A 261131-nucleotide genomic window follows, 5' to 3' on the forward strand; every position below is an offset into this window, starting at 1 on the left:
ATTTAAATGACTTGACCTTTTGTGCTGTAATCATATTGGGTATATGTATGCAAAACAGAGCATGGCCTGGATGGGTCTGTAACACTGGATTTGTAAATGACGGTTAGAGTATCCATCGATATCTGTTGGAGTAGGTTTAGATGAAGTTTGGATCTGTCTAATGGCTGCCCTGTTCACGACTATCAGATATCCCATGATGTAGGTGACCTAGCATCTTAAACACTGCTTCACCAGCATTAGAATAAACTTGTCACCGTCAGGTTTTGGAGGTGTAAACAGGTGACCTCTGTAAAGGTAATCATTTAATGCTGTCTGCTGATTCTACAGCAGAGGAACAACTGATTTGAGGGGAAGCGTATAATGTAAGCGTGGGGAGACCTTGACTAACCTATGAGCAATAGCATGAGCTTAGAGAAAGAAAGAGGAGAAAAGAGCTGTGAGAAACAATGAGTCAGAATTTTAAATGAAAAAATACTAGAGCTATGCAACTAAAACCACTGTCGAATGAATTCTGATAGGAACCACCGATCTGACAATCTTTGGTCACAGCAGTCGCACTCTTTCAGCTTCATTTGAAAAATCACTTACTGGGATGATGGAAGGGTTATTTTGTGCTATTTTTTTATGACCAGAAACCCAACAAAGTCTCCACACTGTGTTTTTTCTGCATAGTGCAATCTGAGACAGCCTTTGTGCTTTGCATTACAGTCTGGATAGAGGACATCAGATGCAGTCTAAACCCAGAGATTCTTATTTCAAGAAGTGATCCTATTATAATCCACCATGTGTTGTGAAACAGAGTTTGGATCATTGACTGTATTATATAATCAGGGAACACATCTGTGTTAATGATGTGTAACTGGAACAAAGGAGACACAGCTACAGTCCCCAGTAGGTACATGTTGAATCTGTTTTTGCAGTGGTGGAGGAAGTATTCAGATCCTTCATTTAAACCTATAATATGTGGTATTTCTGCATTAATATTTCTAAAAACACTAGACACGTTACATATTTTGTTGAGCTGTCCACTTATGTTATCCCAGTGACAGTGTTCACAGGGAAATCTGTAATTTATTCTAATTAACAATGCGTTTCATAATAGCTGTTGCTAGCTAGTTGCTATAACTTCCAGGAAAACACAGGATACATCATATATTGAGGAAGGGAGTGAACGTAAAATGAAACTTAATTTTACTTTGTTCATGAACATGATTTCTGCCTGAGTCATGTCAGATAGATTAGTGAATCACTATTTGGCGGAGCTGTTAACAACTCATAGACATCTGAGATGTGACCCTGTCTACACCCTGCTTTTTGTCAGAAGATGTCAGAAGACAAAAAGGTTGAAAACTATTGGTTTAATCTTTAACAATGGGTTTTACTTTAAAAGCTTGCTATTATAGCTATTATCCACTGTGTAAAAGAAATCATTTTAAAAGTGACTAGTAAGTAAAGCTGTCAAATAAATCTAGTGAAAAACCTTTTTTTTTTTTTTTTGACTGGGGCGACCCAAGTGGGTCACTTACTTATGCATATATGAAATACACGTGTGTCCATTTTCCATATCTACTATAATATTAACACTATAGTATATTATAGTTTCTTAGATTCCTGTGTTTGGAATTTCCCTACCAATTACAACACAACAGTGTGGCACCTTACAAATATAATATTTAGTTTAAGTTTTCATACATTATTTTTTCATTATATTTACTTCTGAAATGTATTGGAATGAAAGTACAAAGGAACATAAAACAGAAATACTCAAGTAAAGTACAAGTAGCTCTAGATTATTCTTAAGTACAGAACTTCAGTAAATGTGAAACTACCCACGTGTTCATTATAGTGTCCTCAAATTCATGAAACGTTGAAGTAGATGCTCTGAGTGTTGGGCTGCACTTTGTATTTTTCTCTCTGGCTTCCTGGTTAAATTACCTTAGGTTCCATCTTTTATGAACTGACTAAATGTTCTGAGGCCAAACACGTCACATATTACATAAATGCAGAGTAGAGAAGACAACTCTGCTGCAAGAATGTACCTTTGAAATATACAGCAGTCTTAAGTTGTTACCTTCCATGCTGACAGTTTGACTCTTGGCTGCTTTGTGTTTTGAAGCTGGATCGCTAACTTCAGCCAACCGGCTGCTTGTATTTGCACTGTTTGCCATTGACTTTCATCTGCGTGACAAGCTTTGTTTGACGCTGCCTGAAAATAATAGGATGGAATTTCCTTTTGAGTTGTGCTGAAAACGGCACCGTGGATTCAAAGGGAAACTCTATCAGCAAAATGCTCAGTTACCGAGAGGGAGAGGGGCTGGGTGTTGTGTAAGAAAGGATGACAAGAGAGTCATTGGGACTTTGAACCTGCCAGTGAGCAGAAGTGGGCAGCGGTGAGGCTTCAAAGTGGAATACACTGTGTTCTACCTGCCTGCGTCTCAAACACACACTCGCACACACGTGCAAACACATAAGCACACAGCAACAGCAACAGAAAGAGTTCAATGATGATCATCATTATAGGCTAAAACTTGGATCGGTCATAAATCCTACATTCTGTTTGGATAAAGGTGTGTGTGTGCATGTCTTTCTGCTGTAGTTCTTCAGCTGAACCAGTAGGAGGCACTTGAATCATTCGTTTGTGCTTGTGTCTATACAGAATTCCTCTTCTGCTGAAGTACTGTGTCTCTCCTACAGTATATTCATTACACATAGACTTATTAATGTACTCCCAGTTCCCCCCAGTGTGTGTGTGTGTGTGTGTGTGTGTGTGTGGTGAATGTGAAATTCAGGCTTTTAATTAAAGCACTCTGCTGGGGGTTTACATTTAAAATGAAAATCATTGCTCTCCAGCTTCATTGGTTTGTGCTTTAAAGTCTAAACTGTGCATAGCAGATGGTCTCGCAGTGGGGCCTGCGGGCGGCTCTAGGGGGGTCCCCAAACAAAAAACCAAAAATGGTAAGATTTCAATATGACACAATTACACAGGCCTAATGCCAAATATAGAAAGCTAGAATACTATAATCCCACTACAGAGACTGTACGGCGAAATAACAATGTAAAATACAGTTACATCTACATGGAGACAACCTGATACTAAATCAGCGGTGATTAAAGTCATCTTTTATGTGGATTTATGGATCCTTAAAAGTTAATTTCAGTGTTTTCCACCCTGGGGACTCATTACAGAAACTTCTAAAGTCTGAAATCCTCTCTTATCTCAGTTTAGGATGACATTTAGATATTACAGAAACTTGTTTCTTTACTGCATTTGGCAAAGCATCCTCTCTTATCTTAGGGTAAAAATTCAGCTATTACAGAAGCATTCTGAGTGAAGTTAAGAATGAGTTAGGATGGCATAGACCCTGTCTGAAATTCAAAATAACTGTCAGAAATGGCGGCACCACTGTTGACAGGTCTGTAAGGAAATGACAATAAAGACGGTGAACAGCTACTAAAACCTTATGGTGATGCTTAAAAGTTCCCAGACTGTATATTAATGGGTATATAAATCGACTGCCAAGACATATCATTTTGAATTTGATCGACGTGCTGCGGCTGTTCAGATCCTTATCATGCGTTGATAATAGGCAAAAAAAAAAAAAAAAAAAAACTTACCAAAATTTTCCTAAAAAGGTGGTGTTTCCACTCATTCAAGAAACAATTAATTCCTCTGACTCATCAAAGCTGAAAGTGAACCGCTGTCTTTTCTTGTTCATTCACAAGCCAGTGACAAGTGAAGTGAGACAGCAGTTGTCATGGATACAGGCAGTCTTGTGTACATTTTAAACACAGATACAGGCCTGACAGGAAGAGTACCAACTGAAGAACCAGGTTTACAGCTCTAGTCAGGATTTTCTAAGTTAATATAAGATACAAGGTCTGAGATAGGACAGGACACAGCCATTAGTTTAGGAAATTTTTCCACAATGAGGCTCCTGAACCCTATTTTCTAATCGTTGTGTGCCTAAGTGACTAATGGGGGCAACAATTTTTGAAACTGGTCCAGCATTGAGTGAGATGCTGCAGCTGTCAGCCATGAAATAGGCTGCAATGTAATCCTCATATTCAAGTCTGTCCTGTAGAAATGCTTGTTTTTGCCACTGACTGGCTCAGGTTATTAGGTTATTAAGTGTCTGGCAACATTATGGAAAGGATCCCTACAGAAACAGAGGTTTTTGTTGAAGAGTAAGATATGTTTTGTTTCACCAGAAGCAGCTGATGTTTTGCTCTCAGCAAAGACATTCCTCCTTTTACAGGAACAGAAATTTTATCATAGTCATCATCATCTTCATTCAGACTTGATGGAAACAAAGTAAAATCCATCAATAAGGTCTTGGTTCATCTTTCCAGCTCTGGTTTGGTTGAAATAAACCTTTTACTCACCAAGTTAGGAGTGAAAATATCAAGAATGGAGTATGAGGGAGGTCAGACATCATAGAAACAGCGATGTTGTAGTAACATTGTTACATCACAAATGATAGTCACAACGTTGCATGGAGACGATGTGTTTGTAAGGAAACAGCCGATGTACGGCATATCAGAATATTTTTTCATCTAACTCAGTGAATTGAGGGTTTATCATGACCAAACCAGAGTTGTTGACTGTTGGAACAGTGGAAAGATGAGCCAAGATGTTTTTGTTGAGTTTTATTTTGTTTCTGTTGAGGTTAAATGCATTATACATTGAAAAAAATTGCAGTGTCTTTAAATTAAGTTTGGTGGGTTTGACGAGAGCAATAAAACAGCCATTTCTGGGCTTTTCATGGATGTACTTTGAAAGTCACCCAGAGGGATTTAATTGCAGCCTGGTTCACAGCTGATGGCTGCAGCGTGAACCAGGCTAAACTAGGGCCGCACAATTTGGTTAAAAAAAAAAAGTCAATATGCAATACAGAGAAGTGGAAATGATCAGTTTTACATTACAGTTTCCATGTTCACTAACAAAAAAAACCCCATTAAAATCACAATGATGTGATATTTGTAGAGGTCTGCACCACACAAACATGTTTTCTTTCATCTGGAGAACAAGATTATTAGGCCAGGTCATCTACGCAGCACTACAGTATCTCATTATAATGCTGTCTTCTCACACATTTTTCCTTTTTCAAAAAAATTGCGATTTGGATATTGCACTTGGCTATATTGCAGTTTTGTTGCAATTACAATTAATTGTGCAGCCCTAACAAAAACATTGGAAAACAGGGTCCAGGTTAAACAAAAATACTGAGTCTAATTTCTATCTGAGTCTATGACTTTTTAACTTTGGACAAAGCCTGCTAAACAACACAATGTTCTGCGCTAAGAAAAAAACAAGATGCAAACATAATTTTCGATGTGCAAAATGTGTCTCTCACTTGTATTTCAAATGTGTTTTGAAGTACTACATGTGAAAACCCCACTTGCCTTGTAAATGCAACAGTCAGAACACATCACATTATGGAACAGTTGTTGAACTTTCCCTGTGTGATTCATGCAGACGTGGCTCTCTGGGCTTTGTTTTTGCGGCTCAGTGGCGCTGTCAGCATCACCTGCACCATCCTCACATCCTCTCTGTTCAGCCTCACGTCTCTCTCTCTCTCTCTTCTCCACAGGCTCTGTCCATATCCATTTTTTGTTCATCTGTCCCCGGCTGGCCTGGAAATTGATTGGCTGTGCCGCCATTATAGACCTTTCAATTTTCTTAATGTGTGTCTGAGGAGAAGGAGGGAGGTGAGCAAAGATGAAGATTAGAAAGTTAAGACGCACCCTCCTGTGAACTGTGAGGTTTCCTGGAACCAGTCATGCCACACCTGTCCACTAGATGTCCCTGCTGAGTTTCTCAGCTGCTCCTCATTAGCTCCTCTGTACATGTCGGGGGCGGCTTCCAATATTTTACAGCCCGACTGGTTGTTGTTACCTTTCTGAATTACCTGCGGACTATCTGAAGTGTTTTTCTGATCCCGTGACAGCCCATGAGCCTGATCATCATAAACAGCCTTTTATGCCGCCTGCTGAGTCTCAGACAGTTTCAATGTCCTGCTGGTATTGTGCATGCAGGCTTACTGTCACACTGTCAGGGCTTACTGGGGCACTTGAGCACAACTGAGCCATCATTGATGTTATTAGTAACACCTGTGCTTTCCTTACAATGATGAGTCAGAAAAGGAAAAAGGTGACAAATACAGTCTTCTGTACAATCTGTAAATTGACAAGATACTAAATGCACAAATATGTAACAGCCATGATGAGCACTGGATGTATTGTACTGTAATTAAAGACAGTCAATATAATTTTTCCTATTGATATTGGGCTTTTATTGTGAAAGGGCTCAGTGCTGTGTTCCTTGGAAATGATATCAAATGTATCTTTTATATTAAAGTGTAACTTTATTCACTCAATGCCTTGCATCCATATTGTTGTTTTTCTACTGTTGCTGCTAATATTGTTGCAACCTGTATCCAGCGTGCATAGCGTATTGTAGAACTTCAACTTTTAAACCTTTCCAACATCACATGGCAATTCAGAAAAGATGTTCAACGGTAAAAGTGAGTTAGTCCTATGTGGAACTCTTCTGACTTTTCCATTATTAGATTTGGCCATTATTAGGACCTTATATCACATTTGAGTCTGGCCCACGGCAGCCTGATAAATTTCTCATGAGCCCCCACCGGTGAGGGGTAACCGCCCACCCCTGGATCAGAGGCACAGTCTGAGCCTGGCCTTCAGATTGCCTGATGGATAAACCTTAGCTGCCAGTGTTCTCTGGAGGATCTGACCTCTGAACTGGGGCCCAGCTGCAGGGTCTGTACGCAGGTCCTGTTTGTTCTCGCTGTCTATCTTATCTCAACTGCTGGTTTCATGTCAGAGCAGATGGAACACACAGACTCTATGTAAGCTTGTGGCAGGTATACAGCGCAACCGCAGCACTGGAGGAAACAGCGTGCTAAGGGCCCTGCTTCCAGTCAGTCCAAGGACAGTTTGATTGTGCGAGGGAGGCCTGCACCTGCCTCTTTGCACCGCCTTTCATACAGACAACGGTTTTCACATAAAAAGTGAATGTGTCTTTCCTGCTTTAAGGATTTGCTTTACTATATTGATTTAGATATTAGTGAGACATTCAATTCTGACCAGTCAGTGATCGGAAGCATTTGAAAACATCTGAAATGTAAGTTGGATAGTTTGGAGAAGTGCTCCTTATCAGACAAAGCCACTAGATGCTACCAAATAAAAAATAAAATAACTGGACAAACAGGAATGGTGCATATTTCACTGTAGTAATCCAGCATTTGTTGTGGTTATACAAGATCTAGTACAGTACCAACTGCTTTTTATCCATCTAGACATTTTTTTTGTTTTTTTGGTGTGAGTTGCAGAGTTTTGGAGATATTGTCCATGTGTTGCATTAATGGTGAGATGTCTGCTTCTCTCCATTATAATGGAACTAAATTGCACCAAATGGCTTGTGGTGCTTGTGAGCAGCTTCATGTAGATGGATAAGTAGCACTACAGGCCAGGGGGGAAAAAAAAGGTTGTTACTGTGTTTAACTTAAAGGATAAATCTGTTAATAATCTATATTTTTCTTCTTGAACAAATGAATAAACATCAGCTGCAAGAATTAATCACTCCTGTACCCCAAATCTACAGCTGAAATAAATGCACTATTTCCTCCTCCTTAAATGATGTTTGCTTAAACTTCAGTGTCCAGCTATTTTTGGAAACTACTGAGCCTTTTTTAAAAATGCAGCTATATGTATCTGAGAGCCCTTTTTAAACTTTTACATCTTCAGTGAGCCAACAGGCTTGAGGCTGAGGGTGTCAGAAAGTATTATGAGACAGACTAGCATGTTTATTTTAGTGTTTTCATGGGATTTGATGATGATAACAGAACCGGTGAATATCGACAGCCTCGTCCCCTGAGTCGGTGGCTGGTCCATCTTGGCCACTCCTTCAGGCATGTACAGTGCTCTGAAGTGTGTGAGCATCAAAGGCAACAGGGGCACATTTCTGTTTCTTTGTGATGTTACCTTTTGAGATGTATGGATGAAAAGCAATGCGTCATATAGCCATAGCTTCAGCCTTCACTATTTTCTGACTGTTTATGTGTTTTTTATTGCTTATTTGTTGTGGAGGACTCAAGAATTCAAAGGCTTTATGGTCATACATTGGCAGTCACATATACAATCATACAGAGTACAGGTGGATTCAGACGATTCAAACAGTGACATTCAGTCTCCGCATTTAACCTCTCTTGGTATCAGCAGCAGTGCGCAGCACCCAGGGACAAACAAAAAGAAAAAAAAAAAAGGGCACCAGCTATATGCAATGGAGCACCAGCGCACCAAAAGCCATGATGCATTTATGATGAAACAGTTCCAATTCCAAGTTTAGATTAAATCGTGTTGTTATTTGACTTACAGTGCAACAACCGCTACAGCCCTGTAATAAAAACACAGAGAACTATTAACAATTCACCATTTAGAGGCCAACTAATGTTCTAACATACAGGCAGCCTGTATGGCACAGCATCACGTTTTTACCACCAGAAGGGCATCCTGGAAGGCACGTCACATACTTCTCGTCATGTTTTAGCGACTGGAAAAGAGCCTTAGAGGACACTTTATCAGCTTTATCTACTGGTAGGTTTGTTTTATCTACCACAGGGACATCCAAAGGAACTTTTGGGATCGCTCCAGCAGTGGTCAGGGATACTGACATGGAGAACTGACCTAAGTTTTAAGTTTTTTGTTAACTGTTTTGTTTTCTTCTCCTTTATATGTATATATTTAGCCTTTTTAACATGTCCAAAATTAACCTGCTCTAACTCTATGCTTTCACATACAGATTTGACAAGCTTCCACTGTGACGACTGGTCAAAAAACTCAGGATAATGTAACGTGATGCAGTGTGAGCTGTACTGTTGTAAGAGCCTCTGCTAACCCTCATCACTGGCAGGTAGAGAGAACAGCCTGCAGGAATGTTGGCTCCCAACTACTGTATAAACTATGTGTTGCGGCCTATGATTTTTTATGAGTTCACATTCTTTCAAATGTTCACCATGACGTCTGTGATTGCAACTGAACAAAGCCGAGTGTCAAGCTCCTCTTATCAGCCTGCCTGGTCTTTTTTTTTCACGTATGCTGTTTGCAGAGTTCCACTGGTGGGCAGTTTCCTTCAGCGACACCATCGGCTTTTAGCCTTTTAAATGTAGGGGCCATTCTTGAACTGAATATCTCGCTTCGAGCATTCTGTCAGACCTGCTGAAGTGTCCTTGAGCAAGCACTGAATGCATACCAGCTCCGGGGAACAGTTGTAAAATTGACCTCTGGCTTCTGTATAAATATTCAAGGAAAATCAATGAACTATTACATTATTTCACATTGTGTAGAAAATGCATTTTACTGAATATCAATAAGATTTAATTCAAGTCTACCTCAGCCGCTAGAACCTAAAGGTGCAGTGCACTCATAATACATTTATCGACTGAGAATATTAAATATAAATGTATAAGCTCCAACACAACATGCTATCAGCTGCCAGGTAAACAGGATCAATACAGATGTTTATTTAATTTTACTTTAAATCAGTGTTACTCTACATAAATTCCTCAGGCAGGCGAGTCCATCAGGAGGCGCCATAATGAGTGTTTCCCTTGAAGCAGTCAGTGGATATTTTTATCAGCGGTGGAAAAAATATTCAGGTCTTTCACTGAGGTAAAAGTACTAAGACCACACTGTGAAAATAGCCCACTACAAATAAAAGTCCTGCATTCATTTCTAATGACGGAAAAGTATGCAAGTGTTATCAGTAAAATGTACTCAAAGTATGAAAAGTATCGATGCTATGCAGCAAACTGACCTCAGCTTCATTTAGCTGAAGAGGGAGGAAGATTTTCTCAACATTTCATCAAGTTTATCACAAATAGTCACATTCTAATCTGGACATAATGCATGTATACATGATAAATGGAATTAAAGCTGTAGTTGTTCCATGCCGTATGATTTTTCTACTGTATTGCTATCAAATGACTGTCACTTAAAAGTGATTTAACACAATTGTCAATTTGTGTGTAAAACATCAATAAACAAAGTTCAATAAAAAGAAGAAAAAGAAAGAAAACAGTCACATAAAATGGAAATATTCAAGTAAGGTACTATACGAGTATAAAAATGAGTAACTAACTTTACTAACTGTAAATGAATAAATGAACATTCTTAAATTCCCCCAAATTTCTATGATCTTTATGTGAATTCACACACAGTTTCAGTTTTCATATCATTTAGTTTCAGTTTTAACAAGTTACTTTCAGTGAAGACCGGTTTCAGTTTCTGAAGTGGTCAGAATAGAATAAATAATCAAGTTTGGCTAATAACAACTACTGTCACGTAATAATAACTTTAATAGGCTAATCATTTTAATAGGCTACTAGACATTAAGTTTTATGAAAGTTACACTGGTTGGAATCTCTGTTTTGTATTGTATATTAGTAATGGTTTTGTTTTCTGTCCGCATGAAATAAACATTATTCTTTTAATATTCTTCTAACAAGCTTATTTAAGTAGAGAAAACTGAAACATATTTTATATGACAGTACAATAGTCTACTGCTATTTAAAATAAATATAAGATAGCTCTGTTCCAGGGGGAAGTTTATTAAGTCTCATTACTATCGATGACACATGTAGTAGTCACATGACATTTGTATGAAAACCCCTTCACTGACATGTTAAGAACGTCCCTACACAATGTTTGAAAATGAATCATACGGAGATTCCTGCGTAATAACAGGTGATTGTTGGTTTATTGAAAACGCCGGGTTGAGGGTGGAGCGAAAAAAGGCGGAAGAAATGCTGCCTTCGGGTGCCCCTCGTAAACTTTTCAGAGAGTTTTCAGAAGCTTGTACGTGACAAGGACCGCAGTAGGTGTGTCAGGAAATAAAATGCGTCATAGTTGACATAGTGACACATGTTGGAAGTCCACAGAGCTACAGATGGATACGAATGAGGAAATACACAGCGTGTGAATGTTTTCATAAACAAACTGTTCGTTGTGTTTCTGTAGTTTTGTATCATTAGTCTGAAGCTCAGAGTGACTGTCAGGGAATGAAAATCTGCACGTAACAGATGTGCTAACATCAGGGTGAAGCTGATTTTCACTGTCTTACCTCATAATATCAACCTGTAGTTGGTCAATCATCAGTCCAGCTTCATCTTTGCTGGGCGATTCTGAGATATACGGAAGCCCAGTTCTGCAGATTAAAAAAAAAAAAAATCCTAATGATTTAGTATTTCAAAATAACTCAAAAAGACTTACAGTCTCAAAATAACTCAAGATAATGACTTAGTGTGTCAAAAAGAAAGACTTCATATTTCAAAATAAATCAAAATACAGACTTAGTATCTCAAAATGACTCAAAATAATGAGTTAATCTTTCAAAATAAAGACTTCCTATTAATCAAAATAACCAAAAACAATGAGTGAGTGTCTTAAAACAACAAGTTAGTAGCCTATCATAAAATAATGTGTTTGTATTTCAAAGTTAAGTATCAAAACAGTTAATAAAATAGTATCTCAAAATAAAGAGTATTTCAAAATAAAGACTTGGTATTTCAAATTGAAGTTTTCATGTCTGAAAATAAAAAAAACAAAATGCGTAAGTATCTCAATAGCCATTATGGTCATGTTTGGGCTTCCATAATATTCTGTCAGTTAACGTGTGTTTTATTGAATGGTGAATGCTTCAGAGTTTCACACTTCCGCATTAGTAATATCAGCTACTCTGAAAGAAGACACTTTTCCTGTAGCCTCGCGCTCTGTTCGCTGACCCTCACATGAGTGTCCATATTCCCGACAGCACCTCAAGGCGACATAGAAGCAAAAAGCCCCACAGAGCTTCGTCTCCTCCTCCTCCTCCTCCTCCTCCTCGTGCAGTGTCGTTCGGCTCTCTCAGTGTATTTCACCTGCGCTCCCTCCTCTCTCGCTCACTCTCTGTGGTATGTTTCGGACTTTCCACACCTCTCCCACTCTGCAGTGACATATCTGTGACCGAACCTGCCGCTGCTCACACGGACTTCAGCTGCTCACTTTGAAGCTGACCAGAGGTTCACACACATCCTCACACACACTTTAGAACAAGGATGGATTCAGCCGCTTCCCTGTTGCTGGTGTTCCTGAGCGCCGGGACGCTCCTCCAAGGTAGGAATATCTTCAACACACACATACAGAGGTGTTTTTTGACATTAGTCGGTGCGCTGTAGCCAGGTTGTATGTTTTTTGTGTAGTTTAACTTAATGTAGTCGAAGCAACTCACACCTGAAGTTAACACTCATATGTTTAACATCATATTCACGTGTTGTTGTGGTGCTGTGACAGAATAAACTGTTGGAGGCTGTGTGGAAAATATATGAGCGGTTCGAGCGCTTTCCCCTGAATACAAATCAGCCGCTCACCATTTCAAAATAAAAGTGTCGATTAAGAGAAAGACGCGTATCTAAACTTTAAACGCCTCATGTTAACTCTGTTGTAATCTGTGTTCTTGGCCAGTGATTGATTAAGCTGGGGGCCTCCAGGGGGCACCAGGGGGGCCTCAGCAAATTAGAGGAAAGATGGAATACAGTGCAAGAAAATTTACCATTGTTGCGTGTATTATGTGAGGGATAATATAGAGTGAGAGGGTTATTATTAGAGCTACAACTATTAATTGATTATTAATTAGTTATTAAATTAAGTGTCAACTATTTTGATGACCGATTAATCGTTTTGTGTCATTTTTAAAGAAAAAAAAAAGTCAAAATTCTCTGGTTTGAGCTTCTTAAATGTGAATATTTCCTGGTTTCTTTACTCCTCTCGGACAGTACACTGGATATCTTTGGGGTGGGGACAATACATGACATTTGAGGATGTCATCTTGAGCTTTGGGAAATACCAATCAACATTTTTCACCATTTTCTGTCATTTTATTGACCAAGTAACTAATCAAATAATCAGGAAAAATAAGAGAAGTAACAGATTAATGAATAATAAAAATAATTGTTACAGGAAAGACTTGAAAAATAGGGGTTGTTTTTCAATTTTGATTGTGCGTGACAGAATCAATTAATCAGTTAATCAAGAAAATGATCGACAGAGTATCCAACATTGAAAATAATTACTGATTGAATGATTGAATGATTTTATTGCCACTGCAGAGTCCATGATCAGGACTGCATCCATAGCAACGGGCTGCTCTTCAGAAATACATCTTAGAATAGAATGAATGTAGAGATGCAACTAATGATTATTTTAATTATCAGTTAATCTGCTGATTATTTTCTCCATTAATTGATTGGTTGTTTGGTCCTTAGAATATCACAAAATGGTGAAAAATATTCATTACTGTAAAGAAATAAGAAAATATTCACATTTGAGAGGCTGTAATCAGAGAATTTGGACATTTTTAGTCAAAATGTGATTAATCATATAAAATATTTATGTGTATATATGATGTGAAATTTAACTATTATTGCATTAATAAGAGAGTTTTTTATTATTTATTCATTCATTATTCAGTTTGTCTTTTATTATTTGGCATATTACAGCAATACTACAGCTGATTTTGACATTTACTGTAGTGGGTTCTCAAAGACATCTTACAAAAGGGGGCCCCAGCCATAAACTCAGGCTATTTGGGGGGCCTCGGTATGGAAAAGTTTGGGGTCCCCTGCTCTAGCCTATAGCTATGAATTCATAAAGAGCTCTGTCAGCTTTGAATGTTGGGTAAACTCCTGCCTGTAAATAAACAGGTGGGTAAAATGAACACAGGTGGGTTTACCCTGCACCAGCCTCCAAGGCAATTACTTTTAATAAAGCCAACTCCCTGCCCAAACAAACAACCCCCCCTCCTCCTTCTCCTCAGCTTCCCCTGCCTCCTCCCCCTCCTTAAGGCCCCCCCCACCTCCTTGCCCTGCGCTGTGGTGGAGCAGTATAATGCGGTGTCATGGATCTGGAGTCAAACCCTGGGGTGAAAATGTGGTCGCTGCTATCAGATCATTTGTTTGTAATTAGGGATGTGGATGTTTAGATTCGCTTGTAATCCAAGCCTCAGTTTGTGTGTGTTAGCCTCGGTGCAGCTTTATGTGTATGTGTTTAGTATTGGGTGTGCTTGAATGGGCCAAAATAAGGCAGAAATAACACAGTCATACAAATTTAATGACTTCTGTCATTCAGCTCAGGCTATCTCACAGTTTTTCCTAAATGTTTTAGACTCCTCTTGCTTGTGTGGAATAGTGAAACACAGAATGAGGATAGTCCATGCATAAAGAAGCTGAATATGCATCATGCTGAAGGGAGGAGAGAATCACCACAGTTGTAACATTTTTCACTTTTCGCTCCTTTACTCAGTGATTTTTTTATGCACATATGTAATATTTTTTAACTCAATGTGTCTGCTATCATAAATCACCTAAAGAGAAAACAAGGCATGAGGAATGTTTGTAACATGGCTAAAAAGCAGCATTGAAGATGCAGTATGCAACATCCATCATTACTAAATATCAGCAACAGCATACTTAATCTTTTTTCTTTTAATGTTTTAAATAATAGCGCTTAGTCTGTTAGCTTGATGCTAACACACAATGGGAATTCCCATTGAAGCGCTAATGGAAATTAGCACCACGATCACAGGAATGTTATTCTAACAAACAGATCCACTTTACTTCACATACTTACCATAACATAACATAATGACATGTATGCTCAGACTTCAAGGCATATTATTTCCCATGCTAACTCAATCTGCTGCTTTATATTACAGCTCAACAGTCACTAAAATATTGTACTGAAATAATTTTAAGTGAGAAATAGGCAATGTAGTAACAGAATCAATTTGATCTGAGTTTTGGGAGCAGTGTATGTTCAGATGACACTTTTTTTTTCCAACTTTATTAAGTAATAAATCAAGCAACTGTTTTGATCCAAGATCCTTTAAACAAATGGTTTCCATGGAAAATCAACAATATTTCAATCAATCAAGAGTTGATTTCATCTAGTATGTCATCAGATAATGTATCAGTGGATGTTTAAAAGTCACAACTTCCATGATCCCCCGCTACTTCATGACATCATCAAACTACATCTTTTGTCACATGCTGATGACATGTACATAGCAATAGAAGACATATGGTAACAACTGTAACATGTTACATTTAAGGTGACTCACCCCTCCAACCTGGGAAATTCAAGAAGGCCCCTGGGAGTCACAAAGCCCCGTGTTGGGAGTCAGTTGTTTAGCCCTGTACATGTCTCTGAGGCTGATAGTGAATGGATTTTCTTGGTGAGAAAACAAGAGCTGCTCTTTGAAACAGTTCAAACACTTACTGAACTATCGGCAGCGGTGGCACCGCTGACATCGTCTGTGTCACTTACAGGATAAGTCAGAATAAATGTTTTTTTTTTTCCTCTCCAGCTCTTTCTTATCTCTGAGTTGTGTCTGTGTCACCGGCCATCACAGAGCTGCTCTTTGTCAGAGCGGCTGGAGGGCGGGCAGCATGTCTGACTGCTGCCTGAGTGGGTATGTGGGTGTGTGTGTGTGCGTACGTGGGAGGGGGGTCATTGGTGGCCGACACTCGACACAGCCAGGGGCAGCAGCTCCATCACTTGATGCTATCTCCTCTGTCTCTGGATCAGTGACTCCACAGGAGGAGGGGAGGCGTGTGTTTTTTCTTTTTCTTTTTTGTTCAGTTTCATTCATGATGAAATCCATATTTATCCTGCACATAATGACAGATAGCAGCACAGTAGATAGCAGCTGAAGTCAGTTTCCAGCTTGATCTGTAGCATTCCTCACATCAAAGGGGGAACGCTTTCAAAGGGACTTTCAGACTCAGAAGTTTGAAGCCATGGGAGGCTTTTCAGGGTGACTTTACAGAGCTAAACTGCCAGCACAGATATGAGTGTGAGATGTGGAAAAAATGTATAGGTGAATGGTAAACACTGTTCAGAAAAGTCATCATTAGTGACAGAGAATGGCATTTCAAGATAAAGGTTTTTCACATTAGGTGTGTAAATTAAAAAGCACTTTCATGCAATTCAGCGCGGTTCCCTGTTGTGTTACCATTTTAGGCCTAGTTGGAGCATTTTAGTTCTGCAGTAATGTCAAAGTCCACTTTAAACTGCTCTGGTGGATATACACATGTTGTGATCCCTATGTATAATATGAGAATTCCAAGGCTTGCCACAACACGCTTTTAAACATCCTACACACTTCAGGGTGTGTAGTAAAGCACTGGCCTTGGAGCTGTTACAATGTAAAAGTTAGTCACTCTCATGGTGAGAGGATCATATAGTTACAATGGGAAGGAGGCTCTAATTTTAAGACAGCCATTAGCACCATCATTTATTTGAATAGTACCACTCCTCTGACGCAGCAGGGGTGCTAATGCAGAGGCTGCGGCGCAAACACAGTCATCCAGAAACAAAATATTGCTTTTCCCCTCGCTCGTTCTTCAGAATTAGGACATAAACCGTCATGTGAGGGCGTTTCGATTTTTACTCTTCAATTATTTTAAAACTCTTGGCTATTAAACCTGATAATGGACTAACCTCCTAGTGATGTAGTTTATTTATTAAATGTAGACGTCAGCCCTGTCAGATGGAAAATCCGACACCTGATGTTTTATGGAGGTGATAAAATGGTACATTTTTTCATCTTACAGCATAGTTGTAACAAACAGCCATTTTATTTTTTTAAAGTTGCTCAGAGTTCTTTTAATGCTAATCAAAATACACATTTTTGAACCATAATTCATATTTAGTTTTGATCTAGAAGATCTACAGATTTGACATGTTATGATTGAGACACATTTAATTGCAGTATTATTTACTGAATTAATCAAAAGATAAAAAGTTTACCAGTGCTTGAGCAGTATTCCCGCCTTTTTTAAACCAGGAAGTGAGACAGGGGTCCAGGGTGTAGCTGACCATTTTTATGCCTGATTAAATCGTGTTTTTGTAAAAATCTGACAGAGTTGATGGAAATCTGGCACACAACTTTAAAGGACCAACATTACAAATAGAAAAAAAAACATTTTAAAACAAAGATGATTATAATAGCACATTTTTATACCCATGTTATCAGTAGGTATTGTTAGTTTTAGATTTTGATGGTTGTCAACATATTTTAAAATTGTTGTAAGTTGTGAATTCTTGTCTGACACAAGGGTGTTTTCTGGCATAGAGCAAGTTTACACCAAGTCACCAAAAAACTTGGGATTAATAATAATTAATAATTTGTAAACTTCTTATTGGTAGGACATGAATTGTCCCAATTGTCAAAAATAGGTGCCCTAAACAAATTTTTGTATCTGGCATCCGGCCATGTTTCTACTTCTTAGCATGATCACTGTTAGAAATATTCACTGGAAAACCACATGGGGAAGTGAAACCAGTGAGCAGAAACTAACCCAGAGGTGATGTAGGACTCTCAGTTGAAGGCTAGATTTATTTTTGAGTTTGCAGTGTTTCCTTTGTTGTTGGTAACAGACCAAAACTCAGTTCATACAACAAAGGAGGGCTTATAAAAGTTAAGTCTGAATGAAATGTAACTTTGAAGTTTTACATTATTTCCTGTTGGCCTAGATCCCTGCGCGGAGTGAACAGAATCTGAATCATAGTATCCTCGCCACTGTTTGTTCAACCCCCCAACGAGACATGAATTCATGCATTATATTTTAATCATCTGCCGGTCCGTTCACATACTTTCACTTTCAATAGCCTATATTTAATACAACACTCAGTTGCTGTGCCAAAGTGTGACACATGACTAAGCACCTATCAGGTTAGGAAATACTATTTATAGAAAGCTACTGGGTGTATGGCAACTAGTGGCACCACAGTGAACACGAAATGAAAAAGCCACTGTGGAAAAAAAGCTCTGGTTGAGGAGGAAGAGAGGTTTCAGGAAAAATGGATCAACTCTCTTTTCATTGGACCTTTGGGTGGGGGGGTCCGATGAAGTAATCTTCCTTTTTCTGCAAACAAGTGACTTAGGTGCTCAAAGAAATTGTAATGTAATGCAGGGTTCATTAACCATGACCCGTGGCCATAAAAAGTTACCCTGTGGTCACCAGCTTTTATCCCCACGCTGCGAGTCTTCACCAAAATGTTAGTTGCACAAACAACCCAACTCCAAACAACAAGCAGTACTCGTAACCACCTGCTACCGATATGTAAGGGTTTCTGAAGTCTGTGTTCACTGAGCCTGCTCACACTGCTAACTCAATCCTTTCAGAAGAAGTGGGAACACAAAAGGCAGACTATTAAAAAAAACAAAATGGCACCAAAAATGTAGAAGTGGGTGGAAGCATGGGTTTAAGTGGCGCAAATCTGACACATCTCAGGATGTGATGCATTTCCTCAATTAGCTCAGAAGTCTATTTTTTTCATTCGAGTCCGCCCTTCAGGAAACACAACATCACAATTCCTGATTCAAGTGTCACAGTTGAAAAAGGCTGTATTAAGTTGTGTTCAATTGCCTTCTCTGTGTTGTTTACATATGTTGCTAAAAATTAACTTTGGCCATCAAATTTAGGGGCTTGGTTGGCTATTGGTTAGCTTAAAAATATTAGCATCTATCTTTCAGGGTTGGGATGTGATTTGATTCTATCACTATACCAGGTTGCCAATTCCATATGTACTTCAATTCTTAAGTATTGCGCTTCAATATTAAGATTTATTGCAATTTTTGTTTGCTTTTTTAACACTAAACTATGTGAAAATGTTGAATCAAACACTTGTAGAGAATGTATATCATGATTCACATTTCCAAAAACTACATCTATCAAATTTCATTCTTTGAGTTTTATTTCAGCAGCATCATTGCTATACTGCATATAAAATTGGAGAGTAACAGATTGAGTTAACAGCGTGAAGCCAGCAGCTGTTAGTCTGTTTCCACAGATCAGAGGAAATATATGCCTGAAAGTATGTTCACACATGTCGTTTCATGTTAAACATGAGAAGTGAACTGGATCTGTTAGTTAAGGTAAAATTACAGCAATTGTGATGCTAATTTCCTTTGCCTCATTAATGGGAATTTCCGTTAAGTGTTAGCATTGAGCTAACTAACCGTTACTTATTTAAATGTTCAAAATAATCAATCAGCATTCACAGTACAGTGATATCGAGTTTTTTCTCCCACTTCTACTATCCTCGCCATTATGAGACCAATCACGAGTCCCTCAACGGGTTTGTGGGTTTTCCTGTGTGGCCCTCAATTATATACTGGCTCCCTAAATTGGCACTTTTAGAAGCCCTGCTACCTGCCAGATATCTATTAGCAACCAGTTAACAACACACACTATAAAATCCACAAAACTGGTACTTTGCCAGATGAACAATTTGTCCTCCCAATGGCGCAGCGTCTTTCCATCTTATTGTCGGAGCATTATTTAAATAAATTTCCCATTTTTTATTTGAATCAGACCTTTTCTCAGATGATACAGCCTCCACTATTATTATATGATTGTACCTGGCCCTGTGGTGTTGAGCTTTGATTCTGTATGAGCACAGGTTATAATTCACTCCAGGCAGGCTGTAATTATATTCCTCACATGTGCTTTGAAAAGGACCTAAATGCTTTAGGTAGGTAAACCGACCTGCCCCCTACTACAAAACAAAATGAAAAAAAAAGGGGGTTGGGGCACCTAGACGAGGTGATGGGTGTGGTATGCAGTTGCAGTTTAAATTGCTTGGCTTGGGGGACGTTGACGGTTAGAAAAGCTATCTCCATCTGCCCCGACATGTAAAACGGCTCGTCTTTTTTCTGGAGGGAAAATACCTTGGTGGGGGTCGGCGGTGGTGGTGGTGAGGGAGAGTAGGGGCAGGAAGGGGTGAGGGGCGGATATGTCAAGACAGAGGGGGGGCACCTACCTTCAACTATACTTCATCCAGCATCCCCAGTAGCCGATTTCTGAAAGGTCACAGTCCGTTTGAAGCCCCACCTAAATCTTTCTGTCAAATGGCTTCAGTTTGATCTGTTATTCACAAACCCTACCTCCCAGCCAACCCCACCCCCTGCCCCTGCTCAAAGTCAGACACACCATTCACATAAACATCCCATAACTTGCTATTGTCATGTGAAAGGGGTTAAAGGTTTACACGGCGCCTTTATGGTTTAAGAAAATTCCACCTCCCGTGAGCTGCTGGTGAAATCTTTTCACTGCTGCAGATGACTCAGTGGGTGAGCTAAATGTTTGATTTAAATTCTGAGAGGCTGACCTTTGGGAGAAATGTTGAAATAAATGGTAAAATGATGGTAAAACATGGCCATACAGTAGCGGTAATACTTCTGATTCAGCTCCACAGTTTGCTTCCCCCAGAGGGCCTGGGTTCCTCGGTGGAGCTGGATTAACGCTTCAGTCAGCAGCCTTGACTGACAAAATGTGGCTCCATTTAATTAATTCACTTGTTTTCGCCTCATTCGCAATGTAAATGAAAACATACTGTCGAATAAATAAAGATCCCAGTGGTGGCTGAAATGCAGACGTCCTTAATAATCCGTCCTCGCTGCTGCAAAATACATCAGCCAGCAAGATGCTTCTACTGTGAAACACAGATAATGTTGTTACTTTACAGAAGATCCAGCATGGAACACTTTTTAATACGTCTTAATCTCACAACTGCTTACCGAAGTACATGAATATTATAAAGTTCATTCTTTGAAGCTATTTTCTTTAATAATTTGCTTCAGAAAGCATTTATGTCTGTTTTTATAGAGTCATCACAAGTTATATTTTACTTAAAGTGCATATTATTTGAAGTTTTATGATGTATTTATCCATAGTCAGTGTTTTACTGGCAGTAAATGCAGCCCTAATTTGGAGAAGCAGCTGGACTACTGCTGTGGAAAGGGTCAGCAGCAGAATGTATGTTAGACCCAAAAAATCAATATCAGTTTAAGTGTATGGCGTATTTAGAATATATTCACCACCTTACTTTTCCATCTGTCTTCTCTGATGAGATACCACCGTTATATAAGCAGCAAAATGATCCAGTATCCAGGAAACAGAGTACCGATATATCTTCACAACAGAAGTATCATGTTACAGTAAACTGCACAGAGCCTTCATGTCTTTTCCATCTGCCCAGGCTGTGACGCTTTATGACAAAGGAGCATGACATAATCTCTCACCACAGTTTAATGACTTTACAGCCGCACAGCAGGTTGATTGGACACTGTGTTGTGTGTCTGCTCGTTGTGTTTAGGCAGTGCTGTGGGTTTCTGTTTGCACTATTAACAGAAAAAAAAACTGCTACTGCAGGGGGAGGATAATGAAAGAAGAAACAGCAGAATCAGACCATCTGGAAAATAAATGATTCTCTCAGCTGGGATTAGAGCTTCCAGTCCCTTTTGTCAAGGTGAGAAGTGTGTCCAATGTTGGGGCCTCACATTCAGCTAGTTTGTAGAGTGGGCTTTCCCCCTCTGCAGTTTTCAGCTCGCCCCGCAAAAAGCACCAGACTCACCGAAATGTCCAGGAAGGAGCAGCAACAGCAGCTAAAATAAGAGAACGAAAGTGAAACTAAATGACATCATGGGGTAAACCCACACCGATACAGTCCCACACACACAACCTGTCATATGAGGCACTGTGACTTGTGTATATTGTACTTTCTGTCCTGTGGTGAGCGTCAGGTTGTTTCCATCTAGTAATAATGTTATGGTGAAAGTCATTTGACAGGTCCAGGGAAGCGTGACTGCATCAAACTGAGAAGTTAAACGCTGTGTTTGGCCAAATCTCAGCGGGAGAGCTGCAGCTTTGTTTAATGTGCAGGAAAATTAAAATTCGATGAAGTCCACCTTGCCAAGAAGCAACTCTGTAGGGAAATGCTGACGGAATGAGGCAGGCAGCAGTGAATGAAAGCTGTTAAGTAACTTGTGTTATCATGCTTGTGCATTCTGATTTATTGACTTAGTTGTTGACGGGCAAAACAGGAGTCAAGCAGTGTGTTCTGAATTTAATCTCGGGAGGATATTTGTTCCATGTGTCCCAGTAATCTTTTTTCAGCCCCCATAGAATGATGAGATTGATATTCTGTTCACTGATGGAACGACTGCTCCTGATGACAGGATGAGACTCGGTGTCCTCTGCCAAGCTCAGGAAGGCATGTAATAAATAACCTGGTTACTGAGGAATTATTGGATTACCTATTAAGGGACAACATTAGACAGTAATAGAGAGTGACAGGAAAGCTTGGTGGCTTGGGGGGGGGTTGAGGGTCCATAGGTTGGTCTCTAAGGCAGTTCAGCCTCCATTTACATGTGAAAGAACGAAAATACAAGAAAGCCTGGCAAGAAAAAGCCATAATCCCTCTTCGGGAAATTACATTTTTCACTCTATTATAACTTTATACTTACACAAGGCTGAAATACACACAAATACACACATGAACAAACAGAGCCTATAGACATGCAGCATAAAGATATCAGAGTGAGGGGGCTGCACGTATATATAGATACATACTTTTTCAAATTCCCATCGGCGTTATCAACATAAGCAGGCCAAAATGCCTCTGGACGCAGTTGACCCTTCCTAAGTCCCTTTTTGCAGAACCGTGGTCACTTCGCCCCCTCCCTGTTTCCTGTTCCTAGAGGCATGTCCATGTTGAAAAGAAAAGCTATGCCTATATTTTCAGTTTTCAGTCACAGTTAGGTTAAATTTAGATAAGAAAACAACCTGGGTAGGGTTAGGAGCAAAAGGTTTACAAAAATCATTCTTTATGGTTAAAATAGACCCTTTCACAACATTAGAAAGACTGGCAATCACGTGGACATGCTGTCGAGGCAACAAGACCTAGCCAATCACAGCTCCTTTGTAGGAGTCAGTCACAGCAGAGTAGGGTGAACTAAGTGGAACAGCCTTGGGGGGGGGGAAGTTTCTTTTATAGGTCCCCCAGCAGCATATCTAATTGCAGTCAACAGGAAAGAGGTGACCAGGGTTCTGCAGGGTATCAAGCTTGTGCAACTGTTATTGGACCACTGGGCAAAAAAGGGGCGGGACTTAGAAAGGGTCAACTGAATAGACCTGCAATGAATCTGAGCAGTGAAACATGACCTACAACCAATCACAGCAATTAAATGTGTGACAGTGGTGCCGAGACATAAATGCAACAGCTTGTCGCGATCATTTTCAGATTTCAGCTAAATGGTACACTAAACCATGTTTCTGGAAACATTTTTGTTGAGAAATCGGCAAAGCAGTAACAGAATCTTGACATTTGATCAGCTCTGCCTCCTTTGGCAGTTTGATCTGAGTTTCGGGAGCCTGAGGCATGGACCTGCTGACTGGACGCAATTGGATAGACCTACAGCCATTCATGGCACCAAAATATGCGACATGTGACATTTCAAATCTGGACTGATCAATCATTGTATAGAGCCCCATATCAAATAAATGGTTGTGATTGGCCCAGGCAGATCCAGAGCTTGTGGAATTCTGTCTGAACTGAAGAGGGGCCATATGTATCTGCCAGAGCAAACAAAACATGACTGGACAGATTTGACTGGGTCCCTGGCGGGTAGAAAGTCACAGGCTGATGGTGTTGTTGTGGGAAGCTGGTGAAAGCAACAGAGCACATGGTCATAAAAAAAGCTTTAACACTAAAGCAGCGTGACGGCGTGAAGAAGCATCTGTTATTTTTTTTTTACCATTCTCCAACGTTTCTGGGCCCCGCTGATGGTCTTCCACTGAAGAACTGCCCGGCCTCCCACCCTGTCGGCAGCTGTTAATGGAGTACTTTCAACTGTAACAGAGATGGGACCTTCTATTAGACTTAGCTAAATTACCTCAGGGAAATCTACTTTCTTAATTCCCCTTGAAGCACACTCCCCATTGCACGTACAGGAGAGTGAAAATGAAAGTTTTATCATTAAGATTGTTATATTTTTAATTGGTGGTTAAAGAAAAGCTTATGAATGCACTCAGAGAGATTTTTTTTCTATATTTGTACAGTTGCTGGTGCTGTGTGTATGTGTGTGTGTGATTAAGGTCCTGAATGGATGAGTTACATTTGGAATGAGCATGCTGTGTGCAGACACACTATTAGTTATGTAGATAAGAGGTTATTCCTACCCAGAAGCCCTAGCCACGCGGCTTGGAGAGGGCCACTGAGAGGCTCTGTTAGATAAGCTTTAAATAAAAGATAGAATAAATGTATTTGCAATGTGCTGCTCACTTTGTAGTTGCTGAATACATTATCCAACTAGTAGAGGGAGGGGGGGCGGGCAGAATATGAAGATACTGATCTGCACGGTGGGCCACCCTGGAGGACAGACACACTTATCAATCTGATGAATTCTGGTTCATATTCTGAACTGAAACTGAACCTTGAACTCAGATGCTGAGGACAGAAATGACCTGCAACATCATGAGCTGACAAGCCTCCGACCCTCAGCTGAGATGCTTGTAAGACTCAGCGTCCGTCTTTGTTCCAGACTGACCACGCTCTCTGGTAGCTGAACGGTGAAAAACGTCCCGGGATCCGGTTAAGACTCTCTCAAAACACAAAAAAATCAATAGCCATAAAGGAAGTCTTAACTGGGCTTGGAGTCCTATAACCACCGGTCATTATTGCAGCTTCAGATGTCAATTAGCCGGATGCAGCGGAGAGTGCCCCCTAAAAGGAACAAGAGAGGCGAAAAAGCTCTATTACCACTGAGTGGAGGGAGGTCTTGAGGAGAGCCATTCGGCAGTGTTGCCCTCTACGGAGATCTCATATGCCTTTGTCTACAGCTGGCTTTTGAGCTTGTCTGTCCCACCCCACGAGAAAAAATTAACTCGGAAGCTGTGGATATAATGAAGACAATGGACAGAAGAGTTCATTCAGGCTCTGAATCTATAAGTTTTTGAGGATATTCAGGTCCCAGGATTAGCATTGATCCTTAAAGCATCCAATTAGTCCCCTGAATAAGCATCCTGGATGCATTTATGGAGATAAAATAGCCTGGCCTCCTGTCATAGACCATTTAACCAGCTATTTATCCAGTGAACATAAGACAGATGAAAGATAGCTCACCAAAGTCCATGCAAGAAAAGAACACTGCTGGAGAACTTCAGTCTATGAAATCAGCACAATAGTGATCACACACTCTGCACAGAGTAGTGTTATGAAAATTCTCTCTACCAGCTGGAGATAGTTGTTAAAAGTTCATAGTGTATTCTCTCAGATGCCTATTAAAGCCACAGAAAACCCACATCCACAATGGACTTCCAACTATGTAATCTAGGGTCTTCTAGTGAGCAACTGAAAAAGTAGAAATTATTTTAAATCCAGATTTGAAATATTGTCATTCAAAGCAATAGTTTGAGTTAATATGGTGTTGTATGAGGTATTTATTCACAGTCAGTGTATTACCTACTGTTGATGGTGGTCAGTGTGCCCCCAATTTGTGGAAGCAGGGAGGGGCACCAGCATGGAAGCTAAGCAATGAACAGTTTTGGACAGGGCCAGCAACAAAAAGGTATTTTAGCCATTACAATAGGTCCACAAAAAAAATCAATATCAGTACATGTGGACACTACATTTAAAATATTTTTGCTGCTTGACCTTGCCGAGTCTTTTCTAACAGGTGAAATCAGTAATTTTACCTTGAGAATATAGGAGCTACTGGTCTACCACTACCTTGATCTGTTAGTTTGTGTATGTCATTGGGTGAATTTGGTGAATCTGAACAAACCTTTTAAAACATCAAACTCACACAGTTGCCAAATAAACTAAAAGGTTGAGGCAGTGGTAGACCAGCGGTTCCTGTGTTCTGCGAGGTAAAATCACTGATTTCACCTCTGGAGTTTGGAGAGAATGAGTATTTGGCTTATATAACTGTTTCCTGTCAGTAAAGGCTGCCTGACAGCAAGGTAAAGCTGTGAAAATATTCTAAATATAGCTTGCACTTAAACCTATATTGATTTTTTAGGTGTCTAAAACATGTTTTGCTGATAACCCTGTCCACAGCAGAACACTACTTAGCTTCCTACATGGTACTCCTGCTGTTTCTCCAAACTGGGGGCGTGTTGGCCGCCATCTAACATTAAGGCGTTATGAGGCGTGTTCATGCTTAGACATTTATTATGAAAATTATATGAGAGAAGTTCATGAAAATGAGATCTGCCATGCCCACACAGTCTTGAGAAATGGTCTAAACAGCAAAATTAGCTGTTTTTCAGCCAGGTTTTCCAATATTTATGAATGTTCATTTCACTCAGATTTTTTGTGGATGCTTCAGGAGACACTCAACTTTGATATTATATATGCATTTTTTACTGTTTCAAGCCCAGTGTCCACTGGCTTGAATAGACTTTATCTTCTTTCCTGTAAGTAAACAGACAGACTTGCATATTTACGAACTTGAGCACACCTGATATTTGAGATGCAAGTATTTGACTTGTTGTTTGACCTGCATTCCAGAGAGGTTTAGGTCAGCTAGGTTCTAAAACTGAAGCTATGCAAGCAGCTACCACATTAAATACCTGAATAATGACCTCAGCCATTACCTGCTAGATTATTTATGCCATAAGAAACTTCAAATCCATCTGATGCTGCTGAAAACTGGCTGCATAGGGTGCATATTTTATCAGCCTGAATCTTACCCGTTTTTTAAGGCGGTCAAAATAAGTGTGGCATTTTCAAAAAGACACCAGGCCATTCTTTTCAAGATAATTAGATTTCTCAGCGAGACGTCCGCTCTGTGACTTCCTCCAGCTTTTATTTCACAATATTTCATTTCTGCACAAGCAGGTTGTCAGTTTGCAGAGTAGTCGTGATCATCTTAAAAGCAACTGGATTTGACACCCAAGCGTTTCTCTGCATACCAAAGGATTGTGTTACACAGTGTATATGTAGGTAGGGTACAAACATGCCTGGGGGGCAAAGGGCACAGTGCTGTGTTTTCGACTAATACCATACAGGCAAGGGGAACGTGTGTTGAAACTTCTGCTTTGCTGATGGAGAGTGGTAGCTGACAACATGGGCACCAGAGGAGACAGGAAAAGTGGGTCATGTTGACATTGTTTGCTACTTTTAATTGGTGCGTCCCAGTGGCTTCACAAAGCAGGCATTCATCTTGTGTTTTCCCCTGAAGCTTCCTAATGCTTGATGAAAGCACTACAGTTGTAGATCACCATGTTTGTGTTAAAACCACTTCCAGCTAAAGTGTCCGCCACCTACCATGTCTCTGGCAGTTCAGCTTTGTGAGCGTCAAAAATAATGGTGCTGTTGTTCTTGACTGTTGTAAATTAACAGGCGAGATGCTTTGGACTGACTCGAATGAGCATGCAAGGGTCTGAACGGCAGCTTATAATGCACGCTCATGTTCTCTTAATTAGGATACTCCACCGAACACATGATGAATCACGTCTGATTTCTTTATTGTGAAATACTTTGTCTCTTGTTGAGAAGAGGAAGAGATGCTGTGAAAAGGTACATCTTCACTCTGGATTTGATACGGTTAATTAATACAGCAATCTGTGAGGAGGAAAGCGTTGTTGCCAAAGTGGCTTTTTTTTCTTTATAAGGTCCCTGTGAGAGTGCAAATTCAAGACAAATCTTTGAAATATCGAATTCCTCAGAAGAAATCCTTAAGATAAAGGAATGTTGAAAAAAAAAAAAACAGCAAGTAGGTCAGGGGAAGAAAATTGAAAATGCACTGTGCTGTATCCTCTCTGTTGTTTTACTAAATCGCCTTCTGGTGGATGTCTAACTACGGCACAATGATAAACACACCTTGATGTACGGGGTAGGTAACATTGGGCTGAGAGGAGGATTTAGCTGCGTAAACATGTGTCTCCTCATTTCCAGAGTCGCACACCATTGAATAAACATTTTTCTCGTTTCAGAAAGGCTGGAAGCTCTGTACTGTACAGCAGTTTGGGACAACCTGGGAATAAAACATTTAGATGCACAAAGCTACTAATGTTTGCCTGCAGCAGTGCTTTGGAGTTAAAGTCAGATGAGAATTTAAAGTAGGAGGAACTGAAAGTCCTGACCTGAGGCTGCAACGGGAGGAAAGCCTAGATTTATCTCCTTTTAATTGGGTTTCTGGTTTATTGTGGTCCCAACATTAAAGTATACCAGTGGGAATCTGACCCAACAAAGTGTCAGACACCACGGGTGTCTTAAAGGGAAAAATCAACACTTTTCATGTCAGTGTTGATGGTAGCCAATTGAAGCAATAAATTGTGTGTGCTAGATTAATCAAGAGTACATGCATTGCGTGCAGGATTCACCCACGCCTAGAGCTGGGTATCATTTAAAGAAATTACGATACCAGTACCAATACCAGTACCATTAAAATGATATTGATACCAATGGCGTTTGTGAAGTTTCTTCTTTATTGAGAACACTTATGATGATTGGCTGGGAGCAAAACCATATAAATAAAACATTTTCTTCAAAATCTGGGCCCCAAAAGATTTGAAATCAGGTATTGCTTGACTGGAGAAGAACTATTGAGTTATTTCAACTGATACCCGTCTCTACCCACGGCCATCTTTCTGTGTGTCATCACCATATTTTCTAGCCAGGGTGGTTTCAAGTATTTTTTTTCTAGCCTTCAAAGCTTTTTTTTGGAATGTTCAACTAAAAGGCACAAAGGAGGTGAAGGTTCTAAGTATGGCGATACAACTTGGTGGCTGATGCAATCCCTCCAGCTTGCACTGAAGCTGCTGCAAGCCAGTGTGGTGACACAGAGGCGACAGAGGCAGTTGGAAAAAAAAGAAAATCCTAATTTTGCCATTCGAATGCTATGGCATTGAACAAATCTTTGAAGTAGTCTGTACAGCCCTACCTACAGTTATTATTTTGTTGGCCAGTACCCACCATTAGGTGACAATAATACTCATCTAGCATGTCCCCCAGAGGTGGAGACTACAAATCCAAGCTGAAATAGCCTGTAGTTCTTCCTTAACACTAATGACATCCCTGTGACATCATTGGATGCAGGAAGAACAACTGATAAAAAAATAATGAATATTCCCTTTAAGATCTGGTTCAGTTAAGGCCACTTTCAAAAGAAAACACTATTAAAGCTTTTGTTTTTCTCCCTTTGTGATCAAATTGTGCGACTGTGAACGTGGACAAATTGCAGCCCCTCTAACTGTAACATCCTGTTTGAGCCGAGAGCAGCTGTGAAATATTGAACATGGAAGATTTGTCACACCAGTGGACAAAAAATCTACTTACTATCTTTTGAGATATTTAACCAAACAAGGTTTTTAAAACGCAAAGCAGTGTCAAAAAAATTGATGATTTAATTCTGACAAAAGTCAGGCAGAAGCTCAATATTACAAGCTCACAAAATATTGAAAACATTTCATTATTAAATAGAATTGATGAGGCATTTTGCAGTATATAAGACAAGATTTGTAATGTTTACACAATCCCCTCCTTGACTTTCTCTAGAATCTTGCGGGTGTATCTTGCTGTTATCCTTCCAGCATGCTGTGTCTGCTGGTAATCCTAAACCTCATGCAGCCTGGAGCCCAGGCTTTTGGTTTTAAAGCTGACAGCCACCTCTGTGCTTGTGAAGCTGCTGGTGGTTTAACATGATGCTTCACATATGACATTGGTTGTGGCTCTCCAGTGCTGTCGAGCCGCTCAGGTTTCAGCGCTGTGAAGCAGGAATGCTGCCCGCTCTCATCCTCATGTTCGCACAATCTGCAGGAGCTTCACATTAATACATCTTAAGGGGATTACAGCTGAATTTCAGCTTTGAAGTATTACATGCTGTAGAACATTGAGATCTGTATTTATTGAGCATTAAAGACTTGAGGAGAAAGGGTTTGTCCATCCGTCTGATCTGTGATGACACATGGATGTGTAGCTCCACAGAGAACAAAGTAGAAAAGATGAAAAAGGTGTCTGTCACAGCTGCTGCCAGCACCATATTTTAATATAAAGCTCACCTGAATGTTATAATTGAGACAGTTATTCTCTGTGTCACAGTTATTGTTACTGCCGCATTTTCAGCATAGACAATGGTCAGGAGCTGAGAAAGGATCCATTCGTTTTATTTGAGTGATAGTCTATATCTGGGCTTTCAGCCATTTAACACTTCTTATTCTTCCTCCATAACTGTTGTGGCGCCTCCCTGTGCTGATGGAATTGTCTTAAAGCCACTGGAAATCCAAATCCGCAATAGTCTTCTAACTGTAATTTAGTGTTACAGCCCGACTGATCCTGATACCAGTATTAGGGAGTAAAAAGATTCCACTATTGTTATTTGTTATTTTCAATTTTTAACAATTATTTTATTGTCGATTAGTTGTTTGCTTCATAAAATGTCAAAAGATGTCGATCATTGACTCCCAAAGCCCAAGATGACGTCCACAAATTTCTTGATTTGTCCACAACACAGTTTACTATTAAAATAGCTGCTGATTAACTTAATAGTTGATTTATAATTGATTAATTGATTATTCATTGCAGCTCAAATATATAAAATCCAAAATGACATCAGGGTGATAAAGCAGCAAACTTTAACTGATATTTATATTAATTAAGGATGCACAGATACCATCTTTTTCTTCAAGTACTTACGCTTTGGTACTTGCCGATTCCGAGTACTTAAAAATGCCATTAAAATTCTTACAGTAACTTTTAAAACATGTTTTATTTCCATTAGATGTTCACTTTCTAAATGTAACAAATCATTGTTGCTGTTTCAAACTACAAGTGTAACCATAGTTAACTATACACATTACATTTTTAGGTTATTTGTAGTAAGTTACTTTACTGATTTTCTGTTCCTTATTAAACTGTGCATTTACCTTTTATGATATATTTCACTATAATAATTTCACAACATTATTATGGACTTGCAGAATGAAGATTACTATAATAAATGGTGTTATATATGATACTTATTTCATTATCATTTACAGCATCTTAACTAGTATTTTAATGACACATTTACATGTGTATTATTTGAGTTTCTTCATGTCCCTCTTGTCTAAGAGCTAATTAGTTCCTACCTGTTGTTGTTTAGCGAGGGACAGGTATGAGTGTGGTGCAATGTGTGCAACAGTTTTATTTATCCTGCTGTGAACCACGAAGAGTGAAGTTGCGTGTACTGAGCTGTCAGGCCATTTTGATGAAGAATAAGTACAAAAACAGAAGTTGTAGCAGTGTATTACGAAGAAAAGGGGGTTACAGACTGGTGATGGCGGTGTTTTTTCTTTGTAAAATATCCAACCACTGCCACAAATCTTTGCATTTATCATCATATCATTCTACAATGTTTAGAGAATCCATACAGTATCACAAAACATACTATCCGAATAATCTAGTGAGTCTTTCCTTACACCCCCACTGTTGACCCTGTCCACAGCAGTACATCGCTTAGCCTCCGTCCTGGTACTAATGAGGGAAATGTCAATCAAAGTGTGATGTGTCATGCCTACACAGTCTGTGGAACCGGTCTTCACAACAATATGAGCTACGTTTACTAGTTTTGATGAACATTTATTTTTACTTGAAACTCAACTTTGATATCGTATGTGCATTTTTACTATTTCAAGCCAAAGTTTCCAGAGGCTTTAATATGAAGACTTCTGCTCATGCTTTGGCTCCTAAATACTGCATAACATTTTGTTCATGTGTAGTTTTGGCTGAATATTAAACAGAAGTTGCAGCTTTGAAATTTGAAGAAGTGTTAAATGTTGACAGTTGTTTGGGACCTGTCACTGTTTTAAGATGTGACTGGGTGTCTTTAATATTAATGTTTCGTGCATCATATTGAAATAATAAATGTGAAATTGAGCGCTCCCCTCTTTTAAGCAAGGGCTCGAGCTCAATCTGGAGTGTTTTATTTTTGGAAGCTTTCCTTTTAGTAAACAGGCCTTGCAACAAGTACTTCAAACTGGAGCACTGAGCACAAGGAGAAAATTACAGGTCTTAAGGTCTTAATCTCAAGCACAGCCACCAACATTAGGATGCTAAAGGTTCCATGGTACAATTGATTTTCAATCAACAAAGTATGCCCACCTCATTGCTGGGCTTTGTGAAAAACGAGGCTGCTGGAATTGGAAATGGTTGCCCTGCGCACCCCACCATCAAAAATTTGTTTGGCATTCTGCTTCGACGTTTCTTTGCTGGAGCTACACTGTTTGTTTACAAAGCCTATGCAATAATTGAGAGATTATTCCTTTGAATGGTGCTAAGAGCCACAGTAAACCCTGGCATTATGCTTGTCTTAAACTTGTGTTTACTGCCATGGGCTTGTCTCAGTGAATCTCCTTTGCTAGCCGTGGGTGTTGTTCTTTTCCCTTTTCCTGACTACTCTTGCTTATTCTGCATCACTCTGCCAATCACGGACAGGCTTTTTTTTTCCTGATGGGAGATATACAATACAGTGTCACAAACTTTGCAGATGTTCTGTTTTTCTGGGCTTATGTTGAATTCACCCAACTACAGAAAGTCTTACTAAGAAAGTGCCAAACATTTTAGAAAGTTGCCCGCCTTCGTCTTTTTGAATTTGTGATTTTAATTTCCCTTTTAGTCTGTGTCTCGTCTTTGTTGCCCTCCCTTTTTCCTTACATGCACCCAACTATAAACCAGCCACAAAGGCTGTGCACAACAGCCCAGCAAGGGTTGGTGCAAGGGTTTATCTTTCATGAGCTTGAAATAAGTAATAAGGTTGTTCTTCTATTGTGCATCAGAGCCACGGCCTCATGAGTATACTGCAAACCCTCCACTGCTTCCTCTCCCTCATTCATTATATTAATTTAATGCTTAAGTCATGAAGGGAGTTAAGTCAAGTGAATTTTTAGCACCATATCATAAGGGCACATTTCCTATAGAGCAGGAGGTCTTAGACTGTACTCTTATTAGTATTATTTACAGAGACCCAACAGATCATACTAAGAGCAAGCACTAAGGCAACAGTGGTGAGGAAAAACTTTTAAAAATGTTTTAACAGGCAAAAGGCTTGAGTAGAAGCAGACTCAGCAGAGTTAATCGTGACTGCAGGAGGGAGATTCTCATTTTTTTGGCTGGACCGCAGCATAATGGTGGCCAGTAGGATTGGGTGGATGGACGGTTGTTGCTGAAGTTCCATATTTTGACACGTGGGAGGGAAAATGTCTGGTTTATTATTTTCTTATAAGACACAAGTAAGTTGCAGACATGTGTCACAGAGACAAAGACATTGTCAGACCCTGCAGCGATCTCATCATCCATTGTGATATTTAACTGTGGACCTTGTCATGCCTAGAGACAGAAAGTCCCTGAGTAAGTAAGTGAGTTCTGAAGTTACCCCATTGGTGGGGCAAGTGTTGGAGTTTCCCCAATTGTTCTTTCAAAATGAACAGATGCATACTGTAACTCAAGATTCAATGAGTATGGGTGCCGCTCTCTGAGGCTATAGCTAGTATGTTCATCCTTGCTTGTGCACACAGAGAACTGAAGACTTAAAGTCGACACCCACTTACTAAGTGCTCCCACCTCTGTCTCACCTTGTGTATATATTGAGCTGAGACCAGAAAATCGACAGCTTTTTCTTCAGGTAGTTAAAGCACACAGCTCACAGGGCTGCACCTATTTTCAGTAAGCCTATACTAAATAGAAAGTTAGTTACCTTCTGTAACTTCAGATTCTATGAGTATAGGTGCAGCCCTCTAAGCTGTGGGCCCATTCCTTCAACTGTCTGGAAAAAACCTGCTTTTGTATAGGCTTTGCCCCATAAAGCTATTGCGGGGAGATAAGGGCGAAGCAGGATGTGATCCATGCTCTACTGGGTCTGACTTCACAGGAAATCAATTACCAATCCATACTGTGTCACTGCGTAATGGTGCATCATAGTACATCATATGTCATTGTGTGGATGACACATAGACAGTACAATACATGATATTTGCTATGAGGGAATGAAACTGGGAAACTACATAAAAAAACAGAGATAACGGTTACATACTGCAACAGTCCAGCATAGCGCAGAGGAAGAGAGAAAACTCTCCAGGAGGCATACAGACAGAGAGAACACAGTTAAAGCTGCCCAAATAACAATCAGTCTGACAAATCACTCAATAGCGTGAGACCTAGAAAAATGAGACACGTCCCGCAGATGGAAATGAATGAAAAAGCAGGAGGAGTTGATAGATAATTAGAATAGATATAATTAGAATTAGAAAAAGTTTTCTGTCAAATCAAACATCTAAAGACGTGAGTCGAAAGTATTGTTCATGCATCTGCAACATTTTTAGCCCAACCACATCAGGTGAATTGCTGTTTCAGCTCATTTGAGAACAAATATTACTGGGACAAGTACAGAAAATTGCAGATGAACATTTTGTATCCAGGAATTCACGTTTTACACACCGCTGACCATATACAGTTTAGCCACATGCAAGGTTTCAGCCTGGTGTTTTTGTCTTCAGGGCCAGTTACAGAATAGCAGCCCGGGAGCCGGTAATGATCGATGTTTTGCTGGAGGACACTTCAGTAAAGCAGATGCTGTCGACATGGAGCAGCCCTCTAGCTGAGGGGTAGTCTGCAATTGCACCACCCTGCCCCTGTTACTTTGTTACTGGGAAATAACTCAGAATCCCCAGAGTTCCTGTTTCTCCTGGCGAGGACCTCAGTGGAAACAGGACGCTGCTGCCAGATGAGAGCACACATCTCATGCGACTGCTGCTGCTCCACAAGTTCTTTCTTGAGATGGACTTGTGTGTTCAAGTCCCTCTGTACTTTGTCGATACAGTTCTCTTTTCAGAGGCAGTTTTATGAACCACCCATTGCATTACCTGAGGTGGTATTAAGGTTGTTCAATTTCAGAACCCTGTGGGCAAGACCAGACAAAACGTGGTGCATTTTCAGATTTGCCCCTTGACGGCACCCTGTCAGCATGTGTCATGTCATTCATTACCACGCAGCCACAGATAACCAATTATCTGTGATCCTTACGAACAGCGTTACACCCTGTTACCTGACTGAAATGCTAATAGTGTCAGGAGTTGTCATATCAGTCCAGAGATTGAAGCGGCAGCGTGAAACTTTCCATTTCTGGACTTGGCGCGTCGGTTCCCTTGCTATGCCCAACTGAGCGTACAGATGGCATTATGTACAGTGTCTGTCACAGCCTGAAAAATCCACCCACCTAAGGGCTGAAAACATATACTTTGAGTGCTACAACATAAGCGTGTGCCTGTGAGAGTATGTATTAAAAATCATTAGCTGTGAACAGACAGAGCAGGGACTGTGGGGACAAGCACCATTGCACAGACAGGATTGCTTGTCATTTAGAGTTATTTCAGAGTTTAGCTAAGGCTACAAATGTGGCCTGGAGATTTAAGACATCTGAAAAAATAAGCTCCTAAGCTCTGTTTACATACCTTCAGGCTCCCCTTACTCATCATATTTGTATCATTATACATTTCCAGCCTATTCTTTGTAATGTGAGCTGAGAAATAGCCATAGGCGCAGCTTGTAGATTTTTTTCACTGCTGTGTCACAATAATTTCAAACATTCAATACCCACAGTACACAATAATTTAATCTGTCTTTGCTGAGGTGGAGAGTCACTGAGGCCACAGTGATGCAACTCTCACAAGACAGAGAGAGATCCAAGATGGCAGCCTCCTGCTGCATGACTACTGATCCAAACAATACAGCTCCCCTTGGACATATAACATTAACATTATGCAACCTAGACCACTTTGAATAATATATATGAGCGTTTCAACAAAGTATTTCATGAACAAAAATAGTGCAAAACTTGAAGAGTGAAGTCAGTGCACCTCCTTGTCAGGCAACAGATGGTGAAGCACCTACTGCAATGCCATGACAACTGCCACATTGCTCCAGCAGCATCGCCATGACTGCCAGATACGTTGTCCTGAGCCGAAACAGGATTTCAAACTGAAGCAGTTGTTGTTCACGTGCAGCCCCTATGGGCCAGTTTAGAAGAGTGAGAAGTTGTCAATGATCGTATAAAACAGAGCAGTTGTATGGCAAGTCAAGTTACAGTTTCCATCCATATATTGTAAGCAGTGAAGACTTTGAGGGAATTTAATAAGGAACATAACACTTTATTGACCTGTAACTTTTAAGGAATTTAATAAAAGGGGATAAGTGTATTTTTGGCAAAATGGAAACTCTCACTATACTTGTGACTCCAGTGAATAATTTCCAGTGAGACACATGCTGTCCTCACTTAGAGAGTATTTTTACAGAGGAGGACAGAGGACTGATGGAGAGCTGAAAATTATGATGTCACAGTGAAATTGACCTTTGACCCTTTTGGTAATAAAATGACATCAACTCATCATTTTATCCTATTATATATTTGTGTGTAATTTTGTGATAATGAGTGTATTAAATCTTGAGTAATGGCCAAATGGTAATGCTCTATGGTCTAGTAAGGTACAGTGACCTTGGCCTCTGACCACCAAAATCTAGTCAGTTCTTCTTTAAGACCAAGTGAGCTTTTGTGCCAAGTTGGAAGAAATTCCCTCAAAGGTGCTCTTGAGATATCGCTTTCACATAAAAAGGATTTTTAAGGTTTCTCAAGAATTCTGAATCACAAAGAACCTTCAGCATACAGTCATGAATGTGCTGATCAGTTTAGTAGTATTTGAGATTAGTTGCAGACAAGATGTAGTTCCAGTGATCACGCACGTAAACAAGCATGCACACACTTACTTACTCACTCATGCACTCACACACTCACACATGCAGACTGATGTGATTACATGATCCCCTCCCAGCTTAGGCCTTGTGGGGATAAAAAGGCCAAGGTCAACTACACTTGCAACCCCATAAAACAGTGTCTACATCAACTCGCAAGCCCAGGTACAATACCGTCCACATCTTCAAAGCCACCCTGCTGCACTGAGGTGAGCAGCGTACTGATTTTCACTGAAAATAAACCCACCGGATGCCAAAATTGCACTCACTGAAGTCCTGCACAGGGAATTCCAGGCACTGCTCCAAAGCCTCAAATTCAGTCAGGACCAAATAGACACTCTCTGGGGAAACAAATGACTACAACACTGTGTTAACACTCTTACCACCCAGTTCATCTCCCTTATCACTGAAAACAAAGCCATGAAAGGAACTATTCTGGACTTACAAACATGCAGCATGAGAGACAGTTTAGTTTTCACCGGCAATCCCAAACAAACCTCAGATCACCCTGAAATATCAATAAAGAAATTGATGACCTCACAGCTCAAATTACCCACAAAAAACAGACAACATCACATTCCACCAAGTCCAGTGTCCGGGACTGAAGAACACCAACAAACACCCACGGCTGGATGAGCCTACCGCTATGGCCTGAATAGCTACTGTTAATATACTTCCTAGAATAAATGATCTATTTTGATCATTCCGACTCAGGCCACCCTCACCTGTTTCAAATCTCTTTAAACATAACTGTTGTACCATCCAAATTTATCCCCAGATTTTCTGATTAAGAAGAAACCATGTAATTTTCACGAAAGGATTGAAAAAGGCATCACACATCTTGAACATATTTTCCATAATAACACCCTGGTGTCATTCTCCCACTTGGTCCAGAAGTATGGCATTATAAGTCAACAGTTTTCGTAATTCTTGCAACTTCAGTCAACTAAACAACATTCAACAGTATGGCCACCAACCTTGATTTTCCTCCCTTAATTTCAGAGTTAATTACCATCTACTTCCCTTCCTTTCAATAAACATCTTTCCAAAATTTGGAGACTAATCAGAGGTGGTTCTGAACTCCCTGAGAACATGTGCACCACACAGCCAGCAGGGATGCTTAACTTTGCAAGTTTGTCATGACTCTTTTTCACGTCTTCTGTCTTCAGGACTTTTTGGGTGGACCTGAAACGTGGCTAGGAGCCGAGGTCCCCCAACACAATATAAGGACCATGAACTGACTCACAAATGGCACTGCCGCCTCCCCTCACCCTCAGTTACGACCATACCCTGAGCATCTTTCTCAGTCCAAATCAGCCCAGCAGTTCACTTCAGCTCGCTTCAGTTCCAACAACCTGACACGGAAGATTAAAAAACCATCCTCTGGCTCTGGTGGCTCAAATATGTCTTAACACGTCCAGTAAAGCTACCAGACGGAGCATCTGTGTTTCAGGTCGTAGTGGCATTTGAGCTGATGTAAAAACTGTATAACTTTCATAGGCTTCCTCTTTTTTCTTCAGTGGGTTTCCTTAAAAATTACAGCAGATCAGCGATCTCAGTGAGTTGTCTGTCAGACCGCACAGATAACAGTGACAGATGGATGGCAAGGTTAGAACTGACTGGCTTAATTACACAATGCAAATTGCACTGATATCCTTCTGAAACGATGTTTTGATATTTTCGATCAGATTTGTGCTCTTACAGAAAGACTGTGTTGTTATCAGCTGTAGTTTTGGACCCTGACAACAGTATCTAGAATGACTTTGTTAAGTGTTTTAGATTTAGAGGTTTGTCATCTATGTGCAGATGTGTGTGGGTGTGTATTATTGTGTTGGTGTCACTTAGGGTAGTTGAGCAACTTTGTGGACTAGTGTAGAAAAAGCCTTTAGCAGCATGGTGTCTGTAACAAGCGTGCAGTTCACTTTTCTTTCCTTGGTGAAATTCAGAATACATCTAAGCCCTGCGACACAACACATTGCAAGGATCATTTTATCGAATTCATACTGTTTTTAGTTGTTTTTATAGAGAGTCATTTGAAAAAAAATAATAATTTCATCGTTTTTTAAATAACACAAGTCGACTCAACTGGTTTATGATAATTTGATAAATGATAAATGAGTTTTTAGATCATAAGAGGAAGGAAATCTGAACAAGTCTTTTCTAAATGTATCACTCCTAAAGTTTATGCCTGAAATCATAGTGCGTAACATCTAGAGCAAGGCAGAGTCATAACCTTATGTTGTAGTTTACCGTTCCGCTACGTGCAAGAGTAAGACCACAGCAAACTCGGACCTGTTGTACCCTGACGTTCCGTGCTGAGGCTGGGGGTATTAAGGTCTAATTTTAACTGGATGGGAACCACTGGAAGCTCTGCCTCGGTTGGCCTTATTGAGGAAATACCAGGGTGATCTCCTATGGACCAGTCAGAGATAACACCCACCACCAGCATGCTGTCTCTCAGGATAGTCTCAGCACTCAGGTATTTCATCCTGGACTTGCTTGTCTTTGAGACAGCAGCCCCTGAGCCCGTCTCTCTGACATTTCTCATCGTGTACCTTTTAACCCTGTTGCTGAAAGGATTTTCCAGGCGTGTTTACCGCTGATAAGAAAGCGGGGTGGGATTTGTGTTTCAAGGGATACTTTTGGGAGGATCTATATCTCTCTCCACCTAGCAGAGCGAAACAAAGAACACACACAGTTACAAAGTTAGCTGATAGTGAAAGTGATGGCACAGTTTGGCTGCATGCTGCCGCGACCACCCAGGTAAAAGACAAGCCTGTGAAAGAAAAGGCATCACTTCATCATTTATAAGGCAACCCACACAGCTACAGGGCAAAGGTGCAGCACTTGCCAGCCATTCCTGTGTCTCTTGCTGACATATACAGCAGCTAATAAAGCTAACCTGAGGCCGCTGAGGAATTGGCTCATCTCCTGCCCGAGCTCCCCCCAAGACTGTCTCTGACACTGCCTCTGCTTGAACTCGAACTCTACTTTTCGGTGGCTCTCTCTTGTGTTTAGTCCCATGTGTACAGTATACCTCGCTCCCTTTTATTCTAGTGCAGACATTTAATTCAGCTGTTGTTTAGTATTGTGTTTGCAACGCCTTTTTCCTCTGGACAAAAGACAAAGAGGTGTGCTTCCTCTCACATTTCCTTAGAGGAGTGTTCCCACACTTTATCAGCCCGAGGACCAAAAGTGAAATTTTGTGTCTCGCCAGGACAAAAACACAGCATGAATGGCTGCTGTCTGCCATATTGTCGACTCAATAAAAATGGTTTGTGAGCCAAGTTTGGGAAACCATACTGAGGCTGTGAGTGAGTAGCATGTGCCTTCACGTGCTGTTTCCAACTACACAATGATGGTATGATAGTAACGCTAGCAGGAGTTGGACTGTAAAAAATTTTGGTGGTCTGAAGGTGGAGGCATACCACTGCTGCTTCATACCCACAACTTGTGTCCAAAAAGGATTTAAAGGTTTGCTCAAGCCATTTTCAGCCCAAAGTGCAACAAAAAAAATATAATTTCAGATTTGGTTTAGAGCCATTAATAATTTATGCTTCAAAAACTCTGGCTGCTTTGTTGAAATATGGATCAATTTACCTGTCAAGTTGTCCAGCTCTTTAGTGGCGTAGATGGTGTGATCATGGATTTTCCGCATTTTTTTCCGCATCCTTCCGCCATTGAGTTTGTTTTTCTTTTTTCTTTTCACATTATCTACCTTGTGTGTCTCTTCTTCAGAAGCGCTGAAGGCGACGCAGAGTGAGGAGGATGGTGACAGAACTGTCATTTCACATACTTAAAGTTAGAAAGGATTTCTTCCATCCACAGAAGAAGAAGAAGAAGAAGAAAAAACAGTGATATGCAAATAAGCCTAAAATGCAGGATAGATAACTTGAGGCTTTTCAGCTTTGTTCTCCCTCTCTACCTCTCTTTCACTCTCAAGGCTCGAGCCGTGACATGCAGCTTTGAAGAAAGATGCTTTGGTGCAGTCAAGAAGCTTGATGTTGCCCTGATAGGCTTGTTGACTGTTTTGATGCTCATTGAATTCAGTTAATCATGTGCAAAATGAATAAATAGATACCCTGGGGAGCTAAGTCACCTTATCTGCCTCATTGGAATACATATTTGCTCCAAACTTCACAAGATAAATTGTAGTGGTACTATTCAGTGTGGGGCTACCTGAAGGAATGATGAGTACTTTTGCACATGGCCTGCTCATATTGAGTGGAACACTTTGTTCCTTTTGCCTGGAAATTCCAAATAGATTTTTCTGGTCAGGTTGAAACTTGCAGCTGATTGTAGAAAGAACACTGTGGTTCAGTGCCTGAGGGCAAAATTCCAAACCATCACTGGAAACTGAACGGAGTCCTAAAGGGACTAGACCCTGCTTCCTCTTTCTCAGTTCATATACGCTGAATATTTAGAATGAGTCTGAGCTGTGAGTGGGAACTCTCTCAGACAACTGAGGATTTAAAACCAGGGCTCTGGAGCACGCTGTGGATTATGTAAGCACAAGTCAATGAAAAAACAGATGCTGCATAAAAGAAAATACAGATAACAGACATAAAAATATAATATCACCCATTCTTGAGAATCGTGACGCATCATGTCATACAAAAAAAAAAGAAACTTTAACAGTGGTTCATACAAACACTAATTCAAATTGTTTGGTAAAAAATATTCTTTAAGGTTGTGAAATATATGAAATGTTTGCTTTAATTGTTTAATTTCTAAACTTGCCCTGTGTCAGAAAACACTCTTGTCCCAGACAAGGATTCACAACTTTAACCAATTTAAAAAAATATGATAAAATAGGTATAAAAATGTTCTGACATGAGAATTTTTTATGTAAATGTTGGGTCATTAACGTTGTGTCCCAGATTTCCATCAACTCCATCAGATCAAAATTTAATCAGGCATAAAAATGGTTAAGTATACTTTAAGGACCCCGTCTCACTTCCTGGTTTTAAAAAAAGGTGGGAATACTGCTCAAGCACTGGTAAACATATTATTTTCTGACAAATTCATCAAATAATACCACTACCAGATGTGTCTCAACCATAACATGTCAACTCTGTAGCCCTTCTAAATTAAAGCTAAATAAGAAAATGTGTTTTCCAGCATTGAACAGTAAAAATCAAATGCACCTTAAAATACTGTTTTGTGTCATTTCTCAAGAATGAGTGACATATAACAGACATTTGTGACATGGTTGCGATGTTACATTAAATCACTTCTTATCAAAAAAAGAAAAAAGAAGAAGTTTTAAAATCACTTTTTTGGGGATTGTTTTTGGGCACACCTGATAACACCTTGTACACATGAGTCCTTTTGTACAGCGTATCAGAGCAACAGTTGCTTTACAAGAGCAATAAATGTTGCTTGTGTGGAGGTGTATTTTTGCCTTTGAATTAAATTACCCACTCCACTGAGTTGATTGATTGGTCTAGCATCATGACATCAAACAGCGTTTTTTCAGTTGAAATGCAATTGATCCACTGGAGGAGTAATAACCTATAATAATAACCGCCATTCTTGTCTGTAGCTGCCGCTATAGACAAGAATGACACTGCCATTGAGGCTGTGTTAAATCAGCATGTCTTCTCATTATTGCCATCATAGTAGTTTGTTTGAACTTTGCTCTGCTTCACTCTTAAAACCCTGGCTAAATCAGTATGTTGGCATGGCCACCTATAAGTGTTGACCTAAATAGATACAGGCAGATATGTTCGTCTCTGATGGATTAGGGAAAATTGAATCCCCTCTTCCCCAAGGAAATCGGTTAGAGTGGAGGCTATGTCAGCCGAAAAAAGAAGCGGGGTGTAATGAGTCGACGACTCAGACAAGTTATATTTTTCAATCAGTCCTTGAAGTTCAGATCTTTTTTTTTTCCAACTGCAGAAGAGACATCAGTTCTTGAATCCATGTTTTAAAGGAACAGAGTTTGTCTAGTTTCCAAAAGCAAGGAGATTCATAAATGTTGTGGCTTTTCTTTGAGAGTAAGACACAGGTAAAATTTCAAAAGAAAGAAATAATGAAGACCAAATGTTAAGTTATGATGGACTGGACCAGGGGATAGTGCAATATCTTTTATCTGATTGTCATTGGAATAGTGAGTTCTGTGGAACCCTACAAAATACATGCAAAGACTGAATAATTCAAGCCAGTGTCTTCAATCTGTGGACAAATAACACAACTTTCAAATGCCGTGCAGTGTGTACACCAAAGTCAAATTTTGTGTGCGTCAGATTATACATCAATCCTTCTAATTAACTTCTGTGGAGGTAAGGTCCATGGTAAGGTTTTGTGGTGGAAAATCTGAAAACACACAGAGTGTAAAAGGAACTGATAATGAGTCAAGAATATAAATCTATCTTATAGGGTTAGGAGGAGGAGGTTGGGTCAGGATGGACCTGAAGTGCTTATTGGGAGGGTCAGGATGTGATTGTATTATCAAGGGAGGACAGCTGTGTGTTCAAGGACAAGTAAACAGTTAGTCCCTGACAATACATGAGAAGTGACTAAGAGGAACAATAGTGACCAGTTCAGCATTTAATTTTCATACTACAGTTTCCTTCATTGTCACTGGAAACAAAATAAAGACATGGTTAGCATTATGAAATGGTTGCAGTTTGGTTAGGTTTAGGCAACAAAACTGCTTGGTCAGGTTTAGAAAAACATGATGGACTGGGGTACGATATGTAGGTCTATGGTATGTTACATAACTCATGGGACATAAGTTGAGTAAGTACCCTGATGTGTGAAACGTTATGTAACTTAAAAGTTTAAATAATGTCTTTTGGGGCGCTTCAGTGGCTCGGTAAGTAGAGCGTGCAGCCCATGTACAGAGGCTATCAGTCGTCAGCAGCGGCCATGGATTCGATTCCCTGCCTGTGGCCCTTTGCTGTGTGTCTTCCTCCTCTTTTGACCCCATTTCCTGTCCATCTAATGCTGTCCTGTTAATAAAGGCTAAAAAAACACAATGCAAAGACACAAACACCGGCCTCGTGGGTGAAAGCCCTGTGATTGTTTGACCTATCCATGCACCCTACCTCTTCCCTCCATGCATGTACTTTCTCACGCTGTACCCTACATCACCTGACATTTTTTTAAGTAGGAAGGATTGGCATATTACCTGTCCTGCATGCAAAAATAGCACTGTGACGTATGCACCGCACGCAATTTCACAGTTTCAGTCATGTAATTTGTAGCCGGATTGAAGAGAAAGGACTGGAATAATTCCATGTCTATCACAAATAAGCAGGTATAGATTTCAGATCCAGATCTCCACGGAATATCAAACCCTTTCCCAAGCTCTTCTGATTTTATTACTTGTTGTGAATCAATGTCTTGGATTGTGATATACATCTTGATATCTTGAGACCTCTCTCAAATGGATTCATATTTAATAGTTCATGACTGTAATCCTTGACCGGAGGCTTGGAATAGGAGGAGAACTGCTTAGACATAAAAGTGGAGCCGTTTAAATATCTGAAGAAGTGAGATTTGGAAATATTAAAGTCTCTGAACAAAGAATCAAATGCACCAAATGACTCATGATCAAATATGTTTTTAAGAAAGACCAACCCATGATGATGCCATAATGTGAATCTTACAGAATCAAGTTGAGGAGGGATAAACAGATAATTAAAAGAGATAAGAGAAAGACCAGTGATATCATGTAAATTAAAGTGATTATGAAATTGGGTCAATATTCTGACTGAACTGTGAACCACTGGATTTGTAAAAGATTTTGCAGTATTATTATTCCTTTAGCTAAATATGAAATGAAAGGGTGTGATAGCAGTTTGATCACGGAACAAGAAGGCCCTTGTTTCTTTCTGAAGCCAGTCACCCAAAAGGGCAGTTTGGAAATGTTAGCTCCCTGGAGAAGTTTTTCAGGCTTATTACTGGCCTTATAGGACTACTTTATTCTCACTGGGGATTGATTCCATTTGAAACAATTATGTATTTATCTAATTTTTAAAAAGTTTAGGAATCTTAATAGGAAGCATTTGAATCTGACATTTTAGTAGCATTAATGTGACCTCCTACACAAAACAGGTGGATCTGCCCAGCGTCCTAGATTAGTTTTTGTTTGTTGATGAATGATTTTTCCTGTAGAAAGTGGACAAAGAACTGGGAATACGTGCACCTAAATATTAAGTATGAATGAATGATATCTAACTAAAGAAAGGAATTGACGCCTGTCTTTCTGTATGTCCTTCGCGTACCTCAGCAAGCAGGACCTCCAGGGGTCAAGCAGTCAACCTGCTCCAAATGGGCGTGCAGTCCAAGCTTGCACACACGGAACAGGCACTGCAGCAGTTCAATTTTTAAAAAAGAATTGACCGTAACAGTTTGGTTGAGTTTTTTGGTGGGAGAGAGAGGCTGTTGTCAGCTTTAGTAACCTGAGAGAGTTGTATTTGCAAGAGATGAGATAATAGTCTAAATAAGATCAGCTACATATAGTAGTAAATCATCCACATATAATGAAGCTTATGGATCATATCTTTCTTTTTCAGATTTTAATTTGATTGTCTCATAATTTCTGATGAATGTGGCCAGTGGTTCACCAAGGTTGAATCAAAGAAGTGACTGTCATCTGAGATAATTCAGTTAGTTCTTACAGCTGCTTTAGGGTTCTTATACAGTATCTTAATCCAGTTAAGCTTTTGGTCAAAATCAAATTTGCCATGTGTAGCATTTTACTCTCAGCATGTCCTGCTATGAATAATGCCATCACACACTTTCAGCTTGTGCTTTCTACAGTTTTTTTTTTTCCCCCAAACGGAGTTTCAGAAGAAACAGCACAGAGGGACTGGGTCCTGGGTAGACAGGAGAAAGGAAGCTGTTGTGCTTCAAATAGGTACTTTTTGTGAGAACAGATTGATGTGTGGGACAATTCTAAACATTCCCATGTATAATGTGCAGCCTGGTACTCAGTGAAACTTCAGGAATTGTTTCTTGCTGCGAATCAGGAAATGATGCCGAGCATCTGAGAGGCTCCCTCTGGAACAGACAGCCTCATTTTCATTTTCTGTCTCTTTTCATTGGGTAAACCGTAATCATTGTTGTGGTTTCAATTAAATAACACTTAAATCTCTTGTGACACTTCGATTGTCTGGGAATTAGATCAGCATATACTAGGGTTGGGCAATGTTAAAATTTTGCTGCCAGCCCAACAGCCGGCGAATGCAGATATATTTGTCCTGGGAGATGTGGGTGTGTGAGTTTTCTGAATCCAAGTTTCTCTCTTTTACTAAACTAAGACAAGCTTATTGGCCTTGTTTACTCAAAACACACTCAATTTAAACTGGACGGACAGACAAAATAGCCAACCAATATTTGTCCAATTACCCAGAGTCGTTCCCAGACTTTTTTGACAGGGGTGGGTAAGGTGGGGCAGTGATTTATGCAGGGGTGGCATGCAGCTCACGCACACATACACACACGTGCACACATGCACACATTAATGTACCATATCAAAAATACTTTAATACTTTGATTACATTACAGTGTCTTACAGTTTCTTATTCCTGTGTTTAAAATGTGCATTTGAAAGCCAAATAGTCTGACTAATCACAGCACAACAGAATGAAACCAAACAAATACAATATAAAGCTACTATACTTTAATCCTCAAAAGAAAATTGTGCCTCCATTGTACATCTGTCCTCAGGCTTTTGAGACTCCTAAATTCATCCTCTATGTTAAATAATGTATTATTTAAATCACATATTATTTTTTAAGTAGGCTAAATTAACCTTGTAAAATATTAAAGCGTGCTGCATTCAAAAGAACACAATACACATAAAAATATACTCATCAAACAGTTGGTTGAAACTTAGGTCCCGCCTCTTAATAGAAAAATAACCAATCATACTTGAGGATAATGGGGTGGCACTTGGGGTGGCCAGTTGAATTTCAGGGGCTGCCAGTGGCCCCCATTCCCCTTCCCCTTTAGGAATGCCCCTGCACCAAATATACTTTCATTAAGTATTTATCTGTTAAGATAATTCAGTTCAGGTTCTTGCATGATTAAAGATGAAAGCTGAAGACATGGTTGATAAACCGCCTCATTTTCTCTGACTGTTTCTCTCTTGATAATGTATGAAGTAAAGAATATGGATAAAATCCCACATTCTGACGTGATGCTCTTATATTATCTACCAGGTATTGGTATTGAAGGTATTGGAGAACTGACTGTGTTTCTCTCTCTTTGAAGGAGGACTAGAATAAAATTGATTGGAAGATTGCAAAAGAAATGAGAAGTCTAACAGAGGCTGAGAGGAATCGAGAGAGGAAAAGAAAAAAGAGAAAGGGGAAAAGGAGACGAAGGACAGATGATTACTGATAAAGTTGTAATTATGATTCAATGCTTGGACCGAGGTGTTCATGCACTGCAGTTTCATGCAGGACTCATGAAATCATGATGTTCTGCTGTTAATAAAGCATTAGAAATCTCTGTGGGCTTGTTGAAACACCAGTCTGTCAGTTGTGGTTGTTCTTATTTGTTCTAGATTGTTCCGTATAAAAACCAATAAATCATCCTCACAAATTCACGTCTGCCTGAAACAAACTCTGTCATTAGCAGCCAGCGCCGAGTCCTTAAATCACCCTCTGCCTGTCAAATCGTTCCAGAGGAAATTATTAATTTCCCCTTAATCTGCTGTTGGCATTGTATAAATTGGTGCCATCACCTTGAGGATACATCTTTTCCAGCGGAGCAGATTGCTGTCAGCACAGCTGTCATTGTTTCATCCTTAACTCACACACTGACAAACCTGAAAAACATGCGCTGCTACATTCCTGCTGTGCAGGCGCTGTAATTCTAGTCACTACTACTGACTGCTGCATCTTACATGTCATGAGGCTAAAGGCGTTTGTTTTTCCTTTGCAGCTAAAAGCCTCTTTGTTCGCCCTTTGTCCCATTTCAGACCGTGGCTGTTAAATACACGTGGTTATATGCTTGTTTAATCAGGTTAAAGTGTGCAACGTTAACAACAATCAACTAAAACTACACGCAATGAACCATCTTCTGCTCTTACATTGTTTGACTGTGTTGTTTACACTGTGATGAGGAATCTGAATCTAAATCTCATTTCACTTCATTTATTTTACGTGACCCAAGACCAAGATCACATGGCGTGGAGCACAATTAGAACACACCATAATAACCAAGTGATAGCACACAATCTTGACATCTGATTCCTTATCTGCTATCTTAAATTCAATCATATTCTATTCTGTAATAAGGTGCACAGTGCTACTTGTTACTTTGAGGATTCAGTTAGGCTAAACTATAGAAGCAATAAAGGCAACCTGTGCAGGATCTTAATGTATAAACCCATACAGAATAATTAGAGCTGCAAAGATGAATCAGTTAATTACTGCTGGATTACAAAATTAATCAACAACTCTTCTGATAATCGATTTGGTTCAGTTTGAGTCATTTTTAAGAAAAAAAGGTCCAAATTATCTGATTTCATCTTCTTAAATGTATATTTTCTTTACTTCTCACTGACAGTAAACTGAATACCTTAGACTTGAGGACAAAATGTTTGTTACAGGAAAGACTTGAAAAAATAGGTGCACAAAAAAAAGGTGGCACACATGGACTAACTGGATTAACTGAGACGGTAATCGACAGATTCATCGACGATAAAAATATTTGTTAGTTGCAGCTCTAAAAGTAATCCCTCTCAATCATCACCCACGACCCACCAGAAGTGTGTGGCAGCACCCGCATCCGCAGAGACCCCGCCCTCCACCCATACCTTCTTATTTTCTCACCGTTTTTTCTGTTCTAAAGATGCTTTATCAGCCCGAAACATCGCTATCTGACTTCCTGGGAGTGAGAGTCAGCAATGAGCTATCTTTCTGCTGTGTTTAGAAACTGACAAAGCATTCTACCTTTAAGCAACATGTTTATTTAAGACCTCTTCAACACCACAAAGAAAGAAACAAAAAATAAAAAGGCCTGTTTTTCTCTGCCGTTTGAATCTTTTGAACCTCTCATTATGGCTCTTAATGTGATAAAACATATCTGCTGCTGAGATAATTGGATTTTTTAATGTAAACAAATTAAAATTTTACTGTTTCAAGTCAGAACAGCGTCACAAAATAGGGTCTTTATCTATTTAAAAAATGCACAAAGCCAAATAGTCGAAACTCCAGTTTTAAGTACCGGTGTGTGGAGTGAACATGACGTTACCTTTCCTTCTAGTCAGTTTGAGGCCAGGAGATAAAGCTTCTGACTGCTGCTCTGTTGTCAGTTTTGGCAACAGAGACAGGGGGAGTAGCCCATGCAAAGAGGATGGAACCTGAGTTGAGCCTCATGCACTGTTGACCTGCTTAACACCTGGAAAACTGGAAAGTCTACATCATCTCGTCATCTTATTCTTAACACAGAGGTTTGTTTTGTAAAACTACAGCTGCAACGATTAATTGATTAGTTCATCAAAGTTGTTGCCACCGTTGGTATTTTGATAATCCTGTCAATCATTTTTCAAATTAAAGAAAAATCAATTTGCTGGTCCCAGCTTCTTAAAGGGACAGTTCACCCCCAAAATCAAAAATACATATTTTTTCCTGGCTTAAAGTGCTACTTATCTTTATAGATTTTTTTTTGTGGGAGTTGCAGAGTTTTTGAGATATCGGCTTTAGAGCCGTCTGCCTTTTCTCCATTATAACAGGACTAAATGATGCTCAGCTTGTGGTGCTAAAAGCACCAGAAAATACATTTGAAAAATTCAAAACTCTTTTCAAAACTCATGATCTGCAGACCTTCTTGTGAGCAGCTTCATGTAGGAACTACTTTCTTCCTGCAGTAGATACCCAAACTACTATAGAAATCTCCTGGAACTACTCTGATAGAAAGAAAGTAGATCCTACATGAAACCGCTCACAAAAAAGTCTGTGGATTATCTTGAGTAACAGTGTCATGCTTTTTGGAAAGAGACATTGGTTTTGAGTTTTTCAGATGTACTTCTTGGTGCTTTTAGCACAACAAGCTGAGTGCCTTTTAGTCCCATTATAGTTGAGAGATGGCAGGCATCTCTATGGCCAATATCTCAAAAACTCTGCAACTAGATGGATAAATAACACTATTGGCCAGGGGGAAAATATTTATTTTTGATTTGGGCTTTGAACTATTCTTTTAAATTCTTTATTTATGACAGTGAGTTTTGGACTATTGATTGGACAAACAAAGAAATTTGAAGACATCACTTTAGTTTCTGGAAAATTGTGATGAGTATTTTTTTCCATTTTTGGCATTTTATGTGGACTAAGGAATTAACTGATAGATCGTGAATGTAATCGTCAGATTAATAACCTAAATAATCGTTAGTTGCAGACTTATATAAAACCATAATCATACTGTATTGAAAACAAGGAATCTGATATGATTTTCTTTAAAAAATAAAAAGCACACCATGTGTTTTTTAGTTTTTCAGTCCATTTTAGACAAGTCAAAAGTTGAATCAAACCCAGAATAGCTTTTTAGAGATTTCTGCTTTTCATCTTAAATGTCAGTGTTCCACAGACAGTGTTTATATGCGCTTGACTCTTAGAAATTCTTTTTCATGGTGTTTGATAGATAACATAATCCCTTTATATCCTATTATATCTACATCGTTCCCAGATAAGACTGAGATAGACCTGTTTCCATGGGTTAATGGGATTCCTAGGGTGGATTTGCCATTTCCAGATAACCATCCGCCAGACCCCGTCATGATAAAGCGCTCATTCACAGCTCTGTTTAGTGTCTCTTCACTCCATATCAGCCGGGCTCGGAGCGTCTGAGCATTTAGCTGCTGACGGATTTTTTTTTTTTTTTTTTAACCATTTACTGGAGAGCGTCACTTGACAAGCCGTGTCCATTAATACCTAGTCTGATAAACATGGAGAGCTGCCATGAGACGACTCTCTCTGTGTCTCCGGTAATGGACCTCCACTGAAAACCAATTGTGCAATTCACTTCCCTCGACGGGCAAGTGCACGCCTTCTGCATGCACACTAACAGGCCTGACGACACGGCATCTGCTGAAGGTCAGAATTTCTTCCCCGTTCTTAATTGCTGTGCTCGTCTCTCAGACTGTCCCCTCAGCTCAGAAAACAAATGCTTATAGTGCTCATTGTTTTTTGGCTAATTAAGTGGTTAGTATAAGTAATGAAAGGCACTCTGGTTTATTTTTTGTACAAGAGGGTCTAATGTTTGTGTCCATCTCCGCTGACGAGCATAATGTTGCTCTCCAGACATGCTGGTGCCTCTGCAGCCTGCTGAAGCAGCACAGGGCATTTTTCCATATAGAATGAATTAGACTCAATTCTCCAGGGTACTTGTCTTTCCATCTCCACCTCCTCCTCCTGCTACAGGGCATCACATACACGGGGCACACAGAGGCCAAGCTGCAGCTGATCAGGAAGTTTATATGAAGTGTGTGTGTTTTACTTTGGGGGCAGACCAGCAATAACACACGGTCCCCAGAGAGAGGCAAAAGTAGCAGCTGAGGTACTCAACGGAGCATCAGAACAAGGTGGAGCTCTTTGTTCTTTATGATGCATAGGAAAATTCTTTTTTTCCGAGTCTCAGCCTGTTTCACAACGCAGAAACTGTGGCCGCTGACGTGCATGATTCATGTGAATTCAAAACAGTGAACCCGTAGAGAACTGTAAACCACGAGAATGTCAACACCAACGAAGTCACTTCCACATTGAGTTTTTGAAGAAACATAATCACTGTTGAAAAGTGGCTGAATAAGCAGCTGATAGTCTGTATGATGGGTGTCTTCTGTTATTCCTCATAGACAGAAAACATTTGATTTGATGAAATTGACAAGCAATAGATGATGGAATATAATGACGGGAATTGATAAGATTTTATTGATACCTGCACCTTTATACAGTCTCCAGAAGGTTTGCAACAATTAACGCAAGTTCAGACATTTATTTATTTATTAATTTTGTCTTTGTGTTTTTCTATTTTGTCACAGGGGCTGCACATTTGTCATGGTTATTGACATTTATCATGACTCTGTATGCTTTTATATTTTGTAATTTTGTGCTTGCTGACTGAGTCTGGGCTCCAGAGTTTCGTAATCATGAAACTTTTTGGTAAGTTATGGAACATGGAGTGCCATTATATTCTCCCTGGAAGATTTTTTTTTTTTTTTTTTTTTTTTTTTATGAACGGGAAAAAAGACAAGTTGTTTTTTTTTTTCATTTTCACTGGCTCCTGCAATTTCATTGCAAAAAATGTCTAAAAGTATTGCATAGACATGCATAGAAAAGCTGCTGTGAAATCAGCTATTTTAGACTGTAACAATCTCAAAAACAGCCAGTAAAATCCTGGAGGCACTGATTATGCATTCTGCCTTCTTCTTATTATTGATTTCTGATCTTTTTTCTAATTACCTACATAGATTTTCAGCATCAATGCAAGTGGTTTATTGTCTCTGAATCTGGACACAGTGTAGAAACAGAGTAGAAAAGAAACATGCATGTGACTCAGGAAGTAGGGGTGCTGAGGGGGTTGCAGCCCCCTCTGAAAGACATATTAAAAACCATCCATCAAATTTTCTACTTTCCTACTGGGATTTATATGTGTACTGCACTGCTATCTGTGGTAGGAAAGAGGTTTGTCTTTGTTTTTATGCGTTAGTATGTGTTTCTCATCCTCATTTCCAACAAAAGAAGGAAAAGGCAGGATGGATCTCTAGCATGTGAACACACTGAGGTGTTTCAGGGAGGTTAGAGTGTCCCTCTGAGGACATAAGGACACATTTTTAAACAGACCCAGAGAGCGCAACCCAGCCTGCTGCAGCTACAGCACCTGCAATTACTGCCTCAGTATAGTGACACATACTGCATAGGCCACTTAGACAACAGGATGTGTCATTTGGTTACAGATTCATATTATGAAATATAAATGGTAACTAGAACTAGTTTTTTGAGGTTTGGCAGAGCATTAATTTAATGTTAAAAAGTACTATACGCCCCCGAGGAGGGAAAGACATGGAGCATATGGACAGAAGTTGAGATACAGAACAAAAACAGATCGTTTGATCATGAAGCCTGATTTAATTCTGCATTATTCTCAGGCTTATCAGTGAAGGGTATGAACTACACTTCACAGACTTCTCTGTTAGTGACAGTGAGTGAGTGACAGCTGCCTCATACGAATGGGTCCATCGCTGGTTACTAGCTCTCTGTATGCTCCTTTCTTTTATGAAATGCATGTTAAGTTGCTGTCTCGCTCCTCCTCCTTCTCCTATATATTAAAAAAAAATGTTACTGCCCATTCAAATTGGTGCAGAACTATGTCTCTCTGCACCCTCAGGTCTGACTGACTTCCAGTGTCCCTGCTCAGGTGTGCAAAAGTAGAATATTTATACAGCATTTGTTGTCATTTAGGCAGCCTGTCTGTGTGGTGCTAATGCTATTTTAACTTAGATATATCGGTACCGGACATGCCAGTCTGTTGGGAAGCAGTGGCAGTCTTGTGTAGAGTGTCAAATACATGGCATTCCTGGAATTGAAGGCCATGTTGTGCAGAAAGGTGTTGTTGAAATGATCAATACAGACATTACGACTGGCACTGTTGTCATCTTTCTTTGTGAAATTAAGCTTTGGGCTGTTTCTTCCTAGTAACTTTCTAGCAGCATAGATGCATGAGTTTGACAGCTAGCACTGATATAAGGAATTGATAAGCTCAGAGGCGTGTGATTCTGATGGATTGGACAATTCGGAAAAGATTCTCAGCTGGAATCGGTTCCCACTTCCCATCCCTAATGAAATATGATAAATAAAATGTAATGAAAAGACAGCTGGAGCAGAAATAGCAGTTTAACTGTGAGCGAAACAGATGTTATATGAAATATTTATTTGTCTTTTTGTGTCTGATTTGTCTTGCGTCTGGCATCTCATAAGACATTTCATATTACACACTTTTTAAACTGCAAATGATCATCTGAAACTCTTCATGTCCAGATGTTGTAATCACTTGACACTTACTTTTTATTGCGTCCGCTTTTTTGGCCCCATTAAAGGTAGAGAAGATCGATGGTTTCTGTTTGAGCTTGTGCTGTCTTGTAAAAGTCTTCCCCTCCTCAGAAGGAGTCTCATCGCCTTCATCCTACCGTTTTGTACTTGGGTCAATTGGTTTTTAATCACATTCGCCTTTTGTTCTGGCTTTACTTAAACCCAGAGGAGTCCCTTAATCAATCTCTCTTTCTCTCTGTCATGGTTGAAATATAAATAGCCGACCCCCTCAGACATCAGAGTGGTCTGCATTCCTCAGCAGATGCATGTGAGTAATAAGGAGAGATGAGCATGAAAGGACAGTAAGTAGACTGTTTTTCAGAGCAGGAGAAAAATAGACCTTTACAATCCATTTTGCTGAGTTGAGGATCTCAGGGGGTATTTAGTCCCAGGTAGCATGGTAATGACAAAAGCAGCTGTCAGGAAAAGCCCCCCCTCACCTCCCTGCAGAGGCACTTCAGAGGGAGTGGGAAGAATTTGTTTGACCTCCATGACCTATCCCATCTATTTGGACTGATGGCTGCAGGGAGAGGGACTCATAGAGAAAAGGGCTGTTTTGCTCACAGCCACCTGTTCAACATTTTATCTTCTGGGAGTGTGTGTGTGTGTGTGTGTGCCGTTGTGTGTCTACACAGTCTATATTTGCATAGCCAATGTTCTGCTTTTACCAGCGAACTTCACAACAGCTTAAGAAGGATGGTAAAGGCTTGTTTTTCCTCACTTTAATATGGTTTCTTTCCTCAGGCGGGGAACAGCAGGAAAGAAAATAGTGCCACCGTTTCCTGCGCAAGGAAAAGTAATGTTTCCTTCCTGAATTAAAATTACTGGTTTAAATATTTACGTGGGTGGAAGTAAAAAGTACCTAAATCGATGCGTGCTGAAAGTACAGTGGAACAATGGAATATCAAGCAGAAAATGTTGTATGTTATTTTTCGCATGGACCTGAAAAACAACCAGGACAAAGCGTTCTTTTGTGTGATAGATCAGTCTATCCAAGATGGATTCTACAAAGCACATTTCATGAATGAATAGTTTTGTATTTTAGAAAATTCTCAAATATTTTGAGAAGAAAACCACACTCACAGCAGGGAACTAAAGAGCAAGAAGGCCAAAAAGATCAAATATTGATAAAAGAAAGCAGTGCATTTTTAATGATAAAGCCATGGACTGTATAAATAGTGGATGGAGCTTCTGGGTCTGAATAGTGAAGCCAATGCAGTGCAAGGGCTTTAAACCTGCATTCTTTTTATTGGCCAGCAGGGGGTGACTCCATTTGTTACAAAAGGAAGCCTGATCATATTTACTTTTATGGCAAAATAAGCTGATATCTCACTTAAGTTATGGGCTCAGAAAACAATTTCCTATGTAGTTTGTCTCAGTGTCTAGTCTCAAGTCTTCTTCAGTACAGCATGATGTTCATTTATTAAATTATGGTTCCATTTACAGTAAAATCAACCATAAACAAGGGTTGTGTTGTGGGTGGGGCTACCTTGTCGTTGACAAGTCATTCTCAGTGAGTCTGTGTACAATTTACTGTAATACAAGAACATTTATGACCAGGCAAACCAAGCATCGCACTCATCCAAATATGGTCACGTCTGGTTCTAAAAACCAAGATGGCGATGGCTTTAATGCCAGACTCATGGCTTCAGAACAGTGGTTCTTAATTCAGTGGCTAACATCATAGTAGGTTTACACTTGGATACAACCAAGCTTTCCTCACTAGACTGTCCTCAGCACAAATTGTCCAAGCCTGAAGACAATGATAATGAAAGTCTTAAGTTGATAATCTCTGGAAAAGATGTTCCAATTGTTTGATGGAAAAATACATTTGATGGCATACTTAGAGGTAATTCTTATGAAAGCTCTGACTTTAAACAAATCAACCTCGGTAATTAAATTTGATTGACCTGGAACAGAATCCCAAGAGTATCTCAAGTATCCTTCAGTTAAATTTAACAAATGAAGACAAATGAACATTTAAAAATGTTTTTTTTTTCTCTCCCTGATCAAAACCTCCCTAACCCACATGTTGTTTACTTTGGGAATGCCCAGAGTGTTTTGGCAGTGGCAGGTGTTTGTGGGAATGAAAGAAATCCGATCTCAAACAATAGGAGCCGATGGAGGAATGAAAACACTCGAAACATTCGTGGCCTCCAGTCCTGTTGTTGTCCATTGCTTATAACCCTGGAATGCTGGGCCGTGATGATTTGTAGCTTTTTTTTTTTAGTCCTCTGCTCTGCCTGAATGTAGCATCAAGTCAAGGCCATGTTCTCCCTGGAATTCCTGTTCAGGTCCATAGATCTCACAGCAACCTCCCGTTCAAACGTGAGAAACAAAAGAGGTTTGTGTGCCATTTTGAGTTCATTTTTTAGAACAACATACCTTTGCTGTATCTCGGACAGATTAACCCATGTTGGGTTTGGAGGTACTGACTGCAGCAATGTCTCCCTTCTGTGCAATATAATGGGACTTAACTTAACTCAAAGCAGCAAAACCTGTGTTTTTCCAAAAATCATGACCTGGATAATCAAGATAATATAGAGATCTTGATGTGAGCAGTTTCATGTAGGAACTACTTTTCTTTTGCATCAACCAGAGCTACTTTCTTTCTAATTAGAAGAAAGAAGTTCCTAGACAAAACTGCTCACAAAAAGGTCTTTGGATTATTTTCCAGGTTTTTTTGATGCTTTGAGCACCACAGGACTAGTGCCATCTAGTTCCAGTATATTGTACTTTGAGGGCAGACATCTCTATGGCCATTGTCTCCAAAAGTAGGCAACACACACCAGGAAAAAGAAGGGGAGGGTGAGGCAAGATGTTTGCATTCTGCAAGCTCACCACTAGATGTCACTAAATCTTATACACTGGTCTGATAACACTGTCTCTTTAAATGTCAAAAACTTTGGTGCAGGAGGACAAAAGGTACATTTGAAATTTCAAGGACTTTGTGTAGATAAGGAGACCTCCTGCATCCCCCGCCACACACACCCCCTGAGAAAAATGACTGAAGCGTATATGTGTGTATTCATGCCCTGATACTTGTGTCAAGATAGCGTTATCTAGGCAGGCCCAGGGGAGTGCTAACTCAGCACTGTATGTGTCAGTGAGTCAGGTCTACTTTTCAGTCCTGAAGACGAAAGCAAACACAAAGAGTGCTGCCTTATCGCTCCCTGCTCCCCACCTTGTCTGGCCGTCCAGCTGCCTCCAAAGCTCACACCAGAGAAAAGCCTCATTGTTTTGCGCAGAACTTTTGATTTTCATTAATGGGGTTGAGGACAAGGCAGGTACTGAAGTGCGCGTGTGTGTCTTAGCGCATGCCAAAGAAGGGGATTATGAACTGTCAATCAATTTGCTCCCAACTGTAAAGTTCTCAAGCAGCAAGACTAGGGATTAGGGCTGGATCAAAGCACTCATTCAGGCTTTAAAACTTGGTTAGAAACGGACAGGAGACGTACGAGGAGGGTGGACTGAGGAGGAGGGAGGGTAAAAAGGCAGCCGGGTAATGATAGGGCTGTGCTGTAACACCTGCAGTGTTGGGAGAATCTTTCACTGTAGCTGCAGGCGGTGAGCTGTTCTGAAACAACTTAATGCCCAGTCAGAGTCCAGATGAAGTGCATGTATCTGCAAAAGAAACCGTGTCTGTGTGTGTGAATGGATGTTAGAGGCGAACCCTCTGGGGAAATATTTTTTGTTGCTGTCAGAAAGTAAAAAAAAGAAAATTCCACAATCTCCTTATTTTCTGTGCATCCGAAGGCTTATGTAACTATTTCTTTATTTTTAGTGCATTAACTGTGGGAACACGGGCTGTGCGTCGGATTCTCAGGGCCATTTGATAGGCGTGCCATCTGGCAGTGTACCCATACAACGTGTGGCACCATAATTGTACACCGATGCTCTTTCAGTCTCTTTCTCTCTTGTTCCCTTTCCCTCAAACAGCGGTGTACTTTTCCACTGCCGCTGTGGGTGGAAAAAAGGAGGCAGAGATATGGTGGGCATAACAACGTGGATTCTGCTCCACTGTCTGCCTCAGTTTTCATCGCCTTGCTCCTAATAGTCACAAGTCTTACTTAATGATCGTGTAAAGCAATAATAAACTTGTGCTCTGAGATTGTCATACTACATAAACATGTTATTAATGACTGATAAAATCACCAAGTATATAAAATTAGGCCTCAAAATCATGAAAAAATGAGCCATTTTCATCTCTCAGCTTTGAAACTGTCAGTGATGTCTGTCAAACACCACTATGACCTGAAAAGAACTTCAAAGATGGATGCTCCGTCTAGGCGTCTTATTGGACATGTCCAGACACGTTTGAACTGCCAGAGTCTGGTTGTTGGAACTGAAGTGAGCTTAAGTGAACTACTGGGCTGATTTTAACTGATAGACTTACATAAGGTATGTTTGTAACTGACCGTTAGGGAAGGTGAGTGTGGGGGGGACCATGGCTCTGGCACGTCACCGTGCCATGTTTCAGGTCCACCCAAAAAATTCCAACTCCACAATTCAGTACTACACAGTTCTCAGTTCTCTGTGTTTAGAAGAAAAATACATTGTTTCCACAACACAGACTTTAAAGGCATTAAAAAAGAACATTACCACAGTATACAGACCCTGAGGTCATCCATGACAATCACAGCCTCACGTAACAGCAAGAAACAAGTGCGGCTTGTAAAGTAAGCACGCAAGTGAGGTTACTTCATGGTACAACTGTAAAATTAATGACATGACACTGAAAAGATTGTAATTCGCTGATATTATACTTATGAGCGGATTCTAACAAAGAGCCATCTGTGCTTCTAATTGGCTCATAATCGACATGGGATGCATTGCAGTGTGCTTCGAATCAGTCAGCATTATCTGATGTCATCTGGTGTGTCTGATGTTTGAACACTGAAGGGTAGAAGTATTGATGCCATTCTAGTGTCGTTTCTGGAGGCGCCCCTTTAGCGTTATGCTTTGATTTTCTGTTGAAGGGAGAAAGTCTGCATATGGAGTAGGGTTGGGCGATCGGTTGAATATATCGGGTATTGACTGAACCCATCACTGGTTGGTTTTTGGGGCGAATTTTGTCATTTTATTTTGCTAATTTAATGGTCTGCATGAGTGACTCCCACTGAGCTGAAATCATTTTGTTTCTGTCTGGTGAGTTTAAATGAAGTGTCTTTTACTGCGTTAACAAGGCAATTAAAGCCCATCTTAGTTAGAAAGAAACTTGACTTCAGAAGATCTATGTTTTTGCTTTTCTGTTTAATAAGGTGTGAGAACATTTCCTTTCTTGACCTTTTTTTGGACAACACACACACCCATGTGAGTATATCGCAGACGGTTAGGTGCTGGCCAGTTGGAAAATTTTCCTAAACTTAACCAAGTAGTTTTTATGCAGTTATTTTCAATCAGTCAGTCAAATTTTCTTCATGTAGCCCACAATCACAAATCACAATTGGCCTTGGGGTACAATCTGCCTTTCTATGATTGCTGTTTTGATGATTAAGCCCTGCACGTGCAAAACCGACGCTAGAGGAGAACCTTCAGTGAGCAGAGAACGTGTTTTTGTTATTGATCACTGCTCACTTTGAGGTTGCATGTTTTGGAAGCTACGTGTGCAGCTGAACAAATGAACTAAAGGGGTGCATGAAAGTGTTGTGGTATGCAGTAAATGCTTCAAAGACCTGTGTCTTATGAAAGTATCATTTTATACCATGACTCAGGGTTAGGCAACATCAATAACCCACTGTTGGTACTGATTTGAGTGAATGGCTTGAAGACTTCGTAAAGTAATCTCTCATTATTCATCATTAGTGAAGACCATAATTAAACAGCAGCACGGAATTTCAAACTGGAGAAAAAGAAAGCTTTACTTTTTGCCCTTATGGTGACTTTGTGTCTATATTTAGAAACTTTTCAGATTCCTAAAACTGCTTTAGCAAAAAAGCTTCTGCCAACAACAGGGAACAATGGAAATGTGTTGATTCCCAAAGCGTTTATCCACAAATCTCTGTGTGATGCTTATTTGCACTACATGCTCGTCTAATCACAGTGCTAAATATATGATAAATATATTCATATGCAAATTTTGTTTGATGTCTTCTGGGAATTATTTCACAGCAAATAGCTACTCTCTTTGGAGAGCCTGTGGAACACTGCTGTCGGAAGTGTTATAAAGATTGCATGGTGACATCTTTTCACTGGTCCCTTCAGTAATGGAGGAAAGTGTCATTAAGTAGTCACACGATTTTAAAATAATCAAACCGTCACCGTGCTCTCATTTCCTCTCTGCCAGGCTAACGGTGTTCAAGCAGAGTCTGTCTATGACATGATGTTGGTGGTGACAGCAGGCCGCACTCCAGCGTGAGTCAAAGTGTAGCCAAAAATAAAATGAAATCGGTCCAGTGAGGCGGTGTCATGCTTGATCACAATATATTCATTTCATTTGTAGAAAATAAGCGATGATTCATTCCAGAAAGGTCTGGTCAGATTGCGAAAACAGGTTTGACTGCACAGTTTAATTAGACTGCTGAGAGCAATCTTTTTCTTAATGGAGGTCAAGACGTCTTCTCCTGGCAGTGAATAACATGAGGACAGATAACATAATGCATACCAAAAACACAGCAATCTGATACCTGTCCTCTTTTCACATACTGTGGAATACTATACGACCAAAGGGTCAAACTGAGGCTGTGCACTGTACTCAGCCCGCCTTTTTATCTCCTCCTCCCTATTCCATCCACCATTATCTTAGCCTGTGAAATGGAGGTTGTGCTTGTGTGTGTGTGTGTGTGTGTGTGTGTGTGTGTGTGTGTGTGTGTGTGTGCGGTGTTGGAGGTTGAGGCTGCTGCACTTACCCGCAGACTAACAACTGCTAATTAGCCCAGTCCATAATGATCCATAATAATCAGGCAGAGAGAGCTGCTCTCCTCAGTGATGTGCCACTGATGGTCTATCATTTAGCTTAGGGAGAGATGGATGGAGGGAATGATTGAAAGGGAGGAAGCCATTCATGTCTGGTGAAAGCCAGTGATCTCTCCCTCCCCGGATACTTGCCATTACAGCACCCTTCATCCACCGGGACCTTGTCCTCCCACCACCAACCCTCCAAGGCCTTGTTGTGCTTAGCTCGGTTAGTAATGCATCACTGCAAGCCAGATTGCAGAGTGTACTTACCTTGCAGTGTTTGGTCTCTATTCCTCACATTAAGATGCTGATTGCCTTTTTCTCTGCTTTATATTCTTAAATAGTGGGGGAGTTTTGGAAAGATAAGGTGGGTACTGTTCACTGGTGCCTGGAATTTGGTGCCAGTACCCAACTGTACCTTTTTACACTGTTATAACAAAAAATTCTATGAATTTATATTACTATTTTTTTAACTTATTTACCACATGTAATATCCTTCCTGTTGTGTTGTTGTTGTTGTTACTGCTGCAATCCAAAATACATACTTTCTTTCTGCAGTAGAAAGTACTGGAAGTACTGGAAGTACTTTCTACTAGAAAGGAAGTAGTTCCTATATGAAACTGCTCACAATAAGGTGTGATTATATTGGAGACAAGGCAGACATCTCTCCAGCCGATATCTCCAAAACTCTGCAACTCACCCAAAAGAAATATTAGATGAATAAATAGCACTACAGGCCAGGGGGGAAATATGTTTTTTTTTTATTTTGGGGTGAACTGTCCCTCTAAATCTACCAAGTTTGGCACCCAACCCTAATGGACCTGTGAGGGACAGTAATGAGGAGGTGGCTATTTCAAGTGCTGAAGTGAAACTCAATGATGGCGCAAAGTCAAACTCTTTTTGATGGAATATCTTTGATATTTGCTCAATCCCCGACTAATTTAAATTTGATTGTGTGATGATTGCCGATGTGAGTTATGTGACGCCCCCACGACACCCACTTTCCACTCCACACTAATCAGTTTCTTGGTTTTATAGCCAATATTTACGCCGTTTTTCCCTCTATAATTTCCCTCTTTTGTCTTCAGTTTGTGTAAAGGGTCCAGTAGGGTGAAATTGCATCAGGCAGTTCACTTGTAAAAAGTGTGTGAGATTGGAAAGGTACTCGGAGCAAAATCAACACATTTCTTCTGTTTAATTTCACGGAGAAGTACAAAATTGATTAATATGTGATTTGATCACTCAAGTGTGTTTGATATATTCCTGCGTGGCTTACTACTATACATACAAAATAATAAATTCTGATGTGGTCGGCCTACCTTGAATATAATTCTCATTTCACAATGTTTTTTTACACATAATGCTCGAGTCACACAGTCCACCTTGCATCAGTGCTTTATTTAGTGAAACACAGAGTGAAACTTGCCGTAAGCCAAACAGATTAAATAGGAAGTGTGTGTATATTTGTACAATATGTGTACGCACATTCATACACACCAAAATATCTACCTTAGCAAATCATTTAGTTTCATTTTCACTCTCTGAAAAGTGAAAGCTGTTAGAGGTGTGCTGCTTCCAGTGCAGCTGAACTTATTCCAGAAATTAATGACTCTTCCTCTCTACAAGGTGCATGTGCATGATTACAGAGACAGAAACAAGTACACAAAATCAGACTTCCTGTGTTAAAATAGGAACACACTGTATGTGTGCCATTTAATGTCTTCCATATCTGCGCCTTCCCTGTCTGGCTCATTCTCAGCTAAGCTTTCAGCTTCTGTCAAACTACCTTCAGCCTGAGAGCTTTTATTCTCAGAAAATGGACCGAGTCCATGCACGGGTCAGTCAGGTTTAAACATTTTAATAACAGCGGCAGCGGCAGCAGTGTGGTGGGAAGCTCTGGAGAGTGTGGGTGTGGGACTGAATTAGCATGGGGATAGATAGAGGAGTGCGGTGCTGTAAAAACAGCTCCTGTGGATCCAGAACAGCATTTTAAGCATGTATATGACATTGTTTGCAAAACTTAATGTGTGCATGAGAGAGAGAGAGCGAGAGAGAGAGAGCAGGCAGGAATGCACTAAACGTCTGCCTAAATAAAACCAGGCTGGAGGTCATAGGTAGTCATTTCAACTTTGCAAGAGCCAGAGGAATCCTCTGGGACTCACGAGGCCCGCTCTGACCTTCACACCACAAGTCACTGGCCCTGTCCTTCTTCTTCAAATCCAGCTGGCAGCGAGAAGTCATGCTGACTGTTTGCAGATTTTTTTCCTCACCCTACTGCATGTCATAAAACCTGAGCTGTCTTGGCAAAAGGAACCTTATGGGTTTCTCTGCAACACTGTTTACTACAGTGCTTGTAATAAGTGTTAGTTAATAGGTAATAAGGTCCTTAAAAGATGCTTATTAGCATTAGTATGTGTTAATAAGGCTGTATAAGTGTCAATAATAGCATAATAAACATGTTTATTCTTAATACTGCATAAGAATGTTAATGAAAGCCTTTTGAGTTTCTTACAATTGTTTATAATAGCAATACACACACATTTATTGAGTTTAACTTAGCTGCTATATCATTGTTAAACCTTTACCAAGCATTTATCTTTGCTTTATTAAGATTTCCACGGCATAACAAAGGATTAATTAACCATAATAAGACTTGTTCACACTTCAGATCCAGAGCCTTCAAACTGAATAGTTAACTGGTAATAAATTCATAGTTAACTTTTAATAAATGCATAATAAAGTATGTTAGAAACCTTAATAAATGAGCAACAAAAACTTAGGTTTAACAATATATATAGTAGTAGGAATGTTAGTTAACTTAAATAAGAAACTCAGGGCTTTTATTAACATTCTCAAACAGTCTATAAACTGTTAACAGGTTTCTTATGAGACTGTGTATGTCTCACACTTATATAGTCTTATTACTACATATTAATGTTAATAAACATCTTATAAGGGTTGTGTTACCTACAAACACTTATCAAAGGACTTTCATATTAAGTGTTACTGGTTTCTCTGTAGTGAATAGACAGATCTGAATAAAGTACAGGCAAACAAAGTGCATTTTTCTTGAGCAAGTGTACTCAGGCTTTATCATACTTAATATTCCTCTGTCATCACCACATCAGAAAGTATATATTTGCCTTAATTTTTCATTCAGCATGTCTCGGTTTGCAGTGATGGCATTTAAAAGCTTTAGCTCTCAGCTTTTGCGTGTGAGACGTGCCTAAACCAGGGAGCAGTTTCCATGTTGATAGCCTGTGCAGGACTGCAGCGAAGTCAGTGTGTGTGAAATAGAGAAAAAGATGTGAGACAAGTAAGGGCAGAGGGCATGGAGGAGTACGTGGAGGATTTGGGGGTGGGGGGGGCTTGTTTGGGCTTCCAACAAACCTAGCAGCGGCTCCCCTACAGGCAGCTATTAGAATTCAGCTCGTGCCACGCCCTGCTACTTTTAAAACATGATTTTATTAGAAGTGTCGGAGCAAAGGTCGCACCCCAACCTCTGCTGCTGTATGCTCGATGTTCCAGGGCCAGAGATGTGTTAATGAACTAGCTTCATGTCTGAAGAAGGGCAGAAATGTCACATAGTGGTATACTAATAAATGTTCATGGGAGCATCATTGAATGTGTAGACTCCTTCAGAATCAAAATCAGGATTAGAATCTGGGTTTATCACCAAGTCGATTTTCACATACAAGGAATTTGCTGTGGTGTGTTGGTGCATAACGGTAAACATAGTACAAGAAGAAGATAAAGATGATACCATACCATATCTAATACCAGGTGGAACCTTGTCTTCACACTTAATTTATCTCAGCAAAGTCACTAAAAATAAAAACAAACGTATCTCTGGCTCCAGGACTTGTGATTCTCCTCACGAGAACTTTCAACCTCATCTTACAAAACAGTCTCCAGCTGCAGAGGAGAAATGTCTGAGGCTCTGTCATTTGCGTCCAGCCCTCCTGCACGCATTTTTGTCCTTAAACAAAAGCTGTGATTAGGCTGACTGGGTTCTGAAGCTCGGTGTGTGGTTGCAGGGACAGGTTTCAAAACAGTGGTTTTTACAGCTTCCACTCAGAAAGAGCTCAAAGGAAAAGTCCACCCAAAAAAAAAAAAAAAGTTATTCCTCTGTCATTTCCATAAACATGACGTTTTATTACAGACCACAAATATGTGACAGCACATCCTTAAAGCCGAATCCTAAATGCAAAGGGTATGATCTGCTGTGCTCCCTTCACTTCAAACTGAGTGTATGTTTTCTGTTTATGAAAGAATCAAAATGAACTCAAACTAATGGTAACAATCGTTACATATAAAATATGCACACAGAGATTCACAGTGGGTTCTGTTTGTGTCTGTGGGCATATTGCGCTGTTGATTGGAAAACATGTATACATGTTTTGTAAGTTGCTCGAGCTATCTGACAGAAGAAAGGCAGTGTGAAAATCAATGATTCCTGGGTGTAGTCGGTTGAAATGCTGAGCAGACTGCACTTTATTGTGCCCATTTACTGAAGGCACTGTGTTGCTGTTAAATGATACAAGGAATATTTGTGTCGAGCAATTCTGCTGCACAATGTAGTGGCAAAGATCCGGAGCTCTTACGCGGCCTTAACACCATTTTTCTACACAGTTACACACTGATTTCCAGGACTTGATGCCAACTTTTTCCCCGAGGATTTGAGAAAGAAATGTAGAAGCACAATGAAAAATGAGTAACCAGCATAAATTAGTGTATTAGTACAATATTATAACATCAAATAAAAAGTATGATGTTAGTGGGCAATAATATTAATATATCATTTATATAAGGTTATTATATTCATTCTAGTTTTGCTGTATTTAGTAGTATACTATATAGCCTTAGCCTACCATTAGTATAATATCAATTCTTCTTGGACAGTACAGCAGTTTAAAGGGTAACTTTATCCCTGAATTTAATCCAGATTTATCCATCTAGATTTTTTGTGTGACTTGCAGAGTTTTGAAGATATCTGCCATAGAGATGTCTGCCTGCTCCCTAATATTATGGGACTGAATGGCACTCAGCTTGTGGTGATCAAAGCACCAAAAAAATACCTTTGAAAAATCCAAAAGTCATGTGAGCTCTACTTTCTGTCTAGTTGAAATAAACTCATTTCGGTAGATTCTAAAGTAGTTCCGGTAGATTGTACTGCAGAAAGTAAGTATCTAAGTATATAAGAAAGTATATCATTTTTGTAGGTTTTGTTCCTTCATTAGTTTCTTGTGTAAGAAAAATGGCCTACAGTGGTGGTTGGTGTCTAATTTGTTAATGCTAAATGCTCACTTGTCAATAATTATTACCATTCATACATAACAATAAGTTAAGTATTCATAGTTTACTGCAGAACGTCAACCTTTTGTAAAGTCACGTCACATCCAGGCTGTTGGTCAGTTTAAGCAAAAGCGACACTGCAACAGCTTCGTGAAAAGTTAAACATCTTTCAACAAAAGGCACCTTACAAAGGTAAAAAGCCAGCCAAACCTGTCCCATGGCTTGAGCTGCAAAACCTTGACAGTCGAACCTCTTAAGGAAGAAAAAAAAAACATCTTACTTGCTGTTGTCTAGTCCACAGAGCGGCTGGCGCAGTCCAAATGTCCACCTCTCTCGCACCTTAATTCAAACTCACTATTAACTATTTTTGCATTTCACACGTGTCTGTTTTTGGGGGCAAATGTGAGTGAAATATTTGCACTGTCGAGCCCTGATTTCCTAACAGAAGGATTTTGTACATATTATTAGAATAGCACCTTGCATCTGATTTACTAAAGGAAAAACAGCATGAAGTACTGCCCAATTTGTAATAAATGTCTTACATAGATATAAAAACTGTGTAGGTCATGTAGAATGGTTGACAAGGAGATGCTTTTGTAAACTGTGAATCTGTTGCAGAGAGTTAAAGTCGATTAAAGTGTTCCTTGGGGTATATCATGTAAGGCGTTATAACAAATGATGGTTGGTAATGTGAGACTATGTAGCAGCTATACATTGACACTTAAGTCCAGACTACCAACTGAAATGTGTTCCCTTTAGCTTCAGCTCAGATTGATACAGATGGTGTTGCCGGCGGATATTGACGTACGCTGATGTACATATGGCCTCTTGATTGCCGTTTTTGCTGCAGACAAATTATCTGTAAGTGCCGGCAATTCAATCCATTACTGACACTGACCCTAACAGCTTGGCTGGAAGCCTCCAGAGGTGTAGATTTACACCGGGGTGAGGGACCCTGCAGATGGTGCAGGACCGTCCTCTTTAAGTGCTGACATTGTATCCATCACTTACCTCTGAGAGTTACCCCAAATCCCTCAAGTTCTCCCCCAGCATCCCTTAGAAGGAAATCCGTGAGTATCCAGAGGGAAAAGAAAGACAATCCAGAATGAATCATAAGATTACAGGTTTTGTGTCAAAGATCTGATTCTTTTAGCCGTTAACTTCAAATTTATTTTGCACTCATCATGACAGCTAAGATGGAAGATGTTTTCATTCAATACGCTGGCCGTTTGACCTTGGAAAAAAATAATTCATCTCACCCTCTCTTGCAGAGAGAGCATCTTATCAATATGCCACACAGTGTCTTTCAGGAGTGGGGATGCATTCGAATGATCAAAAGTTCAAAGTAGAATGCTAAAAGGAGGATTTATTTTGAAGAAGGGGAAGGCCATACATTTGCCAGAAAAGCTCAAATTAAAATGTAAACTGCAGGATCAAAACGTCTCCCCTAGCTGACACAGTGCTAATGTGCCGGAGCCTGGCCTTAATCTGATGCATGGATCATGCTGGAGCTAATTACCATCTGCTCACTTACACTTCCTGGCCCCGGCACACTGGCTTGTTTTCAATTACATGTCCTGAAATAAGATTACAGCTTTCATTTTTATTTTGAGCGCAGAGGGCTGCATCTCCACCAGGTGAGGACCATTATGTGTGAGTGGAGGAAGTGCAAGATGCCTATTTTCCCCGCTGTGTTGATGGGGGGGGGCTCGATGTGTTGAAGTAGGACCCCATCAGTCACACTACCTTAAGAAACTGAGGGAGAAAATTGGTTTCTGGGGCCTTTTCAAATGAAATACTAAGTATTGTGCATGCAGGACTCAGGGTGAATATGTGTAACTGTATTTGTACAGGGGCTTCCTGATGATTGTACATATCCAGTTTAGCTTTCTCGTCCTGAGGAGGTGATAGAAAGCCTGTGCTGTAAAGTGGGGGCGTTGAGTTAGAAAGACGGGCATTTTCCAGAAAGGAGGGTGTAACAAAAAGATGACTGTTTTGTTTGCATCATGGGAAGTGTAGGATGCAGTTTTTTGGCGCATGACTCATACTCAGGACTATGGCTTTGTGCAGACTGCAAAGAAATCAGATTTATTCCTCTAATCAGATCTCTAAAACAGACCGTCTGCGCTGTCATATTCAAGGGATCAGATGGAATATCTGTGTCCAGACATCGGCAGCCTATCTGCATGGGTTGCTGTGGTAACACGACAGTCATCAGTAACTACCAAATGTGAACTGACCGTGATGCCAGCCATTGGTTTGTGGACTTTAAAGCCTTGAGTTTGGTATTATAGGCGTTGCCATCTTGGTTTTGTGCAACAAGACCATGCACAGTATTGATGAGAGGATGGAGCTTGTGGAGGACGTACTAAGATGTGGATGGTGCTTAGTTCTCATACCAAAATGACATATATTACCCATGGAGAGTACTGGCAGTGACAGCCTTACCAGAACTACATTATGTAAGTAAGTCACATGACATAACTCATGACAATACACACGGTCTGCATTGTAAAATGATGCAGTTTGGTTACGTTTAGCCACAGAAACTACTTGGTTAGGTTCAGGCAAATATTTGACTAGGGTTAGGATAAGATCATGGTTTTGGTTATAATAACATGGTGGAAGTGACGTCCATAACAAAATTTGAAGTTACTCAAAACTTGAAACAAGTCTGGAATAAGTTGCTTGCACTTTCGACCAACGGGCACATTTTTCTGATGAGGACAGGATGTTGGTTTTTAGGTTTTCATTCAGCAGGAAAAGATGGCGTCATGCCTGGCCACAAAGTCTCTGGTATTACAGCGAGACAGCCACTAAAATATGTTTCTAAATATATTTTAGGTGAGAAGCAGGCAATGTAGGAACAGAATCTTGATCCATATTTGATCAGCACTGCCTCATTTGACTCAAACATACTTCTAAATACTTTTAAAGTAGTTGATTCATATTTATCAGCACTGCACAGCACAGAGGACCCTGCGTTATCCATTTTGCTCTAAATGGGACCCTAATTTACTAAATGAACATCTTACTACATATTCTGGAAATGCGGAAGCTTGCAGGTCCATCATCTAGCCCTGCAAACAAACTCCTCCATCACGCCAAACAAACTCAGTGACTCTGGATGTGAAGTTGTTGTTGTGTGTTATGTTACAAGTGCCACAACAGACACTTTGAAATCCAAACTGAGCGACCAGAGCATCCAGAGTGAGACACATCAGTGGAAATCCAGTTGGAATTGCATTTCGAACCACCTCCTAATGTGACTTGGACTTAATTAGCAGAAATCACATTTCATGTGTTTTCTGCTGTGCAGACTTTCTAAAATCAATCTGGATGTGGCAAAAAAATGGATTTGGCCTGACTCTCTGAACAGGGGCTAAAAGTCAGAGTATCACGCTTTTGCTGCACAGATTTTGACCATTAAAAACAATCTGTCTCTCATTAGTCCCCCAAGTTCATTGAAGTGCAACACACACTGGGTTGGCCCTTTAAAGATGCAGCCAGGCATTGTATTGTGTCTGTTATTGCTCTGCACAGCAGCAGTACCATCACTCAGGACACATGTGACACTCGGTGGGAAGGAGGTCTGAGGTCTGTCAAGGGGAAGTCTGTGGCAGCAGACACTTTGTGGGTGAGGTATAAACATCTCCTCCTACCTGCGTGTGCTGATGGAACACACACAGTCAACAGACAGCAGGATCACTGCTTTCCCCTCAATCAAGCTGCCATTTTTAGCCAGCCCACAGTCTGACTTTCAGTCTGCCTTTGATCACTGCCATGGCAGAAACCCTTTTGATGACTCATGCAGATAGGCAGCCATACACAGGCAAAAACAATCTCTCTCGGGCTCACTCACACATTCATACATATATTTGGTGGGTCATGCAGGGTGGGATGATATGTGATAAGTAATTGGCCAGCTTAGTTCAGGAGCATAGCGCTATTTTGTGCAGATTTATCTTCATATCTTCACTGCTTACTGTGACAGTCAGTATATTCTGTGGACTCCCTGTTGATTTGAGCTTCTGTAGGTGTTGGTCTTTGTCTCCTCAGCCGTTCAGCCAACGTTTCCTTTTATTTATCCCATACGTTAAAAAACAAAACAAAACACACTCTTTAATGTTACCTGCAGCTGTTTGAGGAATCTGCAATAATAGAGGTTTTTTTTTGGCCAGTTCGAGGAAGCGGAAACAAGCTGTGGAAACAACACTGACAAATCATCACCTTGTAAACTGTTTGTATAATACTTTGTGGCAGATTTTTTTTCTATTTTTATTAGAGAATATACGTAATCTCTGTGTGGACATTGGAACACTTTCTTCCCTTCTCTTTTCCAAACTCACACACTTCTGATATTGATTGACTGTTGACTGTCTTTGTAAACTGAATGTTTTATAACAAGTCGCCCAAAAAAGCCAACTGGCATATTGGATTTTTTTCATCCATGATTCCTTTTTCACACCAGCAGGTGAACAGTGTGTGGAAGACTTTGGTTGTTAATGACTCAGCCTTTTGAAGCAACATGGCACTGAATGACAGCGACCTTAACCAGGTGCACTTACAAGCTTTTACAGTACGAGTGGGCATTTAACTGATACAGAGATGCTGTAGTGAGGTGATGTACTGTAGTATGCAGCACACACCATCAGAGGTCAGTGGCTGTAAAACTGAGCTGAAAAAATCTGCCCCTGTTTGGGAATATTTCAGGTTTAGTTCTGATGATAAAGCTAGAAAACACTTAAGACTAGTGATTGGTCAGAGTGTAGAGTTGCAGGGTTAATAGTTAATATTTGTTAGCCACCAGCTCGACTCCTGCCTTGTCCCTGTTGTCCCCTTTCTTTCTACCCCCTTTCCTGTCCTGTCCAATAAAAGCAAAGGGCCCAAAACGTAATTTAAAAAAAAAAAAAACCTGGATGGCCCCGCCCAAGTAAAGTCTGGAAAACACTGTGCTAAGTTACAACAATTTATTGAATACCATCTACACACGAGGAAAGTGTCCTCCAAGCAGACTCCAAAAAGTAGCGTAAATAGAACAACAACACGTCCGTGGCATCTGGAGCTGTCTGTGTGCACTTTTATTTGGGAGTATATTCAGGCTTTTTAGCTCTGATTTTGATCTCCACCAACTCCTGAGGGAAATAAATGGCTCTTTGGCTGCTAAATGCTCCACTGTATTTACCAGCTACTCGTCAGCTGTGTCGGTCTGCTGTTTGGTAGTGTACAGTGGGTTATAGAGCTTTTTCTCTGCTGTTTTGCTGCAGAAAACCACACTATGAGAGCAGTGAGAGTGAACCAAAACAGTAAAGTTGTGGATGGACAGCTAAAAAATTAACTGAAAGTCACCGTAAAGCTCCATGAAGCGGAGGAGAGCTGTAGATTCAGGTGATGGGTCCATCATTAAAAGTGACTCTTGTTACATTTGATACGTTGTCATAAAACTATTGATCATAGATGTTTTATGAACAGCATGGAAAACCTTTCATTCATTCATTTTATTTGATCAGAACTTTATGTGCCCTTTGAACAGAGTGATTTGGGTCTTGCAGAGCATTACGTTTTAGGTCATTGTGGTTCATTCATAATTCAAACAGATTTTATATCACACTGAGATATACTTTCACATTCCCTCTAGAAACTGCTGTATAACACACCATTACTAATTCATCTGAACCACTGATAGCATGCATCAAGTCTTTATATGCTCAACTGGAAACCCATGCGGTCTGCCCATGTGAGGATGATGGTCTCAATCATCTCTCATTACGTGCTGCTGTAGCAGAGAAAAAATGTAACAACATTTTGTACTATGGCAGATATTTTTCACGCATCTTCCCCTGGGCATATAGGGCCAGTGTAATTTTACACCATCCGACACAAACACAGCATTTATATAAATTGCTCTTCTCTGTGAGAAGTGAACTGTCCACCCATCATGGCAATCACAGCAATGTCAAGCTTTTCCCATTATGCTCCAGAGTAGAGACAAGTGGATGTGTTGTTATGCTAATGCATGTTAATCAACTCCTCGCCTCAACGAGCGCTTACCCTCTAACATTTCAGATATCGGAGCAACAGCAGACATGCAAATGTTTCTTCTGCTTTCTGTAAGCTTGATAGAAGTAGAGAAAAATCATCATGGTGGCATTTTATACATGGATGCTCAGAGCAGGCATTCAGACAGGTTGATAAATGAGGCTCACTGTGTATACGTAATGTGGAGACGCTTTTGTTCTTCTGCCTACTGTACCTGTGAATGCACACGCTGTCTTTCCTTTTTTCTCATCTTTGTTGTTCTCATTAAGTTGGAATTAGATGTTTACTGCATGTGCATAAGAAGAATGCAGAAAAAGAGGAGCTTTTCTTCAAAACACATTATACATTTTAGAAAGCAGCTGCTGAAAACATGAATAGACTGAGAATTATGTAGTACTGGACAGTGTTTCAGTGCAGAGAAATTGCAAATTTTTCATGATTTCAAGACCTAAGTTTATGTGCTTAGCATTTTTTTTAATCATTCAAGTTATGCATAAAATCTTAGTAAAATAAAGTCAACTTTTTATGCAATCAGAACAATGGAATTTCCATTTGTATTTATCAGAGTCCTTGTAACATCCAACATCGCAGTGCTGCTTTATGTGCAATCTGAACAAAAGAAATTTATGTGCTAAATGTCTCCATTTATGTTGCTACATCAGAGTAGAAAAGTCAAATGGCTGAAGATCGGTTAAAAAACCTTCCACAAATCTTTGCATTTGAACTAGTAATTGAAAGTCAGAAACGGTCATTGTATAAAGAACAAATCACCATTTGAAAAAGTTTGCTATTTTATGCAAGAAGAACAAGGAAGATAGATAACAACACTGTTGTCTTATCTTCAACCCCTAAACGGATGGTGCATCGATCGTGCCATAGTCACCAGTACTGATGCCAGCATTTTAGGCAACTGTTTTCCAATACTGTTATCAGTATTTGAATAAACCTAGCCAAAAAGACAAAATAAAGTTAAAGATGAATTTGACTAATTTATTCCCCCCAGCCCTAGTTTACCCTACCGGTTTCACTTGCGTTCAGTGTAAGCCTGCAAATTCATGTGCAGACGACAATGAGGACGAGGATGAGGAGGAAGAGAGTCAAATCTCCGGTGTGTCTGGATGCTGAGTTGGAGCCAGCAGTGGTGGGATCCTGATAGAAACAGACTTTCTTCAACCAAAACTTCAGGATGTCAAGGGGCTACTTTTAACTACATCTGCCAGCACCTCTCCACAAGAGTCTCGCGGCAAGACACTGAGCTCAGGCTGGAGAGTGATGTAAAAGTCGCATGAATTCAGACTGAGGTCACATTGCAAAAAATCAGACCTGTATCCGACTTAGGACCACATAATCAGAATTAAAAAGGTCAGATTCCATGTCATTTTTGCTGGTCATGCTGGATTTGTGCCACTTGTGCCTGCAGTCTGTATGTAAGGCTTTTTTTTTCTGGTTATAATATGATTATTATTGTTTGATATCAAAGGTTAAAAAATGATGGAGAGTCTGGTATCTCCTTGAGGGAATGGTCACTTCAGCATCCTTTTGCATCTTGCATTACCAACAGTTGGAAAGTGTAAGCAAGACATTTGGGAGTAGGTAGCCTTTGTTGCTGACTGAGCTGCATCGCACCAACACACAGAGACACACACTTGAAAAAAGGACAGAGTGAGTTTGTCCCAAAGCTGCAGCGCTCCACACCTTCCCTCGTAAAGGGAGGAAGCTGAGTCTTGTTGTGTTTACCAGCAGCACTGGAGGTGATAAGGGATGTATCCGGCTGTTCATTGATGCTTCGTATTGTCACTCAGCTTTAAATCCACCACACTCCCTGGGCTTAGCTGTTTTTTTTTCCAGTGCAATCACAGTTCCAGTTTGATTTGAAGCTGTGCTTGACACAAAGAATCACATTTCACTGTGACAGCTGCGAGCTGGCATGGTTTGGGGCTATACGCTGCTTCACGCACACCCATCTTCTGGATAATAGTTTGACTTGCTAGACGAGGCTGATGAATTATTGCATGACAAAGTCTTTATGCTCCTGTTAGAATCCATATGTAGTCTTTGTCTGTTTGCCTTGTTCAGACAACTCTGGCGCTCTGTAACATGAATCCCCCCCCTACTGAGAGTAATATTCTGACCACAGGGCTCAATACTAACTTTTAAAAGAGGTTGTCAGGCTGGAAGCCAGGCATTGGCTTTTGGTTGCTGAAACTGGAAACATGGGTTACTTTTTGTTTTTCTTCTAAACAGATTATACGTGTTGGAAAATAGTTGCTGAAAACACTGAAAACTAAGTAGTACTGAATTGTGGAGTTAGACCATCGTAATCATTTTTTTTGGGTGACATGCTAGAGCCATGGTCCCCCAACGCTATAAACCAACACACAAACCGCCCTCCCCTTCCCTCAACCTCCCTGACGGTCAGTTGTGAATGGACCTTCAGTGACTCTCTCAGTCCAAATCAGCCCAGCAGTTCACTTCAGCTCACTTCAGTTCCGACAACCTGACACAGAAGAAAATAAACACCACCCTACCACCGTCCTCTGGCGCTAGTGGCTCAAGCATGTGGACATGTCCAGTAAAGCTGCTAGATGGAGCGTCCATGGTTTTGATACTGGAGACATTGGAGCGAATACACCCCCAGTGTTTCAGAGCAGAGAAAACAACTAATTTTTATAATATTTTTTTAATCATCCAAATCTGGGTGGGTGGTTAAAACCACATAGTATGGGTAGTGTGGAAAAACTCAGAACACACATTTATTGTTGCTTCACACTGTCTTTAAATATCCCAAATGCAAAATAAATATGATATATGATAAACGTAGTTGGCCATTCATTGGTCAGTTCAATGGTTAGGTGATTGTTCACCATGTGTTGTAACATGTCCAAAAGAAGCTGAATAAAAAAAGAAACTCACTTTGAAGTATAAGTAGTTTCTTAGGAACTTAATACACCTGCATGTGTATGTTTAATATGAACCAGGCAATTCAACAATGATAGCTATAATATAATCACATCCATACAGAGTTAGTAGTATACAGCTGTTTAAAAGATAAGAATATTAAGTGTGTAATGCACTGGTATTGGAGAGGTACTTGGTATTGGGTTGATAGGCATATTTCGGGTATTGGAATTGGTATCAGGAAGGAAGTAATGGTATTGAAACATCTCCAGTCAAATACTGGAGGGCAAAAACATGTTTGCTTTTCATTATGGAATACTAACAGACTGTCATTTAAAATCTAGTTTCTTTGCTTTCCCCCCCTTTTACAGTTTGATCACACGGCGCTCTGAGGAGATGTGAGAGGGGAAAAAAAACCTCCCAGTTGGATTTCATTGTGACTCATAGAAAAGTGCAAAAAGTTCATGAAAACATATCACAAGCACCAACTTTGCAGTGTCAATTTAGGTGCTGTTGTAATGATGAAGGCTGCAGGGGGAGACCCCAGAAAGGCCTGTTTTCATCCCCTCTGGAACACATTGTTCAGCTGGTGGATAATCGTGAGATAAGAGGAATTGTGTTAGAGCTGCCAGAGCAAACAAAACCATGCCTCCAGGACAGAGCGGGTTGCAGGTTTTTGTTTGTGAAAGGCGTTTACCAAGCGTGTCAGGGAGGAAAAAAAAAAATGGGGGAACTGTTAAAAATCCCAAGTAGCTTTGCAGCCAAACGAGGCAAGTCTGCCAAAGTGTCCACGTTAGACCAGGAGATAGCAAACCCAGCAGAATGTTTGCACAGTGGAACAGAGTACCACCATTCTCATACATTTATGATCTCTGCGAGAGGTGGGATGAGGAGAAGAGAGAAAAATGAGAAAAGCAAGTGGGCAAGTGTTTTGCAGCCTGCTGTCTGTATCCACACTCCCACTGTCTGAGCCAGACAGACAAATCTAATGCAATGACTCCTGCAGTCATTAATTAGAGAGATTGACAGAATATTTCTTGTAGTAGCCCTATGAACACCACTCGTGCATAATTAGCTGTAATAATCTAATTCAATTATTGCTGCAGCAATTTGACAGCAAAACTTTTTAAAAGGGCAGTTCACCCCAAAATCCAAAATACATATTTTTCCTCAGGCCTGTAGTGCTATTTATCCATATATGCTGTTTTGGTTGCCGTAGAGATGTCTGCCTTCTCATCCAGTATAATGGAACAAGATGGAACAAAGCTCGTGGTGCTCAAAGTTAATCTGGCACGCCAAATGGTTTGTTGCACAGAACGATCTGGGAAGTCGTCCTTAGAAACTGTTTGGAAAAGGGCAGGTGATTGGATGAACCATCTGTGTAACTTCAACCAGTCAGATCAAAGTCTTGCGGAAACCAGTCGGGAGAAGGGTGAAAACATCTTTTTCATTGAGAAAAGCTTTCAGTGCTGTTCTTTGCTCTTCTTTCTATGTAGAAATACTCTCCTGATGCTATCACAGTATGTACGCTAACCTATTCAGGAGCCACCATTGTTTGTTCGAGACGACTGGCTTCCGCAGGTGCTGTCATCACACCTAAAACCACCCCGCAGCTGCCTGGCAGTCCGTCCTAGGACACTGATTGGCTGCACTGCTTTTCACAAGGACACAAACAGATAACTTGAAACCTGGCAAGATGGATTCTTGTGTGATCTCATGATCTGCCTTGAGCTGCCTGGCAAAGTAAGCTTAAAGTGCCTAAAAAAAAATCCAAAACATTTGACATACGAGAAAACATTCTGCAGTAAAATCTACCCAAACTACCTTAAAATCTACCAGGAATTCTTTGTTTCTAAAAGAAAGAAAGTGAAGTGAATAAACTCCCTTTAGTTTTTTAGGTGGTATTATAAGATGCATTACGTGTGGGTGGATATTAGGCTGCAATACACATACCAGTGGGTCAGAACCCATAATTTGATACCCATTGTAGTCGGCCACACACAGTTCCTCTCTGCTTTCTCCTCTCTGCTACTTTCAGCTCTTAATCATCGAGGCTAATGTGCTATTACCGCCTTCCCACCTGCGTGAACAATGCTTTGCTGTAGCGCGGCTCCTGGCTCTCGTACAAAGACGGCTCTTTTGTTGATCCAACACCGCAGATACTGGATGACTTGTGGGTTGTACCCTGGAGAGATTAAGTAGACAAACACTCTGTAGTCCTTCCTCTCTGAGGTATTGTTTAAATTCAGATCTGTAAATGTAATAGAAAACATGCTCAGATTTATTGTGGCATTGCTGGTCCTTTCCTCCCTTCCAGTGTGAAAGGCAGCATATGAGCCAGCAGAGAGGCCTGGCTGCACTGTTTGCTTTTGATTCTTAGGTAACCATTTTTGTTGCCACTGTTTGTCCACCGTGCATGCCATGCTGCAGTCCTCACAAGATCCTCTGCAGCAGAAACACCTTGGGTTTAATATTATAACTGAATCTATCCAACAATCTATCACTGGCTCTTTGTGTGTGTATGACGTAAGCTACTGTGGCAGACTAGAACAAATGTATAGTGTTAATCCTCTGATAAAATATTCCCCACACTGTAAAAACAAAAAAGTTTCAGAAAAGTCAAAATGTCGAGGCGGTTTACTGCAATAGATTTTTGAGTTTTGAGCCCAAGTCAAACTCTCAAGTTTTGAAAAAGTTTTACCAACTTCTGATCTTTTGTTGAGATTGTTTACTTTCTTCTTTTGATAAACTTCAATCTTTGAGTTTTAGAAACTATGAATAAAAAACTGTAGATCACAGACCTTCAGTTTGAGAGGACTGTAAGTATTTTTTTTAGATTTGAAGATAACAATGTCTTCATAGTCAATCCATGATCAAGCTACGCTGTAAATTACAGTCATGTCTTCCCTTGGTCCAACTTCCAAAAAATGTGATAAAAGTTAGAATGTCCTGTTCCTCTTTTTGCTCCCTACAACCCACTCACGGACCCCCATTGGTCCCCACACCCCAGTTTGAAAACCACCGAGCTAAACAAAAAGAAAATCTGTTAGAACATGCAAAGAATGCAGAATACTCTTGCCAACTAGGGCTGGGCTGTATAATGATAAAAATGCTTTATTGCAGTCATTTTTGATAATTATTGAACATTTATTTTGAATTTACCCCCTTTACCACTTTTTTTACCACGACACACAGGTAATAAACTGAATAGAAGGAAGACAGTCATACTGGTGAGCTGATCTGTCCTTTTTGATTAATAATTTCCTCACAGTCTGAACTCATTTTCTCACTCCACACTGTTTCTGTTGTGTCGCATGTCTATGGTCCAGCTAAACAAATGATTGGCTGTTTGGGTCTCACGTGTAGCACGTCCCATCAGCGGACATAATAGGCTGGTTATGAGCCAGGACACATTCGTTATGTGTTTTCATGGTGGTTTGTATTTGAAACATTTTATTAAAAGTGTGGAACATTTTATTGAAAAAATCCTACTGATGAAATGTCTTTTTAGTCTAATAATAATAATAATAAATAAATAATCATTTTAACTGCACTTCTCCTTTCTATTTTCTGTACGGCACTGAAACTGTGACCTTTGTACAAATGTGAAACCTGGTGACGAGGAATGTGGCAGGAAACAAACTGAGGTGTCTCATACCTCCTAAAATTAGAGAAGCTATCAGTTTTTTTTTGTTTTTTTTGGTGCCACTTTAGTTCTTTGCACTGTGAAGTTTCCAGGCGCACAGATTCTCATAATTGGCCATCCAGCTCGAATACACTCAGACAGTTTGTTTACTTCTCCATAACTGTTGTTATGTGATCAAAGATGATAAATTTAGCTGAGTCTTTGAGCTGAATCCCCATGTGACTTGTGTCTTGCATTACCAGAGAAAACATGCTGCTTTTTTCATGGTCTTCTTCATTAAACCATAACTAGTGTTGCTCATTGTATACACAGTAGCTTTAATTTGAAAGCAGCTTTGTGTGTGATTTCCTTGGAAAATAAAAAAAAGGAAAAAATCAATGAAGCTTTGTGTAATTGGAAGTTCACTCCACTGATGTATTTTTTCTTAGGCGTTCAAACAATGCTGGCTGTGTCTGCATGTGAATAAACAGAGCCACAAGACCACAAACTGACAGTTCTTATTATATCCTACAAGAAATGAAGCTTCACTACACTGAAGCTGCCCACCCCCCAGGAAACGTAGCAAGCTAAGATACAGCAACATGGTGAAACTTGTTTAACTACATGAAAGCTTTCATTTTTCTGATGGTTGTCTTGGTTGGCGATGGTTATGTTAGCTTATTCAGGAATCATCAGAATGTGTCTTCTTAAATTTGTGTTAGATGACTTGGAAGTTGAGGGCAGCTTCTTCTTGGGGGTGCACAGAGAGCACCTTTTCTCTTATCCATCAAGTAAACTTGAGCTTGCGTGTTTCTCCGCTCCCTGACTGGAGGCGATGGGAATGAGCTGCCGACCAAATATCAGATTATTTCAGTTTTTCCCAGTGAGAATGTCCTAACCTGCTCCAGGCATCGCTGAACAGGTGAAGTGTCATGTTGTTTGTTTGAAAAAATGCTCAGTCAGTTCTATTTTCGCAGGGTTTTGCATACTGGCTTCACCTCCAACATATTTTCTTTGGTCAGGATTGAGGCTGACATCCTTGACGTTTCTGTTTCCCTCCACTCAGCAATCAACGTGGATAAAGATACTAATTCAAAAGGTTGAGAAGTTGCACGTCTTAAATGTAGGTTTGGGAGGGTTACTTTAAAAATGTATTCTAATACAGTTACTAATTACCTATTACAAAATGTGGCCAGTAACCTAATCCAAGTATCACAATATTAAAGTAATGTAACTTGATTACTTTATGTTACTTTTGGATTAGTTCAATACCAAATATGGTGAAATTGTTCAGTCTAATATAATGTTTTATGTTCATTGTTAGGTTTACTCATTTCCAAGATATTTCCTCCTTTGTTACATGCAAATGTGTGTTTAGATTAGCAGCCAGTATTACAGTACCTCATTACAATTCTATCTGACATGCATTTTTACTTTTTACTAAAAAATTGTGATTTGGTTCTGGAACTTAGGAATGTAGTTAAACTAGTAACGCTGCTACTGCCCAACACATGGAAATGAGAAATATTGGATGATCTGCCAAATTGTAATTTTACAAGTAAGTCCATATGCTCCCTTTCACATTAAATCTCACAAACTTCAACACAAAAGTAACATATTTTTGGTGAATGTGTGATACGATCACTGATTTTTCTGTTGGCGAGATGCAGTATCAGTAAAATGTAATTCTCCACAGCTGAGTAGTGTTTCATTATCACTCCTTTTCTTCACCTTAGTTGCCAAACCGAATTTACTAAATACATTATGTTTGAGGGGGAAAAAAGTGTGAGGCGGTGTGAAGTTTTGGTCTGAACATATCCAGTAAAGAGATGAGACTGTTGGTAAAAAAACATAAATGGTTAGAGCTGTGCTTGAGCTTTCCTCAGCACTGATTAGGTGAACTATTTTAGTGAATAAAGGTAGAGAAAATGACTTTATGCTTTTTAATTAGGCATTGTGTTTTGTCATTAATGCTTAGTTTTAATAGTTTTGCTTGATTACTGTCCAAACTAGAGCCTGACTGATACTATTAAATGATGCATCCTCTCTATGACTCTCGTCTCTTTGAATACTTGGACTTTCAGTTGGTCTGACAGTGGCAAAAAAAAAAAAAAAAAAGTTTGCCCTTTCCTGTCAGCCTCCTCATTCTCTGTCCCAGAATGACTGGCTACGGTCTCTGTTGGACATAGCATATATGGAGTTGTCAGTGGGAAATATGCATAGTGCCAAACAAACCATCAGTGCCTGGCTTCCTTTACTGACTAAGTGAAAGAGCTTTTGGAATCACAGACCATATGTGATTATGGTCCTGCAGAAAATGCCATCATGTCATTTTTTTGTAATTGATTGATATTTTTTTCTTCCTCTTAATTTATTTTCCTCTCCATCTGGACAAATTGAAGGTCCCACAAAGTATTCACACAGGCTATGAACACTATATACACCTTTCACTAGACAGATATATGGAGATATATGCATATATGAACAGATGTATAGGTACTTGTGGATAATTGTGCAGGATAAAAAAGAAAAGTATGAACACAGTATATTGCACAAAACAGATGAGATGAGAAGGATATTGTATGTATATATAAAATGAAATATATAAGGATATATTGCATAGATTGGTATATAAACAAATATAAAAAGATCTATCTATCTATCTATCTATCTATCTATCTATCTATCTATCTATACTGTATATATGTGTGGAAGGATCAATATACACAAAATGCTGCCTAAAAAGCTAACAAATAAAAACAATCTGCATTACGTTCTGTTGAAAACATATTTGCCAATACTACATATAATAATGTAGCCATGACAGGCTAATATCTGGCTGATAGTATCGGTCAACTGATATATTGATCGGGATGTAGTTCACAGTATCAGCTTGGAATAGACTCTTGTGGGTTGCTTTGTATTTACATTCAAGTCAGCTCAGACTTAAGGAAGAATCAAAGATGAGCGTGTGTCTTGGTTGCAGCAGTAGCAATCAGTCAGCAGCTGCACTGGCGCATTTTGTGTCCTCATCACTGTGGAATGACCAGAATCTGAGCGGCTTCTTGTTCTGCCTGTTTAGCTAAAACCTCAAAGAGAAAGAGCTGGAGCGTGGAGACCTTGGGGTCCCTCCACTCTGCTCTGACCCCCATCCATCCATCTTCTCTCCACCCTCTTTCTTCCTCCTCCCACGCTGCACATGACTGGCCTGTGCCGCCATAGCAACTACTCCGCCTCAGTGCTCCCTCACTTCTGTGGACAGACAGGGCGCTTTTGCGTTGGCGTTGCTCTGAAACACTGAGCTTGACCCGCCGAGCCCGACCTCCGTCACCTCTGCCATCTGACTGAGAGGCATGCTTGACATGTGGTGTCAGGACATTTGGAGTGACAACGCGGTGTAGCTGTTTTCACTTTGTTCACATGCAGGCATCTCTAGACATTTATACTGGGAGGAGCTGCTGAGTAGTGTAACCACACTCTGAAGCTCTGGATCACAGAGATGTGTGAGACATATATTTTGTTTTACTCTTCTGTTCTTCCTGCCCTTACTGCTGATCAAAGGCTCCAGATCAACTGATCTCAGACATCAGGTTTCTCCTCATCACATAAAAGTGTGAATCCCACAAGTGCTGTTATACTTTTTGTTGTTGCTTGGTTTCCTATGATGTCAGATATTTGTGACTTTAACACAGCTCTGCTGGAACATTTGGGATTCGGTGTACACAAATACACTATAAAAGTGCTCGAGGCAGGGGAGAGCACATCTTGCTCACTTCATCTGCCCAGATTTATTAGATTTTATTTATTTGTTTATTTAACAGGGACAATAGAGAAGCACGGACTGTCCCAGACTCAGATAGACAGCTACATTTCATCAGCAATCCCTGAGCAGGCTAGTACACAAAGAACTGTGCCATCAAATGCTATAATTCATACAAAAGTACAGAGAATAAAACATTACATCCTGCAGAAATGAAATACTATCTGTTCAGTACTTTATAGTTCATGGTTGCATGATCAGTTGTACTTCAGCCTTGGTTTCAGTTGTGATTCAAAAGAGAGAGAGAGTGGAATATTATCTGATGGTGCTTGGAATTGTGTTTCAAAAGTCAGCAGCTCTAATGGAGAAATTCAAATTCAGTGCTGACTGCACAGTTCAAAGTTTCCTTCAGAAAATTTGCATGGATCAACAATAAGGGTTGCCCAAAATAAAAATTCAGTCATTATCTACTCACCGTCATGCTGATCGAAGGTCGGGTTTAGTTTTTTAGTGCTGGAGTTTCACAGGAAAACAGCATTGCAGAATCTCCCAAACAGTTTAAGTGAATGGTGACCAGTTTGCAAATGTAAAAAAACAACAGAAATCCCATTCATGCTTCACTGTTTCTGACATTTGATAGATGTTGCAGCCCTAGATAAAACATGACAATTAAATTTAGTCTTTGTTATTTAGTATCCCCTAATATAGAAGCCAATTTTTACAGGGGCTGAAAAGTTCACTTGGGGCAAGTAGATTTTGACCCACTTATTTGACTGAGCAAGTAAAAATGTTAGCAGGTGTGAACGAACTGTGACATCATCCATTGGCTTGTGGGCTACTGTTTTTGAAACTTTGCGTTTAGCATTATGGAGTTGCCATCTTGACCAGAACATGTGCAGTAACAATAAGTCATGATCCTTCGTATTACAACTAAAAACAGTCACCAAAATATGTTTCTGAAAACATTTTAGGTGTCACTTAGCCAATGCAGTAACAGAATCTTGATCTACAATTTGTTAACACTGTCTAGTTTGACAGATTGATCAAAGTTGCCCTGTGTGTTGCACTGGATGGACTGTCCCTGCACAAAAGCATACTCTGCTTCATGGTCTGTTTTACTCTAAATGGGACCGTAATTTACTAAATGAACATCGTGCTGTATTGACAAAGACTTGAAACCACAGATTGAGACCATAAACCCATTAGGAAACTGTTTACTGAGGTCATAAATCAGGGGAGAAGTAGGCAGAATTTTCCACTGGGGTACATAGAAAGAGACTTCTTTTTGCAACCAGTGGAATCGCCTCCTGCTGTCCATTAGAAAGACTGCAGGTTTAATGCGCTTCCACATTGGTGTCACTTTTCAGAACTGGAAACCATTTGATATAGGGTCCATGGCTGTTGGCAGTGGGATGACACATTTTTACCTGTTTTTCAAAAGTTAGGAGTGAGTTTGGCCAATGAGGCTCCAGATTATTAGGTCAAAAGCGTTGATGCTTACCTGTGACAGAATCAAGCAGTCAAGATTGTTGTTATTTTCACTGGATCCTGTGATTGGACGGAGTATTCTGGATGACACTAACAGTCCTTTGTCTTCTGTGTTGCAGTGTTGGGTACAAACGTGACGGCTTTGTATGGAGAGACCATCACTATACCATGCAATGGTGGAGCTCCGGCACCCGAAGATCTGATGTTCATCAAGTGGAAATACGTAAGTCGATGCAGACTCTCAATGCCAGGACTGCAACTAATGATTATTGTCATTATTGATTAACCTGCCTATTATTTTCTTGATAGACCTTTTCCATGGCAGGAATGGTTATTTAGTAACATTATTAACACCTGTACTTACCCTACTATTTAATGTCAAAATGTATTCTGTGAAAAAGGTCTAATAATCGATTAACTGTTTAGTCTATAAAATGGAAAAAAACTTGTGAAAAATACTGCAGATGCTGCCCATAGTGTTTCCTTCAGATGTCTTCTTTTGTCCAACTAACAGTCCAAAGCCCAAAGATTTTTCATTTTCTGTATTTAATGTTTAAATGATGAAGAAAAGCATCGAACCCTCACATTCAAGATGCTGGAACCAGCAAATGTTAAATATTTTTGCTTGACTGAATGACTGAAACAATGACTCAGTTATCAAAAGAGATGGCGACTAATTGTATTTCTGTCTACTAATTGTTTACTAATTGTGCCGCTCTATTCAACATGTCTATGAAGTGTTTTAGGTTTATTGAATGAACACACACTCATTCACTGACATGGAACAAGAGGAATAATGGACCATATGAAATGGTTTGGCTCATCTTTGTTGTCTGTGACTACACATTGTCACATCGATTTTTACACTCAATTTTCCTGCAAGAATAGGACGACTAAAGACACTTGCAAATGACACATTTAGCATTTTTAAGCTTGCGATTTTCCTTAAATGATGAGGAAAAACACAAAAACAACTACCCAGCGGAACAAGAAGAACCAAATATGTATTAATACTGTGTGTTAATACACCTGGGTTGTTTTTATAGTTTCTGTCAGAATCGTGGAAATATGAGATATATGAAAGGAAATTGAAAGAAAGTAATTTAAAGGAAAGAAAATTGAAGAAATGAATGAATAGATTAAACAGTAATTGTGACATCCACTGTCACAAACTTCGAATATACTTTCAAAAACAGATTGACAACCTGTTCAGAACTAAAAGAAAATCCAGTTGGTTTGACAGTTTATTATTTGCTCCAGGTAAATTAACAATGTTCAATGTCTGTCCTCTCTGCTGTGCAGAGACACAGCAGCAACATTAAACTGATGCCTGACTCTCATCTTTCACTCATCTTACATTTACTGATGTGCTGTTAATGATGCAAATATTATTCTGTCCTCTGGAAATAATGCAGATGTTCGCATGCAGATGCAGAGAAATAACAAGCTAATCATGGAGATGTAAAAACAACATCTTTATTGAGGTGGACAGGATTTCCAAAGGGAAAATAAATGCCAGATCTGTATTTGTTTTATTTATATATTTTTTGGGTGACAGGGGAGTTTTCTGAGGAGAACAAAGTGCTCATTATTGTCATTATTACATTCTGTATATGCCATTATTAGTAAGTGAAGTAAAAAAGAGAGAGAGAGACATTTTTCCTGACAGTTTCCTCATCATCCAGCTTTAAACATCCTGTATAAACTTGAGGGGACAGCATCTTTACTGGAACCTTTGTTCTATACTAGGCACTTTCTCTGTGAAATCCCCCAACATATACACTGTATACAGAGCAGTCTAATGAATGCAGTAGTAATATTAATCCAAAAGACCTCGTATATAGTAGTAAAACACTGACAGGGACCATTTTATTGCACAAATTTCTATGTGAGAAGTACATTTTGCAGGTAATACTTTTACTTAAGTAAAGATGTTGAAGATCATAAAAAGAAAAAGTTTTTCTTCTAAACACATGATACATGTTAGAACATTGTTGCTGAAAAATGAGAACTATGTAGTACTAAATTGTTGAAGTGTTTCTGTGTTGTATATTTTTTGGCCATTTCTGTGGTGTGACAAGCTCAGAACACACATTTATTGTTGCTTCACACAACCTTTTAATACAGGACTTCAGCTTGTAGCAGAGTATTTTTACAGTGCGGTTTTGTTAGCTTTACTTCAGTAAAGGATGTGAATACTTCTTCCACTACTGTATATAGATGCAGGTGCTGAAGAGGTGCTAGAGATGCTAGAGTTTGTGTACTGTCAGTGGGGAACTTAAAGCAAAGACTTGAGCAGAGGTTTTAGAAGTTGTGTCCTTAATAAAACATTTAGAAGAATCTGGATTTAGTTATCGGATAAATATGGATCCTCATAATCCCTGGTGTAATTAGGCAGTATCAATAAGATGAATTATGATCTGTCATGCTCAATCTGCTAATATATCAGGAGACAATTTGCCTTGGCAGTATGTACCTGTTCTAATTAACACTTTGAATGATATCAAGGATACAGTAGATGTGCTTTGGAGGTTTGGTGAATGACACGTTTAATACTGCATCAGAGGTTTTTATGTTTTTGTACGTCTCTCTTCAGCTAAACTATAATTATGATGGAGGACCGAGGAAGTGTGATGCACAGATTTATCACCGAAGCTTTTGCTCATGTCTGTCTCCTCTCCGTGTCCTGTCACTCTCAGGAGAAAGAGGACGGCTCTCCCGGTGATCTGCTGATCAAACAGGCCCGCAGCGATGAGCCCACTGTTCAGGCCACAGACGATTACGCCCAGCGGGTCAGCATTGATGACAAGTTCAGCCTGCTCATCAGTCAGGCCTCGCTCAGAGACCAGAAGACCTTCACCTGCATGGTGGTGTCGGAAACCAACCTGATGGAGTTCCCTGTCTCTGTCCTCGTCTACAGTAAGCTCAATATGGACACAAAACACTAAAACAATGGGACAACCTTTATCAATCAACATCGCTATATACTTAGGGTTACAAGATCACCATTTTTATGTGGGATTTCTTATTTTTAGATAAGTATTTTTTTCTCTTAAAACAAACATAAAGTAGCAGAGGTCACTCAGTAGAGATTTTTGCCAGGCAACAGATGGTGAAGCACCTACTGCAATGTCACCACGATTTCCAGATGCAATCAGCAGAGATTTGCAAAGATTTGAATAAACTGTTTTTGTAACTGAGTGTCCTGGATTCAGCTGGCTATATAATCTTAGTTAGGAAACAATAAATACATAAATCCAAACATTTAATTTAAACACTGTTATTTATTTAGGACATTTTATCATTTATTTATCACCCCCAGTAATTGAATTTAATTCCAACAGGTAATCACTGTCACACTCAATCTCTCACATTTATAAGAAGTTTCACAACTGTGCAGATGCATAATGGTGAAATACAGGAGCAGTCCAGTCTCTTCATGAGAGGCACTTGAGCGTACGAGTATTATATGTGAGATTGGTCACACACTCGGACAGTCACACACACAACTCATCGCACGATCTCATCCAGGTTAATGCCCGGTGATGATGTTAAGAAGTGGCTGTCAACACGCAGCTTGTTGCGTAAATGTTGTGGGAATTTTACAATCTTGGTCCTATCTCTTGCACGTGAATCGAACGAGGTCCAATCTGTAACAAACTGAGTCTGTTCCACTTCAGCACTGCAGAAATCTGAATTTAATGCTATCAGATTATCAGACTGCAGTGGCACAAGGTTAAACACACACACACACACACACACACACACACACACACACACACACACACACAGAAATATCTCATATATAACTCATTTGGCCTTATTAGGATCACTGAAATAAATGTATCACTTATTTCTGTTCCCCTGTGCTCAAACATTGAAACACTTTGTGACAACTGTCCTAGAATTTATTTATTTATGTTATTTATTTAACCTTCATTAAATCAGGTGAGTCCCACTGAAATTAAGAATCCCTTTTTCAAGAGAGACCTTGCCAAGACAGTAAGCAACAAAAAAAATTGAGGACACAAAGGGAAACAGCTAGACAAATTAGCAAGCATTGAAATTGCAAGAAGAGAAAACTTTCTAGGAGTCACTTGTGCAAACAGGCAAGCTAAAAATATCGACATCCAATGGAAGTCTTTCATTTCGGATTTAAAAGCATTTAACAAGACCAGCCCTTTTTCCCATTTCTGTCCGGGCATTTGGGACAGAGAGCATAAAGAAGTCCTGAGAATGCAATGGATACTTTGCGGCACAGACCAAGAATTGCCTTATATATGAAGGTGTATCAGTGTAAGAGCCTAGAGGCGTCCAGATCAGGCCATGCTACCAGAGTATAACTCACAGTGGTGAGTCAGAGCTTTACAATTTGGAATGAACCTCAAGGATGGATGGATGGTGAACTGTATCGAGCACATGAAGACACTGAGCTGAGGGATGCATATACAAAAGATCATCATAGTCCAGCACAGGTGTAAAAGTTGCAGCAACAAGATGCCTTTATACATTAAAAGAAAAAAACAACTTTTTCTCAGTTTTAGCCTCAGCTTTTAGCCTCAGGTACAACACTTGTGGTTTAAAATTTAGAGAGTCATCAATCAGAATACCCAAGTATTTGTAAGAGTCAACAACCTCCATCTCTTTTCAAGGGAGTGAACACAGAAGATATATTTTCTGACCTATTATTTGAACTGGTAAACAACATAAGCTTGGTCTTATCTGCATCTAAAGCAAGTTTCAGCTCAAGCTGTGTATTTTGAACAACATTAAAAGCATTTTGCAAGTATTCAGTGGCCTAAACATACACTGATCATACAGTCTGTAAGCAAGTAGGAAGTAAGTCCAACTTAACACTGAACATGAAACAGGCAGTAGAAAGTTAACCAATGATGTATTTCGTGAGAAGATATATTAAAAGTTTCACTATGTGAAGCCATCCATCACCCTCACAGTGGGCTCTAATTAAGGCTTTCAACTACAAAGCAAGTCAGTGAGAACAGAAAACATCATATTATCATTTAGTACCTCTGTTCTCACAGTGACTGTGCTCCCTGTCTTGCATGAAGTGCCAAATATTGAGCGTGTTGTTTTGTTCGGTCCTGTCATGTCTGAATAAAACCATAGAAAGAAACCTACAAACAAAAATCCACGACTTCAACAGTTAGGTGAAGCCGGTGATATTATTATATTAGCATTTTTCACATGACGACAGCTGACAATTGTTGGACACCTCGAGACAAACAGCCACTCACATTCACACCTTTGGCCAATTTAGAGTCACCAGTCAATCTAATTAATGCATGTCTTTAGACTGCGGGAGGAAGCACAGTTCCTGGAGAGAAACTAATGGACACAAGGAGAACATGCAAACTCAGCACAGAAAGGCCCTGCCCCGGCCAGCTCGGAGATTCAAACACATGACCTCCTTGCTGTGGGGCAACACTGTGCCACCATGCCCGCCCTTAGCATCTTTCACATTGTACTACAATTACAAGTACAAGTGCAATTTTTCACATTGTGCTTGAAATAATAATAATAATAGTAACTGGGTCATGATTTTTACATAGAGACAAGACTCTAGATGGACAAACAGCACTACAGGCCAGGGGAAAATATGTATTTTTGACTTTCATGTAAACTGTCCCTTTAATGCAACATGGAAAATTATATTGTGGACTTATTTGGCCTCATACAGACTGTTGATTTGTTGAACAGAGAACAATACTTTATTTTTAATATTGTTGTGCTCAAGCTTTTTCGCTTCCATTTCCAGGAAAATCTACAGCCCTGACTGATTAACCAAAAACAATAACAAAAAGTACATTTTTCAAGCTTATTCAAAGATAAATGGGTGACATTTGGATTCCATTTTTGCTCACAAACAGCTTGGTTTTTTAATTGCATTAGAGCTCAGTGTTCTCCACTGTGGATTTATCCCTTTTGTTTCCTCCTGCGCTTTAGGAAACACGGCTCAGAATCTGAATTTCACTCCCCAAAACTGCCCATGTATCACCTGCTAATGGGCTTTGCAAACCCAAGCGTGAAATAGGACATGAAGAGAGTAGCTCAATAGGCCTTAGAGAGAGTATTAGGTTGTAGTTAACAGGGGGCAAGTTGAAATTATGTCCTACAGCTTGAATATTAACAATGCAATAAGTTTGCAGCTAAGCATCCAGATGAACGGGGCTGTCAGTTGTCAGTGAAATATTTGTTTTCACGGCGCCCCGCAGTTCTGTAGATACCTTTAGTGTGAGGGAAAAAAGTAAATCTGAAAAAGTTTATGCAAATTCACCACAGGCCGCACTTTTGTGATTCTCACAACTGATTGTCTCCTTTTGTGTCTGCAGAGAAACCAACATCAGTTCAGATTATGGACAAGTCTGACGTTCTGCAGAAGGACAAACCAGTGATGGTAAGACCCACTCCAGTCTTTACATTTCAGTGTTGCTATAATGGAAGTATGAGCACAACACATGAATTCTGCACACGTAAGTGTGTGTGTAGGCTGAAGTGATTTTTCATGCACTGTGGTACCTGTACTGTATGTACTGAATATAAATATTTACCCACTCGGGGAGCTGCTGTTTTTCTATTTGATTGAGCTTGTGAATTTCTATCATAACTGACAATTGTTGCTATGTGGTGAATAACACTCTGCACGCTGACAGGATTGCATGACTTGCCGCTGTGGTCCCTGGCCAGGACAGACAGGGAGCTACAAGTTGGTTCATTTACAGTCCAAGCAGCCTGGGGCATCAGAGAGGAAAAATAAAAAAGTTGACAAAGAGATTTAGCGCAAGATTTGTCCTTGCTTTAAACTTAATTACAGTTTGTGTTGTTGTGACATTATTGATGGTTATTTTTCAAGGTATGCCACTTGATTAATTTTCCTACGAGGTCGATACTGGTTTTATTTACTCCAGCAATGTTCTGCATGAAAATCAACTTAAAGCTTAAACTGAGTTGAGAGCGGAAACACCTGTCACCTTCCTATGCTGGTTAAAAGTTGTGTCAGTTGTGAGCAAGGAAAACTTACTGCCGGTACAGTCAGTGACACTCTTGACATTGGAGATTTGATTGATTCTAAATTGTGTTTTTTCCTGTGACAAACCAAATTCACACTGTTCTTTTCACAACATCCATATCTGCAGACAACAGAGCTTATTAATGCAGTGTTTTCAATGAGGCGGCTGTCAGTTATTGGACACGGGAATGTGAATAAACCACTTAGGAGAGTTGGTCTGTCCTACCAGTTGCTGCCCTTAAGGAGAGAAATCAATCTGAAAACATATTGGTACCACAATGCATCAATGGCAGCCATGTTGCATGTCCTCGGGTCTTGGGCAGCTCTTGGTGAATTTACAATTAATTGTCTTGAACAGTTAATTAGAAATGTAAGATTATGGCCTGGAAACCAGAACGAATCAGCGAGCTCATGTTTCTTTTGCCTTGGCATTTGCCTCCTGTTCACACAGATTTATACCTGTGCTGGATCTCCTCTGGTCTGTTGCAACCATGTTGGGCGGGTTTGATATGATGACTGACAGAGGAGCGTCACCGGTCCAGATTTGAAAAGTCACACATTTGGAGTGCAGTGCGTCAGACTCACAAAATGTAGATCAAACTATCAAACTAGGCAATGCTGATCAAATGCGAATCTAGATTCTGTTACTACATTGCCTATTTTTGTCCTCACATGTTTTCAGAAACATCTTTTAGTGACTGTAATGACAAGTAATTTGAGAAAGTTTGTTACCAAGCAACCAAACCCAACTTGCATGTGTTGTTTAGCACTACCACGCACGACTCATTCATTGCTGTGATTGGTTGTAGGTGACATTTCTAGAGCTGCCCGCCAACTAAGGATTTTCCTACTCAACTAGTCATTGTGCATTTAGTCGTAGTCCGGCTGGTCTGGTGGACTGATTGTCTCAAGGTCCACCGCACTAATCTAATCCCTGCTCTTCCTTTTCTGATGTCAATGACTACTTCTGTCTTCTATCATATACATTTCACCATCCGACCAGTGTTGGCTTGGATGTATTTTTAGCCTAAATCTGTTAGCGTTATTATTATGTCATGTCTGCAGCTGTTAAGTACATGGTTCATGGTACATGGTTGAGGGAAACAATAAAAAGTCATCTGGAGACAGACTTCTCAGCCAACTCAAGGAGTTTAAGCTTTAGCATTAGCTTGTATTAGCCAGCTACACTGATGAAATATATTAGTGAGTCATCAGTTTAGCCGACAAAATTGTCAGCCAGAAATAAGAGGCTGCTTCAGTTTACTTCTCTGTCGAATCAACGACAGTGTGTCTCAACAATTACTCACAATGTTAAATCTTCCACTGTTATCACTGGAAATAGCATGCATGCAGCAAGAGAAAGGAAAGCTTGACAGGCATAGCAACAGTAACTAAGGAAGGCGGGGCTTAGCGCAGGGTCAATTTGCAGAAGCATTTTGGTCTTCACCTGTTGATAATGCCTCTTGGAAATCATAAAGTAACTGAGAGATTCAGACTAATTGGCATTTGTGAATCAGTGTGGCCAAGTCAGGCTAGTAAGATTTTTTTCTTTCAGAACAAATAATGCTTATTTTTTGCGTGTGAATAGAAATACGGTTCATATTACAATAAGTCATATCAGATAGCAGGTCATATAAATCAGTTGTTATTCTTAATTATTCTGCTGGTTAATTAGCTGTTAAAAAAAAGCCTGAGGCAAAATCAGTTAATGTGGCTGAGCTCTGTTCACTGTGTCACAGTTACTTAAATCTGGAAACAAATATGTCTCATCAGATCTACTGTGTCACATTACTGAACAGACTTCCACCCACATCATGACGTGTTTCAGGCATCGCTTCTCTTTCTGGCCCAGTTGTGATGTATCAGTGCTTATACAGTTAATTTCCTCGTGACGGTGCCAGGGCGTAGTTGAATGGAGCTTTGTGATTCAGCTGCAGAGTGAGAGTAACGCTGCGGTGAGAGATGACTGAAGTCAGTATCAAACTGTCTCTTATGGTCGCTACTAAAATGCTTTTTATCAGAGAACGCTGATATGAAAAAAACACAGCAGATGTCAGAATGTGACAGCGTGTGCACAAATGTGTCTCTGGGCTTTAAGAACAATGCATACGTTTCAAATCCCAATGCGCTTTGATTCATAGTTAAACACCCGCTCCAGCGAGAACGTCTCTCCTTATTCTGCTGTTTTTTTTCTCAGTCCCTGAACACACACCCTCTCACACTCACTCTAGTATCTGCTGGAAAAAGAGAAAACTTTTGGAAAGCTGTGGGCAGCACATTCACAGCGGTCATCTGCCTCTTCTCTCTAGCAAGCAACGCACATTTCTTCCACCACATGCGGCATATACACATTTATTATGGATCAAGTGAGCACTGCTGCCTCTATTGGTATTCGTACCTAAGAATTCAGGTGCTATTGAACAGCTTTGAGCATTCTGTAGTGAAGGGAGAGATGTAGGGAATATGAGTGGGAAAGAAGAAAGGATGGAAGAGAAGGATTTCAGTTTGGATAAGTAGAAAGCGGGTGATGGAGGGCACCGGAGCTTCATACTCAAGTGGAATCCCAAATTAGAGGAAAGTGTCATGTTGAGTGCTGGAGAGTGCAGCAAGACTGAAGCGTCTCAGCCGTGGAACGGCAGAGGTCGTATTTTCATTTGCTCACAAAAGTCAGCCCAGGTGTACTTTTTTCACAAAGAAACGGAGTGCATTCAAGCATTAATGCCAGGTGCTTCATGAATGAGAAAGCACGTACTGTTCCTAATTTACTTCTTCAGAAATCAGCATCAGGCAGGTAGTACCTGCAGTCTCTGTGGGACATAATGATCTAGATTGTCAAAGCATATCATTTGTGAAAGCCAAAGCACAGTAAGTTCTCATCACAGTCATACATGATATCAGTTTTGGTACACTCAGGTTTGTTCCTCATATGCAGGAAAAGGTTTATCCAAAGCTAAAGTGATTAGTTAGTTTTTTTCCCACAGTTAGTTCCATGCATCAGTCGAAGCTGAAGTCACATTGTCAGAACACTTCACACCATCAGTGAAGCAAAAGTCTGTGTGGCCCAAACTGTGAATCATTCTTCACTGCTTTTGCACAAAATTCATACAATGACCACATTTCCCAAAATCCATAAACTTGTTTGTCATTGAGTGCTTAAGTCGGGAGCTGAAAGGCAGTATCAAAGCATTAGTTCTACCCTGTGCATCAGACAGAAAACTGAGTCATAAAAACATAAGGGAAAGCAAATTATGCTGCTTTTATAGAAAGGATTGTAGAGTTAGAAGTGTTTTTAAATGTTGAGAAGACCCATAGTACAAAGTCTGTTACTGCTACCTTTATGTCTGGAAAGCTGAGATTCTTGTCTTTTGATTGATGCACACCATTTCAATATATAACAACAGCAGCAGGCACAATTAATGCCACAAACAATTACAAAATTCAGCATCATATTGTGTACTTCTATATGTGTACTTTGTGACACAGTTCAAACAGGATCTCCTACCACAGTTGATATTTTTTCTGAAGTTAGGTCCCATGGTCGTCCACCAGTAGTACTCTCTGTTCATTGTCCACCACCAGAAAAATACTATACTATTTGCAGCACACTTATAAAATTAGTAACACACTTTAATGTTGTTTAACAAAACTGTTAAAAAACATATTCAAAACAGCATGATGGACAATTTTGTGCATCCCTGTATTAACATTGAAATGCATTGACAATCTTAGCAGAATAGGTATAATGAAATAAACTAATAATTCTAAACAACTCTGATTGAAAGCCTACATTCAAGTGTCCTGTTTTTAGTCTCATTATCACGCAGATAAAAGGGGAGGGCATCAGAATCATTTTGTTCGGGAGCATGGATCAAGGAAGACAGGTCGACTGACAAGATGAGCAGGCTAAGTAATTTCAAAATTCATCATCAGGGAAAATAAAAGAAGTGATGTTGACAGTAAATTGTGGCCAAATGCAGGAGAGAATGAGGACTAGGACCTTCACCTCACTGTACAGTGTGAGTGATTATGTGGTTGATGAGTTTTCTTCGTAATTATTACTGTATTACAGCCCTGGAAATTCATGAATTTTCTTTTTGTTTCATTTTTGTTTTTCACAAGTAAACTGCAGTACCATATGCAAAAATATAGAAAAAAACCCAAAGGATCTTGATGCAAATAACTGCATTTCTGGTTCACTATTGTTACAGATACTTAAGTATAGTCAATAAGGCGGAAGGTTTTATTCTTTTTCTAGAATCAAATACTGATTTATGTGAAAAATCACCCAAACCTCAAAGATAAAGGTTCATCTTTTCTGTACTGCAGCCTGTAGTTAGTGTTATTAGTGTGTTATGAGTGAAGATCTTTGCTTCTTGAATGACATCTGTTGTCTGTTTTGTTTTGGTCAAACAAGCTAATTTTGAGACATGTATGAAGTGTTTTGTTAGTTTGAGTGCATCTTGAGGATGAGATTAACTGTTTGACCAAGATATACAGACTGAAGTGTTCTGAAAAAGTGGCTTTGGAAATTGATACTTGTCAGCAACCTGTAATTAGTCACTTAACAGAAGTTTTATTCATTATACTTTTAATAATCAGTTAAGAGTTCAGGTCATTTTAAATGGAACACTTTCAAAGTTTTGGTCTTTTAATCAGAGCAGATAAGCTTTTTAAAGACACAAGACATAATTATTTTTGGAACAGATTTGAAGCAGCAACACTTAACTAACCCCACCCTTAGAATTGATAAGCAGTATAAACATTTAATAAATATTTTATTATATATTATGACATGTAAGGACATTTTACAATGTTTATTAATGTATAATACTTGTCAACATTTGTAATTTCTCCTATAAATACATAATATTATAACAGCTGTGTTTGACTGCATTGTCATGGTGTTTATACTGCAGCGTCACTTACAAGTGCCCACAGGACGAGTTAAAGTTGTTGATAATATATTTTACTTAATTCAGGGTCCAATAGACATAAGGTGGTTTAATCCACTGTGTCTACTGAACCCTAAATAGCTCATTTGTGCCATGTGTGTGTGTGTGTGTGTGTGAACAGGTGACCATAGAGTCATCATGGCCCTTTGGTTAGAAAGCACTGTATCCCTCCTGATGAGCAGGATGACATTTAGCATGGCAGCCTCTGCCATCACTGTAAGAATGTGTGTAAATGGTGAATATTGATGTGTTGTAAAGCTCTTTGATTGGATAGACCAGAAGAGTGCCACATAAATGCAGTCCCTTTATAATTAAATGGTCATACGCTGCTTGTAAATGATAAATTGGGGGTTTTAAAGTAGAGTGTTACCCAATTCATTGAAAAATACCTTAATCAATAATTAAAATGTCTATTAGCAGTGAACCTAGTTTACTAATGGGAATCTAACATGAAGACATCGCATACATTATTTTGGGTATTTTAAGCAAAATTCATTAATGGCCTTTTTTGAAATTATACGTGTTTTTTGTTTGAAGCTCACCAACCTGCTGTGTTTTACCTTTGATCATAACAAGATGTGTGTGTGTGTGTGTGTGTGTGTGTGTGTGTGTGTGTGTGTGTGTGTGTGTGTGTGTGTGTGTGTGTGTGTGTGTGTGTGGGTGTGTGCCTGCATCAGACAGCAGACAGCTTGTCTTTTGTTGTGCTTGGGCCAAACTAATTGTCTGAAAGTGACAGAGTGACTGTGAGCACACGTCTGTGAATAATGTTGTTTTTACACTTTGAGATTCACAGACTGAAACAGAGGCCACAGTCACCGAAACATTCTCGTTATGGGTTACACTGGGTTCATTAAGAGCAAGTGTGACATCTGCAGACATAACACACAGACAATGAATTTATAAGACTGCTGTAATGAGCTACAAATGATTACATTTAACACTAGTTAATGCATTCTTGATGTGACTTGCTCCTTCACAGTTACTTGTTCTTGTATGGGATAGTATCAGGAGTGTTGAAGTGTTCTTAAACACCAACGTAAACAGAACAGAAAACAGAACACAATGATTAGCAAGAACATTTGACCTATATTAAATTAAATACAATACAAAGAAACAAACATGATATTTCATTTTCAAACCGATAAACTTTACAGTTTATTATAAATATGCACTCATTCTGAATTTGATGCCTGCAGCATGCTCCAAAAGAAGTTCTCTGCATTTTGTGCTTCATAATGCAGCACGCAGTTTCAGTGGGAGACAGATCTGGACTGCAGGCAGGCACGTCTAGTGCCTGAATTCTTTTAATACAAAGCCACGCTGTTGGAACATATGCATGTGCAAGTGTCTTGGCATTGTCTCGCTGATTCACAGATGTGACAGTTACCCATAAAGCCATGGGCACTAACGCACCCTCATACCATCACAGATGCTGGCTTTTGAAGTTAGTGCTGGTAACAATCTGGATGGTCCTTTTCCTATTTAGCCTGGAGGACACAATGTCCATAATTTTCAAAAACAATCTGAAACGTGGACTCGTCAAACCACAGCACACTGTTCCACTTTGCGTCAGTCCATCTCAGACGAGCTCAGGTCCAGAGAAGTCTGCGGCATTTCTGGATGTTGTTGACATAAGTCTTCCTCTTTGCACGGTAGAGTCTTAACTTGCATTTGTAAATGCAGCGACAAAGTGTGTTTACTGACAACAGTTTTCCAAAGTGTTCCTGAGCCCATGTAGTATCTGTCATACAATTATGTGGGTTTTTAAAGCAGTATTTAATACAGTGCTGCCTGAAAGGTCAAAGGTCACGGACATTCAATGTTGGTTGGTGGGATTTTAATGAGATTATAGATTGTAGAAGATGAAATCTCTAAATTCCTGCAGTTTTGTGTTGAGAAACGTCATTCTTAAACTGTTGGACTATTTGTCCACGCTGTTTTTCCCAAAGTGGTGAACCCCATCCCGTCTGTGCTGACTGTCCCCTGTTTCCCTGTGGAATTTTCCAAACAGGTCTTTTATTGTCCCTGCCCCAACTTTTTTGAAACTAGAGGTTGACCGAGTTATTTTTGACACCATTATTTAAGGAAATATTTAGAATCAATGTACATTTAATGTAAAAAATGAAAATCTCTGTGTGAAAATTTATTTAAACTCAAACACCAAACTTTGTTGCCATGCCTTCAGTTTGTTTTATCAAATCATCATCTTAAAACAAAGTGCACAGAGCTGCCTGCAGCATTTCATAAGTTAACAAAAAATTGAATAAATAAATAAACTAGACAGCTCCCTGGAGTTTTTTTATAAAGTAAAAATGAAATAAAATGTTGTACTGAAATACCTTTTAGCAAGAGTTCAAAATTAACATTTTTGTCCATCGGCCAGATGACCAGTAAATGTTCACACTTATTTATTTGTTTATTTTTTATTCAATCTTTATTTTGTCAGGCAGTGTCATTGAGATTAAGATCTCCTGTTTATGAGAGGCCTGAGAACAAAAACACCCGCTAGAACACAATGAGTAAACAAAACATCACAACTAAACAATAAACAATGAATTAATAGTTACTAATAAATAATAGTTTTTTTGGCTGGTAAGTACAATAAATCGTTTTTGAAACGTGTTGCAGGCATCAAATTCAGAATGAGTGTATATTTACAAAAAACAAGTTGATCAGTTTAAATGTCTTGTCTATGTGCTGAATTCAGCTGCGTTCAGCTGTTTTTCTTTGCATTTTACACCCCATCCCAATATTTTTTGGTATTGGGGGTTACACGCTAAGCTCAGCTGGAAGGGTTAAAAAAGTCCAGACACATAATAAAATGGAGGAAGAGATGATGTGGGAAGATTCCTTTTTCCAGTGAATGTAGTGGTGGTTGTTATGGTTGATTTGAGTGAGAGAAAAAGCCTGTGCTTGGAGCTGATAGTAATTCATTTGAATGGAGCTCTCCTCCAGGACTTACAGTATGTTAAAAGCTCTTTGTGTTACTGTAGAGTATCGGGCGATAGATGGTTGCTGGGGGATTTTATGTTATCTGTCTCAGACAGCACATTCAGGCTATCTTCTCTCCTCCTGTGGTCAAGTTAGACAGCACTGCATTCTGCGGCTTTGCCCATTAGATCAGAGCGTACGGTGCACCCACCGTAACCCCCCCGCAACACTGGATAAAGTGGCTGTTTTTGAGTGAAATAAAGGAAATCCAGCACAACTGACACTGTGGAATTTAAGCCATTGTGATTTGTTAATGGGGGTGGGGGAGCTAAAGAGGGTCTGCTGCACTTCTGCACGCACACACTTCACACACATGCTTTCAGACTCATTTCTCTCTTAAATCAGCAATGAGTTCCTGATTTTTGCTGCTCCACATCCCATAATGATCATAATATACCTGCAGGGGTTTCACAGAGTTGTTGATCAATGCCGACAACTCCACAATTACTTCAGTCACTTTCTGCCCTCTGCTCTGCTTCGGAACGAGAGCGCTCCGCTGTGCACTGCATTTCAAGACATTGACAATTATTCTCCACCTGCTGGCATTTTCAACTGCTCAGTGATGGACGACGGTGTTAGGAGCGAGCGATCAGTGTTAAAAAAAAGGAAAAAAAAAAAGGCTACGAAGCCTCAAGCTGAAAAAAGCAAATGCCAGATCAGTATTTTTATTCAGACATTAAGCATGGTGATGTATTACCTGTTTGCTAAGCATTTCTGCTGGATGTTTGCATTAATTATAGTAAAGTTAATGATGTTCATTTGTACCACTGACTCAACCAGGCATCAGCTGTCTGCAAGGCTGTATGTTGAAGTGACGTATCATACCCACCAATAAACTATTTACTTGCAGCAAATCTATTCATCACGGTGTTCTGTTAGGTATACATCTCATGTAAACATCATTTCCAAGCGTGCAGCATGTTAATTGTACCATGTGTGTGACATGTATGTTACTGACGCACAGCAGTCCCCAGTTGACCCAGTACTAATGACAACGTTCCACCGCTTATCATTCAGTCACCATGATTAGAACCATACATTATCGCCGCCTTGTTATACAGATGGAACTAATGTGTGGATCTGCTTCTCCATGAGTGACGATACAGTGATATTATCTGGTTTCATCTGACTTTCTTCTTGACCATCATCTGAACTAACCAGACCTAATAAGATAAAGACCTGAATCATCTGTTCTGGAGAGATGACATGCCTTTATCTTTGTTATTTGATCCACCTGGTTCTTTGAGCCTCTCACGTGGAGCTGCTGTACTCCGTGACCAGCAGCAGAGGACTGGCTGTACTGGGCAGCTCCCAGTGTCATGTGCGTAATTGTATGAATGTGAAGCAAAGACAGGCCAGTGTTGGGAAAGCTACCCTGTGGAGAAACCCAGTTAGGTTAAATAAGGCTACTTAGAAAAAGTAATTCAAACTAGAGGTTGACTGATATGTTATTTTTAGGGCTGAGAGGATATTATTAGTCATGAAGGAATCGATATACAGTATCCTTGCTGCAAATATTGGTGTGAAAATATGAACTCAAACACAAAACTTTGTTGAAATGCCTTCAGTACGTTTTATCAGAATAAAACTTTTCAACATCATCTTCAAACAAAAAGTGCAGGGGGCTGCCCACAGCATTTTTAAAGTTAACTAAAAAATTTAATAAATAAATAAATAAACTAAATACCTCCCTGGAGTTTTTATGAAGTAAATAAAGTATAAAATACATAAAACTAGAAAACTTTGTTCTGAAACACCTTTAAGCTAGAGTTCAAAATGAACTTTTCTTCACCCAGTGAATGTTCAAACATTTGTACTGTTTTTTTATTTAATTGTTATATTTGTCAAGCAGTCTCATTGAGATTAAGACCTCTTTTCCAAGGGAGGTCAGGGAACAGAAAACACTCACAAAAAAGCCACGAGCAAACAACACAACTACACAATATATTAAAAAAATAATAATTGCAAGAGTCATTTTATCAGAATAAAAAATAGAGTAAATCTACCAGCACGTGGCTGGTGATAATTTTGGACCCTGCTTTAAACACATTTATTAATTTATTTTGTCTGCAATGGCATATAAAATACAAACAAGAATATGATGTCAGAAAATTGGCTAGGGTGATAATTGGTCGACCTCTACTTCGAACTGCTTTGTAAAAAAAAAAAATGTTCACAGCTCATATGTTAACAAAAATAAACAAATAAATAAATAAAAATACCCTAGTGTTCATGAGAAAGTACAAAGAATGTCAGCCTTGGTTTTATCTACAATGTCCATCAGTCAGTCGGGGAACAGTGGTCCAAAAAAACCCCCAAAAAAACAAAAAACAAAACACTCCTTCTCTTTTTATGGCCCAAAACTCTCTGTAGTTTTGGTAGTTAACTAGCTGCTATTGCAAAATGTAGTTAAACTACTAGTTTATTCTCATGTTGCTCACTACTGCACCAGTTTTGGCTCACTACTACCTGACACTGGTACAAATGAATACAATTCTGCCTTATCCCTAAAATCTTTGTGCTTCTGAATACATTTTAAATACAGTCAAAACAAGACTATCATCAGAGTCTTCACGAAAAGAGGAACTAACAACCTGGTGTCTTGGTTAAGGATAAAAAGATGAATCTCCCTCTAACTAAAAATGTAGTTTTTATTGTTCCTTCACAGGGATGTTTGACCTTCACCGTGGAGAATGATGTACAGTATGTGCCAAGAGCAGATATTTCATGTCACGGTTGGTGGGGACAAAACAGCTTGTTGTTGCGAAGTTTCAGAGTGAGAGAGACACAGAGTGTCTTCATCAGAATGGTAATATCAGTCTCCGGTGCACAGTGTGAGGAGAGTTGGAGGAACGCTGTGCTGCTGCCAGAGGAGCTTTCCCACAGCATGGGAATAAATGACAAAATAATAGATTTATGTTTATGTCTCACTTGTCCCCTGATGGTTTGAATCTCATTAACTAACACTGTCTTGAAGCTGAGAGATGACAGTGGTTATATTTTAATTTTTTGACCAAAATTATTGCTAGGGGCATTTCTGTAATCCCTGGATATTGGAACGGACATGCCTGTCATACTGTCCCTACACAAATCTGCACCCTTAGCATGTGTTGGTTTCACATTTATCTGCTGAAGGGAGAAGTTTTTCTGGACGGCAGCACTTACAGTACAACATCACAACTAACTTAGAAACCAGTAGTGGTCCTGTACGCAGCTCACACAAACATGATGTGGAAACTTGAACTTTCCAGCACACATAGATGTTTCACTGAATCTCGTGCACAGCATAATATTGAATATTCAATACATGTTATGCATAGATTGTGGATTTTTCAATGAGAGAGATGGAACAGATGTAATTTTAATCTTTTTCTATTACTATATGACTTGTATTTCCCAGAGGTGTGGCCTCGAGTCACATGACTTGAGTCAGAAATTTGATGACAACTCGACTTGGACGCTAATGACTCGTGACTTCACTTGGACTTGAGGCTTTTGAGTTGAAAATACTTGACACCTTCCCCCAGGCCCAAAGATGAAAAAGTCTGTTATTATAAAAGTGTGAATGCATGAATCACTTCATTTCCTGAGTCAGCTAACGTTAACGATACACTTTGTTGGTTTGAAACAATCTGATGGCATCCAATCAAGTTGCAGCAGAGAACCATAAACAAGTATTGTTACATTACTGAACCCCTGTAGATTTCATTCATGTATAAAAAATTAAATAGTGGTAAATAAAACAGTAGTAGCAGTATGCAAAACATGCAGGTTTGAAAACTGGAATTACACAAAGAGCTAGAGACAGACAGATATATCAATCAGTTGATATGGGTCTAGCACAGCTATACTGGTATATATTGGTATCAGCCCTATGTGTTGCCTGATTTTTTTTACAGAACATAATGCAGATGCAGATTTGTATTTTTTTTTTAAATTTTTTTATAATTATTTTTTTTTATGGACAGCATTGTATGTATATTTGATTTGTTTTCTTAATTGAAGTTGTTCTATTTGGTTTTTATTTATACATTTTTATAATTATTAAAAAAAACAGTAAAAGTCCCTCAAACTAAAAATATGTTTAGTGCACTGATGTAATTTTGGATTTCATATATATAAGTAGAAGATATCAGCTAATATATCAGTATTGGATTTTTAATGGCATAATACTGATATCAGCACTGGTCCCAAAAATCCAGTTGGTTGATCTCCACAAAGAAATAAGTCAAGGCTCTGTTGTTAGAATAGTGTTGCATTTGGTGAAGAGTGTATATTGATCTGCATCAATACATTGATTCAATGTCGACGATCCAATATGATCAATGCAAAGTAAAAATATCAACATCTTTAACACCTTTATTTTGAAAATCACATGTCTGTGTCATAAATAGCTGTAAGAGTTCAGTCATAAAATTGTTAAATCATAATTTAGTTGCTCATATGATGTCATCTGATTTCGATCCCCTGATTTGAATCAAATCAAAATTGTGGCAGACTTTTTGATATCGGCAAATATTGTGTGGTTGTCTAAAGAATCAATATAATTATCATATTGTGATGAAACCTGTGATTTTCACCCCCCGGGGTGTTTAGGACCTGAAACTCAAAGTTTAGGACTCGAGTGCAAAGACTCGAGACTTACTAGTGACTCATACCTCCCTCTGGTATTTCCTGACAAGAGTCAAAGCCATGTTTGTGGTGAGTCACGTTCAGTCAGAGGAGCGGGCTGTAGGATATGAGAGCAGGCGGTTTGGAAAAGGAATGTTCTTATGACTCGCTCCTTATCTGGTTCACACACAGCCTATCTCTGCTACCGTTGGTGACCTTCAGTCCTGAAGATGTAACAGGCAGACAAGGAGAGAGCACGCTCATGAACACAAAAAACTGGTTCATTCCTGAATGAGATAGTTGTTTGTCTTCTCTGGCCCGCGTCCAACATTCTCCTGAAAGCAAACATTACGTTTTTTTAACTCCAGGACAGAGACGTGAGGGCTGCACTGAGATGGGTTTTAGAGTGAAGCTGCTAATTGCTGGTGTTTTGTGCTATTTTTTTGTTACACAGTTATTCATTTTAGGGTGAAATAACCTCTGAAATAATAATGAATAAAAAAACGCAGGATAATGTTATATTGATGTACCTGTGTGAAAGTTGTTGCATTACAATCAGTTTGGGTTAAGCTCATCAACAAGTGTTTTATAATGTTTAGTTAATAAACATCAAACTTCATCACTTCCACGCTCACAGAGAATACTGATGAGACCAGATTCAGTTAAAGTCCTCTTGCTTCTGCTTCCAAGCATTTTCACTGAAACGACTGAAGTGAATTCAAGCAGTCTTTGTGAGTGTGTGGACTTTTGTTTTATTGTTTTATATTTGATTGTCTCCTTGTGTTGTCCCTCCTCTGTGTTGCTCAGCTGGGAACATGTGTGGCGGCCGACGCAAACCCCGCTGCTACGATCTCGTGGAAGAAGAATGGAAAGCCTCTGGTGGCTGACGGGAAAGGTAACTCATAGCGTGTTTGCTGACACTCCCAGAAACTATGCAACAGTCACAACACACAAGACGCTGTCATACAGAGACCCCCCCCCCACCCCCCACCCCCCGAGGGGCCAACGAGCTTTTCTGTACAGAGAGTGAAAATGGAACCTCTCATAGTGTATCATATTTACCCTACACAACAGCTTCAACAATAAACAATAGAAATGGACAATTTATAGTTGTTCACTTATCGAGAAAGGATCCAGTATATACAATATTCACTGCAACTTGATCTGTCATTTTAGTTACAACTCCTGAATCAGACCTCAGGTCGTTTCTGTGATTAATAAAGAAATTATTTGAAGTGTATTTATCTATAGTCAGTGTATTACTTAAAGTAGGTGGAGGTCGACATGCCCACAGTTTAGAGAAGCAGCAGGAGTACTGGAGCAGGAAGTAAACCAATGCACTGCTGTGGACAGGATCAGTAGCAAAACGTTTCTTAGCCAGCTAAAAAAAATCAATATCAGTTTAAGTGTACGCTATATTTAGAATATTTTCACTACTTTACTTTGCTGTCAAACAGCGTTTTTCAACAGGAAAGCACTGTTATAAAAGTCAAATAACACCCTCTCCAAACCAACCAAAGCAACCAAACTCCGTTGGCAAAATCAGTAATTTTACCTTGCAGAATGCAGGAGTTGCTGGTCTAACACTATCATGATTGGTTTGATTGTTTGTGTTATTTCGGTGACTTTGGTGAATACAAGTTATCCTTTTAAAACACCAAAGTCACAAAATAACACAAACAAGTTAGCAAATTGAGGTAGCGGTAGACCAATAACTCCTGTGGTCTGCAGGGTAAAATTACTTATTTTGCCCATGGAGTTTGGTTGGTTTGGAGAAAGCCATATTTAGCTTTTATAATGATGTTTCCTGTCAGAAAAGACCTTCTGAGAGCAAGGTAAAGTGGTGAAAATATTCTAAATGAACTTAAATTGATATTGATTTTCTTTTAAAGCAGCTAAAATGTGTTTTGCTGCTGACTACCGTCCACAGCAGTACATCTGCTCAGCTAAAGGAAACTGTTTACATTACTGTTAAACCTGCAGCTGAATTCCAAACACATGCAGCTCAAACTATGCTGTGTATTTGAGAGTGTGCGTGGTCGTCATCTGCACTGTCCGTCCCTCCCTTTCTCTGCAGCCGTGATGATCACTCCCAGCTTGAGGGTGGACCCAGCCACGGGCCTGTCCACCACCTCCTCCACCCTCCAGTACGCTGCCACCAAGGAGGATGTCGGTGCGGTCTTCGCCTGCGTGTCCACACATGAGGGGACCCCTCAGGAGACTGAATTGGAGCCCTTCCCCATTCACTGTGAGTGGAGTACAGCGCCGCCATCAGGCACCATCACTGCATTACACCCGCTGTTTGCTCTCTGTGCAGCAGGTTGTCCAGAGAATTGAGTGGTGTTGAGTTGATGGTTTAGTGATTTGACACTTGGAGGAGATTTATTCAGGATTTGCAGCTCTTATTTACAGTCAAATTTCTTTTGTCCTCTTGTAATAAAGGACTGCACTGAAGTTTTGAGCATTTAATATGGAAGAGAAGCAGCATCGCTGACTGTTGCATGTTTGAGCTTATGTAAAATGTATTTTCAGAGGTGCACAATAAGGGAGGAGGGGATGAAGATTTATACAAATAGCCTCTGCATTTGATTTATCACTGCTGACTGACCACTGCAGCAGAGGAAACTGTTTCTGAAATTTAATATCTAAGAAACACACACACACAAATGCAAATGAGAATATTTTATTCATTAATTTCCACTTACTACTGTAAGTAGGCCTGTTATATTTTCAAATGTGTTAACAGATCTGAGCGAGTCAAAGGAGTTTAAAAGTTTTACCATCAGTTTTAACATCAGGTTCATAACTGATATTTCCTCACAGTCTTGCAGCCTTTTTCTTGCGGGGTGAACGCCGTTCCAGAAATGTTTCTTCAACAAGTTCAGCAGCAGAAAACACATTCTTTCTTTCTGCCATGTTATTTGTTCAAGCTGTAGAGAAGCTGTAAGGATGCAAACCATCTTATAAGTACTGAAATTTACAGAAATGTAATAAGTTTAAAATGTGTATGTTTTTATAAAGAAAACGTCATTGTGGTGTCCAAGCCTTGACATATCCCTCAGCTAGACAATGAAGACAAACTTGCTGATTCATTGTGGTCAACACTCAGCCAGAGCAGCAACTGAATGTCTAAAATGTGCAATTGCAAAGTGCATCTGCTCAAACCTCCCCATGAATCCCCAAATCCACCATGATTCAAGATAAGAATAACACTCCTCATGCTTCTTTCTGAATAATGTAGTTAAAGGCCGAGTTGAAGTAGCTCAATTGAATGAGCTGAATGAAATCCTCTCAATACCGGGAGGAATAGAGAGGGACGCCAATCAGGAGCGAGTCCAGCTGTGAGATGTTTCATGCAGTTAGTGTGAGACTGTGGTGGAACAGTGGGAACTTTTGAAATACTGCGATTTGATTTTAGTTAACATTTGCTGATATATGTGTAGACTGAAAGCTCAGAAGCAGGGGACACTCCTCCAAGAAAAACTACAAGACATGTAGGTACAATAGTCTGGATATAATATAACGTGCAAGAGAAGATAAGATAAAATATAAGATTAGATAATGCAGTAAAGCAACAGCACGCCAGCAACAGTCATAATGCCCTTGAGGAGGCACTTTATCACATGCTGTTAAGTCAGAGAGCACTCTAGAGGGTATATGATCATTTTGTCCACTGGAATGGTGCTATAGAGGGCACCTTATCACGTTTTGTCCACTTGAAGGGCACTCTGTAGGACACTTCACCACGTTTTCTCTAATGGAAGGGCACTATAGGGGGCACAGTATCTCATTTTGACCACTTGAAGAGCACTAGTGAGGGCACTTTATCACATTTTCTCCACTGTAAGGGAACTCTAGGGAACTTTACTGTATCTTCTTGTTTGAAAGGTAACCTGGTGGACACTTTATCATGTTGTCTGAGACATTTAGCCACTGTAGAGGATATTTATCAAGTTTCATTTACCATAGGGGCATCCAAGAGGGCACTTTTGCTGGGGAAGAGAAGGGGGTTAGATAGGGCATAAGATAGGGGGTAAGATAAGATAAGATAATCCTTTATTTATTGTACAGTTGATACTGTAAATTTGCAGCACAGATGCTGTGTGGTGTCAGACAGTAAAACACTGTCTTGTGTCATGTGTGGAGTTACATAGAGGTTGCAGTACTTTTTATAGGATAAATGCATTAAAGAAGAGTACCGGGCTGTGTGTAAATTGGACATAAGTCTGGTTTCATGTGTAGATGTCTTTCCTATTCACTACACCGCAGCCTGTGTTAGGTTAAGATAGTAGTTGAGTGCATGGAGGTGTGTAGGATTGAACAACTTGTCGTAGGAGGTGGTTTATCACAGGCTCTGCAAAGTGCACGTAATGGCGCTGCTGTGAACAATATGTTGCTGAGCTCTCTGCTGCGGTTGGCTAAAGGATTTTTAAAGGATTTGAGGGTTTGGGGGAGTTCCAACAGGGAATTACAGTCAGTGCACTCTTTGTGTTCCTGATCACATCCCTCAAGTTTGAAGAGCACATGCAGTGGGAGGCTCGGATCAATAAATGAGAGAACTTGAGAGGCACTGGCAGTAGCAAGTTCGTGGTGGAATTTCCAATTTGTTAGCTATTACTACTTTTTTTCCAGTTTATTCATGTGCAAGGAGGTGATCTACACGCCCGGCTGATCAAAGACTGATAGGGTCACCTTCTGAAATGTGATGGAAGGACATTTCATTGTTCTATGTATCTGTGCTGTTTGATGATGGAATTGATTCAGTTGATCCAGCGTGAAGGTGAATTATTTCAGTGGAAGTCAATGACACTTTGACACTCATGCTTCTTTTCTTGCCCTCTGAACCTCTCAGATCCATCAGAGAAGGTGAGCCTCCAAATTATGGCCAAGGGCCCCATCATTGAAGGAGATAACGTGACGTTGAAGTGTCACGCTGATGGCAACCCTCCACCCAGCTCCTACTACTTCCACGTCCAGGTCAGTCACAACTTAAAGCACTGCACTGCTGTCTGCTGTGGAATTAGAGTCGGTTTGGCTCAAAAGTAGAAAACATATTTCTGCTACAGCAGAAAAAAGAAAAACAGATCAGTGAAAAGTTTATTGTTATAACAGGATGTTTGTGATGTTATAACCAGATATTTTCATATTATAACAAGATATATTCACATTACTTTCACTCTCAATTTACAATCTTCTTGTTATAACAACATGCTATACATCTTGTTATAACATGATGTTATTGCAATCTAATGTATCACATTATAAGGTAAAACATCTCATCGCCACCTAAATTGTAACATGATTACTTTTATTATGACAACATAAGTTATAACAATAGCAATTATAATTTTATAACAATAAATTTTCATGTCATAAAGTGAAATGTAATTATTGTAGTTATCTTATGTTATAACATGTTTATACCTTGAGCTTCTACTGTAACAATATAAGCTATCACATAATAACATGAAACAGTTATCTCATTATAACAATATCATTATGATGTTATAATACTAAGAATTGTCATGTTGTAATAATTTAGGTTTTCCATTATAAATTGAAACATAGTTATCTCATTATAACATGAAAGATTTCATGTTATAACTCGAAAACTTTTATTGTAACAATATAAGCTATCACATTACAAGAATATAAATTATCGCGTTAAAACATTAAACAGTTATCTAATTATAAGAACATATGTTATCACATTATAACAATAAAAATTATCACGCTATAGTGGTTTTTACTCTATAATGGGAAACATTTAATGTTATTATAATAATAACTTACATTGTAACAATAAAAGTTATCATGGTATAACCATGAAAGTTATCCCATTATAATGTGAAATGTTTCACATTACATATATATGTAGTATAATATTTCTTGTTATAATTTGACAAGTTTGTATGTCATAATAACATGAAAAAATCTATAACAATAACAATAATGTTTTTCATTTCAATTTTTCAGTTCGTTTTTCCTACCTTTTTTTGCGAGCGATATTTCTTTTTCTGTTCTGGCAGTAATATGCTTCCATACTATTGAAAAGGTAAACTAGAATTTGCTGATGATGGCTACATTTCAAGTGTGTTTGCTTCCTTTGAGTTATGGCTGTGGCTTTTCAACAGTTCCATATGTCTTATGAATCTCACTATAGGTGAGAGTGTTTAATTTCAAATAATTAAGTGGACCTCCACATCATATTCCCTTTTGAATGAATTATTCCTGTCTCATCCGTCCTTCCCTCTTCTTTTATTTTCTGGTTTCCTGATATGGTATGAGACTGACAGGAGCTAATAGCATCTCTCTCCTCTGCTCTCTCCACCAGGGCCAGAAACTGCTGGTGGAAAATTCGGACACCTACACTTTGCCTGCCATCAGCAGAGAGGCTGCGGGTGAATACAAATGCTCCCTGGCTGACAACGAGAGTATGGAGGCCTCCCAAACCATCGACGTTAGCTGTGAGTGCTCATGACATATTCACATACTGTACCGCAACACGCTGCTGCAGCACAGACACGAACCTCCGACTGTTGTCCTCTATTCCTCCAACGCTCCCTCTGCCTTGATCGAAAAGTCTTAACTCCCCATACATAGCAAGACACTTTTATTCACTGTAAATAAAGTCATGGGAGCAGAGTAATGCTAATCGAATTCAAACTTTGAGAGCCCGGCCTGGCAGGGAGGCAGACGTGGAGTGCCAGGCAGGGAGGAGGAGAACTAATTAGAAATTTCTGACATCGAGTGAGCAAAAGTGACAAAGTGTTTGGGTGGGCGAGGAGCTCAGGCAACTGATAAGCTGTTTTTCCCTCCTACCATCCAGCAGCACTCCCTCAAGTAATTACTCCCTTCTTCCCAGGTGTATGTTTCTGAGCCTTCAGTTCAAATGGGCCCTATCATTATAATAAAAAATAAGTCTGACACATTTTCCCTCCTCTCTGTCCCATATTGCAGCTTCAGTGTATTTCACACATCTTAAACAAAGAAGTGTTTTTGCAGCTCCAAACTTTTAAATTGAGTTTGTGGCGGAGGAAAGGAAAACAATAGCTCTCTAAATTGGAAATTGTTTAAGATATTTCTGTGACTGTGTGTTTGTATGTGTCTCAAGGGGACGTGCCCTTGTAGAAAAGAAGTAAAAAAAAAGTTGCTGTAAGGTAAATGTCCTCTGACAGCGAGCAGCAACATTAAACACTTCTTTGTATGATTTTTTTTTTTGCCCTTTTCCCACCCAAACTGGATGATGAACTTCCCCTCAAACAGCAGGTTCTGCACTCAAATGCAAATGCTACTAAATCTGCTGCATCTACATTTGCAGAGAGAAGAAAAGCAGCAAAATTTACTTAAACCACACCATTACTGTGGTGGGTAATCTTCAATTATGCTGGAAAATATATTTTACAAGATCAAACTCTTGGCTATTAAACCTTGTAATGGGCCAACTTCCTACTGAATAAATTTTTCATTAAAAGTACACAGTTCACAAAACATTTTTTCATTTCACAGCATAGTCATGGTGAGCAGCCATTTTATTTTATAGAGTTGCTCTGAGTTTCCTAATACTAATCAAAATACACACTTTTAAACCATAATTCTTACTTAGCTGAGCAAAGTTTATAAATTTAAAAAATCAAAGCAAAGCAGAACATTTAATAAATTACATATATTTCATATATATAAATCTGTAAAGCATACATTTTCACCAAAACATGGGAATTAGAGTTTTGGTATTAATAATGTTTAGGCTTTTTTTTTGGTAGGACATGATTTGTCCCAGTTGTCAAGAATGGGTGATATATTAACTGGGAAAAAAAACAGGAAACAATAATGGTGGATAAGATTAGCCAAATGAGACATCATTACTGACATTTAATGTGGAACTGCTGATGTCATGATTCGATTGCATAACAATTCTCTTTTTTTTCCAGTATCTTTTTATTTCCAATGAGCGCACCATAACCCAGCACCAATATGTAATTATACAACTGTAACAGAGAACGCTGAGTTTCCTCGTGTCCCTCATCCCTTCCCTCCACCTCCATACACCAGAGTAAACAAAACAGTCAGACAAGCTAGCAAAACAGCAAATAAAGGGAAGGCAACAAAACAAAGAAGTATACTTAGAAGTGTACTAAACAAAACAAAGCAAGAAAAGACAAAAGCAATGACAAAATTGATAGTAAGAGTAACTTAAAAAAAAAAAAAAAAAGTCCAGAAAATGACTGAGCCCATTATTGATTTCAAAAGAAAGAAAATAGTGGGGACCAGAGTTCATGAAAGAATATGTCCTTGATTATTATATTCATTTTCTAAGGTCAGACTCTGGTATGAATTGTGATAATTGGTCCAGGAGCAGCTGAAAAATAGGAGGGGGTTTTGTTTTTCCAAAATAAAAGTATACATTTCTTTGCAAAAAGTGTTCAGCATTTTTTTTTTTTAGATCGTACTGGAAATCTGGCAAATCACTTAATACATATAAACCTATTCAAATTAAATTCTATTTTCAGTACTGATGTAGTGAATGCATGAACTGAATTCCAGAAACTTTTGACATTGATAAATGACATGCCAAAACATGCATGCATGAATCAGAATCAGAAATATTATTATTAATATTATTGTTATTAAATGTCTTATCATAGGATTTTTTTTTGCATTTTTACCCAAATTTGTCCATTTGCCTATATTAATGGATTTAGAGTGTTTAATCAGGATTTTGATGGATGATTGCACAATGATATTACTGCAACATGGCTACTGTTTTAATAAATACAAGCAGTCAGATAAATCCTAACTCCCTTTTTATGTAGTGCTGTCAAAATTCAGACTACGGCAGTTTATAACATAAAAAAACTGCATCTTTTCAATACCAGTATCTGTGTGATTCACCTCACCTCCTCAGCCATGAAAGCTGCCACAGATTGCCTGATTCTCTTCCCTCTCTCCAAGTTGGACGGCAAAGTTGAAAGCGCCTCCTCGGTGCTTGGCTGATTAGCTCGGCTTACTGTTATTTATGGTTACAGACCTTGGCTCAGAGTGAAAACAGCTAAACGTGGATCCTCAAGTTTGTTGTATTGAAGGGACAGTTCAGCCCAAAATCAAAATTACATTTTTTCTTTCCCTCTGGCCTGTAGAGCTTTTTAGCCATCTGTACTGTTTTAGTGTGAGTTTCTGCCTTCTCTCCAATGTAATGTAGCTAGATGGCACTCATCCTGTTGTGCTCAACGGGCCAAAAAAATACATTTGGAAAACTCAACAGTAATGTCTCTTTCCAGAAATTACGACCCAGTTGCTCAAAATAATCCACAGACTTTGTTGTGAGCAGTTTCATGTAGGAGCTACTTTCTTTCTGCAGTAGAATCTACAGGAATTATTTTCTTTCTAATAGAAAGGAAGTAGTTCTGACATGAAACTGTTCACAGCAAGGTGTGTGGATTATCTTGAGTCATGAGTCAAGAAACACTGGTTTTGAATTTTTCAAATTGTGGCACTTTGAGCACCACAGGACTAGTGCCATTCAGTTCCATTGTACCATAGAGAAGGCAGACAACTCTACGATATTTCCAAAACTCTATATAGCACTACAGGTCAGGGGAAAAAAATATTTTTAATTTTGGGGTGACCTGTCCCTTTAATATTGTCAAAATATTTAATTTTCATGAGGCAGGTTTTATGCATCTTGTCCAGTTTGAGCTTCCCTCTGAGGTCATAAAAACTGAAATGAGCCCAGATGTCCGCCGCCAAAATACTGTGTGCGTTTTTTATCACCTGCTGCTGATCTCTGTCTCCCTCCACCATTTCTCCCAACATATAAAAATAACATTCGCCCAATGTTGGCCCACAATTCAATCCAAGATGTCAGCCTCCTGTTAGTAATTGTGCTTAATAGTCCATATGGGACTGGGACATTTGAACCCGACAGCACAGTAATGCTGGCATCATTATTATTATTTTTTTTTAATATATTTTTATTGAGAAATGTTTATAGGTACAAAATACAGTGGCACGTTTTAAAATTAATTAATATTAAACATATTTCATCTAAAAAAAAAGTATAATTATCTATTAATCGCTTAGTTTGAATGTGATTAATTGTACAGCACTAGGTTGGTCTGTAAAATGTTGAAAAATGTGACAAATGTTCATCACTGTTTTGCAAAGCCCAAGGTGACATTGTCAAATGTCCTGTTTTGTTCACAAACCAAAGATATTCAGTTTACTGTTAAAGAGGAGTAAAGAAAACAGAAAATGTTGATACCAAGAAGCTGAGCATTTGGATACATTTTAAAAAAATATAACTTAATCAAATAGTTGGCAGTTAAATGTAAAGATCATATTTAACCATACCCACTGTCATTATGTACGTAGTATACACATATACTATATCTTTATATCTACAAGGTAAATAAATATTGAATATAATTCACATGCATAATAGGCATAACCTAACTTTTTAAACATTTCGATTAGCATGTGAGGACAAACCAAGCACCCAAATTATTCCTTATCCTTATCCTTTATAATGATGATGATCAGCTCACAAGTACATATTTTCATGTTTTTAAAAAATGCTAAGTAATTTTCTAAAATCGAGTTTTTGTAGACATTACATGAACATGAGGAAACTGCATTTGTTTAGGACTATTTTCAGAGGTGAATTAATCCACGTCTTGTGCTCCAGTCAGTTTTGGGGACAGCAGGATGGTGTGTAAGGGGTTGACTCAAAGTAAACTTCAGTGTGTGTGTTCATGGTAATGAAGGAACATGTCAGCCAGTGCAACAGCGTGAAGATATCTCAGGCTTTAGACACACACATAATACTTGAGCAACATGTCATCTCATAAACTGTACACATAAATGCTCCTCTTAACAAGTTCACGCACTTACAAGAGGGTCACCTTGAAACATATGTTAAAGAAAACTATATTTAAACGAGGTCACTGGACAAATAAGCTGTATTCCCGAAGCAAATACTAAATACACGTCAGATCTTTTTGTTTTTGTAAATCAATAGTTTGTTCCTTCCAGCTACATTAAAAAGAAATCCTCTTGCTCTTCAGAAAGTAGACATAAAAGCTGAACTCTCCGCAGAATTGTGTCTGAATGAGGACCTTGTGACATTAGTGTTGAATGAGTCCTCTTCAAGGTTACCAGCTTTGTAGCTCATGATAAGAGGCAGCAGAATGAATGTGCTTACCTTTAGCCAAGCGACAAGACTGAACACAGCCATCCTTTTTCTGTCTTGTTTTCTCAGACCTGGACCTGAGTCTGAGTCCCACTGGGAAGGTTGTGAAGACAGTTGGGGACACCTTGTCTCTGCAGATGGAGAAGGCTGCCTCGGGTGATGTGAAAGTGTCGTGGACAAAGGTAATGGTTCAGGCGCTGCCGATCAGAGAGAGGCGGCATCGAAATATAGAAGGAAATGATAGAGGGGGGGGGGGAGCGTGTCTAACTGCCTGTTTACATTCTGTGCAGCCAGCAATCAAACCTGACTGCAGCGACTCACTTACAGCGTTTATACACTGTAAATAGCAGTTTGAGTCTGATTCTTTCTTTTTCCCTTCACCAAGTCAGGAGCTGAAAGGCAATATCAAAGCATTAATTCTACCGTCTGACAGAGAACTCAGATACAAAAACATAAAGGAAAAGAAATGATGCTACTTTTATAGAAAGATGGTAGATTTAGAAGTGTTTTTAACTGTTAAGTAGAGCCATAATATGCAATCTGTTACTGCTATATTTATATATGGAAAGCTGAGATTCTTGCCTTTCGATTGATTTACACCATTTCAAGGTACAATCACAGCAGCAGGTACAATCGATGCCACAAGCAAGCAAACAATTACAAAATTCAAGCAACTCACCTGTGAAACCTGATATTACTCCACTGGTCGGTCAAGTCAATCTAAAATGTTTGGTCCAAAAGACACTGCCGGACCTAACTTCATAAAAAATATGAACGCTGGTCTACTGGAGGAGACAAATGATGTCTTGTTTCTGTTTGAATTGTTCCTTGAATTACACATTTGTCAGTTTAAAACATTTTCAAGTCGGGAAAGAAGTTGTGTGGAATGTTTGTCGTAGTTTAGTTTAGTTTAGTTTAGTTTAGTCTTGTGTGAAATCGCTCAGTAAACTACATCATGAGTCCAAACTTCTCAATTTCAACATTATTTTGAGCATTTTACACACAAAATAAAAAAATAAAAAAAATACCAGTGTCAGTCTGTCACCAAGTCTACTATTAGGTTTAGAAATACTAATAAATCTCACCTCTGGATTAGCGTACTAAATATCATGTTAGTAAGGAAGGAGCCAGTGGCTGAGTGTTGGCTAATGCTAGTAAAAATGCTAAGCTAGCATCAACCAAGACAGCGAAAAAAGTCCATTTATCTCCAACAGCAACTTGTCCAACAAGCTTATTAATCACCTGAAGACGCTGACGAAGTTGTCGATGCCTCACTTAAAAATTTTTTGTCCATGGAGAGTTAAGTTCAACTTTTTGGATGCTAGCAGCAGGCGTGCTATTTTTAGCTCCGACATGCAACTTTGCTTTCAGGCAAACACAAACACAGTACACTCTTCAGCTTTTGGATATATTTTGACTTTGGCTAGACATGTTGCTCTCACCAGCTTTTGCTTTTTACAGTTAATTATTAATTATAATTAATACTGCAGTGTGGTCTGTGTCGGCCGCTGTCAGCTCACCGTTGCCCTGGTTTGAACAGACTGCAGGAGTAACACCGCTCTGTTTCGTTCTTTTTCTAAGTTACTCTCTCACCCGATGTGCTCTCAGGTACTGAAATTTGGCTCGATTGATCTCCCGAGAATTTGGTTGGTACCCTTATAAGTACCAAGTTCAGTGCACACCCCTAAAAAAAACACATGAATTGCTGTTGCATCATTTCAATGTCCTAACTCGAGTTAGCATGTAGACATTATCAGAATGGCGGCTGCACGCTGACCTTTCGATTGACACCTCACTTGAGCAAATAGGAGCTTCTATGTCCCGTCCTCAGCCCACAGTAGTCGATGAGAGTTTGCTGAAAGGAAGAGCCTGCCTCTCTTCCCCTGAGCAAAGACAGGGAAATGGTGTAAATTTAGTTTATGTAGTTTTACTGAGAGTTGTTTTTTATATTAATGTGTTTTTTTCCACCACAGCACTTGTTTTGATGCCTTCATGTTTCAACAAGGGAAAAAAGCACTATCATGTGTTTATGCTTTCATTCCTCTGAAGCAGGGTTTTTTTTTCTCCAAATGGCCTTTTTAGGGAAAATCCCATGACAGGCACTTAGAAAAACATGTGTAAATATTCATTTTCTGTGAAAATACTATCAATTTTAGGACTAGGTAAGGGCTCTGTTTGTTTTCAGCCAATAAGTCACAACTATGGGTTTTCTGTAGGCATCTTTTTGTGAAAAACATTCAGTAATTCATTTTCAATAAAAACCTACTTCAGTACGTTCAAACTTATATTACTCAATGTCACTTAGGATGATTCTGACTGTAGTGGAGTGTTACCTTTCAAAAGAGATTAAAACCCTGATGCAGATGGTTCAAAAACAACTTTTAGTTTAATTTGGGCTTGCCTGAGGTAGGAGTTTTAAGCTAATGTTACAGGAATGGTAAGCATTTTTGAAGGGAAAACCACAGATCAAAGGCTTATCTACAATCAAAAGTAGAAATCCTAGTATGATAGAGCTGATATATTGGTCAGTTTACTTGAGTATAAAACATAAGAAAACGTATGATAAGATGAGTCTTTAGTCTGGGTCATCGCAGCAGCAGAAATAGGATTCACTGTAGATATGAGAGAATGATGAAATACTGAAGATAAGATAAGAGTCCTCATCACACAGATCTCTTGGCCTCAGATAATACATTGCTGTGTTTCAGCAACAGCTTTGAAACGAACATTCCTGTGACCCTGAACAGGAGAAATGTTTATACAAAATAGATGGAAAATGAAACATGCATTCATGCATACTGTTGTCTGTGAATTTGGGTTACAGTTTTCGAGGTTTCCAGGCAGATGTATTCATCATTTTAAAACACAGGGTTGTATGAAGAGTCGCTGTAGTTTGGCATACATATATAAAATGAGATAAACTAGATTGGATAAGCAAATAGTCATAGAAATAAAAATATCTTACATATCTGGGATGGGTATTGTGTCTTTCATTATCCTTTGAGTTCTGTGCAGGTGCCTCACTGATATCAATGATGTTCTGGTCGGTTCCTGCTGCAGGAACAGGTAGACTTTGCTTTAGAGAACACGGACTGATGTTGTGACTGTGGTTTTCAGAATGGAAAGATTGTGAAGGAGCCGGATTTCAGCAGGCTGACCTATGCTGATGCAGGGCTCTACGCATGTGAAGTCTCCATGACGGGCCTGTCACGACGTCAGAGCTTTGAACTGGTCGTAGAAGGTGAGTGAGCGTCATGTATTGAACAGAATCTTAAGAATAAGTTTAGATTTTTTTCTAATCCTGTTTTCATAACTGAACTGCAGTTAGTAGTTGAAATCTATGAGAGCTGCCTGCTTTAACCTGGATTTAGTCTGTTTTTCAGCTAAAAGCTGCAGGTCATTACATTTTCACTCATCACAACAACACATGAAATATTTGTGCGTATTTAAATGTTACTGAACTGAACTGTCAGTAACAGCATGATGTGTTTTCATCAGGAAAGCCTGTGATCACCAGCCTGACCAAACACCGCGCTGATGATGCTCAGCACAAAGTCCTGACCTGTGAGGCTGATGGAGTACCGGAGCCCAGCTTCCAGTGGAGCGTCAACAGCACAAACGTAAGTGTCAGTGCAAGGGTGAGCGAGAGCTTTATTAGATAAAAAAGACGCTGTAGCAAAAGCACCATGCAGCGCAGTGTGGTGGGATTGAAGTGTCAAATTTCACTTTGCAATTAAAGTAAATGGGGCTTTTCCATTGTCACTTTTGCCTGTGCAGAGTCAGACCGTGCTGCGCTGCTTTGCAGAGAGAAGGATGTTTTTTAAGGTGTCTGTGGTTCTGCTCTTTTTAGCTTTTTTAGTTTCTCTCTGAGTCTCTGTGGTTTGAAGTTCAGTTTCTCATCCACGTCGCTGTCTTTGCTTCCTGGTATCAGCTTTATTTTATAGTTTCATGTTCACGTTCAGCCATATAAGAATCATGTTGAGTTACTGCTGATGAAAGCCGAACATTTCCTAGTTGTCAAGTCAAGCCAAGCTAGCACATGTGTATGGAAAAGTTGTGACAGAGAGCTCCATCTCCAGCTCATTTTCACCGTTTCCTACCATTGCTCCATTATGACCACCATCTGCACTGTGTTGTTGCATTGAGGCTGTATGTGTAGTGCAGGACAGTTTTAGACGACATTGTGTAGTTAAACTTGTGAAGTATTCCACCAACAGGCGACCTTTTGAAGATTGCACACCCTCCCACCCTCATATGTCTCACAGCAGTTTGGTCTATACCTGCTCTATGCTCTGATAGCCACGAGTCTTTTTGTGCTGCCAAAATACTTAATGTGAATGTCACTTAAGAACTCCTACAACCACTGAATCTTTTCTGCCAACCGTAGCTATCCCCGCCCCCGCAGTCACACATGGGCACCTGACAGACATTGCGGCCACTTAGTGACTTTTCAGATCCTCTCACTGACTTCAAGTTCAAGAGCCATCGGCAACAAGCAACAAGTTATTCAGACCATGAGGGCAGAGTGAGAGTGAGTTACTGTGGAGAGAAAAATCAGCTACTAATGAGCTCCATGTTTATTACCCCCTCAAGTAAAGTAAATACAGATGAATAACCAATTCAAGAGAAAGCAAATCTGAAAAAATGTGTTCTTAAGAACGATTTAGGAGAAGAAAGTCCTCTCTGCTGGCAGGTTGCACCAGAGTGATGGCGCCCTGACTCCAACAGCTCCGTCTCCTCCGGTTTTTAGCCTTGACCTAAGAATAACTAGCAGGTTCCTGCTGGAGGATCTCAAGCTGCATTCAGGCTTGTAAGAGATTAATAAGTCAGTGATATAATTAGGGGCAAAACCCAAAAGTGCTTTGAAAGTGGTCATTAAAATTTGAAAATCAATTCCAAAACAGAAAAAGAATGCTGCAAGCTGCACTGGTTGAAGTTTGGAGAAGCTGAACCTGAGTGGACAGGAACACAGTCAGTTACAGTAGTCTGGATGGGAAGTGATGAAAGCATGGATGTGTGTGGGTGTGTGAGTTTTGTGAGCTGTAAGGTGTTGAAAAGCAAAGAGAAAACAAAAGTCAAACGAAGGCAGAACATGCCAGCGCTGGCGGGGATGAGTCCAAGTGTGCTAAAGAGGCCGAGCCAAACTAGGCTGGACTACCGAGGAGCGCTTGGCCCAGGTGCTGCAAATCTGGCCGGCTGCCGCGACCTCTGCTTCCTTCAGGGACACATAGGAGAACGCAGTATCTGTCTACTGCACCCACATATAGGCAAGTCAGGAAGTGCCCTCACTCAACAGGATAGAGAGCAGAAGTGAGAGAGATGCTCCTCTGATAATGGCTTCTCATTTATCTGACAGGACTTTAACTGAAGAAACTTTTATGACAGCTCGTATTTAACATTTGTAAAACAGGGTTGAATTTCGACCTTTTGTGTTGTAGTTGGAGAGAAATAAATGTGGGAGCCGTCAACATTAAAGTGGAAGCTGATGTTGACTTATGAAAGATTTGACCCAGAGTTAACATCTAAATTGATAATAATAAGGGGCCAAGGAATTTGTAACAATTTCACACACAAGTAGCAACAGCCTCACAGTACACAGCAGGAATTATAGCTTCCATTAGAAACAAATGCTGTTAGTAGATGCATATGGTTGTTGTCCTGTAAAAAACAGGGTAAATCTCCACGTCAACTTTTCATAGAATAACAAAAACAACCCCTTTTTTTATCTTAAGAAATAGGAGAATGTTCTTAACACATAAAGCAGAGGTGGAACCAAGTCACTGTTTTGTAAGTCACAAGTATGTCTCGAGTCTTTACACTCAAGTTCCATGTAAGGACAGGCAAGTCCCGAGTCAAGTCCCAACTTTCAAGTCCTTAACAAGTCATTATGCAGTCTTCACCAAATGTTATGTCATTTTAACACCAGAGCCTTGACTTAACGTTCTCAGTGCAACTTCAACAACAAGTCTTTTTTGATTTTGACAAGTCTAAAGTCATCAGTTCACATGGCAGAGCACTGGCCACCCCGAAACCTAATCAGCCACCACAAGTGCCACCCCATTATCCTTAAGTATGATTGGTTGTCTGTCCAGTGAGAGGCGGGACCTTCATTTCAATTGACTCTTTGATGAGTGTTTTTAAAAGTGCATTGTTTTCTTTTGTTTGTAGCCTACTTTTAATATCCTACAAGGTCATTTACCCTACTTAATAAATTAATACATGATTTATGAAATGATTTAAATAACAAATCATACAAAATAAATTATGGAGTGTGGAGGATAAATACAGGAGTCTCACAAGATGTACTGTGCAATGGACGTTCAGTCTCTTTTTGAGGACTTACAGTATAAAATATGGAAGCTTTATATTATATTTGTATGGTGTCAGTCTGTTGTTCTGTGATTAGTAGGACCATTTAGCTTTGAAATATAAATTTTAAACACAGCAATGAGAAACTGTAAGATACTATAATGTAATGAAAGTAGATATAAAAAGTGGTACATTAATGTGTGTGCATAAGTTAGTGCCCTACTCTGGCCACCCATTTCCAAAAAGTCACAAAATTTGGAGATACATGTGGTTTTTTTTTTTACTACTGTGACAGTATTCAGTATGAATGACGACACTGGCTCCAATTTTGAGAGATCAGTGGAAATAATGTGCATGTATTCTTATAGTGAGAGAGATTTCAGAAAGAATACAACCAGGAAGCTTGCTCCTTTAAATTAATTAGCCAAACAAAACAACCCGTTCAATGCTTTGTGGCTGAAGTTCAGCCAAAGTGCAGAATGACTCAAATAAATTCTCTTCTTATCAAGATGATCTGCAATGAAATCCTTCAGGCCTCATCATGAGCAGGTAACGCCTGAACAACAAGACAGCACTTCTCTGTTTAGGGCTGTTGGCAGAGAGGAGGATGTTTACTTGTGCATTCAGAATCAGTTTGCAGTTTTGCATTTACTGACTCCTCCAGCATACCGAGTTCAGCCTCCCTGTCTGATGTCGACATTTGCAGTATTTTCCTCCCATTATCTGTCTCCCCACCGTCCCGCCGTTACCCACCTGTCATGCAATATACAAACTATGCTGTAAAATGGAGAAGTCGATAATGTGTGTGTGTGCAGCTGAAGAGGGTGCCGCATGCGTGAGATTTTCCTATTTTCCTAAAATGTCTGACGCTTCTTATTTCGATGTGTTTTTTTTTTTGTCGCTGTGCCTCCAGGAGGAGAGCTCCTACAGCAACGGTAAGGCCATCCATAAAATCACGGTGGTCCCAAGGGTGAACCTGACTGTCACTTGCAGCGTCACCAACAAGCTGGGAGAAGACGTCAAGACCATCAACGTTTCCTCTGGTAAGATAATGCCTGTCAACAACGCGGTTGGTTGGCTTTATATTCCCATTTGTGGGAAATCAGAGAGGCGCAAGAAAGCTTCTGTGTGGTGGAGGACTAAAGTTGCAGCTCTGAACAGACAAATTGTGCCTTTTGTTGCTTTGAGTTAATGTATTAAGCTAATTAGGCAGCATTAGTCAAGAAGAGAAAGAGACAAATTTGTCAAATTAATTTTAAGCTTAGCTCTAGATGCAGCCATTCTCTGTGCATGGCTTTTAATATTCCTCAAAACATGGCATCACAGAAATGTTCTGTATAGCGGCAGCTTTTCTGAGCCAGTAACCTCGTTGACCGTCCACACATCAGTGTCTCTGCAACTCAGCTCTGTATGAAAACAAGCAGGCTGCTGCTGACTTGATGATTGTGTTACTGCCAGTGTGACTTCACAGTTGCCAGCAGCGCTCAGCTGCAGCCTGATGGCTGGAGCCTCATTTTAATAATGAATGCTCATTGTAACACTGCAATTCTACAACAAAATAAGTTAAAGAGGGCAGCAGCTAAACAATGAACACCAACTTAAAGTCTCTCTTCAGTTGAGGGCAGTTCAAGTTGCTTGAATAAGAGCTATCTTATCTTTTATGGTCTGCCTAGAAGATAAGATAAAACACAGTGGAATTCCATCATTGTACTGCCATAAAGTTACAGGGTCTAACAAATTACATATATAAGTAGAAGTTAATGATTGTGGGGTGTTATAAATATATTGATAAGGAATATATGGTTTGATTAAAAGTATAACATAGTAGTAAATTAACACAAGAAGTGCCAGAATGTAATTTGTTTGAATTTTTTTTAAAAGATTGCATTTAAATTTTAGAATAATCTAGAGTTACTCAGCCTGAGAAACAGACAATTAAATATATTTTAAGAGAGTAAACATTTAATTTTAACATTTGTAACAAAAATCATAATTATAGCCTACAGAAGACGGAAGAAAACAAGTTGATTTAAAACATAAAACATAATGTAATATATGCAATTATATATTATTCTATATTATATTGTATTTCCACAGGTGTCACCAGGTTTTGTTCTGCTCACATTATTCTATTGGGATGATTTAGTCTGTGTATTTAAAGTAGAATGTAGTTGCTAAGCAACCAAGATGCATCTCCAACTGCACAAAATAGTAATAAGAATAATAATGATAATAATAATAATAACTTTATTTATATAGCACCTTTAAAAACAAAGTTTTACAAAGTGCTTTGACAGACAAAGTAAAAGAGCAAGGAAGCAAAATAACAACCAAAACCAGAGCCAAACAGGAGTAAAGTCAGACTGAAGTAAAACAAGACACAAGCAAAGACACTGAAACTAAACTATTAACAATAAAACTGCATATGGCCTAAATAGGTAAAAATCATTACATTTTCTTTGTCTTTTTTGCAATTAATTTATTGCACATGTATGAAAAAAATGACTGTCATGGCCATTCTTGTGTTAAAGAATATTAGATATTTAAATTAAAGCTGTGAGAAAGCATGAAATAAGCAAAACATACTGAGAAAAAGAAAATATTCATATATAAGAATATAAAAGATATACCAAATTTATATTCCGTATGGAGTGTGAATTATACTGACATCTAGAGCATGATGTTTATCCCAAAACTCATCCCTGATGGAACCCACGTTAGCAGTAAAAACAATAAATTGCGTTCTTATATTTTCAACTCACCTCACAGCGGTGTTGTGGGAAAAGAGGCACTACAATGCTGACAAAGTAGCCAAAGTATTGATTTCTCTGCTCATCACACAGCTACTGTTTTCCAAGCTTTACACTCAGAGAGAAAGAAAGTTACTCTCTGCAGATGTTTTAAGTCTTGATACTGGTTTGTCTTTAACAACGGTTACACTACACCATAATAAGTGAAAGACTTGTGTCCTTCGGATTAGGTGAAGTGTGGTAACCTGCTGTACCGTCGCTTAATGGCGCCCAACTTCAGTTTTGTGCAATTTGGCATTATAAATGGGCAAAGATCAAGGGAACGTGGTCAGAAACCAATTTAGATGAAAAAATAGCAGTCAGGATGAATTCAGTCACTCTGCCTGTCTGAACGTACACCTGCCTAGTCCACACTTTGTTCTCAGAAACAAAGTCAGTATTAGCAGGAATGGTGGTAAATGATGCAGCATCCTGGGTTTAGTGAAAAGGCACCAATCAGTAAACACCACTTGATTGTGGAGAGACTTTCTTTTGGAGCACTGTATAATTATACTCTCCCATTTCTACACGTCATTTAAACCTATTACCAACAGCAGTTATTTGCTGAATCAAACTGTTGCAGGATGCGCTTATGCTGAACGTGCATTGAAATGTGTGTAGTGCAGCCGCGCCAATTACACACAATCCCTCTCTACTCTGTGCCTACTATGGATGCTGGAATGAAAAACAAACAAAGCAAAACAAAAAGGCTACTTAAGGAAAGGCCAGGACTGTCAAAGGCTAACACTGAATGCTACACAGCAGTATCCTTTCATTCCATACATGCTGTGCCATCGCTGTTCCTCCTCATTCTTTCTTTCTCTCTGTGATAATCCTCCTTTCTTTTGTCTCCCCTCCTTCACCATCTCCTGGGTTTGGCTGGATTTCATGTTTGTTGGGGTGCTAAACCTGTCTCACAGCTCTCTCTCCCTGCAGTCTGCCTGGCATACGCTCTGAAAGCATAGTAAATTGTTGCTTTTAGAAAGGATTGTTGCTTTCCTCTCTCGGAGCTACACTTTGCTTGTTGTGAGGCACAATCAGTGAAACTTTTGATTTCATTTTTTGAGGCAGCACCTGGCCAGGCTTTTCTCACTTTTGATCAGTGCTGAATTTGGTTTGGCTCTGGGGTTTTTAGGCAAACAGCATTTGTGTGTTTTGTTTGGCTTTTCTTTTTATGAGTTCTAATTTATTTATGTTTTATTTCAGTTTTTAAGGATCAAATTGAGAAGAAAGGTAAGAGTTTGTTTTCTTTTACACTTATTTTTTTTTTTACTTTCTGAACTTGTTTTTAGGAGATTCTGTTGAAGATTTGCTGAAAAAAACATTTAACTAGTCAAAGTCAAATCTGGCTGATTTAACTGAGCTGCTATCTTTGATTATGCACCCAATAAACAGGCATCACTGTCTCTTCATGTATAAACAAACTCATAACCATTGCTTCACCTGCAGGTGCTACTATGTGTGAACATGCTCCCATATCTCAGCTTTGTCATTGTCATTGTCTGCAGACTGGTCCACTCATGTAGAGGAGCTCTGAGGCAGACTAGATGATTATCAGGAGTACCTGATGCTTATTAAAGGGCTGTTCATAGATTTGTGCAATGATGAAAACAGTCATCAAACTTAGCCATGAGTACCTATAACCTGTTCACATGGATAATGGGCCATTCATTCAAAGTGTATTCTATTTAGAGTACATTATACGGCTGTCATTTAATAGAAGCACAGGAGAGGATGAAGGTCACGTGTGATTTATGTGAGTTTAATCTCAGAATCCTGAGTTTAAAGTCACAATCTCAGCATATGAGTGAATTTTGAGAATAAACCCACAAATCTGAATTTAAAGACAGAGTTCTGAGTTTGAAGCCAAAATTCTGAGAATAAAGTCAGAAGTTTGAGTCTGAGTTTACTTCTGTGTTTTAAGTCAGAATTCTAAGTTTCATGAGAATAAGGTCAAAAGTGGTCAAAAAATAAATCAGAATTCTGAGTTTAAACTCAGAACTCAAATACATTTTTTATGCGTGGTCCTAATCCTTCTGTATAAAACATCTCTGGACGTATACAGAATATTTAAAACACCAAAATTCAGTAATTCGGCGTAGCTGATGTTTGAAACTGTATTAGATGAATATTCATGTTTCTGTCAGCTGAGCAATCATTTTTAGCTGCACGCACTCTCCCGTCACCTGCCATTTTCAATTTCTACCTACAAAGCAAGTCACAGTAACCCTTAATTATACTGTAGTGACAAAGTGTTGCCCCACAGAATACACAAATTATGCACGACAGTGACGGATTCAACACACACCTTCTATCCTTTATAAAGTCACAGATAGAGCCGATTAACACGGTGAGAAAATGGAGAGTGATGTTGAGTCAGACTCAATAATATGAATGCGATGGAGCAGACATCCTGACATTAATGCATTCTCTCGTCTCCCTGACAAACTGATATACCTCTCCTCCTTCTATTAAGGAACACACCAGCAGCCACCGTCTCCTCCTCCAAAATATCCAACATTTCATCGGGCGCTGCTGATGTTTCCCAGAATATAAACAAAACTCAGCTCAGTGTGGTTTCATGTTGCTACAGTAACAAGAACAAGCCGCTGAACTATAAACACAAGACGAAGCAATAAAAAGTGTTGTGTGATAAAGTGTCAGCCCATGAAACTTTATTGCTTGAATGTAAATTAGCGCAACAGTGGCGTGTTTGAAAAGGTGGTGACTGTCTATAAGTAGCCCAAGCTAAAACTGTAGTGAGAGCAGAGTAATCTACCAACATATGTTATGCTAAGATAAGATAGAACTTAATTAACCCCGAAGGACATTCAAGTGCCAGACTTTAGAGCAATAAATATAAAGTGTATAAGGAGTGAATGCAAATAGCAATGCCTAATACAATAACAATGAATTAAGATAAGTTGGTAGGTAACATGATAATGAAAAGTATTGTTGTACGTGATATTGAAAAAGTAATAATGCGCATGATATTGAAAAGTAATAATGAACAAGATATTTAAAAAGTAATATTGCACATGATCTTGAAAAGTATCATTGCACATGATATTGAAAAGTGATAATGCACATGATATTGAAAAGTAGTAGTGCACATGATTTTCAAAAGGTAATAGTGCACATGATATTGAAAAGTATTGTTGCACATGATATTGAAAAGTAATAGTGCACATGATATTGTGTGGGAGTCACTGTGTGTTAGTTGGACAGCTGAAGCAGAGCACTGCTGTCTGTTTTCAGGCTCTCAGGAGGACTCAGACGACCAGGCCAAGCTCATAGTGGGTGTCGTGGCAGGGCTCCTCATAGCTGCTGCCGTGGTGGGACTCATCTACTGGCTCTACATGAAGAATTCAAGGTATAGAACACTCACTCATTTGCATTTTACATTTAAATTTCAAGTCCCTCCCCAAGTCCTGGTGGCGCTGCTCTCGCTGGCTGACACTACATTGCAAGCAGAAGGAGAAGCCACAATTTGTCCTCTTGAGAGTGAATTTGGAATAATAATCAGAGGGAGGGTTGTCAGGGGTTGCCGCCACAGTCTCTGACAATAGATTGAACAAACACTCTTGTCTGCCCTGAAATGATCACACATGTCAAAGCGGTGATAAGCAGCTGAGGATGGAAGGGGTGGAGGTTTTCAGGGCACGTAGCCGGGGGAGATACAGCAGAGGTTCAGAGGAGAATGGAAGAACGTGCATATTGAAAAGATGAGTACGCAGCCTGCTGTGGAGCGGCTGACTGTGCCGTCTGGAGCAGGGTGAGAAGGTTATTCTGTGGTGGAAGGTGCATCACTCTCTTGTAATTCTGTATTCACCTCAGACAAGGAAGCTGGAAAACTGGCGAGAAGGAGGTGGGAACATCTGAGGAGAGCAAGAAGCTAGAGGAGAACAATCACACTGTCTAATGGAACTCAGGCTGTACTACATGGGATGAAAGAGGTAAGACGTGTCATGTTAAAATACACAGACACACACACAGGCAGAGTGAGTCTAATCAAGTTACATTTCACTGCAAGTGCAAATTTGAATGTCATTTTTACAGCAGTGTGTTGCTGCCACACCAGAAGAAGAAAAGTTTCAATATATTTTTTCATGTTAGTAAACGATATCTTGATGTTATTACAATGTTATAACGTCAACTTATAACATCACAGTATAACAATAAATTGTAATTGGTCAATTACATCATTCAAAGGTCTTTATAGAAGACCATTGCGATATATTGTGCATATTGATGCATGCCCCACTCATGTCATATTCACGCCATCGAGAGCTCGCAACATTGTGTATATTATGACATGGAAGTCATATACATGAACACAGCATATAACAGACCGTCGCTATGAAGAACAGACTTTCAATGAAGTTGTGATCATAGACTCTGAAAGAGCAATAAAATCATTTTTAAATCAACAAAATCATTTTCAAATCAGTATTTTGCATCAAATTATTATTTTTTTGGTAAGTAACAATGTAATATGCAGGATGATGTACAGAGAACAGGTCATTACGGTGAAATAAGCCTCTTCAGGACATAAGATGAACTGTTTCATGTTCTAACAAGATAAATAGTATATTGTTATAAAACAAAGTTTATTGTAATAATGAGATCAGTCTGTATATCATTATAACTTAAAAATATTATATAATAATTAATATTAATATAATATATAATATATATGATACTGATCCATTTTTCTTTTCCTGGTGTAGTAGCAATGCACTTCTGTAAATTAGACATATCAATAGGACAGTTGTTGTATAAAATTCCAGTTTACTACAACTTGTATCTTATTTTGTAAGTTTGTGTAGGTTTGGCCATCATTCCTAAAAATGAAATGCTGAGATCTCATAATGTGGTGATGTTAAAACAAAAGTCATGGCAAGACAAATGATTGGATCAGATGATCTGACAAATTAAAAAAAAAGGTTAGTCAAACTGTAAGTTGACAGTCTGTTTTAACTCCAGAGGTCTCCTCACAGTATTTGTCAACAGGTCGTGACCAATCAGATTTTTGTTTTTAGAGGCCTGAAGAAGTGAAAATAATGATTCATTAGAAAATAACTAACAATAAGTAAATAGTGGAGATTTTTTTTTTTAGTTAAATTAAATAAAAAATAAGAAAAAAAACTAACTAAATGTAATACAAAAAGCTTTATTGTGTTTATAGAAACCAAATTAAGTTGGTTTAATTTCAGCCTTTGTCAGTTTGGTCAAATCTGCCAAGACAACAAGCAATTGTTGTAATTGTTATTTAAAAAAAGAACTAAAACTAAACATTTTTGAACAATAAAAACTAAACTAAATCCCAGCCTGAAAACTAGTACACAGTACTATACAGTACTATAATAACCCTGATACAAATGAATTTGTGAGCTCATGTAACAAAATGACCTCGTTAAAAGGAAGTCAAACGGGGCAAAACATCTGATCAGTCAGATTATCAGGCGGATAAAATAACAAGCAAGTCAAATTTCTTCAGAAGAGAAGACAAAGGTGAATTATATGAGCCAAACTGTAAGTTGTAAACATCCATCACAGCTAACAGACTGTCGCTTCAGCTTTAACCTCAGACTTTCCTGTGTAATCAGGGGTTATTACTGACAGTTCAGGTGCGCTCACTTTCAGTTTTACCTCCAGATAAAGTGGGGGGATTTTTTGTTTTTTTTTGGTCTGATAATTAAAGTTCTTTTGGGGTTTTTTGTTGGGGTTTTTATATCATTCTGCAGCTTCGTGTGTAACATATAAACCTCCAATGTTAGTTAGTATTTGAAAAACCTGTAAAAAAAACCCCCAAAAAAACAAACAAAAAAAACAGATGAAGTCGCCCTTAAATCATTCACAAGAAAATGTCTAAAAATAATCAATGGAAACACTGTATATGAGGAGGTTTGTAGTAAGAATTAGTTAATAGATAACAAGGCCCTTATACAATGCTTATTAGCACATAGTTAACTGTCAACAAGTGCAGAGTAGTTAGTAAGCACTAGTCACAGTTTAGATCCAGTACCCCCAGAATACAAGTTAACTGTTAATAAGTGCATAATAAAGGATTAATTAACCTTAATAGTGACGTTCACACTTTAAATCTGGTGCCCCCAAAATATGTAGTTAACTGTTAATAAGTGCATTTTAATGCATAACAAAGTATGTAGACATCTTAATAAAGCAAGAAGCTTAGTAAAGGTGACATAATAGGTACAATGGCATAATAGGTTGCCATAGTTACTATAGTTAGTCACAGTGCTATTATTAACATTTAGATAGTCTTATTAACACATTTGATGTTAATAAGCATTTTATAAGAGCCTTATTACCTGTTAATTTGCTCATATTATAAGCACCCCAATATAAAGTGTTACTTAATCAACTCTGTTTTGCAGAAAAGGACTTTTCTTTCTGTCTTATGCCATTAATCATCTTGGAACCTCTCAGACGTGTCCCCCAGGTTAGGAGCCACTGGTTTAGATAATGACTTTAGTAAAGAGTTTAGTAAAGTCTCGTGTAGCCTGGTCCCAGATCTGCGAATTGTCGTCCACGTCATTGACTCATCCAGGGATTCTAATCAGTCTGGTGTTGTGAGCATTGATAGCAGTTTCTGTGGTTGGAGGAACAACTGAGCCAATCAGCACTTTGTTGGCAGGAGGAAGAGTGGGCTCATCATCTTCCTCTGCCTTAAACAAAAAAATGCAGCAGAGAAAACTGCCACATACAAGGCAATGACTGACAAGACTGCTGGTTTAAACCTGTCAGATCATCTGACTCCAGGGGTCACATGCATACAACCTTGTGTAGAGTCATGACCATAACTCTGTGGACACAAAAAGAAAGAAACGCACTGTACATACACATACTTTTTGCGCACGCCTGCTTCTGTTTTATAAATCTCAATTATTGTCAAAGTGGATTCACATGTACAAGACTGATATCCATAAATAGACCAACATGTTCCCTTAACGACCATGTTTGCACAGTAACACCTCTGTTTCACCACTCCAGTCAGTGGAATAACAGGACAGATTGTGAAGTGCTGGTGAGGTTCAACAACAGCATGTGAGCAGCTGTTATTTTACACACAGCTGTGTCTATTCATAGTGCCCGTAAAATCAGTTTATCTCACATACCTGTAAACCATCATCTGCAATCATCAGTGTTAAAGGATGGGTTCGCAGTTTTTCAAGTCTGTATTAACCCTATAACACCATTTGAATTATATATATTGATACATGAGTTTCTGAGACCTCTGTAGTATCAATTATGATCAGTACTTTTCAACAACAAGAACTTGTTGTATCAATCTGAGACATGTCTTCTGCCCTCTGGTGGAATATTAGTTAACTACAGGCAGCAGCTTGTGCAAAATCCAACATGGCGGCCCTCACTTCCGATCTTTACTAATTTTGAAAAAGTTACTGTAAGAATAACGGTCATATAACAGTTACATTCACTTTAGTCTCGTACCTTATTTTAAAGGAAAATCATGTTGGAAATGTAATGTGTCAGATTTGATACATTTTTATCACATATTTATCACAATTTATTTGTGAATCCCTCAATCATTGCTCTATTGAATTTCAGGATGCAATCTGCATTATTCCAGTCTTTTAAATGGATTTTTATTGTGTAGATTGTGTTCAGTTAACATTAGCAGAGCTGTTTTTGCCTCCCACAAAGTGAAATAAAAAAGTTCCAAAGAACCAAACCACACAAGCAATGAACAATACTTGTTATTTTTCTAAAATAAGATTCAATAAACACTTCAATTTCAAATAATTTGAATTTTCTGGCAATTATTGCATGTTTCAAGCTTTACAGGGTCAAAAAATAGTCAGGTGCCCATGTGATCACACAGTGGCCCAAACTAGTCCTCAGTAATTAAAAAAAATATATATATATAAATCTAAAATGTATCTAAAGCTGATACCAGATTCAGCATTCTTGTTTAATCAGATCAAATGGTTGTCTTCCAAACTTACATTCTTTAGACAAAATTCCTTCTTCTTGTTTCCCAGCAGTGGAAGGATGGAAACAAAAACAGGGAATATTGTACTAAAAAGGCGTGTGTTTCAATCTGTTATGTATGTTTTGTCCATGGTATCGCTCTACATCTGCCACAGTCTGCCTTTCAGTCAACCACTTTTTTAAAACAGTAGATCCACAAAATAAAAATGTAATTGTTACAATATAAATATAGGCCTATCGTAACTTTTTCTCTGCATTTTTGGGTGCAAAAAATATTCTGTAGTCCCGGTATGTAGTAGGGATAATTATGGAACTGGATTCCCAAACACAATAATTAAAGCTATGATTGTAAACATGAGACTTTGATCCACTTATGACTCCGTCCACTCAGGAGGAGTAGCATCTACCGGTGGGCAGAGAAAAGGCATTTTATTTATTCAGTCTGACCAGAAGCAGGGAAAACATGCATCCACACTGTGGATAAAAAAAACCCCATAAAAAATGAATGAACACAAGAGGAGAATCTCAAAAGCGTGATTGTGGTGGTTTTGTGCGTATGCATCATTAAAATATTTGGCCCCTTTAGACTGTTGTGCGTCCCAGAGTACAAGGTTATCACATTTGATAGGATCGATGGCCAAAACTCATGAAATAAGATCTCAGTTGTAACAAACTGGAATGATCCTTTAGTGAGTTGATGTGTGTGTTTTTCATATCTTGAAATCTTGCATTATTGAGATGATTGTTACTGACTATATTTCTCTTTGTGTCTTTGTGGGAAGAAGCAGTTGAAAGCAGCCTTGCAACATTAAAAATACAGACTCCCAGTTGGCTGCTGACGCGCTCCATCAGGCTCCACATAAGCAGCAACAATCAGAGTCATTTTCCACCAAGTCCTGCCCACAGCCTGCTGTCCCACCTCACTGTTTGAAGTCTGCACTGAGGCTGCCTCGTGTTACTGTGTCATTTTGTTTTTTGTGTTCCTGGTGAATGCTCCTGTTATGTTTTGTTTGAGCGATTCTGTGAGGCTGTGTGGTGGGGTTTTTTTTTTGTTTGTTTTTTTTGACGCTTATTTTCTCCTTTAGGATTTTGTTTGTTCGTTTGTTTGCTCTTGAATTTCTTCAAAGAATGTAAATTCCTTGTACACTTTTTCAGGCCTGTATAAAAATCATAATTATGCGTGTGTCCTGGCTGAGCATGCCAATGGTTATTTTTATTTTTATTTTTATTTTTATTTCTATTTTTTGTGCGCTGTGTGTGGAGAAGCCTTTGGCTGTGCTCAGAGAAAAAGACACTTCACTGCTGTATAACCCTACTGAAACTGTTCTCAAAGCTTTCAGAAGATAACCTCAACATATGTTAACCTCCTGACTTATGTCATCTTTGGATTTAAACACTGGCAAATGGATGGTCTGAATATCTAGTCCATGGCTGCCCATGACAGTAGAGTCCTAGTTATAGTCACGATGTTAAAAAAAAAAAAAAGGAACTGGATGTGCTGTGAATGATTTCTATACATGCAGTTAATTCTAATTGTGACCACAAAAAACAAACTTACTCTGTTTTTAATTGCATTTGTGTTGATGTAAATTGGGCATAAGAAAATGGAGCATTATGACACACTAAAAGAGATAGTGCAGATTATTTGAAATGGGTTGCTGTGAGATACTTACCCATAGTCAGTGTATTATCTGCAGTAGATAGTGGTCAACACGCAGTCAGTTTGGAGAAGCAGAGAGGGGCACCAGCACTGAAGCTAAACAGCAGCACCAAAACTTTTCACCTGCTAAAAAAAATCTATATGAATCTATATTAAGTGTATGCTACATGGAGCACATTTTAACCACTTTATCTTGCAGTCAGACAGCATTTTCTGATGGCAAACCACCGTTATATGAGCCACATATCACAAACCAAACTCCATAGGCAAAATCATCAATTTTACCTCTCAGAATACAGGAGTTGCTGAACTACTGCTGCCTCAATCCTTTAGTTTGTTTGTGTTGTTGTGAGACTTTGGTGAATCCAAACTAACCCTTGAACACACCAAAGTCACACAATAACACAAACAAAACTACCAGATTGAGGCAACAGTAGATCAGAAATTCTTGTGATCTGCAAGGTAAAATTGCTGATTTTCCGTATGGAGTTTGGTTGCTCTGCAGAGAGCGATATTTGTCTTATATAATAGTGGTTTTCTGTCAGAAAAGTCTGTTTGACGGCAAGCTTAGGTGGTGAAAATATTCCAAACATAGTGCACACTTAAACTGATATTGATAGGTTTTGCTGCAGAACCTGTCCACATTATTTAGCTTGCTACACCAGTACTCCTGCTGCTTCTCTAAACTGGGGGCATGACGACCACCATCTACTGTAGGTAATACACTGACCATGGATCTATACACCACTTAAAATAATCTGAAATATCCCTTTAACCACTAGTTAGTTGTCTTTGTAAATTACTTTTCATTTGTCTCAAGAGGGACTTTTAATGTCCTTTATGTTGTAAATCATTTGATCTGAAAAGGCAAGAGGTCATTGGAAAAGTGCCAACAACTTACAAGAAATGCAAAAGTGTGTTTTGACATAAGTTCATGAAAAATTGAGTTTGTTCACCTGTGATTTACTTTAATACACTACATTGTTGTCTTTGTGTCTTCACCTGTCTGCTCCACAGCTCCTGTACCTTCCTCTTGAGGTTGGTTGGTTTTGGAGTAGACTTAATATTTTCTGTTATAATTTTGGAAGAGCTTTACTGATGCCAGGTCTGAATTTTTTTTTTGTGTTTTTGATGTATTTATATTCTGTGTGCAACCTACCTGGATGGCGATGCTGCAGCATGCGAGATAATTCTTATTTTAAGCCTGCGTGGAAAGGCATCATCGAGTCTTGAAAAGGAGAGTTACAGGCTATCTGCGCTCATTCTCTGCTGTATTATTATTATGATGATGACATTATTTTTAACTCGGTGGTATAAAGAAGAAGCCAAACTGAAGACAGTGGTTGAGATCGGCAGATTAGATGAGGTGCTCTCTGGATTTACATCATTTTTCTCTGGTTCATCCCACAATGCAACACTCCAGTGACCCACCAAAGAGACAGCGTTGATAAGACAGTTTGAGAGGAGACATGAACCTTGTTCACATTTAGAATTCAATTAATAGTTGACTTAGTACACAGTAGAGGAAGCATCGAGCTTTCACCTTAACGTAAGTGGAATACGATTATCAGTCAGATTTATAATCATTTTGGGTCTTCATCTTGTATTTAAAAGGCAGGACATGTAGAACTGGTTTTATAGAGTGCAATGATTTTCATCACCTGGCATCATGTTTCCACTAGTATTTCAACACTGCAAGTAGCAAATCCAGTATTTTAAGTTTTCCTTTTCAAGAGCTTCAGATGTAGATAGAGCTGGTTGATCATAGAATACTAAATATTAACTTGAAGGAACCATGCACAAGTCGACCTTGTGATTGTTACTCGGATTTCAGTTTTTCAAACTAGCAAAGAGATGTCATTCCATTCTCTGACTTTTTTTTTTCTTTTTCATAACAGTGTGTAGAAGGTTACTAATGTAGCACACTTCCCCACCCAGCATCTCCAGACTTATAGTGGTGTAAATCATACAGTGGGATGGTTGTGAAACTACATTACAAGAAAGTAGTAGGTCAACATTTGGAAGCACCTGGTCCATGTTCTCTCACGCCTTTTGTTCCTTTTCAAATAATCAGGTCAGCAGTGAAACCAAAGAGGGTAAGATGAGAAGGCCATAGTAGTGTTGTAAATACAGACTTTTGTTTTTGTACTGTTGTTGACAATAAAGTGTACATTTTGAAAAAAAAGTGTTATGTTCTGTGTGTGGGTTTTTGTTAATAATCAACATATGAATCTATATTTATCAGCACAGACACAGCATGTTGTTTAGAGCAGTGGTTCCCAACCTTTTTTCCTTGGAGGCTCCTCTACTTGTATTCAACTAAAGCTGAGCCCCTCGAGCCTGCACACACAGACACAGACACACATAAACAAAAAAAATATTATCAATTAAATTGTTTCCATGCTTAGATACATTACCTTTAGTAAATGTCTGTTTTCTAGTATAAACTTTTTAATTTTTTAACAAGCCAACAGAGTTGGTTTATGTACACTTATCCTTATCAAGAGAACAACAATGATTCATTTTCACAGAGTCTGAGAGGTCACAGAGTTGTGGACAGACAAAGTCCTGAGGACCCCCTGTGATTTCTGGTGCCCTCCTAGGGGGGCCCTGGACCCCAAGTTGGGAACCAATGGTTTTGAGTGTTTCTTTCTGTAAATATATGCCTCATACAGCAGCATTCTCTAAAATGATCTTACAAAATAAAAGAAGCCAACTCCAGATGCACTTAATGTTCTTAACACCAGGATTGCTCTTACCCAGATGTGCTGGATGATGGATCCCATGAACATAAACTGAAGGGGTGTGGCCAATGGTTTGTTATCAACATAGGTAATGCTAAACCATAAACACTAAATGAGGACAGCTGTTGTGTGTATGAATTGGAGAGAAACTGTGATCAAAGGCTGTAAGAAGAAGAACTGAAGCAGTGAGAAGCACTGATTAAAATGTTGTAAATGTTGTGTCAGCAGAGAGACACAAAGTAACTGAAAAAGGAGGATGAAAGAGTTCAAACATAAGACTTACAGTTAAATAAATGTGTTTCATTATTATTTATTTCTTATCAAACAGTAGGTGGTATTTAAAATATTTAACAGTATTAACAGTAGTATTTATTAAACTATTCATTCACTTATATTTTTGACTTTTCTGATGTTTTGTTACATAATCAGTCAGTTTATAGGCTCCATAGACAAATTACTTTTTTTTGTCAGTCAGTGTAAACTTCTGAACTATTGAACATAAAATGAGCAATGAACAGCAAATTTATGAATCAGGAAATAAATGTGGGAAGTAAAATAACTGAAATGGACCCCCCTAGATGACACACTGAATATTTTTGGCCATTATTATAAATGGAGAAATACATAAAAATTGGACCTTGAATAAAAATTGGACACTGGACAAACTATTAATGGACTGTGAAAATGTGAGGTTTTTCTTTTACCTAAGAAACTGGCAAAAAAAAAAAGAAAACATTGTGGCTACAAAAATAAGTTTCTTGAATGAGAGGCTCTATATCTGTAATTAAAGGGATAAAATAAAAATAAAAACATAATCCTCTTCTTCATATTTCACCAACAATGATCCTTACAATTAACCTCTTTATATTTTTGTTATTGTGTATATTTTGTGTATCAGTTATACCCCATGCTTGTCCCGTCTCAACTTCTTACCATCATTGTCAAGTCTGCCATATTCAAACTGTGCACGACCTGTGAAATACTTCAGAACGAAAGCACTATTAACAAATGTGATGCAACAATTTTTGCAGCCTAATATTAAAATGTGGTAATTTAGCACATGTACTTATTAAGTTTAAACTTATTAAGTTTAAGGTTAAAATTTAATTTTAATTTGCATTTTAAGCTGGGCCTACTTTATTTCAACTTCACCACATTTCAGAAGGAAATTATACTGGACATTTTACTCAGCTACATTTATTTGACAGCTTTTGTTACTAGTTTCTTTGTTAATTGTTAATACAAAATATAATCAGCTAATAAATTATGATGCAATATTATTATCAGGGATGCACGATAGATAATGGCAATGATGAATTATCTGCTGATTATCAGAAATTTATTCATTATTTATTATTCTGCTATAATGAAATTATAGCCAAAAAGTATTGGCTATAATAATATCTGATTTGAAAAACTATGTTAAAGTATTGAATTCTTTGAATGCTCTATAAAAACAAAAATACATCTGTAAAGTTTTTTCAATGAACAAGCCAATACTAGAAAAAAATGAATCAATGAACAACAAAAGAGTCAGACCTATTTTTGTTTAATAGTGATGTTAGGTGGATTTGGTTTAATTAGAGTTGCGAAATATTAAATAATTAATTCTTGCTCACTACCTCTCGTCCATGATACATGTTTCCTTGTGCATGGTGATGTTTGGCAGACAGAAGAAAGAAAATAGTTCCTACATGAAACTGCTCACAAGAAGGTGTGTGGACCAGCGCTGTCGAGTCCATCTAGTTCCATTATATTGCAGAGAAAGCAGAAATCTCCCTGCTGCACATTTTTAATTTTGGGGTGACCTGTCTCTTTAAGGAGGCCGTGAGTCAGATTTGTCCTGTAAAGCATGTTGTTCACATGACAGTGAGCTTCCAGTGAGCTGATTCTCATTTTAATCCCCCACTAGGAAAACTTGTCTTGGCTGCAGAAGCCCAGCAGTGGCGTGTGTGGAACAGCTGTGGGAAGATTGGAGGCTGTGTCCTCGGCCATTCCTGCTTCAATCATCACGCTGAGAAAAAAAAAATACATTTTGACGTCTATGATTGAATCTTTATTTGGCTATTACTGGCAGCGAGGGCCAATCTCAACCAGTTAACGGCCACGACACCTCTGTGCCGGAGAAGAACATTTATAAAACACAGCCTATTTCACTCACATCCATCCTGCATCACTGACAACCAGGTTCATGCATGGGTAGAGCTACTGAACATCCTTTTGGGATTTGTTGTCCAGTCTTGAACTAAGTTTTGAAGTACACAGACGTGTGCACTTATTTTTAAGGGATTTTGTAGATGCTTTTGAACATGTATATCATTATCTGATTTTAATAATAATTAATGAAAGCAGTGACTTTGGAAACAGGCTGTACTGATGCTTTCTGTAGCAAACACTTGGATTTCTGCAAAGTATGCCATACACAAACCACACTAATTTCTCACCGCAACATGCAACATAATAAGCTGAAAACAGTCTTTTTGTCCTCTCCAGCCACAGTAGACATGCAGCCAGCACCACCACAGTGAGACCGTTTTGGCCCAGCGTTTGGACTCTGTCCCAGCTCAGAGACCGCAGCGGCTCCGGCTCGAGTTGAACCAGTGAGCCTCCAGCTGGATGCACATGAAGACAAAGAACTGAACTGCGCCTGAGCCAGAACTACTGAAGACTGGAGAAACCTTTTTCTTAAAATCCACTCACTTCTGCCTTTTGTTGTCTTCTCCAAAAGAGGGGAAATGACTCTATGGTAAGGAAAAGTTTTGGCAACACTGAAGGTCATGTCTACAAAGTATGATACACAGGCTTGGGGAGTAACAGCTTTTCCCAGGAGGCTCCTACTTTTTATTGCCCTCTCCCTAGTTCCTCCTGGGATCACAATTCTCCTGTATTTTATTCCAATTTATAACAAAGTTTCACCCCTTTTCACTCTCACAACCTGTTTGTGGCAGTGTACAGTGTGTATAAGCCTGACAGCTCCAAAAATCTGTCTCTACCTGGATAATGAAATTACACCGAACCACACTGAGAAGAATTCAAAGAAAAGGTGAATGCATTTTGTAAAATCTGCCACATCAGTTTTCTTTTAGGGGCAGGGCAAGAAATAAATGAATGAATGACAGCCAGTGAATATTACTTTATGGTAGAGATTTACATTCACACAAGAGGGGATACTTATTCTGTATTATTTCCTGAGAATTAAAAGTATTCAACATAAAAATGCTGGTCTCAAAGCTGGTAAGTATGCAAATCATATGTAAAGGGATTATTTAATTAGGATACACAAAAAGTAGGCCGGGGCGGCACGGTGGTGCAGTGGTTAGCACTGCTGCCTCACAGCAAGAAGGTCCTGAGTTCAATCCCCGGCTTGCTGGGGCGGGGCCTTTCTGTGTGGAGTTTGCATGTTCTCCCTGTGTCTGCGTGGGTTCTCTCCGGGTTCTCCGGATTCCTCCCACAGTCCAAATGCTAGGTTAATTGGTGACTCTAAATTGCCCGTAGGTGTGAATGTGAGTGTGATGTGTCTATGTGTCAGCCCTGCGATGAACTAGCGACTTGTCCAGGGTGAACCCCGCCTTTCGCCCAATGTCAGCTGGGATAGACTCCAGCAGCCCGCGACCCTTACAGACTAGTTGGAGGGATTATGTCTCCACCCTGGCCTGGGAACACCTCAGGATCCCCCAGTCAGGGCTGGTTAATATAGCCAGGGAAAGGGATGTCTAATTACTAAAACTGGGGATTATTTGCAGGATTACAATTTTAAAATGCATTTTAAATTAAATAATGATATATTACCATGCATAAAGTGCACACATTACAACAGTGATTCTCAACTTTTTCAAGTCCACTCTGACAGAATAAGCAGGTTGGTTATTCAAATCTCCATTGTAGAAAATCAGGGACATTTTTAAATTAGTTATGTGGAAGCTCTCTGCTTTGTGTTAAACGCTGGCGCCTCCAGTCTCCATTTCCTGTCTCCTGTTGGCTCAAGTCTTCAGCTGGAATACTTTTTCTGAGAGGCCATCGCTCCACAGAAGTCATTCAGTGTGATTTCTAGTAAAAATGGAGCGGTAGCTGTAGCGGTTTGGCTAAGCTCGCTGTGGCACAAAAGTGCCAAAATGATTTTCTGTGTGTCTCTAATCAGAACTCATGTGTACGCACGCTTTGACTCCAACACACTAAACAAAATCTATTCTAAGGCAAATTATATCACCGGTAGGTAAAAAACATTTCCCAGTCTCAAATGTGGCCATTATTATCCATCATGCTCGCTGGACCAACTAACTTGTTGCTATTTTATATGTTCCAAAATGCAAATTGGCACTGTCCTGTGAAAACCACTTATCCCCAAATTTGGTGAATTTTTCTATGAAACTGAATGAGTTTTATGAGTTGAAACAATTCTCCTGTTTCTTAAGCCAAACAAACCATTTACAACAAAGCCACTGGAGCATCTGAAAAACGCGCTGGCACTAAGCTGAAAACACAGCTGTTTTTCTTAGCTCATGAAAAGTTGACATTTTGGAGATAAGTGTTCAGAACATGGCGCTTTATGTTGGTAATTGTCAGTTTTGTGCTGGTTTATAGTTGTAACCATTAGTGAGGCTGCTGTCATATTTCTTGAGGCCAGCTGCATATATTTAAGTGCTTGTCCTCGCATTGAATATCATTATGTGCACTGAGAGCTGCTTCCTCACTCTCATTTTGTGCTGCACAACTTTTTATTTTATTCCCATCCACATCTGGCGACCCCCAGAACTTATCTTCCAGCCCGGTGATCCCAACCTGAGTGGAAATTTCTCCATTACTTTGTCTTCAGAAAAGAGGAACAACATCACAGTGCAGTGACAGCTCTGTCTTCAGCTGTGAAAATGTTGTCAACATCCAAGAAGTCAACATTACAGGGAGGAACAGCAACTAATGTTAGTGTAGCTAGTCAGAAATCCAGTTCACTAGATAACCTATCAGTACTACTACTGCTACTGAAAAACATTTTGGGACTGTAGATAATCCAAAAGTAGAAAAAAATAAGTCCTTCTTCTTTTTATTATTATTATTGTTATTGGTAGTAGTAGTGGTAGTATAACTACAAAAAAAAAAAATCTGCTTTCTCATGCATGAAAACAAACCAAACTTTGCACATAGTTCCAGTCCTATGCCAAACTTCATCAATCATCGGCCGTATAAATTTTAAAACTTTGAAACTTGCACCAAAATGTAGTTGAACAGAAACCTCCACATGCTTTAAGCTGGAAGGAATTTTGAAGTCCCCCACTCTATCTTTTTTCTTTTTCTTTTTTTTTTTCAAAAGCTGTAAAAGTTAATCTACCTCCTCCCACATTTTTTTTTTTCGCTCAGTTGACACCAAATTTGTCTTCAGACTGTTCTCCACAAACGATCAGGCTGGATTTTTGGTCTATCAAAAACTGAGCCTGCAGTGCATGAAAATATTTTACCATAAAAAGCTACTGCATCATCTTGTGAATTAAATCTCTGATGTTCATAGAAAAAAAATGAAATTTTTTTTTAAAGTTTTAATTGTATCCTCATGTGAGCTACGCCGTCAGCTGAAAATAGGGCATCAGTTTGTCACTTACAGAGCATGAAATAAATTACAGGCACCCATATGTTGTCTAGACAAATTCTAAGAATTCTTTCTTCAAAAAAGAATTTTTGACACCAGTTTGAAATTTGCCATCATGCGGCCCTGCTGGGTCACATGAAGCCGTCTGTGATGAATCACAGACGGCTTCATGTGACCCAGTCGATGTGACCCATTGACATGCAGCTCAGCAGGGTCGTGACTTGCTCTTGGGGTCAGAGGTTGTGAGTTTGCACTCCGGGTGATGCAGAAATAATGTGCTAAAGCTTAGTCAAGCATTGTGCTTTGATGATTACAGACACATGATTTCAGAGATATTTTCAGTTTTGGAAGTTTTACATTTTTAATAATTAAATAAATCAGTTCTGCTAACAGACCCTCATGTAGTTATCATTTGTCTCCTCTTCTTCCCTCTTTTCCTTCTCTTCATTCTCTACTTCTTCCTCTTCCTGCTCAAATGTGCAGCCTGACTCATCCGTATGTAGCAGCAGCTATAATTAATATTGTGATACTTGCATTCAGTTACTGACTACGTTTTTGACAGGTAATTAATTGTGTAGCAATATATTTTTAAAGTACCCTTCCCAACCCTGATTATAATCACATCCATAACACATATTAATGCATTTAAAAGGCTTTTTAAACACTTCATAAATATTAGGTATGCATGATTATACTAACATTGTGTGCAGCATGTTGTGGAAGTTATGAAGTAAAGAGGCTGCTGACAAATAGAAAGTTCAAACAGTCTGTCAGTCAGGAAGACGAGCAATCAACTTTATCACAAGCAATCTCACAGAAGAAACATGGAAAATGTTCACTTTATCTTGTGCTTTCACACTTTTTCACACGTCCATCTTCCCCTTTTCAGCACAGATATAGGCCTGAGGCCGGTTCAAACCAGATCTGATTGATTTAATCGGAACATCACATGAAGGAAAAGGAGAAGTCCTCACTGGGTAAAAGGCAAACACTCAAACATTACAGACATGACCTTTGTAGAAAGTGTGACCAAAGTTTTCACCAGGAGGAGCTGGACAACTTTGCTGGGATAAGCAACAACCTTGCTCAGCATTCTGCCATCGCAACCCGACCCCAGATAAGATGAAGAAAGTGGATGGATGAACTGTCTTCCTCAAACAAGAGAACAACTTACAGAACTCGTGTGCAGGACTTAGTGGCATCTAGTGATAAGATTGTAGATTGCAAACACCCTGTTACCGGCAATTTCTCACAGCCCTGTGGCCAATGATGCTGAAGCACAAGGTAGCCTTTAGTGGCTGTATCACACACAGCAAGAAAGACTTTTTAACATGTAATTAATGCTGTGAAACAGCTGCAGTTTAGGGAGGTTTAGGGACTCAACCTACTTGGGTAGGATCAGGATAAGATCATGCTTGGGGTTACAATAATTAAGTTACATTACAATAATTAATTACATTATGTACATCAAGCGGCATCACTGCAGCGACCTGTGAGACGAAAGCCACATGATAGGCCATCCATCCACTCCACCTCCTCCATGTGTGAATTTTCTCCCCATTCATACTACGTCAACAGTCTGGGGTGTCTCAGGGGCCACTGACAGGCACCGCGCACATCTGTATGAGTCACAGAGGAGCAGTGTCAAGCTGGGAATGAGACTGAGCAGGTAGAACCAATGGTGGCCACGAAACTCACCAAAAATGCAGAAACTGCTCCCTCTGTAAATCCAAAGGTCTCATTCTGAAGGTAACAAAAACACAGCAGTTGTTATTTTCAGTGATTATACGCTAATGAAGACATGATGAATATTATATTCCATATCTGCCAATAAATCCTTAAATAAAATCTTACACACTGGACCTTTAAAACTCAACACTGAGGCCAACAAATGTCACAGCTGTAACATCATTCTAGTGTTTCACATCATGATGAAACCTTTTCTGTTGGATTTTTGCTCATTAGCGGGTTTTCGTCTCCGAGTGACGACAATCTGACTTTGTTTGTGCCGACTGCAGGCTTCTCCAACCCTGAGAGACATGAGCGGTAGGAGGAAAACTGAGACTTGTGTAGGAGGGGATGAGCTTCATCTCTGTTGTTTCAGCTTCCTGCTGTTTCAGAGATTCACTGATTTCTTGATGCCCCCTTTAATCTGTGTTTTTAGTTTATTCAGGGAGTCTTGTGCTTAAGTCCCTGCATCCCATGCATGTAATTCTGAGACACTGTGTAGAAATCTAGATGCAGAAACCCAGCACCCCCAGGAAGCAGTTATTTTGATCAGACACATTCCCTGGATGATTCAGGTCGGCTCTCTGAAGGGAAAAAAAAATCACTGCCTTCATCTTTTGCTTTTGGCATTTCAAACCCAACACACTGTCCAAGGCATTTGCATTAGCAAAGAAGTGTGTTGTAAAACAAATCCTACATCTGATGCCTTAAATAAACAAAATAGGCCAGACTGTGTTTGTGCAGTGAGATCCGATCCCATTTAGCAATAATAATTTAGATACACAAGAGTGTAATGGACAGGGAGAGGGAAAAATAAGACAAGTGGAACTGTCGAGAATTAGGCTGAAATGCCAAAAATGGAGTGGAAATTTTGAGATTGAGGTTGAAACGTTGAGAATTAAGTTGTAATACTGAATAAAGAGTAGAAATGTCAGGAATGAAGTTGAGATGTTGAGAATGAAGTGGAAATTTGGAGAAACAGAAATGTCAAAAATAAGTTGAAATGTTGGAAATGAGGTGAAACATCAAGAAATAAACCATAACGTTGGAAATAAAGTTGAAATGCCAAAAAAAAAACATGTTGAAAATGAGTTAAAATACAGAGAATGAACCTGAAATGTTGAGAATGAAATGAAAATGGCAAAAAGTCAGACTATTGAGAATGAAATCGAAATGTTGAAAATGTGTTGAAATGTCAAGAATGAAGTCAAAATGTTGAGACTGAAGGTAAAATGTTGAGAATGAAGTTGAAACTATCGGGAATAAAATCAAAATATTGAAAATGAGTCCAAGTAAAGTCAAAATGCCATGGACGGAGTGGAAATGTTGTGAATAAGTGAGAATGTTCAAAAGAAAAAAGTTTCATTACCATTTCAACTTTATTTCAACTGTATTCTAGACATTTCAACTTTAAATCTTCCTCCTCTAACTCATTTTTTCTTGTGTCTGGCAGTAATATACTGAAAGTTCAACTTTGTTCTTGAAATTCTGACTATATTCAAGGCATCTTAAATTTGTTCTTGAAATTCAAAAAAACAAAACAAAAGCTTTTCCCATTTTTCCCCTCGTGTCTGGTCCTATTACTCTTCCGTATTCAGATAAAATGTTTCAAGTATTCAGCACCATACAACAAATACATCAACAAATAAAGATACTGTCAGCATTGTGTCCCACAATATAATACATACTGCAGCAGAGAGGAACTAATCATACATAGAAAAATGGTGAAGCTAATGAATTAATGTGTTCTTTTCAGGAAACATTAATTCAAAACATTACATTGTTGTGGGTGTTTATTAATTTGGTTGCAGTAGTAGATTAGGAGAGTAAGTTTAAAGGATAACACTATTGTTCTGACTTCCCTCCCCCCGTCTGTAAGTTCCTACTGAAGACAAACAGCTTTAGAAACATCTCAGGAATTTCTGAAACTATGTTCCATAGGTTTTATGTAGAACACACTCAGGTGATTCTACTGAGAACATTTATATATTCCAAGAGTTCTATCTAGAGTACAGTAGAAGTTCTGATGAGAACCTTTTTATATTTCAAGGGTTATATCTGGAATCCAGTTCCACTGAGAATCCTTTTACAGTACGGTACAAAGAACCCTTTCTTCAAAAAAGGGCTTCTTGGATAAAAAATAGGGGTTCTTAACAGAACCCTTAGTCATACAAAGGTCACTTGACAAACCTTTTCAATAAAAAATGGTTCTTCAGAAACAAATGGCTCTGGGTAGAACCTCAGCCTTTCGGGAAGAGCACCTTTAGAACCTTCACTGATGTGCTTTTGACAAAAATGGAGCTGTATGGCACAGAGGAAGAACTTTTATCAGACTTTGGATAAACTCACAATACACAACAGATTCACCGTTAGCTTCGGTCTGCACATGAGACGTTTTAATGATAAGAAAAATGTACAGTATCACCATAATGATTCTTTAACGCCTTCACACAGCTTACAGACACACTAACACTTGTTTTTGTTAATAAAAGAGTCTCTTCCTTACTCTCAGTCCACACGGCGCATGGAGCACCACAGGCATTCTGCTGTCTGTGTTGTTATCGCTCAGCATGTGAGTTCACCGATGGGACACTCTCTCACTTTCTTTTAGAACTTTCACTTAAATTCAGTCTTCCTTCAAATCTCAAATACTCTCCATCAGTTGTCACTGAGCTTCCTCCTGATCTGACTACAGTCGCTCGCAGGCAGACTGAATCTCCCTGAAGTCATAATTGCAGGTGACACTCCTGTTATTTCTGTTGCATTACTGGAGCAAATCAAACCTCTTTTGACTCACTAGAAGCCTCCGGCTCACAGTGATGTGTTTATTTAATAAAGGAGCAAACTGTCAGAAACAGCTGTCCCACGGTGCCATTACACAACACACACACACACACACACAACAACATAAAATAAGACAAAGAAATCACGACATTTTATAGATTTATCCATGAAAATAACATATCAAGAAAAAAGCATTAATAATGTATAAATTAATTGCATATTAATCAGTGCTTTACGTATTATCAACACTTATTTTGTCAGCAGAGCGCATTAATAGGAAAATGGAAGACAATAAAAACTGCCCTTTGAAACCTACAGTAAAGCAACTTACCCCTTTAACAAGAGAGTCCAATGGAATGGACAATATGTCAAGAATAAAGTTAAAATATTGAGAATGAAGTTGAAATGGACTGTCGAGAATGGAATCGAAATGTTGAAAATGAGCCGAAATGGCAAGATTGAAGTAGAAATGTTGAGATAAAGTTGAACCGTTGAGAATGAAGTTTAGATGTCGACAATGAAACTGAAATGTTGAAAAGGAGTTGAAATGCCAAAGATGAAGTGGAAATGTTAAGATAAAGCTGAACAGTGGAAATGATGGGAATGAAGTTGAAATGCTGAAAACGAAATTGAACTGAAAATGAGTTGAAATGCAGAGAATGGAGTGTAAACATCAAGAATTAAGAAGAAATGTTGAGAATAAAGTTGATATGTAGAGAACAAAGTTGGAAGAACATTTTGACTTTATTGTTATGGAACAAATCAAACCTCTTTTCATTCAATAGAAGCTGTTTAGTGGAACAAACTGTCAGAAACAGCTGCCCCATCGTATTGTGACTCAACACACACACGACACATAATAAGACCAAGAAATTGTGACTTTTTATTGACTTATCCATGAAAATAACATATCAAGAAAAAAGCATTAATAATGTATAAATTAATTGCACATTACTCTATGCTTTACATATTATCAACACTTATTTTGTCACCAGAGCACATTAATACGAAAATGGAATTAGAAAATAAAAACTGCCCTTTGCAACCTACAGTAAGGCCACTTACCCCCTTCACAAGGGAGTCCACTGGAATGGACAAATCTGAGCTCAGAGTCGTTCAAGTTTGAGAAAAGAAAAGTGAAGTCAGACCAGTGCAAAACATGAAGCCTCAGGTTGAAGGGGAATGCCACTGAATTTCACATGTGAATTTTCTGTTATGTCTACAGGAGATAAACCAGACGAGCGATAACTCATTGTCTAATATGCAACTTTAACTAATCTATGAGTTGGAAAAGGAGAGCGGTCTCGCAGATTTCTTTTCTGAGGATCAGAGAACATTTTCGGCTTCAGTACGAACAGCACTGTCACCACATAAACATCATCTGAATGTAAATAAACTTGGCGAGTTGAGGATTTCTCGCTCATTGTCAGGGGAGCAGATAAAGCTGCTTAGCTGATGACTAAGCATTATCTGAGTGCTTAATTATATGTTTCTATGTGTGCTTGGGTTCAGCTGACATCGTGCTGCATGGGATGATGATGTTTTGCGAATGTGTGTCTGCACCGTGGATGATAACAGAGATTAGAGGCTCGCTTCTCAGACTTCTCCTCGCACACAGCATCGCTCATTATCTCTATCTCTATGGACTGTTTTAAGCTCCAATATTAACATATGTACATTTTAAACTGCAGTGGTGTTCCCCTTTAAAGTGCTGCTCACAAAAGGAGGGGATGGTGGGGTCGGGTGGGTAAGGGGTCGGGGGTCATTAGATGTCTGTTATCTGTTACGTCGACCGAATGACTTCAATAATAAATCACATAAAATAAAAACAAGTTTTCAGAGTTTTGGAGACACTGTCTGTAGAGATGTCTGCCCTCTCTCAAATATAACAGAGCTAGTGCCAAAAAATACATTTGAAAAATACAATGGCAGTGTCTGTTCCCAGAAATCATGACCCGCTCAAAATAATGCACAGACCTTTTTGTGAGCGGTTCATGTAGGAACTATTTTCCTTCTGCAGTAAAATATACCGGAACTACTTTAAAGTTAGAAAGAAAGTACTTCCAACATGAAAACATGCTCAGAAAACAGTCAGTAGATTATTTTGTGTAACTGGATCAAAATTTTTGGTATTGTATTTTTTCAAAAAAAATTTTTTGTCTCTTTGAGCACCACCAGCTGAGTGTCATTTAGTTCCATTATATTGGAGAGATGTCAGATATCTCCACAACCCTGCAACTCACATCAAAACTAGCTAGATGGATAAACAGCACTACATGCCAGGGGAAAAATATGTGTTTTTGATTTTGAGGGCGAACCGTCTCTTCAAGAGCTCATTCACTGACAGGTGCTTCGTCTCCACCACACGGCATCATTTTCCTCCTGTGGTTACATACAGAACAGAAAGTCATGTTTACATGCATACAGCAACTGTCTGTTAACCTCTTCACTGTGGTAACCTGGTTTTGCGTAGAAGTATATAAATACCATGTCAGAGTTAAGATAACCTCATTAGATCATATTCTAATTATGTGATGTTCATCAATCATGAGACTTGGTAAAGGGTAACTTCTATATTTTTCAACCTCAACCCTATTTTCACGTTTATGTGTATGTTCTACTCATTAAACTTTTTTTTTTAAACTTGTATTATCTTCCCTTCTCTCTTTGAGGATATTATTTAGCTGAAGTCATATTATTCTAGTTTGGTATACTTCCCTTTGTTACCTCCAATACTCCAATGACCCTTTGCTAAGCCCTGCCTCCAAACAGCAACTGTCCAATCATAGGTTAGCAACCGTAACTAGGGCTGGCAAGCTTTTGTATTTCTCTAAATGTTGAAGGTGTGCAGGAGGCTCAGAGAAGAGCGATACTCTGTGTTTCATGAATCTGGATGGTGGCATCAAAAAGTGAAACACAAGAGCACATGCATCGGAAATGGATTAAACTCTGTCTTCATCTGCTCTAACATAAGCTGCAAACGTTAGCATGATTGGCTAACTAATGCGAGCTAACTAGCTGCCGTAACTTCACCTCCAGCCAAACTTGTTAGATACCACTGCATCTGCATTTATTATGTGAGGGTTTGAGGAGGAGGATGTGGGCTGATGCAGAATCAAAGTGGATCAACGATGATGCATCATTCTCTGGCTCGCTGTCTCAAGTCTAAGCCGAGTTAGCTTAGCTCTTATCCCAGTTCTCTTCTCCGATCACGGGCTGGCTGGTCTGGCTGGGTGGACTGTCTCAAGGTCCGCTGCACTTTCTTTTTTTTTTTCCCACAATAATGAGTGTATTTCTGTCATCTGTCATGTAGATATACCTGCCGTTTTGCATCATCTGACCAATGTTTACTGAGATGTAAGCTAGCTTTAGCCTCAGTCTTTTAGCATTAATGTTGGAGTCTGGTGGGTTTTGGCGAGAGCTATAAATCGTCTGTTTCTGGTTCAACAAAAAGATCTTACTCTTTAAAATGTCTACCTCTATAGGAATCCTTTCTATTATTTTGTCAGACTTAGAATAACAATCCGAGCCTGACGGTGGCAAAAACAAGCACTTTTAGTGGAAGTATTTTGACAGGATGCAGTTACACCTTACAGGATTACATTGCAGCTGGCTGACAACTGCAGCGTCTCCCTCAATAGTGGACCAATTTAAAATAAAAACCATTTAGACACAAAGACATGTGGAAAAAGGTCCAGGCTGGCAAATACCAAAGCTACCCTTTAAGATGCATGGCTCATTTCAACACACAAAAGCCCCACTTAGGTAAAGAACACACTTTCTTTCACATATGGTTTCATACTCTCCCATTATGAATACATGTAAATGTAAAACAAAAGCTGTATTATTAGGCCTGGATCATCACATCCTCCTGCTGTATTATCAGAATGTTACAAGTGAACCTGTTCATTTTTATTTTTGTCACCAGACTGTTAAATCTTTGACCACAAACGTATCTGCTCTGAGGAGCCTCAGTCACAGGGGAGCTGAATCAATCAACAGCTTAAAGCTCGTCCGTGAAGAAGACTACAACCCATCATCTCAAATTACTTCTGATAGCCTCATAATGGCTGCAGGAAAAATGAGAGCGTGGACGTGAAAATGGGTCAATGCTATGCGTTCTCTGCGTGTTTATCCGGCTCGTCCCTGGGTACGCTCTGGACGAACTCGCAGCACGGACGAGGCACCTCAGTCCAAACAGACAGAAGAATCTCTCACCTACTCTGCCTGTTTGTTCAAAAAGCAAAAGCCACTCACAGACTGCTGCACAGTCTGGAGGTGTCTGCCGCATCAACTGTTAATCTAATTAAAGTTACTACAGCAGTTAAGATGACACTGTTAGACCCACATTATATTGACACTTCACATTATTCTGTCAGGATGAAAAGATCCACTCTGCCGATCCATCAGGCACCAGCAGGTAAACCATCTGTCCCTGTTAGCCCCATGTTTCCCACATTATGAATGGCTTTGCTTACATAATCGAGCTGCTGCAAAGTAGCACGTTTGTGTGACTGCTATGAAAGGCTGCAGCAAATTGATTAAATGTCAACTGTTATATTAATCACCACCTATTTTGATAACTGATTAATTGTTTTGAGTCATTTTTCAAGTCCAATATTTCAGCCTCTCAAATGTGAATATTTTCTTTTCTTTAGTCCTCTACGACAGTGAGCACCATATATTTGAGCTGTGGACAAAACAAGACATTTGTGGACGTCACCTTGGGCTTTGAGAAACAGTGATCAATATTTTTCATCAATTTGAGACATTTTATAGATCAAACAGCTAATTGATTGATTGAGAAAGAGATTGACAGATTGATCAAAACTGAAAATAATCATTAGTTGCAGCTCTGCTGCTAGGGAAGCAAATATTACTAAAAGATTGAGGAGGTCATTAAGGTAATTAAATTTGAAAATTGACAGGAATCAATTTTAATGACAGACTTAAAGGGATCATTTCATTTTTTTTTTACAGATACTGTAGTTTTGGCCATCGTTACTATCAGTAACAATAACACTGTACTCTAAATGGAGATGTAGACATCCAGCTACATCGCTAAAAATAATTCTGATGGGACAAGGTACACGTGTAAGACATTTGTTTTTAAAGCAAACCCCCAGGTAAGACAAACTCGTGTGGAAGAGAAAACTAGAATTACCTCCTCGCAGTTGTATGCCTCCGTCAACCAGTCAAGCTGCAGTTTGCTTTCATGCAGGGCACAAAATTAGCACCAGCCTCATGCTGGTAAAATAGGCTGGTAGATCTGCTTCTTTCTCCAGCCAAAGAAAACAATAGTCATCTCTTGAGCAGCTGGTAAATTTAGAAAATTCCCATGCCTTTTACCCGTGGACAAAAAAGATTATTTTGAAACTTGTATCCATATCTGTCCAGACTCACATAATATATGTAGTGAAGTGATCCAGCCAATGATTTCCAGTGAGAAAAAATCTGTGTTAGAGACTATTTTTACAGAGAAAAACAGAAGACTGAACATTATGATGTCACAGTGAAGTTGACCTTTGATCTTTTGTTTATAAAATGTCATCACCTCATAATTTTATCCTATAACACATTTGTGTGAAATCACACTTAGCCTATGATTTTGCTCCTGTCTGAACTTGTCGGACTGCTCGTGTTCCTTGACCTGTCAGATGATGTCACCGTGTTCCCACCTCCATACCTAAACAATTAGTTTGGTGAATACAGTGTTATCATCACCAATAGTAGCGATGGCCAAAACAATACAATTAAAAGGGACAGTTCACCCCAAAATCAAAAAAACATAGTTTTCCCCCTGGCCTGTTGTACTATTTTCCATCTAGATGTTTTTTGGTGTGAGTTGCAGATTCCTGGCAATATCAGCTGTAGAGATGTCTGCCTTCTCTCCAATATAATGGGACTAAATAGTGCAAGTCCTGTGATGCTCAAAGCACCAAAAAATAGATTTAAAAAAATCTAGTGTATTTCCAAAAATCATAACCTGGTTACTCAAGATAATCCAGGCTTTGATGTGAGCAGTTTCATGATAGAATGACTTTCTTTCTATTAGAAAGAAAGTAGTTCCAGTCAGTTCCACTGCAGAAAGACAGTAGTTCCCACGTGAAACTGCTCACAACAAGGTCTGTGGACTATGTTAAGTAACCAGGTCATGATTATTGTAAAGAGCCAATTCTGTTGAGTTTTGATGCTTTAAGCACCACAGGACTAGAGCAAACTAGTTCCATTATATTGAAGAGAAGGCAGACATCTCTATGGCAGATATCACCAAAACAGAACAGTTGGATAAACAGCACTACAGGCCAGAGAAAAAATAAAATATGCATTTTGGATTTTGAGGTCAAGTGTCCCTTTGAGTCGAGAACATCTTGCACACTGTCCATAAGAACAACACTGTGTTCTATGTGAAAAAAATCCATTATATGCATAGGTGAGATGCTGTAGGCATTTTGGAGACATACAGCTGATTCCAGATTGTGAGGTAAACGTGGTGTAACTTCACCTGTGCTTCACAGTGAAGGACTCCTCTCTCTCTCCCTCTCTTTTCTGACTGTGCAGCGTTCTGTTCCTCTCTAACTCTGCTCACACAATAACTCCACGGCAGCACAAATGCATAATGGCCGCGGAGCTATCGAGTGACTCTCACTGCAAATCAGATTGAACGTGTTTCCTCAAACATGTGGGGAATGTGGCCGTTCACCATATGATGGGAGCGGTAATTGAAGTGGAGACAGGCGGCTGCAGTATGATGGTCTGTCTCTAACAGACGGCGTCTGGCTCGCTGATCGACATAACAGGTTTGTTTAAATGCTTGAGCTGAGATACAGGCATGGTCGTCTCTGGCTTCTGATGTGGAAAAATTAAAAAAAAAAAAAACTCCCACAAACATTAAACATTTTCCACCTCTTAATCACTTAAGGGTAATAAGTGGGCCTGAGAGGAGCTCAGAGTGTACAAAGGTATAGCTCACTCATGCAGAACTAATACATTCATAGGCTGGCTGTCCACAGATGAAGACAGTAATTAAAAAAAGGCCCGAGCTGATTAATCCTCTGGTCTAGGAACAGAAACAAAGAGCAACACTAACCCTTCCACCCTCTGCTTGTCCAAATAAGATACCAAGTCTAACAAGAGTGCTCCTCTGGAGCTGTTGGACAGGTTTCTGCAGGTCTGAGGGAAACAAGTGAATCAATAAGGCATCCTCCAGCTCCATCTCACCGCTCCCAACTCACCAGACCTTGTTAAGACCTGCGAGTCAGCCAGACTGTGGGCAAACAGTGGAGGACTCTCTAATGGGCAGCACACCAGGGAGGAAGAGGAAGAGGAGGTGAAACAGGAGACACATTGAGACAGAGGAGGAACAGTGGAGTCTGGCTCCCCCTACTGGCTGTAAATAAAAATGACCACCTATCAGTGCGGATGAGAGCAGCTATATGTCATGTCCCCGGCCTGAGAGCGACCAAGCCACTGTTTGGGTGAAAACGAGCACCAGTCAGTGTGTGTGCCTGTGTCACACACTTCATCAATTAAGTACATGTGCCGATTGTTCCTCAAAATCAGTCACAGTGAATCAGAAAAGAGTCTTAGTGACGGTGGAACTTAACTTTTTACTGTGACAATATGTGACCCTACCATGAAACAGCTGCTGTTAGAATGGAGTTTGGTTCAAAAGTCTGTCTTTTCAAAAAATAGTGAGAGCAGAGGGTATTAATTAAACATTAATAATTCACACAAACTGAGACACCTTCTAGTAACGAGCCTCATGAACATAAAGTATAAAGTAGGAAGTGTCGCGAAAACCAACCTGTTTTATACCTCTCTGCGCTCGTAGTAAACAGTTGCCAAATTAAGCACAAACGGCGATCAAAATAGAGACAGCACACAGGTGTTATTAGTTTATAGGAAAGACAGATTCTCAAAACAGAAATATAAAGTGTCTTAATGATATAAAAAGTAGAGTTTGACCGATATGGGATTTTTAAGGCCGATACTGATTTCAGAGGGGAAACATTTCACAGATTACTAACATGGTGGCTGTTACTTTTAGAGCTAGAATGAAAAAAAAGACAGTTTCTATGTGGATTTTGCACCGATATGTCTATGCAAAGTAGAGTCTGATGTATTGGTCAACCAATATTATTGGCCGAATATTGGCCTATCACAGCTTTATCGTTGATATCGGTACTGGCATATACATTGTCTGATATGCTCCTGTATAACTTGTTTTTTACAGAATACAATGCAGATTTTTTTATTTGTTAGTTTTATAGGCAATATTTCATGTATTTATCCTGTCTCCACACTACTCACAAGTCAAACACTTGAGAGATCATTGTAAAAAAAATGGGTGTTTATGTAAATACTCTATATTCTGTATAAAAAATATACAATGATATATCGATATCAGAATTTTTTACACTTTAATATCAGTATCGGCATTGGTCCCTAAAAATCAGTCAGGCCCTAAAAGGACTCTGAAGATTGCTTTCTTAAAGCACATTTAAATAATTGTTAAATAATTGTCAGCCAATTATAGAACAGAGGAAATAAAGAATAAATAAAAATAAAAGAAAGCTAAATAAACATCAGTACTGTTCAGTATTGGTCAATAGTTGATATTTTAATAAATAAAATTGTTTTCTGCATTATATGTTCTGTAATAACAGTTTTATATAGGTGCATACTGGAAAACATATATGCTGATACTGATATACCTGTGATCGGCCCATATCAGGCCCATATGGGGATGATACATCGGCCGACTGATATATCGGTCAGGCTCTAATAAAACGTTACAGATGTCTGAAAAACATTACCTGGAAATTCAATAAGGTAGTTGTATATGTCACGTCTGTCCTCTCTGATGGACGTAGACTATTTCTTTAATTTTTTCAATGATCATTGATCAGCAAAGACACAGCATAACTTTTCACCTGATTGGCCAGATGATTTGGGCTCCTAACAGCTTAAAAGTGAAACAACTTTTTTATTCTATGCATTCAAATTGGAAAAGACCTTGAAATTTGTTGATGGTTGTTTTCACCCAAAAAGGGGCGGGGCATAACACAGGAGCAAAGTACCCAGACGAGCTGCTCTCATCCAGAGAAGTTGAAAAGAGCTGGAAACGCCTTTCAAAGTAAAAGTCTGGAGGGTGGCGGGCTGTGACGGGGACAGTAGCAGCAGTAGCAGGATGAGGATCAGGGCTTTAAAACAGGCTTACAGTCTGAGCCCGGAGACGAACAGGAGCGTTTGAACACCAGAGGCCAGCACCGGCAAAGCTCACTGTAAACAACAACAAGCCTGCTTCTTTTTTTTTTTTTTTTTTTTTTTTGTTTTGTTCACAGATTTAAATCATCACAGACGCTCTTTTTCTCCTTTTTTGATTCTCTGTGTCCTGACTTGATTTGGTTTCAGCCACTTTGTTGTGCGTTGTCGTCTCTGTTCTGCAACAAAAGGCAAAGTCTCCCTTTAAATATTCCTTGTTTCTGTTGATTCCAACAGTCTGAAGAAGCCCTTTTTAGTCAGTTCCTCCGTTCAGAGGCACAGCTGCCCTTCACTGACTCTACCACTAGAGGTTCAGCCTCGGGGTCACTAAGGCAAACTCTCGCAGAATGTTCCGGGCCACATCCACTTTGTACTGTGCGATCATCAGCGCCCGCTTCACGTCCTCGAACGAGTAACCCTCCCCCATCAGCTTGGCGATCTTGGCATCCACGTTCTCTGACTCCAGGCTGGGGGGTTTGCCCGGCTGACCGTCCGGGGGGATCTTCCTGGGCAGTGGCTTGGGCGGCCTGGCAGGAGCCTGCAGACACTCCATCGACACTTGGAGAGAGAGGAGGAGAGGAATTGTGTGAGTGGAAAATTGGCCCTGGCACATAGGCAGAAACTTGAGAGTGTTATTAGTGGTCAAGGAGAGGTTTGGACACTAAACACTGCTTGTCACTGAACCAAAGTTTTGACATTTGTCCAATACCTTTAGAGTTCAGACTTTTATCATTAAGTCATCACTGTCTCCCAAAGCGATGGAGCAGATTGTGAGGTATTCACTGCACATATGTCTTTAATGCCCTGAACCTCAATGCAATGCCAGAGAGGGTCAAATGTCTAAATGTTGTCTGCCTACTTTAAAAGCTCCTCCACTCCACCACAGAGCCATTTTTGCCTTTTTTTTTGGGGGGGGGGGGTCGTCTATGCAGGGAGAGAGCAGGTCAACAACAGTATATGCCACATAGAAGTAGGTGCCCATTCAAATGCTGGAAATTCAAAGTGTATAAAGGCTCAAAACGAGGGTATCCAACATGAGGCCCGGGACCCTTAGGGGGTCCTCAGAGTTACTGCACGAGGTCTCCTCAAATTATTGTTGTGTATGTGCATTATATGTGTCTTAACATGAATCAAACACATTAAGTCTATTTGTAAAAATAAGTATATAAATAAATTTTTTTTTGTCAGTTTATCTTAATAGATTTTTAAGTTTCACCAACTAATGATGTTTTTTTTTTTTGATAATTAACTTTTCTTCTTTAGATAAACTTGAATCCTTGAGTTTTAGAAACCAGAGTATATGTTGGCAAAACTTTATTTAGTTTATTTCAATACGTAAGAGTTAATTCAAAAATCTAGTGAAGGCAGTTGGCTTGAAATGATAACTTTAGCCCCCTTCTATGACATGACAAGGTATGTAGCAGTGGTTTCCTTACTTCTTCTGGCTTCACAGGATATTTTTGGAAATAAAAACTATTGAGCCTGACAGTTTCAGACAAACTTTGCATGTCTGGCATCACTAAAAAAAAAGAGCTGCTCAGGATCTCCACTTCATGTTGTTCATGAATCTATCCATGAGAGCAAACATGAATCTTTCAACAGAGAGGTGTTTTTTCTTTGAGAGTAACATTTTTTTCCAGGAATCCTTTCTTCTTTGATTGAATAAAAGGATCCTGCACAATTTCAATTTCAAAGGCTCATACATTTTCCACACCTTAATTCCTAGAGAACAAGCTTTTGATCTTTTTCGGTCATACTGTATATATCCTGTCTGAGTCTGTGAGGAGACTGAGCTCTAAAACACAGACAACATGCAGTCATATCTACATCACAGAGAATTTCCCAGTGTTTCTGAGGGTTAGATACTCATCACGACATGGACATGTTTCTTTTGTGTGTGTTCTTTTCGCCATGTAGTCATTTGCTGAGGAGGAGGAGGAGTAGCCGTACCTTGACTGGCTGGTAAATGGTCGTACTCCAGGCAGCCTCTGGAGCCTTTAACATTGTCCGTGTGTCGTCTGACTGGAGGCAGAGGAGCAGCACTGTTCAGCATGTCAAACACTGTGTCTACAGCACAGAGGACACACACACATTCAGGTACAGGCTGATGCAATCTGTCCCTCAACAATGTCATGCTGGAAATGATGTGCTTTTGAGAATAAGAGACACTTAAACCACTGAAAGAGAAAATCATTACATTATATTAGGGCTGGCTACCAAAGCTCAATACTTTTATGGCACCGATACTACTGAGTACCACAAAATGCCTTGTCACTCAGTGCCAAATTTTTAATAAATCTAATCAGCATCAGTGAGACCATACGCATGCTTGATGCAAGATCTGATAACACTGGTGATTGGTTGCCCTGATGTACGGAAGCCCATTTCTGCCAGTATTAGAAAAAAATATCCCTGTGGTAAATCAAAAATAATAATTATGAGCATTTTTATCTCAAATCTATGACTTTTTAATTTCATAATTTTGACTTTTTAACTCACAATTTAGACTTTTTATTTCATATTTATGAACTTTTATCGAATAAATATGATTTTTAAACTAACATTATGACCTTTTTCATTTTTATCTCATAATTATGACTTAATCTCAGAACTGACCTTTAATATCAGAATTATGACTTTTTTAAACTCAAAATTCGGATAATTTCAAATTCATAAATAATTTTGTCTCTTTAAAGAATGACTTCACTTTTTAAATTTCTAATTATGACTTATCTCAATTCATATTTTTAATCTCATAATTCTGTTTTTTTAGCTCATAATAATGACTTTATAACTTAGAAGATTTTTTTTTTAATCTTGTATTTATGACTAACTCATAATTATGACTTTCTAACTTATACTAATAATAAACTAAAATTTCCATTTTAATCTCATAATTATGACTTTTATCTTAGAATTTTGTTTTTTCTAAATCTCATAATAAGTTTCATATCAGAATTTAACTTTTTTTTCATAATTATTGTCTCATAATTCATTTTTTAAAATCTAATAATTCTATATTATTTAACCATCATAATTATGGTTTTTTTTCCTCACTTGGGGAAGTGGTCTTCCATACTAACATTACACATGCAGGAAAATCACTACATTACACCCATAGACTGGGTTCACGTGTGTGTTTGTATATTTGTGTATTTTTAGAGGCTATGAAGCTGCTTTGAGTGTGTAAAAATACCTAGGAGCTGAAAAATAAAAGTAAAGATTTGCATTGAAATGTGTAATATAATTTTATTTTTGCTAAAATGGATTTTATAAAATTGGTATCTAGGGACCAGTCATGGTCATGGTGTCTGTACTGGTACGGTTTTCAACATGTTTGAAAGATACCCAGCCCTTGATTAGCATGACACTGTCAGAGATGTACTACATTTATATGTTTCACTTTAAAGTTTAGATTTGAGCAAAATGTGGTGAGTTTGCCAGCTAACCGGGGGTTAACAGCAGGTGCTCCTGTCCAGAGGAGGGCCTGTGTGGTCGTGCGATGACAGAGGAGGAGGAGGAGGACATGGAGGAATTGCAGGACGAGGACGGTGAAGAGGAGGAGAGGTCTGTGAAGCTGTGTCGCGCCGGTGGAGGAGGAGGCGGGGGCTGGGACGGAGGGCGGCTGTTGAAGGGGTCCTCTAATGCTGAAACACAACAGAAGCCGCATACAGACAAGACTGAGCTCTCTGCTCCGCTCTGACTCACAGTTTATACTCCTGCCATGAGGAGGAGGCTGACGCTGCTCTAAAGTCTGAAGAAGACGCAGTCCCAGCAATGGGATTACATGGTGAAGAGCTGCTGGCTTGCTGCCTTTCAGAGAAAAACCAAAAGAGGATATTTTTGAGAGGGGACTTCACAGGAGGAGGAGGATGAGGAGGAAGAGGAGGAGGAGGAAGAGGAGGAGGACTGGGCCAGGAGGTGCAAGCAGGCTGGATAAGAAACGTGGTAAAAATGATCAAAGACAAAGGATTAAGCTCTGGTACTGGTTTTAAGGTTCAGTATGGACTTAACAGGATCTATCAGCAGAATGCAGCAGACATGGTGTATGATACTCATAAGCATGTTTTCATTAGTGTCTAAACACCTGAAAATAAAAAAACGATTAGAGTAGGTCTTCCTCCACGGAGGCCGTCATATTGCTCTGTCATGTTACCCCCAATCTAGAGCCAGTGTTTGGTTTGTCCTCCTGTTTTGGTTTTCATGGAAGGGGAGGGTGAGGTGAATTGCCTTTAATATGCAATCTCATTACTGGATGCCACTAAATCCTACACACTGTATGTATGCCTCTGTTAGGAGACTGTTGACATACATCAAACATCCAGTTCTAACATAAAATGAGGAATGATCTCAAACAAACAACTATATCTGAAGTCTACTTTTGATATTTGTTTGCAGCCTTATTGTAGTACAGTGTTTATTCACTCCCAGTGGTAGGAGGGTACTACAAGTATATTTACTCAAGTACTGTACTTAAGTATAGTCGTATTTGAGTCTATTCTTTTCATGACACTTTAGACTTCTACTGAACTGCATCTCAAAGGGAAATATTGTACTTTTTACTTCACTGCATTTATCTTTAGTTACAGCTTTAGTTACATCACAAATTAAGATTTTCACACAAAAAACTAGGGATGTGGTATTTGTAGTTTTACTTTTTACTGAAGTAAAGGATGTGAAAACTTCCCTCATTACTGTTCATTGCCTTTCATATAAGGACCACTTGAACTCTGCAACATATGTTCCTACCGGAAGGATGACCTGACAGTTTTATACCAGTTGCAGACAATGTTTTTAATAAAATGATGCTAAAGTTAATGTTATTGGGGGTTTCTGAATAGATTTTAGAATCTTCTCGTAATCTGCCTGTAATGTATCACACTGAACAACATCAAATCATATGTGAATGAAGAAAAGAAACAGATCCTTCGTCCAATCACTTGAAATTCACTAGATGAAGTCAAGCTGGACACAAGACTTTCAGCAGTTACACAGTCCACCTGACAGCACAGTTGTATTGCAGAGGGAGGACAGGCTCAGACAGGCAGGATAGGACAGCAGAGAGGCTGAGACAGACAGGGACCTGAGGGGACGTAAGGTGGGAATGTGTTTCCGGCTGGTGTCGGCTACCTTGGGGCGGCAGTAGGATGTCATAGTCGGAGGGTGTCTTGTTGGTGCTGAAGGGGCAGAGGTTAGTGTGAGCTCCTCTGACTGACTCCGAGTGTCCACCTGAGGAACACAAGCACAGTTCAACATCATGCAGCCACTCAAATGCGACACAGCATACTCAGTTTTAAAATATGATTTCCTTAGAAGAACAAGAAAGAATTCTGATCAATGACAGCATTAGATAGTTTGATATTTATCCACCCAGAGAGTTTTGGCGTAAGTTGCAGAGATTTGGCGATATCAGCCAAATGGAACTAGGAACAATTATCTTTCTTAGGAACTACATCTGCCAACAGCATAACCACACAGAGGGGTTAGGTGCATCTTCTCATAGACGAGAGGCTCGTGCTTGTAACAGCACATGATGCAAACATTAATGGTGTCTTTCTTGGCTGACCTGTGACCTCTCGTCTATGAGTAGATGCACACCAGTGCTATTTGCAAATTGACACTTTACAAAGTAACGCATTACTGTAATTCCACTATTTTGGGCTGTAATTTGGTATGTAACTTATTACAAGAACGCAACTACAATTAGTGAACTAATTGTAACAACACCAGTTGAAGTAATTCAAATACTTTTGAGAAAAGTAACTAATGATGGTAACTAATTACTAATTTTCAGTAAAACGCTGCTGGTATCAGCGCCGGGTGTAAACATTAAGCTCAGCTGAGCTTCAACATTAGCCCCACTGAACTCACTAGTGTGGTGATTCGGTTGGTGGGTGCAGTTCAGAAGTCAGAAAATAGTTCCGACATGAAACTGGTCACACACCGAGTCTGATGGCACTTTGAGCACCACAGCCTGTGTTCCATCTAGTTCTGTTATATTGGAGAAAAGGCAGACATCTCTATGGCTGATATCTCCAAAACGCTGCAACTGACACCAGAACTCTAGACTGTCCCTGTAAGACTAAATACAGGATTAAGAAAGGTGTCCTTATGGCCATAAAGATAAAGATAATATATTAATAACTTGTGGTGTCTAAATCCTCTCCGCTGGTTTTAAGACTCACCGGGCTCAGGGGGCCGAGGCTTCTTCTCCTCCATGGAGGGCTCTGGAGAGCCGTTCTCCAGGTGTCTGAATGAGAGAGGAAATCTGTTTGGTTCACAGCAGCTTAATACCGCTCCAATGAGACCATCATCGCTCTATCACCATGGTAACCTTAATACAGTGAGAGAAGGCCCGTACCTGCTGGGTACAGAGATGCAGACGGGGGCCTGACTCAGGCACAGGTTGGATGAAGGGATCTGGTAGTCGTCTTCCACCCTCTCCATCGCTCCCCGCTGTCGCTCCACCACAGGACTGCTGAAAGGGTTGGAGGGTCTGTGAAGAACATTCACACCCATATCACTCATACAGTTAATACACGTGAATCAATGAGATTTCCACAGCCCCATAATGAGGAGGGTGGCAGTCCTGGGTGCTGTAAGGACAGGATGAAGGTGCAGCAAGACTGCTACTTTTACATTTGTTATTGTTCATTAGAAAAATGTTTCATGATAAACAACAAGGTGGCATCTACATGAACTACACTGCATATTGTAATGTCAAAATAGAGGAAATACACAATAATTATCAAAAAACATCACAGAAAAACCTGCTCAGAGTGTAGTTTCAGAGCCATTTACTAGATGAAAATGAAAAAAATACTTTGAACCAACTGACAATGTAAATTCTATTTGATGGTCACTTGAAGTTTAATATGTATCTTCTTATCCGCACAGCAGAATATCCTAAAACTGCAGACTTAATTCCATCCTCCTAAAAGTTCACTGAAATAAACTTGTAGGCACAAGTTTCAAACCACCAATCTACATGCCTGCAAGGCAGGTTTGTGGACTAAATGGTGCATGTCGCTGAGAAATTGTTGCATAAGTCACATGACTTGAATCAAGTCAGAGTTGAGTAACAAATTTGAGGACTTGCGGCTGGACCAACATTGATAAAAGACGGCTGATATGTCCAACACTCTGCGACTCACACAAAAAATTCTAAATGGACTTTTTGGGCATTTGATTTTGGCATGAACTGTCCCTTTAAAGAAAGTTTGACAGAAGGGGCATGCATTTCGTAAAATCTGCCAGATCAACATTCTTCTTCAACATTCTGAACAGGGCAAAAAATTAATATTAACCATGACAGTCTGATGCCAGAAAGACAAATTATTCTGTATTCCTCCTGAGAATTAAAAGTAAAATTAATGCTGTTGCTGTGTACTTACTATTTTGTTATTTTTATTCTATAAAAGTCACCATTAATGCAGAAAACAAAGTCTGTGAAACTAAACTTATCTGATATCAAAATTCTTCCTATTTATATAGGTCTCAAGGTAGATAATTATGGTGTCCTGTAATGCGAAAATAAAAAATATGCCACACTTGCCTGCTGTGTTTACTATGTTACAGTACAAATGTTATAGTGCTGCAAAGGTCCAAAGTACACTAACTGTTGTGTTTTTAGTAGGTAATGATTAAACAAGGCAACAGGGAAGAAACTGTCTACCATCAATGATGCAGGGATGTTTTGGCCAATCAGTAACAAGGAACACCTCCGCAGCCTAATGATCTGCCAACACTGTTACATATTAAACATTAGCATTTAAACTGAGCCAACAGACCCTGTGAATGTAAACTGTGCTTGCAGAGTACATGTGTGCAGGTCAGCTGTGGTCGTTTGTGTACATCGGTCGAAACAGTCCCACAATATTTTACAACACTAAACTGTTTCCAGTGGAAGCACAGCTTCCCCTCTCGGCTCAGGCTTCATCAGAAGTGACAGCTCTATCCCCGGCCTCCACTCCAGCCTGATACACACAAATACCTAATCTAATTCTGTCTGCAGCTAAAAGGCTATTAGACGTTCAGCCATCATTTTTCAAAGCTGCCTCTAACCAGGACCTCTCCCTGAGGATACGAGAGCTCACGGGTAGAAGGTCCCTGAGTCTGAGAACACAGACAGAAGAAGGGAGGAAGGTTCAGGAGACAGAACTTTAGAACAAAAGGACACATTTTAGAGGAGAACACTGCGCCTGATTAGGGCTAAGCACAAATAATGATGGCTAAATGTTACTAAAATCTCATTAGGTTAATGCTTGTGTAAGAGAAGCAGCTTTAAAATGCAGTGAAGCTCATTTCAGCTGAAAATAAGATAAAACACTGGTCCAACTTTGTTACTGCTCCCTGCTTTCCTCCAAGTCTGCTGTAAGACTGCAGACCACACATATTTTATTCCATTCATACCTCAGTCTGCACAATTCTGCAGCCAAATAACCTTCAGAGTCTCATACAGGAAATTAGATATAGCTGAGCCTCAAAAAGATTTGGCATTCATGATTAAACACCGACTTAACAGGCTTTTGTCCAGCATTTCATAATTTTTTGCACAGGTTTTCACTTTGATTTAGGCTGGCTATCACTACTCAATAACACAGAATCAAGCAAGTGTTTGAAACTTCTCCAGTAAAACCTGCATTCGATCCTTTTTTGCTTCCAGATGTCAAAAAAACAGACTGTATGTATGTTTTGCTTGCTGCCAATCATCACAAGCTTACTTCAATTTAATGCGACGGCCTACTGTTACAGCAGCTACAAACTATACAGTCTGTCACAAATTTGAGGACTTGAGGCTTTCTTCACTAAAATTGATTAAAGGCTCGACTTAATTTAATATTCATGACTCGAGACTTGACTTAGACTTGAGACAGATGAGTCGAAAGGACCAGCAGAGACTAATGCACAAACCAGCTAATCCAAAAATAATACATTTTAGATTAATTGCCACAGAATGTCAAATACCAGTAAGATTTATAAGCTGTAAGCAGGCTGCAACAGCTGAAATTAAAACTCAGCTTTTCACGACCACTGGCTTTTAGGGCTTCAACTATTGATTATTTTCTCAAATTAACTGATTAGTTATCTGGCTCATGAAATGTCCAAAAATTGTGAAAAGTGTCAAAAAATGTATTTTGCCAAAAGCCTGAGATGTCGATTTGCCTACAACTAAGATATTCAGAATTAGAATTTCGATAATAATATTTAGATAAATCAAATAATTGATTAACAGTTAATTCATGGATTAATCGTCGCAGCTCTGTTGTTCTTTAATTGATTTAACTGAGGCAGATCATCAGCATTTTAACATGACTTGTAACTTGCTTGACCTGAGCAATGACTTGACTTGCTTCCATTTACATGATGGGTATCCAGTGAAGGAGAAAAAAAAAACAAAGGTGCAGATGAAGTATTTTATTGGTATTGGTATGACTTTTACAGCACTGGCTTTAGTGCTGGTAATTCTTTTTTTAATATATATGCACCCCTTATTTTGACAGGTTTTTAAATACAGCCTTGTCATACGATCTGTAATAAAGTTGACAGGGAACTCACTGGTTACAGTAATGAACCACTTCATGGAGGCAACAACAAACACACTTTCACACACTGTGATCTTATCTGCACGGATTAATACAAAGGTGCTGTACAGAGATATCACTACAAACTTTCCCAGGATATTTACAAGGAAACTGGGTTCACATCTTGCTTATAAATACTCCCATTGTGTGTGCGTGTGTGTAGATGTGTGTGTGTAATACTCACTTGTGGGTACTGGTGAGCGCGGACTGTGTTGGCGAGTGCCGTGAGGGAAGGATGTCATACTCATCGCTGATTTGCACGCCATTGGAGAAGGGCTGCGCAGACACACACAGGAAAAGGTGGGCGTTAAAAAAAAAAAACACAAAGAAACAACTGAACAGGTCAATATCAACTGAATTTGATGAACTGACATGAACTTAAATATATGTATTATATAACGCAGTGTTGTGTGTTGTGTTTGTTCTTGATTCTGGTGGAGGTGCAGTCCTTATCACTTGTCAAACACAGCCAGGACACCGTACTGAAGGTAGATGCTGCAGCTCTACAGGAGGCGATCATGTTTTATTCACCTACTGTAGCTTCAAAGGAACGCTATAAAGAGGAAGTGTGGGTTTGAGGATGCAAAACCTGATACATTTCAAATAAGAGATGGATAGAGTTTCTCCAGTCATCAGCCTGGGTGAAATCGCAACTAAGGCCTAGTGCAACATTAAAATCACAGGAAATGTGCGATTTTTTTGATAAAGGTAAAATGAGTTACAGCAGACCATTATAAATGAAGCATTGTGATGCAACAGAGAGGCTCCTACAAATCAGATTCTCCAGACACTTGTTTGGTACAGACCCCAGAAAAAAACGCACTTCATCGTTTTCAATTTTGAAATGCAAAAATTACCATTCCCACTAAAGTTGTGACTCATATCACAATCGCAATATCTGTAGCAGCTCGGTGCTCGGCTCTCGAGCACAAGCACAAATAATCAATTTCTGAGATCTGAGAAGCAGAAGCACTTTGAGTTAAAAGGAAAAATTAAATTTTAGACAACAAAAAATGCTGCACACATCACACTTAGTATTTAGTAAAGGACATTTTTTCAAGTCGTCATTTTTCTTTGTTTTTTAATATGGCAATAAATATTGTAGCGTGGACTTTTTATCATGGTACCTTGAGTTTTTAGTATCATTTAGGGATGTAACAATATATTGATTATCACAATACTGGATGAAAAATGTCTCAATAATGCATTGAACTCTGACAATATATATTGTGATAATACATGGTTATTTTATGTCATTACTTTAATTAAAGTTTCTAAATAGTGCATTGTTTCAAGATGTCATTTTCTTTCTTGAATTTGTTTTTGAATAAAATCATGAATATCATATTGTGGACTTTTAAATTGTGATATTATTGTACTGTGTGTTTTTAGCATTGTTACATCCCTAATAGATACCGAGTCACGTAAAAACAGTGGCACAGTTACTCTGAACATTACCTTATGAATATATTCCTGTACTAAACTATATAGCCCTTAAATTTAATTAACATATTTTACATATTTTAGAATCTCTTTTTTTCACTACCAACACCACAACTCACATTTTTGGGTGAACATTTAATCTTCAAGGATTCACATGACATATATATATGTAGTTTATGAAATATTTTGCTTTCATTTTCCTTAATTTTTTGTCCCGGACTAGAACTCATAACTTCAAACAATTTAAAAATGTGTTAAAAGCCTTCAAAAATTAAAACTAGCTATAACTGATAACACAGGTATAGAATATATATTATAATCATCTTTGTTTTAAAATGAGAACATATTTTTTATAAATTATATTGGTCCTTTAAAGTTTGCCGCAGATTTCATCAACACTTTCAGATTTTCATAAAAACATGATTTAATCAGGCATAAAAAGGGTTAGCCATACCCCAAGGACCCCTGTCTCACTTCCTGGTTTTAAAAAGGCGGGAATACTGCTCAAGCACTGGTAAACTTTCTGTTTTTTAACAAATTCATGAAATAATATTGCTATCAAATGTGTCTCAACCATAACATATCAACTCTGTAGCCCTTCTAAATGAAAGCTAAATAAGAATTATAATTTTAAAATTTTCATTAGCATTAAGAGACCTCTGAGCAACTTCGACTACGCTGTGCAATGAAAAAATGTTGTGTAATGTATTTTGTCCAATCTGACGGAGTTGACAACTTCATTTATTCATAAAAACTTTAAAAATCACATCTCACAAAACTTTAATTACAAGGTTTAATAGCCAAGAGTTTAAATTTTTTGAGTATATATTCAAGCATAACTGAAGAGTAAAAAAACAAAACCCACTCAAAATACATTTTTGTAACGCATAAACCTGATTCTTTCAGCTCAACGTACTGCTTTTGACCTCGGCTTGGAGTATTCCAAGTATTTCTAGCATTTTATAGAACTACTACTACCACATTCCTTCAGCAAAGCCATGTCATTGGACAGTTCTGAAAAGTCCAGGCCAGATTTGACCTTCAGTGAGACTAGTTAAGAAATATCCTCTGTATGCACAGAGCACCTTGGAAAAGAAAGAAGACAAAAAGTATGCAAATGACCACATCAACTTCCTGGATATTACAAAAAGTGACAATGCTCTCCACAGATGACTGGAGGCACTTTCTGATCAAAGAGCGTCTCTCGAGGGAGAGCGGGTGATTGGCTGAGTGCGCGTGTGCGTGAGCGTGTGCGCTGCACGCCAGGCTTTTAAATGATAAAGTGGGGAGTGTACAAATTATGCAGATGCTCAGCAGTATTCTGGGTTCCACAGCAGTAAACGTTGAGGCAGGGCAGTCTCTGGTGTGTTTGAATGGTCAGTGCAAACAGCGAGCTTCGCTTAAATCATGGCTTTCATTATTTAGCATAGATTATCATATTTATATTCCGTTCAACACACTTCAAGTATGTATCTAGCTATTAGAAGAATGGCAGAGCAGCTTATTAGTGGTGTGCCTGCTGCATGTCTTATCTACAAAGAGACTGTCAGAAGAGGCTTTTATTCTCACTGTTTTTCATCTCTTTGACAGCAGCGTGGTAAAGCGTATGCATGAGTAATTAAATCAGGCTCGACTTGAGGAATAAAGTCTCCCTTGTGAATATCAACAAACAATAAAAACGTGAATCATTCAACTTTTCCACAACTGTCTCTCTTCTCCGCATTATTTCACCCTGTTTTATAACTAGCGACAAAAAGATTATAATAATGAATGTAAACTCATTAAGACACATCATAAACACATGCACATTTACTTACTTTTTCTAATGAGCATGCATTGTTGAGCTGTAAGCAGTTATATTAGGGGGATATGCTTCAGAACATGGGTGGGAGTTAGAGCAGGGGACTCACAAACCACAAACTAACAGACAGGAAACCACTTGAATAAAAACTGCTGATGGATGACGTGAAGTGTATGAGGCATGAAAATAGTCATGAAGGACAAATATATTTCATTTAATAACTGCATTGCATTTGAAGCTTGGTGCTCTGTTGGTGCACGCTGTTATGGGTGAAACATTAAGCTTTTACTGCATTTAAAACACCTGTGTTTGTGTTCGGTTTTGCACCTGATGCACTTTACTGGCTCATAAAATAAAAGTACCTGCAGACTGCTTTAGTGAAGTGGATTCCAGTTTCATTTTAATCTTTCAAGCATAAAGTTTTAGACTGTGTGGCTGTAGTTCACAGCTCTGAGAAGAGCAGTGCAGATCAAACCTTTAACAAGTGATGTGTGCTTAAACAAGGCACACAGGGCTGTGAACTGCACCAGGATGGCTTAGTATTATTATTATTATTAAAGGGACAGTTCATCCCATTATTAAAAATAAACATTTTCCCCCAGGCCTATAATGCTGCTTATTCATCTGGATAGTTTTGGTGTGAGTTGCAGAGTTTGGGAGATATCGACCGTAGAGATGTCTGCTTTCACTCGAATATAACGAGACTAAATAGTACTTGGCTTGTGTTGCTCAAAGCACAAAAAATATATCTGAAAAAGAAAGAAAGCAAGCAGTTCTGGTAGATTCTACTGCAGAAAGAAAGTAGATCCTACATGAAACTGGTCACAGCAAGGTCTGTGGATTATCTGGAGTAGAGCAAGCGTATCATGATTTTTGGAAAGAAATGGTTTTGAATTTTTCTTTTTTTTTTTTTTTTTTTGTGGTTTGAGCACCACAATTGGATTATATTGGAAAGAGGATTTCTCCAAAACTCTGCAACTCACACCAAAAATATCTAGATGGATAAATAGCACTAAAGGCCAGGGTGAAAATATGTATTTTTTGATTTTGAGGTGAACTTTTCCTTTTATAATAATAATAAACTTTATATATAGCATTTTTCACAACAAACTTACAAAGCACTTAACATGACAGAAATAAAAAATGGTAGACAGTGATAAAAAAAAAATAATTGATGAGTGCACAAAGGAAAACACAGCTCTCCTCACAGCTGGAGAGAAAATAAAATAAGTTGAAGGCGGTGGTTAAACAGCTGCGTGAACACACCAAAAAATAAAGACCTTGCAAAAACATTTTGATATCTAATTTAGAAGTTTAATGAGCAATTTCATTCCAGCATTGCGGCTGCAGTTGCCACAGCTACTGGGAAAAAAACAGAAAAAGTTACTGAGTGCTTTGCATCAAAATCTGTACAGATTTAAACAGGAACAGCAATGATGTTTATAACAAGATGGAACTAACAGGCCTGGTGTCTCAGCAAAGCTATTCTTCTTCAAACTTCAAAACAGAAACAGAAGGTTAACACTATTGGGATTGGATAATAGAAAATCAGTTGAACAGACAATGGAGTGACAAATCACACTTTAAAGAGACAGTTCACCCTGAAATCAAAAAATAGATTATTTCCTCTGTTCTTTACTGTTTTGGTCTTAGTTGCCAATTTTTGGTGATATCAACAATGGAACGAGATGGCAATAAAAGTGCATTTGAAATAACTAGTTCCTACATGAAACTGCTGACAACAAGGTCTGCAGATTATCTTGAGTAGCCAGTGCCATGTAGTTCCATTATAGACGTCTCTTTGGCTGATATTTCCCAAACTCTGCAACTCTGCAACTGCAATATATATAAATTTGATTTTGGGGTGAACTGTCTTTTTAAACTTGTTCAGTCTATCCACTGGTTCACCTTGCAGAGGGACAGGTGAATATTGTGTCTGGTTGAATATTGATCTCAGGTCATTTGCACATTTCTGGACTGGAAAACAAATTCCAAACCAAAAAATATTTTGGGGGGGAATTGTTTACAGCATTTTTCTACCCTGAAAGTCTTCCATGACATCTCACTGCTCCTATGGATTTACTATATACCTCAGGACCTGACTTCCTAAGGCTTACTCTGTAATCTTCAGGCCTTTATGCCTTAATCACCAGAAAGCTTTCTGGCAGACAGACTACAGTATAAACAACGCTTAACTCCCTCCAATACTGCAAGTCCCAGAGCATATTCCTTCAGAATAAAGCTGTGTCCCAGGAGTGTCAAAATAGTGGCAATCAGCAGTGTCAGTACAAACTAATCTCTATCAGACTTGATTTTGGTTAATGGATTGCAAAGCAGGAAATAACTTCACCATCATCCTCATTAGCTAGAATTAAGAGTGTAAAATGTCTGGAAAATGAAAAGAATTTCTAATTCTCAATGGGTTTTTTGAATAATAAAGAAGTAGAATACTGCTATTATTCTTCACTTCCAAAATACAAATATGTTTTGTGCATTTTAAGATGCACTGCGACCTGACAGTAGACTGCTGAATACAAATTTGACACTTATTTTCTTAAGACATCTCAAGCTGTTCACCATCTGTGTTGTAAATGGATGGTTCATTAGTTGTGGACCGTTTCAGATTATACTTGCACTTCTTCACAATAAAAATGGAAAATATTTGGAGGCGTCCCGGTTGGTGCTCACTGGGGACTGAATACTATGTACAAATTTTAACAAGAGGACTGCTGACACCCTGGTAGCTCAGTTTGTGTGTGCTGAGTGTGCGGCCCAAGTACAGAGGATGAGTCCTCTGCCCTTTGGTGCATGTCTTCTCCCACCTCTCTCCCCCATTTCCTGTTTATCTACAAGCTGTCCTTTCAAATAAAGGCGTGAGACAACAGAAGTGGCCCCTCACTGCTATCATATGTAAGTATAACACTGAACATTGAAGTCCTACCTTGGAGCTCTCTGAGTTTCCTGCCCCCTCCAGTCTGTGATGTAACCTCACAAACCCCGCAGACGGACAGCTTAGCGGTCTTCCGTTCAGGTGAGAGGGGCCAGCGGGTCCTAGTAGGTCTCCAGTCCTGAGGACGTCTGCGAAGTGGCTGTCTTTGGGACACCGTGAATCGGGCATCATGTGGGAGTCCGACAGCGCGCCAGTAGAGGACGAGATGGAGGAGGACAAGGAAGGGGAACTGGAGAGCCAGGAGTGGCGGGACTCTGGAGGGATGGGAGGAGGACGCTCGGGGGGAGGCGGTGGTGGTGGGTCCCTCTGCGGAGGAGGCGGGGCTGGGAGAGGCTTGTCCTGCTTCCTGGACATTCCTGGAGAAGACTACGGAGGTGGAGAGATACGGTATGTTCACTGACATGACGCAAGACAGTATTAACAACTCTACGTTTGCATTGTAGGGTATTTTAGGTAAAAAGGTATTTTATGTAAATATAGTCCAGTTTTTGGCATTCAGTGTGGTTGCTGGTCTTTGTAGCATGCTAGAGCCACATAGTTAAAGTGAAATATAAAATCTTGCCCATTAAATTATTAAGTGTGCTATTTTTCTAACCTGAACCCTGTTTTCCACTGTTTTTGTGTCTGAGAAACTAATGGGGACAATTTTTGAAATTGGTCCAGTATTGTGGGAGCCCACTGCAGCCGGCAGAAGCAAAACTGAGCTGCAGTGTATTCCCTCCAGACAACTGTGCACCGACACAGTCTGTCCGCTAAAAATGTTTGCTTTTGCCACTGGCAGGCTCAGATTGTTATTCTGACAAAATTATGGAAAGGATCCCTAATAAGATAGATCCTTTTTGTTTAAGAGTAAATCAAGTTTTGTTTGACGAGAAACAGTCAATTTATAGCTCTGTTCAACGCCACCAAACTTAATTTACAAAAACAGTAATTTTATCATCGTAAAAACACTTCATTCAAACTCAAAAGAAACAAAATAAAACTCACCAAAGTCATTTTGTTTCATCTTTCCACTGTTCCAGCTATCAGCGACTCTGGTTTGGCTGAAATAAACCTTTAATTCACAAAGTTAGATGTGAAAATATTCTGGTTCCACACACTGTTTCTCCCCAGTGCTTCTCTGACATCCAGCCTTCCTCTCACTCCTCTCCTGACACTTTCACATCTAACTTAGAGACTTAAAGGTTAATTTCAACCAAACTAGAGATTGCTGGAGCCGTGGAAAGATGAACCAAGACAGTTTTGGTGAGTTTTATTTTGTTTCTGTCCAATTCGAATAAACATTTCAATGATGATGATAAAATGACTCTTTCTGTAAATGGATTCTGGTGGCTTTGGTCAGAGTGATAAAACAGTTTCTGGTTAAAAAAAAAGCATCTTCCTCTTTAACAAAAATGTCTGTCTCTGTAGGGATCCTTTCAGTAATGTTGTCAGACACTTAGAATAACAATCTGAGTCTGTCAGTGGCAAAAACAAGCACTTTTAGGTCAGACTTTGACGGTACACACTGCCTGTTAGGGATCGATTCTGTGGGATCAATGCTTCAATACTCTTCAATACCATTTTGCGCATTAGCCACTTTGACACAAACACATGGGGAAGTACAGTACTGTACCGCTGGGTCAAGGCTGAAAAATGCAGAAGTTACCCTTCAACTTTGGCTGAACCTGTTATAAAAAGAAAATTTCCACTTATACCAGCCACTAACATGAAACAAACAACTGTCACATGGCCGGCTTAAAAGAACAACAAGAGAGAAGCAGGCTACATACTGATTGTTTTTTCTTGCTCTGAGCAAAATGTGATACGATTAATAATAGGATCACATGATAGTTGTCTAGAAGGGAACTTCAGGGTTGCAAAAGTCTTGTGAGATTTGTTTGTGCTGCGCACATTGTACAAACTAATTACATTTTACTTTAGTTCAGATCTGGGTAGGTTTAGGGACAGAAAACACTTTGTTAGGGCTATGGAAAGATGTTTGGGACAGTTTATCCACAAATGAAAAATACATACCTGTGACCTACAGTACTGTTCATCCATCTAGATTTTGTTTGATGTGAGCTTCAGAGTTTGAGAGATTTCTGCATTCTCTCCAATATAAAGGGACTAAACATATAAAATTTGTTTTGAATTATCATGTGACAGCCGACTAACGCTAACACTAATTTAGCGATCATGTGCAGGAAAATACAGGTGAGCCATGTTTCTTTCTGTCTGGGGACTGCTGTTACTGACCTTTGGGGATCCGGTGGGACTGGCAGATGGGGAGCGGATGGCGCCCTTCTGGATTAGGTCAAGTCGTGGGGGGACAGGGGGAAGGCCAAGGTGCTGGACGGAGTGGCTGGAGTCTCCTCCGTGGGCTTTTCTGTGCTGGCTGACAGGTGAAGAGCTGGGAGACACCATGGGCGAGTTTTGGCGCTCGGCACAATGCTGCAAGGAAAACAAAGAATTAAGTCACTGATGACCAGCAGCTGAACTGTTTAAGTTATATGTGAATTAATAATCTGAGATTACATTTATCAAACTGCTACAATTTAAATTCTGGACTTAAGTGAAAAATAATGAAAAAAAAGTTGTTTTTTTTCAAGCACTGATTGTATTTAGAATCACTTTTCATGCAGCTTCACTGTCTTCACTTGTCCTTGTGATTCTAAATTCCCCTTATTCTATTCTTCCTCTGATGTACCTCATTTACCAGCAGCAGAATTCCCCCCCTGCTCCAGTTTTCAGCTTTTTAATCCATATTGTTAAATATTGATATTTCATGAATACATTAGATTGGGGTATACTTGTGTTTTAATTGCTTCTGGAGACATTAGAGATTTCACACATATAAAATTATTTTTTAAATCTAAGCACTGCAAAACATGCAGAATAACATTCAATAAGTTAACTATAAGTTGTAGTATATAAGTATATAACTTTAAGTATATGTTTTTGTATAATACAAAAAAAGAACAACAACGCAGAGGCAGGGTAAATCCTTGTCTCTGATTGGTTATTTCTGCTCTGAGTACACATGGGATGTGATGAATTATGTGATCAGTTGAGGGTTAAAGGATCATCTTACACTTTTGATTCACTTGTGTCACATATGACCCCTGTCATATGACCGTTCTTCTACGTACTACATACGACTAAAAAAAGGCAAATCAGATTTCAGTAATACTTTCTAAGGAGCTCATGTCTATAATGAGGCATTATAATGCATTAAAAAGTTTATAAAGGAAAAAAACTTGAATGCATTATGCGTTGTAAGTATTATAACACTTTAAAGATGAATCTGTGTCCAGGATAACTAAGCACATTTTAACTACCATGACATACTTGCCTAGCACAAGTTTTTGAAATGGAATAGTGTCTTAGAAACATCATATAATTGCTAATATCCTTATATAATGCTTTCACTTTAGTTAAATCTCACAAAGTCACCTTATAGCATGTTTATTGGTGTTTAAAAGACATTATTCAATTTCAGAAACATGTCTTTATAACAGGCTAAAGTCATGGTAGTTATAATGTGCTGTGTAAGCCAGGACTTAGATTCTTCTTTCAAACACTGATGTCACTTTAGCATGGAGCTATAAAGCATTATGAATGCTGAGCTTATAATGCATTATGTCCACCAGTTATAGTACTTTAAAAACCCTATAAACCTTATAAGTTTTAATGCATAATTATACAAATGTATAAAGCCTTATAAATGCATTTCAATGTCTTATGAATGTGCTTATAATGCAGCATAGACATGACCTTTAAAGAAAGTGTCACCCAGATTTCTTACAGCCCTTTCACCTACCGATCAACATGTCAACCACCAGCTGTTACTGCAAGTCTTTACCTTCCTGATGTTGGCCAGTCCGTTCATGACCAGGCAGTCCTCTCGGTCCTCGTCATCGTCCAGCTCCAGCATGGGGCAGCTTTGTTGGTCCAGGAAGAAGCACTTGGTGCCCTCATTTCGCGGGTCAAAGGGATCCACGATGATGGGCTCGGTGCCTTTGATCTCACAACGACAGAACGGACAACCCTGACCGTCTGATTCCTGGAACAGATAAAGGAAAGAGTTTGCATGAAACAGGATATTTCAGGCACAGGTGTGGCGCTGACATTTGTAACCCAGAGTCTAAATCTAATGATGTGATGACCGTGGTTTTGGCCCGGTGGTGTTTGGGGAACATGAGGAATCACTTGGAGCATGTCGCTGCGCACAGCTGGGATACACATGGTTAAGGTTATGGGCTTCACTACTACCCTATCTCTCTTCCCCCCATTCATGAAAGAACTCTGGCAGAGTCGAGTGGACACATGCTTGTGTGGATCCTCTCCAGGGAAAACTGTTTTGCAACTTTACAACATTCATTGGCCACATGTACATATTCCACATGGCAGCCGCTGTCAAACAGGGGTCATAAATAAGAGAAGAAAAGAGGTTTTGGTTTTCGCTCTCCACTGACTCAGGGGCTACAATCAAAGGCAGACAATATTTACAGAGAACAAAGCTGCGTTTGTGGCGGCCATATGGTTGGGGACTTGGCAGGGGACGCACCAAAGGCATGTTTGAAACTTAATCCTAATTAGAGTGGGTCGACAAGGGAAGGAGTGGGAGGTTAAAAGGAAGGGAGCCCAGATGGGGGAGGAGATGGTGTGATGGTCAGAGACATTGAAGAAATAATACTGCTCAGCAACAGACACGACCCAAGTGACAAACTGAAACAAAGTGCTGCTGAACTCGTGCCATGGTGACGGGAGAACTGCTGCACTGAAACAGACAGAAAATGGAACTTAAGTTCAGAAACAGAGTGTTGATATTTTTACTCTTCAGAGATTTGCAGACGTCTAGACATTGAGGTTAAAACAGGGCAAAATCTGCTCCTGCAGTCAAGGTTGTTTTGACGTCTAGATAACCGTGTCTATATGGACAAGAACTATGAAAAACTTTAGTTTTCTTTCTAGACTTGCAACATTTCAGTTCCAATAATAATTGCCCAACTCAAAAGTGTGATATTATACACATCTACTAAGGGTATTGTATGTGTACTGGCTGTTATATAAAGTACTGAGTTTAAGGTTAAGTTTAATATAGTACAAATACACTAAAAATCTTGTATCTAGTTTGACTGTCACCATTGTTACTAACAGGTTTCAGATAAAACATAAAGTTTGTAAAATTTCTTTCCATAAAGGTAGTTTCAACAGTATATACGTGACTAGACAGTATTTCATTGTGAAGCATGACCTAAAATATGTTCAGTCAAACACAATTATGTAACACTGACATCAAAAACTTAAACTAGCATAAACTGATTTCTTTGTTTTGTTACTTAGGAGCAGCGGAACAAGCTGTAAAAATAACATCACTGACATATGATCACTTGATGCAGTTGATATGGTGAATGTCAGCTGACAGTTTACACATAAATGAGACAAAGTCATGTTTCTGTCCAACATTCACTCTCTTTTTAGCTCTGCTTTGGTCTCCACCATCTCCAGAGAAAATAGAATTGCCACCACGTGGTTGTATGCCTCCACTAAACAGTGAAGTTGACTTAGTTTTTACTTTGTACTTTTACTCCGTACAGTTGCACACACATATTTGTACTTTCTACTTTTCAAAACAGGCTCCTTACTTTATTTTTAACACATCTGAGGAGGATTATTGATTATTTTTACTTCACATCACTGAGCGCGGCCTTCCCAACATCATACTACATGCATGAACAATAATTCCTTGGTGTATCCAGCCGCACAAGCATGACAGACGTAAAAGATGTAACAAGACAGAAACAATGTAAAAGACATGTAAAGACAAAACATGGTTTTCGGATGGCTCAGCATTGTTTGACTCCTGCCTGCAGCCCTTTGCTTCATGTCATTCCCCCGACTCTGTCTCCCCTTATCCTATCATATCTTCAGTTACACAATAAAGGCATAAAAGCCCCAAAAAATATTTAAAAAAGAAAAAAAACCTAACATAATGAAAATTACACAAGGCAAAAATGACATAAAAAGATGAAAATTATGTAAAAGACAAGATGGAAATGGTGTTACAAAAACTACCAAGATGTAAGCAAAGTAAAAGACGTAAGACAAAAACAACTTAACAAGATTAGAACAATGTAAAATATGTCACAAAAATGATGAAAACACCATGAGACAAAAATAATGCAATGATGAAAATGACATAACAAGACATGAGATGAAAATGCATAAAGATGTAATGGAACAAAAATTACGTAATAGATGTACAAGATGAAAACAAAACAACAAGACAAAAATGAACTAACAAGAGGAAAAAGAGGGGTACCTTTTACTTTTATACTTGGAATAAATTTGAGAGCTTTAACTTTTTCATTTTTATGTGAGTAAAGATATTAAATCTGTACACAAATATTTGTACTTTTACTGGAGTAAAGAATGTGTGTATTTTTGCCATCTCTAATTTCCCTAAAGAAGCGTGCTGTCTTCAGTATGAGACTATTACAGAGGAGTACAGGGGACTGATAAGAGAGCTGAACATTATGATGTCACAGCGAAGTTGACCTGTGACCTTTTGGATATAAAATGGTTTGTGGGCTGTAAAACCAAAAAGCTAAAATGATGCTTAAAGTCTCAGTAGAGCCGAGGAGAGCTGCAGGGCTGGGTGATAATTCTCTGTGGGTTCATCACCCCTTTCACATTACACATATTATTTGATCCTTTGATTAGGGTAGTTAAGAATTATGATCAAGACATATGCTGAGTTACAGAGTAGCAGCCATTTACAGTTGTAAAATAGCTGGCTGCACAGTGACAGAGCCCAGGCTGATCCCCGCTGGATCCCTGATCTGGACTTGTGATGTATGTGAATGCAGCGTTGCCTCATAACCTCCCTAAGCACCATGTATGTTCTTTATGTATCCACTAGGAGGTGCAGTGATTATGGGAGCTGAGATATCTTACTGCCATTACACTGCTATAATGTGACCATTTGACTTCAAGGCCGCTCGTTGCTGTTGGTCTCATGAAGCCAGTGCACCAGAAATCAGCTGTTCTTATCATATTTAATGTGTATGAGTGGGTGTGCTTCACACACAGAGCATACTTTTAGTGAAGCGCTTATTATTACCATTTCATGAGGTCATAAAAATATTATGCTGAAGCTTTTTTTGAAAACAATAGTACAGATTGTTGTTTTTACGAATTAGCCAACATCAGGGACCAATTAGCACCATCCACCAACAACATGTTGGTAAAATATTGGTAGATTTGCTTCATTCATCAGCCAAAGAAACCCCAGCGGTAATCTGAGCTGGTGGGTGAGTAAATCTGAACATTGACTACATTTGGCCAGTGCACAAAAAAAGTTAATTTTGAACCCTGGCTAACATAAAATACTAGTTTTTGTTCAAATTTAGAGAGCAAGCAATGAAGAGACATGCCTCTGATTACTGATTATACATCTATTCTGTGCCATGAAAGCTTGAAGACACGTGTTATTCAACAGACCTGCATGAAAATGAAAGCTGTGTGGGTGGTAAATGAATAACATGCAGTAAGAAATAAGTGTGTCTGCGATAGTGTGTGCAGCAGATATGCTGTTAACAAGTCACATCATTTATCTGGACATCAAATAGCCCACACACTGCTACAGCAACATGCTCGGACAAACTGGAACAAGGTTTATTACACAAGGAAAAAATAGTTACTTCACTTCAAAAGTCCTGTCAATAGCCCCCACCCCCAACCCCCCCAAAAAAGGGGAAAAAATTCCCCTGACGCAACAACACAAAACAAAACTTGGCCCCCAGGTGACAAATGGTATTTCTAAAATTTGATATGTTTACCGTATATTTTGTCATCTTTCTTAAATTTAGTGTAAATGGTGAAATCAGTTGAAACAGATGCATTCACTTTGGCAGGTAAGACATACTTCAGATTGTGCTCCTGCTGCCTTATTTTACTTTCATTTTATTTTAATTTAGAACCTGTGTCATATTTTAAATGGTTGTAAAGTTTATTTAGGAATTTGAAAATGCATTTGACTACTTTTGTCTGCACAACGGCAAATTATAAACTTCATAAACTGAATTCTAAAAAGTTGTTTTGTCAAGTTTTCAGCTTCTGTAAATGACTCCTTTTGCAGATGCTGTCGAGTTGGAGGTAAAAATGACCCCAAACTCAACAGTGGTGCTTCTAGGGGTAAAAGGTTTTCATTTCTATGCTTAGAGACACGTGAAAGTCACCAAAGAAAAGGCCTTTGGAAACAACGAGAAATAAGAACATATTCTCTCTCTGAGCAGAACAGTTCGCATCACTTTGGATACTGTGACTTTATACTTCGTGGAAAGAACTAGTTAGTACTTGCCAACGCTCTTGATACAATCATCGGTGAGCTACACAAATAAGTCTGGTAATAGAAAAGCCCCTGAGAATCACTCACTGCATCGATTCAGCATCAAACTAATAACGAGAACAAGGGAAGCCTCTCATGTGCCCCCATACTCTGCACAGATCAAATCGGTCATTACAGAGAACAGGATGTGGAATTACACAGATCATCAGCCAGCTGTGAGTGATGTTCCACCCAGCTGAGTAATCTCCAGAGTTAGAGGAGAGTCAGGGAAGCACCACTGAGTCAGTGACCTGAACAGACCGGTGCTGGGAGGGTTCCCTCTCCATCTGACTCACTCGTTCACTAAAGCGGAGGAAAATACTTCATTACTGAAGCACACACTGACATACTGTACGTCACTGACTCACTGGCTGAGGTTGTGGAGGAGGCGGGGTCACGTACAGTTGTCATAACAGGAAGTATGACAAACAAACAGCGTTAATGTGGGTGCTGTTTACAGAGCAGAGCACAGAGCTCTGGAAGCACTCGCCTCGTCTGCTAAACGTACGGCGATGTTCAGAGACACCCAAGGAAAAGGGCGTCAGATTTGCAGCCATGAACTTGAACCTGAAATGTAGCAAACTTGCTTGCTGCTGCGTACACACGTCTCCCAGCTGGAACTATAGAGGGAGTGAGAAATGTAGAGTTAAATGAATATGATTTATGGAGGTAAAATAAATCAACAGGAGCTTGCTGACGCTATCAGCCGCTCCCCCAGTTATTGTTAATGACTGATTATAATTGTGGGGTCAGGGGAGACAAAACTTTTTTTGGCTTCTGAAGAGAGGGCACACCAGAAACAAGTTTGGGAACCACTGATCTATAGCTAAAGAAGTTGAATAATGTGCAACACTTACAGAGGGTTTACCTGTCAGTTATACTGAACACTAACCCCCTACCTAACCTAGCTCTAACTCTAATTCTGGCCCTAATTCTAACCCTTATACGTTTGGGCCTAAATTTTCATTCTTGCAGTCAGTTAGCTTATCTTAGCCTAGCAGGGCGAATAGCATAAGGACTGGAAACGGGGAAACAGCTATCTGTCCATCCTGGGGGTCTACAGCACATGGGGTGTCACATATTTCACACAGATTGTGAAACCCCCTGAGGCAAATTGTGATTTGTGATATTGAGCTATACAAATAAAATACGACTTAACTAAAAAAAAAAAAAAAAAAAAAACCATCCCTGCAGGAATGCATTATTTCTTTGTTGTGATAACTGATAACTGTGAGCAAAACATTTGATCTGGGGGAATAATATGAGTTTCATGGGTTTTTTTTACTAGATCAAACTTCTTTTAAGTAAGATTAGCAAAAAGTCTACAAAAGGAGCAAAAAAAAAACAAAACACAACACTGAGGATTACTTCCTGTGACAGAAAACACTGTGCTTTGATCTCTGCAACAGTTTGGTGAGCATAACATAAAAAGTCATGAATTTCAATACGTTAAATGTATTAATGTTATTAAATGAGTTTCACTGTTTGCTCATTTACGCGTCAATTCTTCTGACTAACGCAAGGCAAACAAAAGGCTCATGATAAATGGAAACGATTACCGTGCTGACTGAAAACCAAAGTGTTCGTGTATAAACCATGCACTCTTTGTCCTCTGAATCATCTTCCATGTCCTCCCTCGCAAACGCTCCACTGCCAAACATCTAAAGTTTGAAAACCAGGGCTGAGATATGCTGTTCTTATGTAAAATTATCATACAAAAATATCAAGGGTGCAAGATTTGCTTTAGGTTATGGGCTCTGAGTTTCACCTGCAGAAAGAACAATCCCATGGATTATCATCATCAATAATAAGATTATTAAATGAGAGCTAATATGTCTGCTGTCTAGACTGCTGTCTTTGACTGTCAGAACAAATGTACTGAAGCCAACTCAAAAAATAACCTTGATACAGAATCATGATTGCAAGACAAGGTTTTGGGCTCGTGTCCAGCTCTGCAGAATGAATAAATCTGTGTGTATGTGTGAGTGTGTGTGTGTGTCCCTGCCAGAGATCAATAACATCAGGGTCAGTGCACAGCTCATACATGAGTGGAGAGCCATCTCTATGTGACTGCAACACAGATGTCCCATACAAAGGAGCGAGGGGAGGGGGGGGGTGGTCTGAAAGACGGAGGAGAGGAGGGAGTCTCTGGACTGGATGCTAATGAGTCATTAGGGGAAGGTAATTACAAACACACTTTGCTGGCACAGCCTCCGCGCACAGAGGTGCAGGACAGCATGCTGTGGGATGTGCACACAGCAGGAAGCACAGAGAGAGACATGAGGAAACACTGGAATATAGTGTGTGCACACACTCTCAGCTTTCACTTCCGCTACTGACTGATATGTGGAAATTTGATTAGGACAGATGCAAGGACACAGGGAGGAAGTGAGGGAGGGACGGAGGGTTTTTTTTTTTTAACCATGTATCTGCACTGAAGGCTGAAAGCTGCTTCTATTATTCACTGGTCCTTTTACACTTACATGCAGAGGCTTATTGATCTTAACCGGATTCATTCCTACATGTCAATCTACAAAAATACACTGTTACTGTTAGTGGATTTCAAGAAATCAGGAACTGGTTCTTGGTCTTTAGTTGCCATCAGTGGCAGCCACTTTTTAACAGTACTACCTCACAGTTGTATGTCTCCACCAAGCAGTAAACTTACAGTTTCTCCTGTGTCTGAAGTGAAGACTTTGAAAGAATTTAATAATTACCAAAATCACTATACTGATGTATAGTACTGATGTTTTTGCTCCATGTGTGATTCCAGCAAATAATTTCCAATGAGGAACATGTTGTCATCACTTAAAGACTGTTTTTACAGAGGAGGACAGAGGACAGATAAAGAGCTGAGTGTTATGATGTCAAGTCGACCTTTGACCTTCTGCCTAGAAAATGTCATCACCTCATTATTTTATCCTGTTTGATATTTGTGTGAAATCTTTTTCTAATTAGCACATGCATTCTCGCTGGAACGCTGCACGTACATTAGCGTGCTTACTCGCTTGCACACAGCCATCTGTTTAGAGACGACGGCAAAACAAATCCAAGTTCCGCTCACCTGCCAACATCACAAACGAATGTGAGGATATTATTAAATTTGAACAAGCAACCCTGGCTTACTGGATTCATTGAGTGATCAGTGAGGAACATGACAACAGCTGCACTACTGCTGTCTTGTAAAGCAGGAATCGAGGGTGGACTCAGTATCTGATAAGATTCAAATTCTGTAAAGCAGTGGCAGTGTGCTGTGAGGCAAGTTCAGGTGTCCTGTTGAATACTGTCACAACTACACATTAGTATCATAATACACACCCACACCCACTTTTACTGAGTACAGTTTGAATAAATATGTTAACCATTCATCTGCGTTTTTGTAGCCAATAAGGTTATCTGATCGTAAACGAGCCAATGAAAACCAGGACATATGACCGAAAAACACTGTAGCAGCATAGGTTTGGAGTAAGGATGTTAAAGATTAATTATTAATCACCAATGATGATTTAATCTATTAAAAATGTATTCATGGATATTTAATCAATAGTCTAAAAATTCATTTGACATTGTTTTGTTGCTACTGATAATGCATGAACACATCGGTTAAAGAGTAACTAATACTCTGAGTAGTTTTTGAGATGAATACTTTTACTTTACTTGTAATTGAGCAACATTTAGTGATGTAACAGTACTTGTACAGATTTGCAGTACTCCTTCCACCCCTGTATACACCTATACAAAAAGTTATAAGTGATTTTTTAATGTACTATATGAGTTCTTATCAGTGTACTCACTCATTTCTCGATACAGAGGCAGATTCTAAATCCTGTGATAACCTTCTGTCAAAGTGGACGCCATTTTTTGCCATTCACAAAGTTGTCAGATTGGTGGGAGTTATTAGAGTGTGACACATCTGAGGCTCTCATTTATAAACGCCTTATTTTTTTTCCTACCCGCACTCTGGGAACTCTGCCTCTGATTGGCTGGAACTTGTTGCCTCAGTCGGTGGGGTGGTTATAGAGCCTAACTTGCACAGATATAAATACAGGTGTCCCTTTAGATTTTGACTTGCCCTTTTGCATGTTTGGAAACACATAATACAAAGATTTTGTCACAGTTTCATTATTAAGCTGTATAACTGCATAGTATCTTCTCAAAATATAAGGTGACTAAAAATGCCTTATTTCAGTTTTGGCATCCAAACGCTGATAACTCTAATCTTATATGTGAGCTTATTTTTCTGTATAACTGGACAGAATATTGCACAGACATGAAGACGAACTATTGCCACCAATGTCCCATCATGTACGTGTAACGGCGGCGGCAACAATCGACCAAAGCCACAGATGTACCCCCTCTGCTCGAAGCTGCGATGTGAAAATGAGTCGACGCAGTACGGCTCATTACAATACCTGCCAGGCCGTGAGACAGGATGTGCACATGAGGTGACCGCAGGGCTCGATCTTGACGTCTTTGTCGTTCTCAGCGCAGATCTTACAGAGCTGGAAGGTGGAGCCCATCTCACAGTACAGCTCATACTGCTCCTGTTCAGACAGAACACACTCCTGTTAGTCATCAGGTGGTGCACGTATCACACTACACATGAGACCAGACACACACAGCAGCACACTATCAGCTTAATGTTAAATTCCATGATGTTTACAGGGACTTCCCGTCATTATTCAGTGCTATTCCATCACCTGATGTTGTCATGGTTACTGTTATAGTAAAATGATTAATGGTCTATTTTTCTTAACATATTTACACTTATTATTATACACACACATTATATATTCATATTATACACATATTAGAAAATAATATAATATTACAACAATATTACTTTATAATTATAATACATATTATACAGTATAATATACAATATTATATATCTTGTGTGAGTGTCCTGTGTATATAGTAGAGTTATCACAATACTGAATTTTTTTAATTTTAACACAGTATTTTGAATACTATCAATATTCAATACCAGTTTTTTAAAAAATAACTCAAAATTGAAGGCACAGTTTTACAGTTTCTTTAAAGGATAAATAGGATTTAACATGACAACGGATGTAGTAAATGAGACAAGTGGCGAGAAGAAGGCAGCACTGTGAGTAAGTGAGAGGAGGTGGGACTTTGTGGGCACCAGAGTGTGTATGTGTCAACTCGCTCAAGAGCAGAAAAAGCAAGAACATGCAGCTGGTACTGGAGGATCGATTCTGTGAAGAATGAGTATTGAAAGCATTTTAAATTTCATTATCGTTACTTATCGATATGTTGATATTTTTGACTACACTAGTACATAGCTTTTTATTTTTCTTTGTACAATGTAAAAAAAATCTTACAGGAGTTTAGTAGAATTGGCTAATCTTTTACTTAACTTAATGTAAATATACTTCATTCATTAAAGTTAATCAAACTTACAATTTCTAGTTTTTATTTTCAGAACACTTCAAAATTTCTAAAAATGAGTTCTTTTAACTTGAAGTGTTTTGACTTGAAGTGATGAGTTGAATGTATGGTATAGAGTTCCATTAACACATTAAATTAAGTTTGTAAGGAAGCATATTAGCAGACTTCCCAGCAAGCATTACTTGAGTCTTTTTCCTCTCCAGAGATCCCTCTTTTTCAAGTTTGGAGAAAACATAATAATGGAAACTTGCTGTGTGCCTCTAATACACGTCACAATAATGAAAACACTTTACACTTAAATATAATAAATTGATGAAGATCTTTATGTGAAATGAATAACTGACTGTTCTATCAAGTTTGTTTTAAATCACAAAATTACCTTGACTTATCTTTCAAATTCATCCAACTTAAAATTTTAAAGAAACTTTAAGATACAATAAATAGGTTACTTTTAGAGTGTATTTTTATTCATAACTCTTTTAATAGTAATAGTCTAACTTATGTTAGTTAGTTATGTTACTTATGTTATATGTAACCCATGTGTGATATACCTGAATATACACTCAAAATATCATCATAGCAGAAATTCTCAGTCACACAACAGCAGCCTAGAATTTCCTCCTGACACATTATCATCCAGTCAGGCTGACGTGACGATGTGCTTGAGACAGACATCATTAATAGCAATCATTTCCTGCCGCCAATCATCAATATCGAGAAAACACTGCGGCTGATTTGATGAACGCTTTTAGGGGTCGTTTTTCAAACTGGAAAAATGTGGTGGCAGCTCTGGACAAGTAATCAAGCGTCACTGTGCACGAAGACCAGCTTCTGAATAAATCTGAGACAAACTAAAAGTCACGCTTCGCTTCAGAACACATTTCATGTCATCTTTAAGAAACACTTTGATCAGTCAGCGAACATTTTCCACACTGGAACGTCAGGAGGAGGATGGAGCTGACATGATGTGTTCTGGCTCAGTGAGGCTCAGAGATTCCACGAGCAGTGGGAAGCATGAACATCACTGTGCTGATCCACATGAAGCATGTTTTTCAGAAACACACACAAACCCACTTGTGTCACTTTGATGTGATCATGAGGCGTCGGCTCACACAAACCAGTGAGGTCAGGGTTGTAGCTGCGGCCATCGGGGAACAGATAACTGCGGAGGAGAAAACACAAATGAGTTAAAAATACCAAACAAGATATTTACTCAAAATATTTAAATCAGTCATGTTTTGTTTGTCATGTCTTCTAACATGTCATCAGGTAAAACGTCTCTTAAAGAGACAGTTCACCCCAGATAGATTGCAAGTACTGTGGGTAGATCCTGCTGCAGAGAGAAAGTAGTTCCTACATGAAACTTGTTTGTTGTTTGTCTCATATGCACTTTAATGCACAAAAAGTACCAATATGACAGTGTAAAAGTACTCTGTTAGAAGTAAAAGTCACATTTATTTTTTTCTTTTTTGAGTATCACAAATTTGTGCTTATAGTACTTCAGTAAATGTCTTCTTTTTCATACTGGTCTTATCCAGTGCAACCCTCATACCACTAAATGTGTTGATTTTGAATGTCTGCAATGAAGTGCTTCTTTATGGGTTTGGAAAACTTAATAATATATACAGTAATAATAAGTTAAATAAACACTTTAAACCCTCTTTGATCAGCTGAAAGATGCATCACCACAAAGTTGAAAATGGGCTGAAATGTGAAAGTTGACTTTTTAGAGATGCGTGGTTCTTGGAGGACAGCGATTCAACAATCATATGGTGATCTGACAGAGCAGTAGTTTTCAATTTTTTTGTGCCCAAGGCACACCAAAATGCAAGCCAAAATCTCAACCCACACCCCTATTCATATCCATGCAAAATGGCCTCTCTAATCAACCGAACTAAAGAGGGCATCAAGTAGCCTTGTTGTTGAAGGAAGTTAAAAAAGAGAAGAAAAAAGAAACCCTGTGGATTATCTTGAGCACCACGGTCGTGATTTTTGGAAAAACACGCTGGTTTTGAATTTTTTAAATGTATTTTTTTTAGTGCTTTGCGCACCACAAGCCAAGTGCCATCTAGTCCCATTATACTGATGAGAAGGCAGACATCTCTACGGCTGATACCTCCAAAACTTTTGATTTTGGGCTGAACTGTCCCTTTAAAATAAGCAGTAGAACCACAGCCAGCAACAGGTGCATTAGCAATAGTTCTACTTTAAATGCTTTAAAGAGACTTTAATTAATCCTGATTTGTGATTAGCACTAAATATCACCTATGAGCATATTTTATTTAAACCTTCATTGAAAAACTACTTCATGTTGGCAATCTCTCTCCGCATGGAATAAAAAGTAAAATATCGCCAGCAGCTATTATTACACAGCTGAGCAGAAACTCTTTTCTACTTAAAGTCAATTTAATTCAGCATTTAAAGTCTTGCTAAAACCACGCTGACTGACATTTGAAAGAGTGACTGATGGGAGCGCAGCTTCCTCCACAGTTGCCAGGGTCTCCCTGCGTGATCAAAACCAGAGGTGCTTCATACAGGGCCCCCCTCCTCCTCCTCCTCCTCCTCCTCCAGCTACAGTGGAACTTGTAAAACAAGAGAGAAGACACAGCGCTGCTTGAACAGCCTGTGATTGACGTCTGAGGGGAGCGAGATGCCGCGCACTAAATGGAAGGAAGCATGTTTGATTTGTCTGGGGGCCTGTCAGATTATCAGGTATGATAGGAACAGATGGTCTTGCAGCACGACTCGAGGCTCAGAGACATCCTATCATCTGCCTGAGACAAAAAAAAACCCCATGCCGTTTCATCTAGGAAGTAGCTTTCAGAACACAGTCTTGCCTGCAGGCACTGTTCTGTGGTCTGCCAGGAGACATTTAAAGACTATGCAAATGAGATGTGACTGATTAAGACACAGATGATCACTTCTCATTTGTATACAGCCAGTACACAGTGGAGAGTTTAACACAGCCGATCAATAAACAAACAGAGAGAGAGAGAGTGTGTGTGTGTGTGTGAGAGAGAGAGAGGTTACGTACAAGCCCTCCCTGTAGCCATCGATGAGGGCCTGGAACAGCGGCTTGTTGTGGGGGATGGTCTGCAGGATGTTGCCATCGTTGGTCACGTACCCGATGGCCCACTGGCCCAGTCGAGTACAGCTCAGTCTGAAGATGTAACTGTCAGAGAGAACAGAGCGGTGCAGGGTTTACTCACACACACAAACTGCACGACAACACGTGTGGAACAAACTTATCAAACCAGATCTCGACACTGGGTCACTCGAAAAACACAAAGGACTGAACGGGGAAAAGCTGCCTTCACTGTTGCTGCGCAAAACTAAAGCTAAGCTGTCCTCTCTGGTATCATGTGGTGTCTCTGTGGTTCTCATTATGATGCTAGTTGCCATTTCTCAGAAAATGGACCAAGTAAACCAATTTGAAGAAATACTGAAAAAAAAGGTACACTTTAGGGTGTATTATTTTAAAGTAACACTGTACCATAATGATAAGGAATGAAAAAAGGGTTATTGTTTAAAAATTGGATAAAATGTATTTCACATATAATGGAAAATATTTAATTGCCTCACCTGTTTAAAATTTATTCCATTTGCAAAGGAAAAACACTAAAAACTAAAAACTCTTTTCATAAGTTTGTTTGTCTGGATGTTACCTTCAGGTAACACTGTACCACTGTGGAACAGCCTGTCGAAATGAACATGTTAAAGAGTGTGAGAATATTTCCGCAAACTTTTCATCAACAGTCTATCAAACCAAACTATCAGAATCCTCCCCAAACAAGACAGTGAGTCACATTTCAGTGTTTGATCATTTGTGTTACCATTTAAATTCTTGTTCTCAGTTTCATGGTGTGTGACTTTCCTGACAGACAGGATGTTGCAACAGCTTGTTGAGTTGCTGTCATCTTTGGTTCACTGCTTATGAGTTCAAATAAAATTAAATAGTTATCATTGCTTTTTACACCTTGTCTTATATTGTTTGAACAGAAAATAAACCTAAATATACAACATCAAAAATGTCATGGTGGGAATCCATAATGGTACAGTGTTACTTCAAAGCAACATTTATATTTTAACAGTTTTCAAGTACTTAATAATCACATAAAGTGCATTAAACAATTACAAACTAAACTTTACTCATCTATTAATGTGATTTTTTTTTTTTTCAAAATTATACAATGACAGAAAAAGATGATTTCAGACCGCTTTTGTGGTGATGAAATGATTCAACATGACCTCCAGAGAGTCATGTGACAAACGAAAACACTGCAATTAGTTTCCTCAGCCTCAACCGTTTTACAGTAAGCAGATACTGCTAGGGGTATGAGCTTACATGTATGTATATGTGTACATACATAGATGCATGCAAACATTAATCAGTGTTGCAAACCACAGTATGTATTGCCTAAATGTGTTTTATTATTACACAAGTATAATCATATAAGTTCTGTATATTCTGAAATGATAATTAACTGTGTATACTAATTATTACCAATGTTTTAGTTTATGTCATGTAAATAGAAATAGGTACTATAGTATATAAAATGCTATAATGGGTGCAAAAATAAAATATTTTCTAATGTAATCAGAAAGTTAATGTGTTAATTAATTGTCTCTTAGCAGCTTTTATTTTATATTACACAAACTAATGATAAAATCACAAATTATAGCATTGGTAATACATATAATAAATAGTGCTTATTAAGTTTGTTAAAATTAAAATAATCACTGACTGAAGTTTGACATTTAATTAACTACTATTTATTAATGATGGTTACTGAAAATTGCTACATTTTTGTCTTGTATTTTTTGCTGTTACACTCACCTTTTATTCCTTAATTTTATTCATTATATTCTTCTTTACATATTATTTGATATTGAATGCATTTAAATATAAAGACCATTGAGTTTACTGTAATGGAATGTGTTATATCAATAAAATCACTGTGCTTCTGCTGAGTTAGTTCGTAACTACCTCCCTAAACTGGTCTTTACACAAATGCACACAGAAGGAGAGAAGGATTTCATCACACATATAGTTCTCCACATTCCTGTCGTCTAAATGAATGATTCCAGTCAAGCTCTAATTTAAAACTAAACAAATGAATGTTGTGTTTACATGCTGTAATGATTTTAAACATGCCAAACTATAGGTGATGCAATGATGTTGTTTTTTTAAGTGCAGTGAGCATTCAGATTTGTCTTTAAGTTCTGTGGCACAGAAAAGAGTAGACCAGATATATATCATCATATGGCTGCTTAATATTCAGCCTAAAAGCTGCTTTTTGTGATCATTTCCTCACTATTCAAATCAGGCTTACGGCTGTTATCTGTCAACATACAATAACGTACAGTGTGCTGGCGTCTCAGGTCTGATCCTTCTGTCACCAAAGATAATGTCAAGTATGCTAAGCATCTTCACAGAACTGTGTTTCTGAAACACTTTGTTCTTCTCAAAGACGTTCAAAGCAAACACATCAAGTCTCCATGTTTCAGTGAATCAGCATGGTTAATCTTCACACAGTACACACAACAGACTGGCTGAGCTCCACTTCAACAACTGTGTCAAGAGTCGCAACAAATAAGAGAAGCTCTAATCTTTTCAATCGCAACATTTGTACATGAACAGTCCCATCTGTCTGACAGAAAACATAAAAGCAGCTATCACCAGGCCTCATGACGAGGCCACGGACACACACATGATCAATACCCTCACACACACTGCAGTCACACTCCATAACTGCTGCTGCCACTACTGTGCGAGTGTGTGTGTGTGTGTGTGTGTGTGTGTGTGTGTGTGTGTGTGTGTTGTGGGCTTCGGAGACACTGCATCAAAAGCAAGCAGATGCAGAGAACAGACTCTTGATTAAAAGACACCAGTTGGCGGTTTAAGTAGTGTTAATTTTGTTGGTGAAAACTACGGTGAAATATGTTCGTCAACAGTCTTTTTTTTTTCCCCGTGACTAAAGACGAGATGGTGACAAGATGACGACATCATGACAAACTGTTACTATATCAACATGCAAAATGCAATGGAGACTGAAATATAGCTTTAATTAAAAGCTTTACCAGAATCACGCTATTGACAAAAAAGAGGAGATGAAATTCTGCAGACTGTTTTTTTTTTAAATTAAGCAGTTTTTTGACTCATGCTGTGTGAATGCATACACCGTATCACTTAATATGAAGTATATCACTATAATGAAAGGTACAAGGTCGGGAGGATTACTTTAAAAATGTATTCTGATACAAGTACTAATTACTTGTTAAAAAATGTAGCCAGTAACACAATCCAAGTATTACAATATTAAAGTAACTTGATTAAGTTCCATTACTTCTGGATTACTTCAACACCAAATATAGTGGAAATTGTTGAGCCTAATACGTTTTATGTTTGTTGTTGGTTTATTGTTTGTCCTGCTATAGCAGTAATTATGTCCAGTGAAATGTACTGAATTAATAGTTATTAATCACACTTAAAGCCTCTGAAAACAAAAAATCCACAATAGGTTTCTAACCTTGTACTTTAGGTTGTATATAACAGTCAGCATTTAAAAAGTATTAGAAATCAGATTTGATCCAAATTTGAAATATTGCCATCTGAGGTTTTGTATATTTTTCCTATTTATGATTTATTATGAAAATTATGCAGTTAATTCCACAAATAATCAGAAAGCCATGTCAGTTGCTATGCAGGTGCAACAAAACTTGTCTGCTGCTGTAGCTGCTCTCTGAGTCTGAGCCAACTCAACAATGTAATATCTCTCCTTTCACAAAAACAGAGATTTAACCGGGCTGGAATCAATATTGATTTAAGAGTACACTATATTCTTATGCTTAACTTGTCTGTCAGACAGCCTTTACCCATGGCGAACTGAAGCCGCCATCTTTGCTCTCTTCACAGCCACAAAACTCCACTGAAAAAAAATACAGTTCTTTCCTTTGCAGGTTACGGGAGTTGCTGGTCTGCCACTTCCTCCATCTGCAGCAAGTTTGGACCTGAACAAATGTGTTAAAACACTGAAGTCAAACTGACGTAAAAAGACGGTTTCTGTCCATGTAGTTTGGTGCTTGTAAAGAGAAAAATACATAAAATGCATACCTATTGTTACAGGTTGTTCTGTGCTGCTGATGTTAGTGGCTGTTCTGTGCAGGTCATGTTAGCAGTTGGCTGTTACTTTAAATGTTTGTTTAAATTAGATGTTGAGTTCTTGGATATTTTCACAGTTATATTCCAGTAACAATAATTCCAATAATTCCCAGTAAGAAACAAGCTGTCTTGACTTTACAAACAGAGGTCTGATAGAGAGCTGAACATGATGATGTCATAGTGAGGATGACCTTTGACCTTCTGGAGAGAAAATTTCATCACCTTGCCATTTTATCCTAGATAATATATTTCAGTGTGAATTCTTCAGTTACGACCAAAAAAAGTGTTTTGTGCGGTCACAGTGACCTTTGACCTTTGGCCACCAAAGCTTAATCAGTTTATATTTGAGTCCAAGTGGTCATGTATGCCAAGTTTGGAGAAATTCCCTCACGGTGGTCTTGAGATATCACATTCACAAGAACGGTACGGACGGACAACCCAAAAACACAAGGTCTCCTGTCGCCAGCATGAAGGAATACAAAATGATGCTTGAGATCAGTCCTTGAGGTGATGATATAAAACTGTCCTCCAAAAACTCTTTTTAAATGAAGTAAATTGTCTTTCAGATTTGCCCTATTTCAGGAAGGACATTTTTTGAGTCACATTTGGCACTTTTTCGGGGTCATTTGATCAGCAGCCACGGCGGCTCTATCTCTGGAATTAAAGCTAATAGCCTTCTCAAATAGCCTCATGATTCAGTTGCACGGACCTGATGTGATCAATGACACCTGAGTGCCCACTGGAGGGTAGAACAGATGAGATGATTACAACTCACACACTTCAACCAAGAGACAAGAAATGAAATGAAAAATGAGCCTACAGCAAACTAGAATTACCGCCTCGCCAAGCTGCAGTTTACATCCACGCCTGTCAGCCGTTCCTGAACTTAAGAATGCCATGAAAGTCTTCTGTGGCCCGCCTGACCCTTAATCACAACTCTGATTCACACGAGATGAATCACACTAATGATGAGATATAAGTTATAATTCGCTGTTAATGTGACTGATCACCAAATACAATGTAACACCTGCTTAACCAGGTCACACAAATAAAAAATAACAGAATTTAAATCCCATGGCTTTTTTTTTTATTAGTTCTGATTACGCGCTTCAAAAATAAATTAGGAATATTTTAGGGTAATTTCAAACTTACAAAACTGAAACTTGACCTCTGACCTCTCATAGCCCACCTGTAGTGCTTTCAAAGTGAAGATATCGAGTATTGCGACATTATATTTTGTGATAATGCATCAACTCTCAAAACACCATATCATGATATGGTGATACATGCCGTTCATTTTGTGTTGTGTTTAAAGCCTCAGCAGCTAGATACCAATTTTGTTCTGATTGCATAAAAAATTACCTCAAATGTTGTAGTCTTGCGTACAATACAGCAATATATTGAATCATAACCACTGTATCATGATACTTATCGTATGGCCAGATCCTTGCCAACACTCAGCCCTAATAACTAGCATATAAAATCTGGAGTTGTGGCCAAAAACTTTAATTTTTTGTAAGGTCATAGTGAACTCTGACTTTTGGACACCAAAGTCCAATCAATTCATCTTTGAGTCTAATTGGATGTTCCTGCCAAGTTTCCCATCATGGTGTTCTTGAGAAATCGCACTGACAAGAATGGGACGTGCAGACAACCTGAAAACATAATGCCTCCAGCCATGGCAGTCACCGGCGCGCAGGCATCAAGGTGTTGTTTGTCTACGAGATATGAAGATCCTGCCTTTTGCCTTTTGTATAAAACTAAACAGCAACAAACACTGGCGCCTCTGCTGTTTCATTCAAGCTTTATTACTGAGGGATTCCCCTGTGCAGCCGAATACAAAGGCAACAGCTCAGCACGAAGTGGAACATGTGAATGTAGAATGAAGTGAAAGGGAGGTATTATTAATGTAGTCCAGCACAAATACTGGGCTAAAAGAGCAAGCCTTGACCACAGTATGATCCCACCTCCACCAGCAGCAACGGCACCAAGCTGAACACACCAGGGCTTTGACTGAGAGGAGACGTGGGAAGACAGTTTCAGACTGCTTCACTGATGCTAATAAGCTGTTTCACCTCTGATTAGAAGAGGACAGAAAGTATGTCCATCTGTGCGCATGATAATGAAATGCTTTTACAGTCACACATATATTAAAGTCATCATCACTTTCAGTGTGATAAACATGTTTGATGTTATGGTTTAATTGAGATATAATCAATACATCGTGGGCCGACTTTATCTGTAAGTCAGATCGGGCTTATTCCAAGTGTGTGTGTGTGTGTGTGTGTGTGTGTGTGTGTGTGTGTGTGTGTGTGTGTGTGTGTGTGTGTGGAAATATGTAGCGGCTCATCCAATATGACTGCCCTCCCTCCCCCACACAGCTGTGTGTGTGTTTGTGTGTGTGTGCGTTGGCTGCACTGTTGGTTCATAACGATGGTATTTGCATGATTCACTTTGTGATCAGCAGCCTATACATTTGCATACTCAGACACACACCAGCCCCTTATATACACACACACACACACACACACACCCACCCACACACACACACACACACGCTTCCTGTCCTGTCATTATCCGCTCTGCTCTACCATGCTGCCACGCAAGAACGGCTAATCACAGGGCATGCATGGCTCGGCTCAAGGCTACACGAGCAGCTCGCAGTAAATTAGCAGTGTGTCGTTAAAGGTATTTTCTCCAGCTACTTTCTTTCCCCCCAACCAGGACCTTACCATGTGGAGGGAAAAAACCCTCAAGACTGGCACAACACCAAACACAGCTTGTCAGCATTCGTTTCGGAAACCAGTGTGTAGGCCTCTACTACACACACACACACACACACACACACACACACACACACACACACACACACACACACACACAGGTCACATAACTTGTCTTTCTGCAGCAAAGTGTCCATTATTTTCCATGAGGATGCAGTGATGCAAATTAGTTTTGAATTTCCCAGCAGGAGAGTGCATGCTGTTTTCAGACTGCTTCCTCTTGCATTCTTTCTATTACAGTGCAATCAGTCTGATACTATGAGCATTTAATCTATATTGTTAAGAATTTTCTTTGCCATAAAGGTAAATAAACTCTGCTCTGAAATCACTTATTATCTCCGCCGAGGAGGTTATGTTTTCAGCGCTGTTTATTTGTCAGAAGGATTACAGAAAAACTACAGGCCTGATTTTCATAAAACTCAGTGGAAGTGTGTAGCATGGGCCAAGGAAGAAACCATTAAATTTTGAAGCGGATCCGAATCATGGGGCGGGTACACAAATTACCTTATATTATTTTTCATCTTTGTTAACATTATAAGATGGGGCATTTAGTGGATTTCCATACATCTCAAATAGAAAATTCACCCCAAAATCAAAAACACACATTTTTTTTCCTGGCTTGTAGTGCTGTTCATCTATGTCTAGATTTTTTTGATGTGAGTTGCTGAGTTTTGGAGAAATCTGCTGTACAGATGTCTGCCATCTCCCCAACATGATGGGACTAAATTGTACTCAGCTTCTGGTGCACAAAGCACCAAAAAAAAAAAAAAAAAAAAAAAATTCAAAAACCAATGTCTTTTTCCAAAAATCATTACCTCGTTACTCAAGATAATTCACAGACCTTGGTGTGAGCAGTTTCACATAGGGACTACTTTCTTTCAGGTGGAAAAGAAGCATTTCTGCAAGATTTTACTGGATTATTTTGAGCAAATAGGTCATGATTTCTACAGGGACATTGCTGTTACATATTTTGCATGTATTTTTTGGTGCTTTCCGCACCACAACACTAGCACACTCGCGTCCCATTATATTGAAGAGAAGGCGCGTCAGAAGTGGAACGTTTTACCCTCCTGATTTTGATAACTTGCTCAGGTTTTGTTGATTGGGTAATTTTACATACATTTTTGTGCTTCTACCATGGATACATAGGGTGTGTAGCTAAACATAGTTTTTTTTATGCTTTTATCATCTAGTGGGCTCTGGGTGCCGTGGTACTGCCAAAAGGTTAAAATTACTAATATTTTTTGGGTAATTTATAAAACTAGTCATATTTCTATCCAAATGTGCTCATGAACTCACATGAATAAATACAAATTTAATTGCATAATTATAATGACCATCTGGAGAGAAACATGTTAAGCTAGCTAATGTTCCTTTGGATGCAGTAAAACAAAATGGACCATTTTTTGGAAGGTGGTACTCAGACAGTTTTTTAACATCAGAAGTAGGCTTTAAGTTACAAAAGGTCGACAAACCCTGATCTAGAGTCTGCACAGGGAGTTTTATTTTGAAAATTGAACAGATTCTCTGTGCCGTTCCTATGTCTGACTTCTTGCCCAGCTCAATCTGCTCTGTGCAGTTTGAGGCGATTGCCATCAAAAATAGACTCGCTGCATATTCTCTGTGGAACAGATCGGAGAGCCTGAGATGCGTCGAGGCGCTTCTGGTGCAAACGCAAGCATTGCGTAGAACAGTCGTGATCAGCTCCAGCAGCTGCGTCTACCGCCTTCCAGCTCTGCCCGGTGGAATCAAGCAGTTACTCACATCCAAATGTGAAAAGTCTGCAATGGACTCACCAGAGATATTTAAAGAAACATGTTCAAACTTCACACTTCTCAAGAACAAGAAATAATATTGACCGTGAAGTTTGTGCTTGGAGATTTGATCATAGATCATCGATCAGTGGACTGTTGGCCTTGGCAGAGTTCTACCAAGGGTGCCCTTCTAGTTTAAAACTTTATCTGCCTAAGGGTCTGACACACTACTTTCTCGTTTCTTTAATAATTCTACTGCTGATTGAACTGATCCAAGTCTGCTAGATTTCCTTGCTATGCACTGCTATCATAAGCTTTGAAACAAAGATATGACATGTTTTATGAATATATATGACAGTAATAAGGAGCTCTGGGAAGCTTGTTCACACCGAGGCTGAGGGGTGTGACAGCAAAGCATGACCTGTTTATGACACATATAATCCCAAATGAAAATTCATAAACATTCGTTACTTGTGACTGATATCCGTTGCCTCTGAGCCTGAGCTCTGAGGCTGTTTGTTACGGCGACCAGTGTCTTAAATATTCATGAGCATATGTGCAGGCCGGGGAGATCAATGGTTATATCCATGAAAATTGGATCCTGAAACAACGCGTTGACTTTCAGACTCGGCTGTGTATTGGGAACACAGATAAACAACGGGGAAGCTGTGGGTGACCGGCGGGAGGGGTTCAGGTGAGTCAAGGATACGCAAATCCTGACTTGCTGACTGGTCAGAGAGGCAGACGAAGGTCCAAAGTCTTTGAAAACATTTTTTATCAATCAGCTTCTTATTATAAGTCATAAAATCCTACACATAGACAGTTAAATTAGTGGACGGAGCCACTGGGGTGTGGACTACCGTTTTGAAGCCTTGTGTTTGGTATTATGGAGGATGCCATCTTGGTATTTTGCAAACAGAGCAATGGCTGATGTACTGCGAGTTGGGCAGTGCTCGGTTTCGGCTCATCTGTTCAGCAACAAATGATGGCTGCCTGCCTGGCCGTGATCATTCTCGTGTTACTGCAAAACAGTCACTAAAACATGTTTTTGTAAACATTCTGAGCGAGAAATGGGCAATTTAGTAACAGACTCTTGATCCGTCTTTGATCAGCACTGCTGTTTGGCCTGGGTTTAGACTCTGCTGGATACTGGAAACACAATGGCGGCATGCCTGGTTGCAATCTTTCTTATATTACAGCTACAGAGTACACTAAATTATGTTTCTGAAAACACAAAAAATAGGTAATTCAGCAACAGAATATTGATCCACCCTAAAGCACATGCCGTTTTAGGGTCTATTTTAGTCTAAATGGGATCATAACTTTCAAAATGAACATCTTGCTATATTGAAGAATACCTCAAACTAATGATTAAGGCCATAAACTCACTTGGAAACTGTTTACTGAGGTTATAAATCAAGTGTGAAGCGAGATAATTTTGCCATAAAAATTACATTCACGCTTTTTTTGCAACCAGTGGAGTCACCCCCTACTGGCCATTAGAAAGAATGTAGATTCAAGGCACTTCCACACTGGCTTCATTTTCAGACCCAGACACTCTGTCCATGCTGTCACTGATCCTGCACAAGCACACCATTATCTGCTGAAGGTAGATCAGTTTTGGTTCATGAGATATTTCTCTCACGACTGACTTGGAAAGAGGCGATGTCACACTTTTCCGTGCACCAATGAAAATTTATCAATGTGAGAATCAAAGCAGATTCTGGTGACAGTTGTGGGTTGTTTGCATACGTTTCCAGTAAGACACCACTGTCATTCAAATCTTATCAAACCACACCAACACATTCTGATGAAGCAGATTAGCTCTTTTTTTGGTTTTGAAAACTGAAGGTATAAAAGCACTCAGTTGTTCCCATCAACAGTGACAGAAACTGTTGCATAAAGAGTTTGACAAGGGAGTTCGAATGCTGCTTACTTACTCACCTCCACATAGCTGTCCAATCACAGTATGACGTGTCAATGATTGATCAGTTATCAGCATCAATAAAGATTCCATTTGCTTTCTTGTTCGGTTGAACTTGGTAAAGCTGCTCTGTCATGTTTTAGCCTCATCGTGATGGAACATAGATTTTATAGTTCTGTTACCATTACACTGTGTGCCACGTTTGTGAGTTTCCATAGCAACCTACACACATGGCTTTGTTTTCACAGTCCTCTTGATCCTGTTTGCATCTACTTATAACGCCCATACCATCCTGGCACTGTGAGAAATGCCAGCATCAACTGTTACTTGAGGTTTTCTAGTGCTTTTCACAGCACATCACATGCCTACCAACAAATACTGTAGATATGGAGAAAACACCATTATGAATCAAATTTCCTATACTTTTAATAAAATGATAATTTATAACCTTAACCTTTGCTTTTTGGTCATGAATATGTAATGTATTAAAGCAGTGTTTCATAAAAACTTGGGCCTCAAAATGTGTTGCCATTTGGCAGAGTAAAATTCAAACAGAATTTTCTCAAATGGTGAGAGATTCTCAGATTTCAGACCCTCAAATGTGAATATTTTCTGGTTTCTTTATTTCTCTCTGACAGTAAACTGAATATCTTTGTGTTGTGGACAAAACAAGACATCTGAGGACGCCACCTTCAGCTTTGTAAGACATTTTCACCATTTTCTGACATTTTATACACCAAACAACTAATCAGCAAATTGAGAAAATAATTGGCAGGTTAATTGATAATGAAAATACTCATTAGCTGAAAGTCCTAGTGGACTTATTTGTTATGAGGTGGTGAGAAACTTAAAGGGACAGTTCACCTCAAAGTCAAAAATACCTACTATTCCCCTGCCTGTAGTCTATCCATCTGATTTTTTTTGTGTGAGTTGCAGAGTTTTGGGGATATTATCCATAATCTACTTTCTTATCACAGTAGAATCTACCAGAAATACTTTCTTTTCTACTGTTAAGAAAATGGTTCCTACATAAAACTGCTCACCACAAGGTCTGTGGATTGTCTTAAGTAACCTCATCATGATTTTTAGAAAGAGACACTAGTTTTGAATTTTTTTTTGAGGACCACAAGCCGAGTGCCATTTAGTCCCATTACACTGGAGAGAAAGCAGACATCTCTATGGCCGATATCTCCAAAATTCTGCAACTCACATCAAAAACCGCTATAGGCCAGGAGAAAAACATGCATTTTTGATTTTCGTTATTGCTGTGATCTCCCTTTAGAATGAAATTAATACTTCTAAATAGAATTTAAATTCATGGTTTGTTGTGTTCTTCAGTTTATAGATGTCATGGCAATTCATGATGGACCTTTAGGGTCTTGAGCTGAAGAAGGAACTCCGGTTATAGAGAAATACTTAAGATATAAAACTACATTTTTAGATGCTTAAATGACACACAGTTTCCTTACCTGCCAGGCTTATTGATGTACTTGTGCAGTCGGGCCTTGACTTCATCATAAGTGAGGAAGGCCATGTAGCCAGGGTGCGTCACTGCCAGGAAGTTCCAGTTTCTCAGAATCGATCCCCATGGCTGAAACAGACCACCCAAATAAGAGATTCTCATGAATTGTGTGCTCATTTTTTCATATTTTCAGCATAAAGTCACGTTGAGTCAGTCTTTCTAACACAACTACGTGATAAACAGCCTGTTGACTTGGCTGAATCTGAATTCTCTGGCTTCTGTTAAATTAGCAAACAACAAGAGAATGCAGAGGCCGAGCTTTCTGATATCCCGCCAGCTCGACAACCAGGAGTTTGGGAAGCAGCGTGTGATCTGCAGCCGGTTGTGTTTGGCTTTGTTTACAACTGGTTTGAGGTTTTGTGCAGCACAGAGTTACACAGATGCCAGAGCACTTGATGTGGAAGAGAACTAGCATTGCTAACGTTTCTGCTGAGGTTTGGAGCCTGTTTACTCGACTGCTCAGAAGGAAAGACTTAATAAATGATGTGCTGTAAAAATAGCATTACGGAAGACCTTGACAACAGACTGAAATGAATAAAGTCAAGAGAAAACCAAACATATGCATCTTTTCATTAAAAGATGCAGATGCAAAATTAGATTAAATGACTGGCCAGCTCAAAATGTGTGGCAGTTTTTTCCTGTATAACAATCACGCTTTGCTACTTTTCTTCTGAATCCAGAAATTCTGCACAAATCCACACATCCTCTGGAAAATCTTACATTGACAGATACAGTGAGCTGTTTACATCAGATCCCTGCAGTAAGAGCATAAAGCTGTGGGGCATTGTGTTGGGAGGGCTTCAGTGGGTCTGCCAGTTGGCTCCACATGGTGCCAAGTGCCACAACATTCACCTCCATCCTGCGGCCTGCCTGTTAGCTGGAGCTCACCAGGGACAATGATCTGCTGCCCTCACTGCGTAGCTGGTTGGTCAGAAGAAAAAAACCCTCATGCATACTGGAATGACTGGCCTTCGGGCTGAAATGGCAATGGAGCAAGCCCTAACCACTCTGTGAGTTTGTTGATTTGAGCAGCACACTTGACAGAGGCCCGGCCCAGTGAGGCAGGAGACGGCCAAACGGAAAAGAAAAACACAACTACTCTGCTCGTGATCTGATCACACAGTCGTGTTACATGGGTTTAGTCATTTTGTACATTTTCACACTGGTCAAACAGAGGGATGTCACTGTTTGACCTTACAGTGATGTGGGCTGTCTGCCAGTTAGAACTGGTGACACAGAGGCAAAAATAGCCAGTGGAAGATACCAAATTGTGGACAACACATCATCAATAGCCATAAGGCTTACGGCAATTTGGTATCTTTGGCTGGCGGCAGAAGCGAGGCTCATTGTCACGTCGACAGCTGCAGCTGCAGGACCACAGGAACTGTGCCAGTCCAGAGCACAAGTGAGTGACTGTGTATGTGTGCACTGTTATGGGCGGGTGCAGATTGAACTTAGAGATAATCGCATGTAACGGGTCGGTTCTAGTTCTCAGCTTTCCCGTGGTAGTGGGCTACCATCCTGTCTTCTTACCATTTAGTCATCTGGCATCAAAATGAGCAATTCAAATAAATATTTCTGGTCTGATGGTCACCAGGAAATTCAAACTACTGCTGCACTCTGAGTCCAACTTTTATTCAAAGTTCAGCAGCAGAAATAACTTTTGCACTCCATTACTTTCCTGACATGGCAACATGCTCGGCTGACACTGATTTGCCTCGGGCTTAGTAAATATTCCCTTCTACAAGCTCAGAGGACTTTTTGTTTCAGGTGGCAAAGAAAAGTAACTGCCTGAATTGTATTATCGCTTATGTTCTTTTTACCGTGGTATCAAATTGGGAACTGAGATTTATGGAATTTCGCTGGAATTGACATTGGCTCCTAAATTTCTGGTATCTTGACATCCCTATTGTGAAAAAAGCACAACTCTGGAGATTTACAGTGTAAGACCTGATCCAGATTCAACATGATTTGTGACCAAGTTTGGCCCGTTTTCCTCCTTTGTTCACCCAGTCATTCTCACCTTCATGTGGCCCCCTGATCCCACCCTCTGATACCCAAGCAGTGAATCACCCTGGCCAGGGGCATGAGGTTGACCACAGGGGACCGCCTCCACTGACACACAGGTTACGCCAACCTGGAAGTGGCTTCCCAGGGCTCAGTCAGTCAATGGCAACTCCTGCCCACGACTAGATTTGCTTTAGTAAACCGTTTTGCATGGTTAAGCAGAATGACCACCCATGAGCTCATGAAAAGTCACAGATGAATCAGAAGATTAAGTATTTTTTTTGGCTCGATAAGCTGATAAAAAACAACACACAGCTAACGTGACACTGATCCTGACAAAATCATTCATCAACTATTCACAGTCTCATTTCTCATGTTCAGAGTAAGCATGCACAGTACAAAGGTTCAGCCAAAGTAAAACATGGCTTTAAGGCCTCACCGCCCACACACCATCTTGAAGCCACATGGCCAGTAATCTGTCAACAGGAGGGATCTGAAGCCACACACGTCCAAAACGCTCAAACAAGCACAGAAATAGAACCTAAAACATCAAACTGAACAAATATTTTCTACTTTTCTTTTGCTGTTAATTTACTGGATCAAACTTCAATAATTGGTCTGATCCTGTTTTTGCTGCTGTTTCTACAGAACATTAGTCAGTTCAGTTCAAGAAAGTGTCTCCACCTCTGAATCACCTTAAGAAAAAGGCTAAAGACTATTTCAGTTAAAGACAAAGTGGTAGAATGTGCACTTTCAATCCATTCAAAATCAATGTGCATTTGAATTGTTTTATTTCAGTTTACGCTAATACAGAGACTATTCCAGAATCAGATATGATCTGCTCCTGTTGTTATCACATTTAGAGCTGTCCTGCTCTGGTTTCATTCAGCCGTGCCATTTGTGAAACATTTTGTATTATTTATTAAGAAGCAGATTCAGGACAAGCTGTATTGCTGTCTGTGCCTCCTAGAGAGTTTGAACTCAGGTGCACAGACTGATACTGGCACAGAGGTCGGTGCTGGTTCACTGGAAATCTGCCAAGGCATCATTACTATCTAAATGGGTGGAAAATATTACGGCACATCGCATTCTGAGGCTCGACTAAGACATCTGATTACTTTGCTCAAGTCCGGAAACGTTTCCTCTCATATGTTGACATAAGTTATATATAGGTTTTATATAGGTTTTTCAAGGTGTTAATCACTGCAACCACAAGAAGGCCTTGAGCATAGTCATACATGTGCACAAACAATTTTAAGTTGATGGGTCCAGCATTATGCAAGACTAGCTGCTTTTTCTCTTTAAGTTATGATTGAGCTTGTGTATTTGAGCAATGGGTATATTCAGTTTATGGAAACTATTGTGTTGCATGTTGTGATGTGATTAAATTCTCATGTCAGAGAAGTACAATAATAAGGTTTACAAATACAGATAAATAGTTCAGAAAATGCATTTAATATAATGCATTGATGCAATCTGATAAGTCTTCTTCATTTAAGGAGGTGATGATAAATCATCACTGACATGACCTTTGACAGTTTGAGCTGCCAAGTTAGTGCATTGCTTGTTAACACATGTAATGACATGTTTTCTGTTTTCCTGTTTTGGGTTTGCCCTCTGAGTTCTCAGAAAATATGACCCTGTTATGAAAGAGCTTCCCCCATTTTCATGACACATAACAAATAAAATGCCATGCCTATCATTATGTTGAAGGGTGTCATTTCTAGCGCTGATTTGACAGCATACATCTGACTTTTTATCTCACAACAACAGAACACTGAAAAACGCAATCCACAGCCGGTCACATCCTGAAGACGGTTTTCTGAATGAAAAATGTCATACAAAGAGGATGTGTGCAAAAAGAACACAACAAACTAGAGGCACTGCATGAAAATGCCACAACCTGCTGTGTCTGAAGACAGCATGAACCAAAAGTAAAACACTATCTGTCATGTGTGTCAAAATCACGTGATTTAAGGTTTGAAATTTTACTTTGACCAACCTGGAAGAGGCGTGTGAAGATGTCGAACTCAAACACAGAAATGTAGTCATTGCAGGTGAGGTCGATGGTGGATTTGAGGGCCATGGCCTCCAGGCCTGAGCTGATGGGATGCACTTCGTGAAGGCACTGTCGGAAGACTTTCCATGGCACTATTGTCCTGCAAGAGAGCAACAAGTCAAAATAAGAAACTGTGCTTACTTCCGTAGTCTAACGCACATGCACAAGTACTCAGGTGTAGTGGTCACACCTTCAATTACCCCAAAGACATATGCACCAGGACATAGTATAAAGAGCGACAAAGAAGTCTTTTTCAGAAAGAAGGTAAACACAGGACTTTCATCCAGGACACTGGGGATCAAATCCCGCATAACTTTTTTTTCCTGCCTTTCAACCAAGAAATGTGGATGTAGTTTCTTAGTTCAGCTCCACAGTGATGATAGGCTATTATTTGCACATTAGAGAACATGTCAAAGTTAAGGTCCGTGGGCCAAATCCAGCACACTGACTTTATGTGGCCCAAGTGAGCTTCCAAAGAATATAATTAATGCAATATAAATGTATACTGCGTTACAGAAGTACAGTGTTCATAAACTAAACAATTGTGCCAGAATGTATCCTGATTTTTTTTTTATTCTGGCACTGAAGGCATCCACTATATGTCCGTATACTAGATACCGTCTCAGTATCATGCAGTCGTTTCCTGCAGTAGCGCCCCAACCAAGTGGTAGTAGCAGCCTAGCAAAATGCCATCATTTAATTTTTAAGCAAATATTTTCAGTTTTTACATTCTGATCATTCATTTATATAGGCTGTGTCTTAGATTTGCAGCCTGTTCTTTGAGGGCAACCACAATGCTGATGTGAACGTTCACTCAACATCCTCATATAGCCTGTGGAAAAAACTTTCACCCCTGAACCTATTCTGTCTTTTCACTGGTGACCATAGTGTTTTTTTAAACATCTTAACCACAGAAAAATGCTCTCTGAGATATAAATGTACGCTTGACAAAGTGCAAAAGTTTCTAAGTTTCTATTATTGTTCTACTCATACTGTGGCCATGACTTTAGATTAGATACAACAATAAGTCTGGTGGTACAAAGGAGTGAAGTATCTCACCAACAACTGATAGAAATGTGACATTTGATTTGATAGGGTCATGGGAAACGAAAGTATCTGTTGGTGATGTCACTCCTGCCAAATGTCAGAGTACCAAATGTGGTAACTGATCAGCAGCCTCAGTGGCCTTTACACTCTGCTGATGCCGACAAACACAAGAAGTTAACCTCACACTACTCCATCTGACTTCCTGCCAGTGAAAAGCTTCTATCGCAGCAACAGAACAAAATTCAAAAGCGCTGCGACTGTGCAGCAACACAGGCTGATTGAATTAGAAGGCGGCAGAGATCAGTTTATACTGCAGCACTAAACATAAAAGTATTCCTGGAACAAGCAGAATGTTTTTTTGTACATAAGTGAGGAATGGGATGGTCTGAGGGCTGCAACATCTTCTACCCACCAGCTACTGAACCTGAACCCTGTTGTTGTTTCAGTATGATGAATATATCTGAAGACGCTGCACCACATCAAGGTGTAGATAAGCCAAAAGAGAACAAGTAAAATAAAACTTTAAGAAAAAATAGCTTTGCTTTAATCCATCAAAATTGAAAAGTGTATATTTTTTAATGCATGAAATGATGAATTAAATGTACATTTCATGGAGCTCTGTGTATTGCACTGACATGATGACAAATGTGACTGTGCTGCAGAAACAAAAATGTGTGAAGGTGAAACTCCACCAAAATGAGGAGTGGCAGCTCCATTATGGAGGACATTTCCAGAGGCTCAAGAGACCCGTCTCTCAGTAAACACCTCCTCACTAGTTCCACCCCGGGCCTTTTCATTCTACCTCTTAGCCGCGAGCGCTCGAGTGTGGAAATGTGTCTCAGCTGAAAGCCTTCCTCATATACTCATGATGCTCTTCCCAAATTTGAACACAAACCACAGCCAAACACTTCAACACCCCTCCTGAAAGTTACAAACCACGTCACACATCTCACGCGTCATCATCGAGTATGATTCATTTATTATTGCTCTGTGGGTAAAATATTTGAAACTGACTAAAATTAAATGTCAAGTACCAAAAGACAGTTACATATTCTTCTTTGATCAAATATTTTCATATTATTTTGAATCAGAAACATTCACAACAACTTTTTTTGACGTGTGGTTGTGTGAGGCCCTTATCCATAGTGTATTACCTACAGTAGATGGTGGTCACATGCCCCAGTTTGGAGAAGCAATGTAAGCTGTGAACAGGGTCAACAGCAACATGTGTTTTAGATACCTAAAAAAAACAAGCATACACTATATTTAGAATATTTTCACCATATTACCTTGCTGTCAGACAGCCTTTACTGATGGGAAACTGCCATAATATGAAGGAAAATGTTGCTCTCTCCAAAGCAAACTCCTTTAGCAAAAACAGTAATTTTACCTCACACAACAGAGAAGTTACTAGTCCACCGCTGCCTCAGTGGGTTAGTCTGTCTGTGTTATTGTGTGACTTTGGTGTTTTAGAACACTAACAGGTCGAGGCAGTAGCAGACCAGCCACTCATGTTTTCTGCAGGGTAAAGTTGCTGGTTTTGCCAGTGGAGTCTGGTTGCTTTGCAGAGAGCGATATCTGGCTTATATAATGACAGCAAGTGACACCTCAAAAAAAAATCTGAACTAGCCCTTTAACACTTTTCTTATATTTTATAAAAAGAGCCAGGACATGTCATTCCCCACTAAGCAAACAGAAAAAACATTTGCAACATGACAAACAGATGAAAAATCTTTTATATGCTGAAGAAGATTAATATGATGATAAAAGATGAATATTTTTTATCATCTGGATGATTAAAAGACTCTTTGAGACTTCTAGAGATACTTTGAGAGCAGCCGTAGTGGTTATTATATAACTCTGAAATATCATGGTAATCCATGAGCGGCACAAACTGGGGATTGTGTTAAGACAACATTAAACACTGCTGTGCCTGACAAGTTTGGCTTCTGATTAAATGCCTGAGAAAAAAAATAGTTTATGTTTCTCAAAGTCAAGTATTGCAACAAATGTTTTGAAAGTTCCTGTATAAATACCAGAAAATGTCAAATAATACCTAACCGTGCATGCAACACAAAGAACAGAGACGTTGGATTTGTGATTCTTATCAAACCAAACAACACTGTGATCAGTCAGAGACGGCAGATTATAAAATGGACAGCTGGAGACAGAAGGGAACAGAGACACCACAAGGACACTGAGACAGTAATGATGAGAGAGACTCGAGCACACTTGAATGCATCATGACCTCAGAGTTGAGCAGATAGTCATCAGGCCTGTGCTGACGGGAACATCACTCTCTGGCTCAACGCATGGCCGACCACAACTTTAATATTCACTTGCCTGTATACATTAGCCTCACATAGACACACACACACACACACACACACACACACACACACACACACACACACACACACACACACACACACTCACAATCATATGATTAATTACGCTGCTGTATTAAGTATAGTGCACACTGTACTTGAAGAAGTAGCTGCATATTTATTATTTAAAAAAACAGGAAGTACAACTTAAGAAAAATGTCTGTTACTAATTAATGATAAATCAGCATTTTTCACCTATATAAAATATACATTATATACATATTCTTTTGACTAGAGATATTAATAATTAATAAGAAATCGATTCATTGCTGTTAAGAATTTAACTGATTAAAAATTAATTAGTGATAACACAGAAATGGCAGTACTTGTGCCTCATTTGACATTGTTTTGTCTGGTAAAGTCAGAGTCATTTGTTGAGCAAGGAAACTTAAACTTCAACTTAAAATGAAAGAAAGTGGAAAAAAGGAGAATAAATGAAAATGAAAAAAAAAAAAAAAAAAAAAAACACGTATAAGAATATATATAAACATTTTGTATCTTATTAATTATAATGAGTAATTGATTATTGGATTGCTAGCATTAGTGTTTTCAACTTGGTTAAGGATTCTGCACAAAATTTGCAACACAACTTTTGACTTAAAGCACTTCAGCTTTTCTTCTTTAATAAATAAATAAACTAAAACAGGTAGCAGCCTTGATCTTGTGTCTTTGGCAATGAATGCTTGAATTATACAAATTGCAAAAAAAAAAAAAAAAAAAAAATATATATATATATATATATATATATATCAGTCACTAGCTGTCCTTACATAAAATAAAATAAAAGTAATAAAATAAAATAATGTAATATCATGGTATGTGTATGTCCATTGATCTGAAACAGATCATGTCAATCTGACCTTGATTGTGTGTAACCTGTGAGGTAGGACTCTGTTCTCAGAGCTCCTCCGGCAGGTTCTACCAGGGAACACATTGTTTCCTCCTGCCCAGACGAGCTTTGTGACAATCCATAATACATTAGACTTCAGAGTGGCTGTGAACACAGTGGAGCGTGAGCAGAGACTCTTCAACTGCTCGGGAGGGAGGTTTGTCTGAATCTGCTTTACTGCCAGTGATTTGACTAAAATACAAACACAACCATTCATGTGTTGTGACCTGACTCATTTACAAATTAATCAAATGAGTAGACGGGCTCTTGGATATCCTCTGTAATAATACGGTAACATGACAGTTATTAACCTATAGCCATTTTATAACGCATTTACATTTGTTTTTGCATGGTGAAAGTTGATTTCAAACCTTGATTAAAACTCAAAGAACCACTGACCTCGCCACCATTTACAATAATGTCAAGTTATAGACACGTTGAAAATAAATAGGACAAAACACAGATAAGAAAATAAAGAAATATCAGTTCAGTTACACTTTAAAGCAGGGAGGTTTGTGATTTGAAATTTAAGATATTTTAGACTAGTCTGTAGTGTTGGCCTAGTCTTAGTCTTAATTTTGCTCATAAATTATTCTATTGCAAGTTAGACCATTTTACAAAGACAAAGACTTACCAAAAAAATTTGACACTTTACCCCCAGGCTGACTCATGATTAAGACCGATGTTACCATGGTAATAATCAGTGCCACCAACTCAGCAGCCCCTCAACAACAAGACAGAGGAAAACATGCGGTTAGCTGACACTGCTCTGAAGAGAGCAATGATTCCTTTGCATCCTGTATCATGGTTTTAGATCTTTTTTTGAACATCTTTGATGCTCCTCTCAGCGATTAACTCTTTTTTTCCATATCAGATTTTTTTTTTGTATTGTCACACTCTTTGCTAAACTTTGAAGTAAAATGTTCTTGTGACTGCTGAGTTCCTCCAGAAGATGTATTTTCTGTTGTGGTGAATGGAGCTGAGCAGCTGGAAGTCACTCGGACGGCCGTTTTTATTATTTTAAGGTCTTTATTGAATTCATTGTGCCATAGCTTAAGATAGTCAAGAACTAAACTGCTTTGAATTTAGACGTCTGTCTGAAGTCTGACGATCTGTTATATCTATGCCATAGTCAAACTCTATCTTTGTGAAACTGGCCCCTGGCCTATCCAACTAGTGGGCCTTTTGAATTTTCATATGGCCTGCAAGAGTCCTGCCTGGGATATATAAGAAAAATGTGACCTGTACCTGGAAAAAACATGATCTGGAATATAATGTCCTTACAAGTGAGAGACAGATCACTGAGGGGCAGTTCATTCAGGTGTGAACGGAGTGAGGAGGAATGGTCAAAAATACCGTCAAACGCTGCAAAATACATAAAGGAGGTTAGGGGGAAATTTATTCAAGAGAGGTTAATACATAGGTTTTATTTTACTCCTACGAAGCTCCTCAGGATGGGTTTACTGGCCAGTGATTCATAATAGAAATATCAGGCAGAAACAGGAACATTTTTACATGTGCTCTGGGAATCTAAACTCGTGTACCCATTTTGGGGGAAAGCACTAGAACACATAAGGAAGTGTTCAGGTAATGCGGTACCTAAATCACCCAGACTGCGCCTGAAGGGAGACCAAACACAACCGCAAAATGTATCAAAATATGACATCCCCTTCCAACTTAAAAAAGTAGGATCATGAACAAATGCTAGAGTCAATCATGAATGTGAGAACTTTAAGAGGGGCTGCTTTTTTTGCTCATAGCACTGCTGAGACTGGCTATAGTTGCTAAATAATTATTTTGTGTATATCTTATGGTCTAGTATTAATACCGTCTGTTTGCGTATATTTAAATGAAGAAAAACTTTAATCACAATTACCTCATGCTGCACTCTGGGTGAGAAGCTCATGTTAGCTGGGCAATGTAAAGTTGATTGCGAAAACCACCAACTCCAGAGCAAATGCATTTATTTACTTTGCCAGCCGCAACAAGTAATAAACCTTCTGGTGTGTTCACTGTGCAAATGCATCACTGTGATAAAAAAATACAGCGCAAAGAGGCGCCACAGGTCAGATCTAGCTGCTTTTCTGACAGTTTTCCAGATGGCTCAGAGGAATATATCTCTTAACATTATACTGCAGAGTTATTTGTTGCCTTTAATTGACAAATTATTGTGTGAGTCCCATGAGTTTTCCTATCTGGCACTCTTGCTATTGAAGTTTTAATGCATATCATATTGTCAACAGCAGCGTACTTGGAAAGCATAAACAACTTGGCTGCAACGATCACCAGAACCAGAAAATCAAGAAAGCCCACATTAAATAAGTCTTGATTAAAATACCTGCAGCCAATGAATCAGCGGGATGTTCATCCTGGATAATACAGCAGTATCCCTGCTACCACAGCAGCTCGAACAGGTTGATCTGACTCAAGGTGAAGTTAAAATGCACCAATCCATAAATAGAATTGTTGTGCATTCAGTCAATTAAGATAATGATGTGCAGTGTTCATACAACTTGGCTTCTTTCTCAACACTACACCTAAATGCACTTCTTAAAGTCTGACACACATTAAAAAGCTCTCATTGTGTGTTATTTTAGCTTGTTTTGTTCTCTGCACCCAGTCTAATTGTCCTCATTTGCTTTCCCTTAGATAACAGACATATTTAAAGAAAAGTGATTCTCTTTGTTTTACTCCCTGTAATCTAGGTTGAAGTGTTTTCTGGGTATCTCATTATCCTGAATCCTTTTAGACAAAGCGTTCCTCTGCTTGGGGAATTCTGCAAATGAATTCAGCAAATGATTATAAGACTCTGCCTGCCTCTATTTAATCACTAAAATAAAACTGATGAAGCATCTTCAAACAGCAGCACTGATCCAGTCCAGGCCAGTGGTTCAAACCTCGTGACCCCTTAAGATTAACTATTGTCTGCTCCTCACAAGATGAATGTTGTGGAGGAGCTCAATTGATTTTTTTGGTCTCAGACTGTTTTATTTAAATTATTTTAGAGACCTGAAGTGGTGAAACTATGCAAAAGCAAAGATTAAAAAAAAACACTTAAATGTTCAGTGTGTAGGATTTAGTGGCATCCAGTGGTGAGTCTGCAGATTGCAAACAGCTCATCTCACCCCTTCAAAAGATGGAAGAGAACCTACAGTGGATGTGAAACCCACAAAATCACAAAAACCACAGAAACACAGCAGTGCAAAATGGCAGCCTCCATGGAAGAGGAGCTGCTCCATCTGTAGATATAAATGGCTCATCCTAAGGTAATTATACACCAGTGAAAACATACTTGAATATTTTGTTCCATTTCTGACATATCCTAAATCTTACACTTTAAAAGAGAGAGAGAGGAGGAACAGTTTGTGTCATATTATTTCCTCCCCTGATAATCATTTCACGGTTGGTTGGGTATCACTGGTCTATGTCGCTAATATTCACAGCAGTTTGCGCATCGTAACAGGAAATAAAAACAGACCAATCTGAATACAGAGCCCTGTGCAAGTCTTAGATTGTAGGGACGCATGATGGGACTGGGACTATAAATTATCAGTTGATAATAGGAAATTTAAACGATTGTTTCTGATTTGACAGATTAACTCAAAGCATTTACTTTGAATTCTTTGGTAAAAATACGGGTGCAAAATTTACCATAGAGAAGATGGTATATAATGTATGCATGTGATGTTGGTATAGAGAAAATAAAAGTAGGAGAAGAACTTAAAAAAATATGAAATTATTGGTTATCTTATTGGAATTGGACATGAGAAGCAGGTAATTATCAGTTATTGGTACTGGATGAAATACACTACATTGTACATCTCAATTAAATTGTATGTAAAATATAATCTTCGTATCAGATACATGCAAAACAAGTGGAACCAGTAAAAGTCCCAATAAAGATGTTGTCTTATTTGATGTATCATCTAAGGTTACTGGCAAGGAAGGAAGTGATGAATCGAAATTTAGAACCATCTGCCTGCCACTCCTTTACACTTCAAAAAAAAAGAAAAAAAAAGAAAAAGGAAGTCTTTGTCATTTCAGGAAGACAAAATGTGAAGCTGCCAAATGCATCTGTCAACCCAAAACAGTACTTTGGGCTCAGACAGTTGAGCACAAGGTGGCAAGGTGCAGACAGTGTAGACTGAGACTGAGTCACTGTGACAGCTCATATGGACGCAGGTTCACACACACACACACACATACACACCAGAGAGGTCATGACCTGGTCTCAGCTGTGCATGTTAGTGAGACAAAGACTGGTCACACACAGCTGCTGCTCTCAGCTGGGCGACTGTGTGTGTGTGTGTGTGTGTGTGTATAAGCAGTGCTCAGCGTGGCAGTCTGACACCATCTTGGAGACGCTCCAACATCAGAGCATCTCTCCCTCATGTCATTATATTGAGAAACAGCATGCTCGTGTTTGAACCATTAAGAATGAGATTGTATCTAGGAGATTAAAGAACAGGAACCATACACACACACACACACACACACACACACACACATCACAGAGATCCTGACAGCAGCTTCTCCTCACATGCTGAAATCTAATCTTGATCTTCTAGAAAGATGAGCATGAACTCAAAAGGTTAGAAAAGAAGCGATGAGGTGAACCTTACTTTTCTCCAAAGAATTTCCTCCAGAAGTCAGCGGCATCGGCCTTGGTGATCCTGAAGGTGTCCCCCTGGAACTGTCCTCCGGGGAAGATGGCTTTGATTTCAGCCAGCATGTGGCTGAAGATCAGAGACAGCTTGGTCAGGTTCCTCCTGCAGAGAGGAGGCCACAGAAGAGAGGAAACAGTTGGTGCACCATTACCGCCTTAAACGCTCTACAGACATCACATGGAAATTATTTGACTTCCAAAATTCTGGACATATTTGAAAATTTGGTTCACTTCAGATTCACTGGTATTGCTACATGGAAACTGGTCTGTCTAATACTCACTTAGTCTAATATACAAATGAACTGCCTCACATTCCTCATGCCAAAAATTACCCATAACCCACCCCAACCCAAATGACCCACATCAACAAAATGATTTTTTAAAGAAAGAAAGTTAGAATTTTCTTATTCCAGCTTCTTAATGTCAGTATTTTCTAGTTTATTTACTCCTGTCTGACAGTAAACTGAATATATTTGGGTCATGGACTAAACTTTTGAGGATGTCATGTTAGGCACTGATCAACATTTTTCATGATTTTCTGATATTCTATAGATCAAACAACTGACCAATGAATTGAGAAAATAATCAGCAGATTGATTAAGAATAAAAAAGTAAACTAAAGAAACTGTATACATTCTTCAAAATGTCTAACAATCTCAAAAAATGAATCACAAAAGAAGGCTTGAATAAAAAAAGTCAGCTGTAGGGAATCTGTGCTTTATCACACAGCATATATCTGTCACATGATAAATCAGAAGGAACATGAAAATCTGTCTGTGCTATATCACCCAAAATCTCTTAAATGACACATGATGTGAGGAAGATAATTATGTGATAAATTCAAAACCGAAGCCAAATTCTATCATTTTCCAGCTGGCAAAGTTGCTTCTGCAACACACACACACAAGATGTAATGTCCCAGTCACACAGCTGCTGCTTGTTTCAAACCATCTTCGACTACAGCTACACCTTGTTAAGCCAACACCATAGATAATGTAGCTGTCAGTTTAGGTCACGTTCACTTAATTCCTTCCTGTGCTCAATAACAATCCAGTGTGTGTGGGCGTGCACCTTTCTATCTGAAAGCCAGAAAACACACAATAAGATGTGAGATGATAGATGTAGCATCTAACACTGCAGCACAGACTGCAAAACAACTCTGACTTTGTTGACCCAGAGGATCTTTTGAGGAGTTCTTGTGAATTCAGTCTTTTGTGACTATTGCACACTGTGCAATAACATTATTATTTACATTGTATCACAGCATAATAACAGTAATACCATTACTAGAGGTGTTGACTCGAGTCAAGACTCCTGTCACAAATTTAATGACAACAGACTCGAGAAAATTAAAAAAAAGATTTGCAATGCGACTTGGACTTTACCACCAGTCACTCGTGACTTCACTTAGACTTGAGCCTTTTGACTCCCAGTTCTACAAAAGTGTAAAAGCATGCATCACACCCACAGATTTCTTTTTTTTTTCACACCCCCAGTTGAAATATGAATAATGAATGCCAAGTGCAAGATGGTAAGTCTTAGACACAGTGGCAGTGTGTCTCCATGCGCACCTTATATTTTGGCTCATATATGTGCTGACTATAGATCAGCAGGTGGGATGATTATCAAATACCATCTCATCTAATCACAATTATAAAGAGAAAGTTTTACTTTTGTAAAAGTGTGGATGCTTCAGAGTGTCACAACATGATAACCACACTGTGGACTGGCCAGTATTTAGCTTAGGTGAATATGGATCAGTGGTTGTGGTGATTATTAAATACTCTCTCAGCCAGTCTCAAACACAAAGCTTTACCTCCAGTGTGAAGCTGTGGATGGTTAAGATTGTCAACATGTTGTAGTATCTATTATATTAGTGGTTCAGAGTGTCACAACATGAACACACATCACCTCAAATCTGCACCCAAAGACTAATGAAGTGTCATTTTCCATCATCGCCATTATAACAGTGGAAATTAAAAAATGAAGACACTGATCTGGTGATGATTACGTCAGCCAGTGTTATTTTAGCAATGATTCTTCTAGCTGAGAACTGCACAAGTTCTCAAACTCTGGCCGAACAGCACAAAAAAAAAAACCCAAAAAAACACATTATTCTTGAAATGGGTGGCATTTAATTAACAGACAATTAAAAACAATGAATAATGATAAATTTGAACTGCCAGAGTGGGATTATCTGTAAAGGAAATGCAGTTATTAGGTAACATGAAACTGGCAGTGGTGGAAGCTTTATCAAATTTGGGTTTTCAGTTTTCTATTCTATTTATAAAATGTACAAATATTAATTTGCATTTAAATTACATTAACAAAACAGAACTGACCACTGCCGCAGAAAAAGAAATCATAAAAGAGCTGAATTTTCAGAACATTTTCCACAGAAGTCAGACTTTGATGAGGTATTAGGGAGTGAGCTGTGAGATTAGTGAATTACTGAAATGGCTGAGGTATGGATAGAGGAGTTTAAGCTTCCTGCCCAGCAGAAGTTAGCAATAGTCCTAAATCCTGAGGGAAGTCAGGAAGGACACTCCAGGAGGGTTATTTTTTAGCTTATTCTCTGTGAAGTGTTGGTGACTCTCGTCTCCCTCTCCTCTGGGACAGGGATTTGCCTCCAGCTCCCTGTGAGATTAGACCGGAGGCTCGTAAACACTCCAGGGAAAACACACAGCCACGACAGGGTGACTTTGCCCAAGGTGTGAGTGTGTGGGACAAAGACAGCACACTGGCTGTGGGGTGCTGATAACAAGCTTTGTCTGTGTGTGCGCGCATGTGTGTGTGTGTGTGTGTTGTACCTTGAGCACATCATCAAAACTTTTAATTCTTCTTTCAAACCTCCAACAAACAGGCAAAGTTTTGTTTATCACACCTCTGTGATTCACCGGTGTCACAATCATTCCACTGAGTTAATCATGTCTGTGTTTGGGGTTACTGGGGTGTGTGTTGTGTCATTAATTCATATCTAACAAAAGCTTCCCCTCAGTGACACAGCCTCAAAATGTGACAGAAAAGGTTTACTTTTATTGACAAAAAAAAGTGATAATCAGCATGATCTTCAGCTATTCAGTCATACTTTCAGCTAGAGATTCCAATTCAAACCCTCCATATCGTTCCTACAGTTGATCATTGTGTCACTTAACCAATTGTGCACCATTTATTTATTTGTCAGGGACTATGTATATTAATAAACCTTGTAAATACATCAGAACTGTCATCTATAATCCCTGGCCAGGTATGATGTTGGCAGTTTGAAGTCAATTTTCAAATCAAGTTTAAAACAATAATAGGAATAATAATAAAACCAGAACAAAGACAATAAAAGGAGATCAAATCACACTTCATTAAAGCAAAAACACAATAAAACTAAAATGAAATCTAATAATTATATGCAGTAATGTAAACCTCATACTGACCAGTTAAAATGTCAGAAAAAGTGACATTACATAAAGGACCAAAATCTGTGTGGACGTGGTGAGGTTACGTTAGCTTAGCTTAGCTTAGGTCAGCTTAGGTTACATTGGACTTTTATCTACTCATTCTTACTCATGACAGAAATTCCAGTCAAACCTTAAACTATTCCACATTATGATTAATATTATTCAACTCCACTATCTCACATAGTCAAACATTATTTTTACCAAGACATTATCATAACATTTCCACACCATTTTACATATTTTTCACACTGAATCTTAGTCATCGTTGCATTTTAAATTGTTCATAATCAAATAATGCTGCCAAACAGAAACTAATCTTCTACTAACGTTTTGCAGGATTATACTATTAGCAACAAGAAATAAATGTGCAACTTATGCAGAAGTTAGTAACTGAAATGATGTAGAGTGTGTGTGATTTGAAAGTTTTATTTTATTTTTTCATATATGCTGTAACTAATGATACACATTCTCCATCCAGTTCTCTGACTGTCTACTAAAGTTGTAGCTCCTCTGTGTACAACACATCACCACCTCTGAATCAAGATGATGTATGTGTGTTTGCTTTTCCACAAACAGCACACATACGTATACACACACAGACCTATTAGATGTGACAAGGAGCTAATCACCAGATATGTACTGAATGTTAAACAGGTATGTGTTAACTTAATCTGCCTACATCTCACACGCTGTCACAACTACGGTTCGTCAGCAGCCCTCTCTGCATAATCAGAGTAGGAATGTGATATATGTAACACTTATACATACATATAGATACTACACTGGTGTAGTGAGGGCAATGAGTGGATATTTATTACAAGTCTGGTCATCAGATGTCAATGTAATTTAACAAAAACTGAATTAATGGAAAATGAAATGAAAGAAATGTTAAAGGCTTCAGTGTAGATTATGACTGAATAGATAATATGCTTCTATAATATACGGTATATCTCTAGACTTTATTAATTATGTCTGATTCAAAGAAATAAAAGAAAAAAAAACACTTTTCTTCTTGTCAACAAATCCCACATGAAGATCCATACAAACAATGATTGTATTCTAGTAACAAAAAGCAAACAGACAAACAAAAAGAACTGGAGTTGATCCCCTGACGCTGCACAGCAGCCGCCCACTGCTTCTGATACTAATAATGGGTTAAATGCAGAGACTGACTCTGAATGCATTATCGTATTTTTCAAAAAAAAAAAAAAAAACACACCAACGATCCACAGCATTATACTGGGGGACATGTTCTGTCTTTCAATAGTCCTGCACAAAAGTAAGTCTGAATTTAACATTTCCTAAAAAGCTATGGATGACTGAAGGGAGCTGCTCAGCCTTTTTAAATAAATCAATACAACTGCATATTTGTGAGTTGCTTTAAAGATTTACCTCTTCAGTAGGAACCAGTGGGCTTTGAGCTAAGAAGGATTAAGAGACATACTACACGTTGTTGATTTGGGTGTTTTCATGAGATTTGTTGAGGAAAAAAAAAAACATGTTGTAAAATGTATATTTCCCATTTTCTGCAACAAAGGCTCAATGACGCGTTGTAGATTTTAAAGAAATATCTTAAAGGACCAGAGTGTGGGATTTAGTGGCACCTAGCAGTGAGTATGCAGATTACAAACACTTCATGTAGGAGAAACTCTGATGGGAGAAACTCGCACAAAATGCTTAAGGCCCCATCCAGAGACACCTAGAACCTACTGCAGAAACATGGCAGTGCAACATCAACATGTCAACCTCCTTTACATCCATAAATGTAAAGGGCTCATTCTAAGGCAATGAAAACACAGGTGATTATGAATATTATACTCAATTTCTGCCATATTCTGCCAATAGACCCCCCCTGAATCTCACACACTGGACCTTTAAATCATTGATTAATTAATTAATTAATCATTATTGTATAGTCAGCAGTGCAGCACTATTTAAACTGTGTGCACACTGGAGCCTTGTTGGAGTTTCATTTTGTTTCACGTCCGTGTACGTTAAGCTGTCATCATCACATCCAACAGGTACAAACCGACTGCCGGATATTTTTGCATAAATGCAAATCTTTGCCAGTAATGATATCTGTAATATAATCTTAGCGCCTGTGTGTGTCTGTGTGGCAGGTGTGTGATGGTGTTCTTTCTATACTGAAGTGCCAATTGATGCAGCGCAACCATGTAAAATGACGCCCACATGCAGTGTGGTGAAGTTCCTGCCCTTCTGGTTGGAGAACACCGATTCCTCGGAATAATTAATTGAAGTTAATCATCAGTGAGTTCTGGGAACACTCTGATTCAGTGGGACTGGGAACTTCTTGCGCAAAATGACCTGAAAACCAAAAGCAATCACAAGTCCTGTTCATAAGCCAAGGAGCAGGGGTGGGAAGTAAGTAAGTACTTTGTTACTGTACTTCAGTGAATTTTACAGGTAACTGTACTTGACATGAGTGCTTATTTTTCTGACAACTTTTAACTTTTACTCACTACATCTTCACACAAATATCTGTACTTTCTACTCCTTACAGGCCTGTTGCTTTAGTTTTAGTGCATTTGAGGTGAATTATTGATTACTTTTATTTTGTGTCACTGTGCACCACCTTCTCAACATCAAGACCTAACTGGATCAGACAATAACACATTGAAAAGATGATTTCCTGGTGCATCCATCACTGTCTATTCTGCAAGACAGTTGTAACAAGACAAAAAGAATGTAATAAGACAAAAGACAACATGAGAAGAAAAACAATGGTAAAGATGTAACAAGATGAAAGAAAGTAAGACAAGGAAAAACGACACATGAAGATGCAAAATAACAAAATTATGACATAAGACAAAAATTTCAGAAAAAAACCAAAAACAACTTAAGACAAAAAAACAATTTCAAAGATGTAACAAGACAAAAAGGATGTAAGAAAACAAAAAAAGACCTCATGAGATAAAAAACAAAGACTTAACAAGATGAAAAATGACGTACCGAGAATGACATAAAAGACGTAACAAGACAAAAAAACTACGTAAAGGAAATAGCATGAAAAAGATGAGAGAGGGAGGACGGAGAAAAGGCAAGCTTCAATTACCTACGTTTTTAATTAATTTAATTACCTCCTGCACATACATACATTGCCAATTTTTGCTTTTATACTTTGATACTGCAATAAAGAACCAATACTTCTACTTTCACCAGTCTTTTTAACACCAGTATCTGTACTTTTACTTGAGTAGAGAATCTGTGGACTTTTGCCATCTCTGCCAAACAGTTTCAATACACCTAATCACAACCAGGAGAGCTGATATTGCACGGTTTGCTCCCAGGCTCAAGTATTCACCGATCTGTTGTTGAAAATAAAACCTGCATGTGTTTTTGGTTCAGTTACTTGAACAAACCCGGACACAGCTGTAAGACATGTCGTTTTTTTTTTGTTTTTTTTTTGTCATGAGGGCTGCTGTGACTCTCACTTTGTCTCAACAGGCAGTCACACACATCACTGATGCTTCCTCCTCCACGTAAAAACCAGAATGACATTAGCCTGATATTAGATATTCTAGTGATATTTGTTGTTGCGACATTAAGATTAAGATCATGAGAAAGAAAGACACGAGATGACAGGAAGAACTATTTACATCCACCTTTTTGAATACTTGAGAGAACTGAAGCTTAGCAGATGTTCAGTCAGGAAAACTGTCTTCATGTGTACTTTAATGCCTTTTCTCTCTGTCTTTTTTCTGATTCCAGCTCAATCAGCTGACGGAGGCCGTTCACTCAGTGAGCCAATCATATAATCTCTGTAAGACTTCAGACTGTCGCGTTCTCTCATCACAACTTCAAGTGCTGTATTTAGGTAAAATTATGAGGTACTTCTACTTCACCACATTATGATACTTTGCACTTCTACTCCACCACATTTTAGAGGGAAATATTGTACATTTTATTTCATTACGGCTATCTGACAACTTTAGTCAGTGAAACCTATGAAGACTTTATATTTATTTTATATAAATTAAACTACCAAACAGTTTACACAAGTACAGCTGAAACAATTAGTTGATTTATCAATTAGTTGATTGACTGGAAATGAATGTTTAAAGTTTAAACAAGTGATATGTAGCAATTGCACATTCAAAAATTCGTAGTCCAGGGCGCCTGGGCAGCTTAGTTGGTAGAGCGTGCGTCCCATGTGTTGGTCCTCTGTAGCAGCCGTGGACTCAACTCCCGCTTGCGGCCCTTTGGTGCGTGTCATTCCCTGACTCTCTCTCTCCATTTCCTGTCATATCTTCAGCTGTCCTGACAATTAAAGGCATAAATATAATAATAAAATAAAATAAATGTGAGCACTCCAGTCCAAATAATGAGTTGGAGCCACAGACTGTATATGAAACAGGTTGAAATCCTATTTAATATAGTTTACAACAAGTTCAACCATAGATTGTTGTTTCTCCCCAGACTGGAGGAAGCTCAGGCAGGCTGCAGGAACACTGCAGGAGTGCAAGACGAGCACAACAAAGACGAGCACACAGACTTGTTTGGAGAGTGATATTTGGCTATATAACAGTGATTTCCTAAAAAGACAAATATTCTAAACGTAACATGCACTTAAACTGATATTGACTTTTTAGATCTTTAAAATACATTTTGCTGCTGACCCTGCCCACAGCAGTATGTTGCTTAACTTCCTGTACCAGTACTCCTGCTGCTTCTCAAAACATGTCGGCCAATGAGAAGGGTGAGGGGGAGCAGCCGGTAGGGATGGCCCCCCCCCAGTCAACCTCTTGTGTTTTGTGTTTTTTGTTGTGCGTTATTTGCTCTGCTTCTATCTTTGTACAATGTCTTCCTTTTCTCTTATTTCCTCTTTTGTAAAACACTGCTCTTTACTTGAGCCATCATGGGCTTTAATCTGTAAACACATAAGTAGACAAATGAGCCTCGAATGTATAAGCGTGTATATATATTTGTTATAAATGCTCAATAAAAAAGACATGAGAAGAAAACATGTCGGCCGCCATCTACTGTGAGTAATATACTGACTATGAATAAGTACCTCATATAAGTCTCTTCCAAAAAATATTCTTTCTATTTTGGCAACATGCAGTGCAAACAACAGCAGTGAAAGGCTTTATGAGGAAATGAAAATGAACTTATTCTCCAGATAAACCTGTCCTTGGTATGTATGACTGCTGACTCATGCTGGGGGCACTATATTGCAGTACAGTTCTCTGTTTATACATCTAGATGGTGGAAACAAAGTGAGGCGATCATGATTTATTTATTGCAACGTGTTGTTTTACTGACAGCATGCTGAGATCAATCCAAATGCTGTTTTGGGTCAAATTATTTATGACGGAGCAGATGCTGTGTACTTTCTGTCCTTGACCACGCAGGCACAGCTCCTGCATGTGGTGCACTTCAACACAGCTGACAGTGATGTGACTCAACCGATGACTGAGGCTGCAAGAAGCATAAGCTGTTTAGAAAATACATCGACTCCAGTTCCTTCAACAGCAAACACCAGACGTGCTCGTCATTCCAGAGCGATCGAGATGTCACATAATGCAGAGCCGTCCATGTGTTGCAGCAGCGACTGCAGAGGAGTGACTGGAATGAAGTAACGAGGCAGCAGCAGTTTAAAGTGGGATAAGTGAGAATCACTGTTCTGTGCCTTGGTGGTAGCATACACTCCAGTGTGTGTGTGTGTGTGTGTGTGTGTGTCTGCACTGACAAAGCCAAGCCCGTCTCAGTAATTTCATGCTCATGCTTTCATGCTCTCCAGTCACCATTAGGCCTCTAATCAACCGAGGACCAGCCAAAAAACGCTCCATTGGGATGCAGAGGGAGAGGCTGCAGATGCTTACATAATGGTTGTGATTTGAACTCAATTTCCAGCCTTGTTGTAGAGGATGGCTCAGCTCAGAAACACCCCCAAACAAACAGAAAAATAGCTGCATTTTCAGGCGTATGATGTATTTTTGCAGTCATTTTGCAAGACAACGTTCCTCTCTGCTTATTGCATCATGAGACCGCACTGCACACTCACAATGGGATATTTTTCTAGCATCTCGTCGGACACAGAGCGCACGGCAGATTGTGTGCTCAAGTCCTCTGCAGTAGCGTTCTACATGGTGTGGTTGGTTAGTCTTCTCATGTGTCCTTGCCATGCCCTGTGCCATTAGACCGGTTGTGTAATCTGCCTCGTTTGACAAGCGCCCCAGGAAAGCCAGCCCATTCATTAGGGCTAATGTACTCAGAGAGTGTGGAGCAGGGTGGCCACAAACTGTTGGCTCACTAACACGTACTGGAGTTGTTATAGACATCCTTCCATGGCTCCAAATGAAATCAAACCATACGGGTTTCCACCAAATGTTCACTTAAAACAGAGATGGGAAGTAACCAAGTGCAAATACTTTTCGTGAGTACTATCTGTACTTTCCACTCTGTACATTTTCAAAACAGGCTCATTACTTTAGTTTTAATGTAAGACTTAACGGAAGTAACAAGAAAGAAACAACATATAAGGTATAACAATACAAATACAATATACCAAGACTTAACAAGATGAAAATGACAAACTAGACAAATCGACGTTACACCACAGAATCAATGTAATGATGAACAAGACTGAAATGATGATGACGTGCCGGGACAAAAACAAGATAAAAGACGTAACAAGACAAAAATTAAGTAAAAGACATGAGGGGATGTGAATGTTTCACAGGGCGATTTTTTACATTTACACTTAACGCACAAGTCAGAGCCTGCACTTTTTCATTTTTACTGCAGTGAAGAGGTTGAATCAGTACTTCTACTTCTCCAAAGTCTTTTTTTAAAACAAATATCCACACTACTTAAGTACAGAATAAGTGTACTTTTGCCACCTCTGCTTAAAAAAAAATCCTCAGGTTCAAAATCTTACAGTCAAACACTTTGACAAGAAAGACACAAAGTTGCTGACATGCTGTCACATCGTTGTTGTGGTGACACCTGCACTGTGCAGCTCAACCGCCTGCTATCTCTATTCCTACTGGTTTCCTGTCACCTGAACAATATCACTATCTTCTCTCTCAAACTGCTGCTCCTCTAGTTCACTGCACACTGTGCTTTTCCCTCTAAAACATTTGGGCCACTCAGAGAGAAGTCATTCATAATATTCTGACAGTTACTTAATAGTGATATACATGTAGTTTAATGTGTCTCTCTTTCATGACGGTTTAGTTTACTAGAATTTGTCCTTCTTTGCTGCGTCCCCCAAGGTCAGGGTTCAATTTTCCAACTTTCACTGTAGACATCAGAAGATCCTCAGGCTGGATGATACAGCTGAAAAACATATCACGCTAAAATATTTCATTTCAATTGATATCATTGATTATTAAGAATTTTTAATGACCTATTTTTTAATAAATACCAGAGGCAAAACAGTGAATTTAAAGGACCAGTTTGCAGGATTCAATAGCGTCTAGTGGTGAGACTGCAAACAAAAAGTGAAAGGCTGCATGTAAAGTGGGTGTTAAGTTTGTCTGTTCCGGGCTACTGTAGAAACATGGTGGTTCAACATGAAGAGGAGCTGCTGCGTATGTAAATATAAAGGGCTCATTCTAAAGTAACAAAAACACAAGGATTATTACTTTTAGGTGATTATACACTAATGAAACATACTCTAATAAATCCCCCTAAATCTTACACACTGGGTCTTTAATACATTTTGTTCTTAACCACTTTACTTTGAATTTAACCATAATATTAATTAGAGATACACCGATTGCGACTTTCTTGTCTGATTACAATTTCCAATTTTTTAAGTCTCTAATTTTGGCCAGTTTCTATATTCGTTCTTTCTAAGAACTGTAATTGACAAACATATTTGGTTTTCTTCTTTCCCTAATGTTGGAGTTTTAAATCTATTTTCAATATTTGAACTACAAACAACTTAAAAATGTGTTAAAAGCCTTCATACCTATTGATAACATATGTATGAAAATGTGCTGTGATAATCACCTTTGTTTCCATATCAGTTCTTTATGAAAATGTTGGCCCTTTAAAGTTGTGTCCCAGATTTCCACCAACTCTGTCACATTTTTACAAAAACATGATTTAATCAGGCATAAAAAGGGTTAGCTATACCCTAAGGAGGCCTGTCTCACTTCCTGGTTTAAAAAATGCAGGAATATTGTTCAAGCACTGGTAAATTTTCTACTTTTTCAGCAAATTCTTTTAATAATATTGCTCTCACATGACATGTCAACTCCATAGCCCCTCTAATCCAAAGTTAAGTAAGAATTATGGTTTAAAAATGTGTATTTTGATTTGCATTAAGAGAACTCTGAGCAACTTTAAAAAATAAAATGGCTACTCACCAGGACTATGCTGTGAAATGAAAAAATGTAACATTTTGTGTATTACATAAGATGTCGACTCACTAGATTTAATCACTAGGAGGTTGGTCCATAACAAGGTTTAATAACCAATACTTTGATCTTGTAAAATAAGTATATTTTCTAGCAAACTACAGAGAAAAAATCAAAACCCCCTCAAAATATGGTTTTGTCCCAATTCTCAAGAATGAAAGATTTTTATGTGTCACGTTCCATATCAAGGATATGACAGGCTGTTTATGAACTGGGGCGTTTTCCTTATGTGCTTTCATGGTGGTTTGCATTTAAGTGAAGCTATTGAACAATTTTCTAATTGCTATTGACGTAGTGTCCATTGCTAATACATATTACTATCGTTTTATTGCCCATTGTCCTCATGTATGGCGTAGAAAAATCAATACTAAATCATAAACTACAACATTTCTCTCATGGGAGACAATGAAAATGTTTCTGACCAAGAGAAAGACAGGGATTAAAACCACGCCTGCTTGAAATTCGAGGGGTTGTCTGGGATTGGAGATAGCTATGATTATGAGGCCTGGAGGTTAAAGGTCAAAGCCGGGGCATGACAGAAGGGGGGGCAGGAGGGGTAAAGAAGCCCTCCGTACAAGACCTGAATAAAGGTCCGTGCCCCTGCCCAAGAGGGGCCGGTCTTGTTTGTCTCTGCGTGTGTTTGTGTTTGGGTGTGTTGCTGCAGCTGACAGCAGAGATACACTGAGAGCAGAGTGGCCATGAGGGACTGTAATGGCTTCACAAAGGGACTATCAGACAGATGAGATGTCTATCACATCTCCTCCATGCCGCTGCCGCCGCCACACTGAGCGAGCCGGAGGGCAGGATGGAGGCTGGCGGGGAACAAACAGCTGCGATGAGGGTGGAGATAAGACTACACAGGGTGAGGAGGAGAGGTGGTGGATGGGAAGTTTGGGTGAAAACACAAAGCAGGAAAGATGGAGGGAAAAAAAAAAGCTGGAGGGAGAAGGGCACTCAGTCAGTGGAGCTGCTGATTGAATTGTTTCATAGGATTGTTATTAACATCAATTATTCAGGAAAATCATTTGCCGCAAAAAAAAAAAAAGAGCTGCAGAGCACGTCCATTAAGACAGAGAGACAGAGACAGAGGAGGGAGGACGAGCTCTTAAAAGCAATTCATTTGAAACAAAGAGAAAAACAGCTACGGCCATCAATCAAGAGTAATAAAAAGCAAGAAAGGTGAAGAATGGGGGGAAAATACTAAAGCATGAGAGTTTGTGTTCATGATGATTTTCTGTCTGAGTCCATCCATCCTGACTCAGAGGCTCTGGTTGTATAATGGATGGGTGAGGAGGAGGAAATAACAGATTTCTCCTCCCTCTCGCCAGAAATAGAGACATACAGCAGGGAGCAGACGGTTAGAGTTAAAATGCTGCTTAATGGTAAAAGTTTGATAAAGAACTTGCAGGAAAAAGACCAGTCCACCAGCTTTCATGCCATCTTAGACTACCTATTATCAGAAACAAACAAAAGAAAGAAAAAAAAAACGTGCTGAGACACACAACAGAAGTTTGAAGTTACAATATGTGCAAAACATTTCTTCTGATTAAAGGTTGATCACTGTTGCAGGTCCTGTTTTTTTTCTGTCCACTGCCTCTGAACATTAAGTTAAAGGGACAGTTCACCCCGACATAAAAGAAATATCAAGGATTCTTCCTCGTACTGTTGTGCTATTAATCCATATAGATAGTTTTGGTGTGAGCTGCAGAGATTTTGAAGCGACAAAACATACATTTGTAAAGTAGAACACCAAGATCTCTTCTTAGAAAACATGACCCGGTTACTCAAGATAATCTACACACCTTGTTGTGAGCAGTTTCATGTCAAGAGGGTTTTGATGTTTGACTTAACTTTACTAAAATGTATACAGCTGATACAGCCTGCTCACTTCAGGACTTCATTACCAACACATGCATTCTCCACTTAGCATATATTTTGATAGATGAATTAACTAAAAAAGTTTGTAAAAATACATACTCCTTTCTTTTTATAGTTTGAAAAAACTATGACAAAAACATGCTGTGTGTCTCCAAAACATTTTAAGATAAGACATGGTTGTTTATTCTCACAGTATATTTAAACTAATTACTCGACCTAAGTTCAGTTAACTTACATTGTTAAATTGAACTTCTTTAAAATTATTTACTGTGAACATAAAAGGAGAAATCTGTAGCATAATTACTGTAATAAATCATAAAATGCCCATGATGTGTCATCAGAGATCAAGAAAAAATGTTAAGTTGAAATAATCACTTTAATCGACATGAAGGCTGCAGCCGCGGTGTCCCCCCTTTAAATTCCCATAACTGTTTTACATGTCCATTTCACATTAATCAGAGTTCAAATTAATGCCGAACGTTTGCAGAATGAGTAAGTGTCTCTTTATGAGTCCCAAAAAAATCATTAATAATCTCGTAGAAGGTGCAGATGTTCATAACTGTTAAATTGAGCAAAATGTTAATGGAGTTCGGCAGACAGCGAGACAGGCAGCCGACTAACTCATCGTCCAGAGTGTGTATTTTCAGAGCAGTGGGCTTTTGTTTTCAGGATAACAGCCTTAACTTTACATTGACAGCAACAAACAGCTGATCAACTTACAGTGGAGGACTCATCGTCGCTCGTTATTGTCAATTTACATGGCTGCGCACATCCTGCTCACCTGCAGAGCTCCTGCAGCCTGTCTGTCTCTGTCCTGTCTGGGAAGGAGGGGGTGGCGGGAAACAACTCGCTTCAACCATAGCTTGTATATTAAACAACTATTTAATATACAGTCTATGGCTCCATGTCCCTATTTGAACTGCTGTACTCATTTATGCATGCACAATGGCTACATATGGCTCCTTTAAGATAAGTCACAGCTGTTTATTTTCACAACAAGACTTTAAACTAATTATGTGACCTAAGTTTAGTGAACTTACATCTTTAAGTTGAACCACTTCTAAATGATTTACTATGAAAATTTAAAGTTTTGTGCGCAAGCTGTTTAAGTGTTAAGTCGAGTAAGTGAAGACTTTATAATGGCAAGTGATGTTACATGACTTTGACATCATATCCAGGGTAAAATATCGGTAAATATGAGCAAAAAACCATCAGTAAATATGAGTAACACTGGTCACATGAACAGGATTAAACTCTATTACGTACTCAATTTGTATGTGTGTGGGTGTGAGTGAGAGGTTATTAGGGTTGTATTTGTAATCCTCTGTTAGGTTACAGCAGTTTAAGTAAATGTCATGAGTGAGTTTGTGAAATATTTAGTTTTAAATTCATCAAACCATGCAGGGAAAACTCCTCCGTGTCCATTCCATACAATGCGTGTCAGCAGATTGAGACAAAACCTTAGTCAGAGCACAGTGAGTAAGCCTAGCAACGACCCTTACCACACACACACGCGCGCGCGCACGCACACACACACACACACACACACACACACACACACACACCTCCCCCGTGCTGTGAGCCTCTTGGTTCCAGACTGAAGCGCTCTGGCTTCCTCCTCTGGTGCTCCACTTCCTCCCCAGATGGTTCTACTTTCTGGAAGCTTACTCATCTCAGCCAGGCTCAGGCCTTTAAAGCTTTCCATGGGAGCGTGTGACATCATCACTTCAAAGCACGGCTGCTCGCTGTGACGTACCGACATGTGAGGACGTGTACGTACCTGAGATCATTCTACAGAACTGATACCAAAGAACATTCCACATTAGAGTACACATGTTGCTTCTAGAAATCAAAGAACAAAGTTTTGAAAAACTATGTGACTGCCATAAACTAATAATAAAATGAAAAAGGGAGCTGGAAAAACAGCTTTTTCTTACATACAGTCAGTATTAAATGAAATATAGATTTAAGTCTCATTGGACTTCATCAGTGACCCTGGTTTAAGACAATCTGTGTGAAATGTGGTGAGATTATTCATCAGGAAACACTTCCTGTCCATCCAGCTCAGTAATTCAACCACAAAACGTCCATCTATCCGCCTACAGCCTGCAACGCTAACATGAATCAGGCATTCAAAAATTAAAAAAACATGATTTTTTTTTTGTAGAAGTCAGTGGTGTCATTAACTCTATACTAACAACATCAAACTAAACTAAAATTTAGAAGCACAGAAAGTTCCAAAAAATACTACAGGATTTACTTCAAATTTAAACTCTCTGAGGCACATGTGTCAAACCCAGGGCCCATGGGCCAAATCTGGAACAGTTCGTCATGTTATATGGCCCGTGAGAGCCAAATAGTCCTCCTTTTTAAGCAAATACACATTTTACACAAATTGAAACAACCTTCATTGTTATTTTGCCTTCATTATTCATACAACCTTGTACATTTCATTTTTTAAATAGACTGCATAATAGTTGCACACTTGATTGTCTGCAGGCCATTATTTTTCCTAAGTACCGCCCCTTTTTGCTTAGTGCTCCAGTAACAGTTGAACATACTTGGTACCTCAGCCAACTTTCTCCTTTTCCTGTAAAAGCAACAGAATCATATCTTAAATTAATGTTAATTAACGCTAACTAGCTAGCCAATATTAGCAAAACACTCATTTAGCATTAGCGTTTTGCTAACCTTAGCTAACTTACGAAGGTAAAATATAATCTCACTTTCACAGGTCCCTCAGCAGCGTCTTCTAACCCTCTTAAAAATGTGGTTTTCTTATCAACACAGACAAGCCTATCACAGAGCATACGTACGTATAAGGAAGTATAAGTACAGGAAACAGGAAATGAGTAAGTTGACTGAGACTCCAAGCTTGCTCAACAATGATTGGAGCACAGAGATAAAAGGGGCGGGACTTAGAGAGAGTCAATTATGCAATATGATAGCAAGAACATACATTTATATAGTGTTATATTTATTACCAGCCCTTTGAGGGGGACCATAATGCATAACATTATCAACATGACATAAATTGAATGTCACCATGGTTACATTGTGATACGATGATGATGTCTTCTGTGATAACTTGATGGTTTTCCTAAAATTAGTTTAAAAAAAATAGCAATGTATCACCTTGTTTACAGAATCGTAATACACTGTACCGTGATACGTATCGCATCGGCAGATTCTTGTCACTGCACATCACTAGCATTGACAACTACATTTCTGGTATCGTGTAACATATCTGACTTCAGGGGTTTTAAAAGAGGGCACCACTCAGATAGAAAACCAAATAACAGAGAATTTCTATAAACATTACAAACCAAAGCCCACAACAGAAGAAATTTAACAGCTGGGAACTATTTTTCCAGGTTTTTTTTGGAACATGTATTTAGGGCTTTGTGTCAGGCGTTCATTCTCTCAGTACTGAGTTGAAGCAATCGACGGCAATCCTCCATTTCAGGCCAACAGTAAACTCTTCATATACTGGGAATGTTATTCAAGCAAGCTTCAACTGGTTGGCAGGCGCTAAAACTAAAAGATCCCAGAACTTTATTTTCACATCTTCTTCATTCTATATCAAAAACAGCACATCTTCATGCCTTTTTCTCTTCGAACTGGAACAACTTGCCAGACCGCCACTGATCTCAAAAGCACATTGGTCATGATTTCTAAAAGTTTTCTGATGAATAATTCTGAATGATGACTTTGTTTGGTGTCATAAATAACTGTCACGCCCGCAGTGGCTCAACTTCTGCTCTGGAAGATTTAAAAGCGAGCCTCAATTAAAAATTTAAATTGAAATTCTCCTCTAAAGTGAACTAAAATCATAAACTGGCAATTAGACCGAGCGCTGAGCTGCACTGCACCAAATCACAAATGAGTTGTTTGCAAGAAAAAGATGAAATTTAGTTAAAAAAAAAAGTTTTTTTTTCACATGCTCAATCGGGCAAGGAGTAAAGTAAAATATTACTTGTCCTGTTACAAATTGTTTTATTTATTTGAGCTTATCAGATTTGTCAGTGTGGTGTTGTGCACACAGGTCGATTTCCCCTGAGCAACTGCACTTAAGTACACAGTAAACGGCTGTGCGTTCTTTCAAACATGATAGGTGGTGATCAGTTTCACTTTTACCTGACTTGCCTCAGCGTTCATGTTTCGTACAAGCACCAGCAAGGCCCCAGACGAGAGGCTCTTGGCAGCCCTGTTAGCTGCCATGCAGGCGAGATGCTGTTGGCTCTTGTTATTTCACTCCAGCCACATTTTGCATTAACTTGACACCTCTCCGAAAAACACCACCTTCCTCTCAAACTTAAGGCGCATGGTGCAGCACACGACTCGGCGATTCACCCACATCCACTACGCTGTAAAAATGAAAAAGTTGAGAGGACTCAAAATTTCAATGCAACTTACTGCAACAGATTTTTGAGTTTTGGGCCCAACTCAAACTCTTCAGTTTTAATCTTTTGTTGAGATAATTCACTTTCGTTTTCCTCAGAGCCCTCCCCTGCTTGCATATAAGAAAAGCTGAGCCCCCTCAGCCCACAGACAAGCACACGCACCAAAAGAACAATGATTCATTCTGAAGCTCTATTGTCAGAAATTAACCTTGTTTATAATTGTTTCCAACCTTTGGTAAATGTCTTTTCTCTAGTGCAAGCTTAACCCAACAAAACAGGCTTACAGACACTCATTCTGACCAAAACAATAATCATGATTCATTATCACACAGCGGTTGAGCGGTGACAGCGGTTATGCCCTACTAAGAAACCTACTGCATCTTTTTGAATAATGTTGTATTACAGACTTTTGTATAAAGTGCGATTTTTGTTGATCTGTGCCAATCTAATCTGACAAAGCCCTGGGGACTGCCTGAGACTTTTGCCGCCCCCACTTAAAGGGACCTGGAACCTGGAATGTTTTAGACAAACTTGATTCAATTTGAATCTGAGTTTTAGAACCCTAAAATATTGTATTTCAAAATTTAGTGAGTAAACTCACCGAAGTTAAAGTGAATAATGGTTAATAATTTAATCTTTTGGGGCTTTTAAATCAAAAATCCTTGAAATTGTCTCAACATTTCTTGATTTCTTTTTTTTTTTTTTTTTTTTTTTTACAGTGTAACGCCATTTAACTAAATTCCTGTTTCCAGGGTAACTGAAATGCCTTCTTTACCTTCAACTCATAAACTCTCTGTCTCACTGTCCTTACCTACTGCCATTATTACACGAGTGCCTGATCAGTACTGCACATATGCAGCTCTCAACAGAGATGATAAAGACATAAGATGACTCACTCCTTAATTACTTACATCATCAGCTTTGGAACAAACAATGTGTTTAATTACTTTTTACCACCTACCCGATCGGGCAAGTTGTTAGACTTACATGGTATTTCACTTGCCCCGGGCAATCAGGCAGCCCTTACTGTTGAGCCCGGTGCAGTCTACTCTTACTACTCTTACTTCTCCTTACAGAATATGATTCCTGTAGGTGATGAAATCATCTAGACCTTCTCTTCGATTATTCCTGAAGGGAGGATTCACCCCATAATAAAAAAAAAAAAATACACATTTTTCCCCTGGCCTGCGTGGTGCTGTTTATCAATTTAGATTTTGTGGCGTAAGTTGCAGAATTCTGGAGATATCGGCTGTAGAGATGTCTGCTTCCTCTCCAATATAATGGGACTAAATGTCACTTGTGTTGCCAAAAAGCCAAAAAATACATTGAAAATTTTAAAAACCAGTGTCTCTTTCCAAAAAATCATGATGAGGTTACTCAAGATGATGCACAGACCTTGTGGTGAACAGTTTCATGTAGTTCTGTGGATTATCTTGAACAACTGGGTCATGATTTCTGGAAAGAGATGCTGGTTTAGAATTTTTCAAGTGTATTTTTGGCACTTTGAGCGCCACAAGCTGAGTGTCATTTAGTCCCGTTAAACTGGAGAGAAAGCAGACATGTCTACGTCTGATATAACTCAGCAAGTCACGCCATAAAAATCTAAATGGATAAAAAGCACTATAGGCAAGGGGAAAAATACCTAGTTGTGATTAGCAGTCGAACTGTCCCTTTAAAGTCAAAAATACTGCTGCTGTCACAGTCACTGGTATTACTGTCGGTCACAGCAAATAGTTACAAAATGCAGAACGTGTTCCTCCAGCACGTCTCTGCACAGTGAGTCAGGGGTTATTCACAATCAGACAGGGGCGGCCGGGTGAGGAGATGGATTGAGGTGGGGGGGGAGGGAGCTCGGATTGTCTTTTATCTGCAACACTCTGCTTCCTGGCAAAAGAAGTGCACTTTTAATCCCGCTGATTTAGAGACAATCACTTTAGGAAGCTGCTAAAGCCGCGCTCGTCAGGCCGACTGTAAAACGCTCTGCTGTGCAAATCACTTCAGATGTGCTCTGTGGCTGCTGGACCGCGGCAGGGCAGGAGAGAGATGTACACAGACACACTGCTGTTGAAGTGTCCCGCAAATGGGATATATTATAAATATACATCACAAGAATAAAATATCATGGAAATGTAACATGGAGCTCCATAAAAGGCATTGTTTGTGACAGTGCTGATACACTCGACCTACTCTATGAACAGCTAGCAGGCACAAATGAGCACTTCACTGGTAGGGCTGTAATTATGTAATTACTCTACTTGAAGCTAATTGATTGACTGTGAATGTCTGTTTTCATGGAATCACCCTGGGAAAAAAAAAAAAAAAAGAGTTCACCCACCCTTCAGTACAAGCGGGGAAATTTCTAAAGCAAAGTCAGAGATTTCACTCAAAGAGCAACGTTATGTTTTACAGCTCAGCCTCTGCACATGACATCTCACGCAGTGAATTGATCCTTTGCAGCGGTGAGTTATGAAAGCCGCGGCTCTCATGTTTGTCAATGTCATTTTATGCTGTGGTTGCAGGTCTCTCTCCTACTGAGAAGAGTTTTCATCTTGGAGAAGATTAATCGCGCTGAATAAAGAATTATAACTTCAAGCTGTTTTGACCATTAAAGGGTTAGTTCAGATTATTTGAAGTGGGGTCAGTCGGTGTATTTCCTGCAGCTGGTCGGGATGCCCCTAGTTTGGAAAAGCAGAGAGGGGGACCAAGTTAAGCAGCTTTGTGGACAGGGTCAGCAGCAGAACGTATTTTGGTAACTTAAAAAAGGTTCACCTAAAAAGCCTTTTCTGATGGAAAACAATTTTTATATAAGCTAAATAACTCTCTCCAAACCAACCAAACTCCACAGACAAATCAGTTATTTTAGATCACAGATGACTAGAGTTTCTGGTCTACTGCTGCCTCAGTCATTTTGGTATTATGTGACTTTAGTGAATCCAAACTAACCTTTTAAAACACAGACATCATGCAGTAACACAAACAAGCTAACCGATTGAGGCAGCCGTGGACCAGAAACTCCTGTGTTCTGCGAGGTAAAATGAGTAATTTGGCCTATGGAGTTTGGTTGGTTTGAAGTTTTGGAGAGAGTGATCTTTATTTTGTGTAATGGTAGTTTCCCCTCTGATAACACTGACAGCAAATTAAAATGTTCTTAAATATAGTGTACACTTAAAGGGACAATTCAACACAAAATTAAAAATATATGTTTTTCATCTAAACTGTGGTGCTAATTTATTCATCTTGATAGTTTTGGTATGAGTTGCTGAGTTTTGGAGATATCTGTCAAAGAAATGTCTTCTCTCCAATATAATGGGACTAGATGGCACTCAGCTTGTGGTATCACAGTATCAAAAAAATGCTCATGAAAGCGCTTGTGCCTGTGGATTATCCTGAGTAACTGGCTCTTTTTTCTTTTTCTTTTTTCAAATATATTTTTGTGCTTTGAGCACCACAAGCAGAGTGTCATTTAGTCCCATTATATTGGAGAGAAGGCAGACATGGGCCATTTACATGGGTAAATAGTGCTACAGATAAGATACATTGCTTAGCTTTCTCTCTGCAAACTGGGAGCATGTTGACCGCCACTTACTGTCCGTAATAATCTGACTAGTATTGAGTTCCTCATACAATTCCACATTAAATTATCCAAACTATCCCTTTAACTGCCAACATGCATGACAGATTGACCTCATCTCAAGTAAAGAATAGGAGTTTTCCTACACTCAACAAAAAGTCATCCTCTATACTGATGCACAGAGTAGAACTTTCGTCATGGCCAAGGTGTTGGTGTCAAAGGTTTATTCCAGAAAAGACTTAATTATAAAAGGATCTTCAACAAAAAAAAAATGTCAAGGAAACCAATTTGCCTAATTTAATAAAACTGCCTGCAGACTCACATGAGGGGCTCTCGGGCATTTTGATACAAAAGAGGCTACACAGGCAAATCATTTTTCCGGCTTAAGTGGCAGATATACCCCCAGGGTCAAACACAATTAACTCGAAGAGACATGAACATTTAAAGCAAGAACAGAAAGTTCCCCTGCAATCTTTTAAAAACTCTTTTACAAGAACAGCTGTTTGTAATTTTCTTCCATCCTTTAATTTCCTAATTAATATTCCCATCACGTCCATGTCCTGCTCAGCATGTGGAAAAGAGAGATGCAGGGGATCAGATGGTCAGATGTAGAGACCAGGACAATGAAGACAGGGTAAAAAAAAAAAGGCTGGGGGGTGTGATGTATGAACATCAGATGGCTTAAAACGGGGTGCAGCCCCGCAGAAAGCTTCAGGGAAGATCACAGCGGTTAATCAAGCGTATGAAACAGACTTGTGCTAGACAGGCTGCCACAAAGACGCAGCAGGCCACATATGGGTACCCGTGTCCCCAGAGACGGCTATGATACCAGATGTGACATCACTTTGCTATTTCCTCAAAGAGAATTTGTTCCTTTCATGCGTCTTTGTCAGAGGATGTTGTGTGTTGTGTAAAACATTACTTATACATTTGCAGAGTGGCTGATAAAAAAGAGTTTCTTCACATCCCCCCACTTGAGAACAAGACTGTTCCTGATGTTTACCATCACACACAACCTGCAGTTTGATCCAATGCAAAATTATACGTTGTATTCCATCTGAGTGACAGAATTTTTGTGTCTATTTATTGGAGATGTAACAATAACATTTTTTTTTCTTCCTGCTACCGATTCTGATACCTAATCTTTGCATATCGTTTAAGCCTGCACAACTGATTGCAATATTATTGCGGTATGGTCAAACGCAATATCCAAATTGCACAACACTGCAATTTTCTTGATAAAATGTGAGACAAAAAGCATTATAATGAAGTACTGTAGTGCTGCACACATGTCCTGGTCTATGAATCTTGTTCTCCAGATATAAAAAAAGATGTTTGTTTGGTACAGACCTTGACAAATGTCACATTATGATGGTTTTAAAATGAAAAACGTGAAGCAAAAAGGATAATTCCCAGTAATTGTATCACATAGAACAATAGCGATTCCAGTCAAAATAACTGCGGCATGACTTTTTACCATATTGCACAGCCCTAATATCAGCCAGAGAATTAAAAAAGAAAAAAAGTTCAATCCAGTCTCTAAAGAGTGTGTTTTGTTTCCCCTGCAGAAACAAACCAAATCAGGAAATTATGACTGAAATAACAGCGTCTGTATTCAGATTTTGTTCAATGTTTACAGCAGTTCACAGCACCACTGACCAGTCAGTCAGTCAGTCAGTAAATTAGTCAGTCAGGTTTGCAGTGTTGGCATCGGCTCCATCAAAACAGCAGCACTCCACTGGAGAAACTCTGACTGAGAAATACAATATCCACACGATTATTCCTCCTCCTGACACGGACTTCAGAGCAGGGCTGCAACTAACAATTATTTTCATCATTGATTAATCTGTCGCTTGTTTTCTTGATTAATCAATTAGTTGTTTTGTCCATAAAATGTCAGAAAATGGTACAAAAAAAGGCCAGTCAGTGTTTCCAAAAGCCCAAGATAACTTCCTCAAATGTCTTTTTGGTCCACAACTCAAAAATATTCAGTTTTCCTATGACAGGGGACAAAAAAAAAAAAAAGTTGATTAATAATCTGATCCTGAGGTAGAGCTGGCTTTGTCTTGTCCACTGTCCATAAAGTCTGCTGTACAGGATGCTGGTAGGAAGTAGCAGGATGTCGTTTTGGGGCTGAAACATTACGAGGTATCAGACTCACGTACTCACAGATATTCAGTGCTGCATTTTAGGTGGTATTAGATGCATTTTCCAATACTGAAATCAATGCCCCTGCTTACGCTGCTTCAAAACCAGGGTGACTGTACTCGGATATTAACTACACAGTTGAATTACTGAACGGGCCTCCCCACTCGCAAAATATCTCTGAAGGAGACACAAAACAAAACTACTAGAAACGGACACGGCTGCGTTGTTTGCAGTTGTTTTGTTTCTCTTTCGGTCTAGGGGTCTCGTTCCTAAGCAGAAGTCTTTTACATGTCTGTGCCAAACAGTTTCAAATAGGTTGAGATTCACAAATATATTTGCATTTAAACATGTCCATGTACAAATGATGATATATGAGTACATGACATTTGAGGCATGGATACAGATAAAAATCACTCTGCATTTATTGGTGCATTTATCTCCGTGCCATCGCCTCATAATCCGTCCATTTTGACAGGGACTTAAAGTGTACTGAGTAAATTAGGGCTGCAAGTAGCAATTATTTCTATTAGTGATTAACTGATTAATCATTCAGTTTATCAAGTGTCAAAAAATGTGAAAACAAATTGCTCATTCCCTAGAGCTCAATGTGATGTCTTCAAATTGCTTCATTTGTCCAACCAATATTCCAAAGACTCTGGAAACAGCAAATGTTTGACATTTTTGCAACATATTTTCTTTCGATCATCAAATATAGGTCTACAACTAACGATTAATCTGTTGTATTTTTTTTCTCAATGAATCCATTACTTTTTTTTGGTCCATAAAATGTCAGAAAATGGTGAAGAAATGTTGATCAGTGTTTCCCAGAGCCCAGGATGACGTCCTAAAATGTCTCGTTTAGCTCACAACCCAAATATATTCAGATAAATACCATAGAGGAGTAAAGAAACCAGAAAACATTCACATTTGAGACGCTGAAATCAGAGAATTTGGACTTGTTTTTAATGAAAATGACTCAAAACTATTAATCAATTATCAAAATAGTTGATGATTAATTTGACTGATAATTAATTAATCTTGCAGCTTAAATCTAATTCATGAATCGTTGCAGCTCTAGAGTATATAGTACAATATTCAGTAGTTAATGAGTATGAAAGACCACACTCACCGTATTCAGACTGCAGCTACATAAACCTGTACATGGTCATTTGACAGGATGTAAAAGTCTGAAATGTTCTGGTCAAGGTCTATTTCATAAAGACTGTGCTTTCTGTGGGCTTTAGTTGCCTGGAGATTTGACTCGTATGAAAGGCAGCAGAGAGAAATGGAATTCGTTGTGATTATAGTCATTGGCAGTATTACATGATAGTAGTGAGGGGGTGAAAACAGCATTCTTCAGTCTTCCTTCCTTTTTTTTTTTTAGCTTCGACTGCATTATTTTGTTTTGTTGTCAGGTTTACTGCTGCTGCTATGGCGAGCAAATTATCCTGAGGCCTGACTCACTTCTGACAACTGCCAGTATGTTTTATTAAAGAAGGAAAATGCCAGCGTGATGGTCGATTCTTTCTACATAAAATTAGTTTTAGAAAAAAGCTGAATTACCATTTGTCTAAAAAAACACAACTTAGTATATTTTAGTATTTGTAATTGGCTTAAAAAAAAATCTAGTCATGCATGCAGATGGGTGAGCTTGAAAACGAGCCCTCCTGTTGAAGGACTGTCTTCCTGTTCACTAGGACACCTCGCTGCCTCCAAAATTAGCCCCACCACAGCCTCAAATAGGAGAAGTAACCAAGTCTGTAAGCACATGTCAGAGCGGCGGAGGAGACGAGAGAAGCCGCTGAGACACTTCGCACTCCGTCTCTCGCTTGTGGCGTTCAGCAACACCTGCCCACAGTGTAACAGCTCACGCTAATGCAATAAAAGCAAATGCAATAAAGTCAATAACACCAGTCAATAATGAAATCAAACACTGGAACGGTCAAGTTGTACAATATTGTTTCTGCCAGTAATGCAATAATGTGACCATGCACTGCAACACTGACTGGATACTCTGCTGTATGTAATATTTAATAAAAAATGAGGTGTCATACCAATACTTTTGAAATAATGAACTGATAAAATCAAGAAGTGGCCAGCAGTGACACAAAGGTTCCCTTATCTGGTTCTAGACTTCATTAAAGACAGGGGAACGGGCAGGGAAACAGGGCTGGGTGTGTTCTTTGTAATTATCAATTATTCTTGAGAAGTGGGACAGAACCACATTTTGAGGGGCGTCTGATTACTCTTCAGTTGCGCTGGAAAGTTATCTTTCATCAGATGGAAAATCTGACAGAGTTGACAAAATGGTCCATTTTTTCATTTCACAGCGTCGTCGTATTGAGCAGCCATTTTATTTTTTAAAGTTCTCTTAATGTTTATCAAAACACACATTTTAAAACTATAATTCTTTTTTAACTTTAGATTTAGAAGGGCTACGGAGTTGACATGTTATGGTTGAGACACGTCTGGTAGCGTTATTATCTAACGCATTTGCCAAAAAATAGAAAGTTTACCAGTGCTTGAGCTGCTTTCCCGCCTTTTTTAAACCAGGAAGTGAGACAGTGGTCCTTAGGATACAGCTAAACCCTTTTTATGCCTGATTAAATCATGATTGTGTAGAAATCTAATGGAGTTGAAATCTTTAAATGGCCAACATTTTCATTAAAAACCTATTTTAAAACAAAGCTGATTCTATCAGCACATTTTTAAACCTGTAATGTTGTTAGTTTTAGATTCTGCAGGCTTTTAACACATTTTTAAACTGTCTGAAGTTGTGAAGTCTTGTCTGGGACAAGGGTGTTTTCCAACACAGAGCAAGTTTATAATAAAAATAAAAAAAAAATCACTTTTCATTTATTTAAATTTTCACCAAAAATTGGAATTAGATTGTTGGCGTGAATAATTTAAGTTTTTTTTTAAGTAGGTCATGATTTGTTCCAATTCTCAGGAATGGCTGTTACTGTACTTTAATCACTGTGCTTATCTTAGCAAAAAGAATTCAGTCCATCTATCAGGACAGCTGACACATCATGCATGACTCTTACTATGTTAAAAGTAGGGGAAGTGACATGTGATGATGCCTGTTTAAACCTGCCTAAAATGTGAGAGGCAGAGGGTAGTCATGTGTTACGTCTGAAAAAGAAGTCGGCTGCAGTTTTGGGTCCATTTTTTTAAATCTTATGTAACAACCAAACAAAAACTGCTACATTACAAGTTAAATAAATAACTGGTCAAGTGATCCAACTTTGACAAAACATCAAATTCTCTCCCTCTTTTCCGGGGAGCAGAGCAGCACTGTGTAGCGTTCGCTGTAAACACTGTTAAAGATGTTGCTTTCAGCGTGATAGATCGAGCCGACACAAGCGGAGCGCGTTTGGAGCTTTGGGGCGAAGAGGCAATTAACAACTGAGGCAACAAGAAAGAAGTCGAGTTAGAGACAGAGAGGAGTTCACAGAGATAGATCAAAACCTCTGCTGGGTGACTCTTTCAGAGCTCGACCCGGGAGGAAATATATGAACAGGATGTAAAGTGCATGGGGATTTTCCCTCTGCTCTGCACATGGCAATCAGAGAGCTCCTGAGAATCACTGGAGCCTTTTATACCCGCAGTCAGCTGCAGCTCTGCTCTGCACTAACTGTTTAATAAATGATAGATATAAGCAACAAAATTCACTGTCTTGGTTCTTTCCCCCTTTTCGGACACAGTATAAAAAAAAGATGTATTGCAGCATCTGAAACATACAATCTACAGAATACTGGCAGAATACTTTTTGACTATCAAACAATTTCACTAATTAGACCGACTGGGTTAATTTAATCTAAGATTACTGATCAATCCAGATTTAAAATGGAGCAGAGTTGTTGCACAATTAAAAAATAATTTAGTTCATCTAAATTTACTCTGCTTAATCAGTACGGAGATGCTTGCTTACCCAAATTAAAATCAATAAAATAAAAAATAATTTTTGAGCACTGTCCTCATAAGTATAGAGAGGCAAAGCCCCTCCCTTTCCGACATACCTGCCAACACTCCAGTTTTTCCGGGGTTTCTCCCGTATTCAATGGCTGTCTTCCAGCCCCCTCCCATTTTGTCATTTCTCCCAGGAAACTCCCATAATTTGCACAGCCCTCAAACTTTATTATGAATAATCATTATAAATGGATCCAAGAGTCTTGTACGTTTGTCTGAAACAGGCCTGGTTCAGTGTGCAAGAGTGAGCATTGCACCCTTCAAGGTGTTAAATCTGGCGCACAGACTGCGCGTCTCCGCATCCACTGCTGAAACAGATGCACCAACCACAGTTTAAGTTGATGACAACAGCTCAGCAAACGGATAGATTTATGTCAGGAAATGTCCAACGTGTCTGGATGGTTCCATCACCACAAATCAGACGAGTTGAATTTTCCATCAGGTAATAACGATCAAAATAAAACGTAAAGACATTTGATGGTAATCACATCGAACCAGTGCTACTTCAGCAATAATTCTCACATCTCACCTCATATATGGTCATGGAAAAAAGATGAACCTTGCGGTCTGCTTCATAAAAAAGCAGAATATGGCGTTATAACCAGCCGGCCTCATGTGTGTAGAGGTCAGTATGTTTACACTGTAGTAGCCTGGTGTTGTTATTAGGTGACTTAATGAAGGTAAAGACAGTGAGCGGCGGCATGCTCTTTTCAGAGGCTGTGGATCTATCAAGATATCCTGCTGCCTTCAGGTGCTGCAAGAATTTCGTGCACTGAAGGAGAAGTGCCTTATATATAGACTATTTAAAAAGAACTCCCATGTTTTGAAACCTAAACGTTGGCAGGTATGCTTTTTGGTTTACATGGGAAATAACGTAAACAATATTTTTTGATCCCATTTGAATTCTGTCATGAATCACACATACGATGTCTGCCAATCGTGTTAGCAATGTCAATGACTTTCTCTCTCCACAAGCTAACGTTAGCCACTGAAGCTACAATGCCTATGTGTTTTGTACCGGAGTGAAGTCATGTGAGCAACGGATTTCGCTCCTTCTTTCGCTTCCAAGCTGTTTAAAAAAATAATAAAATAACAGAAGCTGCTGGAAAAAAATAACAAAACATGACACTGTTTGCTAGCTAACTAAAGAGTTAACAAAGCAGTAGGTTGGTTTAGAGTAAAAACTAAACTAAGGTTTAAAAAGAGGTTAAAATGTAATCTCTCTTAATTTTAAACTAGTTTTAAAGGTTGGAGTTAAAAGCTAATTTTTAAAAGTTGATTTAGTCTGGTTTAAAAATTAAAGCTTGTTGGTGCAACACCGCCTTAATAGTTCCAATTTAACTTACTGTCCTTATATCTCCTGCTCCGGTCTATACCAAGCGATCATAATGTTTGTTAAATTGGAGACTGTGTAAACTAAAAGCAAATTTCATTGTGATAATCCATAACAAATGGTTGAAATAAAAAGCTGTTTCATATTTTGGTTGACTTCGTAATGTCAAACTTCCTGTCGGCACTGTCAGCACCTTGACTATCCCAGTACTACAGCGAGGAGGCATTTGTGCATGAATGCATTTTCTGGTATAATCCATTGTGAGATAAAGCATTGAGTAAAAGCAAGTGCAGCAGCATTGGCTGCTATACACAGATAACCAAAAACCACCGCAACATTTATTTTCTGCTGAATATGCCCCCTGCTTTCTCTTCTCCCTCCAACTCTCCTATCTTTCACTTCTCCATCTTCACCTCCCACTCCCTCTGTAATCTGAGTCAGTCAGGCTCACGTCTAACACATCACGATCACACCGGGCTGATTTAAGGCAAGATGACATGTGAGACGGCTACAGGCCACAAACCAAATCTGAGTTTGATGTGTCTCCGTTTGCAGATCGGACTGTGGAGTGGACAGAACCGCTGGGTGTCCTTCCTGTGAACCCGGTGAAACGGGCAAAACCTTTCACTGACGATCACCATCATCATCACCGCTGTCATCACAGCACCTCTGCTGTCAACCCATGTCTGTCCAAACGGTGACATGGCTGAGATAAGACAACAAAGTGCACCACACTGTTGAATCACAATTAACAAATACTCTGTGGCTTCTTAAGACGATTAACTTGATTAATAAGAGTATTTGGGCCAAACTGTCAAGTCAAATGTTATTTATGAAGTCAAATGCTGAGAATTAAGTCAAAAATGAAGGCAAAATATAAAAAATAAAATGTCCACAATAAACTGAAAATGTCGAGAATAAAGTCCAAATGTGGAGAATATGTCGAAATGTCCAAAATAAAGACGATGTCTCAAGAATGACATGTCCAGAATAAAGTCAAAATGTCATGAATAAAGTCAAAATGTTGAAATAAATAATAAAATGTTGAAAAAAAATCTAAATGTCAAGAATAAAGAAGAAATGCCTGGAATAAAATGTCCAGAATAAAGTAGAAATGTTGAAAATAAAATCAAAACGTCAAGGAATTAAGTCTAAATGTTGAGAATACATTTCAACTTTATTGTCAACACTTCAACATTATTCTCAAAATCAAAAAAAACAAATCTTCCCCTCTGATTTATTGCCTCTCATGCCTGGCACTAATACTGAATGTCTGACTTAACTCTTGATATTTCAACTTTATTCTCAAAATGCAAATTGCAATTATAAAAACCTCCTTACTTTTAAATGCCTTAATGTGGTCCTGAAACCCCCTCATACGATACAGTGAGCTCTAGAACTGAGTAGTTTGTTTTTTTGACATAATGCTTATCGACTACTTTTTATTACCACAACACAATTTTAGTTGTGAAATTCAGTGTGACTGATGAGTAAACTGTGGATTTAATCGAAGCTGTGGGAGGCTGGTTCACACTATCTGCGGGACCACACGTAACTTCATTTAGTTTTAGATGAAGTGAAACATTCACATTTTCCATCAGCAACACATCAAAACAAACACGCTGATGAAAACCAGACCGAAGTTTAATTGCTTGTGCGGTTCTGACTGTCCTCTCTCGGCTTGTCGGTGAGCGAGAAAACGAGCGCAGCGACCCCCAGACACATCCTGTGTTTTTTATTATTCTGAGAGGGCAGTGACAGCTGAATAGAGGGCATCCTGCAGCATCCACTGTGCGCTTAACCCACACAAACCTGCACAGCCGTGGAACGAGGGCACCTGAACAGAATCTACCCTCAAAACTGCTGCAGCAAAAAGATTTTTAATGCTTAAATCATCAACAAAATATATTGAACTACTGTCACTGTCCCGTTAACTTCCTTTTTGCCCATTGCACCTGGATTATCATCGCGCTAAAGGTGCTGTTTCAGGTCAAGCCTGGTCGAAACGAATACCCTCTGTACGCCACGAGCGCAGCCACCCTCCACTGTCATCTCAAAAGCCTCCATAAAGTAAAAAAGCTGGGACAAAAATGTTCTTACCTGTCCTGCGACTGCTCCTCGTACATCCTCTCCTTCCCCTCCTTGAAGAGCCGGATGGCCCGTTTGGATTTCTTCATAAGGCTGTCGATGTAGATTTTAAAGTACTCATTCTCACTGAGCTGCGTGAGTCTCTGGTTCTCTTCGTATTTGCCCAGTATGAGCCGCAGGTGCTGGTAGGCATCGGGTAAGATATCCAGGATGTATGGAGGACTGTTTTTCAGCTGGAGCCGGGGGTTTTGGCAGAGGCGGACCTGTGGCAAAGAAATCCATCAGTGAATGCCAGTTTGATTGCTCCTACATGTAGTTGTGTTAACCACATACGCCGGCATTTGACACAACAACCAGGGAGGATCAGAAAGAGAAGTGTGAAGCGTGGATGGAATCTTTCTGGTTTTTAATACGACCTCTTGAAAATTAAGCTGCTCGAATGGAAACTCTGAAGATATCGATGAGGTCAAGCTTGTAAACAGCATTATGTATATTATTATCTAAATCTCCAGTTTCTTGACTGAACATATGGTTAAATGAGGTTTAAAGGATGTAGTGGCATTTAACTCACTAAAAAAGTGACAAGACACTATCTGAAGTTTGATACTGAGACCAGTACCCAGTTTAGTATCATAGTACTAGACATCAAAACAATACTTGAGACTGAAACAATACTAGTTCAACAGTCGATATCTAATGGAACAGAAACAGAATGTCCACAGGGGACATAAACGTTGGACACACGCCATGCTGTTGCAAAACCATGAGACCCACAAAGTACAAAATACATTTAAAATAAAATCTGAACTTTTTCATTGACTTTCATACATATGAGAACAAATTGCTAATCTATGGTATGTCTTGGGTCCAATAACCCAGTACCAAGTACTATCAAGATGTCTCCAGTCAAACGATGTCTGCATTCAGTCCTTTTTGTACCCAGATCTAGAAAAAAAAACGGACTATTTGTATTTGCATTGTACTTTTTCCATCAAAAGTTTTGGTTGTATGGTTAAATTACTCACGTGTGGTGTCTGGTAAAAATAAATTCATAAAATGCAGGATGATTATTTCAGGAAAAAGAACTATGACTAACGTGATGAGGCACCCAATAAAGCATGACAAAAACTTCAGGGTGGACAGCTGCACTATGTAAAAAAAAAAGGCATCGAATTGAGCACTTGAGTTTCTGTGGTTCTGTGCCCTGAACCACTGAGCTAAGGGGTCCATGGCCTGAAAAAGGTTGAAGAATCCTGTACTAAAAAAAGGATTCGGCAACCCAGTCACATTTGTTTTTTTTAATCGGGGCATTATGTTCACTATGGGCGCTGTTTTGTTCTCTAAATTTGCAGTGGGAGTCTGTGTGCCTTTTTAGTGGCTGTTCTGTCTGATGTCTAGTTAAGAAGTGTAGTTTAGTAGTGTAGCTGGTGCTAGTAGGCCTATTCAGCCATTAATGGTTTTAAAAAGCACCAAAATGAGACCCCAAAACAACTGAGCAACACTGTAGTGCCAGTCCAAAGTGTGAGTTGAAACTATTCAGCTTGAGCATATTGCGAGGCTTCGCAGAGTGTCATGGGAAGAGGACCGGCCCTCAGACGGCTGCTGAGCTCCGGGGAGCTCTGGAGCAGGGAGCCGGGGGCAGAGCCGGAGCTTCTGGAGGAATAAACGCTGCAAGTCGCATCAGACTCTGCTCTGGTCTGTCGTAGGATCCCGAACTCAAAGACGAACAGAGAGGACAGGCAAAAGAAGAGAAACCGAAAGAAGCGGAGTGTCTGAGTGCGCAGCTTAGTCAGAGGCTGAACTGAACACAGACACACACCCCCGACGCTGTCTGAACGAAAAATTTGCTTCTGATACTGAACCGTTTTTGATCAAAAAAGCACAGAAAAGTACAACATTTTGGTGAACTATGCAACACTAATCTAGAACCAGTGTGTCCCCTCTGGGCTACTGTAGAAACATGGCAGCTCAGCATGGCAACCTCTGTAGATATAAACAGCTGAGACTAAGATAATAAAAACACAACGATTCTTATTTTCAGGTGATTATACACTAATGTAAACATACATATGAATATTATATTCCATTTCTGCCTTAAGGAATCAGTCTTGTATTGTTCTTAACCGCATCGTTAATGAGTATCAGAGTTGAACACATATGTACCAACAAATATGTGTAACATTAGAGGCTATCAAACAAATGCTTGAATTAATTTAAAACATCATCAGAGAATATGATCAGTGAACATGTGCAGCCCATTAGCATTAGCTCCACCTCCCCATGTGCGACTACACAAGTGACTGTTCCCACCACCATCTGGCAGACAGGCTTGACGGCTTCATCACTCCAAACTTACAACTTTGTCCATGAGCTTCCAGGTTTTCTCCACGGTCCGCCTGTCAGCGGCCGCCTGCTTCGGCGGCCCCACTGCATCCTGGATGGCATCGAACAAGCCAAAGATCCGACCCTTATTTCGGTTTGGTCCTCGTCCGCCAGGGTTCCGGCCACTGAGAGCAGTTGCCATTTCCTATACGCTGTGGCAAAGACAAGAGTGATTACAGTCAGTAACTGCTGATCCAGTATGGAAAATAACGTTCTGGATCACATGTTCAGACAAAGTCCTGCTGCACTGTCCTAAAACTTCAGTTACAGTTGTCACATCCATTGCTTGGTTTCTGTCCATTCAAGGAAATTTTACAATTATCGGCTCCAATATTCAGCATTCTTACAATTTTCTTCTTTCAATTAGCTTCTCTGGCTCTGATGCAGCTGCTTCTCTGTCTGTAGTTCACTCTGTAGTCTCACTCACTGTCAGCATTAGCTGACTGTTAATTAGACTATTTTATTTACTGCCACACATCATAATTGCTGATTATTAATAATATATAATAATACATGATGTGATTGATAATATGAATATGCAAAATAGCTGACTAAATTTATCAAATAAATTTACATTTACAAGATACAAGGGATCTTATTTGTATAATGATAAATAAAATCTTCTGGATCTTATAAATATAGCCTAGTGGAGCAGAAGAAGTACAACATTTGCCTCAAAAATGCAGTGGATTGGAAGATTAAAGCAGCAGAAAATGGTTATTCACTTTTACAGCAAATGTTTATCTGTTCCAAATATCAGATATCGGTTTTCATGCCTAATTATCAGGATCTGTTACAGCAGGACCAACACTGATGTCATTCCAACTGCTCCTCCCTTAAGTACTATCAAACAGATGCCTGCGAGCGCTGGTTCCCAGTCTGGAGGTCCTGACCACTAAGAGTCACCGAAGCTTCACGGGGGCGGGGGGAATGGGGGGTGGCATCACGAGGCCGTCTTGATGTTGAGGGTAGTAAGAAAACGTTTGAAAATATATACAAATGCCATAGTCCTATATCTCAGGATTTTAATAATTTCTTTAAAGAAGATATTATTTTTTAAAGTTCCGGATTATTATTTTAAGATATTTTTAAAAATCTCAGGGGATAAGTGCACAGCGAAGACGAGAACAAAAGTTATATTCAGAGGCTTCACTCTCTGCTGAACAACCTCGTCCTGCATCAGAAACGTACACAGTTAAAACAACCAAGGAGCTAATAGAACAATGAGAACAAAGAGACTATTAAGTAGGACTGTATAGACAATATTAAAGAGAACCATTTTTTGACCAAATAAGTCAATGTTAGTACTGCAACGATAGTGCAGGGATGACTGTTAGTGCTTACACAAAATATTAACACAAAGAGGTTTTTGATGACCATTAGTAATGAGTATATAATGACTAAGTGGGTAAAGACAAATAATAGAACAGCTTGTCAGTCAGTTAAGGTCAGAATATGACGTCACTTAACTGTAGAGCAGCCTTTAAAACAAAGAAGACAACACGTTTGCTATATCACCACATAACTATGTCCAAAATCACCAAATCTAGTCATATCGTTCATAGCAAAACATCGATATATATGCAAAAATACATATCCTTTCCTAAAATATCATTCACAGGAAATAATCAGCTCAAAGTTCATCTGAATCGCTCGTTTTACACTAACTTCCTGCCGTTCAATATCTGGGTTAACTGCACAGTTTCAGATTTTCTCTACTGTTATTGTTATGCATTGAGTAGAATATGAAATATCCATAAACATGTCACTCAGTCAGGGATGGTCAGTTTGTTCAATGATAGAACAGGGCTACCTTCAGGGGAAAAAAAAGGTTGCCTCAAAGGTCTCTTTGTGTTTGACCGATGCCTAACAGGCCTGCATGTGAAAGAGCTTCAAGGACCACCAGAGGTCTTTGAAGGTGTTCAGAGGGTCCCCACTTCAATGCAGATTCATTACTTTGTGTTTACAAGAGTTTATCATGATGAGACAATGTGCCTGTTCTCATCAGAAGAGTCAGTCTCTTTCACCTACAGTGACACACAAAATCCTGACTTGTTTCGAACGCTTCGAATACTGATTGACTGGGCTTCATTGTTCTGTTCATGTGTCTGGCTGGTCTTTGACATGGTAGTTTTACTCTTGCTTTAATGCACGCTATTGTCCTCCCTCAGGACTGTTATCATCCACTAATTTCACACATCAATAATTCAGGACTTGATTGCAAAATGAAATTGTAACCAGCAGGCCCATTTTCATTATATATTAATCTGCCAATTATTTTCACAAATGTGAAAACAGTTGTCAAAAAATTCTGACAAGTGCTCGTCACAATTTCTAAGAGCTCAAAATGTCAAATTTCCTCTTCCGTCCAACCAACAGTCCAAAACCCAAAGACTCTTTATTTACTGTCAGAAACAACAAACGCAGCAAATTCTCATATTTATGAGCAAAAACTGTTTGACATCTTTGGTTAAAAAAATTCCTGAAATTATTGAAAATAGTTGGCGACTAATTTTCTTTCGATCGACCAATCAATTAATCGATTAATCATTGCACCTCTATCCACAACCCGAGAGAAACTAAAGAGCTAAACTCAAGAAACCAGCAAATATTGACATGTTAGGAGCTGAAATCTGAGACTTTTGACATTTTATCTTTAAAAAAAACGACTCAAACGATTAAGCACTCATCAAAATAGTTGGCGATTGATTTAATAGTTAATAACTAGTCAATTAATCAGCTGATTGTTGCAGGTAGTTACAAGATTAGACAAAACAAACTACTGAGTTTTGTGGTTTTAGTTCAGTTTTGACTGGTTGTGCTGTGATCTCTTCTTATATGGTCTTGGTGTGTTAGTGTTTCTGTTGTTGGTCTGCTGATCTGCTGTTACTGAGAGTTTTGCTATTATTAACTAACTTACCCCCCTGTAACATCCTATATTGTTTCCTGTGGCTTGATTTTCTAAACGACAGTGACTGAGCAGCCACTGCAGCCTGTGAAGCTCAGATCAGACCTCCCTGTACACTCACTCAGGCTTTTTTCCACTCACATGAATCGATCAAAAAAAAAAAAAAAACACAAAGTCCTAACTTACCAAACCACCAGGGACTGTCTGCTGGGATCCCTGCTCAACTCGGTCCACATCCAGCGCTCGCAAATCAAGGAGTGTCCAAGTGTCCAGTGGAGCAGAGGGACAGGCAGGGAAAGTGTCCAGCTCCTTTAAATCCCGTCACTTCACTACAGATCCTCCATATTTTACTGTCTGCTTACTGAAGCTGCTCCCCAGTGTGTGTCGGAGGAGTTGGAAAACGCGTAGCTGGGAGCTCTGTACCGTATGTTTTGTACAGCGACATGAATGTAAAGTTAGATATTACAAAACATGTCACATGCGGTTGTTCATTTCAAAATAAAACTTCCATTCGCCAACAAAAACATTTACATAAATACGCATTATGCAACCATGTACCCAGCTTGTATTGAATTTAATCTTTCAGTTAAATGTTTAATTTAATCAAACTGTTCTAATCTCACCACTTCTCACCATTTCTACCTAGTAAAGGCGCACTATCTTCCTTTATTTTGAAGGCAGATCGGTGACTTCCCGTCCTGTCTGTCTGTGTTGTTTCCAGCTTGATGCAGCTGTTCCAGCGGTAGGAGGGTCAATGGGAGTATGAAGCAATATTTTCCAGGAACCGACCAACGCAATGACAGAAGCGACCAGCAGACAGCCATTGGTTTCTCAGTAAGGATGTCACTGGTGTCAAGTTGGACAGAGACAGACAGGACAGCGACCTCCGGTCTCAGCTCCAAACATAAAAGACTTGATGATGACCCCCCGGGGGACAGACCCGACAGCTGACGGAGCCTGTAGTTTTACTGTGGGGTCACTGTAACGGCGTGACCCCGAGGGCTTCCCTCGTGAGCTTTTTAATAATTTCAAAATAAATTCATGTCAGATGGGCACACAGGCACGAGTAACCCGCTGATAAAACACTGAAAATGAAAGGAAAACAGGAAACTGTGTTTCTCGAAGGAGTTTGAAATGATCAGTATTTCAACTAGCAACATGATAATAATGTTTACATCCACAGGTGTGCACATATATGAACAATTACTGATTATATTCTATGATTAATTAAAAAAACTACATATTTTTTTATATTTTCAGTAAAAGGTTTGTAACCCCTACGTAGTTTCTGAAGACAAATTACATGGCTTTTTTCGTGATAAGTAACAATAAATAAATAAATAAATAAATAAATAAAATCTGTCACATATATTTTCACAAACATTATTTGACAAATATTATTAATTTTTTTGTTTCAAACATCTCAAAAACTTTCAATGCCAAATAAAATGCGTTTTTGTATCTGGTTATTTTTTGTGAAGCGGTTGTCATACAATGTAGGATGCACTTATTTATTTATTTATTTATTTATTTATTTATGTTTAGGGTTCATTGAGCAGTGTAAATCGTTTCATATATTAAAGATGTAGTTCCTGACAATGTACCTATAATTACACCTTTTTCAATTAATGAAATAATCTGGGCTGATTACATGTATTCTGTACTAACCTATCCTACTTGAGTAAAAGTAGCAACAGTATAAAAATAATCAATTTCAAGTAAAATTCTTGCATTCAAAATTTCTCCATATAGGCTGTTCATGCTTTTATTTTGGAGGTTACCAGGACTAACTTCCAGGGTTAGTCTAGCTTCTTGTTGCTAAATTGACGCAACCACAGAGGTAGGCAGGAGAAGGGCCGCTCCCAAACAAATCCACACAACTCCTCTCACTGTGAACAAAACACTACTGTTGTACCGGAAATGACACAAGAAGCAGTGTGGGTGTTACAAAAATGTGCACTTATTACTACTACTACTACTTCTGCTGCTGCTACTACAGTTTTTTAGTAGTACTTACAACAAAAGATCATAAGAAACTAATAATAAAGTTTAGAGGGATATCCCTACATACTTTAAAAAAATAAAATAAAATTCCTATAATTACTGCAATTATATTTTATACAATCAGGATACTGGAGCAGACAAAAGTCATTCTTGAGCTTCACAGACACATTTTTATGTCCTATCTGGAAAATTACAGTCATTTTATAATAATACATGAAATACAAATATATAAAAGTTTAATCATCTTTCGCTTGTTGACAGACAGAATCTGATGTTAGTTCAGTGTGAAAAAAACTTGAATATATTTTCATTCATAGTCCCTGTGCAGTTTATAACAACTTAATGCCTGATGTTGTCAATACACTGCTTCAATAATTACTACAATACAATACATAAAAGAAGTACAGAGATATATAACAACAATGTAAGGCAGTAAGATTACTCATGATTGTAAGCTTGGTTTGCTTAAATATATTTATGAAATTAGCAGGTTTATGACATAACTCATGTGGCTCGTGTAAAAACGCCCAAATGCACATACAGTAGTGCGAATTCCAAAAAATGTTGTGACATTGACACATGCAGAATGTGTCCCTGCCAAAATAAGCAGGGGACGTCTCTGAAAAAGATGTCTGGATGACAGCATGTTGCTCCAAAACCTGTATGTAGCTCGCAGCATTAATGGGATACAGATGTGTCTTCACAGTTTTCCAAGGTGTTCCTGAGCCCATGAAGTATCCTTTATGCAATCATGTGGGTTTTTGATGCAGTTTTTAATGCAGTGCTGCCTGATTCAGTGTTGGGTTTTGTCTTTATCCCCTATGTGCAGAGATTTCTCCAGATTCTCTGAATCTTTTAATGATATTTTGGATTACAGATGGTGAAATCTCTAAATTCCTGCAGTTCTGCATTGAGAAATGCTCTCAAAATGTTGGAGTATTTACACATGCAGTTTTTCACAAAGTGGTGAACCTCGCCTGATCCATACTTGTGAGCAACTGAGCCTTTCAAGGACGCCCCTTTAATACCGAATCATGAAACTGTTACCAATTCACCTGTTTACCTGTGTAATGTTTCAAAATGGTGTTTTTGGAGCATTCCACTACTTTCACAGTCTTTTGTTGCTTCTGTCCCAACTTTTTTGTATATATTGATGTATTTTGTTTTGTGTATATTTACAAAAAGAGTTTAAACACTGAATATGTTGTCTGTGTACTGTATTTAATGACATTTCACACAACTTCCCAACTCTTTTGAAATCGGAGTTGCACATAGACTATAAGCTAATGAGTGCATGTGGCTTTCAACACACTGTCACTCAGCCAATCAATAATGTTCCAAAGCCTTGGGACACTGCTATGAAAAAGGTTCCTTAATACTGAGTTTGTCAAAGACCCTTTTCAAAGAAATCTCTGAATGAGAACCAAGGTGAGGCAGTGCTTTGCTTCATGCTTTTTGTCGCATTATCAGTAAGGGACTGCTGCCTGGATCCACGTCTCTGTGCAAACCAAGGTTATTTTAGTTAATTACAACTGAAAATGAAAAACATTTTAAGTAAAAAAAAAAAAAAAAGAAAGAAAACTGAAATGATAGTGTCCTTACAAAAATAACCCCATACAACATAATACATACATCATAATAACATACAATAATAATACATCTGATAGTAACAAGCACACAGGAAGAGTCCTCGCTAAGTTACTTGTTGGTATGACAATGTTGACATTAAAGAGAAGAATGCCAGAGCAAAGGTTGCACAGGTGTCCAGAAAGATATTGAGTTCAGTGAATGGCATTAAGTCTGTCTGTGTGCATCACTGCAGTGTTTGAACTTGGTGTCACTGCTACCTGAGAACAACACAGAATGATTATCCTCTTTGCTGACTTTGACCTCGGGTATGTTGGCAGCAAGATTGTTGATCATGATGTCACCTGTCACATGCTGCTTGTATGTGTCATATGTTTTATATGACTTTTCTTTTTACAGTATCAGTCATCAAGTGAGTCATTGAGGTTCTACTAATTTTAATTACTAAGGATCTTCTCAGGTCAGCACAGATCATCAGATCAATAATACAAATAAGATCACCTGCAGTCTCACCTGACAGCAACTTCGCAGATGCACCAGACTCATACGTCTTGGAAATGTAGGACCAAAAACATAGTCAAGACGAGAACATATAAAAAGCATATAGGGACAGGATCCAAATCACTGAGAAAACTCATTGTATTACAACATTTCATTTGCCCAGCAGAGGGCAGTGCACTCCAATAGAAAAGAAACTGCTAAAGTTACATATTTAATACAGTAGCCCAGGGGAAACTGTGTACAAATATTATTGGTCTGTTCTCCAGTATTATTTCTGGCTCCATAGGGAGATACTACTAGTACTAACCACCCATAGTCACCAGAAAGCCACAGTCAGCTGATCTAAGCAATCACCCAGGCTCATATGGGGTTAGCAGATCTTTGATATAATTAAAGGCCTGGTCATGTAAAGCAAAGGCAAAGGCGAAGAATTTGGTAGATACTTGGTAGGCAGGAGTAGGGGGCATCCAGGTTTGAATAACAGATTTGTGCACTTTCTCACGTCAGCTTCATTTCGATTTTCAATCCTTTAAATCTTCAATTTTGTACAACTACAATATGGCAAGAAATCAGTGGCAGACTTGTGGATCTCAAATCGATCACAGTTACTATCAAGCATTAGCAATAATTGAGGAAACAACTGATAAAAAAGGATTCAAGTTGAATTTGAGTGAAATAAGGGTCAGTTTGGGAACATCTAGGTTACATGATTGCACTTGCTCAGTTTTGACACTCAAAACAAAGCACGGTGAGTGGATCTGAGGGAAAAGAAAACAGATCCACTGGGTAAAGAGACCAATATAGAACCAAGTTAGGTCAAGGCAAACATAAAGGGTAGGACTATTATTTTGCTATCAATGGACAGCACATCCAAAACCTGCACATTTTCCTGAGTTGTCATAAAACAGCATGTTATTCTACCCAGACAACAACAGCTTAAGAGTCAGAACACATCAGCAGCAGATCGATTATGTTCGTGGTCCAGAATTAAAACCTGCCAAGTGTCAAATGCAGGTAAGGTTGGTTTGGTTTGATTTGATTTTGTTTGGCAGAAAAATAAGTTGGGGTCCCCAGCCAGGTGGCTAGAATCACAGCGTAGGGCCAGGGTTACATTGCTGTGGGTCTCCTGGCTCCCAGCTCTGCTATCAAGCAATCATCAGGCCCTGCAAGAACCCTGCACTGACGGCCAGCCCCTGTCGGATCATAGTTCCACTCACACTTCCAGCTCTGAAGCAAGTCCATTTTTCTGTCTGTGTTGCCAGTTAAGAGTTTGTTAAATTGTTTGCCTGTCTACCAGTTACTCTTGTTCTCCCTGTCTGCAGTATTTCCTGCCCGCCTGCTTCACCAGTTGCCAAGCCCAACATCTAGCTCTCATCCCCGTTTTCCCTCTGCCGAGCCTCCACCTGGACTTCTTCCCCCGATACCTCAGCCCCAAAGCTCCAGCCAGCCACCATCCCACAATTCTTGCCGTGTTCTAAATAAAAGACTTGAAAATTAATGGATTAAACCATTTAGCATTGGAGGTCTGTATAAAAGAGTTTAACACAGAGGAACTGGAGCAGAAATTAAGAAACTTTAAACTTCAGAAAGTGTTAAAACAAGCAAATGGCATAAAAGAGCTCTTGAAGGACTAATGTGTGGAATTTACTGGCATCTAGTGGTGAGTTTACAGATTGCAAACACAGTCCTGTCATTTTTTGGAGTTGGCCTTTGATAAATACAAATTTAGTGGGGCATCACAGCCAAAATAAGGCACAGAGGTCAAAACCAGTACCTGTAATTAGCTTGATCACCACCAGTAATCAATACAAACACAGACTGTAACTCATTAATGAAACCAATAAATGACCATAGTGACCTCAGTCAACTTATAATAACATTACTTTAGCACTTCCCTAGTGTTTCTATGGTCATTAAAAATGTTAAAAATATTACAGTGCATACTGTATTAACAATGTGACTTATATTAAAGCTCCCTGAGTCAAATTCCCTTTGATAAATTGATATATTAACAATTGCTTATGTCAGTGGTGCTCAACCAGTCAAGTGCAATCTGCTGCTGGATCATGGGTTGCCAGCAGGTTGATAACAATATCCTTTTTGGATAATGAACGTGTGCATCAAAAACAATCCCCGACACAGAGCTCTTAAGTGTCAGGGTTTATGTTCAACCAGTCAGTCAGTGTATGTTTATTGTTGGCAGATACTGCCATCTACTGGTTGGTTTAAGAGCATGCAAATACTGTGATAACTTGACAAAGTGGAGGCAGCCTGACAAGACATGTCATGCTGTGCTGTGATGTGAGCCAAGCAGTGTTTACTAATCTGCTGAGTTAGCATTCCTGTTTTTATAGGCTATGGCTAAACAAAAGTGACTGCGAGAGCAGATAAGAAAATGAGAGACGTATCATTTTCACAAGTTTTTTTTCTTTGTAAAGTAAGAACTTTACCTGAAGTTAAAGAACTGAAATCTCAACTACAGGCACAGCAGTCCATTTTCACAAGACTCAGCACCAGGGGAAAAGCAGCCACCATAGTATCATATTGAGTAAGTCATATATTTGTGAAACATACAAAGCCATTTGAAGAGATGGTCAAGGAGATTTTAAAAACTGAGGTAAAATCATGGTGGCTGTCAAGGATATTAAGTGGATCAGAAACAGTGTAACACAGCAACGTGAAGACATAGCAGGAAACGTCAAGAATCAGTTTACTGTGAGTGTGTCTCTCTTCAAATTGATAAGTCCACAGACATCTCAAGTGTGGCATAGTTGTGCATTTACAGCAGGGTGGTGTTTGACGACACAAGTGCCAAACAGGACATACACGCCAGTTTATAACTTAAAGGACATAGACAGAGAAGGATATTTTCCATGCCTCTATGAAGTTAGTGGACAAAATCCTCCTGCCTCTTGCTAAACTTTTCTCCATTGCCACAGATGGGTCATGCAAACAGGTTTGTTGCCCTGCGTAAAAGACACAGTTCTTTCCAAGACTTTATCCATTATCACTGCATCCTGGTAAGGACTGTTGTGGTAAAGTTTTCAACACGAAAGATGTGATGGATGTTGCCATGAAGACTGTGAACTCCATCCATGCCAGAAGCCTGCAGAGGAGGCTATTCCGTGCTCAGGTGGACAATACTGAAGAGGCACACAGCAAGTTGCTGCTGTACATTCATGTGCTCTCATGGATTTGGTATTTCTCACTGACCTGACTGGCATTCTGAATGAACTGAATTTAGAAGAAACTAAACTGTAATTGACATGATCGGTGCTGTGAACACTTGTAAGACCAAACTAAGTAGCTGTATTCAACCAAACTGCAGGTTTGGTTGAATTCAAGGACAAGGACAAGGACACACGCCACTTTCAGAGCACGCATGTCGAACCTGAGCATCAGGGAAAAGTTGCAGCTCAACTTGACAGTGTCCATTACACCGAACAAGTTTAGAGCCTTGCATCAGAGTTTGACAAGCATTTCACAGACTTTGCATCACTCATACATCGGTGTCCCGTCTGGCACAGACATTGATGTGGATGACATTGCCTCCAAAGTGGAACACTTTTCCTCCTGGACACCACTGCAGCAGAGAAGGAAATTCTCACCCTTCAGACTGCCGTTCAGATGTAATCCAGGGCATTCACTGACATGAAGGGTGGATTTTGGCACCTGCTCTCAGAGGAGAAGTATAAGATGTGCCTTCAACCTGTCAATCTTCCTTCTCCTACGTAAAAATTGTAAAGGCCAAGTCCAGATGACCTCCTGTCCACTTGCCTGAGACTTGTGACCACCATACCTCTGAGTATAAGAATCTAACCTCAGTTCCAAGAAATTACATGATAATGACAGGAAGTTACTCTTTATAATTCTGGCTGCATTATAAAGTGATAGCTTATGAACTTATGACAACACACTTCTGTTCAATTTCTGCCATATTTTACCAATAAATCCCCACATATCTACCTTATAATCAAGTTCTTTGGATGACAGCAGTGCCATCATCCAAACTCAAACATCGGGGGAGATGAAATAGAGAAAAATTAACAGGGGTAGCCTCAATTAAGTGTCATTAGGAGTGAGCCAGGTCTCAGACATCCAGGCAATTAGCAGTTATACAGCAAAATCATTGCGTGACAGACAGAACAGGGAATTGGGGAGGGCCAAAACAGTAAATGAGGGCCATAACATCTTTCACTGACATTTTGATATATTATTCAGAATCATTTAATTCAACTCTCTAAATGACTGAGCTGTTCATCCAAGAGCTGACAGTCAAACTAGGCTGTAAATTGGTAGTTTGTAGTTGGGATGGGAATAAAATGAAGCAGAAATCAAACACAGTGATTCAAGTTGATCAGAATCAATGTCAGGCTAACTTCCAGTGCAAAAGTAGGTAACTGACCAAACGAAAAGAGGAAACTCAAAAAGAATATTTTCATGTAACTCCTTTGTAATCAGCACTTTGTTTCGTAACTAATTTAATTACCTATGTTTTCAGTAACTGCTATGGATTAGAATTGCATTGGTTTTGTAATTTCATGACATAAAAAGCCTGACAGAAACAAAATAAAACTCACCAAAAACATATTGGGGGTATTGAGGGTTGTGAGATATGGCTGGATTACTGGAGCTGGGTGAAGAGCGAGTGGAAGCTGCTGAAGGTGGCTGAAGAATGGAAGGAAGAATGGAAGAAAGGCTGGCATTGGATGTGTGGTGACTAGGGTTTGATATAGAGAGCTGAAGTTCTGTTGTGCCCCATGGGACTTAACTTTGAAAAGAACAGTAGTCTGTAGTTTTTTAATCTCATTTGAACTGTGCCACAAATTACATGATGATTATGATGTTTCTCGATTTAAAACATAATTTTACAAGACAAGGAAGTCTCAATTTGTGGTAGGGTTGTCATAGTTTAGTTTTGTGTGAAACTGCTCAGTGATCTACATCTTGCACGTTAATATTGCTGTCCCTTGTAATGTTATTATTATTATTATTATTATTATTATTATTATTGTTGTTGTTGTTGTTGTTATTATTATTGTTATTATTATTATCCAGCAACTCCTTGTCCTTTAATCAGCAGGGAAAAAAAAGAACAAATATGACTTCTTGTTGTGTGACTAAATCCCAGTACGAAAAACACAGGAATCGTAGCTTAAGCAGCTAACTTGGAGGGAAGAAGTTCAGACGTGGCTTAATTGACTTTTGTGTGTGTAATTTTTCTAATTACATATCTTCACAGTGTAATACTCAAATTATCTTTTAGATTGGAAAACAACATATGTGTGATTCTTTTTTTTTCAACCTGCAAAATTACTGGAATATACGTTTCTGGACCATTTTTATGGCGAGAGATGATGGAGCTGGACCATGTGAGAAAGACTGCAGAAATGTGATTCAAAATGAGCTCCAGAGAGTCATGTGACAAATTCAAACTGCTGTTAGTTTCCTTGGGTCCTGCCTCTTTATTCAAGTATTGCATCACAATTCAGGATGTATTGTGAGAGTGTAATGGACAAAACTGGATACGTTACCTAGAGACAATACTGTACCACAAAGAGATATTAATAATAACCAAATGTTGGATGGAGTATGTTTACTAATGTGATTTGCTACCACATTTATGTATCTAGGAAAGTATCAAAACATCTGTGTTCCAGCTCTGTTTGTTTATATATTACATGTATGAGTATGGCAGCCACTGCCAAGTTTTATCTGATTATTCAGAGTTTACATACATCAGGAGAGCTGAGGGAAACCCAGGGCACCACGCCACATGGACCCCACCCTTATCAGCTGAGACCAGACTCACAGAGCAACAATGTTTCACCACCCAACATTACTTATCATCCAATCATACGCAGACTTACTGGGTGTCACGTCTATCTGACAACCAGAAATGTCTGGAGGGAGGAGATACACATTTTGAAGACAGGAGTACCAGGCTGCCTCATCCCGACAGGTCTCCACAGTTTAACACCTGCAGACCGGCACAGCTCTCTCTCAGTGATTCTCTAAAACCTGCCTCGTCTTCAAGGATTTTAAGCCACACAACTCGAGACAAAAAGAAACTGAGGTAAGAAAAAAGAATAAGATGAATAATATGAATTTGCAGTGGTTCAATATATTGATTCACTTACAAATATTTTTGCCATATTTAATAAATAGAACTGTTGTAATTGCAGTAGTTAGTAGGTAGATTTTTATACATATTTGTTTAATGACTTTAAAAATTCTAATATTTATATTATTCCTACTCTCAGGGATCTCACCAGTGTTGAAGATGAAATATGGAAAAATGGTAGACCATTGACCAGCTTATTTAACAACTCAAAATAGATACAGTGTTTGGTTCTCAACATCAAACCTGTATTGTTTACACGTACGAAAGCTCATTACTTGGTCAGCAGGTTTTTAAAAACAAAAACAAACAAACAAACAAACAAACAAAAAACTGCCACTGTGTTTAAATGTACCGCCAGTACTTTTCTTCCTCAAGATGTAAGATGAGGTTTAAATATTTTGCATGTGTGATCAAATTTGAAAAAAATGAAAAGAAGGACCTTTCATATAATCTTTAATTGATCCCTCAGAGTGGAAATTCAGGTGTTACAGCAGCACAACGACAACAGTACGGATACCTAGAGAAACTGAAAAAGAAAACAAATAATTAGGTAAAATAAAAACAGGAATAGAATAAAGCAGAAACTTTTTTTCATTAGTCACTGTTACTATTTACTCAAAAGTAACTAAATAGTTTAACCCTCTACTGCATATAAAAGTAATTAGCAACTAGGAAAAGTTTTTGGGTGTTACTTTAAACATCTGCTTCATTTCTCCTATTAGTGCACACCATATTATTAGTTATATATTTTAGTGACACCTGTTAATTGTTTTCTATCATTGTACCCATTATCACTGATAAGAGTTATTAATACTCCCACCCACCAGAGGGCAGCAACAACTAGTGTTACTATGTGCTGCAGTGTTGTTTCTTCCTTAGACAATTGGATTTAGTAGAAGAAGACCCCAGACAGTGTCGGACATACATGTTAATCAGCATCTGCTTAAGTAGTTAATTAATAGTTATATGATTATAATGTGATGAAAAACAAGCTCACATTGCCTAAACTGTCCTGCACCACCATAAGGTCAGGAGACATTAGATCATAGATCAGGGGATAGGCCACGTTTGCTGTCCTCTACCGTTGTCCACTATTTACAGGTAACACAAAAGCAACGAGTAAGAGTAACAAGGCCATTTAAAAAAGTAATAAGTTACATGTCTAGTTACTGCCAAAAGTAGTGGAATTACAGTTGTGTATTACTTCCAACACTATATAGTATGGGATGTCAAGTATAAGGTGATATGCAATGTAAAATAATGTATTGTACAGGAATATAACTCAGAACAAGCTATAATAAAGTATGAGCATAGTATAGTACAGTGGTTCCCAAACACAGGGGGCCC

The 261131-nt window shown here is 39.1% G+C and overlaps 2 protein-coding genes across 3 annotated transcripts; one reads left to right on the forward strand and one right to left on the reverse strand.

Annotated features, from left to right (window-relative positions):
- The first annotated feature begins 11888 nt into the window (after nucleotides 1-11888).
- On the forward strand, nucleotides 11889-133265 carry alcama (activated leukocyte cell adhesion molecule a). The gene is made up of 16 exons (XM_084730759.1): nucleotides 11889-12171; nucleotides 83791-83894; nucleotides 86371-86590; nucleotides 90022-90086; nucleotides 104060-104147; nucleotides 105330-105500; nucleotides 108105-108229; nucleotides 109587-109719; nucleotides 114510-114622; nucleotides 117558-117681; nucleotides 117939-118060; nucleotides 121663-121792; nucleotides 124745-124771; nucleotides 126797-126911; nucleotides 127376-127494; nucleotides 132304-133265. Exons 1-15 carry the CDS (start codon nucleotides 12114-12116, stop codon nucleotides 127458-127460), a joined length of 1680 nt encoding a protein of 559 aa, XP_084586885.1. The 5' UTR covers nucleotides 11889-12113; the 3' UTR covers nucleotides 127461-127494; nucleotides 132304-133265.
- Nucleotides 133266-155319: 22054 nt separating this feature from the next.
- Nucleotides 155320-250549, reverse strand: cblb (Cbl proto-oncogene B, E3 ubiquitin protein ligase). 2 transcript variants are annotated; one of them, XM_084730760.1, is made up of 19 exons: nucleotides 249755-250277; nucleotides 246635-246812; nucleotides 244291-244541; nucleotides 213000-213146; nucleotides 203998-204154; nucleotides 199936-200057; nucleotides 187878-188015; nucleotides 185918-186005; nucleotides 183844-183975; nucleotides 174902-175102; nucleotides 173296-173490; nucleotides 171049-171423; nucleotides 165048-165139; nucleotides 161641-161775; nucleotides 161465-161529; nucleotides 160410-160508; nucleotides 158729-158926; nucleotides 157230-157346; nucleotides 155320-155837 (listed from the first exon to the last, which is right to left on the reverse strand). In XM_084730760.1, exons 2-19 carry the CDS (start codon nucleotides 246800-246802, stop codon nucleotides 155584-155586), a joined length of 2934 nt encoding a protein of 977 aa, XP_084586886.1. In that variant the 5' UTR covers nucleotides 246803-246812; nucleotides 249755-250277; the 3' UTR covers nucleotides 155320-155583. The 2 variants fall into 2 exon arrangements, with proteins under 2 accessions (XP_084586886.1, XP_084586887.1); XM_084730761.1 differs by lacking the exon at nucleotides 157230-157346 and having other exon boundaries at nucleotides 249755-250549.
- Between the last annotated feature and the right edge of the window lie 10582 nt (nucleotides 250550-261131).

The sequence above is a fragment of the Lutjanus erythropterus genome, chromosome 11 (genome assembly GCF_056507025.1).
Source record: "Lutjanus erythropterus isolate fLutEry1 chromosome 11, fLutEry1.hap2, whole genome shotgun sequence".
Taxonomy (NCBI): domain Eukaryota; kingdom Metazoa; phylum Chordata; class Actinopteri; order Lutjaniformes; family Lutjanidae; genus Lutjanus; species Lutjanus erythropterus.

What these genes read in the sequence shown, in the direction of transcription:
- alcama (XM_084730759.1), top strand. Translation starts at nt 12,114, where the DNA reads ATGGATTCAGCCGCTTCCCTGTTGCTGGTGTTCCTGAGCGCCGGGACG. An exon ending in TGTTCATCAAGTGGAAATAC is followed by an intron (nt 83,895 to 86,370) that starts GTAAGTCGATGC and finishes TGTCACTCTCAG; the next exon opens with GAGAAAGAGGACGGCTCTCC. An exon ending in AGAAGGACAAACCAGTGATG is followed by an intron (nt 90,087 to 104,059) that starts GTAAGACCCACT and finishes TGTGTTGCTCAG; the next exon opens with CTGGGAACATGTGTGGCGGC.
- cblb (XM_084730760.1), bottom strand. Translation starts at nt 246,802, where the DNA reads ATGGCAACTGCTCTCAGTGGCCGGAACCCTGGCGGACGAGGACCAAAC. An exon ending in GAGGAGCAGTCGCAGGACAG is followed by an intron (nt 213,147 to 244,290) that starts GTAAGAACATTT and finishes TCCTCTCTGCAG; the next exon opens with GAGGAACCTGACCAAGCTGT. An exon ending in GAAACTCAGAGAGCTCCAAG is followed by an intron (nt 165,140 to 171,048) that starts GTAGGACTTCAA and finishes GTGTCTGCGCAG; the next exon opens with CCCTTCTCCAATGGCGTGCA.